At 39.5% G+C, this 282,786-nt stretch overlaps 3 protein-coding genes, 2 long non-coding RNA genes and 2 pseudogenes across 23 annotated transcripts; 3 read left to right on the top strand and 4 right to left on the bottom strand.

Moving 5' to 3' along the window:
* Positions 1 to 1,822: 1,822 nt before the first annotated feature.
* On the bottom strand, positions 1,823 to 5,259 carry LOC140615053 (uncharacterized). Its single transcript, XR_012015731.1, has 2 exons — positions 4,415 to 5,259; positions 1,823 to 2,820 (listed from the first exon to the last, which is right to left on the bottom strand). It is a non-coding gene; the product is annotated as an uncharacterized lncRNA (long non-coding RNA).
* Positions 2,747 to 47,958, top strand: CLNS1A (chloride nucleotide-sensitive channel 1A). 11 transcript variants are annotated; one of them, XM_072794767.1, is made up of 9 exons: positions 5,068 to 5,198; positions 5,503 to 5,592; positions 9,411 to 9,528; positions 11,916 to 12,052; positions 18,536 to 18,631; positions 19,310 to 19,417; positions 20,532 to 20,705; positions 25,522 to 25,611; positions 44,642 to 47,958. In XM_072794767.1, exons 3-8 carry the CDS (start codon positions 9,425 to 9,427, stop codon positions 25,587 to 25,589), a joined length of 687 nt encoding a protein of 228 aa, XP_072650868.1. In that variant the 5' UTR covers positions 5,068 to 5,198; positions 5,503 to 5,592; positions 9,411 to 9,424; the 3' UTR covers positions 25,590 to 25,611; positions 44,642 to 47,958. The 11 variants fall into 11 exon arrangements, 9 of the variants coding, with proteins under 9 accessions (XP_072650873.1, XP_072650871.1, XP_072650865.1 ...); XR_012015723.1 differs by lacking the exons at positions 5,503 to 5,592; positions 9,411 to 9,528 and having other exon boundaries at positions 2,747 to 5,198; positions 44,642 to 45,321; positions 45,538 to 47,958; XR_012015724.1 differs by lacking the exons at positions 5,503 to 5,592; positions 9,411 to 9,528; positions 44,642 to 47,958 and adding exons at positions 26,191 to 26,230; positions 27,873 to 29,834 and having other exon boundaries at positions 2,747 to 5,198.
* On the bottom strand, positions 38,500 to 53,705 carry AQP11 (aquaporin 11). Of its 2 annotated transcripts, XM_072794762.1 has the most exons (3): positions 52,716 to 53,701; positions 43,738 to 43,854; positions 38,500 to 39,042 (listed from the first exon to the last, which is right to left on the bottom strand). In XM_072794762.1, the coding sequence occupies exons 1-3, from the start codon at positions 53,335 to 53,337 to the stop codon at positions 38,963 to 38,965; spliced, it is 819 nt and encodes a 272-aa protein (XP_072650863.1). In that variant the 5' UTR covers positions 53,338 to 53,701; the 3' UTR covers positions 38,500 to 38,962. The 2 variants fall into 2 exon arrangements, with proteins under 2 accessions (XP_072650863.1, XP_072650864.1); XM_072794763.1 differs by lacking the exon at positions 43,738 to 43,854 and having other exon boundaries at positions 52,716 to 53,705.
* A 29-nt stretch (positions 53,706 to 53,734) lies between these two features.
* Positions 53,735 to 65,556, top strand: LOC140615051 (uncharacterized). 6 transcript variants are annotated; one of them, XR_012015726.1, is made up of 4 exons: positions 53,735 to 54,201; positions 54,631 to 54,809; positions 57,978 to 59,708; positions 62,618 to 65,556. It is a non-coding gene; the product is annotated as an uncharacterized lncRNA (long non-coding RNA). The 6 variants fall into 6 exon arrangements; XR_012015729.1 differs by lacking the exon at positions 62,618 to 65,556 and having other exon boundaries at positions 53,739 to 53,989; positions 54,089 to 54,201; positions 57,978 to 61,823; XR_012015730.1 differs by having other exon boundaries at positions 53,740 to 54,201; positions 57,978 to 58,428.
* A 68,707-nt stretch (positions 65,557 to 134,263) lies between these two features.
* On the top strand, positions 134,264 to 278,065 carry PAK1 (p21 (RAC1) activated kinase 1). 3 transcript variants are annotated; one of them, XM_072794757.1, is made up of 16 exons: positions 134,279 to 134,414; positions 175,259 to 175,417; positions 209,574 to 209,784; positions 229,018 to 229,118; positions 229,643 to 229,790; positions 233,030 to 233,067; positions 247,042 to 247,158; positions 248,739 to 248,913; positions 251,176 to 251,239; positions 254,771 to 254,819; positions 259,322 to 259,434; positions 261,873 to 261,990; positions 268,072 to 268,171; positions 270,559 to 270,755; positions 273,594 to 273,731; positions 276,725 to 278,065. In XM_072794757.1, exons 3-16 carry the CDS (start codon positions 209,595 to 209,597, stop codon positions 276,809 to 276,811), a joined length of 1,635 nt encoding a protein of 544 aa, XP_072650858.1. In that variant the 5' UTR covers positions 134,279 to 134,414; positions 175,259 to 175,417; positions 209,574 to 209,594; the 3' UTR covers positions 276,812 to 278,065. The 3 variants fall into 3 exon arrangements, with proteins under 3 accessions (XP_072650856.1, XP_072650858.1, XP_072650857.1); XM_072794755.1 differs by lacking the exon at positions 175,259 to 175,417 and having other exon boundaries at positions 134,264 to 134,414; XM_072794756.1 differs by lacking the exons at positions 134,279 to 134,414; positions 175,259 to 175,417 and adding an exon at positions 195,095 to 195,281.
* LOC140615575 (small ribosomal subunit protein eS10-like) lies at positions 156,521 to 157,010 on the bottom strand (annotated as a pseudogene).
* LOC140614595 (GAS2-like protein 1 pseudogene) lies at positions 218,988 to 220,926 on the bottom strand (annotated as a pseudogene).
* Positions 278,066 to 282,786: the final 4,721 nt, after the last annotated feature.

Raw genomic sequence — 282,786 nt, 5'->3', positions numbered from 1 at the left:
AGGCAGATGCTCAACCGCTGAGCCACCCAGGCGTTCCGCTTCTTTTATTTTTTTAAAGATTTTATTTATTTGAGAGTGAGAGAGCAGCAGAATCCCCACTGAGTGGAGAGCCCGATGTGAGGCTCCATGCCAGGACCCTGAGATCATGACCTTAGTGGAAGGCAGATGTATAACCAACTGAGCCACCCAGGTGCTCCTACTATAGCTTCTTTTAACTCAGAGGCATAGATAATAACCTGATTCAGCTTCCATGCTAAGCACTCAGCCTCACTTTTTTTTTTTTTAAGATTTTATTTATTTATTCATGATTGAAACAGAGAGAGAGGCAGAGACACAGGCAGAGAGGGAGAAGCAGGCTCCCCATGGTGAGACTGATGCGGGACTCAACCCCAGGACTCGAGGATCACGACCTGAGGTGAAGGCAGATCCTCAACCACTGAGCCACCCGGGCGTCCCATCATCACTGTTTCTTGGGCCTTTCCAATGAGTCATTTCAGGCTTCTATCTGAAAACCATTAACAGCAGAGAAGACCAATTCTCTAAGTCCTATGGTTTCTCCCATTATTAACCTTTTTTAAAAAAATATTTTATTTATGAGAGATAGCACAGAGGGAGAAGCAGACTCCCCGCTGAGTGGAGAGCCTGAAGTGCTCTATCCCAGGACCCTGGGATCATGACCTGAGCCAAAGGCAGACACTTAACTGAGCCACCCAGGTGCCCCATTATTAGCCGTAAGTTTTTCGTTTATTGATAAATACATGCTTATTATAGTAAACAAAGAATAAGAAGTTAGTCACACCCTCATCACTCAGAAATAACCACTCAATATATTAACGCATTTCCCTTCAGCATTCATTTGCAGATTAAAAAATCAGTTCTTTCTGAATAAAGATCCTTCATAATAAATTTGACAGTTTATATAACCAAACAACACACCCCATTATCTGTAAAAGCCAAATGACCCAGGCATGCAGGAAGCTTTGAAAGTGAAGAGCACAATCTGCTCCTGGGTCAGCTGCAGCCCTGAAGGGACCTGGGAGGTTTTCAATAGAGAAGAAAGGCAGTGGCAGCTGAGGCAGCAGGAGTCAGTATTTTCCTGGCCCTACACCCTAATAGGTTAGGCTTTGAAACTTCTTGTTTCCTAAATTTCTCTGGTCACAAGATCTCTGCTGCCATATGTTTTAACATAAGCCCTTTCTTCAATTTAAGTCACTGTCTCATTCAGACTCTGGCATCTGAAAGAATGAATGTCTGCTGATGTGGTGACCTTATGCCCTGTATGATTTCTACAGCTATACATTGAAAAAAGGGACCTCAGTGGTTTCTTAAAACAAAGGCATTGCTGCCTGAACTTACCTCCTGGGCCTTTTTCAAGATTCACCATCTTCCCTAATAATCCTTGCCCTGCGATTCCAGGATGAAGGAAGAACCCAAAATGAACCTTACAACCTTAATGTTAACCTTCTGAAAGCCCTGTACACAGTGGGGGACGATGTTGCCTGGCACACTGGTGTATAAGCAATAGGAGTTGTGAAACATGCATTAAGTTAACCTCTCAAATCCATATGCTCAAAAAAATCAATTAATTAAGAATAATTCCTTTTAAAGTTAAAATCCCATTATAGGTGTCACATCAAATGTAAGTACCTGGGCTAGCACAGAATACAAAATCACTATTCTAGTTTATTTTCTCACTTTGTGATTTTTATTTTTTTCTATAGTCTTTTTCCTCCTGGTTCATGCTTTTTCATCCATTTAATTTTACTTATCTGCTTATTCATAATCATCACCCCATTACCTTGAAGAAATAGAATTGAGTGAGAAGATGGCAAATTCAGATTTTTATTAAGACTTTTTTAGAGCAGTTTTAGGTTCACAACAAAATTGAGGGGATGAGACAGATATTGAGGAGCATATACCCCTGCCCCAGTCACGCACAGGCTCTTTTGTTATCAGCATTCCCTAGCAGAGTGGTACATTTGTTGTAACCGATGAACCTACATTGAGACACATTATTATTACTCAAAGTCCACAGTTTACAAGTTCAATTTTTGATAAGCTGAATGAGAAGTGTCTGTGTAATGCCAAGTAGAGAAGTCTAGCAGGCTGTAGGATGTAAAAGAATAGTTCACTAGAGAGTTCTGGGATAGAAATACAGATCTGGGGGTCCCCTGCACAGGGTGGTTCAAACCATGGGCATGGAGTTAAGTTTGCCAAGGAGAAGCACAGTGACAACACAATTCAAGGTTCTCTCTCACTTCTCTTTAGCTAATCTATTAGTTATTGCTAGGTTTACCCCAAAACTTAGTGACTTAAAAGAGCAAATATTATCTCACAGTTTCTGTGGGCCATGAATCTGGGCCAGTTAGCTGGGTTCCTCTGCCTCAAAGCCTCTCCCAAAGCTGTAGTTGAGGTGGCAGCCAGGGCTGCAGGCATTTCATGGCATATAATACTACAAGTTTCATTAAAAAAGAAAAAGAAAAACCCAGCAGATCCTACTTGTGGTCGCACTCTGTAACTTCCAAGGCTAGGCTGGAAGAGCAGCTTCTATCAGTCTCTCCCTGGGATGCTCACCTTCAAAACCCAGCTGCCATACTGTATGGGCGCTCAGGCCACATGGAGAAGCCATGGAAAGGAATTCCAGCTGACAGGTCCCTCTGAGGACCCAGCTGTCAGCCACAATGTGGTAGATGTCAGCAAGGAAAGGCTGGGAATCTCCGGGGTATATCCAGTCCGGTACATACTTTTCATCAGTTCTTCCTCTTTCAATTCTATCACTCATCTTCAAAAGTTTTAAGAGGACATGTCAAGAGTATGATCCTAGTAAGAACGGATGTATAGGAGGCTTAATTCTTACTATTACCAAAAGGCAGGAACATCTTTATACCTCTCTCTTAACTAGTTGTAAAAGGTGGTGGTTTGTAGTGAAAACACTGAGCTTGACATAAAAAGGCAGGAATTTAATTTCTAGCTGAGTGAGTACTAGTAACGTAGTCTGCAGCAAATCACTTAACTTTCCCTGATCTTCAGTTTTCCTCTCTGTACAATGGGCATATTAACAGCCACCTGCTTACCTTACAGAACCATTATAAAGATCAAAGGAGATAATGGGTCAGAAAAGTATTCTTTTGAAAAGTAAAACTCTAGACATCCATGAGCCCTATTAGGCCTATTGCTTCTATTACTTGTAGGGATTTATATCGGAAGCAAAAGAACAAATCCTGTGCTTCTTTAAATTCCTGGTGATATGCCTGTTTGCTTTGACATATATTTGCTTAAATGCCTCCTCTGAGCTTGTCACTGTAACAGATGAGCAACTTGTCATAGCTAAGACCCCTTTTCTTCAGTCCTAAACTTGAATTAAATGTTTTGCCATTAGACACTTTTTAAAAAGACACTATGAAAACTATGTCAAGTTCATATGAAATTATTATAAAGGTTTGGCCAATTTTCTCTCTCCATAATTTGGGGGATTCCATTGCTGAACAAAGTATTGGCTGTTTTACTAAATAGCCAACCGTATGTAGCTGTCCCATGGAACCCTGAAACTTTATTTCCTGTATTAGATTGTTAGCCCAACTCCCAAAGCTTCCTCTGGAATTCTCCATCTTGGAGAAATGAGCCGGCATCCACTTGATCACTGAGCCTGGGAGTCATCCTTGATTTCTCTCCTTCATCCACCCTCATCTGCATTTTCAACCACCTTCTTTCCTTCAGTCTCTCTCCAGATCCTGAGGATTTTATCTAGACTCTCCCACTTCCATTCTCACTGCCACTCTCTCACCTATACCGTGGCAACAACTTCCTAATAACTCTCCCTGCTCCAGTGTAGCTATCAACAAGCAAATCCCAGCATTTAAAAAAAAAAAAAAAAAAAAAATCGAACACTCCTCTATTCAGCAGCTAGGAAAACAGCTACTCCGCATGCCTCAACGGTGCTACAGCCTATAGGTAAGATCATCCTGACTTCACAGGCAAGGAAACCTGGCCTAGAGCCGGAGGGGCCGGAATTCCGCTCTCCTGGCTGAACTCTCGCACTTCAGTGTGACGCCTCCGGCTTCGCATCTGTAAACCTGGATCGGTAATAACTTTCCTCATATAACTGGCGTAAAGAGGAAATGAAGAAGTAATACTGGGGGCACCTGGGTGGCTCAGCGGTTGAGCGTCTGTCTGCCTTCCGCTCAGGTCATGATCCCGGGATCCCGGGATCGAGTCCCGCATGGGGCTCCCCGCAGGGAGCCTGCTTCTCCCTCTGCCTGTGTCTCTGCCTCTCTCTCTGCGACCCTCATGAATAAATAAATCTTTAAAAAAGAAAATGAAAGAATACTGGTAAAGGGCCCGGGGCAGTATCTGGCTCACAACGCCCAGTTACCTTCACCGATTATTTCCTGACTAAAGATTTCGTTGCTCTTACGCTCTCCGGTGTCCAGCAAAGCAAGCGAGGGCTCCAAATCTGATGGGCTACCTCCTTTCCCTGCAGCGCCCCGTGTCCTCCCCGGGCACGGCCAGCTCTCCACGCGGACTTCGTTACCTCCTGAGACACGGGCCCGCGCGGAGCCCGCCCCGGGGCAGCCTCGGGCCCTAGACTAGGTCGGGGGCAACGCGGTTAGGCTGAGACGGGGCCCCCACCAGGCCGAGGCCCCGCGCGGGTTGAGAAGAGCCGCGAACCCGTGAGGAGACCTCCGACCTCCATCTAGACGAGCGCAGTCTCTGATTCCTGCCCAAGGCTCAAGCCTGTTTCCTCTTCTGTAGAAAAAGGGCTGTATTATTCCCTGCGCTTCCTCCCCTCTCACGGGTTCGCCGCGACCCGGCCGGCAGCAGGACGTCGAGGGAAAGCACAGCTCTCCGCAGCCGCGAGCCTCCCACACGGCGACGGGGCGGGGCCCCCTCAGGCCTCCGAGAGCTCGGCCGCGGGCGCCTCGTCTCTGTGGCGGAAGCGGGCTCCGATTCCGGGGCGGGCCTCGTTGCTCTTCCGAGGTGCCGGGCGCCGCTTCCGGGGCGGGGCGAGGCGAGCGGCTGGGGTCGCCGCGCGGCAGCTCGCTCCCGGCCTGTGTCTCCGCGCTCCCTGCTGCAATGAGCTTCCTCAAAAGTTTCCCGCCGCCCGGCTCGGCCGAGGGGCTTCGGCAGCAGCAGCCCGAGACCGAGGCCGTGCTGAACGGCAAGGGCCTCGGCACCGGCACGCTCTACATCGCGGAGAGGTAGGCAGGGTCGCTGCGCTGGGCGCCGGCTCCCCGCGCGCCGCCGAGGCTGAGGACGAGGCGCGGGCGCGGGCGAGACCGCGACCTCCGGGGCTGCCGCGGGGCGGGGCGCGCGGGCTCCGGGGCGCCTCGCCGAGGCCTGCGCGGCGGGGCGAAGGCTCGGTTGTCCGGGTGTCCCGCCCTCCCGAGCCTTCCTCTTCTTCTTCGCACGGAGTCCTCTCTCGACGAGTTAGAGGCTTTTTACCTGCCTGTCGTCCCGAGGTCTGGCGCGTGCGTCGCTCTTTACTCAGGGCTTCGTTTTAAGGTTTTGAGCCTCCGGCCCCTGAGTGAGAATCATCGATGTGCCTGTCTCTTCTGGGAAAAGGTGCGGGAGGTGTTGCTCTCGGCAAGATGTGTAAGTCTAGAACGGATTGTGCAGGATTTTAAAAGTTTGGTTAAGAAATACAGCTTTTCTTCTGTAGGTGTGGATGGGGAGAGGAACATCATCCTCAACCCCACGCAAGCTGAGGTCAGATCCAGAGGGACCAGACTCCCGTGTCTCATTTCCCATTTCCGACTCCCATTTCCAGTCCTAGAAGGAATTGCCCTTTTATTTGGCCACCTGGAACACTGTACCCTTTTTTTTTTTTTTTTTACAGTAAGACAGATGTATCTCAAATATCGAAGTTGTAGGACTGAGGTCCCCGTTTCCTTAATTATGTGGTTCCAGTCATCATCAAGCCAACAATGACACATTGAATCCTTCCTGTCCTTGAAATTTGCCTTGACTCCTGCTGCTGCATCACTTTTGTCTGCAGCCAGAGAAGTTTCTCTTCTTTTAGGAGCTCATGTGATTTCACTGGACCCACACAGAAATATCCAGGATAATCTCCCCATTCTACGGTTAGCTGATTAGGAACCTTAATTATATATACAGGTTTTCTCTTGCCATGTAACAACTCCGGCTTGACACGGTGTTGAAGGTCATGGGGGAGGCAAATTTTTGCCTACCAGAGAGAGCACACACAAAAAAGTAAAAACCCCTTGATTTAAAAAAAATTTTTTTTTAATTTTTACTTATATATTGGAGAGAGAAAGCAAGCTCCTTGCTGAGCAGGAAGGTCCACACTGTGGAGCTCAACTCCATGCTTATCCTAGGACCTTGGGATCATGACCTGAGCCGAAAATAGATGCTTAACCAACTGAGCCACCCAGGTGCCCCAAGAACCCTTTGAGGGAAATCTAAATATTGAGCAAAGCTTAGGCTTTTAACCAATTACTGACATAGGAAATACAGATGGGAGAAAAAGCAAGTTCCAGGTGACGTGCAGATAATGAGGCTGTTCTAGACATATGCGATTAGTTGGGACATAAGAGTGTGTATCTTGGGAGAGTGATATTAAAGGTAGAGATTGGGGGGGGGGGGGACACCTGGGTGGCTTAGAGGTTAAGTGCCTACCTTCAGCCCAGGGTGTGATCCCACAGTCCTGGGATCGGGCTCCCTGCATGGAGCCTGCTTCTCTCTCTGCTTGTGTCTCTGCCTCTCTGTATGTGTCGTCTTCCATGAATAAATAAATAAACTCTTAAAAAAGAGAGACAGAGAGATTGAGAAATCATTAGTATAAGGGTTAGCATATACTCATTGGGGGGATAGATTGGGTACCCCAGAAGAGAAGAGGGCCAAGGCATATCTACAGTAAGAGGTAGATAATGGAAGAAGAGACTTGAAAATAGACAAGAGGGGGCAGCTCCAGTGGGGCAGCTCCGATAGCGCAGGGGTTAGGGGTTTAGCGCCGCCTGCAGCCCAGGGCGTGATCTTGGAGACCCTGGATCGAGTCCCACGTCAGGCTCTCTGCATGGTGCCTGCTTCTCCCTCTGCCTGTGTGTCTCTGCCTCTCTCTGTGTGTGACTCTATGAATAAATAAATAAAATATTTTTTTAAAAAAAGAAAATAGACAAGAGGGAGAAGCAGTCAAAATCTGAAAAAGCATCTGTTGGGTAATGACAAGGAGATCTTTAATGATCTTAGGAAAACAATTTCTTCTAAGTCGTGGAGAGTACAGCACAGATAGTCCCTACACTATCCTTATTTTTCTACAGCTTTTCTGTATATTGACTCTTTCTAAAATATAACAACTGTTCAGGGAAGGAAGACAAAACCTATGCTTGTCTTTTCATTTTGAAAAACTTCAAACCTAAAGAAAAATTTCAAGTGTTGTTAATATACATAGATAAAGATTCATCAGTTGTTAACATTTTACCACATGTATCTTTTTTTGAGCTATTTGAGAGTTGCGGGCATGTTATTATTTCATCCATAAATACTTTACTAAAAATCTAAGAACTAGGACATTGTCCTGTATAACCACAATACAGTTATCACACTGAAGAAATACAAACTCCTTTTTAAGGTCTTACATGTTTAAAAAAATTTCATTTCAACTTTTCACTAACAGATCTCTTCTTTAAGAAAATATTTTTGTAAGATACAGAAAGAATATACATTATATATGGATGGTTTAAAGAAATTTTTTTTAAAGATTTTAATTAATTTATTCATGAGAGACACAGAGAGAGCCAGAGACACAGGCAGAGGGAGAAGCAGACTCCCTGCAGGAAGCCTGATGCAGGATTCCAGAATCACACTCTGAGCCAAAGGCAGACACTCAACTGCTGAGCCACCCAGGTGTCCCTGGTTTACAGAATTATAATTAATTTTATAATTAAATTAATTAATGTCTACCATCTAGGTTAAGAATAGAATATTATGAGTACCATGGACACCTACATTCATCACTCTCTGCTCTTTGTTAACATTACCTCCTTGGTCTCTTTCCACTTCTCTATCCTACCAAGCATTTCCAGGTCTTGATAAAATCAAGGCCTCAACAAACTGGGACAGTTTCCTAGAGGATATGACAAATGAGGATTAGCAGCCAGGTGAATGAGTTGGAGCTAAGAGGAAACATTCTATTTAGAAGAGATAGGATGCTCAGAGGCAAGGGTAAGAAACAATATTTAGTGTGGCCCAGGACATATAAATATGCATGTGCGCACACACCATTTAGCAGTTCTTCATCTGAGAGAATGAGGGGGAAAGAGTGGAAAAATGATAAAGCTGGAGGAAGAGAGCTGTGCTCCATGAGCTTGGGTTATAGCCCAAAGGCTTAGAGAAAATCATTTTATGATTTTAGGCAAAGAGATCTTTAGACAAGGAGATCTTTAATGATAGGGTCTGATTTGATTTTAAGTAGTTTCTCGGACGTGTATTGAGAGATATAGAACTCGGGCTTATTTTTCAAAGTTGAGTTTTCAAAGGAAGTTGACTTTCTAAACCCCCAGGTAAAGAAGGGACCAGAGGCATGAATCATTCCAAATAGATTATTTGAAATGGGTAAAATAAAGTAGGTAATTAAATCATATTTATCTTAAGCCAAAGTTAATTTTAAACCAAATAATTAAGCCCACCCAAATTTAAAACTTTTCCTTCTATCCTGTTTTTCACCTCATCCTGGTAATAAAGTATAATGATTATACTTATTCAAAAGCATTGGAAATTAGCAGAACGTTCCTCTGCATTACTATCTTTCTAATTGTTTTTCCCTTTTGTGACTCATGGTTTCTTTGAGACTGGATATAGTTAATTAGCTATTTTGGTTTGGGAGGGCTTTTCTTCTAAAATATGTGAAAAGTGAGTAAGAACATAGCGATCAGTAAATGTTGCTTTTATTTTATTTTTTTTTAAGATTTTATTTATTTACTCATGAGAGACACAGAGAGAGACAGAGACACAGGCAGAGGGAGAAGCAGGCTCCATGCAAGGAGCCCGATGTGGGACTCGATCCTGGATCTCCAGGATCATACCCCAGGCTGCAGGCGGCGCTAAACCGCTGCGCCACCGGGGCTGCCCTAAATGTTGCTTTTAAATGGAACTTCTGTTTTGTAGAGTGTGTGTCCATGTATAAGGGACAATTATTATATGTATTATGGAGCAATTATTATATGCTTTTTAAAGCGCCTGGGTGGCTCAGGGACTGATTTCAGCTCAGGTCATGATCTCAGGGTTGTGAGGTTGAGCTAGATTGAGCTCAGCGGGAAGTCTCCTTGGGATTCTCTCCTTCCCACTCCCCCTCCTCCCCCTTGCTCTCTGGCTCTCTCTCAGAAATAAATAAATTTTTTTTTTTTAAATAAAGACCATAATTTGATAGGTACTGAGTCTATTTTGTATTTCAGTTTTCCATCTTTGAATGGAGTCATTTAAATTTTGTGGCTCTGGATATTTGAAATCATTTGGACACCCAAATTTGAACTATAACTTTCTGAACTGTGATAATACTGCGGTATTTTTCAGGTGAGAAAGGAGTGTTTATTTGCTTAAAATAATAGTTTTAGTAAGGGACTGACAGTACTTCTTTGATATGTAAGCTCTATTTCGTCTCCACATTAAGAGGAAGACAATGGACAGGAAAGGCACATATAGCACACACAATCTAATGATAGTAAAATCTATTTCTTTGAAACTAATGGGATGAATCATTCTGGAAAATCATGCCTAGAGCTTTTACCTCTTTAGCTTCTTTTTTTTTTTTAAGGTGATTTTATTTTATTTTTAAACATTTTATTTATTTCTTAGAAAGTGTGTGCAAGCAAGGGCAGGGGCAGGGGGAGAAGCAGACTCTGCTGAACAAGGAACCTGTGGGGCTTGATCCCAGGACCCTGAGATCATGACTTGAGCAGAAGGCAGGTGCTTAATCAGCTGAGCCATCCAGGTGTCCCCTTTCTTTTAGTTTTTAGGATTTATCACTTTAAGCCTTCCAGGTTTTCTTTTCTTTTCTTTTCTTTTCTTTTCTTTTCTTTTCTTTTCTTTTCTTTTCTTTTCTTTTTTTCTCTCTTTCTCTCTTTCTCTCTTTCTTTCTTTCTTTCTTTCTTTCTTTCTTTCTTTCTTTCTTTCTGTGTTGAATGGAAATCTTTGCAAATGACAGTACATCTTTTGCTTTTGCTCTTTTCAGTGTGCAAGTCATTGCATTTTAGTGCATTTACAGAGTTGTATAGTTTTCACCACAATCTAATTCTGCCTTTGTTTTTGATAAATGAGGTTATGAATTGTATACACTTTTGTTTTCTCAGACATTGATTTTCTTTTTTTTTTTTTAATTTTTTTGTAATTTTTATTTATTTATGATAGAGAGAGAGAGAGGCAGAGACACAGGCAGAGGGAGAAGCAGGCTCCATGCACCGGGAGCCCGATGTGGGATTCGATCCCGGGTCTCCAGGATCGCGCCCCGGGCCAAAGGCAGGCGCTAAACCGCTGCGCCACCCAGGGATCCCGACATTGATTTTCTTTAGGGGGACTGAAGTGTCAAGTTCGGTCTCCCCTTACATTGAGTGTAAATGATCTCAGACTGCTGCACTGTCATTGTTCTTGCCCAAGGGAGTCTTAGGTTCATTTATTGTATTTGTTTTTGCTTGATTAGAAATTAGACAACCAGGCTTGTTAAAATTGTATAGAAAATAGAATGATATGGGGGTGCATTAATTTCTTTTTTAAATAAAAGCTTTATTAAGATAATTCACATAATATATAATTCAGTGGTTGTTAGTCTCTTTACAGAACTGCGCAACCATTGATTTTAGAATATTTTCATCACCCCACAAGAAACGAGCACTCATTCTCATTACCAGTTTCATTTCTCTCCAGCCCTGTGCAGCCACTATATTGCATTAACTTTTATTCCACTAGTTGGTTTGTGTGTGTGTGTGTGTGTGTGTGTGTGTGTGGTCTCTTCACAATCTTTTTGCTACTTTTTTTTCCCCTACTAAGTGGTGTAGTTCCAGGTGGGTGAAGCATTGCCAAAAAATTAGCCAGCCTTTACTCAAAACTAAACAGACTGGTTTTGGTAATATGTTTCCTTTCTTATACCATTAAAATATTTGCATTTGGACAGTCTTGAGGGAAAATTAGACCTTGCTTACTTGTCTGTTTATTTTAAAGCTGCAGAATAAATGAAAGGCTTCATAAAGTCTTTCAGTGGGATAAGTATTGTCTAATCTGTGTAAGTATGATTATAGCATTTTCATGTATATGTCATTTAATGTAGGATTAGTGGAGAAATTAGTGACTCCCAGGTGTTTATTGCATACTTACATGCTGAGCATTATGCTAGTGGTTTTGAAGAATGTGAAATAAAGGAATATGACAGGTTCTGTCAGGTAGCTCACATTCTGTCAGGGTAAGTATGACATTCATTAGCACAGAATTAAGGACTAAATGGCCTATTTACTGCACATAAGTACAGTTCAGAAAAAGGAGAGATCAGTATGAGCTAGAGTAGAGTAATTGGAGGGCTCAAGGAGGAGCTGGTACTTAACTAGTTGAAGAGAATTTGCAAAAGTGAGGCACCTGAAGACATTCCAAGTTAAGAACCAGCATGAAATACATAGAAACACATTGTGACTTAAAAAACTACTTTTCAAATCTTTTTTGCATTTTTAGGTAGAGGGGAAGAGAACTTAACAGAATTGGTTTTAAAGAAAGTCAGTTCCTGCTGCTGAATTTTCTTATATTATGAATATTTTTAAATACTAAATTTGAGTTTATTCACATGCATAAAAGTGCCCAAGCTGAGTCTTTATAAACTTTAGGATTAAATTGGGATTTAATTTCTTTTTCTTTCTTTTTCTTTTTTTTTTTTTAGGATTTAATTTCTTAAAATAATCTATTTTACACATGTTTTTCAGCCGCCTGTCTTGGTTAGATGGCTCTGGATTAGGATTCTCACTGGAATACCCCACCATTAGCTTGCATGCGGTGTCCAGGGACCTAAATGCCTATCCACGAGAGCATTTGTATGTTATGGTGAATGCTAAATTTGGAGGTATGTATGGTGTAATTTAATCTTGAGCTTCCTTTGATAGACTATTACATATATTTAAAAAGCAGTCTTTGAAAAATAAAATAAAATAAAAAGCAGTCTTTGATCATAAAGTAATATTCAAGCCATTGACCTATTTTGTATAATAGTTTATTAAGCAAAATTTCAGCTCAGTAAAATAATTTAGATACTGCTTTTTACTTTCTATATATATTTGCACATAGAATTATTTATTCAGTTATTGTGGATTTGTATTTCTGGTTTTTTCTCTTGCATTTAACTGTTCTTCTTTTTGTTAAGGCATTTATATTTGGTATCCTTAGAAGCTTGGATCAGGATACTTTGTGCCTCCAAGTACAAAATGTAGAACCTGTTTTGTTTTTTTGTTTTTTTGTTTTTTGTTTTTTTGTTGTTGTTGGTTCCATTTTATTACAGAGGTGGTTCTCAGTAGGAGACAGTATTGTGTCCCCCCTCTCCTTAGGCAATGACATTCTGATTGTCATGAGTGGAAGAGGGGAGGAGTGCTACTGGTATCTAGTAGTTAGAGGCCAGAGATGCTACTTAACATCCCACAAGACACAGAACGACATCCCACAGTGAGGAATTACCAAGTCCAAATGTCAGTGGTGCCAAGGTTGAGAAACTCTGTGGTACAAGATTCCCAAGTTTTTTGCTATTGAAATAATTAGAAAGATTCATAAAAAATCTAGTGAGAATGATGAAAGGAGTAAGAAAGAAAAAAATCCATTTTGGGGGTTGTTGGCAATGGGTTATTAGAATTCCCAATGATAAACAAGTTAGGTACAGAGTTAAAACTTGTGTTTAATTTTTTAAGCATAACTAAATGACAAGTTTTTCCTATACTGTGTTACTTTAATATGCTCACCTTTTATAGAAATGCACAACTTTGTGACTGAAAGGACAGTTTGTTACACTTTTACTAAACTTGTGCTTTTATTTTTATTCATTTTTTTTAAAGATTTTATTTATTTATTCATGAGCAACACAGAGAGAGAGGCAGAGACATAGGCAGAGGGAGAAGCAGACTCCCCGTGGAGAGCCCGATGTGGGACTCAATCCCAGGACCACACCTTGAGCCAAAGGCAGACGCTCAACCACTGAGCTACCCAGGTGTCCCTAAACTTGTGCTTTTAAAATAATAAGTTGCCTTTCTTTGATAATAGTGTATAAAGACAATCCCATAAGTTTGCTGGTTAAGCTATTGCTCCTTCAATTTAGGGTTTTAATATAGTTTCAGATATAAGATGACCATTTATAATCAGTGTGACACTAATTATTTAGTAATATTGAGGGCTTTTGTCAAGCCCTATCTCATCATCCCTGCCTGATTCAGCTATCTGAAAATATTTTTGTTAGGCAATCTCAAACACTTGCCATTGGAGAAAGTGCAAAGATAGATATAAAAATCTAGTGAAATTTGAAAGAGAGGGTAAGGAAAAGAAAAAGCTGTTGATCTGGGATTGTAGTAAGACTTCAATTGAGGAGGTATTGGGCACAAAGTTCACTTTCCAAGTAAGTGCAGCTATGATTTTATAACCAAGATTATTGTATTTCATATTTAGTTTAAGCCATTCATTCATCCATAGAATTGCAAAAACTTAGAGGTGACCTTGCCAGTCATTTCCAAACCCTGATGTGAAATGCCCATAAATAATGGAGACCATTAGCTTTGGGGAAAGGTGTATGTCAGAAAATTAGAGAGGTAGGGCTTCAGTGAAGCTAACTAAAGAGAAAAACACAGTGAATAAGAAGACTGTCATTAACTTGGTAAGCAAGTTATTTTCATCTCTCTGAGCCTCAATTTCATTCAGCAAAATGAGGGGATTGTAGTGGTCTTTAGTTCTTAAACCTGGCTGTACATTAGAAACACGTGGGGAACTTGTTAAAAATGAAAATACCGGGAGTCCCAAATTAGACAGTAAGGATTCAGTAGGTTCATGGTAGGTGTTTTAAATGTTTGCTCTCTATGATTATTTTCTTGAAATTGATGGGGCTATGATTAATCCTTTCTTACTAAAGTAAGTAGGACTTCACTATCTTTCTAGAAAGTAGAATCCTCCTGGGTCACATTTATGTTGTAGTTCTCCAGTTCTGTTTATGTGGGACTCAGCTCTTCTCACATGTTACATGTGCTTGGATCCTGTTTTCCCAGCCTTTTGTTCCTCTCATCCTTTTTTTTTTTTCTTTTTTTTTAATTTTTATTTATTTATGATAGTCACACAGAGAGAGAGAGAGAGAGAGAGAGAGAGAGAGAGGCAGAGACACAGGCAGAGGGAGAAGCAGGCTCCATGCACTGGGACCCTGACGTGGGATTTGATCCTGGGTCTCCAGGATCGCGCCCTGGGCCAAAGGCAGGTGCCAAACCGCTGCGCCACCCAGGGATCCCTGTTCCTCTCATCCTGATTCTCCCAGCTCCAGGTGTTTTTTCCCTTTGGTTGATCTCCATAAACCTCATTAATGTGGACCTTTAGCTTATAGTTGAGGACATTATATTATTTTATGTTTGTTTTTTTTTTTTTTAAGATTTTATTTATTTATTCAGGAGAGACACAGAGAGAGGCAGAGACATAGGCAGAGGGAGAAGCAGGCTCCCCATGGGTAGCCCAATGCGGGACTCCATCCCAGGACCCCAGGATCACACCCTGAACCAGAGGCAGACGCTCAACCCCTGAGCCACCCAGGCATCCCAAGGATATTGGGGTATTCCAAAAATAGGGACACGTGGGTAACTCAGCAGTTGAGCATATATACCTTTGGCTCAGGGGTGATCCTGGGGTCCTGGGATGGAGTCCCATATCAGGCTTCCTGCAGGGAGCCTGCTTCTCCCTCTGCCTATGTCTCTGCCTCTCTGTGTCTCTCCTGAATGAATAAATAAATAAAATCTTAAAAACAACAAATAAAAATAACTAAAAACTTATTCCCACTGTTGAAAATTTAGAAAGGTTTAGAGACTGAAAATATGACAGATAAAATATGATCTAGCACGAGATGATTAGTGTTGATCATGGTTGTATTTTTTTTCTTAATTGCAAAAATACTGTATTGCATTTATATTTCTTGCCTTAGGGTAGATTCCTGAGGATATAAAACAAATTGTAATAATTGTTATTTCTAGGGAGAAGATCTAGAGTGGTAGGGACCTACTTTTTCCTTAGAATCATCTACATTCTTTTTAAACCCTGAAAAGTTTCATAATACCATCTAATAATGTCTTCAACTATTTAGAGTTATTTAGAATTCCCCAGTATTTTTGTATTATTTTACTTGTTTACAGATTATATATAACAATGTAACAATATAACAACAACAAGACAGAAAAAGTCCTATGAAATCTCTGATTTAAAATTGTTAATAATGGTCACTTAATTTTTTTTTTCCTTTTTTGCTTATCTGTATTTTTTTATTCTACATTCAGCTTGTATGACTTAGAAAAATAAAAGTCAAAAAAAATTTAGTGGACACCCCCTATAATTGATTCCTATGTATATAATTGCTGTTTTAAAGGTAATACTTTTAAAGCTCTTAACATATATATTGTCAAATTGCTTTCCAGAAAGTGTATTTCAATTTACCCTTTCAATAGTAGTGTAAGAATCTTTCTACCTGACTTTTATCTGCATGGAGAATTAAAATTTTTTTAAAATGGTAATTTTAATATGCTAAACAACATTTAACTTATATTTTTATGTAGTTATTTTTTATTTAAATTCAGTTCAGTTAACAATATAATAATATATTATTATTATTAGTTTCGGGTAGAATATAGTGATTCATCACCCTTAATTTATATTTTTAAGATTATTAGTTTGAACATATTTTTGAATAATCACGACATCCAACATGGGGCTTGAACTTACAACTCTGAGAGCAAGAGTCACATGCTCTACTGACTGAGCCAGCCAGGCACTCCTAAAGATTTTAGGTTTAAAATCTTACATTTAGTTAATCTCTACATCCAATGTGGGGCTTGAAATTATATCCCAAGATCAAGAGTCAGTATGCTCTACCAACTGAGTCAACCAGGTGCTTTCACCTGTTTTTTTAAATTATGAAATAATTTAGATATTGAAAAATACAGAGAGTAATAAAATTTTTACATTATTCATTATCTAGCATAAATTCTAATATTTTCTTCATAATTAATCTTAAAGAAATACAACTGGGGGCACTTGTGTGGCTCAATTAGGTAAGTGTCTGACTCTTGATTTCCACTCAGGTCATGATCTCAGGGTTGTGAGATCGAGCCTGGTGTCTGGCTCTGTGCTCATGTGGGAGTCTGCTTGAGATTCTATCCCTCACCTTTGCCCCTCCTCCCTGCATGTGTGCTCTCTGTCTCTCAAATAAATAAATAAATCTTTAAAAAAAAATAAGGAAATAAAATTGTATCAGTACTCTTGAAATCTTTATTGTACCTTTCTCATTTTGTTCACTACTCTTATCTCCCAAGGTAAACATTATCCTAAAGGTGGGTGGTATATATCCTTCCCATCTAAGCTTTTAGATTTTTACTGAATATGTATAAATCCCTAAGTAATATAATGATTTAGTTTTGTGTTTAAAATTTTAATATGTAAGTGGTATTTATATATATTCTGCAATTAGTTTTTTCACTCCGTTACTTTTTTTAATCTAAGCGTTTTGATATGTATGTATATATATATATATTTTTTTTTAAGATTTTATTTATTCATGAGAGGGAGAGAGAGGCAGAGACACAAGCAGAGGGAGAAGCAGGCTCCATGCAGGGAACCCGATGTGGGACTCGATCCTGGGTCTCCAGGATCACACCCTGAGCCAAAGGCAGGCGCCAAACCGCTGAGCCACCCAGGGATCCCAGTTTTGATATGTATAGATATTTGTTCCTTTTTAAACTGTTACCTATATATAAAACATAATATGACTGGGTTACATTACATCTGTTTCTTTTTTTAAAATTAACATTTTAAAAAATTTTTACAAGTACATATAGTACTTTAATAAACATTTATGTATAGACTCTTTGTGTACATAATATATACTTAGATTAGGAATTGCTGGGTAGTAGGATATATACACCTCCAAAATAGTAGTGGCAGTTCTTACTTCCATTGACATCATGTGCTAGTTCTCTTTATTGAACATTTTTTTTTAAGATTTTATTTATTTATTCATGAGAGACACAGAGAGAGGCAGAGGCACAGGCACAGAGAGAAGGCAGGCTCCACGCAGGGAGCCTGATGTGGGACTTGATCCTGATCCCGGGAGTCCAGGATCACGCCCTGGGTTGAAGGGAGGGAGGCGCTCAACCGCTGAGCCACGCAGTCATCCCGAACATTTGTATTTTTTTCTTGCCTGCAGACTTTGGTAATTTATCTGCTGTTGGGTCAGCTAACTTTTTTTTTTTTTTTTTTTTTTTTTTAAGATTTTATTTATTTAAGAGGGAGAGGGAGAGGCAGAGACACAGGCAGAGGGAGAAGCAGGCTCCGTGCAGGGAACTTGATGTGGGACTCAATCCCGGGACTCCAGGATCGTGCCCTGGGCCAAAGGCAGGCACCAAACCGCTGAGCCACCCAGGGATCCCCAAGGGTCAGCTAACTTTTATGGGCCTTAGTTTTCTCTGTAAATTATTGGTGATAAATTACATCAGTGGTTGACAAACTGCTACTGCACCCTTGTTTCATGGTGAAAGGTAAGAGAAGCAGATGACAATTGAACTATACTTGTTAGAGGCCTGTTTGCGTTTCCTCACCGCCCACCATGACCCTGAAGAGTGCTTAGAATCTTAGAATCCCTAGGGCTCAGTGAAGTACAGTGTGACTAGACCAAGGAGGCTGTCCACAGTCTTTTTTAGGCCTAAAAATAAATCATGAATGTTCTTAAAATGTGAAGTAAAAAATGTATTGTAGGGATGCCTGGGTGGCTCAGTGGTTGAAAGTCTGCTTCTCCCTCTGCCTGTGTCTCTGCCTCTCTCTCTGACTGTCAGGAATAAATAAAATCTTAAAAATGTATTGCAGTATTTAGAATAAGCATAAATAAGAGCTTATTTTAGGCTTCTGTTTTTCCAAAACAAGAACATCATTTAAAAATTGTTTTTAGGGGGGTAGCCCCAGTGGCGCAGTGGTTTAGCACCACCTGCAGCCCAGGGCATGATCCTGGAGACCCTGGATCGAGTCCCACGTCGGGCTCTCTGCATGGAGCCTGCTTCTCCCTCTGCCTGTGTCTCCGCCTCTCTCTGTCTGTCTCTATGAATAAATAAATAAAATCTTTTAAAAAAAAATTGTTTTTAGGGATGCCTGGGTGGCTCGTCTGCCTTCAGCCCAGGGTGTGATCCTGGAGTCTCCGGATCGAGTCCTACATCAGGTTCCCTACATGGAGCCTGCTTCTCTCTCTGCCTGTGTCTCTGCCTCTCTCTCTGTCTTTCATAAATAAATAAATAAAATCTTTAAAAAATAATAAAAATAAAAATTATTTTTATTCTCTCCCTAGAAGAATCAAAAGAATCTGTTGCTGAAGAAGAAGACAGTGATGATGATGTTGAACCTATTGCTGAATTTAGATTTGTGCCTAGTGATAAATCAGCATGTGAGTATTCTGTAGAATTGCTTCTTTTCTCTTTATTACCAAGCATTCCAACCCCCATATACACACACACATTTACCTTTACCCTCATTACCTCTGTTCTATTGCTCTATTGCTTTTTCTATTGCCTTTCTATTCATTTTAATATCTGTCATATCATTGAGGACCAGATACCTATAAATATCAAAGATAGTGAATGTGGTAACAGTATAGGAGACGCCACATTATTTGGTGTGTTTTGTGAATGGAGAGATCTGGTTATTTTACTGACCTGATGCTGTTAACTTTGAATCTTACCAGATAGAGGGAAAGGAGTCATGGCAATTCCGAAGTGGAAGATGCCAGGATAGCAGGAAAAGAGCCCTATCAACTGAAAGGGGCTTCACCTTGATGCCAGCAGTCTGACCAAGACTCTGACTCCTTTTCTCAGAAAATCCAGCCAGGCATGAAGAGATCTCAACATTATCTTAAAATGACTCTTACTATTTTGTGACTTGTCTATTGCCATCAAGTACTTTTCAAGATCAATTCTCCTTGGAATTTGGCAGGTTTTGTAAATAGTGACTCTGGTATATTTCTTGTCTACCCATTGGATTTATTTGCACTGTGATTATATTATTAAATTTTTACTCTATACTGACCAGAAAAGAATGTTTATTACAATTTAATTTCCTTCTTCAGTGGAGGCAATGTTCACTGCAATGTGTGAATGCCAGGCTTTGCATCCTGATCCTGAGGATGAAGATTCAGATGATTACGATGGAGAAGAATATGATGTGGAAGCACATGGTTAGTGAAACAGATTTTTTTTTAATGTGTGTATGTTTCATTTTAAGCATTTATTTGTACTAAGGGTATGGGATTATAGTTCTTTATATCTCTGTATTAAATACCCATATAGTGTGGTTATTAATAAAATTGAATGGCACAATCCATGTTTAAGCCAAACTGGAAAAATGGATGGGCTTTCCAAGCTTTAGGGTAAAAAGTATGTATTATTGGAGGCAGAAAATGGATAGAGATAAATGGAAGGGAAAAAAAAACAGTAGATGGGAAAATGGGTGGTTGGGAGTGTCTTTTAAGTTGATGCAGCTGCTCCCAGAGAACAAGCCTCCACCACTTGAAACCTTTATCATCATTTATCATCCTTACCTAACATATTCCTTCAAACAACTCACTATCAAAGTCATTTTCTCCCCCCAGAACCATACTTCATTTATCTAAGATGATTTCTCTTTGCCTCCTCCAGACCAGAATACCATCACTAGCCTGGTAGAGTCTTGTAACTTGAGGTGCCTACTGTTCTCTTTTCTTTTTCCCACTGCTCTCATGTCCACCAGTCTGCCTGTCCAAAGTCCTTTCCTCCATATGTACCTACTTCCTGGCCTGAGACAAACTCCGTTCTGGAATTATCATATATCTAAATACATTTTTATTGTCGCTGAGATTTTTGAATGATTCTTTTTAACCTTTTTTACATTTAACAGAATTTCTGAGTTTTTAAAAGGAGCAGCATATATTTTAATACAGAGAAAAGCATCAGTACAAATTAGTATGAAATCAGTTTACACTCACCTGTCAATTCCCACTTTGGGATAACATAAGACTTCCTGGGCTTAGGAACACCCTCTTTTCCTTCTAGTCCCCTGGACATTTGATTTTTTGAGAATTGCTATTTTCTGGCTCATTATCTTTTGGAATCTCTTCTCATTCTAGAGGGTAGAGACATTTTCTTTGTATTTTTATTTTCAACAGATGACCTATGTATGTGTATTAAATGAATATTGAAAATATTTTCCTGGAAACCTTTTAAAACTGTACCTTATCTTCAATAAATACATTGTTAATTATCCATGTTTTTCTAATTGCTTTATAATAGCTTAAAAGCATTTTATTTGTTTAGAACAAGGGCAGGGGGACATCCCTACATTTTATACCTATGAAGAAGGATTATCCCATTTAACAGCAGAAGGCCAAGCCACCTTGGAGAGATTAGAAGGAATGCTTTCTCAGTCTGTGAGCAGCCAATATAACATGGCTGGAGTCCGGACAGAAGATTCAATCAGAGATTATGAAGGTGAGTATCCTTTCTTTCAGTGTGAACAAGTCAAATGTTTATTTGGTCAACAAAGGAAGTTATAGAGAGATCGGAATTCTCTTGGAAATTCTTAAGACAGAAAAGTCTCAGAATTAACTCAGTATAGGAAGCAAATCTAGAAATACATAGAATGGGAATTTTCATGGAACTTTTTTTTCTTTTCTATTTTTTTTTCCTTTTTCCCCCTCAACTACAAAAATAGTAAATGGGCACAGGCAGAGAAGAAATGAAAAATCAAGTGTAGTTATATTTGAAAGACCACTATTAAGTTTTCTGTTACATATCCAGTAATATATTCCACATATGCTTATGTATGTGTATGTGTGTGTGTGCAATTTTTATTTTTGCAATGCTGCAATTTTTATTTTTATTTTTATTTTTTCAAAGATTTTATTTATTCATGAGAGACACAAAGAGTAGGCAGAGAGAAAAGTAGGCACTCTGCAGGGAGCCGGATGTGGGACTTGATCCCAGGACTCTGGGACCAGGCCTTGAGCCAAAGGCAGATGCTCAACCACTGAGCCACCCAAGCGTCCCTAACATTTTTATTTTTGAAATGAATTCCTACATGATATATGCAAAACTAGAATAGTCAATTGATTAAAAGGACTAGGCAGCATTCAAGAAACTTGGGTTCTTGTTTTGTGGCAAACTTCTGGACCTTAAGCAAGTGGCTTTCAAATTCACTTCAGTTGTCTCTACTTTATAGGCTTCTTATTTCCCCTGTTAGACTGGTTGGCTTTTCTGAGTATCCTGTTTCAACCAGAATGTTCAAGTACTCTTTTTTGACTCAGCCTTTACTTTGTATTCCTTGCTCCAGTGCAATGCCGAGTCCCATGGATTTTTCATGTAAATGACTTTCACATTTCCTTGCTATTATTACTGCTCTCATTCAGTCATAGGCTCTTGTCTTCTCACACTAGATTTATAATAGTAATTTTTTGCTTCAGTCATTCCTGCCTCCAACTTATTGTGCCATTAAATCTTCTGAGAATACTCTGTGGTCACCCATATAGGGAAGTCCCCCTCAGTGATTGCCCGATACTCACCATATAAAGTTCTAATTCTGAAGAAACAACCTTGCCTTTGCCCCAGATATCTTCAGTCTTGTTCCTACTTATTTTCAATAGAACACTCAGCTACACTGAGTAGTATACTGAGTGAGTAGCTGAGAACACTCAGCTCTTATGTGCCAGACCTGATTTAATCACATTACACATGTGTACTCACTTAATCCTTCCAAAAACACTCTGTGGTAAATGTTATTACGATCCCTATTTTACAGATGAAGAAACTGAAGCACAGAAAGATCCTGTAACTTGCATAAGGTCAAATAGCTAATAAGTGGTAAGAGGATTAAATGAGCTAATATGCAAAAAAACAATACATCAGGGGAACCCCGGGTGGCTCAGTGGTTTAGTCCCGCCTTCAGCCCAGGGTGTGATCCTGGAGTCTCAGGATCGAGTCCCACGTCGGGCTCCCTGCATGGAGCCTGCTTCTCCCGCTGCCTCTACCTCTGTGTGTGTGTGTGTGTGTCTCATGAATAAATAAATAAAATCTTTAAAAATTAAAAAAATTAAAAAACAATACATCAGGCCTTATTATAAGCACTTCTTGCACCTTACATGTATTTAATATATACTAGTGTTTTATGTTACTCTAGAGTCTTAACCACTTCTAATTTTTGGAGATGTAGAATGTTGTGTTTTTGGGGTTTTGTTTTTTTGTTTTAAGATTTTATCTATTTATATGAGAGAGAGCACAAGCAAAGGGAACAGAAGGGGAGAGGGGGAAGCAGGCTCTCCACTGAGCATGGAGCCTGATGTAGGGCTCAATCCCAGGACCCTGGGATCATGACCCGAGCTGAAGCCAAATGCTTAATCAACTGAGCCACCCAGGCACCCTGAGGTGCAGAATGTTCTCAAAGAGGGTTACCATAGGTTTTCTTTTTTTTTTTTAATTAAAGATTTAATTTATTTGAAAGAGAGCATGCAAGCAGGGAATGGTTCAGAAGGGGAGGAGAGAATCTCAAACACACACTGCAGAGTGTGGAGTCTAACATGGGGCTTGATCTCAGGACACTGAGATCATGACCTGAGCCAAAATCAAAAGTTGGACGCTTAACCACTAAGTCACCAGGCACCCCTAGTTCTTCTTTTATTGGGCATTGTAAGTTTCTGTCATAATGCTGTGATCGGTATCTTCATGCATACGGCATGTTGACCTGGGAACCCTGAAGTCCTGGGATACTTTAATTTGGAAAAGTTTAAGCTTTGGGTCACATTGTTATTCCTTGTGTATCCTCTCCATTTTAAGTCCTGGTTGGTGAGCTTCTAATGTAAAGTGAAATGGCTCAGATGATTTCTAGTGTTCTACCAAACTCTTAGGTGAAAGAATTCAAGATGTTACCTTCTTTTTATTACAGTGATTAACAAGAAAGTGTCCTTGGACGTTGAAAAGCCTTTTCTTTCTACACTGAAGGTTTTTTTTTTAATTGTAAAATTTCTTATTTAATGCTTTATAGCAAATGATTTTAAGATCACAAATACTTTTTGCTAAATGAAATTTGGACTTTTATTCCTATGCCTTATTAGTATTCAAAGAGTTGTCTGTATATGAAACTTTTTTAGCCTATACCACCTTCTAAAGTCCTGAGTACCCATGCCACTTTTTTTTGCCATTTACTTATTTTGTTTGACCTGTGCATTTCTTTTTTTGAAATTTGATTTTATTTTTTAAATTTTTTTAAATAAAGATTATATATTTAAGGTATGATATGCCAGATGATGTTTTCATATACATAGGGAAATATTTACTACAGCCAAGCTAATTAACATACCTATCTCCTCACATAGTTAATGTTTTTTTATGGTGCGAACACCTATGATCTGCTGTCTTGGTAAATTTCAGTCTTTTTGCAGTTTATACACACCCTCTCACAGTTCTTTCTACCCACGAATCCTGCTCCCCATGCTTTAATAAAACCATCTTTTTTGCACTGAGAAAACATCCTATCTCCTTGTGGTATTCAGTGCCTCGTATACTTATTTATGTAAGAAGTGCCTATTGAACTACTCTGGCAGGTATAGAAAATACATCAGTGCCCAAGAGAGATGAGATTACTCTCTTCATATCAATAGCATTCTTGTGTAGAGAAAAATAAATTAACTAATTAGGCAGTTACAGTACATTGTGATACAGCATAAAGTTATAGGGGAAGCTTGAGAAACTAGGGAATGAGGCTGGACTCTTCACCCAACCTGGATAGTTAAATTCAAGCTTCATGGAGTGACATCTGAGCCAAGATCTGAAAGAGGAGTAAAAGTGACCCGGGTGAGGGGGGATTGCATACAGGTTGGAGAGAGAGGCAGGTAATGAGATCAACTATGTGCAGGAGGAGTTCAAAAGACCATTCAACTTTAGGGACTGAAAGTAGTTCGTTATGTCTGGAATTCTGAGTGTTGAAGAGAAAGTTATTATAGCAGCAGATAAAAGTGGGGGAGTGAACAGGGTTATATCTTAAAGGAACTTGAAAGCTTTGTTAAAGAACTTCCATGTTAGTGCGTAGGCCAATGAGAATGTGAAGTGAAGAATTTTTAGTTTGATTAGTATTGCAGAAGATGACCCTGGCTATGATGTGGAAAAATGATTGCAGAGGGAAATACTGGAGGAAAGAGAAGAAAAACGCTGTTAAGTAACTTGTGATTTAAATTAAATGAGAGAGATCGTGGCCTACATTTGGTAGTGGCAGTGAATGTCAAAAGACTTAACAGATTTGAGAGATGTTTAAGAGAGAAAAGCAACAAAGTTAATGTGGTAGGGATTTCTGGATTGCACAGGTAAGAGGTATCCTTCAGTAAGACTGGAAAGAGACTTTTTTTAAAGTAGGCTCTGCACCTAATGTGGGACTTGAACTCACGACCCTGAGATTAAGAGTCGCATGCTCTACCATCTGAACCAGTCAGGTGCCCCAAGAGAATAATTTCTATGTGGAAAGATGAGTTAACTTTAGAAATGTGTTACATGTGCATGCCCTGCTGCATGTGGAGGTGGTAGAGTGCTAGGGGGCTCAGGCAGAGGCCTGTTGTTGGGCTAAAGAGTTGAGGGGTGAGTGGGAGGTGTGGATATGGAGAAAGCAGCTGTAAACAACTCTTTTCAGAGGGCTTTTTCTTCCTTGTCTTTCCCTACACACACTTTTTTTCCCCTCTATAAAATGAGGAAAATAGATAAGCAAGAACCTCACTCTACTTACTTTGTCTTTTCTCCAAATTATGTTGTCAGCTTTGTGAGGTTAGGACTTTCATACCTTTAAAAATAAAAATAATGGGGTGCCTGGGTGGCTCAGTTAAGCATCTGCCTTCAGCTGATCTCAGGGTCCTGGGGTGGAGCCTTGCATCAGGCTCCCAACTCAGCAGGGAGTCTGCTTCTCCCTCTCCCCTTGTCCCCCCCTTTCGCTCATTCTCTCTTTCTCTCAAATAAATAAAATCTTAAAATAGTAATGATGTCACACAGTAAATACCCAGCACAGTTCTGTGAAGAGGGAATAGTTGATGCTCACTACATTTAAAACTTATCTAATGTTCTTTTAGTTTTGAGGTTAAGAATTTATAAAGTAAATGTACAGGTGGCATTTGTTTTCTTGGTTTATTCCTCCTTTTTCATAAGAGAAAGAAATAGCTGTTACCAACAGAGGGCACTAGCTTCTTTCTGGTTGATGTATAGGTTGAACCTCTAGGTATCTGAAGAGTTCAGTAGACTGTTGCTCAGCAGTTGATTTTTTTTTTTTTTTTTTCAGATGGGATGGAGGTAGACACTACACCAACAGTTGCTGGACAGTTTGAGGATGCAGATGTTGATCACTGAAGATGATTTATGCTGCTGTGGGGTGAGTATTTTCTCCCTTGTCACTGAACTTGAAAAATCACATGAAATAATTAATTTTTATTTTTCTAATTCAGGAGAACTTTGTACAGTTTGCAGTTTGGAAAAATGTTAGTTCTCCATTTCTGAAATTATTGAGACTTATATTTTTTTTTTCCTCTAAGGAATTAAGGTCTGCAAACAGTGATACTCAAGTTAACATTTACTGAGCGCTTAACCACATGTTAAGCACTGTGCTGGACATCGGGTAATGCTAGGCATTGAGGCATGAAAGAATAAGATTCATCTTCGGTGAGCTCAGAAGAAGGACATTCACTCATTCAGAAATGGAGAGCTTCCCTGATTGGCTAGTAGGGAGCAACAGAGCCTGAGATCATGTCCTGCTCTGCTCAAGTCACCTTTTCCCACTTGTGGTGTTTGAAACCTTAACATGTTCAGAAAACACAAAAGCAGAGATTTGCTGCAGCTCACTGCTATTCAATTTAGGGAGGAAGTAGAAGTAATTCTAGATTATATCTAAGCCTTTAATTTAATCATAATCTTTTATCAACTTCCCTCCTTTTGAAAATAATGGACGACCAAGGTCCTGGGCACTTTACTGTTCAAGACCAGTTTGCCAAACTGTAAGTCCATGCACACTTGTCCAAAAGCTATCATTTCCTAAGTTGCTTCATAACTGCGTTCTTGACTGACCTAAGAGTTTGTGGCCAGTTTTCTCTGACACATTCTCTTTGCTTAAAGTTTGTCCCTGACTTTGCTGCATGTTACTCTGAGAATAAATTGTCCTTTGCCAGCTTGAGTATCTCAGCTGTATGTTTGATAATAACTGAAGGTCGTATGGTTAGTTCATACCATCTAGAGCTCTAGGACTAGTTGGCCTTCCATTATGAGCTATAAGATTTTTACTTTGTTAAAATTATTGTCCCTCTTTCCCCGCTCCAGTGCCCTCCTACTTCTGACCTGGTAGCATTTTCTTGAATACTGGCTGTCTTCTAGTCTTTGAGATGTTACTTATGCCCATGTCCTCTATTTGAAAGCATATGGTAATAGTGTGGCAAGATTTATAGATTTTGGCTTGACTCTTGATTAACTCTTGTAAGTTATCCAGTTAGGTTGTCAGATCCCTCTTTTTATTTCACCAGCATTTATTTCTGTCTTTGGTAGCCATGTAGTTTAAAACCATCATTGTCTCTTTTGCATTTAGCCAAAATTATGTGTTCATATTGCTACAACTGTGTTAGCTTTAATTTTCAGATCTCATTGTTCCAGGTATCAGTACTTCAGTATTATACTGTATGGGAAACCTTTTAGTGCCAACATTGGTCGTCTTCTCTTCTCACTTTCCTACTTACCATATTCTTCATAGCACGTTGATTTTTTTCAGTTCAGTAACACTTAGTGACTTTTATTGAAACTGAAAATATTTTTTGGATCTTCTGGCTTTCATGTATTTCTTCTTGAAAATAAGACTATTCAGAGAATACCCACCACTGTATTAATCAGAAGTGTGAGAAACTCATTTGTTGTGGCACTAATGGTTACATAAATGAGATGTTTCTGCAATTCACTGATGAGAATTCTTAGGATTCCTTATAATGTAATTTTATGGGGAAATAATCATAAAATAGCCACAGACTTTCTAATGAGCTGATGATTTTTCTATTCATTTTATTTTATTATTTTATTTATTTATTCATGAGAGACACAGAGACAGAGAGGCAGAGACACAGGCAGAGGGAGAAGCAGGCTTCATGCAGGGAGCCCGACGTGGGATTCGATCCCTGGTCTCCAGGATCACACCCTGGACTGAAGGCGGTGCTAAACCTCTGAGCTACCGGGGCTGCCCTGTTTTCTATTCATTTTATGCTACAGCTGGAATAGACAGATATTTTATTCATAAAGTTTATACAAATCATTTAAAATTGTTTTTGCCTTTATGGAATGAACAAGGAATAATTAGAGTGTTTATGCAACCATTAATAATTTCAAGATAATGGAACTAGGACCTCTTAGTGCATGAGATGGGGTGAAGTCAAGGCACAGGAGTGGTGGAATCACAGCTCTACCAAATACCAGCTTCTGTGCCTTTGATAAGGCACATAACTTCTTTAATCTTCTGTTTCCTCACCTGAAGATGGGGTTGATAAACTACCTGCCAGGATTGTTCCAAAGACTAAGATATATTGAAGTTCTCTGGCACTCTTGACTAGGCATTCAATAAATAATAGCTATTATTATAAACACTGTAAATCTTTTGTTTTTCAGATTCTGCTCATAACTAGGAAAGGACTAAAGAACTTGGTGCCTCTTCTACTGTGGAGTGGGTGTTGATGAAAGTCTTTTTCCTTCTCCAAAATTTACCTGAACCAGTTCTTTTTTTGAGACAGACTATATACTGAGACAAAAAGTTGTCACCAGCAGAAGAAACTATGACCTTTATTAACAAAGGTGAATTAACTTAACCAAGAGGGTATTTGTAGTTTATCATCTACCCAAAACTTTTGTGTATAGGTATCCTCTGAGTAGGCCTATAGTTCCTGCTTTCACTATATGCATCTTCTGTAACCTGGCAGGCCTATGTGGTGAGAATGCGCAGGTGCTTGAAGACATAGGTAGACTGGATGGGAAGGAAGGAGGCTGAATCTAAGATATATCCTTTAGAGCCTAAGGATTCCCTTACCCCTTAGAAAGAAAGACAAAGAGATCTCAGAGAAATCCTGGCCACTGCTTGTTCTTCACAGGGATTAGGGTCTTTTTACTAATTTGGGATCCAGGTTAATTCATTTAGGCATCTTTAGAGAGCCTCTTGGGAAATATCCTAGCCACATGAAATACCACTAATATGGATGCTTCTGATTAGCTTTTACTTCTTTCACCATGTTTCACCAGTCTGTTTTGTTATAACCTCTTAGGTTATAGCCTTTAATTTCTAACCTCTTAGGTCAGTTTCCATAACAAATGAAATTGGGATGAAGTCCTCACAGTACTTCAATGATACTTGTTTTGTCTTTGTAATAGTTTAACAAATAAATCTAGGTTTTCTATATTATTGTGCTCTCATTCTTTACTAAAACCATTAATGAAAAAAAAGTTTTCTTTTAATTAAGGCTGTCAAAAAAACAAGAGTCTTGTTGGTTTTTGTGTGACTTTTGTTGAGAATATGAACATGAAATGATTAAAAATACAGTTAGAGTTTCTGGCAGTTTTTTATAGGGCAAGGATTTAATGCATTCCAAGGGATTTCTGTTTCTTCCACTTGGATCAGGAGTAATTTCTTATCAACTCTGAATTTTTAGTTTTCACAAACATCAGGGTATTTGTAAGGCTGATTTATAATTACAGATTTATACTTGGACCTTCTATACCATAGGACTTTAAAAATATATTTAGAAAAGCTATTCAGAATCACTTGGGTAATTAGTGGCTAAACTTTAGTTTGTGACCACTAAGGCCAGTGTTCTTTTCAGCAGTTTCACTTGGTTTCTGTCATCCCGCTTGGTAGACTGAAAAAAGCTGATTTTCCTTTTTCTTATCAGACTCTCAGAAATACTGATTTGTTTCTATAGGCCAGGAAAAAGGCCATTTGGAAATGGATGAAGTTGACTGAGGTCTTCTCTGGATCACCCATTGTCTTATGTTCCTTTTTTTTTTTAATATTTTATTTATTTATTCATGAGAGACAGAGGCAGATAACTTCTTTAATCTCCTCTGCAAGGAGCTTGATGTAGGACTCAATCCCAGGACCCTGGGATTACAACCTGAGCCACCCAGGTGCCTCTGACTTGGGTTCTTTATATACATTACACATATAATATTCTTAATTGCCTTATGAGGTTAGAGGTGCTTTTATTCCGTTTTAGAGATGAGGAAACTACAGATAGAAGTAAAATAACACATAAGGTCATATAGATAGTGAGCTATGATTTTTAAGCCTGTGCTCCGAAACACCATACACCTTTACCGTTAATCAGCAGTTGAAAGGAAGCAAATTCTCTCTTAACTGCAGGATTTTCAGTGGACAATACAGGAAGTTCCCAAATGTATCTGCTGTCAATCTCAGCAGCACTTATTCTATCCTAGACATTTTACCTCTTCTTCAGTAACCAGTCAGGGTATTCTCATAGACCAATCTTAGAAATTCTATTTGGGGCCTTTTTTGAAGTCATACAAACTTGTCCTCATGACTTTTTGGTGAAGCAATAAAGTGCTCTGGTAATATTGAGAAAATATTGAAATTCTGTGACTGTTTCTGTAGGCACTGTTGTGGTCAGCTCATAGTATGGGTAATGCAGTCATCTAAAAAGCATGAGACCAGGCATCTAGTTCTGGCTTGGCAGACAAGGTATTCAAACCTCTCTGGGCCTGTTTCCTCACCTCAAAATTAGGTGACTAGACTAAATGACTTTCAAAGATCCAGCTGTAACATTCTGTAATATTAGTCAGTTGCACCCATTACTTTAAGAAAATAGAAGGTGAAAAAAAAAAAGAAAAGAAAATAGAAGGTGAAAAGCAATCTCAGGTCAGATGTCTTAAAAATGAAATTCATAATGCTCAGCCAAACCAACATTTCTTGATTCTATTTGAGCTTAATTTAAGTGTTAATTGTAATTGTTTTGCTTCCTATTTCTTGATATAGAGGAAATTTAAAGAAAAGCCATGGACATTTTCCCCCATTTTGTGAGCCATCTAAAATATCCATAAAAGCTAGTGTAGTCATCTGTTCTAAATTCTATCGTTTAAAAAATGGATTTGTAGGGGTGCCTGGCTGGCTCAGTTGGTAGAGCATAGGACTCTTCATCTTGGGGTGGTAAGTTCAAGCCCCACATTGGGTGTAGAGTTTACTGAAAATCTTTAAAGAGTAAGAAAATGTATTCATTAAAATGATCCTGGTCAGTTTTCTCCTCTCTCAGATCAGTTAGATATTAATACTTTTCAAATAAGCTTATTAAAAACCTTTGTACATTATGAACTTTGAGATCTTGTTAGGATCTTTGTCAGTACTGGTAAAGATGAGAGATGATGCATAGATGGTCATGGTTTATAGCTCTTTACTTTTAGAAGAAGATAAGTGTGATTACTCATTGTTCAGAGAGATACTAGATTTTTAAGAAAGATCTTATTTATTTCCACAGAGGGAGACTGAGGATAAGAGGAGGGAGAAACAGAGGGAGAGAGAATCCCAGAGACTCAGCTGAGCATGGAGCCAGTTGCTATGCTCAATTCCATTATCCTGAGATCACTACCTGAGCCGAAACCAAGAGTTGGACCCTCAACCGACTGAGCCACCCAGGCACCCTTAGATTTTTTTTTTTTTTTTTTTAAGATTTATTTATTTATTTGAGAGAAGGAGTGCAAGAGCATGAGCAAGGGTAGGGACAGAGGAAGAGAGAATCTCAAGCCTACTACTCCCTGCTGAGCATGGAGCTTGACAGGGGGTTTTGATCTCAAGACCCATGAGATCATGTCCTGAGCTGAAATCACGAGTTGGACTCTCAAACAACTGAGTTGCCCAAGCACACTGACACTGGATTTTTTAGATAGAATTTTATTTTTCTGCAGGATTTCAGATAACATCCTACTATATAGCCCATTCTTGTGCAAATCCTGTTTGAAAAGTATTTCTAGAATGGATGAATCTATATCAAGATACTCATCCTCAGTGGCTAATATGAAATAATTCTAAGCAAATTCCTTATGAGGATTCTAATACAATTATTGCCATTCCTTGACAAAGGAGCTGAAACAAACATTTTTACTAGCATCTCACTTTGCTTATATATGCATAAGTAAAACCAGTATGTAATATGGAGGACTTCATAATTTCAGATGAGAAGTCAGAAAAACTTTTGGGAGAGCGGTAAACCTAGTCAAAAGTTTTCTTACTAACCATAATTTTAAGACAATAAGGGCACCTGCTTGGCTCAGTAATGGAGTGTGTAACTCTTTTTTTTTTTTTTTTTAAGATTTTATTTATTCCTGAGAGACACAGGCAGAGGGAGAAGCAGGCTCCACGCAGGGAGCCCGATGTGGGACCCGATCCCGGGACCCCAGGATCACACCCTGGGCCGAAGGCAGGCTCTAAACCACTGAGCCACCCAAGGATCCCCAGAGTGTGTACTCTTGATCTTAGGGTTGTGAGTTTGGGCCCCATGTTGGGTGTAGACTACTTAAAAATAAAATCTTTTAAAAAAAGAAAATAAAATAGAGATGTAGAACCCAGGGTATGGAGGCTAATTCTTAGGACTTTTTAAATTATTACTATGAAAATTATATGAATCACTAATCTACTTGGAACCACAGTGCCTAGAAAATGGCTCAAAAATATTATTACACAACAGTAGTAATTCTTTTCATAACAGAAAAGCTACAGATAGTGTTAACTCACACTTAGAATATATCTGAGAAATCTGAAATTTAAAAATCTGAGCAATCAAAATAGATGTGAATAGGATCCCTGGGTGGCGCAGCGGTTTGGCGCCTGCCTTTGGCCCAGGGCGCGATCCTGGAGACCCGGGATCGAATCCCATGTCGGGCTCCCGGTGCATGGAGCCTGCTTCTCCCTCTGCCTGTGTCTCTGCCTCTCTCTCTCTCTATGTGACTATCATAAATAAATAAAATTTAAAAAAAAAATTAAAAAAAAAAAAATAGATGTGAATAAATTTATGCATTTTCCTTATAGGACCTTTTGGCCTTTACTGCAAGTTTCTATTCCTACTCTACAGACAGGTCCAGTATACTTGAATAGCTAGTTCCTAGGCATGCAACAGGTTAGAAAAGGAGAAAGGGATGGTTGTATCAGGCATATCAATAGCAGGAGTAAATAGTTGATAGGATTATGAAGAAAAGCAAATAAAGGTTACCCAAAAATATAGCAGTCTGAGCCTTTATAATGTAATGCAAATATGAGGATAATTCAGCAATTTATATTCGTAAAAGTATGACTAAAATTATCTGCCCAAACTCTGGTCATAAGTAAATCTAAATCTGGCTAATTTAAGCAGAAAAAAAATTGTTAAAACACTATCTGATAGCTCACAAAATGGGTAGGAAAGCAGAATTAACCAGGCTCATAAAAAAGTTCAGGGTGATCTACATAAAATGCTATGATTCTTCTGTTGCGTTTAGATTGATTTCTTAATTGACCCCATGTCTTTGAGTCACCATTATGGTTGGCACTCTTTGTGTTGCTAGGGACAAAAAACAAGAGTTTCTATCCCTTTCAGCTTCTTTAGTGGGAGGGCACTTCCTTTACCCAGATTTTCACAGAGATTACCTCAAATAGAAAGGATGCTTGGCTGTTGGCTTGCAAAAAACATAGCTGTCTGCTACAACCCCAAATCTTAAAAGAATAAAATAAATCAAGATTATATATCATAAAAGTTAAGATTTTTTATAAAAACTGAAGGGCACAGTATTTGTCAAATTAAAATGCAAATATTGTGTGGCCCAGAAACTCCACTTAATGGAATTTATTCTTTTTTTTTTTTTGGAATTTATAAATAAATTTGCACATTAGGGAAAGCCATCTATGTAAGGAAATTAATTGGAACTTTATTTGTAAAAGCAAATGGCTTGAGAACAATCTCAATGTCTATAGTTAGGCCTGGGTCAATTGTTTACAGTGTATCTGTATAATAGAGAACTGTTCCTCAAAAAGAATTAGGTAGATCCTTATGTATCCAAGATATGTTAAAAACATTAAGATATTTATATAGAAGAAAAAGGGCTGGAGATTACAGTGGGGATGATGTGTATCATGTGCTTATGTATATATAAAATATCCTTGGAATATCATTGGAAGGTAGTGATAGCTGTTTCTGGGAGAAGTGGGGGACTGAGATAGGAGGGAGACTGAGGTTTTCGCCCATTTCCTGTTTGTATTTTGCTCCACATGTATTATCTAAATACTCTGTGGTATTGAGTTGTATGTTTGGGGTTTTTCTTACTTTTTTTTTTTTTTTTTTTTTTCTTTTTAAATGTAAGCTCTATACCCAGTGTGGACTTTGAACTCCTGACTCATGAGATCAAGTGTCCCATGGTCTACTGACTGAGCCAGTCAGGTGTCCCAGCGTTGCATGTTTTTAAACTAATTCATTATTTCAAAACAAAACAAAACACACTCATTATCTGAATCCTCCAGCTGCTTTTCCTACTTAGCATCCTAAAAGTTTAGCCAAGTTGATACAGGCAGCTCTGTAGCACAGTTCATCCAATCTCTTGATGGGTATTTAAGATTCCAGTTATTCCTTATTAAAGCATGCTGCATGCAGCACATATTCTTGTGTATCTTTAATGCACGTGTGTGCATTTCTCTATGGCAGTACTTTATGCCTACAATAATACATTCTAGCTCTAGCTTTCTAGTACAGTTTTGCTACAATGCATTTTTAAATAACATGTTAACCAGTTCACAGATAGTTGCTAAATAGGGCACTGATGTCAGTATAGCTCAGAAGTCACATTGGTTCATATGTATTTTTTCCTAAAATATGTATTTTTTCCTAAAATTTTTCCTAAAATAAAATTTCCTAAAATTTTTCCTAAAATAAAACTAATATTTTGCACACTCAGTTATCTATAATTTTGTAATAATTAGAGGATGAGATGCCGTTAGGTCTAAACTAGAAAGCTGTGGCATGAATTTGATTGTTTTAATAGGATCACTCAAACAATAGAAACAAATTACTGCAGTAATGTGGGCAAAAGTAAGTAAATGGAGGCTTGGACTAAACTGTGCTAGTAGGCCATAATGCAAAGTATGAAGGCCTACTTACGCTAAAGAAACAGGGATCCCTGGGTGGCGCAGCGGTTTAGCGCCTGCCTTTGGCCCAGGGCGCGATCCTGGAGACCCGGGATCGAATCCCACATCGGGCTCCCGGTGCATGGAGCCTGCTTCTCCCTCTGCCTGTGTCTCTGTGTCTCTCTCTCTCTCTCTCTGTGACTATCATAAATAAATAAATAAAAATTAAAAAAAAAAAACAAAACAAACACATGTTCACAAGCAGCGTTGCTTTAATAGTGAATAACTAGAAATACCCATCAATAGACTGGATAAACTATGCAGTTTGAATTAACTAAAGCTGCATTTATCAAGTTGAGTTATCAGACAACCAGGTAGATATGTCAAATATTAAAGATGGATACGAGTCTGGAATTCAGGACAGTTGTACAAGCGGAAATAAATTTGGCAGTCATTAGGATATAGTTGCTTCAAAGCTACAATACTGGATAAAATTACCAAGTGTGTGACTATAAGTAGAAAAGAGCTCAGAGAACTAAGACCTGGGAAACTATCATTTCATTTGAGGAAAAGAGGAAGAACTAGCAAAAGAAACTGAGAAGCCGGGGATTTTGTGGAAGTGAAGTATTTTCAGGAGGAGAATACAGTCAGTTGTATCAAATGCTGCTGATAGATAATAAGGATGAGAACTTGCTTTAACAATGTGAAAGTAATTGATGGCCTTGGCAAGAATTTGAGTGGAATGGTGGAGCTGAAGCCCTGATAAGAATGCTTCAAGAAGAAACAGGAAGTGGTGCCTTGGTGGCTCAGTTGGTTAAGGGTCAGACTCTTGATTTCGCTCAGGTCATGATCTCAGACTTGTGAGATGGAGCCCCATGTTGGGCTCCACACTGTGTGTGAGTCTGCTTAATTAAGATTCTCTTTCTCCTTCTCCTGTACCTCTCCTCTAAAAAAATAAACAGGAAAAGGCAAATAGAACTTAAGACTCCCAGCACATCTGCTTAACTTGTATGCATATATTCTCACCTTTTCTCCTGCTGCTATGAACGATCTAGCTTTGCCTCTAGCTGAAACCAACCCCTGTGCACTTGATTCTGTCTTCACTAACCTATTATGAAATACAGACCTGGGAAATCTCCCCTCCCTCTCCTACATCATCAGTTTCCTCTCTGCTGAATCATTCCCCCCAGCATATAAACATGCCAAGATCTTTCCCATCTTAAAAAAAGATTCTTTCTTGACCTAATTTCCACCTTCAGTGGCTGCCCACGTTTTCTTCCATTTACAGCCAACCTCTGAAAGAACTGTCCTGCTATATATCTCACTGTTTTTCTATTTCAGTTTCAGGTGCAGACAAGGAATAAGCAACTGGGTTTAATCTAGACTGTAGTTAAGCCGTGTGACTATGATGAGATAAAAGAACAAGGGAGTTAAGATTCTCTGCAAGTGTGTAATTTAAGCTGCTTGGAGAGAAGTACTTAAGAGTGAGAGATGTGAAAAGGCAGTGGTATCGGTGGGCAGAAGTTCTCTATGGAGGCTGAAGGATTATTGGAGATGAGTGACTAGAATGAGTGAGCCAGGAGAGGGTAGTGGTTAGGGTTTGAGTTACTGGTAATGACAAGCTTAAGGTTATGACCAAAGTTGTAGCTGAGGCACAATAGAAGAAAAATAAATGAAAAACCTTTCAAGTTCAGCCAGTGAACTGAGAGGCCAAGAAACTGAAAGGATCATCTTCATGGATATTGAAGTCTTCAAGAACTATAACTGGAATGGTATTACAGAGGCTGAGACAGGAACTAAGTTCTTAAAGGACCCCGGGGGAATTGAGGGTACTAATAGGGTAGGTGCTACAGTAAGAAGTACCCAGGTGGCAGATGGCGTGGTGTGCTGACAGGTTTTTAACAGCAGGAGCAAAGGGAAGCAGCCACGAGGAGAGCGAAACCTGTTCCACTTGCAGGTATCAGAGGTGGCATGGAGAAAACAGCTACCATCTCAGAGACCTGTAGGGGAAGCAGTGTCATCTATAGTCTCAAATTCTGACAAGTTTAGAGAGCCAGGTATTTTCATGAATTAATACTTATTTTTCTTAAATACAGAGTCTCATGAAACAGTAATTGAAACACAGTTTCATGGTTGGTAGACCTAGGGAGTGGTAGAGGTATCATTTTAAAGGTAACAGCCTTTATTTTGTGTTGCCATGACAGGATTCAGGCCTAGCATTGCCACATCTTTTGGGTTTTTTCGAGAATCCAGAACTGGATTTTTGTGTGAAAAAGACTACAACACTAGCTTTTTTTATTTACTTATTTTAAAATATTGTGCAGGCCAAATAAACTGTATTTAGCCACTGTCACAATTTTATAAACTGAAGTTTTTTGTTTTTTTTTTAATTTTTATTTATTTATGATAGTCACACAGAGAGAGAGAGAGAGAAGCAGAGACAGGCAGAGGGAGAAGCAGGCTCCATGCACCGGGAGCCTGACGTGGGATTTGATCCCGGGTCTCCAGGATCACGCCCTGGGTCAAAGGCAGGCGCCAAACCGCTGCGCCACCCAGGGATCCCTAAACTGAGGTTTTTAAAATAGAAACTAGTATTTCTAAGTTCATGAGTCAAAGTCCATGATCCTCAAACTGGCTGGCTTGTTGGGTAGCCTGCCACTGTTCAGTCCACTCGGCTGGTGTAATGGGAGTAACTATCACAAGCTCATCACCAAGCAGCACTTAAATTACCTGACAATTTATCAATTGTTTATTACATAGGTTTTTTTTTTAAAGATTTTATTTATTTATTCATGAGAGACACAGAGAGGCAGAGACACAGGCAGAGGGAGAAGCAGGCTCCATGCAGGGAGCCCGATGTGGGACTCAATCCCAGGGCCTCAGGATCACGCCCTGGGCCAAAGGCAGGCGCTAAACCACTGGGCCACCAGGGCTGCCCTATTACATAGATCTGATCTCACCCCATATTTTCTTTATTTTTAAAAGGTTTTATTTATTTATTCATGAGAGACAGAAGCGGGGGGGGGGGGGGAGGCCAGAGACACAGGCAGAGGGAGAAGCAGGCTCCATGCAGAGAGCCCAATGTGGGACTCGATCCCAGGTCTCCAAGATCAGGCCCTGGGCACTAAACCGCTGAGCCACCCGGGCTGCCCTCACCCCATATTTTCTTTATTTTCAGTTCTAACCCTGATAATGGAATTACCTTTGAAGAGAAATACACTTAACCTTATAGCCAGAACTTCTAAATGAAAAGTAGCCTCATAATAATAAAATAAAGCTTCTTATGGAAGAAAACTTAGGCTCTTTAACCCTAACAAGACAAAAAACTAGTTAATTCTTAAATTTTAACATTATAAAATCTTAAATGTTGCTTCAAAATCTGGAACTTTACTTTAATCATAATAATGACCAAGATTTTTTTGTATTGAAATCGAAGTCTAAAGATGGTATTTGAGCCTCAACTGACCTCAGGGTGGCAAACACCTCTGGACTTAGTTTCCTTATCTGTAAAATGAAGATTAAAAATACATGCCTTACCTACTATCTAAGGTAGCTGTTAGGATCAAATGAGAATGTGAAAAGCTTATCTCTTGACTTTGTATGGGTGCTTTGTTTTAGTTCATTAAGTAATAACTTTCTGAAAGCTACTAAGATTGTCTAGTGAAAGAAAATATTTTAGATTATATTTAAAATTTAGGAAACACCTCAAGTATGAGTGGATATATAATATACTTCCAAAAGCAACTTTCCTATTGATAGGTGACACTGCTGATGGTATCACTGTGTGAGGTAGTGGCTGAAATGTACCCTCTCTAGGTCTGTAAGCATGACTGGTCATACTTTGGTTAAAAATCCTATTCATTCAGGTGAGATTTGATATATACTCTGTTTTTAGTCCTACCTCCCTTCCCTCCTCACCCTGTGCTCTTTTCATCAAAATTATCACTTGAGATTTATATTTAATGAATCTTTTTTAATTTTACTTTTATTTTTTTAAAGATTTTATTTATTCATGAGACAGAGAGAGGCAGAGACATAGGCAGAGGAAGAAACAGGCTCCCTGTGGGGAGCCTGATGTAGAACTCGATCCCAGGACCCTGGGACTATGACCTGACCCAAAGGCAGACGCTCAACCACTGAGCCACCCAGGAATCCCATGAATCTTTTTTTAATAAAAGATTTATTTAGAGAGAGAGAGAAAGCTGGGGGCAGGGCAGAGGGAGAGAGAGAGAGAGAATCCCAAGCAGACTGCCTGCTAAGCGCAGAGCCTGATGCAGGGCTCCATCTCATGACTCTGAAATCATGATCTGAGCCGAAACCAAGAGTTGAATGCTCAACTGACTGAGCCAGGCAGGCGCCCCAGTGAGTCTTTTCTACCAGCATTTAATACACACTCAAAAGAACAAGTCTTAACTGAGAAACACAGGTTATCTCCTTTTCACAGTAATTGGTTTTGTTAAGTTCCAGTGATGACAATACAAGGCAGCTTCCTCCGAGGAAGCTAAACATTGATGAGTCCAGTGTAGCCAGTATGTTGAATATGAGGTGATAAGATATCACATAAATATCACATCCAGCTTGACAGTCCTGTAACTGAGTCTGAGTCTTGGAATAGTTACTCCCTTTTATTAATTGCATGGTGGTTATACAGCCATGGAAGGAAAAAGCTGAACATCAAAATCATCAACAATATACCTGAAAGACAAAATAGAGTAAAATAAACCATCTACGGAAGTTCAGAATCACTCAGTGATTATAATTTATGTCCCTAGAGATTTGGAAAGCAATGTTTAAAAGAATTAGCTGCATCAATTCTCCATGAAATGTGGATATTTATTAATATAACATTCTCACATTTTTCTTCAACTGTGAATCCTTAAAAACATATGTACTTGATAAAACCAGAAGGCTCTAAACAATGAACCGAAAGAATGAATAGATGTGGAGTTCTAGCTCTGGTGCTGTCACTGACCTGCTGAGTGAGAAACTCGGGACTTTGGTCTCCCTTTGCTCTTCCCTAGCAACACTGTCCCTCTGTGCCCCAGAGATGTACTGGGAGAATAAAGCAACTGAAATTGCTCTTGAGTTTTCATTTGGAATGCTCAAACATTACTTTCTCCCTTCTCTTTTTTTCATCAGTTACAATATTAATAGCTTTTAGAGCTGTATCAAGCAAAAGGTGTAAAACAAAATTTCAGTCAGTGCTAAAATTATATATCTTAAATAATACATGGGGGCCCTAGGTATCTCAGGGGGTTGAGCATCCGACTGTTAATTTCAGCTCAGGTCAAGATCTCAGGTTCCTGGGATCAAGCCCTGTGTTGGGCTCCATACAGTCTCCTTGTGAGTCTTTCCCTCTCCTTTTGTCCCCGCCCCCAAACTCCCCCCCCGCCATGAATAAATAAAATCCTTTTTTAAAAAAGAAAATATGTAAAAAGAAAAGAGTCATATATTAGTAAATATTCATTTTTGAGGTCACACCAGTTAAATCTAGCATGTGACTATGGGTTAATTTTTCAGTGGAAAATCGGGATGGAAGGGACAGCCAGAGGGCTCAAATCACTGTCTTGAAAGGGATGTCTGCAATTAGTATTTTTATCTTAACATATTTAGGATTAAAATTCTAAGTTAGTTTAAATTCAGACTGAGTTTTTGTCACATGCAGATCTGATATTTTTTTTTACTTGTATTTGGTAACAAAGGAAACCTTAAGCATTTGGATAGCTTTAAAAGATAAAAGTCTGTCTTGCAACCAAAAGCTTTAAATGAAAAAAAAAAAAAAAGTCGGAAACAACCTAAATGTTAACTGATCCACAAGATTTGACATTTTCTTATGAAGTCAGAGCTAGAGAATAAGACATTACATTGAAAACATTTTCCAAAAACGTAATTTCAGTTACATAGCAAATAGAATTAGCTAATTTTCATTTTATGAAATGTGTAAACTGGAGAATTAATTCTATATGCATTATTATAGTCACTTCTGTTTTGGAGAGATGGCAGAAGTCATTAGAAAAATTATAATTACCACTGCTATGAAAAGTAACAAACACAAGTACAGGTTCCAAGAATAGTTTGCTTACTCCCTGCTTCGTCAAGAATGGAAAGCTATCTTGGGACGACTCTCCTCCATCTCAGTGGCATCACCTAATGAAGCTTTAACAGGGTTTTGTTTGTCTTAACATCCCATCTTTTACTTAGCTGTGTAAAGGATTCTTGTAAAAATATAATTTTTAAAAAATATTTTATTTTACTTATTTTTAAGTAGACTCCATGCTCACTGTGGAGCACAACACAGGGCTTACATTCATGACCCTAAGATCAAGACCTGAGCTGAAAGCAAGAGTTAAGACACTTAACTGACTGAGCCACCCAGGTGCCTCTTAAGATTTCATTTTTAAGTAATCTCTACACCCAGTGTGGGGCTGGAACTCACAACCGTAAGATCAAGAGTCACATGCTCTACTGAGCCAACCAGGTGCCCCTAAAAATATAATTCATTTTTCCCATCCTTAATAGTTTGTAACTTTATTTCATTTGATGCCATTTTTTCCCCAATAGAACTGTAAGTAACTTCAATGAATGACAAAATCCAATGCCAAGCTGGAATTCAATATTCTAAAAAGTGTCATTTATTCATATATGTCCTTTATCCACATCTACTGAAGGATTACTGTATTGCTTTTCATTCCTAAATCTCTTAAAGAAGTGTAGGAACATTCTTTAAACCAAAAGCTATAAGAAATTTTAGTTAAGTCTATTTGGGAAAAGCTAGGAAATCCTTAGGCCAACAAAGAATCTTTGTATATTTTCAACAAGCCAATTCCGGCCAAAGATAATTGCTAAAAAGTTTAATCCCAATGCCATTTTTAAAAGATTCCTTGAAAAAAAAAAAACATAAAAGATTCCTTGATGAGGAAGAAAAATATGTGCATGTTGGAATTTTGGGGGGTAAGTGGTTCCATAAAATGTTTTGGTAATGGCTACAATTAAATGTTATCTTCCTGTTTGGACTATACTAACATGAATAAAATGTAGTCTGTTTCCCCAACCCACTATTCTCTGGTCTGTACACTTCTTAAAGGGGCAGAAATGATTGCTCCTCTTTTATCTACCGTGAAACTTTTATTTTCCAGTATGTTCTTTCAGGAAGAAGTTATTAAGTGATTTGAGCTAGAAAACATTTATTTTTTTTAAAAAGATTTTATTTATTTATTCATGAGAGACAGAGAGGCAGAGACATAGGCAGAGGGAGAGGCAGGCTCCATGCAGGAGCCCGATGTGGGACTCGATCCCAGAACTCCAGGATCATGCCTGAGCCAAAGGCAGATGCTCAACTGCTTGAGCCACCCAGATGTCCCAAGAAAACTTTTTTTAAAAAGTAATCTGTAAAAATAAAAAAAAAATTAATCTGTACACCCAACATGGGGCTTGAATTTATAACCCTGACATCAAGAGTTGCATGTTGCACTGACTGAGCCAGCCATGACTTTTTTGCTTTAAGCAATGTTTTCTAGGGGTGTCTGGCTGGCTCGGTCCATACAGCATGTGACTCTTGATCTCAGGGTTGTGAGTTTGAGCCGCATGTTGGGTATAGAGATTACTTTATTTATTTTTTAAGATTTATTTATTTATTTACTCGTGATAGACACAGAGAGAGAGAGAACGAGAGGCAGAGACACAGGCAGAGGGAGAAGCAGGCTCCACGGCGGGAACCCGACGTGGGATTTGATCCCGGGACTCCAGGATCACGCCCTGGGCCAAAGGCAGGCGCCAAACGGCTAAGCCAACCAGGGATTCCCCCTAGAGATTACTTTAAAAAAAAAAAATCATAGGCATTTTACAGAAAATGTCATTCTGATTTTTTTCCTTTTAAGAATTATTTTGGAGGTGTGCCTGGGTGGCTCAGCCAGTTAAGCATTGGACTCTTGACTTCAGCTCAAGTCATGATCTCAAGGTCGTGAGATTGAGCCCTGCATCAGGATCCCCACTGGGCATGCAGCCTGCTTAGATTCCATCTCTCCCCCTGTCCCCCTACCCCTGCTTGCTCACATGCTCTCTCCCTAAAATTAATTAATTAATTAATTAAAATTCTTTTGGGAAGGCCTACCTCCATTTTAGTGTTCTTTCAAGTAATGAATGATTTTTTTTTTTTTTTTAAAGTAATCTCTACATCCAACTCATGACTCCTGAGGTCAAGAGTTGCCCACTCCTCTTACTGAGCCAGCCAGGCACCGCTGGATGAAATAATTCTTCAGTGTCATAGGCCTACTGTTAAAATTGCAGTTGGAGCACAGTATACAATGTTAATAATATATGTGGATTGCAAATATGACACCTTAAGAGAATCATTCCATATAAAAACTGTCAGTAGACCTATCCAATTAGTGACTTCATGAACTTCAATGATTAACTTCTTAAAAATTAAGACTAGAGAAAATTTAAAGAAGTTATTAGAAAACACTAGCACTCTCTAGAACTGAAAAACAGCTGCTATTGTTAGCATTTTAAAATATAGACTTTTTCTGATATTTTTCATGTTTAGGTCCACAGATACTAGTACTGAGCAAAACAGGTGCTAAATGTGAAATAAAGGCATGGAAGGTGAAGGGGAGAAGTGTGCTGGTTGTTCAAACGTATTATGCCAATGTTCCCTTCTCTATGTACCCTAATTTTTTTTTTTTAACAAAAATAAGGAACAAAAACCAAAATGCTAACTGTGGATAAAAAGGATGAACTAATAAAAGCCAGGCATCCTATATTCTTTTAAAATTATGATTTATAATCAGGCTTAAAAGAGGTGACTGAAAAACAAGAAATGCTAATAACTTATAGAAAGAAATGCATATTTTTTTGTTTTTTTTTTTTTAGAAATGCATATTATAAGAGGAGTTTTATATATCTGATTCAGATAGAAATAACAGGAATGCAATTATGGGTCATTTTAAAATTACACTTACTATAGTTATCCATTGTTTCATGAGATGCTCTTTTACAGAAAGTCAAATGACCTTAATAGTACTTTATCTGGAACTCACAAATTAAAAAGAAAATTCCCTTTAGCAAGAAAGAGGTTTTTTTTTTTTTTTTTTTTTTTGAAAGAGATATTTTTTTAACAGAAGGAATCACTCCTTAGTTTTTTTGCCCATATATCTGAGGGTTTCTTAAAGTGGTATCATACCTGAAACTGACTATCCTTAGTAATTTTATTTTTTTGAAGATCAGTTTTAAAGGATACTGCACAGATAAAGCATTACTTCAGGTATTTTCATTTTACTCATTTTATTTCTTGCACCAATTCTGGCTTTGGAAATTGACATGTTAGAGTGACATTTCCTATCATTTTAAGATACCCTAGTCTTTTAATCACATTAATAAAAATATGCTTACCTAAAGAAGGAGCGAGCCAATATACTATAAAAAATCGAAGGAATGCTTCATCAAAACACGTGAAATGTAGTGAAAGTGCCAAAGCTGGATTAAATACAGCTCCTGTTAGACTTCCTCCTGTAATACATTTTAAGCAGAGTGACACCAAACCATATATTTTACATTTTCTTGCAACTGGAAATAAAGAGGTTACAAGATATGACTGCTTTGTTTTAGGTATTTAAGTATTCTTATGCTATAATCTTCCTTTGCAGAATCACCTGGCGTATTTTAGAATATAAAAATAGATTATAGATTATAAACTGCAAAGACATTAAGAGTTTGGCTTTTTTTTTTTTTTTTTTTTGAAAAAAGATTTTATTTATTCATGAGAGAGGCAGAGACATAGGCAGAGGGAGAAGCAGGCTTCCTGTGGGGAGCTGGATGCGGGACTTGATCCCAAGACCTCGGGATCACAACCTGAGCCAAAGGCAGATGCTCAACCACTGAGCCACCAGTGTCCAGGTGCCCCAGGACATTAAGAGTTTTAACCCAGTGCTTTTCCTATATATTATAGAATGCACACTGAAAATTAATCTGTTCTATTATTGTTCCTACAAGTTTATGCAACAGGAGTTTTGGCTGCCCATCTTAACATTCATCAATTTAAATGAATAAACAATAATAAAAATAAAATACCCCAGGATCCTCTTGACCATAAGTATACCTTTGTGTTGAAAACAAAAGTAAAATGGACCAGTGTTATCATTGGCTCCATTTTTACTTGTCAGCAGAGCTCTAAGAAGGGACTGTGAATGGCATGTGAATTATGTCTCAAATGACTACAAAATTTTTTAAATAAAAAAAGTGATTGTGTATAGTTGTGAAAGATAGGTACAAATTCTAACTGTTGATTGCTTTTCAGGATTCATGGTCCCGCTCTGCACCCAGGTTCTCTCTCTGACGTGGATGGAGCCTAGGAGTTTAGTTCTGGCCAGACAAGCAAGAAAGGAAAAGCAGAGGAGGCTGGACTTCCAGTGGTACCAGACTGTGGCTCAGCTTTTCAGAACACACCCTAAGATTATTCCTGAGATAGTGGTATTTCTGTTGCTGCTTTCGTGTAGAAGCTTGTGCACACAGATCTGCCTCTGACTCAGCCAGAGAGCTAGATCCTGAGATCTTCACAAATTTTACCTTGACATATACCACTATAGCATGCTGTCTTTGTAAAATCCAGTAAAATGGAAATTAAGTAGCCCTTTCATAGGATTTCACCAATGAGATTTCATCCTTGATAGACTAAAAACATTGAAGCTGTGTCAAGATGAAGATATTGAGCAGTGAACTAAGTTCACTCCATGGTTCAGAGCTTTTTCTAGCACACCAGCCTCACAGTATGATTCATACTCATGTCTCAGCAATTATAAATCACACCATGTCATGGGCCTTCAGAATCTCTTTTGAATAGTCAGTCTTGGAATGTTAAGCCTGCAACTGCCAAGGACCAACAGAATTCTTTGGTTGGCAGGTGGTCATTTCAGTTCAATAAAAAAATTGAGTTCCTATATGGTAGACATCATTGGCAAAAGATAAGAACTTATACAGGTCTTTTTTTTTTTTTTTTTTTTTAAACATATAGTTATTTTTTTTATTTATGATAGTCACAGAGAGAGAGAGAGAGAGGCAGAGACACAGGCAGAGGGAGAAGCAGGCTCCATGCACCGGGAGCCCGATGTGGGATTCGATCCCGGGTCTCCAGGATCGCGCCCTGAGCCAAAGGAAGGCGCTAAACCGCTGCGCCATCCAGGGATCCCTATACAGGTCTTTAAAATACAATGTAACATGTGCTATGATAATACGTGACCTGTGCTTTTTTTTTTTTTTTTTTTTTTTTTTTTTTTTGGCACATTTAAGTAAAAATAGACTGAACCATTGCTCTCATAATTAGTTTTCTTTGGTATTCCCATTAGGTCTTTGCTATTTCCTTAGATCAGAGAACACTATCTGTCACACTTATGACCATACTAAAATTCAAGCCATTTCACTTGCCTTATCTTTTAATCCTCACATCTCCAATAGTGCTGAGTATAACGTGGAAGCTGCCATTCCCACCAAAAGGCAGAGTTCTCCTCTCTTGAACATGGACTGGCTTTGCAACTTGCATTGACAAACAGAATGCAGCAGGAATGATGCTATGGCAGTTCAGAATATAAGTGACACTGAGTGAATTCTAGTTTCAGGTCTCAAAACACCCATGAGTTTCCACTTTTTGCTCTCTTGGAACAGTGCCCTGACCACATAAGGAAGCTGGTCTAGACTGCTAGAGGATAAGAGGCCACATGGGGAAGAACTGAGGCATCTTAGATGACAGCTGCCACCAATTGTTGAACACATGAGTGCAGCTACATTGGCTTTTCCAAACCCCCCCCCCAACTCTCCAGCTATTATGGGCACATAGGAATTTCCCTTCTGATCCACAGAATCATGAAAAACAATAAATTATTATTTTAAGCAATAGTTTTAGCTAATACACAGGATGCCTGGGTGGCTCAGACAGATAAGTGTCTGCCTTGGGCTCAGGACATGATTGCAAGATCCTGGAATCCGGCCCTGTGTGGGACATCTCTGCTCAACAAGGAGTCTGGTTTTCCTTCTGTCATTCCCCCCTGCTCATGTACTCTTTCTCTCTTGGTCTCGCTCTCAAATAAGATCTTTAAAAAAAATAGCTGATACAGAAATTCATATCAGGAGTGGGTTCTGTGTCAAACGCCCAAGGGGTTCCTGAGTGGTGATGGTTAAGCATCTGAATCTTGGTTTTGTCTCAGGTCATGACATCAGGGTCCTGAGATCAAGCCTCATGTCAGGCTCTGCACTCAGCATGGAGACTACTTGGGATTCTCTCTCCCTCTCCCCCTCCCACTAATGTTTTTTCTCTCTCTCTCGCAAATAAATAAATCTTAAAAAACAAACAAACTCAAAACATGACTTTGGCTTTGACGTTTTAGACTATATAGCTCTTTGTTGGGGGCTGTCCTGTTTGTGGGATGTTTAGCAGCATCCTTGGGCCTTACTACTAGATGCCAGCACATCTGTCTTCCCCACCATTGTAACAACCAAAAATATCTCCAGACATTGCTGAATGTCTCCTGGGGCAGGGTGGGGGTGGGGTTCCTTTTGAAAACCACTGTTGTAGAGAGCTACTGATATGTGTATACAAGTAAACATATGTAGTGTTGTTTATAATGCAAAGAACTGGGGAAAACCCAAGTATCCATTCATAAGATCGCTAAATAAAGAAGCTTATTAATTTGGAATAACATTCAGTATTTTGAAATAATGAGAGAAATAGAGTTACTAATTGACATAGGTAGGTCTCCCAAGATAGCACTGAACAACTACCATTACCAAGAAAAGCAAATTGCAAAAAGTAAGGTATGATATCTTTTATGTTAACATGAACATACTTAAACAATAGTTTCTATAGGATCTGTAAGACTTATGTATAATAAATCACATAAAGAGTTTGAAGTAGATACATGCATGTGCAGAGGACTACCCTTGTGGGAAGACTAGACAGGAGAGAGGACAGGCATGGAAGATGGCAGTCAAAAGGCACTTTTAGTCTCATTGGCATTGTTTCAATTTTTAACAAAGAGAATACATTCATGCATTGTGTAATTAAACATTAATTATTTAAAAATCACCCATCAGGCATAGGACTAACAAAATATCTTTGAAAAATGTTATTTGTTGACATCTGAAGGGGAGAAGACATAATAATATATGTCTAAGAAGAGCTACCAATGGGAAGACAGAGCTGGCTGATTGTCAAGAGTCTTACAGGAGAGCACAAACTGGATGACATTACCACATTTAAAGACTGTGTCAAAGTCCAAGTGCTAAATCTGGTAATTCTAGATGCTAATGTTTCTCAATACTCCTACAGGGAATCAAATTTTCTGTGACAGAATGACAGTAGTAAAATCATAAGACTTGTGTATAAGCCAGAATGTCTGGAGCTAGCCCTTTCCAGTGAGCAGAATATTTGTGCCAGGTACTGTGCTAAGAAGTTGAAATACATTTTTCTATTCCTCATAATGGTCTTAAGAGTAGATAGTATTCTCCATTTTAAAGATGAGGAAATGAGGCCTAAATTAAGTATCTCTTTTAAGGGTACAATAAAACTCCAAACTTGTACACTTAACCCACTTAATTAATAAATAAATGTTTTGGACCTTTGTTTGAAGCTTTTTTTTTTCATTTGTAAATGAGTATTTCATATAGTTATTACATTAAAAGCAAATAAATATAAAGGACTTAGTTCCCTTCTCCTTCGACAAATAAACTTACCTATATTCTTCAGGATTTAGGATACCAAAAATGAATAATGAAGTAAAAATGTTAGTTTCTTCAGATAATTTATTATGCTTATTTTGAAAGCCCTTAGACATAAAATATAAAATATCCAGATATATATTATTTTTTCTACATGATTTTTATAAGTGAATAGGAGTATTTAATGTGTAACAGGTGACACAATGCTAAGACCTGATTATATGTTATAATGAACAAAACAATTTTAGTTTCTGTATTCATAAAGCTTACTGCCTGGTAGAAGAAGACATCAGAAAACAAGTGTATAATTAAATATTCTACAAAGGAAATGAACAAGGGCAGTAATAAAGACAACTTAGATGTATAAAAAATAACAGACTTTTTTCAATGTCTGATTACTGTTGATCCTTGAACAACATGGGTTTGAAATGCACAGGTCCACTTATATGCAGGGTTTTTTTTTTAAATATAAATACAATGCAGTACTGTAAATGTATTTTCTCATGATTTTAACATTCTTCCCTCTACTTTATTGTACAAATACAGTATATAATACATACAACATACAAAATATGTGTAAATCAACCATTAACGGCAAGGCCTCCAGTCAACAGCAGGCAATTAAGTTTGAGGGGAAGCAAAAGTTATACATGGATTTTTGACTGTGTAGGAGCTCAGTGCCCCCTAACCCTTGTATGGTTCAAGGGTCAACTGTAATTAAGAATGAATGCAGGGGCTCCTGGGTGGCGCAGTTGGTGGAACATCTGATTCCAGGTTTAGGCTCAGGTTGTGCTCTCAGGGTCCTGTGATGGAGCCCTGCATCAGCTCCATGCTCACCGCAGAGTCTGCTAAAGTTTCTCTCGAACTCCCTCTGCCCCTCCCTGCTCTCTCTCTAAAATAAATTTTAAAAATGAATGCAGTTCTCTCTTACCCTGTTCATTGAACCAAATTCTCCCAAAACCTAAATTAGGGAAGATTTGCTTGAATTCTGCATTAATAGTTTTATAGCTCTAACGTGTTAATAAATCACATCCTAGGACGCAACCATGTCAAGTCAGTACCAACAGTACCTTAGAAGTTAAAAAAAGACATACCAAAGTAACTTGTAATGAGACTTGACTTATCTGAGTCTTCTTCCCCTGCCTTTCCTTCCCTATCCATTCTTAAATCCTTCCAACAAAAGCCTCTTCTCTCTCTCTGATATGACAGAAACTTGACCATTCCCAAGACAGTTCATTTATCTGGAACAACTCTTGACTAAAGTTATGACATATCCACAGAAAATAATGCGGATATGGCTTAGTGTTGCATTACCCAAAATATGTTCTCTTCTGCTACATGCTCCTAGACAAAAGGATTCCATACGTTTGAAAAACTGTTCCACATCCTCCTTTTGGAGTTTCACAATATGTAGCAGCATAGTAAATAAAGGCTCTGTACTGTCTTAACATTAGAAAATCTGTTTAATCCAGCGTTTGCCAAATTTACTTGGCAACAGAATCCTTTTGTAACTTGAAATTGTTTGAAATTGTGGTAAAGTATATATAATATAAAACATGTCATTTTAACCATTTTTCAGTGTATATTCAGTGACATTAATTACATCCACAATATTCAACTATCACCACAATTTCCAAAACTTTTCCATCACTCCAAAGAGAAACTCTGTACTCTGCACCCATTAAAGATTAAGTCCCTGGACTCCTCCCTACCTCCTAGTCCCTTGGTAACATCTATTATACTTTCTGACTCTATGAATTTGCCCATTCTGGATTTTTAAAAAAATTTTATTTATTAATGAGAGACACAGAGAGAGGGAGAAAGAGAGCGTGGCAGAGATACAGGCAGAGGAGAAGCAGGCTCCATGCAGGGAGCCCGACGTGGGACACCAACCCAGGTCTCCAGGATCAGGCCCTGAGCCGAAGGCGGCGCTAAACCGCTGAGCCACCCGGGCTGCCCATTCTGGATTTTTTTTATATAAGTGAAGTCCTGCAACATTTGTTTGTCCCTTTGTGTCTGGCAAGTTCCGTCCATGCATGCCGTGGTGTTATCAGAACTCAATTCCCTTTCATGGCTGAATAATGTTCAATTGTATGTACATATTTTTGTTACTTTTGAGGATCACAGTGTAAAAAAGCTGATAATGAAATGAGATTAAGCCTTAGTGTCAGTTTGAACCATGATTCCAGCACATTCTAGCTGTGTGATATTGGACAAGTCCTTTCACGTTTATGAGCCTCACTTTATTTAAAATGGTAATAATGGGGATCCCTGGGTGGCGCAGCGGTTTGGCGCCTGCCTTTGGCCCAGGGCGCGATCCTGGAGACCCGGGATCGAATCCCACATCGGGCTCCCGGTGCATGGAGCCTGCTTCTCCCTCTGCCTGTGTCTCTGCCTCTCTCTCTCTCTGTGACTATCATGAATAAATAAATAAAATCTTTAAAAAAAAAAAAAATGGTAATAATGTGTTCATTAGTGAGTTTTTCTAAGGATTAACTAAGATAACTCATAAATTTCCTATGTGCTTATTAGTATATTACCCAATGAATATTCTTATCTCCCTTACATTGGCAGAAAAGGAAGATCATAATAGATTATCAATTTCTGTAACAGTAGCAATCCACAATTGTCTATTAGGTTCTGCCATGGAAACAGTCTCGGCGCTGTCCAATACTGCACCCACTAGCCAAGTGTGGCTACTGACCACTTGAAATGTGGCTGAGGAACCGAATATTTTAGTTAATTTAAATGTAAATAACTAGGGCAGCCCAGGGAGCTCAGTGGTTTAGCACCTGCCTTCAGCCCATGGCCTGATCCTGGGAACCCAGGATGGAGTCCCGCATTGGGCTCCCCGCATGGAGCCTGCTTCTCCCTCTACCTGTGTCTCTGCCTCTCTCTGTGTGTGTCTCTCATGAATAAATAAATAAAATCTTAAAAAAACAATAGTCTTTTAAAAAAATAAATAAATAAATGTAAATAACCACATGTAGGAAGTGGCTTCCAAATGGGCCAGCTCAAGTTGGGACAAGAGCAGTGGTTCTCAACTCTGGTTTCATACTGAGAGTACCTGGAAAACTTTAAAATACACCATTAATTATAAAAGTACAGAGCATAACTTTTTTGCAAGGGATGATTATCTTCATAAATGGGGGCATGTTTCTGCTTTAGCCCAAACCTAAAACTTTAATAAATAACTATACACCAACCCCTCAAATATACATAAATCCTTCCCTCTCTCCTATACCCTTTATTTCCATCTGTGTATACACAAAGAATAGTACTAGATCTAATGGATGAAAGATGGATAGAAAAATCTTTCATTTTTATCCTGGGAAGTCAAGCAAATGTTTAGAAGCCCTTACTCTGAGGTTTGCTTCTACTCATAGTCTCACTTTCAGTGGGTAGAAGATAGACCATTACAACTAATTTCCTTTTATTAGATACCTGTCTCTAAAACATTGTATATAGTCCCAATGAAGCTACTTTGTGGCAATCATTTAAAATGACACATTCCATCATTAAACTTGTTTTTTGGATTTCCTAGTCCCCTTTAGGATATCTAGGGTATCCACTGCATCTGAGATCTTGTCAAAGTAAACAAATGGTTTGCATGAAATTAACAGATTTCTTGAGTTACTTGTTTTTTTTTACAACTTTTTTTTTTTTTTTTTTTTTTTTTTATGATAGGCACACAGTGAGAGAGAGAGACAGAGACATAGGCAGAGGGAGAAGCAGGCTCCATGCACCGGGAGCCCGACGTGGGATTCGATCCCGGGTCTCCAGGATCGCGCCCTGGGTCAAAGGCAGGCGCTAAACCGCTGCGCCACCCAGGGATCCCGAGTTACTTGTTTTTTAAAAAGCATCTTTAATTTCAAGCAAGTTTTAATTTAATTTTTATTTTTTTTAAAGAATTTCTTTTTTTTAAATTTTTATTTATTTATGATAGTCACACAGAGAGAGAGAGAGAGAGAGGCAGAGGCACAGGCAGAGGGAGAAGCAGGCTCCATGCACCGGTAGCCTGACGTGGGATTCGATGCCGGGTCTCCAGGATCGCGCCCCGGGCCAAAGGCAGGCGCCAAACCGCTGCGCCACCCAGGGATCACCAAGTTTTAATTTTAAAACACATCTTTTGTGTTAGGCCACTTAGACGTTCATTTATAACTCAAGATTAATTAAGAAATGACTTTAAGAAATTTTGTAGAAAAAGAACTAAGACAAAACTACAGAATACTCCTTATTCTTACTATAAACCAATCAAATAGTCTATGCCTTACATTGGAAGGCACTTTTTAAACTCATGATCATTTTTCAGTCAGAGTGTCAGGTTGGCATAAGGAAAGAGATAGTTGATAAGTTATCTTTCCTCTCTACCATTAAAACAATCCCTTTGCAGGATATTTGAACCTTTGGCAATATTTCAGTATTTCTCAGTTTCAGCACAGAAATGGCTCCTGTTGCTGGGTATTCAAAAAAAGCACTCAATAGAGAGGATCTATATGTCTGCACAACTGGTAAAGAACAGGCTGCAAAATGGTTAGAAAAATGGGGATACCAATATAGACAAATCGCAGAAGTATGGGTATCAAATGTTTCTTGGTAAAGAACTTAGCGCCTCAAGTCACAGAGGCTCCGGACATGCCAAATGTTTTGTGGGAATAACAAACCTGCATAGACCAAAAAGGTGATGAGTGCTGCCAGCAGGTGGATACGAAGCTTGGTTCGGATCTCCTGGAAGTGCAACAGAGCGCTGTGGAAAATAAAGGAGCAGATGGCTTCTGTGATGACGGCTTTGGGCAAGTCGACTTGAATAGGATTTCTGCAAGCGAAGGTCCTCTCGTTGAGGTGGTACTTGGTCAGCCCCAGGCCCCAAAGGGCGCTTATGCAGTATCTGCTGCACAGGGCACCAATCAGCTGAGCCAACAGCCTAATCGCACCGGTCTCGGGGGACATTCCCCCCAGCAACATCTGCATCATCACGCCGCACGGGTTGGTAGAGGTGCCCACCAGAGTCAGGCCGTGCACCAGCGAAAAGAAGTAGGTTAGCGTTAGCGGCCAGGTGGGGTGCACGGGTTCCTGCTCGCTCAGCAGTTGCAGCTCATGGGTGCAGCAGCAGAGCTGGAAAGTGGCCAGAAACTCCAAGACGAAGGTGTGGGCCATCATGAACCTGTGCAGCCGCTGCCGGGTGACCACGCGGGCCAACCCCATCAACAGCACGAGCGACAGCATCAGCCCCAGCGAGGTGCAGGTGTCCTGCCCCGGGGGCCAGAGGCCCCACAGCGCGGTCATGGCTCGCTCTTGGCCAGCCTAGGTTGCCTGCTGGGCTCTAGAAGCAGCAGCTTCGGGGCGGGAGTCCCAAGTCCTAAGTCCGCAGCCCCGCCCCCGTCCTCACGCCCCGGGGCGGACCGACTCGAGGCCAGCGGGCGGCCCCGGGCGTCAAGCTGGAGGTCTCCTCCCCGCTCCCGGCCCGGAGCGAGGGTGTTGGGACCAGAGTCGAGAAGGAGACGAGGGGAAGGGCGCAAGGGAAGCTCTGCTGGGGGCCGGCTGGAGGGCCAACGGTCAGCAGGGGTCGTGGAGTCGGACGCGCACATGTCCCCGCCGCCTCCCTCAGGGACTGGAACCCCGCGCGGGTCTCACGGGGCGCGGAGGGGGGCGGGGGGGGGGTCACCGCGCGCCCGGTCCACTGCGCATGCGCACGAGGACCCGTGAGCCCTTGCGAGCGGCTCGACCGGGGCTCCCAGGACCCCGGCCCCTGCGCCTGGCGGCGGGGTCGCGTCCGCTGCTCTGGGGCCGCTGCTCTGAGGGGGACACCTTGAAGGTTTCTTCTTCCCGGCTCCTAATGAAACGGTAAAGCGTCCGGCTGGAAACATTCCTAGAGATGATCTCGCCGACCACCTCGTTTTTATTAACGGGACGATGGAGAAGACGGGAGGCGACGGAGGTAGGACTCCGGAGTCGAACGAGCCGGGGTTTGACCCGTGCGAGCAAGGGCGCGCGACCGGGTTTCCTCGAGCCATGGTTTTCTTGGTCTGCCTCCTAGAGTTGGTCGTACGCCCCCCCTCAGCGATTTGTTTTAGAAGGCATGAGGAAAAAGTAAATAAATAAAAGGCATGAGGACACTACGCCGAGAGGCGAGCACGGAGAAAGCGTTCGGTGAGTACGACTGTGTCTGACGGCGCCGGAGCCCGCCGCCCTCGCCCCCGCCGCCCACTCCCCAGCAGGCTGCGGCGCCCCCTGTGGGCGAGCTGGGAGGGAGCGTCAGGGATTCCTCCGACGCTGCCTGGTTTGGTGCTCATGCCGTAGACACCAAGGTTGGGGGGGTGGGGTGGGGGTGTCAGATGCCTCCGCCCTCTCCCTCCTCAGTTTTGCCTCCACCGGGTTGTGTGGACCGAGCGTTCACGTTTCCTAGGGCTGGAGAGAAGGGAGAGAGAACAAGAATGAGAGGAATAATTAGGCCGAGCTTCAAGTGATAGGGAGCTTTGGGCAGGCGTTCTTGTTGATTCTCTTCAGCTTCCCTCCCCAGTCTCAGTTGTCCTTTTGTTAACTAATGAAAGTTCTCTTTATGACTCCCAATTTTTGTAGTGCCAATAGACATCTTCTGAATTAAAAAAATAAACACTTGCACAAAGCTCACAGACTACGTAGAGAAATGAAGAAGACCTTTCCTCTTTCCAGTATTGGTGCCTGGCCAGAAATTTACTGTATATTAAAGTTATTTTTTAGTTACTGTTGTCGAAAGAAGTTGCTTCTAATTTAATCCTGTGAGTATAACCCTTTCATTGTTCCCCTTTACTAAAAGTCGCTTGAAGATTAATGTGAATATATTTCATTTACTGCTCTGCTGATAATTCACTTTCACTAGCAAGAGCCATGTAGAAAACTTAGTCTTTTGGACTTTAATTAGAACTTTTATTTTATTGGGACGCCTGGATGGCTCAGTGGTTGAGCGTCTGCTTTTGGCTCAGGGCGTGATCGGAGGGTCTCGGATCGAGTTCCACATCGGGATCCCTGCAGGGAGCCTGCTTCTCCCTCTGCCTGTGTCTCTGCCTCTCTCTCTGTGTGCCTCTCTTGAATAAATAAAATCTTTTTATTTTATTTTTATTTATTTACGATAGTCACAGAGAGAGAGAGAGAGGCAGAGACACAGGCAGAGGGAGAAGCAGGCTTCATGCACCGGGAGCCCGACGTGGGATTCGATCCCGGGTCTCCAAGATCGCGCCCTGAGCCAAAGGCAGGCGCTAAACCGCTGCGCCACCCAGGGATCCCGAATAAATAAAATCTTAAAAAAAAATTTTTTTTTGCAGTATGATTAAAGATTTTAATATTATATGTTATCATTAAAAAGATTAATTAAACAATTAGACATTGTTTCAATTAGAGAACAAGAGCAGAGTAAACTCAATTACTTGTAATTGAGTATTTCACATCACATAAATCAGTCTCTGTTTTCAGAAACAAGAAATCATCTCCTAATTCCTTCAGCAAAAATGATTGTTGATATAATTGACAGTGCTGCATCTTGCAAACCCATATATCAAAATGCCAATTCCCAAGACCAGTATCTTCATGAGAAAGAATGACTCTTACACAGGTTGAGAAGAGTATGGCTTCCCCTGCTACTTTGGCCCAAATTTAACCACTTTTCTTCTAGGCATTATACAATTCTGGCCAAGAAAAAATACAAACTTACTTTAAAGTGACCAAGTAGTTACTAAAGGAAAATTCTTTTTTACAGAGGAAATTCAGTTGATAAGGACAGAAGAATGATGGATTTTTTTAAAAGATTTTATTTATTTATTCATGAGAGACAGAAGGCAGAGACATAGGCAGAGGGAGAAGCAGGCTCCTCGCAGGGAGCCCAATGTGGCACTCGATCCTGGAACTCTGGGATCATGCCCTGATCCAAAGGCAGATGCTCAACTGCTGAGCCACCTAGGTGTCCCAGAAGAATGCTGCATTTAGAAAATCACCAATTTGCAACCCCTAATGAATTTAAATAGAACTACACAATTCATGGATATAAAAAAGTTGAAGACTATTGGTAAATTTAAGATTGGTCACTAACCAATCTTAACATCATTCAAAGTGGAACAATCATACATTATATGCCTCAAGTACAGAGCAACATTTAGGCAAATTTTGCCTAAGGAAAAAAAAATAAAAGAAGCTAAGTCTAATTGAACATTTTTTTTTTTAAAGATTTATTTGAGACAGAGAGAGAGCCCGCACATGAATAGGGGGAGGGGCAGAGGGAAAAGCAGATTCCCCACTGAACAGGGAGCCTGATACAGAGCTTGGTCCCAGGGCCCTGGGATCCTGACCTGAGCCAAAGCAGATGCTTAAACCTACTGAGCCACTCAGGTGCCCCTCTAATCAAACATTTAAATATAACTATCAGTTTACAGGAAGTGCAGGAAATAGAGGAACAAGTTAAATGACACCATGTAGAAACTATCAGTCAAATTCACATCGTGGGACATTCCACAGAACAAATGATTTGACTTTCCAAATAATTAATAACTGTCAGCTAGTAGGGCCTAGAAGATAGTACACCCCAGTAACCATGAGCACTCCAAGTGTCCAGATCTTGGTTACTAATTACATTATCTAGTAAAAGGAACCAGGGTTCCTTAGAGAAATGGCTGATTCAAGGACTGGGGCAGGAAACATGGAGGATAAGCCTGGAGCATCTTACTATGCCAGAAAGCAAAAGTCCTAAAACTAAAAAAAATAATAATTAAAAGATGGAGGTATGTCAGGAGGGACACAAGAGACAATGGAAAGCTGGCCAAAATTAGACAATTTGAACAAGATAAAGTAGTTTTGGATTATAATTCAAATTCTAAAGTAAACCTCCGTGAAGCTGTACTTTTATACATAAATCATTGAATAAGGATGTTGAGCACAGTTCTTTGTTAAGTGTAGACAATGCATATTGACTTCCTTTCAAAGAGAATAGTATAGGGAGGTATGGTGGGGGGGGGAGAGGAAAAAGAAGTTTTGCAGTGGAAAAACCTGACAAACACTACCTTAGCTAGACAATCAAAGTTAGTATCAACAGTGATGTCATGTTGACAGTTGTACTTTGATAGGGTGTAGTGAGAATGACACTTATGTGGTTTTTCCTTTCCAAAATGCATAACCCCAATACAATCATGAGAAAAACATCAGAGAAATCCTAACTGAGGGGCACTCTACAAATGACCCTACTAATACACAAAATTGCTAAAGTCATAAGAGAAGTGTGAGAACCTCATAGCCTAGAGGAGCCCAAGGAGATTGGATGACTAAATGTAATATAGTGTCTTGGAGTACCTGGCTGGCTCAGTTGGAGAAGCATGTGACTTGATCTCAAGGTTGTGAGTTAAGAGATAACTTAAATTTAAAAAATAATAAATGTGGGCAGCCTGGGTGGCTAAGCAGTTTAGTGCTGCCTTCAGCCCAGGGTCTGCCACGGTCTGCCTGATCCTGGAGACCCGGGATCGAGTCCCGCGTCGGGCTCCCTGCATGGAGCCTGCTTCTCCCTCTGCCTGTGTCTTTCCCTCTCTCTCTGTGTCTCTCATGAATAAATAAATAAAATCTTTAAAAATAAATAAATAAAAATAAAAAATAATAAATATAATGTAGTGTCTTGGATGGGATCTTTGGATAACAAAGGACATTAGGTAAAAATTAAGGAAGCCTGAATTAAATAGTAGCATAATAATATTGGTTCATTAATTATGACATGTTACATTGTAATGTAAGATGTTAATAATAGAGAAAACTGTGGGGCATGTAGGAACTCTGTACTGTGCAACTTTTCTGTAAATCTATAACTTTTTGTTCATCTCTAGCTGAAATTTTAAAATTACTAAAAATAAAATATCACAGACACAGACTAGGAGTTGGTATTAATTCTTTTTTTTTTTTTTTTTTTTTTTTTTTAGTAGAATTGAAACACCAGGTGGTTTTAGCAGAGTCTGAGTTGGCACTGACGATTCTGGTTATGAAAATCAAAACCATTAAAAGTCTTAGCACTGGACCTCCATAGCTGTGGAGCAGGCACTTGGGGGCACCAGCCACTGCTGAGTGCTTTGGGCAGCTATCAGAAGCCCATCTGCCCTTTAAGCCTCAACAGAACAGAGGGACTTCTACACAGAGGTGGAGCTGGAGCAGGCAGGAAGAAAATGGTGGTGAAGACAACTATTCTGCAGGTGCACTTGGAGGCTTCACAAAACCATTTGGGGAGAGATAAGGAAGTTTGACTTTTCTGCAGAATGAATGGATGCAGAGCCAAAGAATTACTGTTTTGCAACTGTTGCTGCAGCTCTTTATTTACTGTAAAGGATGATGTTGCCTAACAAACAGGTCTACAAGGGAAGAGCATTTATTGCTAAGGTATCTCTGAAGCTCTTTAAAATCTGTTAAAGATAAAATGTAAAATATAAAAATATATAAAATATGTACACATACTCCAAATACAATTTAATAACCTGAGTCAAAAAGTGTATTTTTTAATATAAAGGTTAAAATTAAGTTAGTACACAGATGTCAGAAGTCCTTTCATTATAACTAATCTGTTAGAAATATAAACCTCAATCAACTGACTTTTCAACATCCTTTTGTCTTTAATGATGAGACTGTGGTTTGAATGTATGTCTAAGTTTCCGGTGTTGAATTTAACTGGACAGACTTGCTTCTTACCAGGATTAGCAACTCTTTGAATTCTAGTTATGTAGCTACCTCTTTCTGAATTTCACTCCACCTACCTTTCTTACTATTCCCTTTTTGGTCCTCAACTGCCTATTTAATATTTACTCAATTTTTCTTATAGTGTGTATTATGACTAGCTCTCACATGTTAAAAATGAGATTTGAATTTTTTAGTAGGATAATTTCTCTTTCATCTCTAAATGTGAACGAAATCTAGCTGGACCTATCAAGATAGACCCTAACTCCAGAACAAGACTTGTTCAATGAAGATTATGGACAGAATAACTGATAGGCTTTTATTACCATGGAGTCTTCATTCATTCAACAAATGCTTATTGAGAATTAGTTAGGTGCCAGACAGTACGCTAGGCACTGTAACATAGCAATGAATAAATACTATCTCTTTACTCTTGGTGCTTAAGCTGTTAAGAAAGACAGAATAATATAAAACAATGTTTAAGTATTATGCATATTAAGATAGGAGAATATTGAACTCTTATCCCTAAAACTATGGTTTTTAATCTTTTAGATGGAGCAAGTCATAGATTCCTTGAATTTGATCAATGTCCTAGACCTTTGCCCCAGAAAACAAACATACCCCAAAAATCTTGCCAATAATTTCAAGTTGTTCATGGGTCTTTTGAAACCTTTCCATGAGCTCTGGGTTTAGAATTCCTACCCTAAATGATAAACACCAAAATCAGATGAGACCAGAAGCAGAAATCCTAAGATATTTGAAGGGGAAGATAAGACTAAATGCTGAGGAGTAAGAGCAGCAAGAATGAAAAATAAGTTTCCACAGCTTATCTTACATGTGTTATCTTCAGATAACACAAATAATGTTTCCTGGAACAATCCACTACGGAGGACTCAATGCCCTACCAAGTGAACATTGCCCTGCCACACAAGAACACCTTAGGAAGCTACCAACTCCTTCACCTTTGCTCTTGTGCAACATGATGGGTGGTAAGATGTGCTACAGATTAAAACTAAGCAGGGTAAAGGGGATGAACAATTACTAGGGTTTTGTGTGTTTGTGCTACTTCACATAGTTCTACAGAATGTTAAGGAAGCTTTGTCTGATAAGGTGATATTAGAAAAAATTATAGAAGTAAGAGCAAATCATGTGGTTTTCTGGGGGAACCTTTCAAAGGGAGCAGCAAAAGGGGGGAGACCAGAGGGCAGAGCAGAATGATGAATGTGGAAGAATGGTGGGAAATGGGGTGAGAGAGGGAGTTCCAGTAGGTGGGTCAGGTCCCCAGGGTAGGGATGAAAGGATCAGGGATAAGGGATAAGGAGAATATGATGGGACCAGACTCTGACAGAGTCATAGAATGAATGCTGTTAGTAATGGAAAAATTGCTCAGTGGGACGTCTGGGTGGCTCAGTGGTTGAGTGTCTGCCTTTGGCTCAGGGTGTGATCCTGGGATCCCAGGATCAAGTCCCACATCGGGCTCCCTGCATGGAGCCTGCTTCTCCCTCTGCCTGTGTCTCTGCCTCTCTCTCTCTGTGTCTCTCATGAATAAATAAATAAAATCTAAAAAAAAAAAAAAAAAAAAAAATTGCTCAGTGAAACCCAGCAGGTGTTTTTGCATTGCCATACCCACAACAGCACAAATGCTGAAGTGGAGAAGTGGTTAACCATATTGGGTAGTGTAGAGAGACTTACCCAGCCTTGTGTTATCAAGGTAAGTGTCCGTGTATGTAAATGTGGACACCCACTCTGTGTGTGTGTGTGTGTGTGTGTGTGTGTGTGTGTGAGGGAGGGAGGGAGTGGGGATACAGTAGAGTCAGGAAACTGAAAGAACAATGGGGAAAATACTTAAGGAAGTGGGTAGAAAACAGAAGGCTAGGGTATCTTCAGAAATAGAGGAAAGAAAAGGATCAGGAAAGAAGGGAAGGGAGTAGGAACCAATACATGTCAAAGCCCACAGTTTGTCAGGATCCTTACATATATATCTTAACTTGGTTTTAAAGCAACAGAGTGAGATGAGTGTAAATTGACAAGGTGATACATTGCTAGTAAAAAAGCAGGAGGGGCAACTATTATTTTGTCTTCAGTTATTACCTATTTTCTTATGTTGCTGTATTGATTCACTCCTAATGTTATATTTAGAGAAACAAAATGATATTACAGTTAGGAAGACAACAACAGTGCAAAGTGGCAGGCACAACTTAAAAAAAAAGTGGCAGGCACAGTTAGAATTTTGCTTATTGGGCTCTCACTGTTGGATTACACATCTGGCTTTACAAAAAATGCCACAAGATGGCAGCATCCTACTTGTTGGTTTGAGAACCACTTCTGTTCCATGCAAAACTGTTCAGTATAAAAATATTGAATAAAAAGTAATGTATTGGGGGCAGCCCCGGTGGTGCAGCGGTTTAGCGCCACCTGCAGCCCAGGGTGTGATCCTGGAGACCCGGAATCGAGTCCCACGTCAGGCTCCCTGCATGGAGCCTGCTGCTCCCTCTGCCTGTGTCTCTGCCTCTCTCTCTCTCTCTCTCTCTCTCTCTCTCTCTCTCTCTGTGTGTGTCTCTCATGAATAAATAAATAAAATCTTAAAAAAAAAAAAGTAATGGTTATAGTCCACATTTAGAAACTGACCCAGGGCAGCCCGGGTGGCTCAGCGGTTTAGCGCCGCCTTCGGCCCAGGGTGTGATCCTGGAGACCCGGGATCGAGTCCCACGTCGGGCTCCCTGCATGGAGCCTGCTTCTCCCTCTGCCTGTGTCTCTGCCTCTCTCTCTCTCTCTGTGTCTCTCATGAATAAATAAATAAAATCTTTATAAAAAAAAAAAAAAGAAACTGACCCATCTTGCCCACAGATACTTGTTGAGAAATAGAGTAAAAGCCCCTAAGTTCACAGAAGTACATCCATTCATAAGCATTAGGATCTTGACCTTTGCCTCCAAGTAAGCAGGATGTAAGAAATGATTGATTTCTAATCTGTGTGGGAGTTATGGGAAATGGTAGAATGTAGTGGTCAAGCTTCCTTTTGAGACATCAGAGAGAGATGTGTTAAAATTGTAGCTTTGATACTTAACTACATGGTATTAAGCAAATAAAAATCTTTCTAAACTTATTTCTTCATCTTTAAAATATCTACCCCTTTAAGTTTATTGTGAATATTAACACAAAAAAAAGCTCTTGGTGAATGCTTGACACTTAGCACTTAATATGTACTATCCATTGAGAAAATTGATGTGATTTGATGTTGGGTTTTTGAGCAAATGGCTAAGAAAGAATTCTTGAGACAGTTGGTGCAAAAAGATGGTTTGATTATAGCATGGGGACGAGACTCTCGGGCAGAAAGAGTTGCTCCTACAAAGTATGAAGGGTGACTGATTATATATTTTAAGTTTTGTGGAGGGTGGGGAGGGAGAGATGTAGGTTTCTAAGGAATTTTTGTATGCTGAAAACAGGGTCTTACAGGATTTTGAAGATTTAGCTATTGTCAAGGTAAGATTAGTCTTTAATGAAACATAGTGATTAAGGCATTAAGGCAGCCTTGAACTCCTTGAGGAATATCACGTTCTGCATGTCTCAGGTGTCAGTGGACTGCATGCTGTCAGGAGATTTAATTTAAACTGCATTTTTCTTGTCTTTGTTCTCCTCATCAGCCATTATATATTAATTTTATAATAATTTTATATAATAATTATTTATTATTGTTTTTCTAATGTTAGAACTATAAGATACTTTAAAAATTATGTAGTCTTGAAACCACCATAGAAACATAAAGATGGATGGAAATTAAGATGAACACTTGAGTACTTTAGCAAGGCTTGACTTAAAATGGAACAAATTTTTCTCTTCCTCATTCTTGAAGTCTCCTCCTTACCTTCCCTTGTTTTTCTGTAAAATCCTTTGTTCCAGGAACTTGGTGTTGATATTGACATCTCACTGACCTCAGTGTACACTTAGTAACAAGACTGGGATGGCCAGTGTCATTGCTGGTCATGAGACCACCTTGAAGACATAACAGCACAGTTGGCAGCACACATGCTAAATCCCTATCGAAACTGCCCAGAATCCTGTATTTTCCTATTACACCCCTCAGGCTTTTACCCTGGGGTGGGCTTGCAGTCTTGAAGGCATTAGCCTGCTGCAGCCTCCTTTACCTGGTAAAGTAAGAAACTGTCTTCCTTCTTTATACTCAAACTCTATCTTCGCATTACATATTTTGGCTCCAGAGCACTGAGGTTGGCTTTGACAACAGTCTAATGGTTCTCAACCTTGGATGCATGTTGGAATCACCTGGGGAGCTTTAAAAAATCTGTGGGGGATCCCTGGGTGGCTCAGCAGTTGAGCATCTGCCTTCCGCCCAGGGCGTGATCCTAGAGTCCCGGGATGGAGTCCCGGATCAGGCTTCTACATGGAGCCTGCTTCTCCCTCTGCCTGTGTCTCTGCCTCTCTCTCTGTATCTCTCATGAATAAATAAATAAAATCCTTAAAAAAAAATCTGTGTGTAAGCTGGTGGCATCACATTTCCTGATTTCAAAATATATTTCAAAGCTACAGTAGTTAAAACAATATGGTATTGGCATAAAGACAGACATAGACCAATGGAACAGAATAAAGACCCAAAAACAAACTCATGGATATACTGTCAACTGAACTTTGACAAGGGTGCTGTGAATATACAATGTGGAAAGGACAGTCTAGTCTCTTCAACAAACATTATTGGAAAACTAGATACCCACATGAAAAGAATGAAATTGGATTCTTGTACCATGCACAACAATCGACTCTAAAAGGATTTGAGACTTAAACTGTAAGACCTGAAACTCTGAGGCTCCTAGAAGAAAACATAGGGGAAAACCGTCTTGACATTAATCTCTTTTTAAAAGATCTTATTTACTTTAGAGAGAGAGGGAAAGAGAGAACATGAGTGGGGGAGGGAGCACAGAGGGGAAGGAGAGGGAGAGAGAATCTCAAGAAGACTCTGTACTGAGCAGGGGAGCTGGACGTGGGGCTTGAGCCTATCACCCTGAGATTATGACCCAACTGGGTGGCTTAAACAACTGAGCCCAACACTGATCTTGACCATGATTTCTGGGATATGACACCAAAAACATAGGCAACATAAGCAAACATAGACAAGTGAGATCACATCAAATTAAAAAGCTTGTGCACAGTAAACGAAAGTGAAAGGCACAGAACAGAAAATATTTGCAAACCATTTATTTTATAAAGAGTTAATATCCAAAATATATTAGAAATTCCTATAACTTGATAGCAAGAAAAACAAATAGCACAATTAGAAAGTGGGCAAAGAGGGACAGCTGCGTGGCTCAGTGGTTGAGCATCTGCCTTTGGCTCAGGTCATGATCCCAGGATTCTGGGATCCCAGGTTCTGCAGGGAGCCTGCTTCTCCCTCTCCCTGTCTCTACCTTTCTCTCTGTGTCTCTCTTGAATAAATAAATAAAATCTTTTTTTAAAAAGTGGGCAAAGGACTTGAGAAGACATTTCTTCAAAGAAGACATACAAACGGCCGCCAGGTATATGAAAAAGTGCTCAACATCACTAATCATTGCATTTCAGCGAAATTCAAATCAAAACCAAAATGAGATACCACTCCCACCTATTAGGATGGCTATTACAAAAACAAATGAAAGGTAAGTATTGGTGAGGATGATGAAAATTTGGAAGCCTTGTACACTGTTGGTAGGAATGTAAAATTTTTTTTTCAAAACTATTACTCTTTTTTTTTTTAAGTTTTATTTATTTATTTTATGATAGACATAGAGAGAGAGAGAGGCAGAGACACAGGAGGAGGGAGAAGCAGGCTTCATGCGGGAGCCTGACGTGAGACTCAATCCTGGGACTCCAGGATCGCGCCCTGGGCCAAAGGCAGGTGCTAAACCACTGAGCCACCCAGGGATCCCCGGAATGTAAAATTATTCAGCTGCTATGGAAAACAGTATGAAGGTTCCTCAAAAAGTTAAAAATAGAACTATCATATGATCCAGCAATTCCACCGTTGGTATATATTCAAAAGAATGGAAATCAAGATCTCAGAAAGATATTTGCACTACCATGTTCATTGCAGCATTATTCACAATAACCAAATGTCCATCAGCAGATGAGTGGATAAATAAAATGTGGCATATACACACAATGGAATATTATTCAGCCTTAAAAAAAAGGAACTCTTACTATTTGTAACAATATGGATGAACTTGGAAGGCATAAGTGTAATAAGCCAGTTTCAGCAGGACAAATACTGTATGATTCCCCTTTTATGAGGTATCTAAATTAGTCAAACAATTGGAAGCAGAGAATGGTGGTTGCCAAGGGGTGGAACAGAGAGAAATAGGGAGTTGTTCAATGGGTTTAAAGTTTCAATTATGCTAGATGAATATATTCTAGAGATCTGTTGTACAACATAGTGCATACAGTTAACAGCACGGTATTGTGCATTTAAAAATGTAGAGGGTAGGAACGCCTGGGTGGCTCAGCGGTTTAGCACCTGCCTTCGGCCTGGGGCATGATCCTGGGGTCCTGGGATCGAGTCCCACATCGGGCTCCCTGCATGGGGCCTGCTTCTCCCTCTGCTTGTGTCTCTGCTTCTCTCTCTCTGTGTGTGTCTCTCATGAATAAATAAATAAAATATTTTTTAAAAATGTAGAGGGTAGATATCATGTTAAGTATTCTTGCCACACACACAAAAATAGGACACCAACTTTTGGAGGTGATGGATGTATTTATTACTTTGTGGTAATAACGTCTTGATTGTATGCATATGTCCAAATGTATCAAATTATATGCATTAAATATGTAAATCTATCTCAATAAAGATTTTTTTTCCCTGCTGTCTGGAGTTTCAGCCCCAGAAATTCTGATTTAGTTAGTCTGGAGTGAGGCATGGTCATTAGAAGTTTTAAAAACTCTTTAGATGATTCCAATATCCAGCCAAGGTAAAGAAATACTTCTCTAGACCAACATCCTCACTGTATAGATGGGAAAGAGGGGTCCTGGGAAAGGAGGTGACTTATCTGGTGAAACGAGATGAAGAACTCAAACCAAGTTCTCCTGAATCTGACCTGGGTTCTCTCTAGCATGTAACACTGCCTCAGACTCACTTTCTTTGCTTCCACACAAACACCGCTCCAAATTGCCTCACATCATATTCCCTGAAAACACTAGGTCCACCCCTGCGTCAAATCCACAGCAATGCAAAGTGCAAATGGAGTGCTTATTATGTGCCAAACACCAAGCCAAATCATATGTATTATCTCTAATCCATTCAGCAAGCTTTCAAGGAAGGCATGAGTGTCCTCACTGGAAAAGAAGGAGGCTAATGTTCAGAGACTTGAAGAAACTAGCTGAAGTCATGACTAGTAAAGAGAAACCAGGATTTGATACAGGTCTATGGGACTCCCACAAATCCCTTTCACTACACTCAACTGCCACTTGTTCCCACACCACCTTGCCTTCCTAGGTTACTTCTCCATCAAGAACCAGCTTTAGGGGATCCCTGGGTGGCGCAGTGGTTTGGCGCCTGCCTTTGGCCCAGGGCATGATCCTGGAGACCCGGGATCGAATCCCACGTCGGGCTCCCGGTGCATGGAGCCTGCTTCTCCCTCTGCCTGTGTCTCTGCCTCTCTCTCTCTGTGACTATCATAAATAAATAAAAATTAAAAAAAAAAAAAAAAAAAAAAAAAAGAACCAGCTTTAGTTTCACTCTCTCTGCAAAAGCCCTTCCACCCCAGACAACAAAGATATTTTTATTGATTCAACTTTCATGGCAGTAATCACCCACATTAGCTATTTGGCAGGGCCTACCTCACATGGTAGTTTATTGTGTCATGAATATAACCTATTTCCTTCTCCATGAGACTGAGAAGGAGAGGGACCTTCCTCTAACTGTTTCTGTCCTGGTGCTGTAGTTGTGTCAAGATACAGTGATTGCAGAGTACGGGCTGGCTTGGTCAGTAGAATATGTGACTCTTGATCTTGGGGTTGTGAGTTTGATCCACACGTTGGGTGAAGAGGTAACTTAAAAATAAATTCTTAAAAGATACAGTAATTGCAAGATCATAATATTTGGTCTTTTGTGGGACTCCTCCACTGGGAGTATCTGCAGAAGGGGAACACGAATAGGCCCATGTAGAGTTGAAAACTTGAACTAATGGAGCTTTCCTCAGGCTTGGGTTTGTTGTAATAATTACAGATAAGCCTCTAGGTGTCAGTAGAAAGCCCAGTTTTAAGAATGTGAGAGTCAAATGAAATCAAAATCTCAGGCTAGAAGTTTTTCTCCTCAAAACCATCAAACTAAAGGTAGAATTTCCTCTCCAACATAACAACACCGTAGCAATTCCTCCCAGCCTAGGGGTTGGTAAAGAGGCAGCCTCTTCCATGTTTGGACAGCTTTATTGGAAGGCTGAATTTTTTTTTTTTTTTAAGGCTGATCTTGGTTTTATGTGAAACTCTGCCTCCTGGTAGCTTCCACCTACTGTCCAAGGAAATTAAGTGGCAACAGCCCATGCATTGCATCTGGGACTGGGCATGTGGAAGGCTTGTTATAGCCAAGTCAAGTCTTCCACAAAGTTGGTTATTCTAGGATGTTACTGGCACCAGTGGAAGCCCTGCTACTCTGGGCTATACTGCCTGTCAACCTCTCCCTTCTGGCCTAAGCATTGTCCACCCTCAGAACATCAGGGAAGGAGGCAAGTATGCAACACACCTCTGACAGGGTGCTGTCCTCTCAGACCCAAAGATGGAGAGGGTGGCTCTTTCCAGGACAGTCCAAAGACCTGGAGAGACAGAAAAGCGCCTTTTTAAATCTGTTTGTCCCAAGGTCTCTAGTAGCCTGGTCTTTGCTTAGTCAAACCTGCTCTCTCCTCAAAAAATAGAGGTTGCCACCATACTCTCTGGTTCCAGTGTTCTTTAGAAATATATAGAACAAACTCAGTGTCTCTTCCTCTAGAGATCTGAAGACCGAGACTAGGCCAGCCAGCCAGCCAGCCAGCATATCTTTACTGGGAGCCTACTGTGTGCCAGGTACTGAGTCTCCTGGTAGGCAACTAATAAGTGGCAAAAGGTGTTATTAATAACCTGATGATAACTCAGTCACAAGTAAATCCACTTTTATATGGTGGGTTTTTGAAATGGGGATGGAGAAATAAGAGAACTGGCATTTACTGAATATGAACTGCCTATCATGCAAGGTGTTAGGTGCTTGTTTTACATGTTTTATATTGTTGTAGACTTCCCACTATCTTTTGAAGTGTACATTTTGGAAATGTAGATTTCCATTTTTAAAATGAGGAAGCTAAGGCTTAGATAGTTTAAGAAACCGGAGTGAGGAACTGCAACTAGTAAGTGATGGAGCTGGAGTGTGGATACAGAACTCCTCAGCTACAAAACCACCACAGTGGGCCTCACATGGGAATCCCTAAGACAGACGAAGCAACATCATGGTCCCTTCATGTCATGTGTCTGAAATGAATACTTTTATCTTATTTTATTTTTTTAAGGTAATCTCTATACCCAATATGGGGCTCAAACTCATGACCCCAAGATCAAGAGTCACATGCTGTAGGGACTGAGGCAGCCAGGTGACCCTGAACACTGTTTTATTTTTCTAAGATTTTCTTATTTGTTTATGGAGAGAGAACTTGCACACATGCACAAGCAGAAGGAGCGGGAAACGGAGAGAGAAACTTTTTTTTTTTTTTTTTTAAGATTTTATTTATTTGTTCATGAGAGACAGAGAGAGGCAGAGACACAGGCAGAGGGAGAAGCAGGCTCCACACAGGGAGCCCGATGAGGGACTGATCCTGGGTCTCCAGGGTCACACCCTGGGCTGAAGACAGCACTAAACCGCTGAGCTACCTGGGCTTCCTGGAGAGAGATTCTTAAGCAGACTCTGCACTGAGTGCACCTGACCTGGGGCGCGATCTCATGACCCTGAGATCATGACCTGAGCTGAAATCAAGAGTCAAAGGCTTCCCAACCAGGCACTCCCCAAACACTTTTTTTTTATCATTATTTTTTGAACACTCTTACATTAGATATTCTTTTTAAGCTTTCAAACCTAAACCCCTCATTTTCTCTGTTGTATTTTTTAAGTTTTCTAAGTGACTGCTTTTTTGTTTTCTAAAAAAGTCAAATTCCTGTCAATACTTCTCCATTATAAACTTGGATGCATGACAAATCATTTGAAAATCAATAGCACTAATTTGGATATTCATCAGTTTTATTCTCTAGAATTAGTTCTTTGGTTATACTTACTTTAATCGGTAAATTGCTAGGATAGTATCAAAGAAAATTTTCAAGAGGATAAAGATTATCCCAAATCTCATATCCTATTACAATTACTTCCATTCTAATTCATACCTATGTGTATATGTATATTTCAGTTGTAAATCCTTAATAAATGTAGGCTATTATTGTAATTCCAAATACCTTATATTTTGATTTTTTTTCATTCAGTCTTATTTAAGGATCATTCACCCGTGTTTCTTTTTTTTTTATGATTTATTTATTTATGATAGACATAGAGAGAGAGAGAGAGAGAGAGAGAGAGAGAGGTAGAGACACAGGAGGAGGGAGAAGCAGGCTCCATGCCCGGAGCCTGATGTGGGACTCGATCCCGGGACTCCAGGATCACGCCCTGGGCCAAAGGCAGGCGCTAAACTGCTGAGCCACCAAGGGATCCCCTCACCCGTGTTTCTATGCAGCTTTCCTAATAGTTCCATTTCATAGCTGTCAAATAGGCTATAAAATTTCATTATGTATTAAGGCCTTTAGAAATGATGTTCAGGGATTACTGACAAGAAATGCTCTCTAATTCATGATTTAAGCAATCCGCTTAAGCATGGCTTTACCTTTTTTTGTTGTATTCTTTCAATGTGCTATAACCTCAAGAGGACAGAAATATCTTTGTAGTCAGTAGGACATTTTCTTTTTGGTTTTAGAGGTTTTTGGTCAAAATTTGCAATATTGGTATCATGGGGTAGTAAATAAATTTAATTGGTGTTTGTTTCTTCTCAAGTCCTTAGTGTCCTGAGCCATGCCCCTGCTGACTGAAGCCCTAATTTGAAACTCCTGAAAACCTATTTAGGCTTCCTTGAGCCAGTTAACTCTTCAGGGCTTTGCTTTGCGGAACAGATTATTCTTGGGAACTGCTGCTTCTTCTTTCAATGCCTGCTATTTCTGGCAGCAAGCCAAGCAATGGAGACTACTGTTTGTTCATTTGGTTTTGATTTGTGTGTGAGTGTATGCGTGTGTGTGTGTGCGTGCATGCACATGAGAGCAATCTTCATTGTGTCTTCCTCCAATCCCCTTTCCTCTTCTTCAGCTAATGTGTTGTCAGAGCTGTCACAAGAGTGACACTGGGATATGATCAAAACTAGAGTCTTTTTGCAGTCTGTACTGCAGGGTTCTGATTACCACTAAGGTTTCGACTTGGCAGTGTTCCTAGACCCAGGATGGATGGAGGAGTTATCGTGGGCCACTCTTCTGATAGTCCCAGCTGTCTACAAAGCCTAGTTATGGTTCTTGACCTGAAGATGAATTTTCCCTTGACTTTAGGTAGGAGTTTAGACAGAAGATAAAACACAAGATATGTTCATACAAACAAGTACATTAAAATAGAAGAAATATTAAGAAATTGCAAACAAATGATAATATGTTTTATCTTAAAACCAGTGGAATTCTTTTCTGGTTGATTCATGCTGAACACTTCAGCCAGATGGAATTTCAGTAGGCTGTTGATATTTATGGATTTAACATTCAAGGTTTATTGTCCCTTGGTAAAAGGGAGTCGTGTATCATTTTGCTGAGATCCAAATTTGCATCCTGTGCACTTGGATATGGACATGAAAAAGCACATCATTTAGTTGGTATGCAAACCTAGCTGATAGTCTATCTTTCACATCACATGATGGCTTTGTAGTTACCTACTCAGTATTATGCATACATTCTGTGGAAGAATATGAATGATACAGTGGTTTATGACTATTTGGGGATTCTTAAAGTTTTTGGATATATCCCTGAAAACTGTCAAGGTCCATCATTCTACAATTATACTGTTATTTCCTGCCTCTATGTCTGTTTTTTTCTCTTATAGTCTGCCTATCCTTCCTCCAAAGATAACTATTAAAATTAGGTCTAACAAATGTATTGCCACTCTCAATGAAGTGTTTCCTGGTTACTTTTCCACTTATATAATCTCTCCCTCTTTTGATCTTAGAATTTTATTTGTACCAAAGAAAATGTACAAAAGATATTTTTAAAATAAATAAAATGTTTTATGACCTTGTATATAATGATCTGTGTACTTCATTGTATTAATACCTCTGAGACTATATCATCTTTAGGATACATCTAAGTCTTCTTAGTCTGAGAAGCCTTCCCCCAGCAACTGCCCTACTTCCATAAAGCCTAGGACATTGCACTCCTCATGACAAAGACCAGTAGACATTTGTTGGGTTGAACTAGGGTAAAGGCTGTTTGTTGTAGACTTTCTATTGTAGCAAAGCAAACAGACATCTTTTGGCTGACAGTTTTTGCTAGATGTTGCTAGTACTTTTGATAGTGACCTAATAAATAAAACCAGATTGCTATGTTCTTTCAATAACCTAACCTGGGGTAATATGTGAGCTCAACAGCTGCTCTAATATTAATGTTTAATATCCTTTTCATCTTCTAATTTGACAGTTTTCTACCTGGTCCTGCTCTATCTCAAATCTAATCACTATTCATGCCTTTACAGTGACCTCCTTTTTATTCCCTTTCTCATTACATCATGTTGAAATCTCAGAAAAATAGAACACATGCTCTAAAGATCCAGGTCCAAATGAAGAGTTGATTTAAATAGTTTTTCTCCTATTCAATTTCCCAATTTAGCATCTCTGTCTTAGCGCAGATTTTCTAGATTATAGAGCCTGGGGTCAATATTAAAGTGCTGATTCTTTTGTGTGTGTGAGAGAGGAGTAAGTATAAGCTCAGGAAGGTAACAATGAAAAAAGTCAAGCAGTGCAATATGATGTGTTAACATGATGGCACTACTCCCGACAAGTCATGATGAGAAGTAGCAGGTGACTTAGGTTCATTCCTTGAGCCACAGAGGTTCTCTGTCATGGCCATAGGGAGGAATCCCAACCTTGAAATAGTGTGCAGAAGGAGTGAGAGCTAGAGAGATCACAGAGGAAGAGGGAGAAGCAGAAACTACGCTAAGCAGGGATCCCAATGCAGGGCTCAATCCTAGGAACTGGAGATCATGACCTGAGCCAAAAGCAGACACTCAACCAACTGAGCCACCCAGGCATCACTTCTGTATAACTTCTGTGGTGCATTATCTGGTCCATTGACATCAGCTGCAAAAGCAAGATTTCATGACCTGTGGTATGGTGTTTCCTCTTATCTGAGAGTGGGGAGAAACCAGTGCAGATGGGAGGGTGTGCAGGTCATGCAGATCTGGGGCTTCTTTTCTGACTCTGGGAACTCAGCAGAGGCAACAGTCCAGCAGGGGAATGGTGCCTCTGGAAAGAAGGAAGTAGTGGAGGGGAGTAAAGTTGTGTGCCATTCACTGTCCACTTCTTCCTTCTCCCGTCTCTTAAAATGAGTCATTCTTTGTGGTTCCATTTTCAGCCTTCTTGTATTCTCACACTCTACACTTAACTGTCTTCTATGCACTGATAATCACCAAATTGATATCTGCAGCCAGGATCTTTCTGCTCCAGATCTATGTATACAATGACTCACCTGTCTCTACCTGGGTGTTCCACGCAGGACGTCAAACTTAAGAGTCCTAAAATTGAGTTTATCCTTTATCCTCTCCTCCAATCCCCACCAAACCTGCTTTTCTTCCTATAAATATCACCAAACCAAGAACCTAAGAGTTCTTGGAAGGAAAGATTCCTTTCTTTTCTTCAGATTTCATATCCAACGAGCTCCTATTGATCCTCTCAGGTCCAGACCTCTTCGCTGTTTCCACTGCCATTGTTTTATTTCAGAACTGTAATTGCCTCCTAAATCTTCTCTCTGCCTTTGACCTTGCCTCCTTCCAATCCATTTTCCAAACTAAACCTGCAGTTATAATTTTAATGGGCAACTCACCATGATCAAAAAGGGCTTAGATAGTTCAGTGGTAAAAGAAGAGTTCAATGGTAAAAGTATCTGTTTACATAATTTATGGCATCAATGTAAAATATATGTATTGACCAATGACATCAAGGAGAAAAATCATAGGATCATCTTAACAGAGTGCTAAAAAATTTTATAAAAATCAACATACATTTTTGATTTAAGAAAATCTTAATTAACATGTTAATATTAAGGAATAGTGCTCTCAAACCAACTGCTAATATTATACTTAGCAATAAAACATTAGGAGCCTTTCCATTAAAGTTAATAATTTGACTATCATTAGCATTATTTAAGAATATTCTGGAAGTGCCTATCAATGCAATAATGAGAAAAAGAGATGAGGGAGGTATAAATATTTGATAGGAACAGACAATTATTATTTGAAGATTGTATGGTTGCTTGAAAAACTGTTAGAACTAACAAGAGAATTCAGAAAGTTTGGCAATTATGACAAATATTTAAAAATTAATATATATCAGCAATCATTAGCTAAGAAAGAAAATGGAATGAAGAACCCGTATATCATGGAAATAAAAAAAAAATCAAAGCACCTAGTAATAAATTTAATGATAAATGTGTGTATCTACAAACTTTACCACAGAATCTAAAAGGTGGGATCCCTGGGTGGCACAGCGGTTTCGCGCAGCGGTTTGGCACCTGCCTTTGGCCCAGGGCGCGATCCTGGAGACCCAGGATCGAATCCCACGTCAGGCTCCCGGTGCATGGAGCCTGCTTCTCCCTCTGCCTGTGTCTCTGCCTCTCTCTCTCTCTCTCTCTCTCTCTGTGTGTGTGTGACTATCATAAATAAATTTTTTTAAAAAAAGGAATCTAAAAGGAAGTTTGAATAAAAGTAGAGACATTTTACATTATTGTTAGAAGATTTAATATTGTAAAGATATTGATTTTCCTCAGACTGAGCCTATAAATTTAACAAAACCTCAATAAAAATACCCGGAATTTTTTATTTTAGAATGTGAAAGAAATCTATTTAAAAGTTTATTTGGGGGCAGCCCAGGTGGCTCAGCGGTTTAGCACCACCTTCAGCCCAGGGTGTAATCCTGGAGTCCCGGGATCGAGTCCCACGTCAGGCTCCCTACATGGAGCCTGCTTCTCCCTCTGCCTGTGTCTCTGCCTCTCTCTCTCTCTGTCTCTCATGAATAAATAAAATCTTAAAAAAAAAAAAAAAAAGTTTATTTTGCAAAACTTTTGTACTGGTTTTCAGTGACTCAGAATGCTCTACTGCCTTTTCTGTAAGAAAGGATTGAAGTGCACCTCTGCTCTGTACCTTTCCTCCCTCAGAAGTCCGGCCAGTGTGTTTGTGTGACTCCCCAATTCCCAGAATCATGTGAGATGGACTTACCGGCTGTAAATCCCAGGGGTAACTCTTGAGTCATGATGCAAACTTCAGGTGTCCTGTGTAAGATGCAAAGTAAATGTTTTGAACAAAAACAAAAGAGAGGGGGATCCCTGGGTGGCGCAGCGGTTTGGCGCCTGCCTTTGGCCCAGGGCGCGATCCTGGAGACTCGGGATCGAATCCCACGTCGGGCTCCCAGTGCATGGAGCCTGCTTCTCCCTCTGCCTGTGTCTCTGCCTCTTTCTCTCTCTCTGTGACTATCATAAATAAATAAAAATTTAAAAAAAGAGAGAAAGAATAAAAGAAAAAAGTAAGAAAGTCAAACACATCTTTAGGAAGCATAGTACCAAAAAAGCATTTTCCTTCCAGATAGTAAGATGAACTAGCAAGATACAATAATTAAATCATTACTAAGTAAAAAGCACAGTTCAGAAATATATCTAAGAACACAGAAGAATTTAGTACATAAAAAAGCCCGTGCCTCTATCAGTGGGGAGTGTTAATATAACCGTATCACCACGAAAAACGAACCCAAACTCACACAGCACACAAAGATAAATTCCAGATAGATTAAGAATTGTAATGTAAGAAGAAGAAAATACAGGTGAATATCAATAAAACTTTGGAATAAGGAATGACTTTATAAACATGAAACTAAGAACTATCAAGGACGTAATTGTAGTTGTATAAAAAGGTGAATCTTTTATACCGCAAAATTCGTCATAAGCTAAATTAAAAGACAAATTATATTGCAGGAAATACCCTTAACCAAAGGCTCATATCCTTAATATTCAAAGACCCTCTAAATGTGCACCCATTTCAAAAGATATAGAAGAGGAGAAACTGAGTCGCTCAGTGATTTAAGTGTTGGACTTTTAATTTCAGCTCAGGTTATGATCTCATGTCACGGTTTCAGGGTCATGTGATCAAGCCCCATCTCCACCTCCATGCTCAGTGGGGAATCTGCTTCTCTCCCCCTCTCTCTCCCTCTCCCTCCGCACCTCCCCCTGCTTGCATATGTGTGTGTGTGTGCGCATGCGCATGCACTCTCTCAAATAAATAAATATTTTTTAAAAGGATGTAGAAGAATAGGAACAAAAAATATTTAAGGAAAGATATTTAAAATGAGAAAGAATAATGGAAATGCAGCCAGTAGGAGGAAAGTTATTAGGTGGACAACCTAGCACTAGAATTCTGATAGGGAGGGACTTAGAATAGCTTAGAATAGCTTTGCAGTTTGGAATAAAGCAAAAGGAGCTTTGAACTGCCTTGTGCAAAAGGGAATGGGAAGTGGAAATGAGTGCTTTGGAGTCTACAGTTAGAAGAGATTGAATTTGAAAAATGAAAACGATAGAGAGGGAGGGAAGCCTGCAGCTAATGCTGGTATAGCTCCAGGTGGAGAGACAGCCAACAATTAGAATGACTAATGACTCTTAGAACTCCTCCTCTTGGGCAGCCCAGGTGGCTGGGTTTAGTGCAGCCTTCAGCCCAGGGCCTGATCCTGGAGACCTGGGGTCGAGTCCCATGAGCCTGTGTCTCTGCCTCTCTCTCTCTCTCTCTCTCTGTCTCTCATGAATAAATAATTAAAATCTTAAAAAAATAAAAAAAGAACTCCTCCTCTCTGAAACTCAGTTTCAAGTTGTTCTCCAGGTTGTGCTTCAATGTAAGCCATCCTCTGTCGCCTTCAAATCTTAATCTTACTAATACACCACTTTGTTTGGGCCACATTTTGGGAAAAAGTCGGGAAATGGGGTAGGACAGATCAAAGGCAGGGGAGAAAAAAAAAAAAATCCAGCTAGAGGTGATAAAGGGAGCACACCCATACCTCCATCTCCAAAATCCCCCCAGAACTCTCCAAGATATTGGTAGGGACTTGGGTTTCATGCCATTCATAGGATAAGGGTTTCAGTAGAATTCTTTTATATCTCAAAAGTTAGGGGACTCCAGAAGATTGGAGGACCCTGTAAAGAACCTGGAGGATAGGGGTGAGGAAATACACAAAAAAACTGCTTAGACAGATACACAGCACATAGAAGTTAGCTATGATGCTAAGATTATGAGCAATATTTATTTTCCTCTGTTGCTCATCTATATTCAATTCCTCCGAATGAATCTATATTACTTGTGTAATTTTTAGAAATAAAAATGTGGGCAGCCCTGTGGCTCAGTGGTTTAACGCCGCCCCCCTGCAGACCCGGGATCAAGTCCCACATCGGGCTCCCTGCATGGAGCCTGCTTCTCTCTCTCTCTCTCTCTCTCTCTCTCTCTCTCTCATGAATGAATAGGTAAAATCTTTAAAAAAAAAAAAAAAAAAAAGAGAGACAGAGAGAGGAAAAGAAAAGAAATAAAAATGTGCTGAGGGGATAGGTAAATCCAGAGAAGTAGAAAACTGATTGGTGGTTGCCGGGCTGAGGAGAGTTGGGGAAATCAGGAGTGCCCGCTTAACGGATATGGGTTTCCTTTTGGAGCGATGAAAATGTTCTAGAGCTAGACAGAGTGGTTGCATAACATTGTGAATGTGCCATATGCCACTGTATTGTCCACTTTAAAATGATTAATTTTATGTTATGTGAATTTGACATCAATAGAGAAAAGTGAAAAAAAATTCACTGAGGAAAAAATATACAACATAAATTAGATTATGTCATTCCTCTGCCTAAAGTCCCTCAGGGACACCCTAACTCTTTAGTACGGCAGTCCAAATTCTTCATGCCCTGCCCCTGCCCCTGCTCCACCACAGTCAGCCCTCCCTATAAACCTTACTCTCCAGCCATACAAAACCATGTGCTGTGCTCTGAAAGGGCCTATTCTTTCTTCCCTCATGGCTTTGTATGGGTTTTCTTTTCCTGGAATGTCCTTCCTCTACTTACTTTCCACTCATCCTCCAAAACTCAACATTTCCTTTGAAAAGTTTTCCCTGATTCCATAGTCAGGGGTGCCTCTTCCCTGCACCCTGAGAATCTTTGGGTTATTTCCCTATTTTATTGGTGTAGGAGATTGTGAACCCTTGGAGGACAGGGCCTAGTTCTTTCCCCTCTTTAACCTCAGAACCTGGCCTAGGACAGAATCCATAATAAATGTGAAATGAGTAAGAATGGACTTGGAGTCATTGAAAGTGACCACCTTTATCCTGGGCATGAAATTGAAAATAATTCAGAGGTGGTTAGCTGGCTTACTGTGACATTTGTCACAGAAGAATAGATCTTTTCTTTTTTTCTTAACTTTTTATGAATTATTTAGGAATTGAAACATAGATAAAAATTCCAAGTAAAAATGTCAGTTAAAGTAACAAAATGGCCCCACATAGGGCTTAGAAGTTTGTAGAATACTGATGGTCTCAGGAAAACAAAACTCAATTATTCATAAAAAGCTCAAATAAAATACAATAAAAGTTCCGGTACTTTTGCAAAAACAAAAACAAGAAAAACCCTTGATGGGTAGTAGATAAAAGATTTTTTTTTTCTGTTACCTAAGACAGTATTGCTATCTTAGGATGTTTGTTAAAAAAATACCTAAGTCTTAGAGGGCACCCTAGGGTGGCACAGTTGGTTAAGCATACAAGTCTTTGTTGCTGTTCATGATCTCAGAGTTGTGAAATCGAACCCTGTGTTGGCTCCACACTGAGCATGGAGTCTGCTTGAGATTCTCTCTTCCTCTCCCTCCACCTCTCTTGCTGGTTCTCTCTCTCTCTCTCTCTCTCTCTCTCAAACAAATCTTTAAAAAAAAATACCTGAGCCTTACATAATTTTAAGTGACCCTAAACTCCTAATGAAATAATGGATCGAGGCAAAAACCATCAATGACTGCTCACACTATAAGGTGGAAGGTTGATGAGGAATTTCATAATGTATGTATCAGGTTGGCATCCCTGAACTCAATGTTCAATCTTAGCATTATTAAAAATGGGACAGCCAGACACTGATTGCCTCCTGATAAAATGCAGTAGGAAGTACATATCACCGCTTAAGAAAAAGTCTTGCCAAAAGAGTTGAACCTGAACATAATGTCTCTAATCACCAGTTTGTAAGAAATATAAAGGATAGAGAACCCTGTTAAATGACAGCATCAAGACGTAAGTAATCAAATCAAGAAGATGGAAAATTCTATAAGACAAATACCTCAGTTTCTGCAATATGTAAGTCATATGAAGGAAAAGGTAGGGAGAAATTATAGATTCAAGGAGAAAAATATTTAAGAGACATGAATTTGAATATCCACAGAAAGATATTTTTGAGACAATCTAGGAAAATTTACATGAACTAGGTATTGATAATATTAAAGAATGTTAACTTTTTGTGTGAAAAAGATATATTTCACATCATTATGTTTTTTTAAAAGTTTTTATTTTTAGATTTGAAGTATTTATGGTGAGATGATATGATGTCTTGAATTGGCATTAAAAGGCTTCCTAAAAAGTAAAAAGTATGTGTTGGGGGTAGATGAAACAATGACTCACTTCTCAGAATCTATTTTCTCATCTGTAAACCGGAATAATATTACCTACTTTGGAAATTTGGAGGAACAAGTAAGATGATATATAAAGTACCCAGCACTTGTCCAGCTCAGAATAAACCCTTTATAAGTGTTAACTATTTTGTATTAATCCAGTTATTTCCTTTATTGTTTTCTAAAAAACAAAATCATACCAAAGCTGATGAAGTAAAAAATGAAACTCCCCTAATTTCATTCTCTAGAGGACGGAACTACCATTAACAGTTTCTTGTTGGTATCTTTCCAGACTTTTTCTTTATATCTGTAAATATATAAAAGTACATACCTCCATATACATATGGTGTGGATTTTTAAAACAAAAATGGAATCATATGTTACATATTATTCTGCAATTAACTTCTTCCACATTGCAATATACAGCGTGTCTCTTTTTGTCAGTTCATATGGCTCTGTACATGTGATTCAATAAGTAATACCATTCATATGCCTTTGCTCCCAGGCATGAGCATTCCTGTGAACTAGAATCTACAGCAGAATTGTTAGGTCAAGGATAATAATTGTGTATCCATCCTGATCACACACAAAATAGTCCTACTGTCCCTCCACAAGTTATTGACTTATTTTCACATTAAGACCTATCATCCAGGGGCACCTGGGTGGCTCAGTGGTTGAGTGTCTGCCTTAGGCTCAGGTCATGATCCTGAGGTCCTGGGATCAAGTCCTGCATCGGGCTCCCTGCGGGGAGCCTGCTTCTCCCTCTCCCATTTCTGTCTCTGTGTGTCTCTCATGAATATAAAATAAAATAAATAAAATTAAAAAAATTAAAAAGATCTATTTTCTAAACATTTCTAGGTTGTATGCTGAGAGATACAGTCCTTTCTGGTACCACTTATTTCTCAACAGGCACTGGAAATGTTTGAGAGAATAAATGTGTTTGATTAGCAAAAACCAGCCTCATGGAAAATAGTTGGGCTCCATTCTGCTATTTGTTCCTGTTAGAGGATAATGCGCCCCATGCTGTTTTCAAGGCTGAATGTAGTGGTGGATTGGATAAAATAAATGGGAGTCCTATTTTTCTTTGTGAAAAGCCAGTGAAGATTATGTGAAGCAGGAGCCTGAAAGAAAGCAGGGAATAAAAGCTCCTCTCAAAAGAGGTCCCAGTGGACAGCAGCCATGAAAAGGTGGATGAGTAAAGAAAGAGGGAGGAAATCCTGCCTCAATTCCCTAGGAAGTTTAAGATCTCACTTTTCCCTTCTGTTGTGCTTAGGACAATTCCAGAGAAAGATGGTTTTGAGAAGAAAAGAAATCAAATGGAATCGAATTTGGCCTTACTGGTGTAAGAGCACCTGTCATGTGGCGTACAATAGTCCTAGGCAGAACTCCTAAGAAAGATCACTTTGTAAACCATCCTGCTGCTGTGGGGAGGTCAACAATTGTGCTTTGTCCTTGCAGCCCTCCCATCACCCCGCTATGGAATTGCTGGTCCAAACCGCTGTAGTAAGGTTTGGGCAAGAAGAAATTATTCCATTGTCTTTTAGAAATTAGATCAGTAAGGGTGATGTCACACATGATTTCCTTGGGTTGTGGCTGTTCCTGGTGTAGGAAATCATGTGCTGTCCTATTGCTGCATATGTTTCTCTAGATCCACAGGCAATATGGGCACATAGAAGATGGCCTGTGTCAAATGAGAATCTACTTCAGTTCCAAAAATCTTAACTTTTTTTTTTTTTTTTAGGTGAAGTAAGATCAACATTTAGTATAGCGATTTCTAAAGCAGTGCATATAGAGACAAATAAATAAATGTCCTGGTCTCTCTTGGACTTTAAAGTTTTAAGATCCAGGTTATTAACTCAATAGAATATGGATTTGTGTTTGATCTCCAAGGCGCTTTTCATCTTTAATTTCTTTTTTAGCCCAGGATCAAAGTCTTCCACCTATCCACAGAGAGGCTGACCGCAGCACACAGCCAGTTTGCCCATGAATTTTAACATAGACATCACCTTGATTTTTCTTTGACAAGTACCTTTTAATTATTTCAACAAATATTTAATGTGCCAGGTACTGTCCTGGATGCTAAGGATAAAGCAGAACAAAACAACAAAAATCCTTGCCCTCGTGGGTTTGCATGCTAGTGGGGAAGCTTCATTCACTCATTTGCTCATTTATTCAACAAGTGTTTATTGATTTTCCTTTTACAAATTTTTAAAATTATTTATTTGAGAGAGAGAGAGCAGAGGGAGAGAGAGAGCATGAGTAGGGGGAGGAGCAGAGGGAGAGGGAGAAACAGACTCCCTACTAGCAGGGAGACTGATGTGGGGCTCCATCCCAGGACCCCAGGATCATGACCTGAGCTGAAGGAAGGTACTTAACTGACTGAGCCACCCAGGTACCACCTATTTATTTATTTTCTTTCTTTTTTTTTTAACCTCTCACAATTTTTGAGGTAAAGAATTGTATCTCATTGCAAAACATTCTTTGAGTTTGTGAAGTATGTCTAATGTTGCCTGGTTGTTTTTAGCCTGCCAGCTTTATCCAAGCATTGAGTGTAAGATGATCATGTCATACATCCAAGTGAATTCTCAGAAAATATAATACTGAATGTATTTTCAGAAAGGGAAAATATTACCTAACAGAAAAAAACAATGAAAGATATCACAAAGAAAGATATCAATAGAACTAAATATATGCTAAGTTAGGGGATCCCTAAGTGGCTCAGTGGTTTAGCACCTGCCTTGGGCCAGGGCGTGATCCTGGAGTCCCAGGATTGAGTCCCATGTCAGGCACCCTGCTGCTTCTCCCTCTACCTGTGTCTCTGCCTCTCTCTCTCTCTCTCTGCGTCTCTCATGAATAAACAAAGAAAATTAAAAAAAAAATAAATATATGCTAAGTTAGAATTTTTTGGTCAACAAACACAAAATGGAAAGACAAATGATAAGCTGGGGGATAGTTGCCATGTATGAGAGATAACGAGTTTGCAGCCTTAACACAGGTGGCATGTTTTGCCTGCCACTGGATCCAGATGGGTCCACTCATAACATTATCCAAAGTCCTGATTCTCTATATCCTATCTTCTAGATTATCTGAAAGTTATGTTTTCTCCTCGGAATTTCTTACCCTAACTATTCACTTGAGAAGTTTTATAGGTGAGGGTATGATTTTTACACTCAGTTCCTCTGTTCTATGTTGGTCTCACTGTCCTTCTGCCCTGTGGACCCCAGGAGCTATTCTGGGTCTTTGCTGACCTCATCCTTACCATCTCTGCTTCCCCTCTAGTAGTCAGTAAAACACCCTCTACTTATGACTGAAGATTTTTGAAGGGATTTCCTGCAGAAGAGCTCCTGGGCCCCTACTGACCTAGTTCTTTTAACATGTTGGAGTTCCTTCTCTCCTAGAACTCACAAGTACTCTTGGGATGAGGGAAGAAAAGTAAAAGGGCAAATCAGAGGATGGTCAGGCCCCCATGGTACCTAAAACTTACATTCTGACTCCTAGCATCTGCTGCATAAATTATTTCCTGGCTACAAGTGACAGAAGCTGAAGTTGACAGATTAAGCAGAAAAGGGTTTATTCAAGGAATATAGGGTAGCTTATAGAATTGTCACGAAGACTGGAGGAAACAATCTTGGGGCTAAGCTTCCAAGAAAGTCACCCAGAACTATGCAGCACAACTGCTGGCCCACCACCACTCAGCAACTACCAGCTGCCAGGAGCTCAGTGTGACTGCCACCACTGCTACCAAAGGCATCCAGCCTCTTCTGCATCAGGAGCTCAACCTTATAGACCGTCAGTCCCCCCAGCTGCATGGCTCTGCTGTCACCCTCACCAGCAAGAGGAATGCACTTTTTAGGCTTTACTTCCTCCCAGCCCCCTTCCTCACCAGAATCCCACACAATTGCATCTGACTGGAGGAGCATATGCCTGTGTTCCTTGCTGCAAAGGAGTGGGAGGAGGAATGATGATTCTGCCTTCTAACTTGGTGGAACTCAAACAGGGAAAATTCTACTAACATCAAAAGGGTATTTAAAAGTTGCTGGGTACCGAAGACCAGGACAAATATCCACCAGAATAAATGACTTAGGCTAGGTATGATGGGGGTGGTCTCTGAGATAGGGTGGACTTACACCTACTGATTAAAATATGACTAGGTAGGGGCACCTGGGTGGCTCAGTTGTTTAAGTCTCTGACTCTTGATTTCAGTTCAGGTCATGATCTCAGGGTTCTGAGATCAAGCCCCAGGTTGGGTTCTGTGCTGAGCATGGAGCCTGCTTAAGATTCTCTTTTTCCTTCCTCCCTCTGCGCCTCCTCCCTTAAAAAAAAAGAACTTACACTGTATTTGTACAAATTTATGAAAATAAAATCTAATTATAGAAAAATACAGACTGCCTTAAAATATGAAAGACATACAAGGTTATTCATGGAGGCATTATTTTTAATAACAAAAGATTGGACTATCCAAATGTCTAGTAATAGAGGTTTGATTAAATAAAACTCATGGTACATCAATACATGCAAGGAAGATAATGCAGCTGGAAATGAAAGTGGAGGAACAATCTCTGCAACACAAGTAAGTAAAAAATCAAAGTGGAGAATAATATATATAGTAGTTAATATATATAGTAGTTATCTTTTCTGTAAGAAAGGGTGAGGATATATATATATATATATATATATATATATATATATATATGGCTTTCCATAGAAATTACCATTTTTGTTGGTAAAATGGTTAATTACTGGCAATTTCATACAATTCAACATAATATAGATTGGAGGAGACAAGGGTGGAAGAAAGATTCTACAAATACAATTGTTTTGTTTTTTTTTACAAATACGATTGTGATGCATTTTTTACATTGGAATCGTATAAGTGTGTTTTACGCGTTCAAAACATTTCATTTAAAATGACAATTCCAATGAAAACAACTGGAAACAATGAACCTAACTGTATATCAAGTTAATGATGTAGCTGCACAGAGAAAACAATTATTTTAAGTGATTTCAAGTGATATTACAATATAGTATGTTTGTTGTATGTACATTGTGGTATATATTTTAAGGGCAAAGAAATCTAGTACTTCATTCAATAGTTACATTGCTAGATTGCTAGTAGCAGTCTTTATGTTAGTATTTTTTTTGTTGTTGTTGTTTTTAAATATTTTATTTATCCATTCATGATAGACATAGGGAGAGAGAGGCAGAGACAGGCAGAGGGAGAAGCAGGCTCCATGCAGGGAGCCCAACATGGGACTTGATCCCGGGTCTCCAGGATCACGTCCCCGGTCAAAGGCAGGCGCTAAACCGCTGAGCCACCCAGGGATCCCCTGTGTTAGTATTTTGAAACTATTTTTATGCAGTGCTGTATATAGTAATAACTAAGTATTAGTTAGGAATGTTAGGAACCAAGAGTTTCAGTCTAAGAGAAATATGATATCAAAGGCATTAATATAAATATTAACATTACATTTGAATTTTAAATATATTAGAAATAATTAGTAAAATTATTAGAAGTTTGAAATTAGAAATATGGTGGGTTTTTTCTTTTAATTTCCTGTTTTTATACTTTTCAGAAGGGCCTAGAAATATCAAAAACCCATGAGCAATGAGCAACCTCTAATGCCGAGACTGTGGTCCCTAAATGACACTTCCCATTTGAAGGAACCGGGACTTCTTGGATGGCTGATTCCATGTCCGGGACAGTACATGTACAAAATAAGGCCCAAACATCCTGAGCCAAAAACTATGATGGTAACAAAGATGAGTGGATTATATCAAAAAGACTCAAGAGCTTAATGATAGGGCTCTCATTGACCAAGAATGGAATAACTTAAGAAACAAAAAAGGTGATTGGATTTGATTGAAATCCATAGATTATATAAAAGCTGACTGGAGGAGTGCCAAAACAAACAAATTAACAAACTTATTGGATGCCATTGGTGGTAACTAGGTTGCAACCCTTACTCTGAAAAAATGGCAATTTAAGGTAAATGAGTAAGCATCATACTGCCTTTCCAGTTCAATTTGCATTTCAGGGTGGCCAAATAGCTCTACTGGGGCTATTGATGAAGAAGAGTTCTTTTTACAGACAATTCCCAGCTAATAAAAGTGGAAGGAATGACAGAATTAGAAAAATCACCATTTGCCATCCTAATGATATAATTGATTAAGGCAAAGACCAATAACAGATGAAAGCATTAGATTAAAAGCTTATGAAAACTTTACAGTGGGGAGATCTGGCTCACATCACCTGAATCCACAGATCAATCTTCAGTAAGAGTGGAACAGCCAGACAACATGTGCTTCTTGAGATTTGTTTATGGAAAACAAACAAACAAACAAACAAACAGACACTGAAGCCAATAAGGCTTTTAGAATTAACCTCCACAGGAAAGAAAGGAGGTAGAGGCTCAGAGTTAACTAACACCAGGGATCCCTGGGTGGTGCAGCGGTTTAGCGCCTGCCTTTGGCCCAGGGCTCCATCCTGAGGACCCGGGATCGAATCCCACGTCGGGCTCCCGGTGCATGGAACCTGCTTCTCCCTCTGCCTGTGTCTGCCTCTCTCTCTGTGTGATGTGACTATCATAAATAAATAAAAATAAAAAAAAAATAACTGACACCACCAAAATGTAAATGGATAAACCTAGAATATGAGATATTCTATAGAACAACTGAACTAGCTTAATCAACAAGTCAATGGCATGAAGAAATAAAAGTGGAGTGAAGTGAGGAGAGACTATTCTAAATTTTAAAACACTCAAAAATGGGCAGCCAGGCTGGCTCAGCGGTTTAGTGCTGCCTTCGGCCCAGGGCGTGATCCTGGAGACATGGGATGGAGTCCCAGGTCAGGCTCCCTGCATGGAGCCTGCTTCTCCCTCTGCGCGTGTCTCTGCCTCTCTCTCTATGTCTCTCATGAATAAATACATAAAATCTTTAAAAATAAATAAATAAAACATTCAAAAGACATAACCATCAAATGCAATGTATGGACCTCATCTGGTCCGATTCTAATGAACCGATGATAATGTTGTGCCCAAGATTGCGAATCGGAGAAACCACCAAGGAGCCAACACCGATGCAAACACACGAGGCTTTATTTACAAGCTCCGTCCACAGCGGAGCAGGGACTTGGACCCCGAAGTGGGTTACAGCTGTGTTTTTTATTGACTGGTCTAGGGGATTTTCAGAAGGGGTGGAGGAATTTCTCAAGTTCTGTTTACATTCTGATATAGGGCTTTCAAGGGCATTGAGATCTGTTCTCATTCTAATATGGAACTTTCTGCCATGGGGTGGGTTCTGTTGTCTTTCTGATAATGGGATTCCCTGCCAAGGACATTCTGCAGTTTTTCCTGTAAAGTTCAGCTCTTATTCTTAGGGGCTTAAGATGGCTGTACTTGTGCTAATGCTAAACTTTAGGTGGGATGGCCTTAATTTTTCTCGGCCTCCACACATAACAAAGATATTTCTTGGATATCAGGGAACTATGAAAATGGTCTACTCTAAAAAAAAGAAAAAAAAAAAAAGAAAATAGTCTAATAATGAGATGATATGAAGGAATTGTCACTTTAGCTGGATGTGTTCCTGGCAGCACAGTTGTATATTTTAGAGAGGCAAAATGAAATATCTAAAGACAAAATATGAGGTCTGGGATTTGCTTTAAAATACTGTGCAGAAGGGATGCCTGGGTGGCTCAATGGTTGAGCACATGCCTTAGGTTCAAGTCATGATCCTGGGGGCCTAGGATGGAGTCCTGCTCCTTGCAGGGAGGCTGCTTCTCCCTCTGCCTGTGTCTCTGCCTCTCTCTGTGTCTCTCATAAATAAATAAATAAAATCTTTAAAAAAAAAAAAAGATACTGTGCAGAAAAAGGACAGGGATAGATGAAGAAAGTGAGGTCAAATCCTAATAGTTGCTGAATCTGGGTAATGGATATTTTTTATACTATTTTTTCTAATTTTTTTCCTTAATTTTCCACAGTAAAAAAGATTAATGGAGATAGGTGAAATAGAAATCAATTCAGGGTAGCCCGGGTGGCTCAGAGGTTTAGCACTGCCTTCAGCCCAGGGCGTGATCCTGGAGACCAAGGATCCAGTCCCACGTTGGGCTCCCTGCATGGAGCCTGCTTCTCCCTCTGCCTGTGTCTTTGCCTCTCTGTGTGTGTGTCTCTCATGAATAAATAAACAAAAAAAAAAGAAGAAAGAAAGAGAAAGAAAGAAAGAAGAAAGAAAGAAAGAAAGAAAGAAAGAAAGAAAGAAAGAAAGAAAGAAAGAAAGAAAGAAAGGAATTCAGCCTGATTCTTGTGTATGGAAAGACATGGAAAAAGTTATTGCAAAACAGACTGACTTGCTGTGGTTGTTTGTGTGCACTGGGCGGCACCAGCACATCTGATGTCAGTGATCACACCTTGCACGGTGTGACCTCAGTGGAAGGAAAGGCTGTTGGTGGATGTAACAGTTTTTCTCACATCTCCTTTTCGCTAACACCTGAGGTGGCATCTCAGCAAATCCAAGCAGAGTCCAGAGTAGTTTGCAACGTTCTTTAGCATTAGCATTCAAAAAAAAAAAAAAAAGGCTAATCACACTTGATATCTTTGCTGACTCACTGGGGAATGACTTTTGGTCCCGTAAGTACATCTCAAGATTGAAGTGGAACTCAGAAGAATCTGACAAGAGTGTTGATTTTGTACAGCTTGCCCCTCTTCCCCCTCTCCTGACACTTCTCTGTGGCCTGTGCGTTTGAATAAAGGTGCTAGGTAAGGAAAGAACTTTTTTTTTTAGATGAAGAATTAGGGATTAGGGATGCAACCACAGCTAAGTCTGTGACCACTCTTTGGTCTGAGAGTTATCAATTGATCACTTTTCTTTCCCAAGTGGATTCAGCTTCCTGCCATGCTGCTCCAGGTGGCACCGTATCGATGAAGTCATTCTTTCTCAAAATGTCTTCAGATTGAATTGTAAAGCATTTGCCTCACTGCTTTTTAATTTTACAATAGAACAAACAGGATGAATAATATCTTACATAAAAAAAGAAATTTACATAGAAGCTCAAGGAATTTGGATTAGATTAGATTTGAGGAAGAACCTCATGTGAGGAAGTTGAAATCTGGAACAATTATGCTACTTGGAAAGATCATGATATTTTCCCTAAAAGACCTATTAAAACTGGACAGATTCTTATTGTCTGGAATGGTCAAGGACTCATGAAGTTGACAATCATCTTTGGCCTATGTTGGGGCAGCTAGCATTTTTGCCTCCTCCTTATAATAAAAGATTCTTTCCCTTGGAGAAATCTATGTTTGGGTAGGGCTACTGCTTCCCTTCTACATTTGGTTTTAACTGTGCTTGAAGCAAAATTCAGTCTTGGAGAATTTCAATATGAGCAACAGAGGTGCCTGGCTGGTTTAATAGATAGAGCGTGCAACTCTTGATCTCAGGGTTGTAAATTCAAGCCCCATGTTCGGTGTAGCAATTACTTAAAATAGAATCTTAAAAAATATATATATGAGCCACAATAAATAGCCTCCCCCCCTCCAGTTTGGATTATTTCCATGGAATCTTGATTAGCATGGCATGTAAGATGCTTCAATTCATTCCATTAACATGTATTAAGTTGTTGCAGTCATTTTGACACCCTGGAGATACAGAAAGGAGAGACAGTCTGTTTCAAGGTGTTCATAGTTAAAGAGACAATTATGATACAGTAGTAATGTAATAGATGACATAATACTTAATAGTTCCAAGCACTGTTTTAAACATGTTGCATATACCAAGTTATTTAATTCTCACAACTCTTTGAGATAGGTTCTATTCCTTTTTTCATTTTTGAGGTAGGGAAAATGAGGCACAAAGAGATTAAGGAAATTGCCCAAGTTTACCTAATTCAGAAACGAGAGATCTGGGGTTTAAACCAGGGTAGCCTGGCTTTCCACTACATTCTAGAGCCTCATTATCCCTAAGGGTCAGTGTCAGTGTTATCTTAGAGAACGATCAACACTAATGGCTGCCATTCATTAAATGTTTCCTATGTGCCCAGTTGTGTGCTAAGTGCATTTCAGCCTTAACACATGAAGTCTTTTGAAGGATTTAATGAAGTGTACTTATTGCATAGTTGAGGGAACTGAGGCTCAGAGAGGTTAAGTGACTTGCCCAGATCACATAGCTAGATGGCAAAGTGTGATTTGATCCAGTCACGTCTATGTCCAAAGCTTTGCTCCTTCTGTCATATTTCTCTCAAGGACCTTGCCTTCCAGCTTTTCCACTAGAGGTGTAGCATTTCTAGGATACTTGTGACTGGCTGCCAGTGACTGGGAAAGGAAGTCAACACTGGGAGTCCTTTAAGATCAGAGAATGTGTCATATTTTGTTCCCAGCAGTACTCTTGCAATTTGTGTATACCTTGCAACCTGATAATCCTGAGAATATGTGTGCTGTGGGGGGTGGGGAAGGACAAGCAGATTAAGAAGGTCATTGTGAGTGTTCTTTTGGGAGAAGAAAAGGATGTTATTTATTTGTGTCAGCCATTCAAATATTGGAGGAGAAACTTGATTTGTTTTGCTTCCTGCCTTCAGGCCAAACATGTGAATAAGGCTCTTGGATAAGGTATGTGTCAGGTATCCTAAGGACCAAGTGCACATTTAATTAGAAAACCAGGCAATAGTAGGCGGTGTTTTGGTGGGAGATTTTCATGATCCATAGCAGGCATCTTTGTCTAGTAAAACCACCCCCAATATAGAAGAAGCTTCATGTACTTCCATGGAACCAACTCAGAGGATTAACTTCTGGAAAATTTATCAGCTAAGGCACACTTGTATACTTCTATACTCAAACATTTGAGTGCTTACCAAGCTTTTTAGATAGACCAACTAATTAAATCCCTATAACAACACCATTTACAAGTGAGAAAAATATAGCACAAGATAAAATACTGCATCAACAGAGTTAGATGTTTATCAGGAGTCAATGATGTTTGCTAACAAAGTCAATTTTTCTAGGCACATGTGGTATAATTTAAATGAAGTGTAAACCTGTGAAATATGAGTGTAAAAAGTTGAACTGCTATTTCTATGGAAACTAAGTTGAATGTTTTGTAACAACTTGGGAAAGATGTCCACCCCCTCCCCATTGAATTAGATATGAGCAAGACCATGCTCTTCCCTATCTCTATGACTGTGCCTGTCATTGCTAATTAGAAGGTCTTTCTCAGGGCACCTGGGTAACTCAGTCGGTTGAGCGGTTGAGTATCTGCCTTTGAGTCAGGTCATGATCTCTCATCTTGAATCAAACCCTGCATCAGGCTCCCTGCTCAGCAGCGGTCTGCTTCTCCCTCTCTCTCTGTGATCTCTCTTGCTCTCACTTTTAAATAAATAAATAAAATCTTAAAAAAAATCTTTCTCATCTTTTCCTTCTTCAAATGCATCCTCAAGGATAGTCTGAGAAGCCCTTTCTGGTAGCCTGATTATGCTATTGGGCTACTCAGTAGCAAGTTGCTTGATTTCACTGAGCTTTAGGAATCTGCATTATGAAATGATTATCTACTTTGCAGGTCTGTCGTGGAGATTAAGTGAGATGATGTTTGTAAAGTTACCTGGCCCATAACAGGTACTCAACCAATGGCAATAATAGTGATGTGCTTGGTCCTATGCTAGGGGCTACAAAACAGATGAATGAGAGAGCCCCTCCCGAAAGAAACTGCAGACTAGCACATGACTCTGCCTGCTTTTGGCTTCGTTTGCTCTGTAGTGAGCTGAAGCAGATTTTCACAAATGTAAATGGAAGCTTTTTTTTAGATGTTTTTAGACACTGACACCATTATGTCATCCAAGTTCTCAGAAGGCCCAGAGGGCATCAGCACAGAGCCTTTCCAGATACAACTTTTTTATACTTCATCACAAAATGATTTGTCCTGATCATTAAAGGGACCATCAGAATGGCTTCAAGAGAAATAGGTTTTGATTCACGGAAGCACCTGGAGCTGGCTCTGGAATCTTGTCACAATGATTTCAAGTCATGGCTCCTATCATTCACAGGTTATTTGACTTCAGAACAGTTACATGATGACTCATGATCAATTTCTTCATCAGAAGAGTGGGAATAACAATTCTTATTTCATAAGAGGGTAACAAATGAGATGAAGTGTCAAGTGTCTGGCACAGTGCTTGGCATATAGTCAACACCTAACACACGTTAGTTTCTGAATAGGTGAATATAATAGGTAGGAATGCAGTGGGCATGCATCTAATATGTGAACTAAGGCTTTCTTCAATGCTTTCTTTGTGCCATTGTCACAAAGACTCCAGTCTGGACAGTCCATTGGTCTGACCTTGCACACGGTCTCTTCCTAGTTTACCAGTAGACACGATAAATAATCACATTCTTATTCCATTATTTAGCTTCCAGGGCCATCTTGAATGAGGTAATCAGCCTCTGAGGGCCTCAGTTCTTCTCTTTATAGCACACAGATACAAGTGCCTACCTAACAAGAGTGATGAAAGGAACAGAACTAAAGACAACACCTGGGATCACGTGTACACTCACAGGTGCCCGAGAAAATGTGGCTAGTAATAGCTGGCGTGTCAGGAGGCCCTCTTTCTGAGCCAGAAGGGGGCTAGTTGATGCAGAGTTGATTCAAGCATGAAATCTCAAGAACAAAATCCCTTTGCATGCCCTAGAGTGCCACTAAAATCATTGAACCTGTTCATTTCATCCTGAATGGTTGCTCCCATCCCTACTCCTGCCCTGTATGGTAGACGTAACTCACCCACCTGCAAAGGCTGGAAACATTGCTCCAGGCAGAAAGTTTGGTCTGCAGCCTTGCAGGTTTTCCTGCTCACAGAGACCATATGCATAGCCACAGGCTGAAGTCAGAGGAGAAGAGAGTGGGGGTGGCACTCGCTGCAGACCACAGAAGAGGAAGATGTGGGGAAATCTGAAATGGGGGAGCTGGTTGAGGAGAACTGGAGGGAGGAGGAACCATGAGGTGGGAACTGCTGCGGGGACCAGCTGTCCCTTGTGCTGCCGTCTGGAGTGTACCGTCCACTGCCTGCAGAATCAGCTGGCCCCTGAGCATCTGGTTTGAAGTGAGTGCTTTTGCCCTGGAGGCCTTGGCAAGTTTTCTTTCCGCATCTGCCCCTTCACATGTTGGCAACATGGACTCTTGTGAGCCTCAGAAAATGGGGTGAAGGGAATGTGGCCTCCTGGAGGGAGGGATGATGGTGTTCTGGAGGGAAACCCTTGCCCCCTTGTCAAAGTGAGATGAACAGAACCAGTTTGGCCTCGCCTTCCTGTTGGGATGGTGGGGGAACACCTCATCATGTTATGCATATCGCAGATTGCAAACTATGGATTTAGCGCTCTGTGTTTCTAAGTCAAACTGGAGACTACCTGCACTCTGAACTGGAACCATATAGTTAATGCAAAATTTCACCTGCTCGTATTGTAATCAAACACACACTTCTGATTTAGTTGTTCTTGCAGTTTATAATTAGACCTTGTTGGAAAAAAAAAATGAAAGCAGCTGTGTTTCAGTGCTATTCAGATCTGTGACTGACCCAGTTTTCAAAAATTAAAAATGTGGCGTTGGTATTCATCACATCTTTGTGCCTTGCTCACATTCTTTTTTTTTTTTTTTTTTCCTTGCTCACATTTTTAAGATGAGCATTGAGAAGTATTTTCTGAGCTGTGAACCTATGGAAGAGGAAGGGCCCTGTGGCTTAACATTGACCAGTCCTCAAGTAAAACCCCAGATATATAGCTTTTGCTGAGATTTACCCTCGCTTGCTAGAAGGAAGATGGCAAAATAGACCTCTCCGAAGGGTAACCGTGAACACCCTGAAAACAAAAATAATCATGGAGATGTTTACACTGGTGTTCTGAATGTTTTTGCTGCCACTACCCTCATGATAAAAGTGGGCTACAGAGCTGAACCCTTATTCAACTTTCCTATCCAGCCCTGTGTGCAGAGGGCCTGGCTGCCAGGCTCCTCCCCCAAGCCATGCAAGAAAGTTGGTAGTTCATGAATTAGGATTATCCTCTGTGTCTGGTCTCTAGGATTTCCAAAGAGAATGGCTGTTTCTCCCATGTTTGTTATAAAGCACAGCTCTCAGCCTTCCTACACTGGAGTCTCAGGCAGCTTTCCTCTCATTCTCGGGCATGTGTACATCATCAAAGATGGCCAGACTGGGGAGGATAGCGGTGCGGCATGGAGTAACTGGGTGATTGGCATGAAGGAGAACACGTGATATAATGAGCACTGAGTGTTATATGCAACTGATGAATTAGTAAATTCTATTCCTGAAACTAATAATACACTATATGTAAACTAAATTGGATTTAAATAAAAGAGATAGCCAGACATTTAAGTAAAACATAAAGGACAAGATAAACTAACAGAAAAAATAACACCACAGGAAGCTGAGATAACTCAGGGGAACAAACCAAAAAACCGAATAAACACATTTAGAAGAATCATCTAATTAATATGCTCACAAAAGATGTTGCATCAACAAAATAAGAACAGGTTGCTATGAAAAAGAAAAAACTCAGAGTGCAAAATAGAGGTTTTCCTAAAGTTGACAACAACCCTACTAGTTTATATGACATCACCTAAAATGATCTGTGAAGCAAAAAGGAACTTTATTCTAAACTATTAACCAGAACGAATTCTGGTCAACCACGGGGACTGAATAATCTTTCTATTCTCTCTCTCTCTCTTTTTTTTTTTATTTTTATTTTTTTTCTCTTTTTTTTTTAAAGATTTTTAAAAAAATTTTATTTATTTATCCATGAGAGACACAGAGAAAGAGAGAGAGGCAGAGACACAGGCAGAGGGAGAAGCAGGCTCCCTGCAGGGAGCCTGACGTGGGACTCGATCCTGGATCTCCAGGATCAGGCTCTGGGGTGAAGGCAACGCTAAACCGCTGAGCCACCCCGGCTGCCCTCTATTCTCTCTTTTGAAAATGATATTACAGGACTGGGTGGCTTAGTAGTTGAGTGTATGCTTTTGGCTCAGGGTGTGATCCTGGGGCCCAGGGACTGAGTCCCACATCGGGCTCCCCACAGGGAGCCTGCTTCTCCCTCTGCCTATGTCTCTGCCTCTCTCTCTGTCTCTCATGAATAAATAAATAAAATCTTTAAAAAATTGTAGTAAAAATCATTATCCTATGAAGAGGCTATTAAAAAGTAAGTCAGAGGGAAAAAATATACAGAGGTGTGTCACATAGTGAATTAATAAAAGTTTTGCATTTCTCTGGCAGTATTTATTTATTTATTTATTTATTTTGGCAGCTTTTTTTAAAATTTAAATTTTGTTAGTTAACATACAGTGAAATATTGGTTTCTGGAGTAGAATTCAGTGATTTATCACTTACACACAGCACTCAGTGCTCATTACAATGCACCTTCTTTAAAACCCCTCACCCACCTAGCACATCTCCCACCCACTTCCATCAAACTTCAGTTTATTCTCTATCATTAAGAGTCACTTATGACTTGTTTCCCTCTCTCCTTTTTTTCTTTTCCCCCTTCCTATATGTTCATCTGTTTTCTTTCTTAAATTCCACATATGAGTGAGATCCTATGGTATTTGTCTTTTGCTGACTGACTTGTTTTACTTAGCATAATACACTCTAGCTCCATCCCAGCTGTTGCAAATGGCTGAATAATATTCCATTTCATATATATACCACATCATTATCCATTCGTCAGTTGATGGATATTTGGGCTGTCTCCATAGTTTGGCTATTGTTGATAATGCTACTATAAACATCGGGGTACATGTACCCCTTTGAATCTGTTTTTTTGTAAATAACTAGTAGTGCAACTGCTGGATCGTAGGGTAGATCTATTTTTAACTTTTTTATTTTTTATTTATTTTATTTTTATTTTTAACTTTTTGAAGAAGTTCCTGCTTTTTAAAAGTTGTGATGTGTTGTAATTTTTTTCTCACTCTAAAAGTTTAGTTATATATAATTTTGCATTCATAGTTCAATATCTTTTTTCTTAGTGCATGAGTTGCCAAAGGGAGTACAATATTCTTTGTTTAGGCCCCATAAAACCTGCATGTACCCCTGGCAGTGAATTACATTGTTTGTGGATAAAACCCAGAATGTGGCAAGCAAACTGCAGAAGGATATATACTGTAAGATTTCAATTCAGATACCTTTCAAGCACATGACTAACACTCTTTAATGTTTATAGCTGCACATACAGGTAGTAAAAGTGAAAATATAAGCTGGAAGATATGTACCTAATTTGTGAGAATAGTGGCCTTGGGGTATGGAGTGCTCTATTTCTTACTTATTTTCTGAAGTAAAAATGAAAAAAATATTACCATATTTGAGTGATGGACACATGGATGTTATATTATTTTCAACGATTTTCTCTTCTTTATCTAAATTGTACAATTGTAAAATCAGATTCCCTCCGAATTTTGAGGGCATTGTCAACAGTCTTCTGGTGTCCAGTATTTCTCATGACAAATAATGCCAGTCAGATGGAGTCTTTTGCAGGTGACCTGCTTTTTCTCTCTTTATCACTATGGTCCTACTATTTCACAACCATCTGTCTGCCTGCAGACCTTGAGTCCCTCATCATACTAGGCTTTTGTGGATTTTCCAACCTGAGGCCTCCTACCCTTCAGCTCCAAGTATTTCTATTTTAATAGTCCTTTGTCAATTTTATTCTTGCTATCTCTGTTCTTTTTCTGTATCTCCTGTTAGTCAAGTGGTAGACTTCTTATTTTTGTCTCACATGTTATGCAGGTTCTTCCCATGGGATGCCTGGGTGGCTCAGCAGTTGAGCATCTGCCTTCAGCTTAGGGCGTGATCCCGGGGTCCAGAATCGATCCCGCATCAGGCTCCTTTCGGGGAGCCTACTTTTTCCTCTGCCCATGTCTCTGCTTCTCTCTCTCAGTGTCTCTCATGAATAAATAAATAAATCTTTTTAAAAATGCAGGTTCCTCCCTTTATTTTATGGAAGATTTCTTTTAGCATCTTATAACCCTTCATTGAATTTTTGGCAATTATATTTTTAATTTTCAAGTTCTTTTACTCCTTCATAGCATCCTGTTTTATTTTATTTTATTTTTTTGTTTGTTTGTTTGTTTTAGCATCCTGTTTTATTTTGTAGATGCCCTGTCATGTCATCTATGATGATTCAATAAAATGGTTTTAATTATAACAGTTGCTTCATTTATGTGTTGTTTATGGTTGGAGTAGTTTTAAACACATATAGAAATGTGGATTTTTCTTTTTCTTAAAGGTTTGTTTATTTATTTATTTATTTATTTATTTATTTATTTATTTATTTATTTAAAAGTGGATGGAGGGGCAAAAGGAGAGAAAGAGAATCCCAGACAGACCCTGTGCTGAGTGAGGAGCCCCATGCAGGGCTCAGTCTCACAACCCTGAGATCATGACCTGAGCCGAAATCAAGAGTCGGATGCTTAACACACTGAGCCACCCAGGCTGAGCCACCCAGGCTGAGCCACCCAGGCATCCCTCAATGTAGATTTTTCTGTAAAGAGTAAAAATGTAGTGAGAGAGTCTATTCATTATAAAGTCATTCATATCTTGTAATACAGCTATAAAAATATTTCAGAATTCTAAAAGTTATTTTCAAAAACTTGGAAGAGAAACCTTAACACAAAGTGGAAAAAGTTTATTTAAAAAATTGATAAAAAAAAAAAAAAAAAAAAAAATTGATAAAAGTCTGATACATAATTTTCAACTGAAATCTGGAAATATATATCTAAAAGTTTTGGTAAAATAAGTGAGAAATTAGAGTCCTGATTTGGATGTATGTAACTTCATACAGACTGTGTTATATGTTTGGTCTTTGTCACTAGTTCCCTATACAGAGCTCCTAAAACTTGGAATTTCTTGAGTGATAGGAATGTCTTTTGTTTTTCTTTATGAGCTCCTGTCAAGCATACTTGGTTTATGGACCAGAATGGGGTCTGGTCACCAAAAAGACCAAATGGAAGAATGAATAGAAAGTGGAAACATTCATCCCCACCCTCTGACTTCTAGGAAAATGAAGAAGACTGGATATTGGGTTATAAAAGCTCTTGAGCTACAAGATTCAGAGAATTTCTGAGTTGATGAACACATCCATGTGCCAGGAGGGTGGCAAACCCTGACTCCCTGGGGACAGAGTCTCCTGTGCTCCAGCCCCTCCCAAACCTCGAACTATGTACCTCCTCATCTGGCTGCTTATTTCTACCCTTTATTATAAACTGTGATAGTAAGCATAGCACTTTCCTGAGTTCTGTGAGTCATTCTAGTGAATTATCAAACCCAAGAAGGCATCATGGGAACCCTGAATTTGTAATCCGCTGGGCAGAAGTGCAGGTAGCCTGGGTACCCACTTTGTGTCTGATATCCCCAGTGGGAGCAATCTGGTGGGGCTCTTCCAAAATTGAAAATATATGTCTAGGCCTGGTCTACAGCTGAAGGATCTTTAAGAAACTAATAACAATGTTTACTATTTATCCTTTACTACTTTTTTGTTGTTATTGGGGTATAATTGACATATAACATTTAATTAGTCTTAGCTATATGACATAATGATTTGATATTTGTATATGTTGTGAAATGATCACCACAGTGAATCCAATTAACATCTGTCACCTATTGTTACAAAAAAGTTTTTTTTTCTTGTGATGACTTTTTTTTTTATTGTTTTTTTGTTTTGTTTTGTTTTTTGTTTTTTTTTTTGTGATGACTTTTAAGTTCTACTCTCTTAGCAACTCCTAAATATGCAATTCAGTATTTTTTTAAAATATTTTATTTATTTATTTATTTATTTATTTATTTATTTATTTTAGAGAGAGAGAGAGTGAGTGCAAGCAGGGGGGCGGGGCAGAGAGTGAGAGAGAGAGAGAATCTGAAGCAGACTCCACGCTGAGCTCAGAGCCCGATGTGGGGCTTGATCCCACACCCACGAGATCATGACCTGAGTGGAAACCAAGAGCCAACCAGGCTACCCAATATGCAATTCAGTATTATTAACTATAGTCACCATGCGGTACACTACATCCCAGGACTTACTTATTTTATAACTGGAATTTTGTACCTTTTGACCACCTTTATCCTTTTCACCCTGCCCCCCCCACCTTTTGAAATTAGTACTGTGTACTGTAATTTTAAAAATACATTAAAAAACAAATAGTGTTGGAATCCTTGTACACTGCTAGTGGGAATATAAAAGTATGGAGATCATTCAAGAAACTAAAAATAGAATTACCATATGAGGGATCCCTGGGTAGCGCAGCGGTTTAGCGCCTGCCTTTGGCCCAGGGCTCCATCCTGGAGACCTGGGATCGAATCCCACATCGGGCTCCCGGTGCATGGAGCCTGCTTCTCCCTCTGCCTGTGTCTCTGCCTCTCTCTCTGTGTGACTATCATAAATAAATAAATAAATAAATAAATAAATAAATAAAATTACCATATGATTAAAAATTGTACTTCTGGGTATATCCCCCAAAGAACTGATGTGGGAGTCTTGAAAAGACATCTGTACAAGCATGTTCATTGAAGTATTATTCACTAGAGCTATAATATAAAAGCAACCCAAGTGTCCCTCGAAGGAAGAATGGGTAAACAAAAAGTGGTATATACATATAATGGAGTATTTTTCAGTCTTAAAAAGAAAGCAAATTCTGATACATGCTACAACATGGATGAACCTTAAGGATATTATGCTAAGTGAAATAAATAGGTCACAAAAGACAAATACTCTATGGTTCTACTTGTATGAGGTATGTAGAGTAGGCAAATTCATGGAGAGTAGAACGATGGTGAAGTTACTGTTTAATGGGTATCATGGTTCAGTTTTGCAAGATGAAGAGAGTTTTGGAGGTTGGATGCACAACAATGTGAATGTACTTACTAATGAATTTTACACTTAAAAATGGTTTAGATGGTAAATTTTATTTTTCTTTTTTTTTCTTTTTATTTATTTATGATAGTCAGAGAGAGAGAGAGAGAGAGAGAGAGGCAGAGACATAGGCTGATGGAGAAGCAGGCTCCATGCACCGGGAGCCCGACGTGGGATTCGATCCTGGGTCTCCAGGATCGCACCCTGGGCCAAAGGCAGGCGTTAAACCGCTGCGCCACCCAGGGATCCCTAGATGGTAAATTTTGTGTCATATGTATTTACCACAAGTAAAAAATTTTTTTAAGTCTTTCTATTATCCTATCATATTATCTCACCTTATTTTGTTTCGATTTGAACTTATCTGATTCATTTATTTGTTTATTTATTGTCTGTCTTCTCTCATGTTGGTCAGAATCCTTGTGGGAAAGGCATGCTTAAAACTGGATAATTTTGGGGCACCTGGATGACTCAGTTGGTGAAGCATCTACCCTGTGGCTCAGGTCATGATCTCAGGGTCCTGGGATCAAGCACCTCGTCGGGCACCCTGCTCAGTGGGGAGTCTGCTTCTCCCTTTTCTCCCCGCTCATGCTTTCTGTCACTATCTCTCTCTCTCAAATAAATAACATTTTAAAACAAAACAAAACTGGATAATTTAAGGACAGGTGTGGATGGGGTTTCAGGAAACCAACAAGGGATAGTCAATATCCTGGCCTAAGATAGGGGTAAGCATCACCAGTTACAATCTTGAAAGAGAGAGAGGGAGCCATTGCCTGAACCTGGAGGGAGGTGCCTGATAGAAGCTGTGGCCTTTAATAGAGGGATATAGGTAACACCTGCCAGGGAGAGAATCAGAATCCAGAAGACAAAGGAATCCACTGATGTAGTCTTACAATCACCTCCACAGACACAGAGCAAGATGGAGAAGTGTGAAGAGTGGATTTGGAGAACAAACAAGAAATCTGGTTCACCCCTTACCTGGAAGTTATGCTCTTTAATGCAAGAACCTTGCTTATCTTGTGACCTAGTGCTGAGAACAGACCTAGTAATAACAAACCTTCATGAGGTGCTTATTATATCCTGGGAACTTCAATGGATTTTATATGTATTAAATTATTTAGCCTTCATGTCAACGGTTTTAGGTATTATTATTGGGACTATTATCACCATTTTCTAGGTGATGAAACTGAGCCACGGAAAAACGCTAGACTTTACAGATCTAGACCCCAACCCAAGTTGCTTTGCTCTATGACCTTCACTCTTTTTTTTTAAAAAATGTCCCCCAGCTTTATTGAGATATAATTGACATATAACATTGTGTAAGTTTAAGGTATACAACATGTAGATTTGATACACTTATAAATTGCAAAATTGATTATCACCACAGTATTAACTACCACCTTCATCCATTGAGTCACATGGTTACCCTTTCTTTTTTGTGGTGAGGACATTGGCGATCTACTCTTTTAATAGCATTTGTGTATATGATACAGTATATATATACAAAAGTTCCGTTTGAGCAGTATCTTCCCTTCCCCCCCACCCGCCAACTCCTGGTACCACCACTACACTTCCCAATACCCTCACTCCTACTCTATTACAGAGCTTCTATGATGCTCAACAAAGTTACTTCCTTCCAATTCAACATCATTTCTTAGATTCAATACTACTCATCTTTTTTTCTTTCCTGAAGCTAGGACATTCTCTTAAAACATGCTTATTTGGGGATGCCTGGGTGGCTCAGCGGTTGAGCATCTGCCTTCAGTTCAGGGCGTGATCCTGGAGACCCAGGATCGAGTCCCACATCGGGCTCCCTACATGGAGCCTGCTTCTTCCTCTGCCTGTGTCTCTGCCTCTCTCTGTGTCTCTCAGGAATAAATAAATAAAATATTTTAAAAAAAAAGCATGCTTATTTGGAGAGTTAACCCTGTATCAACTATTTCTAGTGTATAGCGCATCTACCCATTAATAAAGAGTAGGAAGGACTTTTAAATTCTGGATTTGGGGTGAGGAAGTAACTGAGCCCACAGGAGTGTCAAGTTATTAAAATAGAATGATTTCTACTCAGATTTTCTAGAAAAAGTATATCTTGGTTGCATGACAGATTGCATAGTCAATCAGCCTAACAATATTTGTGTATCTGGCGCAATTTTGAATAGGAAAGGGAGGGATCCCTGGGTGGCGCAGCGGTTTGGCGCCTGCCTTTGGCCCAGGGCGCGATCCTGGAGACCCGGGATCGAATCCCACATCAGGCTCCCGGTGCATGGAGCCTGCTTCTCCCTCTGCCTATGTCTCTGTGCCCCTCTCTCTCTGTGACTATCATAAATAAATAAAAATTTAAAAAAAAAAAAGGAAGGGAAGTCCACAATTTTACTTGAAAAGAGACCACAGAGGGAGAAATAATAATACACACCATTTACTTTGTTCTAGGTATATTATTATCTCAATTAATTTGTTTTTATCCTTTGACTAATATTTCCCCCATATTCCCCACCCTAAGGCCCTGGCAACCACCATCAACTGTCTGTTTCTGAATTCAGCTTTCATTAGATTCCACATGTAAGTGAGATCATGCAGTATTTCTTTCTCTGTCTGATTTATTTCACTTAGCAGAATACCCTCAAGGTTCATCCATGTTGCAAATGGCAGGATTTCTTTCTTTGTATGGCTGTATTATATATATCACATTTTCTTTATCCATTCATCTGTTGACAGACAGTTTCTATATCTTGGCTATTGTGAATAATGCTGCAGTGAACATTAGGGTAAAGATATATCTTTAAGGTAGTGATTTTATTTCCTTCACATATATCACTAAAAGTAGACTTGTTGGATCATATGATAGGTCTATTTTTAATTTTTTGAGGAACCTCCATTCTGTTTTCCATTGTGGCTGTACAAATTTATATTCCCGTCAACAATGCACAAGAGTTCCCTTTTCTTCACACCTTTTTTTTTTTTTTACTTTATTTTTTTTTTAATTTTTTAATTTTATTTAGATAGTCATACAGAGAGAGAGAGAGAGAGGCAGAGACATAGGCAGAGGGAGAAGCAGGCTCCATGCACCAGGAGCCTGACGTGGGATTCGATCCTGGGTCTCCAGGATCGCGCCCTGGGCCAAAGGCAGGCGCCAAACCGCTGCGCCACCCAGGGATCCCTCTTCACACCTTTTTTTTTAAAAAAGATTTTATTTATTTATTTATGTATTTATTTATTTAGAGTGCAAGCAGGGGGAAGGGCAGAGGAAGAGGGAGAGACAGAATAGAATTTCAAGTAGACTCTACCCTGAATGCAAGAGCCCGACATGGGAATCAATCTCATGACCCTGAGATCATGACTTGAGCTGAAATCAAGAGTTGGATGCTGGGGCACCAGGGTGGCTCAGTCAGTTAAGTGACTGGTTTCAGCTCAGGTCACAATCAGGGTTCTGGGATGGAGACACACATTGGGCTCCCTGCTCGTGGGCTCCCTCTTCCCTCTGCCTGTGTGCTCTCTTTCTATCAAATATATAAATAAAATCTTAAAAAAAAAAAAAAAAAGAAGAGTCAGATGCTTAACCAACTGAGCCACCCAGTTGTCTCTCTCCACATCTTTGATGACATTTGTTATCTCTTGTTTTTGATAATGGACCAATTTAATAGATGTTAGATAATAACTTATTATGGTTTTGATTTGCATTTCTCTGATGATGAGTGATATTGAACATGTTTTCACACACGTGTTGGCCATTTGTATGTCTTCTTTGAAAAAATGTCTGTTTAGATCCTCTGTCCATTTTTAAATTGGATTATTAATCTTTTTGCTATTGAATTGTTTGAATTTCTTATATATTTTGGATGTTAACCTCTTATCTATGGTTTGCAAATATTTCCTCCTATTACATAGATTGCTTTTTCATTTTATTGATAATTTCTTTTGCTGCAGAAACTTTTTAGTTTGATGTAGCCTCACTTTGTTTTTGCTTGTGTTGCTTGTGCTTTCAGTATCATATCTGAAAAACTGTTGCCAAGACCAATCCAAGGAGCATTTTCCACATGTTTTCTTCTAAGACTTTTATGGTTTTAGGACTTACGTTAAAGTCTGTAGGTCCATTTTGAGTTGTTTTTTGTGAGTGCTGCAAACATAGGGGTCCAGTTTCATTGTTTTACATGTGAATATCCTGTTTGCCCAGCATCATTTCTTGAAAAGATTACCTTCTCCCCCCTAAGGATTCTTGGCTTTCTTGTCCAGTTGACTGTACATGCATGAGTTTCTTTTTTTTTTTTTTTTTTTCTGAGCTCTTGATCTTGTTCCATTGGTCAATGTGTCTGTTTTCATATATTTAGTATTTAAAATAGCTTTGTGTAGTAGTTGGCATTTGCTTCGTTTAGACAAATGGAAACCGAGAGACAGTGAATTATCTTGCATAACACCACACAGCTAGGGTGTATTCAAATCATTTTGATTTCAAAACCTGCACCTTTAGCTGGTATGGTGTGTAGAACTTGGTTCCTAAGCCTCAATAAACTTCCCTGTGTCTTTTTTTTTTTTTTTTGTTTATCAATCAGTGTATTTTATTGTTTGTAGCTTTGGCCTCTGAGGCACTCTGGCCTCTGCCTGGCTCAGGAGGCTTCGATTCTGGTCCCTTCCATCCCAGCCTTGTTGTGTGGCACAGAGCGGGTTGTTTCCCTCTCTGGGTGGGCCTCGGGCTGTCTGGCTGCTTCGTGGGTACCCTGCTTTCTTCCTGCTGTCCTGCCCTGTGTCTTTTGTTCTCATCTGTTACCACATATAAGGACACAGGTGTATACATAGTTGGATTTATATTTATTGTTTCCATATGGGAGAACATGTACTTTCAGATAATTTGTATTATAAACAATGCCTTGTAACATTAATAATAATTCAGTGATTTAATCACATTTATATTGAGAGCATGTGGTAAATTGTTTAAAGAGCACCCTTTCACAGGCAGCCACACACACCACAGAAGCATGAGTACAAACACAACATTTAGAGAGGTGATATTTATAATGGCTTTGGCAATGAGGGCATGGGTGAGTCATGACTGAATCATGATATATGCATGTCTTAGAGTCTAGTTATTAGAAAATGTTAGAGGAAAAATGCTTCTGGTGCAAATATGTGTTACTACGTGTTCTATAACACTTAACAAACAAAAAAGGGGAAGCTAAAGAACAGTAACTTTAAAGAGGAAGAATACCAGCCATTGAAAATCACAACAAATTCAAGACAATACTATAAAGATTTGATTCTCTGATAACAGAAGGTCCATTACCCAAATTAAGAGTATTCCAGCCATCTGGGTGAGGGAATGAGCAGCAGGAGGCCCATGAGGTTGCAAAGATTGCCCTGGCAGCTAGTTTCCTTAGTGGAATACTGAATTTAGAGTCTTTAATAAACTCTAGTAACAGCCCCATTTTAGTTTATGAATATCACATTTTAGTATTGGATAATTCACTTAGTAGATCACTAATGAAAATGAAAGTTCATAAAATTAAGAATTTTGGGGTTAGGTTGAGGCCCATCAGTAGATGCTACCTCATTTTTAAAGACTACCTTACAGAGAGGGGGAAAGCATAGAGAATCAGAGCTAGAAAAGGCTGGTCTTAAATCCCCACATTCCAGGTGTGAGAACTTGAACAAGATTCTTAGCTGCTCTCAGCTTCAGAGTCTGTGAATCATTCATCGGTCATGGCAGTGTTGGAGAACTGAATGTGAAATGTCCAGGAATGTTTCCAGCCAGTTGTTAAACTGTGAGTAGCTTGATGTCAGCCACAGTGGGAGTGGGAATTTTATACCATAAAAATCAGCAAAGGCTATAAACTTACTCCCCCCTAAAATATCACCAAACTGTGTGAAAAGGGAACAGTGATTCCTCTATGACGATTGAATTGTTTTGGGGTGTTGAACCAAAGCCAGGTAAATCAATAATCATTCATTTTGTAGCACGGCTATCAGGGACAATCATGTTTAATATCCATGGCAGCTCTAGAGATAGAAATATTATCCTCAAGGACAGTTTCAGGGCAGCCCCGGTGGCTCAGCGGTTTAGTGCCGCCTGTAGCCCTGGCGTGATCCTGGAGACCCGGGATCAAGTCCCACGTCGGGCTCCCTGCATGGAGCCTGCTTCTCTCTCTGCCTGTGTCTCTGCCCCGCCCCCACCCCCTCTAATAAATAAATAAAATCTTAAAAAAAAAAGGATAATTTCATTTTTGGAAACACATAAAAGCAAAATACTAAAACTCTGAACATCATGGATAAATCTCACAGATTCACAGATATTACATTAAGTGAAAGGAGCTAGACACAAAATAATACATACTGTGTTACTCCATTTATATGAAATTTAAGAACTTAAAGGAGTGCATGAACTGATGGAAGGTTATAGAAACCAGAATGCTAGTCTCTGGTGGGGAGAGGAGTGGTGAGAAGGCGGTTGAAGGAAATGTTTGAGTGCTGGAGTGTTTCTCTCTTACGATCCAGATGGGGGTTACACAGATGCACACAGATGCAAAAATTCATCGTGAAATACACTTAAGGGGATGCCTGGGTGGCTCAGCGGTTGAGCACCTGCCCCTGGCTCAAGGCGTGATCCTGCGGTCTCAGGATCGAGTCCCACTTTGGGCTCCTTGCCTGGAGCCTGCTTCTCCCTCTGTCTATGTCTCTGCCTTTCTCTCTGTGTCTTTCATGAATAAACAAATAAAATCTTTTTTTAAAATTTTATTTATTTATTTATTTTTTTAAAATGTTTATTTATTTATGATAGTCACAGAGAGAGAAAGAGAGAGAGGCAGAGACACAGGCAGAGGGAGAAGCAGGCTCCATGCACCGGGAGCCCGACTTGGGATTCGATCCCAGGTCTCCAGGATCGCGCCCTGGGCCAAAGGCAGGCGCCAAACCCCTGCGCCACCCAGGGATCCCAAAATCTTTTTTTTTTTTAAAGAAATACACTTAAGATGATCACACCTTATTATAAAGTACTTCTGACCTCAATAAAAATATTTAGCAAAAGGTATATTAGATTGAAATTTAAAAGGAAAAGAATTGAGAAAGTGTATTTTATAAGTTGGAGAGAGCACTGTTCAAAGGTTGGTGCTCTCATTATGTATCAAGCTTAAAGAATGCTGAGCTGCAAAGTCTCCTTTATCTTATAAGTCTGAAATGGCATTTGACATCACCTTCTTGTCCTAGTTTTCCGCCCCACCCTATCTCTGGCCTTTTTTCAGTGGCCTTTTCTCTGCGCATCTTATATGTATTAGTGTCCTCAGAGTTTGTCCTTATACGTCTCCCTGCTCTCTATATGCTGTTGACCATCTCTGTAGCTCCAGCTCCCATCACCATTGCCTGACCTCTAGGCCACAGCCCTTTTCTCCTCTAGACCCATACCCTTTCACTCAACATCTATATACTGGTGTCTTCTCCTTTTATTTTTTTTTTCAAAGATTTAATTTATTTATTTATTCATGAGAGACACACAGAGAGAGAGAGAGAGAGGCAGAGACACAGGCAGAGGGAGAAACAGGCTTCCGGCAAGGAGCCCAATGCGGGTCTGGATCCCAGGATCCTAGGACTATGACCTGAGCCAAAGGCAGACGTTAAGATTTTATTTTTTAATTTTTATTTATTTATGATAGTCACACAGAAAGAGAGAGAGAGAGAGAGAGAGGCAGAGACATAGGCAGAGGGAGAAGCAGGCTCCATGCACCGGGAACCCGACGTGGGATTTGATCCCGGGTCTCCAGGATCGCGCCCCGGGCCAAAGGCAGGCGCCAAACCGCTGCGCCACCCAGGGATCCCCCAAAGGCAGACGTTAAAACAGAGTCATCCAGGTGCCCCTGTACTGGTGTCTTCTTATGCCAGGTACTGTTGTTGGCACTGGGCCCCATCAGTGAATGGGACAAAGATCTTTGCTTTCATGGAGCTTACACAGCTAGCTATCTCTCTCCAAGTGTACCTGAGACTCAGTCTGTCCCAAATTATCTCATTATCTTCACTCCTTGGTTCTCTCCAACTCTAAACCTGTTCACCCCATGTATCCCCACTGTCATCCTCTCAGAACCCTGGCAGGAAATCCTTGACCCCTCTTCCTTAACTCACCCTTGGCTGACTAGTCTGTATCCTGAATGTTTCTTGAAATCTCCCATTTGTCTGTAATTCCACTGCCCTGCCCTATTCTTGCCTGGCTTCCTACAGGTCTCTCTGTCTCCAGTCTTATTCCTGCTTATTGTTTTCCAGACAGAAGCTAGAATGAGATTATTAAATGCAAATCAGAACCAGTTGCTTTCTGCCTAAACCTGTCCAGTGGCCCTGACAGGTAAAAGTCTAAATTCCTTACCTTGTCTCACATCCTCAGCTGTCAGGTGATGAGCATAGCTGCTAAAGCCTGGGTTAAAATTCCAGCTTACTAGCGTCACATTGGGCAACTTTTAAAAAATCTTCTCTATGTCTTACTTTCCTATCTATAAAATGGGAATGATAATAGTACCAATCTCACCACTGCTGTGGGCATTAAATTGGTTATTGCACACCAGACAGTAAGAACAGAGCCTGACCCTCAGTATATACTCAAGAAGTACTGGTTTTCTCATAGGGTTGCTATAATGTTTAAATAAGTTAAAACAGCTAAGAGGTTCTGCACAGCACCCATCTGTCTTAAATTCTCTGTAATGTCACTGCTGCTATATTTCTAGCCTCACCTCTTGCCCCTCTTCATACAGACCTGCCTCAGTCCTGTGGGTTTTATCTCTTCCATATCTCTAGGCCTTGGGATGGGAGTTCCTCCCTTCCCATCTTTTTCCTGGCTGTCTCCCATCAATCCTGCATGCCTTTGCACCGGCACCAGTCCTTGGCCGCCCCACCCTGAGCTAGATTGACTCCTCCTCCTCTGCTTCTCCCTCTTAGAACCTGTGTGTACCTCTATCACAGTGCATCATTAATTGTTTATTTAAAATGTACTAAGAAGCATCCATCAACAGATGAATGGATAAGGAAAATGTGGTCTATATGTACAATGGAATATTATCCAGCCTTAAAAAGGAATGAAGAACAGGGGCGCCTGGGTGGCTCAGTCGGTTAAGGGTCTGCCTTAGGCTCAGGTCATGATTTCATGGTCCTGTATTGGAGCCCTGCATTGGGCTCCCTGTTCAGTGGGGAGTCTGCTTGTCCTTCTCCCTTGTCCCTCCCCCTGCTTGTACTCTATCACACACTCTCTCTCTCTCTCTCAAATAAGTAATAAAAGTAAATAAATAAATAAGTAAATAAGTAAATTTTAAAAAATCTTTTTTTAAAAAAGGAACGAAGGATAGATATATGCTACATCATGGATGAACCTTGAAAATATTATGCTAGGTAAAGTAAGCCAGACACGAAGGTGCAAATATTGTGATCCCATATCTATGAAGTATCTAGAATGGAAAAATTTATAGAGACAGAAAGTAGGATACAATTGCAGGAGTCAAGGGGAGGGAGAATGCATGCAGCATTCCTGTTTGGAATGATGAAAAAGTGCTGGAGATGGATGCAGTGATGTTTGCACATCATGAATGTCCTTTATGCCACTGAATTATACACTTAAAAATGGTCAAGATGGTAAATTCTATGTTACATCTTTTCTCACAATAAAAAAATTTTTTTTTAATGTATTGAGAAGCAAGTTAGCATAGCTGTTCTAATTTTGGCTGTAAATACTGGCTTCACTAGGCTGTGTGACCTGGTGTAAGGTAAATAACTTCTCTCAGCTTCGGTTTCTACATCTGTAGAGATAGGTAATTTTCTTTCAAAAGGTTGTTTGAAGTAATATATGTAGAATCCTTGATGCGGAACCTGGGTAAGGGTAAGCACTCAGCAAGTGTTTTCTCTGATTATTATTAATCATTGTGATCTCTTGGGGCGCAGGGTCTTTGTCTCCGCCATCGCTGCATCCCAGGGGTTTACCATGGCAGGCGCCCAGTTCATGTGTAAATTGAATGAACGCCTATAGTCTCCTAGGTCAAGCCCCTACTTCAGCAATTCTTGAGGGTGATCTGAGAGTCCATGGCAGCTCCCACGACCTACCAGGGTGTCTGTGAAGTCAAAACTAGTTTCACAATGACGCTAAGGTGTTATTTGCCTCCATCAGTATCATCTTCACATGAGTGTAGGGAGTATGAAAGGTTCATTGATGTGGTTTCAGATTCCACATGACAACTTCCACTAGTCAAGTTTTGGTGAAGTACCAAAGAAAAATATCTACTTATCTGGAAAAAAGCAGTTAAAATACTCTTCCCTTTCTCAACTACATATAGGAGGATGAGTTTTCTTTATTATTCTTCAGTCAGAAGAACATATTGCAACAGATTAAATGTAGAAGCAGATAGAAGTCTGTGTTCTATTACTCTAGGTAGTAAAGAGATAATAAAAATATAAGCAATGCTATTCTTTGAGAAGGTTTTTTAAAAAATAAAAATATGCTCTTTATGATAATGGACAAAGATTATTATAAAATGAATTAATAAGTATTTTTAAATTTCTCAGTTTTAATTTCTAATATGGTACACATTGGTAGATGGAATCCATATAAACAGTGTTCTTTAGGATCCTCAATAACTTTTAAGAGTATAAAGGACCAAAAAGTTTAAGGACCACTGTCCTGCCTTGCACTTGGCTTCCTGACATCCCACCCAGGACAGCTGGCCTCCAGTGTGTGCTTTAACACTTCATGGGATGGAGAGGTCACTATCTCCTGGACAGCTGGTTTTATCTTTGGACAACTCTGACAGCTAGAGAGTTCTGGCAATGAGTCAAAAATCTGTGTTTCAGAGGCTTGCACAGACTGGTTTTAGACCTACCCAGTAGTTTCACATGTCACAGTGTAGAGCCCTCTTCCAGGTCTGAAGACAGTCATCAATTGCCCTTTGTGGTGGCCCCAGAGGGAATCAGCCTGTCCTTTGGGTGACTAAAGTGCATATGTGTTTTTCTGAGTCAGCCAGTGATTTGTAGGAGGCATTGCCAAACCAGATAACTACAGCTGTTTTTCCAGGAACCAGAAGATTATCTCCAGCCCAACACCAAATTGGAGAAACTCTTTTTCTTGTTTTTCCTCAATAAATTAATTCCTTTTCCATTATAAATTACACATGCTCATTAAGGAAAATATTTTAAAGTAGCAAAAGAAAAAAAAAGAGCCTTAAAAATGAAAATTTAGTTCATGGTTAGCCCTGACTTTCTTGTCTTGGCATCTTTCTTTCAGGCTTGCCTTAAATGCCATTCTTTTCAAGCAATCCCTGCAAACAGATATGTGACTATGCCTCCAGAGATCTCTCAGGTTGACAGGCTGCCTGCCGCATGGTGTTGGGGGCAGCTGCTGGTCAGTCGGTGGCCCCAAAGGACAGCTGATGAGGGACACTCAGAGGGAGAAGGAAGCCCCCTCCCCCCCAGAAGGAGCATGATTCTTCTGCTATCTGGAAGCACTTTAAGCCACATCTATTCAGGCTATATGGGGTCAGGAGGGACAGACAGTCTACTACAGCAGTGACTGGTAAATTCTTTTCAGCTTTTTGTGGAGGGGTGTGTGTGTATGTGTAAAATATGAAGTTCTTCTGGAAATTCTACTTCTGAGAATCTATCCTAAGGAAATGATGACAGATTTAAATGGCATTATGTGTCTACCATTATTCATAAAATTTGGAAACAAGCTAAAGCTAAATATTCTACAATAAAGGTTTAGTTTTAAAACTCTCTGTGTGGGGGCAGGGAGTATATGGGAAATCTCTGTATCTTTCCCCAATCTTGCTGTGAACCTAAAACTGCTAAAAAAATAAAAAATTAAAATCTTAAAAAAACAACAACTCTGTCTATATATTCTGTGCTGGTTAAAAATAAATGACACCTACAAATTTTAATGACACAGGAAAATTCTTGAAAATATTAGGTCCCTAGTCTATGACTGGCATACAGTTTTAAAATAAATATTCATTGATTGAAAATTTTAAAAAGCAGAATAAGAAACTGTACATACAGTACAGTCTTGACTACATAAATATTTTTGTAACAAAGTGAAAAAAAAGTTTATATTAACAGTTGGCACCAGTATATCTCATATGGAGGAAACTGTCTTTGTGGAAACACTTTGAGATGCCCAGCAGGCACAGATGTCAGTGGAGGCCTGGCTCAGAGAGGGGAAGCTGCTTTGCATGAAGCAAAGAGAGGAATTTGGTTATTGTTTGTGAAAAGGGAGAGGAAGATACAAGGTATTACTCAGCCCTCTTGCAATTGCAAACGACAGATATTTAACCCAATCTGGCATAAGGAAAAAACCTAGGTATCTAGTTAGATATGGTTGGATTTAGGGACTCGCATTTTTTCATATATGTTTGAATTCTTTCTCCATCTCTTGATTTTTGTTTTCCTTTGCTGTGGTTCATTCTCAAGCAGGCTCTTCCCATGTGGTGGCAAAGATGGGCACCAGCATTACTAGGCTGACCTTTCTACCAGCTTAGTGACCTGGAGGGGCAAGAGGTCTTCACTCACCAAGAATTCCCATAAGCCTAACCCTGAATGCGCGTCTGGCCAGGGAGATGGAATCTACTGATTATTTGGGCTTGGTCACTTGTTTGAATCACTGGAATAGGGTGTGGTCCCCCTGTTCAAGTCATTTGGAACTTCTTTTTTTTTTTTTTTTTTTTAAGATTTTATTTATTTATCCATGAGAGAGGCAGAGACACAGGCAAGAGGGAGAAGCAGGCTCCATGCAGGGAGCCCGATGTGGGACTTGATCCAGGAACTCCGGGATCACGCCCTGAGCCAAGGCAGATGCTTAACCAGCCGTCCCATCATTTGGGACTTCTGAAAAGTAACTTCCAGGTTCCTGGCACAAAGCTTCTAAACCCTTGGAATTTCCTGAGTGATAAAAGTGTCTTTATTATTCATGAGTCCCTTGGATCACTCCTGAGGTTATGCTAGTGAAAGGACTCACAGTGGGACACTGGATGGAGGATGGAGTCTGGTCACCAAAAGCCTGTCCTCTGATTACAAGGTTAGGGCTTTGAGCCAGACCAACCTTCAGGAAGAGAAGAGATGTTGAAGACTGAGTTCAATCACATGGTCCTGACTTAACCACTCATGCCTAAACAATGAAACTCCAACAATGAGCTTTGGACACCAAAGCTCAGCAGAGGTTCCTGGTTGATGAACACACTGTTAGAAAGAGGAGGTGCTATCATTCCATGGGGAGAGGGTACAGAAGCTGTGGTTTCCGGACCCTCCCAGATCCTCACCCGGTGTGTCTCATTTTGGCTGGTCTGATCTGTATCCCTTATAATAAAACTACTAATTGTAAAACAAAACAAAAGTATAATTGTTAAGAATGATGCTATCCTCAGTTCTGTGAATCATTCTAGTGAATTATAGAACCTGAAGGGGTTTGTGAGAATCCTCTGGATTTGTAGCCAGTTGATCAAAAGTACAGGGGAATGGAACCACATCTGCTACAGGTGTTTGAAGTAGGGGGCAGTCTTGGTGGGGACCGTGTCCTTAAACCTGTGGGGTCCACTGATGAGTCTGGGGGCTTAGTGTTAGAAGGGAGTTGCAGTATACCAGATGATGTCAGAATAGTTGGGGTTGAAACGGAATAGGTTTGAGTCTGAACCCATACACCACAGAACACAGGCAGAGGTATGGGGCCAGCAGTCCAGAGGCCAGGTGGCTATGGTAACAGAACATTTTTGGAAGAGAATTGAAATCTTGGAGGGCTTTGGATTTCCACAAGATATGCAATTGGAGACAAGAGGAGTCCAAGACAATTTTCTCCTTCAGAGGAGGAGGATCCCCAGCTGAATCCGAGTCACATACTTTCACCTTTATTATAGGAACCTGTGTTCAAAGGTTTTAACTTTTTTTTAAATTTTTATTTATTTATGATAGTCACACAGAGAGAGAGAGAGAGAGAGAGAGAGAGAGAGAGGCAGAGACATAGGCAGAGGGAGAAGCAGGCTCCATGCACCAGCAGCTCGATGTGGGATTTGATCCCAGGTCTCCAGGATCGTGCCCTGGGCCAAAGGCAGGTGCCAAACCGCTGCGCCACCCAGGGATCCCGGTTTTAACTTTTTGAACTGATCACAACTAGTTTTTCCTGGGATGCCTGGGTGGCTCGGCGGTTGAGCATCTGCCTTTGGCTCAGGGTGTGATTCCAGTTCGGGGATCGAGTCCGGCATTGGGCTCACTGTGAGGAGCCTGCTTCTTCCTCTGCCCAGGTCTCTGCTTCTGTGTCTCTCATGAATAAATAAATAAAATCTTAAAAAAAAAAAACAACGACTAGTTTTTCCAAGTGAGCAAACTTCTTTCACTCACTAGAGGCAGAGCTTATTATCTCACACATATGTGTTCAAAGTCCTTCCACTTACTCCCAGAGCCAGGTGTAGAAGCAGAGACTGGATACATTGACTGATGCAGGATGGTGGGTGACCAAGTGCATGCAAGAGAAATTCAAGGGGGCAAGATTAACTAGGATGTGACCATTCTTTCTGTAGAAGCCAAAAATGCCAGAAAGTCCAGTACTCTCTGTGTGTGCGCACGCGTGTGTGTGTGTGTATTTGTGGCACATTTAAACTCAATGTTTTAGGAAGCCATATGCAGCCAGAACCAGTTGCCCTATAGAGTGGTGGCCCTGCCTACAAAAATATATAAAGTAAACTATTATATTTTCCTCAGTAATTAGTGCTGAGAATGGTTGAGTTCTTATTTCCTTTGTCTTTTTTGTTTTAAAATCAAAGTTAGGGCAGCCCTGGTGGCTCAGCGGTTTAGTGCCTGCCTTTGGCCCAGGGTGTGATCCTGGAGACTCGCGATCAAATCCCACATCTTAAATCTTAAATCTTAAAATCTTAAAAAAAAGATTTTATTTATTTATTCATGAGAGACTCAGACAGAGATAGAGAGAGAGACACACACACACAAGTGTACTCCTTAATCCTCCTCATCCATCTAGCCCATTCCCCTGCCCCCTTCCCCTCCAGGAACTCTCTGTTTTTTCTCTATAGTTAAAAGTCTGCTGCTTTACCTCTCTTCCCCCCGCCCCCCCGCCCATGTTCATTTGTTTTGTTTCTTAAATTCTACATGAGTGAAATTGTATGGTATTTATCTTTCTCTGACTTATTTCGCTTAGCACTATACACTCTAGCTCCATCCATGCTGTTGCAATGGCAAGATTCCACTCTTTTTGATGGCTGAGTAATATTCCATTATATATATGAGTAATATTCCATTATATATATTATATATATGTATATATAATATATATATATGTGCTGCCACTTATTTATCCATTCATCAATGAACATTTGGACTGTTTCCATAATTTGGGTATTGTAGATGATATTGCAATAAACATTGGGGTACATGTATCCCTTCAAATCTGTATTTTTGTCTGCTTTGGGTAAATACCTAATAGAGCATGCTGGATCCATAGGGTAGTTTTATTTTTAACTTTTTAAAAAAGATTTTATTTATTTATTCATGAAAGACACAGAGAGAAAGGCAGAGACATAGGCAGAGGGAGAAGCAGGCTGCAGGCAGGGAGTCTGATGTGGGACTCGATCCTGAGACCGCAGATCATGCCCTGAACCAGGGGCAGGTGCTCAACTGCTGAGCCACCCAGGCGTCCCTATTTTGAACTTTTTAAGGAAACTCCATAGTGGCTGCACTAGTTTGCATTCCCATTAATAGAGGGAGAGGGTTTCCATTTCTCCACATCCTTGCCAACATCTGTTGTTTCTCATTTTGTTAATTTTACTCATTCTGACTGGTGTGAGGTGATATCTCATTGTAGTTTTAATTTGTATTTCCCTGATGATCAATGATGTTGAGCATCTTTTCATCTATTTGTTGGCCATATGTATGTCTTCTTTGGAAAACTATTCATGTCTTCTGCCTATTGTTTAATTGGACTATTTATTTTGGGGGTGTTCAGTTTATAAATTCTTTATATATTTTGGATACTAACCCTTTATTAGATATGTCATTTGCAAACATCTTCTCCCATTCCATAAGTTGTTCTTTAGTTTTGTTGATTATTTCTTTCACTGTGCAGAAGCTTTATATTTTGATGAAGTCCCAGTAGTTATTTTTGCTTTTGTTTCCTTTGCCTCAGGAGCCTATCTAGTAAGAAGTTACTGTGGCTGGTGTCAAAGAGGTTACTGCCTGTGTTCTCCTCTAGGGCTTTTATGATTTCAGGTCTCACATTTTAAAATTTCTTTCTTTTTTTAAAAAAGGCTTATTAATTTATTTGAGAGAGAGAGAGAGGATGAGGTGGGGTAGAGAGAGAAAGGGAGAAAGAAACTCAAGCAGACTCCTGGCTGAGTGTAGAGCCTAGGTGGGTTCAATATCATGACCCTGAGATCATGACCTGAACTGAAACCAAGAGTTGACCACTTAATTGACTGTTACCACTGAGGCACCCCACATTTTTCAATTTCTTTTTTTTTTTTACGTTTTTTTTTTTTTTAAGATTTTATTTATTCATGCGAGGCAAAGGAAGAGAGGCAGAGACACAGGCAGAGAGGGAGGAGAAGCAGGCTCCATGCAAGGAGCCTGATGCGGGACTCGATCCCAGGAATCTGGGATCATGCCCTGAGCCAAAAGCAGCTGCTCAACTCCTGAGCCACCCAGGCGTCCTACATTTTTCAATTTCTTTAATCCATTTTGAATTTATGTCTGTGTGTGGTATAGGAAAGGGGTCCAGTTTCATTCTTCTGCATGTTGTTGCCTAATTTTCCCAACAACATTTATTGAAGATACTGTCTTTTTTCCATTGGATATTCTTTCCTGCTTTGTCAAAGATTAGCTAACCTGGGGCACCTAACCTGGGGCACTAGCTAATAGTTCAGTCAGTTAAGCGACTGACTCTTGATTTTGGTTCCGGCCATGATCTCAGGGTCCTGGGATCAAGGCCTGAGTTGGGTTTAGCAATCATTGGAGAGTCTGCTTGAGGATTTTCTCTCTCCCTCTGCTTCTCCCCCTGCTCACGCTCTCTCTCTTTCTTTCTCTCCCTCTAAAATAAATAAATAAATCTTTAAAAGAGATTAGTTGACCATACAGTTGTGGGTCCTTCTAGATTTTCCATTCTGTTCCATTGATCTATCTGTCTGTTTTTGTGCCAGTACCATTCTGTCTTGATCACTACAACTTTAATACAATTTAAAGTCTGGAATTGTGATGCCTCCAGCTTTGGGGTTTTTTGTTTGTTTGGTTTTGGTTTTCTTTTCAGGATTGCTTTGGCTGTTAGTATCTTTTGTGGTTCCATACAAATTTTAAAATTGTTCTAGCTCTGTGAAAAAAGCTGGTGGTATTTTAATAGATATTGAATTAAATATGTAGATTGCTTTGGGTAATATAGACATTTTAACAGTATTTGTTCTTCCAATCCATGAGCATGGCATGTTTTTCCATTTTTTTGTGTCATCTTGAATTTCTTTCATAAGTGTTCTATATTTTCAGAGCACAGATTTTACCTCTTTGGTTAGGTTATTCTTAGGCATCTTATGGTTTTCAGTGCAATTATAAATGGGATCGATTCCTTGATTTCTCTTTCTGCTGCTTCATTATTAGTGTATAGAAATGCAATAGAATGTACATTGATTTTGTATCCTGCAACTTTACTGAATTCGTGATCAGTTCTAGCAGTTTTGGTAATCTTTTGGGTTTTCTTTTGGGTATTATGTCAACTGCAAATAGTGGAAGTTTGACTTCTTTCTTGCCAATTTGGATTCCTTTTCTTTCTTTTTGTTGTCTGATGACTTCCATAACTATGTTAAATAACAATGGTGAGAGAGGACATCCCTGTCTTGTTTCTGATTGTCGAGGAAAAGCTCTCAGTTTGTCCACATTGAGGATGATATTAGCTGTAGGTTTTTCATACATGGCCTTTATTATGTTGAGATATGTTCCCTCTAACCCTAATTTGTTGATGATTTTTGTCATGAATGGATGTTATACTTTGTAAAATGCTTATTTTTTATTGAGAGGATCATATGGTTCTTATCCCTTGTTTTATTAATGTGGTGTATCACATTAATTGATTTGTGACTATTGAACCACCCCTGTAGCCCAGGAATAAATCCCACTTGCTTGTGGCGAATGATTCTATTAATGTACTATTGGATTTGGTTTGCTAGTATCTTTTTGAGAATCCATGTTCATCAGGGATAGTGGCTTGTCATTTTCTCTCTTTTTAAAAAGATTTTATTTATTTACTTGAGAGAGAAAAAACACATGTGCCCAAGGAGGGGAGGGGCATAGGGAGGGAGAAGCAGACTCTCTGCTGATCAGGGAGCCTGAGTTGGGGCTGGATCCCAGGACCCTGAGATCAGGACCTGAGCTGAAGGCAGATGCTTAACTGACTGAGCCACCCAGGTGCTCTGTTGTCCCCTTTTTTTAGCAAAGTCTTCATCTGGTTTGAAATCAGGGTAATGTTGTCCTCATAGGATGAATTTATTTTTATTTTTATTTTTTTAAAGATTTTATTTATTTATTCATGAGAGACACAAAGAGAAAGGCAGAGACACAGGCAGAGAGAGGAGAAGCAGGCTCCACGCAGGGAGCCCGACATGGGACTCGATCCCAGGACTCCAGGATCATGCCCTGAGCCAAAGGCAGACACTCAACCACTGAGCCACCCAGGCGTCCCTCATAGAATGAATTTAGAAGTTTTCCTTTCATTTCTATTATTTGGAATAGTTTGGGAAGGATAGGAGGGGAGGTGATGGGGGGATGGGCTAAATGGATGATGGGCATTAAGCAGGGCACTTGTAATGAGCACACTGGGTATTATATGTAAATGATGAATCACCAAATTCTACTCCTGAAACCAATGCTACAGTATATATGAACTAAGTTGAATTTAAATAAAATCTTGGAAGAAAAAAAAGAATAGATAGTCACTCTTCTTTAAATGTTTGGTAGAATTCCCCTGGGAAGCCATCTGGTCCTGAACTTTCATTTGATGGGAGATTTTTTTATTTTTTATTTTTTATTTTTTTTATTTTTTATGATAGTCACAGAGAGAGAGAGAGAGAGAGGCAAAGACACAGGCAGAGGGAGAAGCAGGCTCCATGCACCGGGAGCCCGATGTGGGATTCGATCCCGGGTCTCCAGGATCGCGCCCTGGGCCAAAGGCAGGCGCTGAACCGCTGCGCCACCCAGGGATCCCTGATGGGAGATTTTTGATTACTGATTCAATTTCTTTCTTGGTTATCAGTCCATTCAAGTTTTCTATTTCTTCCTGTTTCAGTTTTGGTAGTTTATATGTCTCTAGAATTTTATCCATCTCTTCAAGTTTGTCCAGGTTGTTGGCAAATAATATCTAATAATATTCTCTTATAATTGCTTATATTTCTGTGGTATTAATTGTTATTTCTCCTCTCTCATTTGTGATTTTATCTATTTCAGTCATTTCTCTCCCTTTCTCTCTCTCTCTCTCTCTTTTTTGCAAAGAACCAGCTCCTGGATTCATTGATCTATTCTATTGTTTATTTAGTTTCTTCTTTTGTTTGTTTGTTTAGTTTCTGTATCATTTATTTCTGCTCTAATCTTTATCCTTTCCTTTTTTCTTCTTGTTGTAGGCTTCATTTGTTGTTCTTTTTCTAGCTCCTTTAGGTGTAAGGTTAGATTTCTTATTTGAGATTTTCCCTGTTTCTTGAGGTAGACCTGTCTCACTATTTACTTACCTCTTAATGACTGCTTTTGCTGCATCCCAAAGGTTTTGGACCATCGTGTTTTCATTTTCATTTATTTCTATTTTTAAATTTCTTCTTTGATTTTCTGGTTGACCCACTCATTCTTTAGTAGGATGTTCTTTAACCTCCATGTATTTGAGATCTTTCCAAATTTTTCTTGTGGTTGACTTCAGGTTTCAGCATTGTGGCCAGAAAATATGCATTGTATGATCACAGTCTCTTTGTACTGGCTGAGACCTGATTTGTGACCTACTATGTGATCTTTTCTGAAGATTATCCATGTGCACTTGACATGAATGTGTATTCTGCTTTAGGATGAAATGTTCTGAATATGTCTGTTAAGTCCATTTGGTCCACTGTGTTATTCAAAACCATTGTTTACTTATTAATTTTCTGCTTAGGTTATCCATCCATTGTTGTAAGTGGGATGTTAAAGTCCCCTACAATTATTGTATTATTATCAGTGAGTTCCTTTATTTTGTTATTATTATATTTGGGTGCTCCCATATTGGGGGCATAAATATTTACAGTTGTTAGATCTTCTTGTTGGATAAACCCATTTATTATTGATATTTCTGCAATATAAATATAAATACATAATAATGAATATATATTTATATTAGTTATATTTGTTTATAATTTCATCAACAGTTTATTATTTGAAATAAGCTTATTTAAAATGTATAATTTGATAAATATTGGCATATATATATATCTGTGAAGCCATTATCACAATTAGGATCATAAACATATCCCAGAAACAGAAAATACCCCCCAAGTTTTCTATGCCCTAGGTAATCACTCCTTCCCATTCTTTCTCCCATCCCAGGCAACAACCTTTCTGTCACTATATATTAGTTCTCATTTTCTAGAATCTTCTGTCAATGGAATCATATACTGTATATTCTTTTTTGTCTGACTTCTTTCACTCAGCATAATTATGCTGAGACTTATTAACTGTTCATTTGTTTTTATTGCTGGGTAGTATTCCATTGGCTGGATGTACCTCAATTTGTCTATCCATTCACTTGTTAGTGAATATCTGTACAATCTGATGAGTTTTGATATATGTTACACCTGTGGAGCCATTGACCCCACCAAGATACCCTTTATTCCCCAAAATCTGCCTCCAGTGTTTGGCTATTATAAGTAAAGCTGCTATGAATAGTCATGTACAAGATTTTCTATGGATATATGCTTTCTCTCCAGTAACTCTCTAAGGTTGGAATGATTAGCTCATATGGTAGGTAGGTATATATTTAACTTTTAAAGACACTTACAAACTGTTTTGTAAGAAACTGTTTTCCAATTTAGTATACATTTTATATTACCATTTGTTGGTGTGTGAGACTCTCATCTCTTCAAAATTCTTGTCAACCCTTGGTTTGGTCAGAATACTGAAAAGCAGTATTTTACATTATAAAAAATATATAGTGGTATTTCATCAATAGTTTTAACTTGCATTTTTTTTTTAAGGGAGATTTTTAAAAAAATATTTTTGAAAAATCTTTAAAAATCTATTTATGGGAGAGAGAGAGCACAAGCAGGGGGAGCAGCAGAGGGAGAGGGAGAAGCAGGCTCCTTGCAGAGCAGGGAGCCTGATATGGGACTCAATCCCAGGACTTCAGGACCATGACCTGAACTGAAGGCAGATGCTTAACTGACTGAGCCACCCAGGTGACCCTTAATTTGCATTTCTTATGGCTAATGATATTCAGCATATTTTCATATACTGTGAACATTTTAGTGTGTTTTGTTCTTGCCTTTTTCCTGTTCTTTAAATGTATATATCTATCCCTTTGCTATATGAGAAAAAAATGCTTTCCCAAATTCTTGCTCATTACTGAAATTTCATATTGGTGGCCAATAATATCCATTATGCTTAATGTAATAGCATACAATACAAACCATAGTTATGGTTTTTCTAATGGAAAAGTAGCCGCAAACCTGATGTTTGAGTAATACTGACAGTGAGTTACAGCTCTTTTTTTTTTTTTAATATTTATTTATTTATTTATTTATTTATTTATTTATTTATGATAGTCACAGAGAGAGAGAGAGAGAGAGAGAGAGAGGCAGAGACACTGGCAGAGGGAGAAGCAGGCTCCATGCACCGGGAGCCTGACGTGGGATTCGATCCTCGGTCTCCAGGATCGCGCCCTGGGCCAAAGGCAGGCGCCAAACCGCTGCGCCACCCAGGGATCCCGAGTTACAGCTCTAAATTGTGTCATTTTATGAATAAAAGGTGAAAAGTTTGCAAGTGTCTGAGAATTCAGGAGTTATATGTCTGCCATTTCTTTATTTTTGGGCAGCTTTATAAATCAATGTGATGTGGTGGTAATCTTTGCAATGAATTTGGGAACTGCTATGCCCTGAATCAGTGATTTTGGCAAAAGCTAAAACATTTATTTCAGTGTAAGATGGTTCTCTCTGAGAACACAGAGAACATCCACTAATGCAATCTTGCTATATTATCAGAAACTCTCAATGCTCATCTCTAAGTGGAATACTCTCTTTGGATTAGACAGTTTCCAAAGGGTGCAATGTGGGCATAAATTCATAGTGTGTTAGTGCTGGTCCAATCTTCTCTCTCCAGATGAAGATTCTAAGGTCCTGGGAAGTAAAGAGGTTCATCCAAAAGCACTGGGTAGTGAAGTAGTGAATGGGTATAAAAATTTTAAACCTTTTTCATAAAAGCTGTCCTGCCTTTGTGACTGGAAGTCTCCAAGATAGTAATGAAGGTTTTTATCAAGAAAGACTTTCTGCCAGTTTTGGGAAACTTTATTTCACATACTGCTTTCAGAAAAGCCTTTCTACTAGATTTCTATAGATAAACAAATATCTCCTACAATTTGACGGCAAGAAAAAATCAGGAGCAAGGATATTGAAACGCAGCTATTCCTTCAGACATCCATCTAATATGTATCATGTATCTTTTTGAAGGCCCACAGATGATTCAGGCAAGGAGATCCCTTCAAAGACAGGCCATACAGACGAACATAAGACTAAGACAAGATAAAGAAGGCCAAGGGCAGGGAGAGAAGTCAGCCACAGCCCCAAGGGAAAGGTGGGAGTCAGAGAGGGAGTGATAATGGGCTTTCATGAATCACCACAACCATTCTTATCAGCATTATTCAAAAAGACAGCAAACACCTACAGTATTCACAGTATGCATTGCAACTCATTAGCACATCATGATATCAGTTTAAATGGTTAAGACTAGAAAATTTGGGGCCTTTTCCCTCCAGGTTTATTAATTTGCTTTTTATTGAGGTATAATTGACATATAACATTAATTTCAGGTGTACAACATAATGATTTGATATTTGTATATATTGTGCAATGATCACCACAAAAAGTCTAGTTAACACCTGTCCCTATACATAGTTACAAAAATGTCTTTTTTCGTGTGATGAGGACTTTTTTAAAAAAATTTTATTTATTAAAAAAAAAAAAAAATTTTATTTATTCATGACAGACACACACACACACACAGAGAGAGAGAGAGAGAGAGAGAGAGAGAGAGGCAGAGACACTGGCAGAGGGAAAAGCAGGCTCCATGCAGGGGAGCTGATCCCAGGTCTCCAGGATCACACCCCAGGCCGAAGGTGGCACTAAACCGCTGAGCCATCCGGGCTGCCCTGTGTGATGAGGACTTTTAAGATTTACCTTCTTAGCAACTTTCAAATATGTAATATAGTATTATTAAGTATATAATCCTTATACTGCATACTATATCCCCCTGACTTCTTTATTTTATAACTAGAAGTTTCTACCTTGTGGCCTCCTTCATCTATTTTGCCACCCTATTCCCCTTCATTTGGTTTGCTTTTTTGGTAAACTTTTTCTTTCTTTTTTTGGTAAACTTTTCTTTTGAATAATTTCATATTTACAGATAAGTTGCAAAGATACTTCAGAAAGTTCCTGCATATTCTTCATTCAAGTTTCCCCTAATGTTAACATCGTATAGTCATTATACATGAGCCAAAACTAAGAGATTAACACTGGTATGATATTATTAACTAAACTATTGCTTTTATTTAGATTTTACCTGTTTTTCCACTCATGTACTTTTTCTGCTCCCGGGTCCTATATTGCATTTAAAAGACTAGTAAAAAGTGAAATTATGTAGAATATAATTGAAAATATCAGGGTATATTACACAGGCTAAGGATATGTACTGTTACACGAAACTTGTCTCTATTAATATGTTAGTATTCCTTATTTAAAGTAGCAGTTAAAAAAAATGAAACACATTCTGAGAAGATACCTAAGAATTATGCATTCTTGCCATTATGGAGATTAATATTCTAGTGAAAACCGAAACATTTGCATGCAACAATGTGAACTCTAGTGCAAAATCAGAAAATGCAAAATGACACAGGACAATAGTTCTAAGAGTCAGAGAACAGAAGAAGGTAGAGATCCTTTTGTTTTCCCATACTGATGTACTGAACAGCCTCACCCTTTGGAATAGAACAGAACTGGCCCCTACACATTGCTGAGTTGGATGGAATTCTTGGATCAAACGGCTGAATGGAATGCATCACAGGATAGAATGCATCATACACAGGACTTGAGCCTAGCACTGTCCCCCCAGACTCCTCTCTTAGGCCCACCTATACCCCCACTGAATGAATTAATGGTTGTGAAAACAGTTGGTAAATTGCAGTTGGTGTACGTGCTTTGACTAAGTCACTTTCCCTCTGGACCTCAGTTTCTTCATCTGTAAAATTGGGACATGACTCATGCCCTGGCTCCCTCAGAAAGGTGTTGAGAGAATCAAGTGGGAAAAAAGAGAAGTGTTTCATAAATTGTTAAGGGCTATGCAGATTTACAAAAAAGTTATGATTTCAGATATGAATTTTCATCGATATTATTATTCTTCGGACAATAAACTTTTTGAGAACAATGATTATATTATTATGAAGATATACATTATAGTATATATTTTTATGAAGATATATATCCTTATGAAGATATATATATATATATAGCTTCATAATTTTAGTGTCTATCACTATGCCTGGCCCACAGTAGGCCCTCATGGCAGATTCATCTATAGGAAGAGATAAGAGCCTGGGCACACCTTTCCCTCCCTGGATTCGCAGATGTTCACATAGTTCCCACCGCATGGCTTGCTCCTCCTCCCATCAGGACAGAGTCAAGCAAGATCAGCTTTATATTCTGAAAATACTGAAAATTACAACCAAGAGAAGCAAATCTTATCCATAATACCTGGCTTTAAAAATTATGTAAAGAGGGATCCCTGGGTGGCACAGTGGTTTGGCGCCTGCCTTTGGCCCAGGGCGCGATCCTGAAGACCCGGGATCAAATCCCACATCGGGCTCCCGGTGCATGGAGCCTGCTTCTCCCTCTGCCTGTGTCTCTGCCTCTCTCTCTCTCTCTCTCTGTGTGACTATCATAAATTAAAAAAAACAAAACAAAACACTCAACTTAAAAAAAAAAAATTATGTAAAGTAAAGCATATGAAAGTTCCCTTACCTTCACCCTTCCAATCTCTGAGTGTAAACATTATCAACAATTTTTCACATGCTTATACTGACATATATTTTTACCTCCATTTTAAAAAACAAAAAATGAAATTGTTATATAAACTACAGTAGTTGCAACTTGGTTTGTTTTGGTCATTGTTGTTTTGGATTGTTTGTTTTGCACTCAACAATGTGAAGGACATTGTTGCGAAGGACAACAATGAAGGGCATCTTTTCAGGCCAATGCATAGAGATCCATTTAATTCCGTTTAGTGCCTCCATAGTATTCTGCTGTGTGAATGTATCATTACTTATTTAATCAGTCAAATATTGATGGTTATTTAGGTTGTTTCTAGATTTATGTAGTTAGAATGCTGCATTGTAATGTAATGTAATGCTACATTCATTCTTGAACTTCATGTATTTGTGCTTTTTTTTTTTTTTTTGTAGGATAGATTCCTAAAAGTAGTTTTGCTGGCTCATAGCGGATACATGCTTTAATATTATTAGATGCTGCCAAAGTACCTTATACTTCCACCAATAGTATATGAGACACATGATAGGCATTATCAATCATTTTAGTGTTTGTTGAGTGAATATTCCCAAGCTCATCAAACTGAATGTGGCACTCAACATCCAGTCCAACTGCCTTCTGGTATATCTCCTTGTACTGGAAGCTGGAAAAACAAATCCCTTTTTCCAGACTTGTTTCCAGTTAGTGTCCACAAATCAGATATACCCTTGTAGGACCTGAGTTTAGAACTGAATTAACTGGGGAAATGGGTAGGGCAGGGCACAAGGTAACTGTTTATGCTGGTGTGAACTGCAGTGGAGAAGGCAGGGTTCTGGAGCAAGCAGCCTTAAGAGAGGCATTCCTGTTGTGCCTAGGCCACAGCTCCCCTGGTGTTCCCACCAGTAGGATTTGGGGAGTCACTCCTGAAAGCTCAGCCTGGAGTCTTTACTTTGAGCACTCCCAATGATTCCTCAAGCAGTTTCACACCCCAAGATAAGTGTTTTTATGCTTATACTATCTAGAGTGGATCCTATGAGCTTATTTCCTATTACATCCAATTGTTCAACATTGTCAAATTATTAACCTCACTGAGGCCCACCTTCCTTATTTGTAAAAAGGAGATAATAAAACCTATCATGGGGGATCCCTGGGTGGCTCAGCGGTTTGGCGCCTGCCTTTGGCCCAGGACGCGATCCTGTAGTCCCAGGATCGAGTCCCGCATCGGGCTCCCGGCATGGAGCCTGCCTCTCCCTCTGCCTGTGACTCTGCCTCTTTCTCTCTCTATGTCTGTCATAAATAAATAAAATCTTTGAAAAAAAAATAAAAAATAAATAAAACCTATCATGGGGATGTCGTGAGGGTTAAGTGGAATGATGCCTTCAGAGTGACTGACTCATTCTGGGTCCAACAAGGCTTGTGAGTAATGGGTCCTTTCCTCTTCCTTCTTTTTAAGCTCACTTATCCTAGAAGACCCAGCGCAAATGTAATCTCCTAATACCCCTGGGGAGACAGAATTATCGCTGTCTTCTCTGGGCTCCCACTACATTTACTTAACTTCTTTTACTGGTCATAAAATGTTATACTGTGATTTACTCATATATGCATTTGTCTTCACAACTAGCTTTGGAGCTCTTTGAGGGCAGAGGTGTTTCGTGACCCATCTCTATTTCTAATGCCTGACACACAGCAGGGGATGAGTAAAATGTGTTGGTTGAAGGAATTAGCCCTCATTCTGCCTCATTGAACTCCTCAGTTTCCCACTCCTCTTCGTACCAGTCCCCATTCATGTCCCCATTATTATCTTAGACAGGATCACCTGGCCACAAGAAAGAGAAAGCCTTTTAAGCCAGGTCAGGCCAAGGCAGGTATATCTGTTAAGCTTTAGGTGAAGGAAACAGAAATGACTCTAGCTATTCTAAGTAGAAAAACATTTAAAGAGACATGAGGTATTTACGAAGTTGTTGCAAATTTAGGAGAATGGAGTTGTAGACTGGAATTACTACCAGAACAATATTGCCAAATGGACTTGCTGGTGGAGCTGCCACCTCTCACACAATTAGCGAGGTGGTGCATCAGAAACCCACCAAATGAACTACTGAATTTCAAGAATACACAATAGCTGCAACTGATCAGGCTGCTGCTGTTGCTGTCATGACCATGATCCTAGATACCCACAAAGTTAGTGGCTGGCCACTGAGATACAGCTATAGGAAACCCCAGCTTCCATGCCCGTTCTTTCCAGCAGGAGCAGCCAAAGCAACAGGAAAATGATCTCTGCCTCGCTCTTGCCTTCCCATGCTCTCATGAGTGCCTCTAAATGGTAGAGCCTTCTTTCCCACCCCTCCTGCTTTGTTTTCTATTGCTCAGTAACAAATGACCACAAAGTTACTGGCTTAAAAAATATATGCTTATTATCTCAGTTTCTGTGGGTCAGGAGTCTGGGAATGACTTAGATAGGTCCTTTACTCCAGGTCTCACAAGTCTACAATCATTGTGTTGATGGGTTCCTTTATTATCAGAGACTTCCAAGCCCCCTCAAGTCATTGGCAGAATTCATATCCTTTTACTGTACTTACGGTGGTGTGCTTTTTAAAGGCCAGAAGGAGACTGAGAGTGAGTTTCCTTGGAGTCTTTTTTTTTTTTAATTTTTTAAAATTTTTATTTATTTATGATAGAGAGAGAGAGAGAGAGAGAGAGAGGCAGAGACACAGGCAGAGGGAGAAGCAGGCTCCATGCACCGGGAGCCCGATGTGGGATTCGATCCCAGGTCTCCAGGATCGCACCCTGGGCCAAAGGCAGGCGCCAAACCGCTGCGCCACCCAGGGATCCCCTCTTGGAGTCTTTTTTAAAAAATATTTTGAGTAATTTCTACATCCAATGTGGGGTTCGAACTCACAACCACAAGATCAAGAGTCTACTGATGGAGCCAGCCAGATACCCCTGGTTAGAGTCATATATACTGAGAGCACCAAGGAACAGTGACAGTCCATAGTAATGAGCTTGTCTAGTGCTTTTTTTTTGTTTTTAAGGATTTTATTTAGTTGTGAGAGTGAGTGCGTAAATGTGTGTGAGAGAGAGAGCGCACGAGTGAGCATGAACGGTCAGAGTGAGAAGCTGAGGGAGAAGCAGACTCCCTACTGAGAAGGGGGCCCGAATGGGAGCTCAATCCCAGGCCCTGAGATCATGACCTGAGCTGAAGGCAGGCGCTTAACTGGCTGAGCCACTCGGGCATCCCTCATCTACTGCTTAGATCTTGGTTTCTAAATATAATTTTTCAATGAAAGGAATCAGAACTCTGGAGAAAGCCTGATTTGGGGGTTGGGTCAGAGAAAGTACAAGAAGTGCCTAGAACACCTTGGGCCAAAAAGCAAAGAAGTGCTCAAAGAATGATGGGGACATGTCAAAAGGGCACTGAATGGTACAACTATTTTGGAAAAGTCTAGCAATTATTTATTTATTTATATTTAAGTAATCTCTATACTCAACTTCAGGCTTAAACTCATGACCCTAAGATCAAGAGTCGAATGTTCTTCTGACTAAGCCAGCCAAGCACCCAACAGTTTAACAATTCTTATAGAGTTAAATATATGCTGACCCTGCAACCCATTTCACACTCAAGAGAAATGAAAACATATATCCACACAAAGACTTGTACATGAATGACTCTAGTAGCTTTATTTATGTTAGCCCCAAACTTGAAATGTCCATCAACAGTACTGGCTGACACATGAAACAGTATGGATGATCTCAAAAACATTATGCATAATTTTTTTTAAAAGTACATATTGCATGGCTCCATTTATATGAAATTCTACAACAGGCAAAATTAATTTATAGTACTAGTAAGCAGAACACTGATGGCCATGGGGGTAGGGATTGACTGCAAAGGGGCACAAGGAAACGTTCTGGGTCAGAAGGGGTGTGGTGAGGGATCCCTGGGTGGCTCAGTGGTTTAGCTCCAGTCTTCGGCCCAGGGCATGATCCTGGAGTCCTGGTATGAGTCCCACATCAGGCTCCCCGCATGGAGTCTGCTTCTCCCTCTGCTTGTGTCTCTGCCTCTCTCTGTCTCTCATGAATGAATAAATAAAATATTAAAAGAAGAAGAAGAAGAAGAAGAAGAAGAAGAAGAAGAAGAAGAAGAAGAAGGAGGAGGAGGAGGAGGAGGAGGAGGAGGAGGAGGAGGAGGAGGAGGAGGAGGAGGAGGAGGAAGAGGAGGAGAAGAAGAGGAGGAAGAAGAAGAGTGGTGGTGGTAACAAGGGATATACATTTGTCATGACTTACCAAGGTAAACACTTAAAATAGGTATATTTTTATTATATGTAAATTATACCTTGATAAAGTTGATTTTAAAAATTGAGCAAAATGAGGGTGCCTGGGTGGCTCAGTTGGTTAAGTGTCTGGCTCTCAGTTTCAGCTCAGGTCATGATCTTGAGGTAATGAGATTCATCCCTGTGTTGGGTTCTGCTCTCAGGGAGAGTCTCCTTGGGATTCTCTCTCTCCCTCTCCATCTGCCCTTCCCCCAACTTGTGCATGCTCACGCATGCTCTCTCACTCTCAAAATAAATAAATAAAATCTTTTAAAAAATTGAGCAACGTAGGGTGCCTGGCAGACTCATTTGGAAGAACATGTGACTCTTGATCTTGGGGTCGAGTTCAAGCCCCATGATGGGTATAGAGATTACTTTAAAAAATTAATAAATAGGGATCCCTGGGTGGTGCAGTGGTTTGGCGCCTGCCTTTGGCCCAGGGCGCGATCCTGGAGACCCGGGATCGAATCCCACGTCGGGCTCCCGGTGCATGGAGCCTGCTTCTCCCTCTGCCTATGTCTCGGCCTCTCTCTCTCTCTCTGTGACTATCATAAATAAAAAAAAAAAATTTAAAAAAATTAATAAATAAACTTTAAGAAATTAAGCAAAAGATCTGAACTGGTATTTCACAAAAGAGAATATCCAAATGACCAACAAACTTATGAACAGGCTTTCAACCTTATTAGTAATCAAAGGAGTGCCAATTAAAGTAACAATACAATACCACTACACAGTCATTTGAATGATTGAAATAACAAAGATTTGATAGCATCAAGTATTGGCAGGGATGTGAGATAACTGGAACACTCATACACTGCTAGTGGGAATGTAAATTGGTTCAATTATTTTGGAAAATAATTTTGGCATTATCTCCTAAAGTGGATTTGATAATGTGAACCTATAAATGAAACATGCTTAGTTTGTCAGTAGACATCTCTGGTACCTGTCACAATTCCTTAGCCCACCTCTGATTTCAGCCACAATTGTGGTAGATGGTCCAACTCTCTTCCTGCTGCTCACATGTGACCTCAAGTATATACCTCAGGTTTTTCCTTTTTCTGCCCCAGGATCTTCTCCAATATCCACAGTTGCTTGCTAGACCTGCAAGCAAAGCCACAGAATTCAAGGGAGTCAACAGTTCTGAGGACAATCCTCTCTCAAAGAGATGGAAGCCATTGGAGAAAAGCTCTTATCTTTCAGGAGGCATTATTTATGTTTCTCTGAGGTTCTGGCAGAAGTAAGACCCTCAATAACACACTCTACATTGACTTTCCCTTTTCCTTATTTCATTCCGGTCTCCTAAGGTCACCTCCCAAATAAACTACCTGCACCCAAACTCAGGCTCAGTTTTTTTGGAAACCTAAACTTGGGTAGATGATACGAGGAGTGACCCCAGAGTGAACACTCTCAGGATAGAATTATGGAACTGAATTACTTGCTAATCAGATGGCAACAAGGACTCAATGGTTGGCGATGGCTCCTGATAATTCTATGCTGTCATGACTCAGCTCTTCACCTGTGGTAGATGGGAAGTACAAACAGAAAAATTATGCAGAATGCATAATTATGCAGTAGCTCTAGTATAGGGATTCTCAACACTAAAAAAAAAAAAAAATCACTCTCCTAAGAAGAAAAAAAATTAATTTAAATTAAATTAAAAGATACTCAGGTGGGAGAATGTACAAAAGGGGTAAAAGTGGTCTAAGGGTACAAACTTAAAGTTACAAGATAAAGTTCTGAGGATGTAATGTATAGCATGGTGACCATAGTTAACAATACTATTTTGTGTATTTGAAAGTTGCTAAGAGAATAGATCTTGAAAGTTCTCATAACAAGAAAAAATTTATATCTATTTGTGGTAATAGATGTTAACTTAACTTAAATGGTGGCATTTACTTCACAATATATACATGTACCAAATCATTGTAATACCTAAGATTTTTTAATCTCACCTTAGAACAAATTTTTGCATTGAATTACTAAACTGTACACTTGAAACTAATATTACACTGTATATTAACTAATTGGAATTTAAATAAAAACTTTAAAACAAAGAACAAATTTTCACATCACTGGGGGAGATATTGGCCCTAATTGGGAATGCATGCTCTAGCTCTTGAATGGTATAGGGTAATGCTAATTATAATTTCAAGGAGTTGGCTGGATTTATTTTATTAACTATCTTAAAAGTCTTAAAGAAAGGGGCACTTGACTTGCTCAGTCAGTATAGCATGTGACTCTTGATCTCAGGGTTGTGAGTTCAAGCCCCATGTTGGGCATAGAGTTTATTTTTTAAAATTTTTTTAAATTTATTTATGAGTCACACACACACACACACAGAGGCAGAGACATAGGCAGAGGGAGAAGCAGGCTCCATGCACTGGGAGCCTGATGTGGGATTCGATCCCGGGTCTCCAGGATCGCGCCCTGGGCCAAAGGCAGGCGCTACACCGCTGCGCCACCCAGGGATCCCGGGCATAGAGTTTAGTAAAAAAAAAAAAAAAAAAAAGTTTATTAAAAAAAAAAGCCTTGGGGTGCCTGGGTGGCTCAGTTGGTTAAGCATCCAACTCTTGATTTTGGCTCAGGTCATGATCTCAGAGTTGTGAGATCCAGCCCCACATTGGGCTCCATACTGGGCATGGAGCCTGTTTAAGAGTCTCTTTTTCTTCTTCCTCTGCTCGTCCCTGCTTTAAATCGATCAATCAATCAATCAATAAATCTCAGTTAAAAAAAAAAAAAAGGCCTTGAAGAAAGGGAATTTCAGGATCAGATCATCCATCCACCTGTCAATTCAGGACATGGTATGAACTCCAGAAGACCTCCATGGAAGATTTTTAAAGAACCCTCTTCTGTAGAGCCGATGCTGAAAAATCAGGCTCAGAACATAACATTTAGGGTGGCAGCGATCCTTTGAATGTACTCTTATGCTAACGTCAGTGTTCCTATAGGTAAGGAGTGGGACCCTGAGGCCTGAGAGAGACACTTGAGTAGATGCAACTAAGAACCTTGCATCTCTAGCAAGTAGTCCCCTACAATTGTTAGCATAGAGCAAACACCCTTGATTTTTTAAAAAAATATTTTATTTATTCATGAGACACACACACACACAGAGAGAGAGAGAGAGAGAGAGAGAGAGAGAGAGGCAGAGACAGGCAGAGGGAGAAGCAGGCTCCATGCAGGGAGCCTGATGTGGGACTCCATCCCGGGACTTCAGGATCACGCCTTGGGCTGATGGCAGATGCTAAACCACTGAGCCACCCAGGGATCCCCATACCCTTGATTTTTAAAAAGATTTTATTTATTTGAAAGAGAGAAAGAGAGAGAGAGTGCAAGAGGGAGGTGGGACAGAGAGAGAGGGAGAAGCAGACTCCCAGCTGAGCAGGGAGCTCAACTCTGGGCTTGATCCCAAGACCCTGAGACGATGACCTGAGCTGAAGTTAGACATTTAACTGACTGAGCCACCCAGGCACCCCTAGTCATCCTTAATTTGACACTATTAGTTTCCTATTACTGTTGTAACAAATGTAGTGGTCTAAAACAACACACACTCATTATTACACAGTTCTGTGGTTCAGAAATCCAAAATGGGTGTCATCGGACTAAAATCAAGGTGTCAACAGGGCTCCATTCCTTTCTGGAGGCTCTGAGGATCTGTTTTTTCGCCTTTTCTGGTGTTCAGAGTTTTTATTCTTTAGCTGGTATCTTTATTCCTCTGTATTCAAAGGGTGGCTTCTCACATTGAATCACCTCTCACATCTGACTTCCTCTGTAGGTGAATCTACTTCTTCCTCAGTCTTCCACCTCCCTCTTCAAAGCCCCTCCCCCCTTCAGTTTTAAGGACCTTTGTGATTACATTGCATTCATCTAGATAATCCAGAATAACCTCCTCCCCTCAAGATCCTTAACCACAAAAATCCCTTTTGTCATGGAAGGTAATATATTTATAGGCTCTTGGGATTAGAATATGAACATTTTGGGGGAGCCATTATTCTGCCCACCACAGAGACCAAGCGAAAACCATTTAGATTAGAATTAATTTGGTAGATTATGACCTTGGGTTAAGTTAACCCCTCTGCACCTCAGTTTCCTCAACAATAAAATGGAGGAAGGGAATAATAGTACTCTATCTCACAGGGTTATTGGAGGCTTAAAGGAGACAGTGCTTAGAACAGTATCTGGCACATAGTGAGCAGTATGTGAACATTTATTAAATACATTTTTATGACATATTTATTCTATGTGTCAACCACCGTTTTAGATACTGGGAATAAGGATAGTATGGATAGGAATATGAGTTGCATTCAAGGAGCTCAGAAAGTTAGACAGACAGATACAATTTGCATGTAGAGACTGCTACATGCCACAAAAGGCATGAAAATACCATAGGATTACAACATTGCAAGGCTTTTAAGAAATATTAGAAAATATTAGTCGAGTGAATACATGAACATGACATCTGAGCTGGGTTTTGTAGAATGAATAGGTGTTGGCCAGTGAGATTAAAGATAGAAGGGCTCAGAGACATGAAGAAACCTGCACTGAAAGAACATTAAATAGCATTTCAGTGTGGCTGGAACAAAAGATATTCTATGTGAGAGGAAGCTAGAAAGGCTGGTGTAAGCACCAAGGTTGCACAGTGCCAAGTTAACGAGTTTGGACTTCATCCTGAAAGAAACAAAAACCTTTCAGAGTGTTTAAACAGGGGAAAGCATCATTAGATTTGTGGTTTTAAAAGCTTTCTCTATCACCAGCAAGAATGGATTGAATTTGAAGACTGAAAGCTGCTCCAATGGATCAGGTGATGGTAAGTGAAGAGAAAGGCAAGGGCTTGAGAAATATTTAGGAGACTCTACAGAGTCTTCTAAAGTTTGTGACCGACTTGCTAAGGATGTTGATGGAGTAAGAATGGGGGCTACGTCCTGGTTTCTGGCATAGTGGTTTGGGTGATGGTGGTTTATTCACTGAGACCAGAAAGGAACAGGAGTAGTAAGTTTGGGGGAAATGATAATAGGTTGTAGTTCCTATTATGGTAAAACAGGCACAGAGAGATGGAGTTAAGGATGCACCAGCACTATTTATTAAGCAGAAACTGTGGCTTGGAAACGTTAAGGTCTCAACACTAAAGATAGCGTCGCTGCAAACTGAAGCAAGACAATCTGATTCCAGACCCTTCTTGGTCAGTAATGTCTCAGTTCTGCACATCTGGAATCTGAGATGCAGTGGGGTATGCAAGTGATGCTGTCCAGGAGGTATTAGGAAATACAGAATCTGAGCTCAGAGGAAAGGTCTGGGTTGAACGTAGCCTGCGAGGTAAGAGAAAAATGGGAAAGGAAACCCATTGTATCAGCTCACGAGGTCTCCCAACCCCGCGCGTCTCCAAACGAAAAAACAAGCAGTAGAATAAACGTCTGGCTTTGAGGTCGCAGGATGTGTAGTGGCTTTCAAATCCAGCTCTTGACAATGAGCTAGCAGATGCGGTTGGTGCTTTTTAACCTGAAGAGGACCACAAGCCTGTGGGGTTAGCCGTCTCTTTGGACCGTAGGCTACGCACACCACTGACGCCCCAACAAACCATCCCCCAAACCAAAACCTTCCCGGCCGGCCGCGCGCGAAGATGTCTGCAGCAGAAGAGGCTGCAGGGCGAGAGCAGAGACGCGGGAGCAGTGACATCACGCGGTGCCGGGTGATCCCCCAGCCTCTGGCGTCATGCGCCGATGACGTCACCCGGCGCTCGCCCTCCCCCACGCCCGGGTTGGCCTCCTCACGTGGGTCGGGCAGCGCTCCCCGCCCCCTCCCACCTGCGGGAGGCGGGGCGGGCCGGCTCGGCGGGCGGGGGCCGGTGGGGAGGCGCTGGGGCCGCACAATAGCGCCGCCGCGGGCGAGCGGGGGGCGGGCGGCCGGGCCTCGGCTGCAGCTGGAGCCCGAGGTGCCTGCGGCGCGGCAGACGCCCCCTCACGGCTTCCCACACAGCGCCGCCTCCCGCCTCCCGCCTCCCGCCTCCTCGCGGTCTCCCTCACCCGCCCTGCGGTCCTGCTTCCCAGCGCTTTCCCCTCGGACTCTTACCCCTGTTTCCCGGGGTCCCGCGCTCTCAGGAGCCCCTCAGAGAACTCTGCGCCGCCCACCTCACGCCCCCGCTCCTCACGGCGCCCCTCCCCCCGTGGCCTCTCCGCCTCGGGCGCCCTCGCCGACCCCCGCCCGGTCCTGAGGGGACTCCCCGGCACGCGCAGGGTGGGGGAGGCGCCGAGCGCGCGGCGGCGGCGGCGGCGGCGGCGGCGGCGGGAGGGAGAAAGTGAGGCGGCCCCTCGCGCACACTCGCGCGCTCACTCCCCGGCGCGACCGCCGCCACCGGGGTGGAGGAGGAGGAGCGGAGCCGAGCGAGCGCGGAAGGTGAGAGCGGCTGCGGGGCGCGGGCGCGGGGGCGCGGGGCGCGGGCGGCGCGGGTGGGGGCCGCGGCCCATTCATTGCTCGCGGCGGGCGGGGGCGCCAGGTAAGGTGAGGCGCGGCCACCGCTCTCGGCGGACCAACAAAGGCCCCCTGAGCGCTGCCGGCGAGGCCGCGGCTCTCAGCAGCTGGGCGGGGGTGGTCGAGGCGCTGGGGTACCCGAGGCAGGGCCGCGGCGGGGGAGGGGCCGGGCCCGGCAGGTCTGGGGCGGGAGCCGCCTCCCTCGCGAACTTCGCGGTCCTCAGGCGCTAACCCCGGCGGGCCCCCGGCGAGCCTCGCACAGCGGCGTCCGACTCATCCTGCCGGGGGGGAAAAAATCCCTCCCGTCCAGGCCGGGGGAATCCCCTCTCGGCTTCACCTCCTTGAAAATCCTGCTGGATCTGCGGCACTCACGCGGCCCCTCCCCCACCCCGGGAATACTCCGACTTGCGGAGTTAGAAACCAGCGAGGAAAAGGGATTTATAGTTACTCTACGTTCAGTTCTCCATTTCGAAAGGCACGATTATGATGGGCTCTGCTGTCGTGAATGTTTAAGCGGCAAACACTGCTGCGAGTATTTTGGAGGAATACTTGGGAAGTTTTTGGTATTTATGAGCGTCGGGAGCAAAGTGCTTATTGTTTGTTAAACTGCTTGGATAACTGAGACTTGTTCTCCCAAGAATGAAAGGTGAAGGGGAAGTTTAGTACTATGGTGACCTATAAAAATTCAAATTCGTTAGTCTAGCCCATATTCTATCTTATTTATTTTTAAAGATTTTATTTATTTATTCAGGAGAGACACAGAGAGGCAGAGCCACAGGCTGAGGGAGAAGCAGGCTCCCCGCGGGGAGCCTGATTGGGGGACTTGATCCCGGGACCCCAGGAGCGCGGCGTGAGCGGAAAGCAGATGCTCAACCACTGAGGCACCCAGGCGCCCCTAGCCCGTATTTTAAAACTTGTTCCTGAGAATGACCTTTCATTTTGCCTGCTGTGACTTTGTCAGAAGAAAACAGGAATCAACAGATGCCTCATTGGTCTTACCTTGTGGCTTCACCTTCATACTTTGTGACCTTGAGCATCTCACTTCCAACCTTAAAATTCCAGGACTTTTTGAGCTCTAGAAATCCGCAGGTATCGAGCAGGTACTCCAGCTTTGAAGAGTCCGCCGAATTATCCCATCACCTGCTTCATGACCCCACCCTCCCCTGGTCTTTGCTGGTATCCACCTTCGAACTCCTTTCAGGCAAAACAACTCATTGGGGCCCCCAGAGACCTGGCAAGATTTTTATGGCACCTGTAACATTTTTAGTTCCTATTTGGGAAATCCTATATCAGATGCATGTGAAATCCACCTCACTTCAACTGGAAACTCTGCTTCTCACAAGAGTTTTGGCAACATGAACCCTGAAGCTTATTTATATCCTTACCTGTATGAGATCATGGGGTTATTACAATTACAATTTGCTTAGTCAGTCATTCATTTACCCAACATTATTGGAGTTTAGAAAGCTACTATGTTTTGGGTCTCCTAACAAAAAAAAAAAAAAAAAAAAAAAAAGCACTTTTCTCCCAACACTCATAAATACCAAAAACTTCTCAAATATTCCTCCAAAATACTTGCAGCAATGTTTGCTGCTTAAACATTCAAGACAGTAAAGGCCATCATAATCATGCCTTTCCAAATGGAGAATTGAACATAAAGGGGGATTCAGAGTCTATTAAGACATTCTCTGTTTTCAGAGAACTCAAAGTCTAGTGGGTGAGGTAGACATGTAAACAATGAAGGCTTGCCCTAATCTCTGGGGGACTCCAGTTGTACAAGGAGTAGTGTGCAGTAATTGAGGCTGCTGGACCTGTTTTACAAGTCTTGTCCTGGCCAAAGTGAGTCTTGTGGGGAAGGTGGTGACCTGCCTCTCATCCATAAGATAGCACTAGATGGAAAGCTTATTCAGTTCAATTAAATATACATTTACTAAGCACACCTTATGAGGCTTGGAGAAAGCGATTTGTGAAAGAAGGGCCCTGTGTATTCAGAGAGATCTTTATAAAATTATATCCCATCACATCATTTCTCCCTACCTCCCAACTAGTCATTGCCTAAAGATAAATTTTTTAAAAGATTTTATTTATTTATTCATGAGAGACAGAGAGAGAGGCAGAGACATAGGCAGAGGGAGAAGCACGCTCCCTGCGGTGAGCCCAATGGAGGACTCCATCCTTCTCAGACCCCCGGAATCACGACCTGAGCCAAAGGCAGATGCTCAACCACTGAGTCACCCAGGTGCCTCTAAAGATAAAATTTTAAGCACTTTAACATAAATAAGAAGCTCTCAGATCAACTACTGCTTACCTTTGCAGCCTCACTTTCTATATAACTCCTCTGCCATACTGTTTCTCATCTCTCCTTTTGCCTGGTGCTATTCTTTCCAGTGGAAATCCTGGCCTTCCACCTCCTTCCTTCCTGGAAAAGTGCTTGTTGGACCTCTGGGAAGCAGTTCCTTAGTTAGTCCTCCTATTACTTTGATAGAATTGGTTGCTTTTTATCTTCTGGCTCATAATATGTACCAGTCTCAAAGTTCTCTATAGTACTCTATTGTAATTATCTGAGGTTTTTTTTCCCCCCTATTAATACGTGATTTTTTTGAGGCCAGGCAGGATCTGTTTAATTTTAGTGACTAACAGAGTTACTGGCACTGAATATGTTTTTGAAATGAATGAATGAATACATAAAGAAGCAAATCAAGACCCCTGGGATAGAGGCTTCCTAATCTTTTGGGTTAGAACAATTAGCTCCAAGTTTGGTCCCTATACTAACAGCATCAAAGTAATCTGGGAATTTGATAGAATTGCAAATTACTTTTTCCATCCCAGACCTACACATGAAAAACTCTGGGGTTGGGGCCTCCAAACCTGTGCTTTGTAACAAGCCTCCAGGTGATTCTGACACTTGTTAAAGTTTGAAAACCACTGCGTTAGATGATCTGTTTTTGATAAGACCAGCTCCTTGCCAGCTCCCTCCCACTCTTTCCTTTTGTACTCTCTCTCCCACTCCCTTCTTTTTCTTCCTTAACACTTACTGCTTGATGATCCATTTCATCTGTCTGTCACATATCTTTTGCCACTAGATTGGAAGCTTCCTGAGAGCATTCTGTTTTGTTTGCTACTTTATTCCCAGTACCTAGAATAGTGATTGCATATAGCAGGCTCTCAAATATTTGTTGAATAAAAAATATAAGAGGATTTAGTCCTGTTTACAGCCAGCTGTTACACTGGGGTTTTTTTCAAGAATAGTTCTCAGAATGAAGAGGAACCACACTCCAATATGCAAATCCAAGTGGATTCTAACATTTTTGGGGATTTATTTTAGCGCTTTTCTTTGATTTTACATCTGTCCTTCTCCACCAAAGCCTGCAGTATTTTTCAGCTATAGTTCCTTTTTTTTTTTTTTTTTTTTCCAGCTATAGTTCTTTAAGCCAAGACCTGAAAACTGCTGTTGAAATATCTCGGGCTGGGCTGGGATTGTTTCTTGGGAATTTATAACCGGTTTTGCAAATCTACATGAGCACCCTAATTTTTGAGTCTTTTGACTTGAAACTGTCTCTTCCGGGCCTTCTGTGGTTTTTGTCTTTTCTCTAGTGATACTTAAAGCTGTACAAGGGCCTGTTTGACTCCACACAAAGGTTTCTCTTCCTTATGAAGCTTTTTTTTTTTCCTTATGAAGCTCTTAAAATATTTTGTTTCTTTCACTTTCCTATTAGCCCTAAGATACCATATCCAGTTTTCTCTGTTCCTAACTTCCCTTCGAGAGATTGGCTTCATTTGTTCATTTATTTATCAACATTTACCGAGTCTTTATCTACCATGTACAAGGCCCCATGCTGGGACAGGATGTTCAAGTATATGTAGGATGCAGTTCAAGTCCTCAAGGTGTTGAAGATATTACAACATGGTATGATAAATGCCGAAATGAAGGGATAAAATAGAGGGGTAAAAAATTGATGTATACTCATGAAAACAGGAGAAATTTGTCTTTCTAAATTTTTTTGTCAGTTTAGAAATAATTCATCAAATAAGTATCATTTTGATAAGCAGACTGTTAGAAACATTTTAATTAAGAGATCAGTGGCTTTGTTGGGGAAAATGAAAAAAATCAAGGTGGGATCAATAGTTGCTAATTTGAGACAATTTTCAATTCCATTGTTGCTGGTTTTTTTTTTTTTTTTTTTAATTTTTATTTATTTATGATAGTCACACAGAGAGAGAGAGAGGCAGAAGGAGAAGCAGGCTCCATGCACCGGGAGCCCGACGTGGGATTCGATCCTGGGTCTCCAGGATCGCGCCCTGGGCCAAAGGCAGGCACTAAACCGCTGCGCCACCCAGGGATCCCCATTGTTGCTGGTTTTAATGAACTTTTCTTTCCCCCTTTTTGTCTTTCTAAATCATAACCAGAGAGTAGGGAAAAATAACTTTTTTTTTTTTTTTTTTGGAAAGAGGAAGCTTAAGATTTTCAAAAGCACATACTATTTCATAGATATCATTTTAATTCCTAAGGACTAATGTAATTTGGGGTGGGAGGAGTGGTCAGGGAACCTTAGTCTCTCATTTTTATATGATCTTATGGAAATAATTTTAGCTCTGTGCATTTTGTCCAACTGTAAAATGGAGATAGGAACAATTGCTATGACTAGCTTACAAGGTTATAAAGCAACTAAATAAAATATTGAATATAAAGGAACCTCTGGAGAGAGTAATTTGTTAGCAGTTGTTATAAACTTTATTGAACACTTGTTATGTACCATTTTGTGAGTTTTCTCCAATCTTCAAAATAAATGTGTAAGATGATTGCTAGTATTTCTGTTTAATGGAAAAGGAGGTTGAGGCTCAGATTGGCAAAGGGAACTTGTTCAAGGTTTTGCTGAAAGTAAGTGCGTAGACCTCCATTCCAGTTCATATTCACCGGATACCATCAATTATGTATTATGTTCATTACCCAGGCTGCTTTAATTTTTCTGTATAGAGAATCTAGGAATATTTTGCAAGTATATTGCTTTGAGAGTTAAAATAATTTTTTTTCCTCATTTAGCCTGCTCTCTCTTTTGTGCACAGAAAGATTAGTGAAGACAGATTTACATGCGTTTACATTTATCATTCATACAGGGAAAGAATAACATCTTTCCCTGGTGTTTTTTGTATAATCTTCACAACAGCCTTGTGAGATAGGTATTTCCTTTTTACGAGTTAGGAGACTGGATTATAGAAGTCTTGGTTTGCTCAAAGGCACATCATTAAGCAATGATTGCAATTTAGCAATGACTAAATATTGGTTTAAGACTACAGTGTTTGGATCTCAGTGCAGTACTTCACTTTTGCCACTATATCATATTGCCTTTTAAGCTATCAAACTAAACTTTGGAGCATGAAAAATGTTTTTAGATTGCTTCCTAATCCCTTTAGCCTTTTCCCCCTAAGAAAATCCTGACTGAAGTCCAGAGTTTGAACTAAAAAAAAATAAATTGCTAACTATGTCAGATGGTCATGAAATTGCAGACTCACAAGATGACACTTTACTACTGAAGCTGAGAGATCAGACTTTATCCAGTGTTGTGTGTCATTACTGCCTGAATATTCATTTCCCTTTGCTATCATACATTTATTAACATCATGTCATATGTTTTGTGTTAAGCTTTATCTTTCTTAAGTAATTTTCTCCACCATTCTATCCTAGTCTTTGATTCAGGGGAAATGATGTATGTGCTAGGATATTCCAGATTATCCCCTAAGAATAGTGTGATAAGTCTAGAAAGAACCAGAAGTTCATTGATTCCTCATTAATATGACTTTGTTTGATATTATTTCTCTAAAGTTGATCTAAGTCTTAGTTACAACAAGTCTGTTATGTCTTGGCTCTTATTCATGGAGTCAGGGTGAAGTAATCTGCATGCAGAATTGGGAAGTTCATTCCTGTTTAAGGGACTTTCTTACTTCACTTTTCTACTTCCAGCCCTTTCCACTGCCCCTTGCAGGCTGTGTAAGTACCAAGTAAGGCTGGCAAGAACACTTTCCTCCTTTACAAGATCTGCCTTTTTGAATCTTTCGGGAGTGATAAATGACAGTGATAGAATATGTGTGACTTCCATTCTCATCTGCCTACCTGTATCTTTAAGGCTCAACTTTCCTTATTCTCTCCTTGATTTCCACAAAGCTGGAATTCATGTCTTTCTCATTTGAACCATTGTTCCCTTATACTTTGTATGTTGCTACAATATCGTCTGTCACTTTCTAAGGAAGGAGATAGATGTAGAAGGGAGAGCATTAAACTTGAAGTTAGGGGGCAGCCCCGGTGGCGCAGCTGTTTGGCGCCGCCTGCAGTCCAGGGCATGATCCTGGAGACACAGGATCGGGTCCCACGTCGGGCTCTCTGCGTGGAGCCTGCTTCTCCCTCTGCCTGTGTCTCTGCCTCTCTCTCTCTCTGTGTCTCTCTCATGAATAAATAAATAAAATCTTAAAAAAAAAAAAAAAACTTGAAGTTAGGCAAAGACCTATTTGAACACTTACTTAATTATCTATTTCTTAGTTTGGAAAATAGAAATAATAGCTAACTCAGAGTTGTGAAGATTCAATTAATAACACGTTGAAAACGAATATTATATAACTGAAACTAATATAACACTGTATGTTAACTATACTGGATTAAAAAAGTAATATGTGTAGAAATGAATTGTTTTGTATGTTAAGCTATGTAAGTGTTAGGTGTTAGGTAGAATTGTTGTAATTTAATGACCTCAATTATTTAAAGCAGTGTTTTTGAATTGTGGTTATACACTTGAACTACTTGTGAAGATGTAAAAAAAAAAAATTACTGTTGCCTGGGTTCTAAAGTCTATACTTATTCAAAATCTCTTGAAATCTCTATTTTAGAAGATTTATAGAATTGTGATATGCAGCCAAGATTGAGAAGTATTGCTTTATATTGTAGTATTTTGCATAAAAGTCTTAGGTACCTACCATATGAAAACTAATGTTTTAATTGTCATTTAAGTTTCATTTGCTAAACACATATTAAGCATCAGGCATTGTCAGGGGCTCTGAAGAAATAATGAATCATATCTGGTCTTTACCCTTAAGCTAATAGTTGAGAAACAGACATGTCCATAGACAGTTATGAGAGCAAAATGATACAGGCTTATGCTATGTAAAGACAGAAGAAAGGCATCTACTCCACCTGCAATGGGGATGGCCTGGCAAGCCTTCTTAATGTGACAGCTAAGTTGTGTTCTGAGAGATGAACAGGGGTTAACCAAACACAGTTGGGGAGGGATGGGAGGAGAGCAGAGAGGAAGAACCTTCCTGAAAGAGCAGTATGAGAACTAGAAGGCTTGACAACATGCTTGGGGAACCCTGAGTATTTTAGTACACTTATAGGATACGTTACAAGGTGGGGAATTACTGGTAAGACAGGAAGACCAGGCCTAGGTGGTAAAGGGCCTCTAGTGTACAAAGTATTTTCACTAATATTATCTCACTTTATTCTTTCAACAACTCTGTGGATTAGCTAGGACAGGTATTATTTTATTTCCATATTAAAGAGTAGGAAACAGGTTAATTGAATTGCCTGAGGCTATGTATAGCAGCACAGCTATGATTTGAAGTCAGATTCTTTAAACTTTTGAGAATACAGAAGAATAAAAGAAAAAAGGAAAAAAAAAAAAACCCAAGCCAATAAACCTAGCAGTTTCATTGTGGAAATGTAATCAATAGTATTATTTAAAGACTTTACTTATTTATTCATGAGAGACACACAGAGAGAGGTAGAGACATAGGGAGAGGAAGAAGCCATCTCCCTGTGGGGAGCCTGGTGCAGGACTTGGTCCCAGGACCCTGGGATCATGACCTGAGCCAAAGGCAGATGCTCAACCACTGAACCATCCAGATGCCCCTCTTTTAATGTTTTTAAAAAATGAGTTTGGGTTGGTGATCTCCCTGTTTCTCAGCCACCTGCTTCTCCCAATGTCAGTGTTTATTGGGGATAAATGAGATCAGGAACAAATCAACATCATCAGCCTCATTATAACTGACTATTCCACAAGTTTGGAAATTGCAGTCTTTAATCCATATCATCTATCTCCAAATCTAGTGTTGGCCCCTCATTTGGGTGTTGCTTTGACCAGTAGCACTTCCTTCATTTTCCCCTGATTTCTAAAAAATTTCTGGTTTCTTGGGGAATGTAAAAGATATTTACTGCTTGTTTTCTTTCTAAAAATCATGTTGTTTCTTTAAAAAAAAAAAAAGAGAAAGAGAACATGCACTTGTGTGAGCAAGCGGGGTAGGGGGAATGGGGTGGAGATGGGAGAGGGGCAAAGGGAGAGGGAGAAAGAATCTTAATCAGGCTCCATGCTCAGCACTGAGCCCCACTTGGGGATCAGTCTCATGACCCTGAGATCATTACCTGAGCCAAAGTCAAGAGTCAGGTACTTAATGGATGGAGCCACTCGGGCACCCCCAATATCATGTTTCTAACTATTGCTGCTTGCCAGAGAATTGTCTGAAGTTGACTGTTTTGTAAACGTCCCAGACTACGTAGAAATGGCAAAATACACATACTTTCAATTGCATACAAGCTCATTACGTCTCTGCAGTGCATCTATTTATCAATTCCTTAATTAGTCTACAAATATTTATTGGTTGCTTCCTGTGTGCCAAACATTGTGATCAGTACTCAGGGTACAATCCTAAACAATACAGAAATGATCCTTTTCCTTGCTCTTATAAAGCTTACATTCCAGAGGGGAATACAGAGAAAAGCATTAAATGTACAAATAAATAGTTGCAGGTTTTGATAAGTCCTGCAAAAGAAATAACGGACTAATGTAGAGAATTTTGGAGTGATGAAGTAGAAGGCCTCATTGAGGGGATGATGCTTTTAAACTAAGATATGTAAGATAAATAGAAATTAACCATTCAGAGAATAGGGTGTAGAGCATGTCAGGCAGAGAGAACATTTTAAAATGCACAAAGACCCTGAAAGTAGGTAAAAGTTTAGAGCTATGTTGCTCAAGATGGTAACCACAAGACGGTATGGGTACTGAAACTTGAAATGTGTCTGGTTCAAATACAGATGTGCTATAAGTATAAAATATATATTAGATTTTGAAGGTTTAGTGCTGAAAAAAATAATATAGCTAATTTTTTATGTTTACTATATATTGAAACATTTTGGATAAATTGGGTTAAGATAGATTTTCAAATTAATTTCACCTGCTTTTTTTTTTTTTTTAGCTTTTAAAAACATAGCTAGGGACGCCTGGGTGGCTCAGCGGTTGAGCGTCTGCCTTCGGCCCAGGGCGTGATCCTGGGGACCCGGGATCGAGTCCCGCATCGGGCTCCCTGCATGGAGCCTGCTTCTCCTTCTGCCTGTGTCTCTCATGAATAAATAAAATCTTTAAAAACAAAACAACAACAACAAAAAAAAACCCCAAAAAACCATAGCTACTGGAAAATTTAAGATTACATATGTATGTGGTTTGTGTTAATGGCTCATATTATATATATATATATATATTTTTTTTTTTTTTAAGATTTTATTTATTTAGAGGCAGAGACACAGGCAGAGGGAGAAGCAGGCTCCATGCAGGGAGCCCGACGCGGGACTCGATCCTGGGACTCCAGGACCATGCCCTGGGCCCAAGGCAGGCACCAAACTGCGTCGCCACTCAGGGATCCCCTCATATTATGTTTCTATTAGCTCTGGTTTAGCTCAACGTAGGAACTAAAAAAAAAGCCATTATGGCTGGTGCACATGGAACAAGAGTGAATGGTACTTGATAAAGTTGGTGTGGTGGGAAGAGACCTTTCAAAATGCTGCCCTATGCAATATCCTGTTTAATTCTGAGAGACTGAGAAAGGATTATTAAATCAGATTTTATAGACAATTAGTGCCCGAGAGCCACTACCCACCCATATAGTGCTACCACTTTTAGCATAGTATCTTTTTTTTTGCATAGTATCTTGAGTGTAGAATGTACTCTATCACTGTCAGCCAGAACAAACAAGCAAATAAATATTGATGGATAAATTGATTAAGTGGTTTTGAGGCTACCTCTTGGTGTCTATAATATCTAAGTAGATCTCTTGGTCAAAGATGAAATTTTCATTACCAAAAAATATCCTTCCCTGTAGGTTGACTCCTCTTGAAACTATTTCACAGTACACTTTCAACTTTTTTGTGTGTTTAAAAATTATACTATTAGGGGAGTATGTGCAGTGAGTACCCATATATTCATTATTTAGATTCTGTAATATTTTGCTGTATTTGAATATCTGTCCATCCCTTAAACCATTCATCAATCCATTTTATTTTGAAGCCATTCCAAATAAATTGTAGACACCAATGCACTTCACTCTTAAACACCAGCATTTGTATCAATTATAAAGAACCATACTCTTACCCATTACACTATGGCATTATTTGAATAATATCTATCTGCTGTACCAGACCCTAAGCTGCACAGAATTATTTCTCTTTAACGCATGGCACCCTAAAGAGTGAGTTTTAATATAGTACCCTTTTCCTTAAAATAAAAATTATCTTTTTCTGCTCACCATTGTATTCATAGTTCCTAAAATAGAGTAGCCACTCAGTAAATACGTTTTGTTTGAAATCAAACTGAGGTCCATATGACTTCTTTACGGAGAGCATTTGTTTTTTTCTCAAGTTCAATAAACATACAAGAATCCTTTCAGTGCGTGGTGTTGGGAGAATACAGGAGAAAAGAAACCTTAGTGTGCTAAATATTTAGCTACCCAGTATGAATATCTCTGATCTGAGTCAAAGTTGAATGCATGCCCTGATGCTAGTAGGTAGCTAAGGGTGTGGGAAATTTTTAAGCTGATCAAGTTGTGCATTGGCTGCTTTGCCATTCTGGTTCTTTTTTCATACCATTTGAATTGAAGAATTCTATGTTACTGAAAAATGGCATTGAATTGAGGCCCTTGAGGCATACTTGCCTTCCAGAGAGTCCATTCTTTTTTTTTTTTTTTTTTTTTAAGATTTTATTTATTTATTCATGAGAGAGTGTCTCTGCCTCTCTCTGTCTCTGGCAGACACAGGCAGAGGGAGAAGCAGACTCCATACAGGGAGCCCGACGTGGGACTCGATCCCAGGACTCTAGGGTCACGTCCTGGGCCAAAGGCAGGCGCCAAACCGCTGAGCCACCCAGGGATCCCGAGTCCATTCTTTATAGTAATATCCAAGGCAACATTTCAAAATTGGCAGTTTCCTTTTAGATTTTTAGTTTTTTTTTAAGTGCTACATAATTTTGATAAGGCTTAACAATAATGCTACTAACTCTCTTCCATTGAAAATAATAGCCCTATTTCACAAACTATTTCATAACATTTAAATTCATAAATTAAAAATTCACTCAGGATTCCATTCTTTAACGAATAAACACTTTTGTTTCTTTTTTTCCTTACATATAAACATACATGTTTACATAGTTGTAATCACAATGTAGCCTAAATTTGTTGTTTGCCCTTTTTTCTTGACCTATAAACATTTCCCTATGTTATTTCTTAGTACTTGTAAGATTTTAGATGATCTTCCATAATTTGCCTTAAGCATTGAAACAGTGTTCTTTTTTTTTTTTAAATTTTTATTTATTTATGATAGTCACAGAGAGAGAGAGAGAGAGAGAGAGAGAGAGAGGCAGAGACACAGGCAGAGGGAGAAGCAGGCTCCATGCACCGGGAGCCCGATGTGGGATTCGATCCCGGGTCTCCAGGATCGCGCCCTGGGCCAAAGGCAGGCGCCAAACCGCTGCGCCACCCAGGGATCCCCAGTCAGTGTTCTGTAAGAGAAACAGAACCAGTAGAATTCTTTTTTTGTGGGGAAGCCTCAGATTTGCTCTTGAGGCCATTCAACTGTGATTGGATGAAGCCTACCATTAGATTAGGAAGAAAAATCTGCCTTCAGCCCAGGGTGTGATCCTGGAGACGGGGGATCGAGTCCCACATCAGGCTCCCTGCATGGAGCCAGCTTCTCCCTCTGCCTGTTTCTCTCTCCCTCCCTCTCTCTCTCTCTCTCTCTGTGTCTCTCATGAATGAATAAATAAAATCTAAAATAAGAATAATAATCTCCTTCATTTAATGTCAACTGACTTGTAGATATTTACTATATCTACAAATACTTTCAGGGGATTTAGATTAGTACCTAGATTTAATCAGGTAACTGGGTACTATAGCCTAGCAAGTGGATACATAAAACTAACCATCCCAATCATTTAGCTTTTCTTTTCCTGTTATAAATCACACTGTAATTTTATCTATAATACTGCATTTAGCTTTCTCCTTTAAAAGATAGTTTTTTAAAAAGATTTATTTATTTATTTATTTATTTATTCATTCATTCATTCATTCATGAGATACACAGAGAGAGAGGCACAGGCAGAGGGAGAAGCAGGCACCATGCAGGGAGCCTGATGTGGGACTCATCCTGGGTCTCCAGGATCACACCCTGGGCTGAAGGTGGCGCTAAACCGCTGAGCCACCTGGTCTGCCCGTGTTTTTTTTTTTTTTTTTTTTTTTTTTTCTAGAATGAATTCCCATAGGTAGGATTACTGGGTCAAGGGTTATAAAGACCAAATGGGCTCTCGACAGGATTTAATATTTGCAAACTGAAAATACCACCACAGTCTTTCTTTTAATGATTTCCTCAGGAGTTAATCAATTCAATTGACTCATTTCCTGTTTCCAAAAACCTGTGGTCTTTAACCCCCTTTGTTTTTTGGCTCTGGAAATAACTACTTTTATTCAGGTTATATGTTCAATTCTCCCTTCAATCTGCACCTATCATGTTTTCCCCTGAGTTTTTCTCAGGGGAAACCATCCCCTACCTACTTTGCTTTCCATAACACAGATAAAATAGAAGGTTCATATTTCTGCTACTGAATCTAAGAATCTACTTGGATTTGCATGAATTTTTGCCTTTGCCCATCTATCCTGCTCCTTTACATGCTTTTAGTTTCCTTCCCATGGTCCCATCTTAGAAACCTTACTTCACTGCATCTTTCCATTTTACTTTCTACTGAGTTATCCCAAGCAGCATTCAAATGTTCTATTAAAAAAAAACAAAAAACAACAACAAAACAAATGTTCTATTTAAATGAAATTAATTTTTCCTTTCCCTACAAACAAAAGCCCTCCGGAGATCCCATGTCAGCCTCCAGCTAAAACCTATCTTTGCCCTCCTTCAAAGCTAGTCCTTAAAAAAAAAAAAAAAAAAAAAAAAAAAGCTAGTCCTTAATAGCTGTTTACAATTTTTGCTTCCAGTTTTTTTTTTTTTTTACCTATTTACCTGAAAGCCTATTCCAGTCTACTTCTACCTTCACCACCTCATCATAACCACTCTCACTAAGGCCTATAATGACCTCCATGGTGCCAAATCTACTTAAAAACAAAAACCATAGAGGTACAGATACTCAATAATCTCTTAATGTCATAAAAATATTCAGTTGTGATTCAAATGTTGCACCTTTTTTTTCTTGTCTAACAGCTTGAAGCAAAATCCAGATAAGGGCTACACAGAGAGATTGTTTGATAGGTCTTTTCTGTCTCTTTTACTCTAAAGTCCATCTCAATCTCTTTCTCACCCCCTTTCAGTTTATTTGTTGAAAAAACCGCATTGTTTTTTTCTGTAGAGTTTCCCACTGTTTGGATATTGCATCTTCCTTTTATAGTTTAACCGGTTCCTCAGTCCCGGTCCTGTATATTACATGTATGTAGTATCTAAAGGCTAATTCAGATTCAGGTTTTTCTTTTGTTTGTTTTCCATGACCACTTTCTAGGTATCAGTGTGTTCTTTCATCAAGGGGCTCTTAATGCCTGGGTGTATTTCTTTTTGTGATATTAGCAGCCATAGGATTTCCTTTTCCTTTTCATCTTAATGGAACTCTCTATTTGCCTTTTTTGGTTATGGTCTCTCTAAAATATTCTTTTGCCTTCTGTGATACACTTTCTTCATTTGCCTCTTGTCTCTGATCATTCCTTAGTTTATTTTGTTGTCTTTTTCTATCTTGATTTTATTTATTTTATTTTTAATGTTGGAATTCCTCAAGGGTGAGATCCTCTCTTCTAATGCCAGATTCTCATTATACTTGGTCTCATTCATTGTCCTGCCTTTGAATACCATATAAATGCTGGCAACTCCCGTATTTTTCCAGATATCTCTACCCTAAACATCTCTCTTTAACTCTAAACCATATATCCACTTACCCCACTTGATATTTCCACTTTGAAATTTTACATTTCCTACTTAATATGCTCTAAAACTGCATTCTTGATTTTTTCCCAGAAACTTGGTCTTCCCTCAGTTATCCTTGTCCTAGTGACATCTTTGTTTCTGCAGTTGCTCAAATCACAAATTTAAGATTCACCCCTGACACCTCCTGTTCTTCTATGCTTCATATGTACTCCACCCCCAGTCTTATCAATTTTATTTCCCATGTATTCCTTGAATCCATCTACCTCTCTCCATGTCTGTTACCTCTCTAATCCATGCTACCACTATCTCTACCTTAGACCACCACAGTAATCTTTTTAACTGAGCTCTTTGCTTAAAACCTGTAAAGGCTTTTTGTTTTATTTAGGAGAAAATATAAAATCTTAAATGTGATTTATAGTGTTCTAAGAGACCTGATCCTTGTTTTTGTTTCTCTAATTTCATCTTGTGCCACTGCCCACTGCACTGGCTCTGCTTCAGTGATGGGCATTTTTTTATCTTGTTCTACAAAGTTTGAGAAAATCTTTCATGCCTTACGGTCTTCACACCTGTTTTCCCTTGGTATGTTATTCCCCAGTTCTGGTTTTTCCACAAGTCTGGTTTCTCTCTCTCCTCTTTTTCTTCTTTTAGAAAACAAATGTGGTCTAGAACCTGTCTAATCTAAAGAAGATATCCCCCTACCCAATTATCCTCTCACAGGACTTCATTATTTTCCATAATAGTTTATAATGATATGTAATTCTGTACTTACCTGTTTGTTATATGTCTAGACTTCCAGCTCTATAGAATCAAAGGTCATATCTCTTTTGTCACCACTGTGCTTCATCATGTAGTACAGTGTATGGAACAAAGTAAGTGTTGTAAATATTTGCTGAATGAATGAACTTACGCTATCAAGGATTACTAAGCCTTGGCAATTTTATCTCTGAAGTTATTTCAAATTTGTTTTTATTTTTCAATCTCCTCTGCTTGGTTTAGACCATAATCATCTTTTCTCTGGGCTTTTAACTGCCTCATTACTAGTGTCCTGGCCACCAGTCTTCCTGCCCTCTTATTCATTCATTATTCTGCCTGGAATAATGTTTCTAATGCTGTTACTGTCTTACCCAAAAGCAATCATTGTGTCCCCACTACTTATAAGATAATATGTAAACTAAGTTGTTTTTCAGGGAACTTTATAATTTGACCTCACTTACTTCTTCAGCCTTATTTCTCCTGACCCTACTTCATCTCTCTAAAAAGACTTTCAGTTCCATTCACTTTTATATGTCTTATCATTTTCTTCCTTCAGCCTAGGGTTCCTTTTCCCTCTCTTCTATTAAAACTCTTTATTCTTTAAGATCCAACTTGGATGCCATGTCTTCCATATAGACTTCAGTCCTTATCTATCCACTCATGATTACAAATTTCTTGAGGGCGTGCTATACACTGAATGTTTATGTCTTTCCAAAGTTTGTATGTTAAATCTCAGTACCCAATGTGATGACTGGGGATGTAAGGCCTCTAGGAGGTGATTAGGTCATGATGATGGAACCCTCATGAATGACATTAGTGTTCTCATAAAAGAGACCCCAGAGAGTTCCTTTGCCCCTTCTGCTATGCAAGGACATAGTGAGAAGACAGCATGTATGAGCCAGGAAGAGAGTTGTCACCAGACACTGAATCTTCTGGTGCTTTGATCTTGAACTTCCCAGCCTCCAGAACTGTGAGAAGCAAATTTCTGTTTTTTGTAAGCCACCCAGTCTATGGCATTCTGTTATAGCAGCATGGATGGCCTAAGACAAGGTGGTACTTTTTTTCATTCCTTACTATATATACTCAGCATCTAGAACAGTGTGTGGCCTATAGTAGGCTGTCAATAAATCCTTGTTGAATGATTGAATAAAATAATTTACTTATTTACTCAGGTATTTATTAAGCTTTTTTTGAATGTCCATAGCACTCTCTCCGTCCTTTGCACTATAATTAGAAGTTCATTTATTATCTGTAGGAACTGATCACTTATAAAATTAATCCCCACTCAAGCATCCCTCCCTGCTCACCACTGGACTCTGTTTCTCAGTAAGTGTTTTCTAATGGTAGGATAATCTAACAATACAACGCAAATAGATTCTAAAATGAAAACTGAGCAAAAAAATGACAATTCCACGAAACAAAGACTTTTATGAATTTGAAATAATGCAATATTGGAGAGTCGCTTGAATCATACACACAAAAAATCATTGACAAATGAGGATTAAATGGTAGAGTTAGTTTAAAATTGAAGGAGAAATTAACACGAGTAATGACACAAAAGGAGATTCAGAGGGCGATGATTTGAGTAACAGGATTAAGAGAGACTCTTGGGAAAGATTGGTGAAGCTCTTGAATATTTTTACAAAATTGATTCTCTTATCAATGTGTTTTGAAAGCCAAATGTGAAGTGACAGATGTTCTTTGGCTTATAGGCAATTACAACTTAAATTTTTGTTAAATATTAAGAATTAGCAAAATTTATTTTACGTTTATCTTGATAAATTGAAGGCCTGATCGATTTTTTTTTTTTAAAAATTTACTAGGAAATTTTGGTCTCTCATCAGTTAACTTAAATGGCATTAAAAAATTTTTTTAAATAGCCTTTTTTGATATTAAACTCAGGTGATAAGAATCCCATTGTATGTACTAGTTTCTCCATTAGATTTAGTTCACCAAAGTTGGTGATTGTGCTTTATTCATTATATTCCTATGGTGCCTAGCTCAGAGTTTGGTACTTAGCAGATACCTAATAAATGTATAGGGATAGGAAGAAGTAAATAATAATTGAAGGGTTTGGGAAAACTCCTTGAAAAGGTAATATTTGGTACAGAGTGTATATGGCAGGTGAGTGAATAGGGTTTGACTGTTACACTTTGTTAGGTCCAAAAGAAAAACCTCTCTTTCTTTTACAGGCTCCTGCCTAGTGTATACTTTAATATTCACAGTCTGTTCTCTGCCTCAATAGCTCTTGTTCTCATTGTAATTCTTCCTGGAGATTGAGATGGAAATGAGAAAGGCTTTGGGCTACTGCCTCGGCATCCACATTCATGAGAACTTAGAAATGCAGAGGGACCAAATGCCATGCCCTAGACGGATCCAGGTCAGCCAATCACTGCTTTCCTGCCTCTTCCTTTGTTCTCTGGGCCTCCAGTCTCCTCTGTGCTGGAGGTGCTACAGCTGTTTATACCAATTAATGTAATGCTAATGTGACCCTTAATGAAAGGGTGGAAGCACTTGGGCTCAGCTGATGAATAACTGGATAGGGTCAACCTTCTAAGTACCTATTTCTTAACAACAATGGGACTAGGCACCTGAATACCTTTTCACATTGTTTTTGTAACCATGGAAACAGCTGGAAGAGATCATAGTTTAGGGAATCTAATCTCTAATTTTATAGGATAAGGAAAAAAAAAAACAACCCAGAGATGGTAAAGCTCATGCAAGATTAACTCCTTGTCTCCCATTTTAACAGATCTATGGCATGTAAATATGATTTTGTCCTCTTTTCATATTATGCAGCATTTAAACCCCTGCCACTGACCTAACTTTGAATCTTGTGGCTCTGCTACTTCATGACTGATCTGGGGAGAGTTGCTTAATGTCTGTAGTTTTAGTTTTCTTATCCTTAAAATGGTACTAATAATAGTACCTGCTTCGTAGGTTTGTTACTAGGATTACATGAAGCAGTAATTGTAAAGCACTTAGTAGATTCTGGCACATAACAAGTGTTCAGCAAGTGTTGACTATCATTATTAATACAGCATAAGGAAGCCAAAATGAACCTAATGACCAGTCCTTTAATTTACAGCTCTGTCTTTGAAACCTTTGTTCCTATTTCTTCTTCAGTTAGAATCTGAACCTTGTGAAGCAAGGATTTTGTTTGCTTGCTTCCCTGTATTCTCAGTAGCTAGAGTAATTTTTAGTGCATTTAGTTGCTTAGTAAATATTTAGTGAATTATTATTTTTTTAATTTTTATTTATTTATGATAGTCACAGAGAGAGAGAGAGGCAGAGACATAGGCAGAGGGAGAAGCAGGCTCCATGCACCGGGAGCCCGACGTGGGATTCGATCCCGGGTCTCCAGGATCGCGCCCTGGGCCAAAGGCAGGCGCCAAACTGCTGCGCCATCCAGAGATCCCAATATTTAGTGAATTAATGCTCTTAGGGAAAATCTGCTCTGCAAAACACTTTTAGATACTCCAGTGACTTGAAGCCTTTATTTTTACAGTTGTTTATGTGAATTTGCACTTGTCTTTATAATATTTGTATTGTATCCTTTATCTTTTCAGTTATCTTTGTTTCTGTCTACATTGTAAATCTTTGTGGGTAGGAGACTGTGATCTCACTATGGAATTTCTTTGTGGCTCCTAGCATAGCGTATTTTTTTAAATACATGGTTATTAAGGTTTAGTAATTCCTGACAGTTGACTCTAAAAATCACTAGTATTCAGTACTAATTTATTGAGCAAACAGCAGTGTATGCTGTGGCTTGCGTCAATCGCATCTCTAAGAAGTTGTGCATTCATAGGGTCAGTCCTTAGTGGCAAGAGACACTTTAATGCCTTTGTAAATGTTGTTCTTTACACATGAAATACCCCTTTCCTTCCTCCTTTGCTCCTTCTCTGTCAGATGTCTTGCTGCTTTCTTTAGGGCTCAGTCTCCTCTGTCAAATCTTTTTACTTCCTTTTTTCTGGGATTAAATCCTTTATATGTAAATCTCTTCATGGAAGAAATGAATAGCTTTTGCAAATAGATGAGGGCTGAATTCCAGACTGCGGAAAGAGTTGCTGCAAAGACAAGGTCAGCTGTTATAAGAACGTGATAGTAAATAATAAATATTATCTTTAGTGTAGGGCAGTTTATTGGTCAGGTTTCTTATTAACAGCGGCAAGTAATAGAATCCACTCTAACAGGTTCAAGGAAAAATGCTTTATTAGAGGGTGCCAGAGAGATTAAAAAGCCTTTGGGAGAGTAGAAGAAAAGGACCCAGCCTGAGCTTCCAGGAACAAAATCTCTTTGCCATAGTCCTGAAGCTGCAGAATCAAGAAACTGTTGCCACAACTACTAGATCTAGAACTGTGCTGCTTCTGCAGTTTGCCCCAACAAGAGGCATGTCCTGTGCCCAATCTCTCCACTCATCTACTTTCATTCCAAGTTAGTATCTAGTGTGAGAGCATCTGATTAGCAAAACCTAAATCACACTTAGATGGGAATCTGAGAAATGCGTGTGTGTGCATATATATATTCCCCAAGCTGGCTTTCATCATGGTGGTAAATTGGCTGATAGAACATTTGAGGAGATAAGTTTTTTTATTAACCAATGGATGAGAAAGATACATAGATGGAGACAGGAAGGGGGAGGGAAGGAGGGAGGGAAGGAGGGAAAGAGATGGGGAGAGAGGCAGAGAAAGAGAGATGGACACTGACTTCATCTCTCAAAATGGGAAAAAAAAGTCTTTAGTTCATTTGGATCAACTTAGGCCATTTATCCATCCCTTAACTACGAGAGTTTTCAGAGACATACCCGAAGTTAATTGGTTAAGCCTGAGTTCTTGAACTAATGACTTTCAGGGAGAATGGTTTAAATATTATGGTTTGAATGTGGAATCAAGACTTACCTCTGGAGCTAGGTTTGGGGTCAGCATTATCTTAGTTAGAACAGTGGTTTCCAAAGTGTGGCCACAAGGGAACTTGTTGAAAATGCAGATTCTAAAAAAAAAAAAAAGAAAAAAAAAAGAAAATGCAGATTCTCAGGGCATGTACGAGACCCACTGAATCAAAAACTCTGGGCGTGGGGCCCAGGAATCTATTTTTTTACAAGCACTCCAGGTAATTATGACTCTGACAGCATGCTAAAATTTGAGAAATGCCTTAGTAATATAAGCTGCTGAGAGATGAATACTGGATAAAAATTAGGGCTCTATTAGGAAGAGGGAAGAAGAGAATGAATGCTGGGTAGGCAGCCAAAAGCATTCATTTCAAACTGTAAAGGTAGGGGTCAGTTAACGAAGAATCTTGAATATCTACCTACAAGGTTGTTCTGAGAATAAGACTAGGTAATGCATGTGTGAAAGCCCTGTGCAAGTGAAAGAGCTAGATTATAGTAGGGGTGAGATAGAGAGTACATTGTACTTGGAGTCAGAGGTTGGCTTCTTATCCTGGTCTCTTTACTTCTTGGAGCTTCAGACTCCTCTTTTGTAAAATAGGAGCTAGAACCTCTAAGGTGTTGGAAGAGTTTAAATGAACGAATATATGTGGAAGTTCATTATTTAGTGTATTAATAAGTAAAAGTTTACTGAAAATGCTTGGCCAAAGTAATATGAACTTTATTCTGAGGACAAGGGTAAGTTAGTGTGCTTCCTTAGGACTGTCTTTCTTCCTAAGGCAATTCCCTAGTTCTTAGCAATTGTTTCAGGTCTCAGGTCTATAATCATATTTAGATAAGCTCTGATTTAATTTCATGAGCAATGGTTTTTGCCTCTGCAGTCTTTTCTTGGGGCATTATTTGAATTATTTACTTCGGCTGTCGCAGGGATATAGAGGTTTCTTTTTGCTCTTGTAACTAATGTGTCCTCAGGGTGATGTGACCATATATATTTTACGTTCTGCTTTGGCAGATTGCTTTTTATTTTCTTCTGTGAGGTCATTTTAATTTGTAACACTGTGGCCTCTTCCTCCTACTTTCTGTTTTTTACACATTTCACATTTTCTAGATAGAGAATTTTTATAAATTTCTATTAGATTATAGTGGGACAGGTGATCAGGAATGGTTTGGACCCTCTCTTTTACTTTATATAAGAAACTAAGACAGGGAAGTAATTTGTCCAGTCCTGTATCCTGCTTCTTACTCTTTTCCTATTTCCTGGCATGAAAGAACTTGAATCTGGGGTTAAATTTCATTTTTTCCCGCTATATATTAATCAAAAGTCTCCTGTGAATTGTTTACATCTAATGGGATTTAAAGTCAGAAGCCTGGGGCAGCCCAGTGGCTCAGTGGTTTAGCATCGCCTTCAGCCCAGGGTGTGATCCTGGAGACCTGGGCAAGCCCCATGTCAGGCTCCCTGCATGGACCCTGCTTCTCCCTCTGCCTGTGTCTCTGCCCGCCCCCGCCCCCTTCTCTCTTTCTGTGTGTCTCATGAATAAATAAATAAAATCTTAAAAAAAAAAAAAAAAAGAAAAAAGTCAGAAGCCTGGTCTGAAAGTGAAGCAGAGCTGACATCCCAACCTAGGAAAAAAGATTACCTAGTGAGTAGAAGTGTTGTGGATTCAGTAGTGGAAAGAAGGGCCCACCATGGACATACTCTTCACTTCTAGACATACTTGGCACGCTCTTAGATGGTGGTAGTTATTGGGTATGCCAACATTGCATTATTAGATGGCTTGTGGTCTTTTCTGTGTTTACATCTAGGGTATTTGAGGAAGGAAAGAATGAAATGAAATGAACAATTTTTACTTTGCTCCTGAGCACTTCTCACCTTATCTATACTACAAATAACAGTTAATGTTTGTTTCTCTTAGAAAGTTACTGTGGGGTGGCAAGGAAATCAGAAAAATGTCTCATAGACTTGTTGGTACTAATTAAAACCTAGATTGCCAGCTGAAGGGCAACCTAAGGACTATTCAATTCAACACCTTTATTTTATGAGTGAGAGGCCAAGAGGAGAAAGTAATTCACCCAATGTTTTAAAAAATATATATATATATTTTCTGGCTACAGGTGTATTCAACATATATATATTTTCTGGCTACAGGTGTATTCAACACAAAACAACCTTCTCTGACTTTACTGAGGTGGCTGACCACGTCCATGGCAAATCTATCTCTAAACTTTGCTGACCCAGCCCCAACCTCAGCTTTCTTGTCAGCACTAGGGGGCACAGCACTTTGTCTGTAGGTGTCTCTCTCTGTCAACTTCCCTTCGGCTAGTCTTGCTGGTCACTCTCCCTCCAGACCTTTGGGCTGTGGCCTGCCAGTGTTAGAACTGCTGTGGTGTAGAGTGGCAGGCACAATCTCAGGGGGCAGGTGGAAGTAATCACAAAGATACTGGATACCCTCTTGGTAAGTTTCAAGTAGAAATGTCTCCAGGCAATCTATTCCTTAATGTAGACTTGTGATTTGAGAGACTGCATGGACTTGATGATGTGAAGATTGGGTACATTCTTGTCTGCTAGCTCAGAGTGTTTAGGCATGTAGATGTCCTTTTTGACCACCATCACTCCCTCCTTGAAAAGGAGTTCATGAATGACAGTAGGGTTCTTCTTGGACGTCAACATCCCAGCGGGTACTATGTATAGGGCTGGAGCTAGAAAGGAAAGCAACCACTCAATATTATACAGTAAGTTAGTTACAGAGTCGGGACCATATCTCAGCACTTTGGACTCCCTGTTAAGTTCATTTCCACTATACCCCTTTGCAGGACACACTGTAAGAGGAAATGTTGGGTAGTGGAAGGCACATAGGCCTGAGGGCAAAAGATCTGGGTATGAACCATGGCTCTGCCACTTACTGATTTGTTCCTGAGAAAGCAATATCACTTCCTCAAGTATGAGTTTCCTCATTTGTAAAATGAGATAATACTGATACTTCTTTTACCTGCCTTGCAGGGTAATTATTAGGATAAAATGTGAGATGCAGTGGAAAAAAGGAAGACTAAAGTGAACATGGCAATTTGCCTGTGGATTTCAGCTTTGTCACCTATTAACTGTGATTTTGGGGCAAGTCACTTTGTTTCTATGAACACAGTTTTTTCTTTGTAAAATTGGGACAGTAGTAATTCCCCTGCAGAGCTGTTTTAAGGACATTAGTGTATGTAAAGCATTCAAAATGGTGCCTAGTTAAAAAAAAAAAATGGTGCCTAGTACATGTGAGATCTTCACAGAAGATTTAGTTCTGTCTTCTCAGAACTGTTCTTCTAAAAACTTAAAATAGATATAGCAGAACTCGTTCTTCTGTGGCTTTAAAGCTATCTTGTAAAGTTTGATTCAGAGGCTGTAGGTGGGGTAAGGTATGGGCTTTGTGGTTAGTCAGGTTTCTGTTCTAAACTATAGTGGCCCATGGTTAGGCTTTTTCTTCTTCCAGAGAAGGGCTTGTAGAAATGACAGACACTGAATGCAGTAAATTGATTGAAGAAGAGGTGGAGGAAATTTGGTGACTGGGAAACTCGGAAAGGAGAATGCCTGACCTACAGTAGATATGTAATCATTTTTTTATATAAATTTATTTTTTATTGGTGTTCAATTTGCCAACCTATAGAATAATACCCAGTGCTCATCCAAGTGTCCCCCTCAGTGCCCATCACCCACTCACCCCCACCCCCCACCCACCTCCCTTTCCACCACCCCTAGTTCATTTCCCAGAGTTAGGAGTCTTTCATGTTCTGTCTCCCTTTCTGATATTTCCCACTCATTTTTTCCTCCTTTCCCCTTTATTCCCTTTTAATATTTTTTATATTCCCCAAATGAATGAGACCATATAATGTTTGTCCTCTTCCAATTGACTTATTTCACTCAGCATAATACCCTCCAGTTCCATCCACGTTGAAGCAAATGGTGTAGATATGTAATAATTTTTATTGAAAGAATGACTACCTGAAATGGAGAAATACTGTGGGCCATAGGGGTTCATAAATAACTGGTGGCCCCAAATTTCTCATCCAAGCTCCACTTTGCTGAGGTATTTGGATTTAATCAAGCTTTTATAATCTTAACCTGATGAATTTGTGGAATTTAAGGTCTTGAGTTTTTTAAGCTTTTCTCTACTACCAACTTCCCTTTACCACCTTGGTCAGGCCAGACAACTATTTCCTTCATTCCTAATTATTGTGTGGCTAGGTTCCTCTTTCTGGTTTTTAATTCTGGAATGGAGTTGGTGGTTCTAATGCACGAAAGTTAGAGAACGGGAAATCTGTATGATCAGGCAAACAGCATTTCCTCAGAAGTTCCAGGATTATGGGAAAGCTAATAGGTTCACTCCTTCTTCCTCCCCAAAAAGGATATTTTTGTATAAACCATTAATTCAGTAAATACATACTAATCATGTATACTATAGATCAGACATTCTTCTGGGTGCTTTGAATATGTTATCTCACCAAATGCTTAGTAACCCTTTGAGTTAGGCTGATAATATTGCCCTCAATTTTACAGATAAGGAATATAGAGTTTAGATGAAGGAAATGACTTGCCTTAGCTAGTAAAAGGTAGACTCAGGATTTGAACCCAGGTCTTTATGACTCAAAGATAATCACTGATTGCCGTGTCTGTCTACCTTAATAAAATGGGAACTCCTTGAAGGTGGAGGTCTTGTCTGATTCAAATCTGTGTTTCCTATTTTCAGCACAGAAACAAATAGAGTAATTTTTTCTTTACATTTTTTGAAGTTTTTACTTAAAGTCCAGCTGGTTAACATACAGTATAATATTAGTTTCAAGTGTGCAATATAGTGATTCAACATTTCCATACATCACCCAGTGCTCATCACAGCAAGTGCACTCCTCTATTAATGAAGTAATACATAATTGATGCCTGTGTTATTCTGAAGCCCTATGGGCCCTCTCTCTTTAAGCCCACTGCCTACTTTCCTCTACAGTCAGTTGCCTGCTTTAGTTTAGTTTTCTTTTTTAGGCTGTTCTTGTGTGAGCTAGCGTTCCCTTTTGAGGTTGAATTGAATTGTGTAATGCCTCAGGAAGTGGCTGAAGCACCTTCCTCAAACCTGGTTGCATCAAAAGCCCACCAAGTCAAGTCCTGTTCCAAAGAGGAAGAGAAAGCCTGGGCTCCTTAGTTAGTAGATAAGAGTTTCTTCTTTGAGGTCCTTGGGCTAATTTCACCATTTAAAGAAGGGACATTTACTTAAATTCTTTTTTTTAAAAATATTTTTATTTTATTTATTCATGAGGGACAGAGAGAGAAAGAGAGGCAGAAACATAGGTAGAGGGAGAAGCAGGGTCCCTGTGGGGAGCCCAATGCAGGACTCGATCCCAGGGCCCCAGAATCATGACCTGAGCCAAAAGGTGATGCTCAATCACTGAGCCGTCCAGGCGCCCCTTCTTTTAAATTCTAAATACTCCACTCTGTATGTGATGGTTAACTCAGGCCATTTTTATGTCACTTTTTAATTTCCATCTATCTTCCTAAGTCTGACCCTTGGGTCATACAAAATAAATTCAAGCTCTTCTCCGTATTACAATCCTTTGTAATCACAGGGTGATTTTATTTCTTTTCTTTTTTACTAAATATTTTCTTAGTAAGTTTCTTTTTTTTTTTTTTCTTAGTAAGTTTCTAAGATGACCACCTCTCCTTGCCTCTCATACCACTTTTCTCTCCACAAAAAAAATCCCTATGGATAGGCTTTTTATGCTAATTTTGTTGTCCTGTGTAACTCCTTCACTTCTCTCAAGTTTTTTTTTTACTGTTGCTTGGATAAGCCATATATACCTCTTTCATGCCTCCCTGACTTGTTTCTCATAGTTTCTTTTGTGTAGTATGTTCTTTGCTTGCTGTACTTCTGCTCAACAACCTTCAAGACTGTTAAAATATCTGTCTCTGATACCTTCCTTTCCTCCTGTTCCAGACAGAATATCCTTTTTCTCAGTGTTTATGTAATGCTTTGTTCCACTAGCTATGGCAGCATTTACTGTATTGTACTTATTTGTACTGTATTGTAATTATACTTGTTCATCTATCCTTCCTCTCCCTAAACACTTCTCAGTCAGTCCTCCCAATATTGGAAGTACCTGTCATAGATGAGGTAGTCAACATTTATAGAGTGCCTTACCGCTGTGCAAGTTGCCATATACTCTCACTTAATCCTTGCAACAGGTCTCTCATGTATGTATTAGGCCCATTTTACAGATGAAGTAATTGAGGCCCAGAGATTAGTGATCTATTATGATCTTATAGCTGGTAACTCAAAGGACTGGGTTTCAAACCTATTTGCTGACTTCAAAGCTTGAGCTATGTTTAGAACTATTCTTTTGATTCTAATTCAGTATTCTTTTTGTGCATATCATAAAAACACAAATTGAGTATATAGATGTGTTTTTTTTTTTTTATAGATGTGTTTAATGCAGTGATGGATAAGAGTTTAAATGAGAGTAAGGTGCAGATAGCAGTGGCACTCGCATAATTGCTGTGTATTAAGAAATGGTCCTGGATTTGTTAATGCCTTAATCGGTAAATATTTGCTGAATGAAGGAATCATCAGGCTACTGTAGGCAGTCCTATAATTTAGCACTTACAAATGAATTTGTTTTAGCTGATTAGCAGATGTAACAACACCTACCTTAGGGCATGTTCTGTTCTAAAAAGGGATGTAAAGCTGCTTCTCTCACACTACCATGGGTAATGTGGATGAGCTCAGCTTTGACCTGAAACAGTGTTTCTGAAATCTTTCACTTCCAAGCTTTGTCATATTTTTGTCAGGCACTGTTAACCTACTTTTTCAGAGCTACAGAATCAGACAATTAGAATATGAATTGGAATATGAGGTTCTTATTCTAACTGTTTGTATACCCTAAGCTATTACCAGAGAGAACCTAAACACAAAGGACTTGGTAAAGGAAGCCAAATGGTAGACCTTGGGAAATGGTAGTCCTTGTTTTGTGACATGGGCTATTGAGTCATTCTACATTTTCTTTTTTTAAAATTTTATTTATTTATGATAGTCACACAGAGAGAGAGAGAGAGAGAGAGGCAGAGACATAGGTAGAGGGAGAAGCAGGCCCCATGCACCGGGAGCCCGACGTGGGACTCGATCCCGGGTCTCCAGGATCGCGCCCTGGGCCAAAGGCAGGCGCCAAACCGCTGCGCCACCCAGGGATCCCTCATTCTACATTTTCTTAATTTGACTAATAGCAAATGTGTTACAGAAAGGTAACAAAAATAAGATGACTATGGTTCAGGCTCTTGTTAGCTTTATGTGACTTGGGGCAAATGGTTTATACTTCCTAGGCCTGTTCCTTTAGGGTTTTAATCCAGTGATTCTTTCCAGGGGATGTGATCCTGCTGTCCAGGTACCACACATCTCTGTTGCTCAGGGACCATGCTGTGCTGTAAATTACAACTTCTTTTGCCTTTCTTGTTTTAGGCCACAGATCCTCCATTCACTATGTATAGTCTAAGAATTTGTTGAAATCTGTCGTCTTCTGATGTCTCATACTCATTCTCTTCCTTGTTGAGTTTTATAGCTTTGCTATCATTTTAGTATGATTTTTAGGTAGGAACATAGGTAAATGTGTTTTTAATTTGCCAAATTTAACTGGAAGCAAACTTCAAAGGAAGTTAAAGGTAAAGAAGATGAAGTTGCATTTATATCTGGAGTTCCAAAAACTTCACCATGAAAGTAAGTGAGAGAGTCTGGACCTTCTCAGGAGATGTCCTAGGTTCAGATTTTGACTTCATCATCTACTAGGTATATGACCTTGGACATATTACTTCCCTGATCCTCACTTTTGAAATTGGAATTTTAAAAAAAGATTTATTTATTTATTTTGAGAGCGAGAGGGAGAGAAAGAGAGCATAAAAGGAAGTTGCAGAGAGAGAGGGAAGAGAATCCCAAGCAGACTCCCTACTGAATGCAGAGCCTGTGGTGGGCTTGAGCTTGTGACCCAAAGATCATGACCTGAGTTGAAACCAAGAGTCTGATGCTTGACTGACTGCACCACCCAAGTGCCCCTGGAATTTTTTAATTGTTAATTTTTATATATTTTTAAGATTTGATTATTTGGGAGAGAGAGCACATGCATGAAAGCATGAGTGGGAGGAGGGGCAGAGGGAGAAGAGCAAGCTGACTCTGCTGAGCAGGGAGCCTGACTAAGGGCTCCATACCAGGACCCCAAGATCATGACCTGAGCCAAAATCAGACACTTAACTGTGCCATTCAGGTGCCCCTGGAATTTTTTCTTAGAAGAGAAAAGATACATCAGAAATTGTACTAAACTAGTAATCAATACATGTGTTTGCTTTTAGCAGACTAAGGGACTTTGACCAAATCCTTTCCCCTTTTTGGGCCTCAGTTTCCCTCTGTAAAATGAGGAACTTGACCTTGGTGACCTCTAAATTCCTTACTATTTTGAGTCCAACATTTTCCTAATTCCCGAAGAGCACTGGTCCTTTAATATTAATGTCTAGCCCTTTGTTCAGTATGATTAAGGCCTAGGATTCAGACAAATGGGACTGGGTATTCTGAAGTCTGTATATATCTACCTACCATACTGACCAGATCATGATACTTTTAAAAAGAGGAATCACAGTATACAAATCCATGGCTCTTAGATAGTACATGGTAATTAGGCAGCTATTTAAAAACATTTCACTCTTTTTTCCTTTTTCTCTTGGGATTAAGACAAGCCAGGGTACCTGAGGCATTAGCATGGGAAGGAGTAGCTTTTTGCTTTTTGCAGCTTGATTATTGTGTCTGTTCTAGCAGGAGAGAAAGACACTAAGATTATTATGACATTAAGTGATGAATGTATAATAGAGGGATGTACAAAGTATTAATCTAAGCAAGGAGTGGGAAGTGGGGAGAGGAGGCAATGAAGCCTCCAGAGGTGAGGTAACACTCGAGAGTGGAAGAATGAGCTTCCACGGAGCTTCATCAATTTGAAAATGTGTTGAGGGTCTTTTAGGGTTGCTCTGCCTTTTCTCTGGGCTTCAGCACAACCTGGAGGGCTCATTTAGAAAATCATTAGAGCCTATTAGGAACTGAGAATTTTTTTTTTTTTTTGAAGTCTGAATTAGTGTTTTTCTGATGCTAGCTTGGACTTTATACCAGTGGATACCTGGAATAAGACACCTGGCCAGGTTGTTCTTAGTCTGTTTGTGGTTTGGGTATTGTTAATGGATGTATATCAATAGAAAATTATGTCTGCCTTTCTGAGAGCTACCTGAGCGAATTTGAGAGAGAACTGTTTGGAATCTCTACTTTCTGTCATCCCAGGTTAACCTATTTAAGATACCTTGACATTTAAGTCTCTCAATACATCTTGCCAGTGTATTTTTCTTTTTGGATTAAAAGTTGGCTCTATTTTGATTTGCTACTTTTTGCGTGTTGATTATTGGGCATCTAAACTTCTTAGTTCATAGGCTAGCACAGAAATAGTGAATAAAACATTTTTATTACATAAACAACAAATATTATTGTATTTATTTTATGCTACTTGCTGTGCTTAGCTTCTAGAGATACAAGAGTAAGATCCAGTTACTCTCTAGGAGAAGCTCATAGACTACTGGCAAAGAGAAAACAAAGGGCACCTGGGTGGCTCAGTGTTTGACATCTGCCTTTGGCTCAGGTGATCCTGGGGTCATGGGATGGAGTCCTGTATTGGGCTCCCTGCGGGGAGCCTGGCTTCTCCCTCTGCCTGTGTTCTGCCTCTCTCTGTGTCTCTCATGAATAAATAAATAAATAAAATCTTTAAAAAAGAAAGAGAAAACAATACTTTAGGAACTATTGATTAAGAATGTTATGAACTGTGATAGGCACTGGGGATGAATGAGAGAATCTCAACCCCCAATGTGTGTATAGCCCATTGGGAGGTGGAATGGTGAGAAGGAGCCTACCCTGTAAGCCAGTAACTAATACAATGAACAAGGGAGAATGTGGTATTTATCATAAAAGAGAGAGAGGGGGGCTCCTCGCTGGTTCAGTTGGTGGAGCATGTGACTCTTGATCTTGAGATTGTGGGTTCGAACCCCACATTGGCTAGAGAGATTACTGAAAAATAAAATCTTAAAAAAATTAAAAAATAAAAGAGAAATAGTATGTATGCATTGAGGAAGATACCACTTTAGGGTTGTACTAGATGGTCTGTAAACTATCTCTCAGTCCCAAACACTGTAAGATTCTGTGATATTGTGAATTTTGCACTTACGAGGACTAAAGAGTAAATGGTATTATATATACCAAAAACTCATGAAGAAAAATGTTGATTTAAGAATAGCTAATTCCAATGTAACAGAATTATGGAAGTAGGAAGAGTGATTTTCAAGTTATTAAATTCTAAAACAACAGTAGTGATTGTCAAACATTTTCCAGAAAGTGATCAGGTGAGCAAATGTTTCCTGAATATTTTTTCTGAGATCAATTTCTCCCTAAGAGTGATAGATGACAAAGAAGTATAAAATGGTATTTCTGCTCCAGAGAGGCTTTGATTTCTCTAGGATTATAGGATGTATATGCTAAGAAATTGAACAGTTCCACCAAATAAACTGGATGCAAAGTTTAAGGGTTTATAGAAATGGGGATGATTAGTTTCCTAGACCTCCGGGAACAAGGTACCATAAACTAGTTGGTTTAGAACAACAGAAAATTATGGTTTCACAGTTCTGGAAGTCACAAGTCCAAAATCAAGGTGTCAGCAGGGCCATCCTCTCTTTGAAAGTATGAGGGGGGGATCCCTGGGTGGTGCAGCGGTTTAGCGCCTGCCTTTGGCCCAGGGCGCGATCCTGGAGACCCGAGATCGAGTCCCACGTCGGGCTCCCGGTGCATGGAGCCTGCTTCTTCCTCTCCCTCTGCCTGTGTCTCTGCCTCTCTCTCTATGTGTGACTTTCATAAATAAATAAATAAATAAATAAAATTAAAAAAAAAAAAAAAGAAAGTATGAGGGAAGGCCCTTCTCCTAGCTTCTGGTAGCTTCGGGTGTTCCTTGGCTTGTAGATTCTTGTGTCTTTTCACAGTCGTGTGTGTGTGTGTGTGTGTGTGTGTGTATGTCTGTCTGAACTTCTTACTAAGCACAGGCCAGAACAGCCTAGTTGGAATTTGGAAATTTGGGATTTTATGTCCAAATTTCTCCTTCTTATAAAGATCCAAGTCATTGCATTAAGGCCCACCCTAATAACCTCATTTTAACTTGATTAACTAGCCTAAAGACTAGTTTTAAATAAAATCACATTCTGAGATACTAGGATTTAGGACTTTTGATATACTTTATTTTGGGATGTACAGTTCAAACCCATAACTATAGGCTTGAGGGTTAGGGAAAGAACTTGGTCAGGTAAGAGTTAAATTAACATAAGTGGAGATATTGTAAGACAAGTCTGTACAATATCCAAACCCTCTGAAGAGGACACTGCAGGTAAATTCATCTTAGTAGAACTAAGGAGTTGTGAGATCCCCAAGCAGGGATATTTAGAGAAAAAAGATTACTTCAATTTTCTTCTTAGTTATTTTTGTTCACAATATACTACTGTGAGCAACTTTTGTTTTTTCCTATAAGCAATTTTGTTGATTTATGCCATATATCCAGTCTTGACCATTAAGATGTTGATTGCATATTGTGTAAAAATTTATTCTTAGGTAATAAAAATTAAACTATTTTAACTTACATGGTCAGTTGTAATAATAGAAGATCTTTTTCCTTATAAGCGTGATGAATTTGCAAAAAAAAAATAGATAAGTTTACTCAAGGAATTTGACATTAAAAAATGAGGGTGAATTATGGCATTTCTTAATCTGTGATTCTTTGGGTTAGGGCAGTAGTTTTCAAGCGCAGCCACTCTTAGAAAGCTTAAAAATATGTTGATACTTAGATTCTACTCAGGACCAAATAAATTAAATTTCTGGGGGGTAAAGGTAAGTATGGGGCTCAGGCATCAGTGTTTTTAAAAAGCTCTCCAGGTTTGTATACCTGGTTGTAGCCCTGGGTTAGGGGTGTAAGAAGGAAACTGGATTCTTATCCTTGCTGTGACCTTTGGACATTCTCTAAAACTTTTGCGTCTCCAGTACCTCTGAGAATAGAGAAATCTAGGTGTATTATCTCTGGCATTTACCAGCTGTTTAATGACTATGGGCAAGTCACTGGAATTCTTTTTGAGTCTCTGTTTTCTCATTTATAGAATGGAGAGAATTGAAAAGTACCTTTTAGGTTTGTTGCGACAATCAAATATTTGCAGATACTTCAGAATGCTTTGTAGATTCCAAAGTACTGTGTAAATATGAGGGTTTTAAAAAATTTCACTGATAGATAACTTGCCCAAGGTATTACAACTGCTTGGTGTCATAGACAGGACCAAAATGCATATCTCCTGAAACTTTATTTCCCCATTAACTTGAAAGATGATCTTCCTTTCTCTTTCATTTTTTCAGTTCTTTTAAATTGTATCTGAATGCCTTCTGTATTGGATACTTTTAGGCTCCTAGGTATAGTAAAGCAGCATATTGGAACATGGTCTTTGGAATTGCATGGATGTGAAGTTCAATTCAGATTCCATTACTAGCCAAATCACTTTAACCTCGCTCAGTTTCCATTTCTTGTATGTTAAATGGAGTATTAAATGAGAAAATAATGTGAAAGCACTTAGTACTATGCTTGGTATGTAATACCAAGGAAGCACTGGTAATTGTTGCTTTTTGTTATTATGAGGGGCAGTGATAGAGGGAACTACTTTTAATACAGTTGGGTAAAATGGCAAAAAAAAAAAAAAAAAAAAGCCATTCCATTTGACTTCACTGAACAGAGCCCTCTTCCTTTTGGTGGCTATTGGGAGTGTGCTTGGGGGTGGGGGGAAAAGTCTTTATTATAACAACTTGAATTTGTATAGTTTTATACTGTTTTAAAGATGCTTTTAGGAGCTATTCTCATTTAATCATCACCATAATCTGCAGGGGAAATATCCCTATATATTCGACAAGGAAACCACAGCTAAGAGAGATGAAGTGACTTTCAGTTGGTTGCCTTATGAGTAAGCAATGGAGACAGTTACTGTTTAAGAGGAAGCTCTCAGCTACATGCCTCCGGTTTTGTTTCAGCTGGACTTTTAGTTTCATAATGGGCTTTTGGATGTAAACCCAAAAGCCTTCGTTTCATGGTTTTATTAATTATGTACAGTTGCTTAAATAAAGTGCCTGCAAAATCTAGCAGCTTAAAAAAATAAACATTTATTATCTCACAGTTTCTGAGGGTGAGGAATTTTAGGTGGCCAAGCTGGGTGGTTCTGGCTCAGTGTTTCCACTGAGGTTACAGGCAAGCTATCGCCCAGGTTACAGTCCTCTAGAGGTTCAACTGGGCCTGGTAGATTCCATTCCATACTCACTCATCTGGTTACTGGCCAGCTTCAGTTTTTTGCTGGCTGTTGACAGGCTGACAACTTCAGTTCCTTGCCACCTGGCCTCTCCATTGGGCAGTTTACGACATGGCAGCTGGCTTCCCCACAATGAATGATCTGAGAGAAAAGAGCAACCAAAACAGAAGCTGTAGTTTTTTATAATTTAATTTAAGAAATATCATACCATCACTTCTGTATTCTTTTGGTCACACAGACCAACCCTTCTACTAGGTGGGAAAGGATACACAAATGTGCAAATACCAGGAGGCAGAGACCATTGGATACTGTCTTGGAGGCTGACTACCATAGTTGTAGAGAAACTTTGAGGCCCAGGCTATACACATCATTTATTAAGGAGTTAACTTTATTAAAAATTTTTTAAAAAGATTTATTTATGTATTTTTGAGAGAGAGAGAGGGAGAGAGAGAGAGAGCAAGCATGAGTGGGAGGGGCAGAGGGAGAGGAAAACCTAAGCAGTCTCTATGCTGAGCTTTGAGTCTGACATGGGGCTGGATCGCATGACCTTGAGATCACCACCTGAGCTGAAACCAAGAATTAGACGTTCAACCAACTGTGCTATCTAGGTGCCCCTAAGGAGTTAATTTAATACACAGGTTCAGATTGTATTCCGTGTTCCAGGCATGGTAGATATCAGGAAAATTCTTATATATCTTTAAGGGATGATTTCTCAGAACATAGGGAGCAGGGAGTCCTGCAGAATCCTCTTGAGTCTCTTTTATTTACAGTCAATCTGTTGAAGTTGTAACATAATCATGCCCAATTTTACAAATAGACACTTTATTGAGGATTTGGGAGCATGAGAAGATTTCTTTGCAATTGAGTGCTACCTGGTGAAATTAACCTTGGAAATCTAAGCATTTTGATTCTGTTAGCTATAGAGAAAATTAGCTGAGGGAACTATACGAGCCTCCAGCACTTAGTGCTTTTAAAACCACTTTCACGTTCATTTTCTTGTGATCATCTCAAAGGAATAGCGTGATGACATGGGAAATTGACTGCCATTTAAGTCAGTACATCTGAATTTGAGTTCCAGCTTTGGCAGTAACTGATTGTGTGATCTTGACAAAGTCATGTTCTCCCTCTGGACCCTGGTTTCCTTAAGTAAAACAAGGAGGTGTTAAATAGAGTTTCAGAGTTTTGAAGTGCAACTTCACAGGCTGTTGTGGTGAGACTGAGAAGTGGGAAGAGGCTAAGGAAATGGAACTTCCTCACCTCCTTTTCAGCCAGAGCAGCTCTACATTTATTTGTTTAAATATTGGTGTTTCTGTAAGATTTGATTGGCAAAAAGAGTTTGAGAGCCTTTTAAAAAGCTTGGAAACCATCGGATTGAGTGATTTCAAAAGACTTATCTATGTAAAGAAAGAAGTTGGTTTTTCTGATGCCACCGGGCAAGCAGTGGCCTAAGAGGTGCTGGTGTAGTATCCTTTCTAGGTTTCTACAGATGTCTCCTAAGAAACCTAAGATGTTTTTCTCCTCAGATGTTTTTCTTTAAGCCAGTGGAGGGAAAGGTGGTCATTTGTTGCTGATGGCTATGTCTCCAGTCTTTAAGGTGGTATAGCTTCTTCTGGAATTAGGATCCAGATCTGGAGAAATGAATGACAGCCTTCCTTGGAGAGGCAGAGGTTGTGGAACAGGCTTCCTGGGAGAGGTGGTGGCTGGGTAAATCAGCAGCAGGTGAGAAAGACTAGTCATAAGTTGGCTTCTGTTATCTATTGATTATTTAGATGTGAACATACTTTCTGTGGCCCGTTACTGGTCCCTAAACCCATCTATCTTTTGGAGTCTAATTGAGAGGAGATGGGAAGAATTTCAAATGAATCTTGCTTCTGACAGCTTGGGAGGGTTCTTGTCTTTTGGTGGCTCTAATACTTTTTGTTATTTCCCCGTTGGCTGTAGGAAACATCATTGTCAGTTGGTTGAAGTTAGTCTTTAGCCCTCTTTTCTCTACTCTCTGTTCTCTTTCCAGGCAATGTTCTTTTTGGAATAGAAGCCTGGAAATGAATAGTTTAGTGGAAAGAGGACTGGACTTAGAGTCAGTAGGTGTAGGTGAAGCTCTAGCTCTCCTACTTACCTGTGTGAATTTAGGCAAGTTTCTTAATCTTTCTCAGTTTATTTCCTCATATGAAAATAGGATTGCTGTGAATATGAAAGGAAGTAAGCATGTAAAGTACTGCATCTGCCATAATACGTGCTCATTAGGTGTTAAGTATTTACTATTATTTTTGTACTTAAGTTTTTGAGCATTTAGGATAGATGCTAATGCTAATTAAATTGTAAGACTACCATTTTATGTTAGAGTAACAATATCAGTACTAGAAAAAGCCTTATGGATTATCTTATCTTATATATTCATTTAAAATTAGTACATTTTATAATTAGAATTGTTTAGGCTCAAAGTGAAGCGACAAATGGCCCAAGATCACCTAGTAGAGGCAGCGAGGACGCAGTTTATAATACCTCATTCTCCAATTACAAGAGTGTCTATGACTAGTCTGGGTAGCTGGGGCTGGCATAGGTATCCACAGTGGGTTCCTAAATTTATGGTTTGAGGGCCATTAATCTATGTGCCCTGAGAAACCAGTGGCTACCTTGAGGTTGAATACTGGTCGGTAGAGCTAATCTCAGCTTCCCATTCTTCTGAGAGGTATTCTCTGGTGTAGACCTGGGCCCTGAAGACCTACTTGGTTGTACTTTCCCTGACAGCTAAACCCACCCTTCCCTCTTCATAAATTATAAAAACAAATCCTGAAAAGAGCAGACAAGTATAACCAGGATGTCTCTGGCTTTGAATGACCTAGTGTGTTGGAATTGAAATATGGAGGGAAGGAGAATGGAAAAGTTCAGGAAACTTCTTGGGTATTTTTTCCCCTCCAACATGTGCCAAAGGCTGTTCTTTCTGTTGTGTGAAGAGAGAATTGTAGAATTTTATGACTGAAAGTTCCTTTTAAGGACATCTAACACAACTTTTACCCTATGTTTGAATTTCTTCTGTAAAGTTCCCACCAAATATTTCTCCAGTATCTGCTTGCATACTTCCATGATGGAGAGCTCTCTATTGCTAGAGACAGTCATTTTCTTGGTTTGACATTTTGGCCCTTAATACTAAAATCTGTTCCTATGTAGCTCCTAATCACTGGCCTCTCACCGGATGAAATAGTGCATGTCAAATCTTGGGGTGTCCATCTTCCATTCCACATCCAGCTAAGGGAATCAGGCAAGACAGAGACCCAGAAGCTCAGTTCTATAGCCTCCAATTCATCCTCATGTTTTTGTGGGTAAGTGGGTTTAATAAATTATTTATTCTTTTTCATGGACTTGCTGAATTTATTAGTATTAGAATCATTAGAATTTATTATTAAAATTTATTAATACTAGAAAGAACCTTGGTGATTATATGGCCTGAGTGTTTTTTTTTTTTTTTTTTTTTAATCATTTGATAGCTTAGTAACTGAGTTCCAGAGAGGTAAAATCATCTCTCCAAAGACACCATAAATTCTGGCATTAAGACTCTGGACTCCTGGTAGTACTGGATGTATTACATAGATAGCTCTTCTAGAGAAACTGTTATCAAACTCTAAAACTTTTTTTTTTTTTTTTAAGTGCCACGTGGCACTCATGTACCTTGAGATTTCTATTGGGAGAGACAGCATCAGTTAAAAATTTCATAGATTTTTGTCTAAAAATAACATGCTATTTTTCAGTATTACAAGAGAAGGTAAAGGGTTCTATCCACAGATATTTATAGAGTACCTATAGGAATTCATGTGCCAGATTCTTTAAAATTTGTACTACAAGACACACTCAGAAATCTTCACTTTTGTGAAGTTTCCTAACTGTTCCCTTCCTCCACCCCCATTTCCTCATGGAAATGTTCCTCATTATAGTTCTCATGCTGCACAGGCAATGTGGTGTGGTGAAAAGAATATGGACATTGGGTTTAAACAGGCAGACCCGGGTTGGATTTTGGATTCAGGTGTAATTCACATTACACCTGAACTCTGTGTTCTCAGAGTTCTAGACACACAATAAGAGTTCCTGAAATGTTGGTTACTGTTATTGTAATTATTTTTGCTGTTACTTATGTCTTATGTTCCCCTTTAACTTGAGAACTATCAAGGGCAGTGTTTTTTTTCCCCAACTGTGTAAGTCATAACCCATGGATTGTAGATTTAACATAGTACATTGTGCCAGCATTTTTTTTTTTAATTTTTATTTATTTATGATAGTCACAGAGAGAGAGAGAGAGGCAGAGACATAGGCAGAGGGAGAAACGGGCTCCATGCACCGGGAGCCCGACGTGGGATTCGATCCCGGGTCTCCAGGATCGCGCCCTGGGCCAAAGGCAGGCGCTAAACCGCTGCGCCACCCAGGGATCCCTGTGCCAGCATTTTTAAAAAGTCAAATAGAATATGCCAGAAGGGACACCTCTATGGCTTAGCAGTTGAGCATCTGCCTTCAGCTCAGGGGTCCCAGGGGTCCCAGATGGAATCCTGCATTGGGCTCCCTGTGGGGAGCCTGCTTCTCCCTCTGCCTATATTTCTGCCTCTCTGTCTGTGTCTCCCATGAATAAATAAATAAAATCTTAAAAACAAGAATATGCCAGAAAAAATTCAGAGCACCTGTATATGGAAAGAGCAGGGATCGTTTTGTGAAACTAGTGTTTTATGTTTTTAGATGTGTGTGTGCATGTGTACTGTGTCTCTGTATAAATTGTATTCTTACTGTAGGTTGTAGTCAAAATAGTTTGAGAAGCCCTGCCTTAGAGAAGAGACTGCTGCTATTTATATCTTTTCTTCATAGGAGCTAGCACAGGGTCTGGAACAAATCTAAAGCACATGCAACTAAGACATGGCAGCCTGAAATTAATTGCTTATTATGTGATACAGGCATTAAATACAATATAGGTTCAAAGACAAGGGAAATTGTCTTGACAAATAGTTTAGTAAATTAGTTGAGAGCTTAGTTTTCTGATGTCTGAAAGATCTGGGGATAAATTGTAGCTCTCCTAGCTACTACTCATTGGCTAAGGAAATAAGGCGAGTTACTTAATCTCTTTTATCACATTTTCTTCATCTCTGAAATAGGGATAATAATGACCTCAGGTTGTGAAGTTATGATAGTGGCCGACACATAATGAGCACTTGCTTATTTTCATGGGCTGCAGTTGTCATGAGAGGCTTTTTTAAGAAGGCAGACATTTGTCCTCAAAATACTGGTAAGAATTAGATGGGAGAAATGTTTGACGTGTCCTGTATGCAGCTGAATACTCTGTTAAAGCCATTGGTAGTCTTTTTCTTTTACATATTCTTTTTCCATGTTTTCTCTCACCAAGATACCCATAGTCTTTTTTTCTCTTAAAAACCATTTCCTGGGAAGAAAGTCCAGTGTAAGCTGTTACAACTTGCCTGTGGCCCCTCCTAAGGCTAGTTCATTCCTATAGACAGGGAAAAGGAAATTACTTCAGGTTGCCTGACCCAAGTTCTGCTTTTAGGCAGAATGCCTGCTTAGCCTCGGGGAAGAGCAGAGAGAAGTGGCCAAAGCAGCTCAGCTGGGCCCCTGTAAAAAATAAATAATAATAAAATAAAATAAAATAAATAAAATAAAATAAAATAATAAAATAAAATAAAAATAAAAAAATAAATAAAATAAAATAACGTAAATAAGAAGAGTTCTTGGCTTCTGGTCCAAAGCCCAGACTGGAGCTTGAAAGAGCAGGTTTTTCTAAAGGTAGGTAACTGGGATGGTGGGGAGAAAGATCATCACTGTCTCTGATTTCTGATGATACTAGAAAAGAAACAGATGCAAACCTGGGAAGGAGGGATAGGGAGAGAAAGAGGGTGAAGGGTAGAAGGATCAGAGAAGGGAAAGAGAAAGTGCTCACAAAGTTATCTAAGTTAGCTCCATGGAAGGAGTACTAGTCTGGGAGTCAGGAGACTCAGGTCCTAGTTTAGGCTTTCCTACTGAAACTCATTTTAGGCCTTGGTAAAGAAAGGGGCCCCCTAAAACCCGTTTCAGGTCTAAAACTTTTATAACTGGTTAATAAAATCTAGAAGAGAGATCCAAATAAAATACTCCAGCATTTCACAGGAGGTGGAAGAGAGAGCTATTGATTTGGTTAGTCTATATTGGAGTTTCTTTACTTTGAGACTTGATATTTTGGATCATATAAACCTTTGTTTGGGGGTGAGGGATTGTTCTGTGCATTGTAAGGTATTTAGCAGCATTTTTGTCCTTTACCCACTCGATGCCAGAAGCATCTACCCCTCCCTCCAGTTGTGACAAAAATGTCACTAGACATTGCCAGATGTCCTCTGGGGGACAAAACCAATACTGATTGAGAACCAGTGGTCTATCAACATGCAAATTGTAGAGAAAATGCAAAGATAAAATCAATAATAATATAATCTTATTTATTTTTAAAGATTTATTTATTTTAGAGATGGAGGAGGCCAGAAGGAGAGGGAGAGAGAAACAGGCAGACTCTCCACTGAGCGTGGAGCCCAACATGGGGCTCTTGATCTCATGATCCTGAGATCACAGCCTGAGCTGAAACCAAGGGTCAGAGATGCTCAACCGCCTGAGCCACCCAAGTGCTGGAGCCACTCAGGCACCCCTCTTATTCTTATATAGCACTTACTATGTACCAGGCACTGTTATAAACCCTTAAATGTATTAGCTCATTTAATTTCCATAGTAAACTTATGAATTAAGTACTATTACTGTTTCTGTTTTACAAATGAGGAAACTGAGGGGGAAAAGTTAAGTGCATTAATAGCAGCTAACATTTTTATGAGTTGCTATGTGTTGGGAATTCTAAGTACTTTATGAACATGTAATCTCATTTAACCCTCCCAATCACAATGTGAGTGGGTTCATATGTTATCACAATTTTATAGATGGGGAAGCTATAGCATGCCTGACTCTCTACTGAGCACTGCGGGCACATTGGAGTAGATTAGTTTCCAGAGTAGTTTTTCCCATTGTATCTTGCGAACAATTTTGTGAAGTAGATAGTATTATATCTCCTTCCTTCCTTCCTTCCTTCCTTCCTTCCTTCCTTCCTTCCTTCCTTCCTTCCTTCCTTCCTTCCTTCCTTCCTTTCTTTCTTTTTCTTTTTTCCTTCCTTTTCCTTTTCCTTTTCCTTTTCCTTTTCCTTTTCCTTTTCCTTTTCCTTTCTTTCCTTTCTTTCCTTTCTAGATATCTGAAGACACTGAGACTCAGGGACAGAAAGGCTTAGAAACTCGTGGAGCTGGCTGGCATATGTTATATGTACACTGTATGTTTTTTGTGGTTGACCATGATGCCTCCAGCCACAGAAAGTAGCAGGCAGTCAGGTGACATGTGCAAAGAATACTGAGCCCCTGTTTGTGATATGGAGCTGAGAGTTCTTTTTGATTTGTAACCTAATGTTGGTGAGGTGTTCTTTTGCCCACTTACTTCCTTTTTTTTTTTTTTTTTTTTTAAAGATTTCATTTATTTCTTCACGAGAGACACACAGAGAGGCAGAGACACAGGCAGAGGGAGAAGGAGGCTCCTCGAGCAGAGCCCGATGCGGGACTCGATCCTGGGACCCCGGGATCACATCCTGAAGCTGAAGGCAGAGGCTCAACCGCTGAGCCACCCAGGTGCCCCTGCCCACTTACTTCCTGATTGACCTTGGCTGTATATCATAACTTGTAATTATGTTATGATGGGCTTGTTTATTTTTTTAAATATCTGACTTCTGCAGTGCTCTATTCTGTAAGCTCCATAAATATCGGCTTATGTGTAAATAGACTGTTCACCATGATATCTCAGCACAGTGCCTTACATGCAGTAGTTAGTTTTGTTTGTGAAATTTCTGAATCAGTAGGCACATAGGAAGGGAACTGAGAATTAGATTGATTTATTCAGGATTAGACAGCAATTTGGTAGCAATTTTGGGATTAGAATTGATTTTTCCTATCCTCAGGCCTAGAATTCTCTATAAAACATCATGTTTCTTGCATATGATTGGGATGATATGATCTTATTGTGTGGCCATATGCAAATGCCTCAGTTTCCCTTCTATAAACAAAAGTACTAAACAGCCATTCTTTTCTTCTTTCAATCTTTGTTGCCACCAATAATGTACTGGTGTGGCCTCCAACCACAGGATAAATGGTCTCCTAAAAACCAGGGAAGCCTCATTCTTCTTGCCAATTTAGAACTAGGAATCATGTTCTCTCTCCTGAACAACCACTTCCTATTTCAGTGGTGATATGGTGATAAGGTATACTGATTGAAACAGAAAGTAGGTTTGAATTGCAGGGGAAGAAGGCAATTGGAGTATCTACTTATACCCCTTCTTTATATTCAGGACTGTATGCTGAGTGCCTGCTTTTTTACTTCTCATTGTAAAATTTGGTGTCTGTTCATTTTCCTTTTAGCTTGTGGGGAAAAAGCCACAGAGCTACTTAAATTAAATGAGAAAAAATTCCTTCTCTTTTTGTTTCAGTTGTTTCGATCAGTAAGATTATAGATTTTGATTAAGGGAGACATTTGTCTTTTCCTTTCTTTGGAACACTTAGAGACCATTGTAGGGTTGTTGACCTAATTTCAATATTGTTGTGTCTTAAGGAATAGGGAGGCCCAAGCAGAGGGAGAGAAATGGGAAAACAACTGGTTAGTGGAGCCATTAGAACACTACTAACATGGGGATCCCTGGGTGGCTCAGCGGTTTGGTGCCTGCCTTTGGCCCAGGGCACGATCCTGGAGTCCCGGTATTGAGTCCTGCGTCAGGCTGCCGGCATGGAGCCTGCTTGTCCCTCTGCCTGTGTCTCTGCCTCTCTTTCTCTCTATGTCTATTATAAAAAAAAAAAAAAAAAAAAAAAGAACACCACTAACATTTTTTTTTTTTAAGATTTTATTTATTTATTCATGAGAGACACAGAGAGGCAGTGACATAGGCAGAAGAAGAAGAGGGCTCCTTGAAGGGAGCCCGATGTGGGACTCAATCCCCGGACCAGGATCACACCCTGATCTGAAGGCAAACACTCAACCAATGAGTCACCCAGGTGTCCCCCAACAACATTTATTGATTAAGTTCACCATCTTATATGGGCATGGTTTGTGGTGCCTCACAACAATGACAGTGGTAACATCAAAGATCACTGATCACAGATCATCAGAATAAATATAATAACAAAAAAATTTGAAATATTGCGAGAATTACCAAAATGTGCCAGAGACACGGTGAGCAAATGCTGTTGGAAAAATGGCACCAGTAGACTTGTTCAGTGCAGCATTACCTCAGATCTTCAATTTGTAAAAAATGCAGTGTCTGTGAGGTACAATAAAATGACATATGCTTGTATTATAAAAATTCTTTGTATATTCTTAAGTTCCTTATCAGATATATGATTTATAAATATTTTCTCCTGTGGATTTTCTTTTCACTTTCTTTTTTTTTTTTTTTTTTTTTTTATGGTGAAAAAATTTATATTTAGATTTATAGCCGGCTGGACTCAGTTTAGATGATCCCAATTTTGTTGGCAACATCCAAAGCATCATAGTCAGGAGCCAGTCGAACATATGCTTTCTTCTCTCCATCAGGCCTGATCAAGGTGTTGACCTTGGCCACATCAATGTCATAGAGCTTCTTCACAGCCTGTTTGATCTGGTGCTTATTGGCCTTGACATCCACAATGAACACAAGTGTGTTGTCTTCTATTTTCTTCATGGCTGACTCAGTAGTTAAGGGGAACTTGATGATGGCATAGTGATCAAGCTTGTTTCTCCTGGGGGCGCTCTTTCGAGGATATTTCGGTTGCCTTTGGAGACGCAGGGTCTTGGGTCGTCGGAATGTAGGTGACGTGCGGATCTTCTTTTTTTTGTGAATGTGCACGCCTTTCAGCACCGCTTTCTTAGCTTTCAAAGCCTTTGCTTTGGCTTCGGCTTTGGGAGGGGCAGGGGCTTCCTTCTTCGCCTTCGGCGCCATCTTCGTGAAAGGCTTCTTTTCACTTTCTTGATGCTCTCTATTACTTGCAGCTCAAAGGTTTTTAACTATGATGTAATCCAGTTTATTTATTTATTTATTTATTTATTTATTTATTTATTATTTTATTATTTTATTATTTTTTTTCTGTTTGGGCTTTTGGTGACATATCTGAAAAATAATTGCCTAGTCCCAGGTCACAAATGTCTACAACTGGGTTTTCATGTAAGTGTTTTGTAGTTTTAGCTTTTACATTTAGATCTAGGTCCCATTTTTTTTTTTAAAGATTTTATTTATTCATGAGAGATACAGAGAGAGAGAAAAGCAGAGATACAGGCAGAGGGCAAAGCAAGCTTCATGTGGGGAGCATGACATGGGACTTGATCCCAGGTCTCCAGGATCATGCCCTGGGCTGAAGGTGGTGCTAAACCACTGAGCCACCCGGGCTGCCCTAGGTACCATTTTGAATTACTTTTTGCATATAATATGAGATAGTAGTCCAGCTTCATAATTTTTCAGGTGGGTATCCAGTTGTCCCAGGACCACTTGTTGAAAAGACTATTCTTTTCTCATTGAATTGTCTTGGCACTTAGTCAGAATCATCTGACCATAGATAGAAGAGCTAATTCCTGGACTCTCAATTCTGTTTTATTGATCAATATCCCTGTCTTTATGCCAGTACCACACTGTGTTCATTATTGCAGCTTGGTAGTAATTTTTGAAATTGGGAAATAAGACTCTTCCAACTTTGTTCTTTTTCAAGGTTATACAAGTCTTGTATTTCTTTTATTCTTTTTGATGCTATTGTGAATGTAACTTAAAACAAATTTTCAGCTTTTGGAACGTTCATTGCTTATGTATGGAAATAGAATTGATTTTTGTATTGCTCTTGTATCCTGCAACTTGGTTGAACTCATTTATTAATTATTAATTATTTAATTCTAATAGTTGTGTGTGTGTATGTCTGTGTATGTATAGATTCCTCAGGGTTTTCTTTGCTTTCTTTTTTTTTTTTTTAAGATTTTATTTATTTGAGAAACAGAACAATCATGAGCAAGGGGAGAAGAAGGGCAAAGAGAGAGGGAGAAGCAGGCTCTTTATTGAACAGGAGGCCATCGTGGGGCTCAATCCCAGGACCCTGGAACTATGACCTAAGCTGAAGGCAGATAAGCTTAACTGACTGAGCCACCCAGGTGCCCCAGGATTTTCTACCTACAAGATCATGTCATTTCAGATAGAAACAGTTGTACTTCTTCCTGTCTAATCTGTTTGCTTTTATTTATTTATTTTTCCTTGCCTAATTGCTCTGGCTAGAACCTTTAATACAATGTTAAATAAAGGTGGCAAAAGTAGATATCCTTGTTTTGTTCCTGATTTTAGGGAGAAAGCATTCAATTATTTACCAATTTAAGGATGATATTAGGTGTAAGTTTTTTTGTAGATGCCCTTTATCAAGTTAAGGAAGTTCCTACTATTACCAATTTCTTGAATGTTTTATCATGAAAGGGTGTTACATTTTGTCAATGCTTTTCTGATGTCAGTAGAGATGATCTTATGGCTTTTGTTCTTTACTCTGTTAATATGGTGTATTGATTGATTTGCGGGGGGGGGGTGGTACATTAAACCAACATTCTGCACCCTGGATCATTTTGTGTTTTATGAGTTTTTTTTTTTTTAAGATTTTATTTATTTATTCATGAGAAACGGAGAGGAGAGAGAGAGGTAGAGATAGAGGCAGAGGGAGAAGCAGGCTCCATGCAGGGAGCCTGACATGGGACTCGATCCCGGGTCTCCAGGATCATGCCCTGGCTGAAGCCGGCGCTAAACTGCTGAGCCACCTGGGCTGCCCAATGAGAAGTATTTTTGGACACCAACTACTTATGAAGCCTGTGGGAATATACACATGGCTAAGATATTGGGGCCATTTGCTGTAATTGTGAAGACAGAAAAACACAGGTTTATTAAAGTTGAAAACACAGGAATATGATAAAGACAGCATCTTGTGTCAATGTGTGATAAGTAGTTATCAAATGAACTGTAAAATGACTTTATTTTCAGGCCACTCAGCAATTATAGGGTTGGCATATTATAATTCTTTTTGTCTTCAGATATGTCTTTTCCTTTCTCCACGTCTCATATTCACTATCTGTACATGGGAAAATTGGACTTAGTGGTATGCAAGTTAACCTCTAGTTATAGCATATTGTGAAGTTACTTGACTTCTGCGGGGCTTCCTTCTCTTAGGTCTTTCTAAAGAGTTTGCTGTTTTGATAAGTTCTAAGTGGCTAGGTATTTAGATGATTCTGGTTCTGAGTGGAAGAAAGATGCTTTGTCTTTTTTTTAGTTGGCCTTAATCACATTCCCATCTCAGATAGATGATTTCGTTTCATATTATTCCAAATTCTGGTGAAATGGGATAACTCTTGAGAAGGGCCATTTCCTTCAGCAGCACAAACTCTGTGAGGAGGAAAGATAATTGGAGAGGGAGTTGGGGGTATGTGTTTCAGGCCCAGCTGTACATTTAAATTGGACACATCAGTTGATTCCTTTTTTGTTTTAGTTGCTTCTTCTGTCAAATTGAAAAAAGAGTACCACTATTATTGCATAATCTTTCAGGGTTGTTATGAGGCATAAATTATATTGTAGATGCATATAACTGTATATGCACATTAGTTATTTGCAAATATAGCAAAAATAACTTAAATAATGTAAATAATGTAGCAAATAATGCAAATATAAATAATGCAAATTATTGTAAATAATAGCAAAATGTTACAAATAATATAGCAAATGTAGCTTAAGTATAGGTACATTTTAAGCCTCTGCTATTCATGCACTTTTGATAGGTGCTTTATTTTTTTACTTTTTACTTTTTATTTATTTATTTATTCATTTTTTAAAAGATTTTATTTATTTTTTCATAAGAGACACACACAGAGAGAGAGAGAGAAAGAGAGAGGGGCAGAGACACAGGCAGAGGGAGAAGCAGGCTCCATGCAGGGAGCCTGACATGGGACTTGATCCTGGGTCTCCAGGATCACGCCCTGGGCTGAAGGCAGCGCTAAACCGCTGCGCCACCGGGGCTGCCCAAATTTTTTAAAAAAATATTTTATTTATTTATTCATGAGAGACACAGAGAGAGGCAGAGACATAGGTAGAGGGAGAAGCAGGCTCCCTGTGTGGAGCCTGATGTGAGACTCGATCCCAGGACCCCAGGACCATGACCTGAGCCAAAAGCAGACACTCAACCACTGAGCCACCCAGATGCCCCTTGATAGGTGCTTTAAACTTTATTTCTCCAACTCTTTATAATAAAAACTTTATCCCCATTTGATAGATGAGGAAGTTCCGGTTCACAAAGGTTCAATAATCAGGTTAAGGTGGCAGAATCAGGAATCAACAGTAGATCTAATTCCAGAGTCCATATTCTATTTTATTTTACTGCCATTGTGTCATTACTGTTGGTGTTTAGTTTGGTAACTTGCTCAAAATGGTATCTTTTAGACTTCTCGACTGAGAAGTTACTCTTTTCTCCTTCATAATTAAGAAGTACTTTGTAGGGAGCTGTTATGAAATATCCTTTTCTGTGCCAAACTTTCAGTATGTTTAGTTATTTGTATCTGCATGGACTCATGGCTTCCTATTTTATTCAGTAGATAATACATTATTGCTATTATTATTTATTTTGATGCTCCAATTCTTCCTGATTTGGCTAGTAAGAGCCCCATTCAAGTTGGCTTCTGTCTACTTTTCACATGTCCCTGCCGTTCATTGACCACTCCTTTGCTTTCTGGTCCAAGAAGATATTCTAGGTTCATCATAGACTTCTCTGCTCCAGCCCTGGAATAAGCCATTTCACCAAGGAACCTTGATTTCTTTTAGTGTTAAGTGGTATTTAGAAGCCAAAATCTGGCTGCTAGGCATGCTTATTTTTGTTGGGCTTGTGCTGCTTCCAGGTCCTCTCAGTAGATAGTGAGGAACTGAGGTTCCGTCTCCCCATTATAGGCTCTCCTCACTGTATGGATGCTCTCCTCATGTTGTGTGGGTTCAACACCCTAGACCAGGCTGCTCTGTCATGGAGAGTTCTTCTTCACTTCTTTAGCTTGAGTTTTGACATGCTGTACCAGGCATCCTGGCCCTCATATGGATGCCCTCCTCACTGTACTTAGACTCTTATATCCCTTACCAGTCCACCCCCTCCCCACTGTAGACCCTCCTTACCCTGCTTAGGCTCTGATAATGATGTTCTGTTGCCCTTATCAGGGCTATTATAATATAGTGGCTTCCTAACAGTCTTATCGCTTCTAATCTTCCCTTCCCTTTCACACTTCTGCTAGAGTGATCTTTCTAAAATGTAAGTCAAGTCATGCCACTGTTCTGCTTAAAAAAATTATAATAGTTTATCTTGCTTGTAGAATAAATTTCAAGTTCCTTAGACTGGCATTTTAAGGCCCTTTAGACTCTGATCCAAATGTGCCTTTCCTGAATTCCTCTGTGCACCCTGCACCCCAACCATGGTCACTGGCCATTCCTTAGATCTGCTTCTATGCACATACTCTTCCAAGTTTTTGCATTTGCCTTCTCTACCTAGCTTAGCCAACTCCTTTCTTTGCAAATTCCTTGGTGTGTTTGTTTGTATGTCTGGTGTGGGTTATCAGGGTTTGAGTACAGTATAGTGAAGAGAGCATCCATAAAGGAAGGGGGTTACCTGGTGAAGCCTCTCTGACATCCATAGTTAAAGTCAGTCCTTTTTTTCCCCACTTCTGATGGAGTACATACTTCATTCCCCCTTTTTTCATGATTAGCTTTTATCTGTTGCCCCTGATTCATTGGCTGCTCCTTGAATGCCCCAACACATGGCATTGCATCTTGTAGACTCTCAGTGAAGTCCAATACAACTTGTTGAGGGAATGACTTCTGAGTTGTGAGTCTGTTGTTTTCATTTGAAGTCTTTTTTACAGGCCCTGCTGAGGTCCAAGAGGCTATGACTGCATGAAAGCATTTGGGCTGTGGTACTGCTGGGTCAGATAGATGCCTGTCCTATGCCAGAGCTCTTTCTGAGAAAAGCATATATTCACATTGCTCTCCTTTTCTGGTGAATTCCAAATACATCCTTTTACAAAAAAATTCTCTACACTGTTATCCCAAATGAAAGAATTGCTGGCTACATGTATATGGGTATCTGAGGCTGCAAATAATGATAGCTACATGACTTTATGAAAAACCTTCCCCAGACTGTATGAAAGACAGTGTAATGACAATGTGTGTCTTCTGTCAGTCTGTCTACCACTCAGTCTGTCTGTCTTTGGAGAACATTTTTTTTTTATTTATTTTATTTTATTTATTTATGATAGGCACACAGTGAGAGAGAGAGAGAGGCAGAGACACAGGCAGAGGGAGAAGCAGGCTCCATGCACTGGGAGCCCGACGTGGGATTCAATCCTGGGTCTCCAGGATCGCGCCCTGGGCCAAAGGCAGGCACTAAACCACTGCACCACCCAGGGATCCCCTTGGAGAACATTTATGCTGAAGTGTCAGCAAAGGAAGATTTTAAACTTTCTCAGTAACTAATCTGTATTGTGTAGGTGCTGAGAGGGGAGAAAAGCATCACAGGTTAGGTTCCTTGTGGGATATGTGGGTGTCTAGGGAGGAAGAAAAGGATAGGGGACTGGATTTTCATAGGTCTCATTGTCAGGCCCACTTACTCTATAGTTATTGTCACATCTTGGTCCTCTCTTATTCTACTTCTTTCCTCCTCCAGATCTTTGGCTAGGCTTTTCTTTTCTAAGTTTGAACTGATTTCAAAGACTAGGCTCTTTGCCATGTTTTATAATCATAACAGTAAATGATAAAAAAAAAAGATTGTTCACTTTTGCCTTTCCTGTCAGATTCTTAGTCTACTTAAAATAATTTCAAAATTGAGGTCAAAACATTTTCTAACATACATGTTCAATTTTTAGCTCATCCTACTGAGGCAGGACACCACAGGGATTGTAGTCAGGCTTACCTACAAGGCTAACTCTTAGTTTGATTTGGCCCGAGAGACAATGGAATGCTCTTAACTCAAGATTAGCACTGTTCCATCTGCCTAGTGGTAATTGACATTAAAGGAGAATAAGGCTTTAGTTCTATAATATTGGGGAAGCAGCATGGGAAGCTCTTGAGGATATGACAGAACTGACTTCTAATTCCATCTTAATATTTACTAGGTTTGCAGTCTTTGGCGATTTAAGTTCTCTGTCTTGTTTTTATAAAATGAAGATAATAAAGCCAATTTTTTAGAGCTGTTAGGATAAGTGATTCTTCTGGGCAGACTCTGATTTTGACTTTGTCACTAACACTGGGAGTCATCACCCTAAGTATTGTACTATGGCTTAATGTATCATTTCATACATCTCAAGCCACTTTGACATCATCTTATGTAATCTTCACAGTATGCTCAGAGAGCGAAAGACAGTATGATTGTTCTCACATGAAAAATGAGCAAACTGATACTCGAAGAAGTAGTTTGTCTAAGGACCAGGACTTCAGTCTTAGTTAAGAACTCCCTTTGTACACTGACCAGTCCTAGGAGAGGGCACTGTGGTAAAAGTTGTCCTGAACTTGGGCAGCCTGGGTGGCTCAGAGGTTTAGCACTGCCTTCAGCCCAGGGTGTGATCCTGGAGACCAGGGATTGAGTCCCACCTCAAGTTTCCTGCATGGAGCCTGCTTCTCCCTCTGCCTGTGTCTCTGCTCTCTCTTTCTTTCTTTCTCTCTCTTTCTCTCTCTCTCTGTCTTTCATGAATAAATAAATAAAATCTTAAAAAAAAAAAAAAAAGTTGTCCTGAACTGAAAGTCAAGAATATCCTGATTAGTCTTCACTGGGAGAATTAGGGAAAATAATTTCAATTTCTATTTTAGAACAAATATGCTAACTATTCTGCCTAACTCACTTTGGTTTGTTATTCAGTAGTTCTTGAGGATTTGCTATGCTGTACACTGTGCTAGGTGTGGCACCTTCCCTCAAACTGCTCACACTTTGCTCTGGAGAATAGATAATCTGAATAAGTGAGAAGAGCCTTGGCAAATGTGTGTGTGTGCTGGCAGATGGGGGTGGTCCTGGTAATGTAGGGGTCTAGGAGAGATGGTTTGGGACGGGGCTTTGCTTGTGAGGGAGGAGAAATCTCACAGGATTTTATGTAGGAATTAAATTGGACAATGGGAATGACTATGCTTTGTTGATTATAATGAACTGCATAAATGTTAATGACTGTCATATCTTACAGGAACTTACTGACCTAGTAGAACATCACAGCTGGAATCTAAGCTTAATTAATGTGAGAAGAAAGATTTTAGTGGCAAGAAAGATTGAGAGCACGTTAAAAAAAAACCCACAGAAACAACTGTGTCTAAAGTGTCTATGAGTTCTTAAAATGGGGATATGCCTATTAAAATGTCTTCTGCTTTGATAACACAATGAACCTTAAAACTGCTTTGGGGTTTATAAAGAATTTACTTATGATAATGAAATTTTAAAAAAGCCATTTGTGTTGCTGCAGTTTTAAATATTTAAGAGCTATATTTAACAAGCATGTATCCTGGGATATAAATGGGACAGAGAGCAGTTGAATGGATGGGCCAAAAGATATGTATGTTTTTATTTTTGTTTTGATTCAGTAGATATAATTGTTAAGAACTGTCTATGTGGGAATCTTCAATTGGGTACTGAGGAAACAGAAATGGATGAAACATTCTTTAACCAAAGTGCCTTCTGGCTGGAGATATAAGACACCTATGGTAAATTTTCAAGAGGTGCTCTCAGATCCTAAAGGAGGAGGACCTATTCAAGCCTTTGGGCAGAGATGGCAAATTAGAGATAACACTTCAAGATTAAAAGTTTGCCAGGAAACAGAGGGGGATAATGAGAGATAAGGCTCTTCCAGCAAGAGGTAGCAGCAAGAACAAAGGCACAGAGGCTTAGAGTAGTACCTGGTACTCAAAGCACTCAGCAAATAAGAGATAAATTCCTTAGAATTCGACAGCTGGGATATTGGAACTGATGACTTTGTGTTCTTTTTTGGGGGAGATGGTAAGATTTTATTTGTTAGGATTAGTGACAATATATAAGGCTGGAGGTTTTTTTTTAAATTTATATTTTTGCTCTACCATTTAAAAAAATTAGAGTATAATTGACATAGAACATTTTATTAGTTTTAGGTGTATAACATAATGATTCCATATTTATATATACATTGTAAAATGTTCACCAGTGTAAATCTAGTTAACATCTGTCATGAGACATAGTCACAAAATTTTTCTTTTTTCTTCTGATGAAGACTTTAAGATTTGCTTTCTTAGCAACTTTCAAATATATAATACAGTATTATTAGCTATAATCACCATGTTGTGTATTACATCCCCAGGACATTTATTTTATAGATGGAAGTTTGTGCCTTTTGATTTCCTTTGCCAGTTTCACCAACCCCTGTCCCCCACTTGGCAATCACCAATCTGTTCTATGTATCTATGAGCTTTTTTTTTTTTTTTAGATTACACTTACAAGTGTGATCACACATATTTGTCTTTCTCTGACATTTCACTTAGTATAACAAACTTGAGGTCCATCCACGTTGTTGCAAATGGCAAAATTTCCTTCTTTTTTATGGCTGAATAGTATTCTGTTATACGTATACATCACATTTTCTTTATTCATCCATCAGTGGACATTTAGATTGTTTCCATATCTTGACTATTGTAAATAATGCTTCAGTGAACATTGAGGGGTGGTGCATATATCTTTTCAAATTAATGTTTTTACTTTCTTTGGATAAATACCAGAAGTTGAATTGCTGGGTCATATAGTGGTTCTATTTTCAGTTATTTGAAGACTATTCATACTCTTTTCCGTAGTGGCTATACCAATTTACATACCCACTAGCAGTGCACAAGGGGTCCCTTTTCTCCACATTCCTAGCAACACTTGTTATTTTTTGTCTTTCTGATAATAGCCATTCTAACAGCTGTGAGGTGATATCTCACTGTGATTTAGATTTGCATTTCCCTCATGATTGGTGATGATAGGGTGTATTTTTAAAAAACAATTTATATATGGGAAGAAAAAGTATAAGCAACAGATAACTAAGATGAATAGGTATCATTTGTTTGTACTGCACAGCATTTTGTGTTCCCCAATTTATGAGTCTTCTTGGGGGCGTAGATGCTGTACCCTAAAGGAGATAAAAATGTATCTTAGGTAGTTGCTTTTCATACTGCCCTGCTTTTGGAGAACAGGCCTAGCTTTCACCAATACCATACTTGGCTTTGAGACTTAATGATAAGAGAGAGAAAGTAATGGGGAGCTAACTTTCTGCCTTTGGCGACAGAGGCAGTAGCATCAGCCTGCAAGTTTCTCTCTGGCACCGAAGTGGTATTGATGCTAGTGACTCTTGCACTGCGGTTGAATTCTTGCACTACCAGAAGTGGCAGTGCTACCCATTCTAGCATCTAATGATCAGAAGTAATAGCAATCATTTCCTTATTGAACTGGGTCATCAGTGTGGCTTTGTGCTTTGTGTTGGATTCGATGTAGAGGTGATAGAAAAAGAAGAGTCAGAGGTCAATGAAACTTTTGGCTAAGCAACTGAAAGAGTTGGATTGCTATTTACTGGGGCGGGGGCGGGGGAGGGCGCAACTGAAGAACAGATTTTTGACCTGTTAAGTCTGTCAGTGACATAGCTTTGTTTCTATTGTATTTAGAAATGCGTTGCTGCTGCTGCTGCTTCTCCTTTTTTAAATGCTTTATTTCTTGAAAGTAAGAAGTAGGTCTCCTCAGGTTTGTATCCCTCAACACTATCACTGTGTCTGGCATGTAGAACATATTCAGTAAATAGTAAATGACTGATGAGATTATTTGCTGTTTCCTTGAATGACTAGACTATTTACTCTTTTCTAAACAGAGTACATGCTTTTTCCTCCTTTGAATCTTTGCTTTTGTGGTTCCCTCAAACGAATTCTGTATCTATCCCCAGTCTCAATACCTCTATGTATAAAAATTCTACTTCTTCAATACCCAGCCCAAATATTGTCCTCTCTACCAAACTTTCCCCATCTCTATAGATGCAATTAATGTCTCCCTTCCCTGCACTTTTTTTTTTTTTTTTGGCCAGGTTTGAACTTCAAGTACATTTTCATTTATTTGCTTTGTAACTGCTGCTAATAGGTTTTGCCCCCTTTTCCATTTCCATCCCTCCATTGCTTATTTTTCTTGAAGTGTTTTTGTAAGCTATTATTGTTATTTATTTTATACTTCATCTCATTTCATAGTCCTTAATAGGCAACTGGCTCTGCCATATGAAAGAATGGTATGTTTGATGACTACTTTATAAAGTAGCGAAGTCATCATCGTTAACTGACTTCCTCTTACATTTAAGTGGTAATGTGGGAAGACTGTAATTCTCATACGGTATATGTATTGTTCTTAAAATTATTTGCAGTTGCAGGGGATCCCTGGGTGGCTCAGCGGTTTGGTGCCTGCCTTTGGCCCAGGGCATGATCCTGGAGCCCCGGGATCGAGTTCCACGTTGGGCTTCCGGCATGGAGCCTGCTTCTCCTTCCGCCTGTGTCTCTGCCCCCTTCTCTCTCTTTCTATGTCTATCATGAATAAATAAATAAAATCTTTAAAAAAATTATTTGTAGTTGCAAAATAATCAAATAAAAACAATGTTTTTCAAATCCAGTGGGTACTATACTCCTCTATGTAAGCCATTAGGTTGAAACCTGTAGTGTCTAAACAAAATTTGCTAATTATTACCAAACATTAGCCTTTATATAGTGTTACCAGGGATTGCAAACTCCTATCCCTATACAAGCCAGGTGAGTAATCTAAAAGGGCCTGCTCAGACCTAAGGTTGAGTACACAGATAAGACATTATTGGTCAGTGTCTGTGACTTGGAAGGATAACTTATAAGTTATTACTTTGTAAACTTAAGGACTATATAAATGCAAGAAATAATTGCACCTAAAACAAGGTAAATGCTAAGTTGTGTAAACTTGGGCAAGTTATTTGATACCTCTGAGATTTAATTTCTTTCTTTGAACATGTTTTTTCCTCTGAAGTCCCTTCTACCTCATTTGATTCTGCTTTTTCATATCTTTAGCTAATAGTTTCTTCTTTGATTTTAAGTTTGATTCATTATCAGCCCTGACTAATAAATCTTCCTTGATTATTAGTAATAATTAGAATGCTGGCTTCTCACCAATATGCCTCATTTTCCTGAGTCTTGTGCTTTATCAGAGGGAGCCAAGCTTAGCCAGACTTTCTGTAGTAGCATCCACCATTGAAAGAGGCTCTCTAGGAGTGAGAGAAGCTAGTCAGCCTTCTATAAACCAACCAGCATCTGGTCTGAAATCTAGAATAGAAGATGCCTGAATTTGATCTTTGCTGCAGAACATGTTAGTGGTCTGCCTTATATTGTATGCTAATGTTTTGTTGTTTCTTCTACTTTACCTAATGTATTTTGTTTATTCAATTTTCTAGTGCGGGATTTTTTAGTTTTATATATGCTAGCCTCCTTTGTTAGTGTTGATTAGTGGAGACATAGAGTATTTCTAGGTTGTCTTTAATCCCTGAAGTCTAATGTGGGCAAAGATATGTGGTAGGTGTTTGATAAATGTTTGAAGAGAAAACATACTTATTGGATTTGCAGGTGATAAAGACTGGAAGGGAAAACTACTATGTTAGATGGCAGAGAGAGAGAGAGTGAGCAAGAGAGCTTGCAAAAATGAGTTGAAGCCAACAAGATGAAATTTAAAGGGGATGACAGAGAAGTTCTACATTTTAAGTCTGAAAGAAACGGCAACATATGGACAGGCTGGAGGAGACCTAGCATGATGCTATTCTTACAGAAATGGTGGTTTTGGCTGCCCAAGCTCAATATCAGCCGAAGACCTTGCAGTGGCTAAAAACTAATGCAACTTCAGATTGAATTATTGGAAGTATGTAGAATTAGAGGAGGTGATAGTCCAACTATGTTCTGAAGGGGGCAGACTGCACTTAGAATATCATGTTCCCTATAGGGTACCAGGCAGTAAGAGGGTTATTGCAAACAGGACTATGTTTAGTAGGTGCCCTCCATCACCACTACTCAAAGTAGAGTCTGAACTGTTCTTAGTCTACAGTGAGATAAGTATAAAAATTGAGAGTGCTTAGAAAGCTTTATAGCAATTTGGCAGAATAATTTTATGTCTAATGAATCAAATAAAAAAGAAAATGAACTTTATTTTGTATGTCCTTTGTTTTGCTTGAACCTTTATTTTTTATTTTATTTTACTAAATTTTATTTTTAGAGCAGCTTTAGGCTTAGAGAAAAATTGACCAGAAAATACAAAGAGTTCCCATATACTCTCTCTCTGACTCTCCCTTGCACTTTGTCAATTATCAACATCTTGCATTAGTGTGATACAACTGATGAACCAATATTGACACATTATTATTAACTGAAGTCCTTATTTTATATTAGGGATCACTCTTTGTGTTGTATGGTTCTCCAGGTTTTGACAAATGCACAGTGTTATGTATCCATCATTATAGTATAATATAAAATAGTGGTTTCATTGCCTTAAAAATGCCTTGTGTTCAGCTCTTCATCCTTACACCACCCCTACTTCGCAACCCCTGGCATCCACATGTATTTTTGCTGCTCCTGTAGTTTTGCATTTTCTAGAATATCATACTTTTCAGACTAGCTTTTTACTGGATGCTTTTCCACTTTGGGTATTTCTGTGTCTTTTTGTGGTTTGATAGTTCACTTCTTTTTATTTCTGAATAACACGCCATTATATGCATGTTTGTTTACTCATTTCTTTATTGAAGGATATCTTGGTTGCTTATATATTATGGCAATTATGAATAAGGTTGCAATAAATATTTGTGGATAGGGTTTTGTGTGGACATAAATTTTCAGCATGCTTGGGTAAATACATAGGAGTGCAATTGCTGGATTGTATGGTAAATCTATATTTAACTTTATAAGAAATTGCTAAAGTGTCTGTACCATTTTATATTCCCATCAGCAATGAATGAAAATACTTGTTGCTGCATATACTCACCCACAGTTGGTGTTATCAGTACTTCGATTTTAGTCATTCTAATAGGTATGTAATTGTACTTCATTATTGTCTCAAATGACATATGATATTGATTATTCATATTCTCTATATCTTCTTTGATGAAGTTTCTGTTCAGATCTTTTGTCCATTTTTTTATTAGGTTGTTTGTTTCCTTGCTGTTGAGTTTTAAGAGTCCTTTGTACATTTTGGATATAAGGTTTTTTTGTTTGCTTCAAATTTTTATTCAAATTCTAGTTAGTTAACACATCGTGTAATATTGGTTTCAGGAGTAGATTTTAGTGATTCATCACCTCCAAAAACACTCAGCCCTCATCATAACAAGTGCCATCTTAATACCCATCACCCATTTAGCCCATCCCCCACCTACCTCCCTCTATCAACCCTCAGATTGTTCTCTATAGTTAAGAGTCTCTTATGTTTTTCTTCCCTTTCTTTCTTTTTTTTCTTTCTCATATGTTTATCTGTTTTGTTTCTTAAATTCCACATATGAATGAAATCATATGGTGTTTGTCTTCCTCTGGCTGACTTACTTTGTGTAGTATAATATACTTTAGCTCCATCCACATCATTGCAATGACAAGATTTCATTGTTTTGGAGGCTGTGTAATAATCCATCATATATACTCTACGCACACACCCCACATTTTCTTTATCCATTCATCAGTTGATGGACATTTGGGGTCTTTCCGTAGTTAGGCTATTGTTGATAATGCTGCTATAAACATCAGGGTGCATGCATCCCTTCAAATCTGTATTTTTGTATTCTTTGGGTAAATACCTAGTACAGCAATTGCTGAGTAGTAGGGTAGTTCTATTTTTTTAATTTTTTTTTAATTTTTATTTTATTTATGATAGTCACAGAGAGAGAGAGAGAGAGAGAGAGGCAGAGACATAGGCAGAGGGAGAAGCAGGCTCCATGCACCGGGAGCCCGATGTGGGATTCGATCCCGGGTCTCCAGGATCGCGCCCTGGGCCAAAGGGAGGCGCTAAACCGCTGCGCCACCCCGGGGATCCCAGGTAGTTCTATTTTTAACTTTTTGAGGAGCCTCTGTACTGTTTTCCAGAGTGGCTGCACCATTTTGCATTCTACCAGCAGTGTAAGAGGGCTCCCCTTTCTCTCGATCCTCATCAACATCTTTTGTTTGAATATAAGTTCTTGATCAGATAGGTGTTTTGCCAATATTTTCTCAAATCACTGAGAAATTCTCAAGTCATTCATTCTCTTAATAGTATCTTTTACAGAAGTTCTACTTTTTAATAAAGTTCAATTTACCAACTTTTTCTTTTATTATGGATCATGATTTTACTGTTGTATCTAATAAGTCATAACCAACCAAACTAAGGCCATCTAGATCTCCTATGTTATCTTCTATACATTTTGATAGTTTTTCAGTTTATATTTATGTATATGATACATCTTGAGTTAATTTTTGTGTAAAATGAAGTCTATGTCCAGACTAATTTTTGATGTCTAATTGTTCTAGCATAGCACCATTTATTGAAAAGACTATTCTTTCTTCATTGAATTTATTTTTTTTTCTTATCAAAAATTAGTTGCTATATTTATGTAGGTCTATTTCAGACTCTCTATTCTGTTTCAATGATCTATTTGTCTATTCTTTAGCCAGTACCATACTGCCTTGATCACTGTAGCTTTATAAGTAGGTCTTGAAGTCAGGTAATGTTAGCCCTCTTTATAGATGGTATCTATATAGCTATAGTTACATCCATAAAGATATATTGTCTATCCGCATTTCAGACCAACTGAGTCAAAAATCTGTGCTAAGACTTCAGCATATAGTTTTAGTTTCCCAGGTAATTTTGATGCAAAGGGAGAGTTGAAAACCATCATACTAAAACCGTAAACTCCTTGAAGGTTTGGTTCTGTTCACTGGTGTGTATCTATCCCTGCTGGCTTATACAAGATGCTTCAATAGTTATTAAATGATCAGGTGATTAATAGGACTGGGAGTATCTATCCTGGAGAAGAGAAAATGTGCAGGGGCTTGATAGATTATGATAATGCATATCTGAAGCCTTTAATATTTGTTTTGAAGGATGGTTTCTGAGTGCTTGAGGAGGCAGAATTGGAAGTGTACAGAAAGGCACCTGGCTGAATGTTAGGAAGCATTGTTTAATAATGCTATTTCCAAGAGAGTTCTTTGTTTCTACATGTATTTCATTTTTTTCTTTTCTTTTTCTTTTTAAATTTATTTATTCATGAGAGACTCAGAGAGAGAGAAAAATGCAGAGACACAGGTAGAGGGAGAAGCAGGCTCCGTGCAGGAAGCCTGACGTGGGACTCGATCCCGGGTCTCCAGGATCACACCCTGGGCCAAAGGCGGCACTAAACCGCTGAGCCACCCAGGCTGTCCTCTACATGTAGTTCAGCAGAATGTGGAAAACCATCTGTAAGAGAGGGGGGATGCTGCAGGGGGTGGAAAGTTGCATAAGATCAGATGCTATGATTATTGATGATTACTTTGAAAAACTATGTCCGAGGCAGAGGACTGTTTCTGCCTTTTATCCGCTCTGTATAAATTGACACAAAGGTATGGAGTCAAAAGAACATTCTAAAGCTACTTTGAAGCTGAGATCTCACAGTGTAGCAGGACCCCCACCCTGTGTTATTGACCAGTTCTCTCTATAACATTGATGCCTTCAAGAAATTCCCTGTCTCTTCCACCAAATTTGGAACTTGTAATTGGCCTAGTGTGGGTACTCAGGGTCTGGGAAAAGTGAGAGATACTTAACAGAAGAGCTCTTTCTCTTCTCATGAATTTTTCCCCCACATTTCTGCAGTTAAATAATTTTGGCACATTGAATGGAGGTGTAGACATCTGGCAGGGAAAATGGATAAAAACTATAAAATTTCTCTCTAGCACACTTAAATCATCGGTCAGGCATAATGCAGGTTACCTCCTCTTTGCTAGGCAGCAGGGCAGGGTATAGCAGTTGATATAAAGGTGACTAACATGGCAGAGAGAAATAAAGCATAGGTTTAGGAGTCAGACCAAAGTTGCAACGACTTAGCTATTTTCCAGCTGTGTGGTCTTGAGAAAGTCATTGCCCTTTTTAACCCACTACATTCATTCTGTCTTTCACCCAAGTTGTGCTGCTGCTTCCAAGCTTTGTCCTTAGAATATACTTGTTTCATTTTGGCTCATTTTCCAATAATATATTAGTCTAAATCATTACCATCTTCTTTTGCCTGGAGTTCTTTAACAATCTACTAACTTGTTTTCTTGTTTCCATCATTCTCCCCTTTATTCTCCATTCAGCAGTTAGTGATCCTGTTAGAGATGCAAATTAGATCTGTCATTCTGCTGGAAATCTCCCTAAACCTTCCAATTTTTAAAACTTAGAACAAAACCCAAACTCCTAGTTCTGACCTGGAGGAGACCTTGCATAATGTGACTCCTGCCATATGTCTCAAGAGTAGGGTGTAGAGGGGAAGTTGGTGGGACAATATTATTTCTTAGGGAGCATTTGGATATGTATGAAGGTGGGTTTTTGTTGTTAAATTATTGAGGGGGCACTAATAGGATTTTAGGGGGTCTGGGCCAGGGTTGGTGAATGTCCTGCAATATGTTGTTCAGTTTCAGGCTCATTACAATGCCTGATTCACAGGATATGCTTAAGAAATAATTAGTGTATGAAACTACGTTCTTCCTGGACCCCAGTTTTGACATGTGATTTGGTAGAGAGCCTACTTCTTAAGGTTGTGGTGAGAAAGACATAACATTTCGTAAAGCATCTGGTACACAATAGCACTTAATAAATGGTAGCTGCTGATGATCTTTCTTTGCTTGGAAGCAGCTGTAAGTGCCCACCTAGAGTTTTCCCTAGGGCATTAGACACCTTTGTTGGTGGGGTAGAGGGGTGGGTGCATCTCTTTCCCAGAAGGCTGATCTGATAAAATCCTGGGGTTGACCTGAGTTGCTCTGGAGTCCAGACACAGCTGCGGAAACGAAGGCACAGAGGGGGTCTGGTTCTCTTCCTTGACTCTGGAGCTCACCCAGGACTCTGACAGGCGCTGGAAAGCCTGGTCTGTGTGAGAAATTGCCTCCTGCTGGAGACTAGGTAGGGGAGAACAGCTGAGAGGGTGGGAAGGTAGTAGTCTCCCCGCCCTCTGAGCTTCGGGGAAAGGAGAAGCGCGGTTTCCTCCCGCCTCCTTCCCTCCCTTCTTCCCCCGCCCCTTCTGCTTCGCCAACCCCGAAGCTGCGCCTCCGCTGCGCCCTGCGAGGGCGGGAGCGTGCTGCACCGGGAGCGGGTGCTGGGGCGGCTGAGCTGCTGGGAGCCCGGCCCCAGCCGAGTAGAGCGGCGCGGGTGGAGCCACGGCGTTGTGCGGCTGGCTGGGCGGGAGAGGTGCGGCTCTGCGACAAAAACAGGCGCCAGAGATGCCGGGGCCAGCTCCCCCCACCAGGTAATGCTGGCCCACCCTGGGGCGCGCCCAGCTGGGAGCTGCTGAGGAGGGGGAGGGGTCTCCGCTGGCTTCCGGGGAGTGGTGCGCAGTCGGGTGGTCTCTTTCCTTAAGAGACCCTAAATGAGAGAAGTGGCTGAGAGCTGAACCTTCAGATGAGCTGGCCTAGGGCTAGGCCAGCACTTGGTTTCAGAGCTCTGGCTAGGGAAGGTTGTGAAGGAGAAGCTGATTTTGGGGGGAACTACTGTGTCTCAGGAGCCATTCTCGTTTGCTAACACCCTTCTGCTTGGTTGTTAGGGTGATGCTTTCCTCTGTCTTTGCTTAGCTGCTGGCCTGCTGGGACCATGGGGGCTTTCTCTTGGGTGCTGGGGAGGGGCATTATATTATAAGTGACCTGTTATGAGGTGGAGTAAACCAGGAGATAGGAGACCTGAGGTAGCTGGTCCTGTTCAGGCAGCCTCTGTGGGCCTCAGTTTCCTTATCTATGCAATGAGGACTTGACCTTATGTTTGTAATTTTGGCTTCCCCAGACTGTCAGACTGACTTTTGGAAAGATGAACTGGTTAAAACTTGAAATGGGCTGCAGAGATGTCCTCAAATAGGGGTATTTGAGAAGCAGACCTTTGTATCCTGTCCTCCACCCAGCCTTTTGGATGGCATTTGGGTGGTGTGCTGAGGACTCAAAGACTTAGTGGACAAGGCAGAGGTTGAAAATGATGATTATTTTAGTGTTGGGTGTAGATATGTTGGGTATTGTAAGGTGGGGTTGGAAAGAAACAGGTCAAGGCATGTTAATGGTTTTTCTCTGAACTGGCCAGTGATTTGATACTTGGGTGTAAAGCTGCTTTAAACTAGGCTATCTTTTCTAGAGCCCCCATCTTATTCAGCCTAGTTAATGACAGACCTTGGGGGCTGTGTAATGTCTTACTCACTATGATTCTTTCCTTCTTAATTATCTGGGACCAAGAAACACATGTTAGGCCTGAAACTAACTTACCTTGATTATTTCCATCTCCTTCCTCCCCTGTTTCTGTGATTCTCTTCTGCCTCCTTGTCTTCTCCCCATTTTTCTTTCTGCTTCCTACTCCTGATAATTTTTCCTTCTCCCTTATCCATCTTTTCTCCCACCCTCCACTTTCTTCTTTCTTCCTGCTCTCCTCATATTTCCCTTTCTTATCCTTTCCCCTCCATAGCTAGTTTTTCTTTCCCACTCTTGGGTCCTTCTCTTGGTTAGGTTTTTTTCTCTTTTCCTTTTAGAATTGTTGGTTAAGGGGCGTCTGGCTGGCTTAGTCAGTAGAGCATGGGACTTGTCATCTTGGGGTTGTAAGTTTTAGCCCCATGTTAGATGTAGAGATTACTTAAAAATGAAATCTTTAAAAAGAAATGCAGGAAATAAAATTGTTGGTTAAGATTTCTCATTATTAATAGGCTTGTAGGGACCTTTATTGTGGTGTTTATGAGGTCCAGACACTGTTTCCTACCTAACTCCCTTACGTTCAGCTTTCATTTACAAATTCTGTCTTCCCAAAGTGCAATTCTACTTCTATGTCTTGCTTTGGGGCTGCCAATAAGCAATCTTCGACACTCGCTTCCTTCCCAGAGGGGAAGCGGGCAGTAGAGAGTAAGCAAGATGATAAGTGGAGAGCTTGAAGACTAGAGTGGGAGAAGAGCAAGGTGTCCAATAGGGCTGAGCAGAGGCCAAGACTGTCTTTTATGAGACCAGTGACTGGGAACAAAAACTCTGTGGCAGCTTTGAAGCATTGCTGACCTGGAGGAAAAGAGGTGACTTGTGAGCCTAGGCAAGAAGAGGGGATAGTAGGGATGGAGTAGAGGGAAAGAAGGTGGAGTCCTTGGGGAGAAGAATAAGTGATCTTTTGAGGAAGAGGGTGGACTGGGCAAGATAGGGGTTGTTTGGGAGTAGAGGTAGGTATGGTGGGAAGACTACAGTCTGGGAAAGAGGACCATATAGATTAATTTCTTTCTCTCCAAAGGCTGGCTTTTTGGACTGATTTGTTTCTGCTCAACAAACGTTTCTTGAGCAGTGTCCTCAAAGTAGGAGACTGAAAGGAAAAGCAGAGATAAGACAAGGTTGCTATTTTTCTGGATATTCACTGTCTAGACTGTAATGTGGAATGCACATATATACAAAAAGCTTTGAAATGACATCCATCAGCACACATTCTCTGGATCATCTATGCTGTGTTAGTATGGTGCCAGGTGCTGGGGATACCAAGATGGAAATTGGACTCAGTTGCTACCATTGTATGTTAAGGAATATGGGCATCTGTAACCTCCTGTGTTATGTATATGTAATAGAAGCTCAAGGGGCTGTTATAACACAGGAGGAGGAAACTTTAATCAGCAAGTCAGTGGCAGAGCTGGGACTAAATTCAAGTCTTGTCTAAAGGTGGTATCTGTTGTCTTATGCCATGTTCCCCTCTCACCCTATGTATTCATCTAGCATACAGAGAATTTTCTATTCTCTTTTCTGTCTACTGTCTACTTGTGGGGCTGGATTCAGGGTACTACTGAGATGAAAAAAAGAGCAATTCCATGTGGGAGGTCAACTGTGTTATGACCAAACACTCATTACCTTGGAAGGGAAACTGATGTGGTTCCTTTTAATTTCTCCTGGCCCTAGGCCATTTGGGTGAGCTTCCTCTATCAGGCATTTATTCTCTTCTTCCTTTCCACACCCCTCTATTTTCCTAAATTCAACTTCTGGTGGGCTGTAGTGTCCAGATGGAGCTAGGCTAGGCATTTCACTTCCATTGGCCTCTGTAAAATAGGAATTTAATACCTCACAGTGTTGGTGAAGATCAAATGAAATAATGAATGTGTGAAACTAATTTGTAAACTGTGAAGTGCTCTACAGATGTTACTGTGGTTGTTCCTGAATGTATTTTCAACCATGAAAAATGCTCATATGCTGTAGCATGAAAGAAATGCCTAGGGTTCCTCATGGACTAGTTTAAAACTGAGCCTCAATCCTTAATAACAAAGGATAAGGAGAGAGATGAGGATGATTTAGGGACTGGTAATTGAACCATATGCAAAAAGCTGAGTTCAAGAGGTATAGTGATGATTTCTTTTAGGTCAAACAAGTATAAAAGATTATTTTTGGTGATGTCTTGTGATATAACAAAAAAAAGCAGATGAAAAGGAGGAAGTGGGAAGGATTTAAAAGCATCCTGACGACAGTTCAAATTTTGGTTCCACCACCTACTAGCTGCTTGGTTTTTAATCTTTCTCAGCTTCATGTATAAGATGGAATATATTTACACCTACTTTGAAGAGTTATTATAAAGCTTAAAAATAATTGTATAAAAAAGAAAAATTTATCTAGTAGGCACTTAATAACTATTTCTGCAAAAATAAACACTGAAGTTATATTGTTAGGAAAGTCTTCCTTGATTCCTAGGCTATTAAGGGCCCCTCTCTAGGATTCATGAAACATCATGTCCTTCCTCTGACCAAAGGGGCCCTTACCATGTAATACCATTATTGTGCTTTATCCATTTGCCTGTCCCATTAATATGTGACTATTTTGAGGGTAGAGTCAGGGTCTAGTAAATCTTGCTGTCAACTCTTGCTGAGCCGTTTCCTTGCTAGGTATACACTGGTAAACACAAAAGGCTTAGTTACTTTTTTGTGAAGCTTACCGTTTATTGCTGGAAATGTATAATAAGCAAATATAATTCATGATAGATGTGAAAACTATGAGTTTCATTTGTTCATTTTAGGTTTAGGTACTTATGAGAAATGCAGGTAGAGTTGGTTGTCTTAACTGGTGATTATTAGTCTGAAAAGAGCTTTTGGGCTAAAGGTAGAAACTTGGGCATCATCAACATATAGGTAATAAGTAAAGCTATGGGTATGGATGAGATCATCTAGACAAAAGTGTAGCATATGAAGAAAGGTTCCTAACCTTGGACATGTGGAGGATAGCTAGGAAGAGTCTGCAAAGGAGATAGGAGTACAGAAAGATAGAAGGAAAGCCAGGTGAGTGCTTCAGAGAGATTGAGTAAGGTGAGGACAGAAAGTAACCATTTGATTTGGCAACCTGGAGATGGTTGGTAATCTTGATGAGACTACTTTGGTGAAATGCAGGGTGTTACTTGGCAAACAGAGGGGAGGAAGTGGAGATAGTGTAGACAATTCTTCTGAGAAGTTTTTCTATGAAGGAAAACAAATGTATTTTGAGGAAGATATCGGTGTCAAGGGAAGGGTGTATGTGTGTCTTGGAATAGGAGACATGTTTATTTTCACTCAGTATTCACAGATCAGGCCAAAAATTTAGAGATCATCTTCATTTTTTCTTTTTTTCTCACACTGTACACCCAGTCTCTAAATAAGCCATTTGGCCCTACCTTGAAAATATCTACCTTTGGTGTACTGCTGTATATCTACTGCTGTCCATTCAAGCTACCATCAATCCCCACCTGGATTATTGTAATAATTTCTTAATAGTCTCTTCACTTTGCATTTGCTCCCCTGCAGTCTGTTTTCTGCAACCAGAGTGGCCTATTTAAAACATAAATCAGTGGGATGCCTGGGTGGCTCAGTGGTTGAGCATCTGCCTTTGGCTCGGGTTGTGATCCCAGGGTCTCGGGATCAAGTCCCACGTCGGGCTCCCCGCAGGGAGTCTGCTTCTCCCTCTGCCTATGTCTCTGCCTCTCTCTCTGTGTAATTAATAATAATAATAAAAACCCTATATATATAGTTTAATATATATAATTAATATATATATATCATATATATATATTAAAGATGCTGGGGTGGCTCAGTGGCTGAGCATCTGCCTTTGGCTCAGGTTGTGATCCCAAGGTCCTGGGACCAAGTTCCATATCAGGCTCCCTGCAGGGAGCCTGCTTCTCCCTCTGCCTATGTCTCTGCCTCTTTCTCTGTGTCCCTCATGAATAAATAAGTAAAATCTTAAAAAAAAAAAACAACACATAAATCATATCACTACTCAAAACTCTTCAGTGTCTTTTCATGCTTCATACAAAATCCAAACTTATTATTGTGGCCTGTAAAGTCCTATCTAATCTAAACCCTGGCTGTATCTCTAATTTTAGTTTTCTACCATGTTTCTCCTTGTTCACTAAACTTATGTCTTGTTGTCCTTTTTGCTATTCTGATGCCAAAAAATATTCTCATCTAGGACATTTGTACTTACTGCTCCCCCTGCTTAAAATGCTTCCAGGTATTACTATGATTAATTGTCTCATTTCATTCAGGTCATAAGTGTCTCTTCCTCAGAGAAGCCTGTCCTGATCATCTTGTTTTTTTGTACCACCTATCTCTGTTCCCACCCCAAGTTACATGTACTACTCTTAAATTTTCATTATGGACTTGACATTTTTTTATTTATTTGTCTGCTTCTCTTACTAGTCCATAAAGTCCACAAATACAGGAACTTTGTCTTATTCAGCTAGATTAGTACTGGTATTTGTAAATGCTCAATAAATATATCTTGAATGGCTGAATATATCTAAAAAGGGAGGGAGTGTAGGAGGGAGATCTCGAGATTGATTGATTGGTTAATTAATATAGCTGAAAGAAATCATTCCAGGTGAGAAGGAGTGCAAGTGAGGGAGAGGAGGGAATGGCTTTTGATGGCAGTAAGAACATCTCCTTCATTATAAATGGGTGATGCAGGTGCAGGGAGGCATATAGATTTGGGAGTGGGAAGATAGAATTCTCCTGCAAAGATTTCTCTTTTCTCATAGAAGGTTAGTTCGTCAGAGAAGGGGTGAGTGGAAAGCCTAATTGAATGCCCGTTTGAGGCAAGGTAATCATTTGTAAAAATATAGTCATAATTTTCAAGTGAAAGCAGTCAATCAGGTAATGTTCTCTAGGACATTCAGCTACTTCAAGCACAGGTAGTTGGGAGAGACTTAGAGTTCAACTATTGCAAAGGGAATTTTGCCAGTTGTATTTTGGAAAGGGAGAAAAGGCAAAGGGGTTGATTGTTTTGTTTTCTGTTTATCGGATTTGTTTAGATCAGATTTGTTTAAAGTATACGTGTACAGTGAAAGCCTGTTAAACTGTTTAATCATCCTACAGTAGTTGGAATGGCCAGAGTGTTGGAAGGGTCATCATTGTTGAGAGAGTGTAAAGGTCACCTAGAATGGTAACTGGAGGGGTACAGAAGAAGATTGATCTAGGAACTAAAGTCTTTGAATTAGGTGACCAGGAAGTGGGTATTATGCAAGAAGAAGAGGAAGGAATGGTTTGGAAATAGCATTGAAAATTAAGGACAGCACTGATAGGTTGGATATGAGAGAGAAAAGAGCCTCTAATTGAGAGGACTGCTGGAGAAATCTCTTCTTCAGATGATAGCCAAGTTCCTTTTAAGAAAAGGAGGCCAGGGGAGTTAGCCTATGACAAATGGGAAGATCCAGAGGAAATAGTGAAAGGGATCCAGAGTCAGGAAGGGGCTGTGGAATTTGATGAAATTAGAGGGCATACAGAAAAGGTTAGGGGACAAGATTTTGGGTGACTGAGGATGACTGAAGTAAATGGACCTGGAAACTCGATTGACTTGGTCCTGAGTATCTATTAGAGGAGAGAGAGTGTTCATTTTCAAGCTGTGGTTCTTAACACTTCCAAGAGAAAATGTTCTTTTGGGGAAGCATTTGGGAGTGTGGGAAATTGCAGGGTATGTTCAGGCAGAGATGGACTAGAAGGTGATCCATCCAGGAGACAGCTGAGTAGATTCCAGTGTTTTTGGAAGGTTGAACCAAATGGCCTTATGGGTTCCTTTCAGCTCTCAGATTGTATGGACTTCAGCTCGGGTTTTAGTGATGATCTCCGTTCACAGCATCCATTGGGAAGTCTAATGGTTTGAAGCTTAAATTTGAATTTTTCCCTTAACTGTTGGGAATAGCTTATTTGGGGCTGCAGGTCAGAAATTTTCCAAGATGGTAGGGCAAGGATTATGAGAGCTTTAATACTAGTTTCTGCAAGTAACTCCATTGGCTATCTGCAAGGGTGGTAGAATTGAAGAAGATGTGTAGGTGTGATTGGGGAGGGGAGAGGAAGGTGAAGGTACAGGGCTAGCTTAAGTCACTGACCTCAAATTTCTCTGCCAATTTTTCCATTTCACTTTGCTGCCTCTCATACTCTCTAATTCCAAGTACAGCCCTCTGTTCACTCTGTCTCAAATTATAATTAGTATAGAAAGAGTGTTTTTAAGAGGGTCAGGATAATCAGAGTCATGTCCTCACTATTTCATTGAGTGATTTTTAGGTAAATTTCATACCCCTATGGGTTTCAGGTTCCCAGCTATAAAGTAAAGGTTTAAAACTGTGGCTCCTATGTTTCTTTTCTGTGAACCAGGCTGCCTTAGTCAGTGAACCCTTGCTTATTACCTAGTGTTTGCCAGGTCTGTGCTGGGTGGGATTTGGAGACATAGAGATTAATCAGACTCAGTTTTGTCCCTTGACTGCTGCATAGAAGTATGTATAAACTGCTATTAAATTTTGGTGAAAAGATAGAAGTAGGGTGGCTTCTGTGAAGGTTTCATAGAGTAAGTGAATCAAACTGGGTCTGGAAGAATGAGTAGGAGTTTGATTGGCAGACAAGTTGGGACATTTTATGCAGAGAGAACAGTGTGGGCAAAGGCAGGGTCATGAAAGCATATTGAGCTGGAATGACTAAGTTTAAAGAACAGTAGAGCTGAAACTAGAAAGATGAGTGGAGGATAAGAACAGATATTTATTGGACATCTATTTTGTTCTGGGTGGCATGCTTAAGTCCTTCTATATATAATATGCTTTTAAATTCTCATAACTTTATAAAGTACAGTCTTATTTGTGCTTTACATGAGGAAACTGAGTGTCAGAAATTAAAGTAGCTTTCCCAACAGCCCAGAAACAGCCTCCAGTTTTCCTCCCTGCTACCTCAGCAGTTGCTTTCTTGTTGCTACACCAGAGCAAGTGGCTGGAGGCTACATAGCGGGAGTGCCTTTGACGTTTCAGAAGGACCTCCCTCAGCAAATTCAAGACTGCAGCATTCCAGGCTCCTGCCAAAGAAAACCTCTTGGCACAATTTAATTAAAGATCAGATTCTCATAACCAGGTGTCAAGGGCATGCAGTACTCCCCAGTTCTGGGTGGAGTGTTGGTCATGCCAGTCTCAGCTGCTTTGAGTTGTTGAACGACAAATGTAATTAATATATGGAGTAGGTTTTATTTTTTCTTCTTACTTTCCCTCCTTCATTTTAAATAATGGCCTGAGGGGTTATTACAGGTTATATATCCATTCCTATTGCTTTAGAGCGAATAGTGACATGTGGTGTAGTAGGAAAAGAAGTGGTCCTGTAGTCACACAGACTTTATTTCAGATATCTGTCTTTGCTGGCTCTGGGGGACTTGGCAGTGTCTCTGATATTTCGATTTTTCTGACTTGCTCACTGTTTTATCCCCAGCACAGCCTGGCAAACAGTAGGTGATGAATAAATATTTGCACGAATGAATGAGAAAAATGATACAAACCAAACAGATTTTCAAGTTTTCTGTAAATTCCAAAGTGTTTTCTAATGTTAATGGTTATTAAACTATCAATGCCAAATGATGGCTGAAATCCTGTTTGTAAAGATGTTTAGTCCAGGGGGTTCTCTGGGGAAACTGTTTTTTAGAATTTGAGCAACTCTGTTAGGCAGTTTAGAGGACTCTATAAAACTCCAAGTCCCATTGTGTGAGCTCAAGGCACCACAGAGCCTTCAGTGCAGACGGATGGCAGCTGGTTCCCTCCTCCAGGCAACACCTCTTTTCTCATTGTCATCTTTCCACAGCCTTTTTAAATCAAGTGTCATCTTTTATTTTTAACATGGGACATTCATTGCATAGATCTAGAACTGCTTAGAAGGGACCATTTTTCTGACTAGTGCTGTATGTGTTATAGAACATAAAAGGCTTTCTGTGTCCTACTTTTTCATTTTTGTGTTGGATTCTACCACATGTAACCTCACATGTGTGCTATTCTAGTGGCCTGGCATCCATTTGCCATTATCATTCTCCATAAAAATAATCCATTTTTTAATTGTCTGTTTTCTTTGGTTCCCGTATTATACAAATGCCTGGACCTATTTCAGACCGATTAAATCAGAGCTCAGCATTGGTATTTGCCCCCTACCCGCTAGCTTTGTATTAGAAGTTTCAAAAGGACAGCAAAGTTGAAAGAATTTTATAGTGAATACCTGTTTATCTACCACCTAGATTCTTCTACCATTAATATTCTCATATATTTGCTTTATCACAGCCACTGCAAATTATATATGGACATGCATGCATATTCTATCACATCCCTGTGTTCATCCATTAATCTTTCCTATTTTTAAAAATACATTTCAAAATAAGTTACATATTTTAGTATACTGCCCCCTAAGTACTTCAGCTGGTGTTTTAAAAAACTTATAGGGGGTTCTGATAGTCTGGAGTCAAAGACCACTAGTCTGACTTATTTATTCCTTAAGCCCCTGCTTTTAACATCACCTCTTCTATGAAGCCCCACTAATCACCTAAATTCAATATAGTCTTTCCTTTTTGTGTCTTCTGATATTTTACCATTTGTACTGCTCCACAGCAGTATTCAGTTGGCCTGGCATTGTGATTTTCTAGATCCTGTGTATCTTGCAATATTAGACTGTGAGAATCTCTAGAGTTAGATCAGATTCATCTATTTATCTCTTTGTCCCTGGTTTCTACCATGGCACCTTATATGTAAGTACTCATTAAAAATTTATTGATTTGAATTGTACTTAAATGAAGAACCTGTGATGATAGCAAAAGGTGTACAAAACTTCATAAGGCTGATTTGAAGACCAGGAATTTATCTTCTTTGGAACTTAGCTTCATGAAGACATTTAGTAAAAGTCCAGCCCAACATGTTTATATCATTCTATTTTTGCCATTGGCTAGATTTGACTTACCTAAATCAAGAGTAGCAAAATTCAGGTCAGAAAAGGTATAGACGGGATAGAATTACCCTAGGTATAGTTGGAAAATTCTTTGGCAGAGAGTCTGAAGACATGGGTTCCAATTGTACATTTAAATTGCTGTATGATCTTAGCAATTTCATTCTATGTTTTGGACCTCAGTATTCCTACCTGGTATATGAGAGGGTCAGATTAAATGACCTCTAAGGTTGCTTCTGGCTTTGATGTATGTGTGTGTCTTAAAGTCTTTATCTTGGCCCTTTTTATATTAGTGGCTGTGGCATCCAATGTAGTAAAGGAGAAAGAAGTAGCTGTTGTGTACACACTCCTTCCCTCGGCCCCTGTCCAGTTTCATTCAGTATGTAAAGTATCTTTCACATAGTGGCTACTTGAAAAGTATTTCTTTCCCTTCTTTCTGCCCTAAATTTATGCTTTTTACAGCAAAGAGGATATAAATCACTTCCCTTCCTTGATTGCCTCTTGACCAGTATCTGTCTAGTGACCATAGAGTGGGAAACAACAAATTGCAGCCTATAGGTGAAGGGACTTTTATTAGAGCCATAACTAGTAAACATCAGAACCAGGACCTAAATCCAGATCTCTTGGTTTTATTTTTTATTTTTTTTTTTTTTTTGATCTCTTGGTTTTAAATCCAGTCATCTTTTTATTATATTGCCTTACCAATTGCCTTTTTGAAACTTCACAGTGATCCTGCATTTATTATAGAGCCATTCAGTTGATTCATAATTAATACTTCAGTATAATTAGTTGCTCATAAATTATTATGACCCCTGAGCCTCTGGGGCATTGGTAAAATGTGGTCAGTCTGTCTTTCCTTCTGTCTGTTATATCAGTTTGTTGTCCAGAATAGATAGAGGGGTGCCATCTAAACTATCATTCCAAACGTTGGCCTTCAGCCTAGCTGCAGCCTGTTAGAAGGCATTGGCTTATCATCCTCCCAAATCCTTGACCTGCACAGAGTGTTGGAAGATTTAAGATGTGTTTGGTTTCCTTATTTAAGAGTTGAGTATGTTTCTCCTTTCTCCTCTCAGGACTGATGTTTTGGACTTGTTTTTCTATAAATGAAGTTTTAAAATGGCATAGTTTTGGGACGCCTTGGTGGCTCAGTGGTTGAGTGCCTTTGTCTCAGGGCATGATCCCGGGGTCTGGGATCAAGTCCTGCATCGGGCTTCGTGCAGAGAACCTGCTTCTCCTTTTGTCTGTGTGTGTCTCTCATGAATAAATAAATAAAATCTTAAAATAAAATGGCATAGTTTTAAAAATGTGCCAATTATTGTGCTGAATGTAGATGGACAAAATGACCAGTGAGGGGATCTGTGGAGTATAGAAAGAGTAAAGACTTATGGGGAAACTACAGGAAAGGACTGATTGGAGGGCTACAGGTAAGCTGGAATGTAGTATAGAAACATCAAGTCCAAGTAAGATCAGAGGGAAGGATCTTTGGTACAAAACTGTTTCTGTGAGTATAGTTGAAGGTACTGACAGTGTTTAGCATTGAGAAAATAGATTTGGGGGTTTTGAAAGAGGATTTAAAGTATCTAAAGTTCAGTCTGGGGAAGAAGCAGTAGAATTTTCTGAAAAGCTGTGAGATATGATTCAAGACTAACAGGTAGTTTTTGTTTCTTTGTTCATTTATTTGTTTACTTGTTCTTTGTTCATTTGTTCAGCTTATCTTTATTGATTATTCTGTGCCAGACATGGTGTTGAGGATTGAGAAGTAAATAAGACTGAACTTTGTTCTTGAGGAGTTCTTAGTCTAGGGCTGGCAGAGGCATATGTATAAGGGGGAGGCAAATGTATAAGCAAATAATACAGTGCAGTGTGAGATAGATAGAATTTCATATAAGTGAGAACTCTTTAAATGAAGTGACCAAAGATAGAATAGGCTGACTTTTGAGACTGTAGACTTCTTAAAAATAGAACTTTTCAAGCATAGGCTGGATGACTTAGGCTGGAATGTGGTACAGAGGATTCAGTCATTGTATTCCAACAACAGATTTTAGGTTTTGATAATTTGGAATCATTTTGAAAGTGGAAGTCTGCCCCTGAGAATTCTCCCAAGCATGGTAAAAAAAAATTGAGAAATGAAGAAAAGCCTGTATCAGAAAGGGTGATGACGCAGTCTTTCTTGGCACAATCTTGGGCTGTGGTCCTGAAAGGCACCTACATTCAATGAAGCTGTGGGCTGAAGGACCTAAGAGGCAAGGAAGGGCCTGCTTAGACGCTCAGGTGGCTGTAGGGAGTATAATTTTGGAACCTGCAGTCCAGAGTAGCAAGGTACACTGGAGAACTTAGCCTGTGGAAATTCCCTTTGAGGGGGCAGAGGACCTGAATTGGGACTGAGAGGAAAAGCAAAGGCAAACCTGCAAAGTGAAACCAGAAAAAATGGATAAAAAGCACACCACTCAGAGAGTTAATATAGATTAACAAGATTCTTTTTGCTTACTTCATTTCTTTTGATCAAAAAGAGAAGTAAGGGGCAGCCCTGGTGGCTCAGTGGTTTAGCGTTGCCGTCAGCCCAGGGCCTGATTCTGGAGACCCGGGATTGAGTCCCACATCGGGCTCCCTGCATGGAGCCTGCTTCTCCCTCTGCCTGTGTCTCTGCCTCTCTCTCTCTCTCTCTCTCTCTCTTTCTCTTTCCCCCTCATGAGTAAATAATAAAATCTTAAAAAAAAAAAAAGAAGAAGGAGCAGCTGGTTTGTAAGAGGTAGGTTAGAACGAATGACACAAAAGGTGATTTGAATTTGGCTTGAAAGATGAGTAAGATTTTTTTTATCAGTCAGAGGAGGGAGAAAACTTTGACACGAGGCACTGGGGGGATTGGGCGGAGGGTGAGAGACTACTTAATAGGTCAGGAGAACAGATATTTCCAAGGTATAGTTTGAAGGTAGGCTGTGTCCTAGTTTGGTGGCTAAGTTAGTAAGGAACTTGAGCTTTTGTTCTGGGATGTCAGTGATGGATATTAAAGCAGAAGAGTACTGCGTTTTAGATCACTGATGGCATGTGGAGAAAGAATTGATGGAAAAAGTGGATACAAGGGTCATTTAGTTCTGCAATTATTAGAAAATGTAAAAAAGATTCATATATTTTATTCATGGCATTTAAGTAATTGACATCTAAAGCAGTGGCATTCAAATCTGGTTGGCACTGGGGTCACTAATTTTTAAAATTACAGAATTTTGGCCATAACCCAGTTACATTAAATCAAAATTTATGGAGGTCAAAACAGGGCATCTATATTTCTAAAAAGCTCTTGGTGATTATTATATTGGTTTATGTTTTTTTTTTTTTAATTAGAAACTTTAGTCTCTAAAGCACTATTTTGTTTACTCCAAGGAGCTTATATTCTAAGTAGTCATGGCTAAAGATGTTTCCACTGTAACCTGGAAGAATAAGACTTTATTAATCCTGTATACATACATGCCTGCCAATTTGTCAAGGACGTTTACTTATTTAAAGTAATAACATCTATTTTCATTAAAATTATTGGTACCTTGTGATATGAATTTTTTCCTTTTTAAAAAGATTTTATTCCTTCTCTCTACTAGAAGCATTGGAGATTGCCAGTAAATTCAACACCATATATGACAGGATGGTTACTGCATTGACCATCATGTATTTAGAACAAGGTCAAATATTAGAGGAAGAGGATACTGAGAAATGATATAGGCCAAGGGTTAGTGAACTTTTCCTGTATAGGACAAGATAAATATTTTAGGTTTGCAGACATATAGTCCCTGTTGCAGCTACTCAATTCTGTCATCGGAATGTGAAAGATGCCATGAACAATATGTAAATGAATGGCTGTGTTCCAATAAAACTATTAAAACTGTCAGCTTTACTGACTCTTGATATAGTGATACAGTCCATTCTAGAGAAGGAAAATGATTTTCCTAAGGCTACAAAATTAGAGGTTGGCAAAGGGTCACCATGTGGAATGCTGTTAAGCAGTTTTATTTAATGAATGAATAAATGGAACCCAAGTGGTTAAGGAATTTCTCTAAAGCTAGTCAGTGGCAGTGGGATTCAAACTTATTTAGCTAAGCCAAATTTCTCCCATTAAAATTACGTCATGGTGGTTTTCTGTGCTCTCCAGTGCCTTAGGTAGAGAATAACAAGACCCTTATGAATTTTCAGCAGTGCTTGACAACAAAGTAGGTTTTAAATCTTTGAGTATTGTTGACTGAATAAGACAGCAATAGTTACAGTGTGCAGTGGAAGGGTTTGGGCTGGGCCTTTGAGGATGAGTTGTATAACTTGGATTCTTTACAATTTTTCACGTGTATCCTTTTGCACAAAAATAATAAGATTTATGTTCTCTCTGATTTCCAGTATTTGCTGGTGGTGGTGACAATGTCAAATAACGGCCTAGACATTCAAGACAAACCCCCAGCCCCTCCGATGAGAAATACCAGCACTATGATTGGAGCTGGCAGCAAAGATGCCGGAACCCTAAACCACGGTTCCAAACCTCTGCCTCCAAACCCAGAGGAGAAGAAAAAGAAGGACCGATTTTACCGATCCATCCTACCTGGAGATAAAAGTACAGTATTTCATTTCTTTCTCACCATTTGTATACTTAAAAGATTTTTTGTAGCTTAGATGAAAGATCTATCCTTTCCTTGACTTAATTTTCCTTTAATACCTTTATCCTCCTTAAATACTTCCCTTTCTTTCCTAAGGTCAAGTCAAATAGGAAATAGACTTATTTTTAGGAACAATTTCTGAGCAAAATTCTAAGAAAATAATTATGATGTTGCCAGAGTTTGGACAGTCTGAAGCCATATATTTACTTACTTTATAAATTATAAAGCTTTTTTGAACTCACAAAATATAAGAAATACTGAAATGTCTTTATTTGGAAATTTTTTTCTTCCAAACTAGTTTCATTTTTGGAATGTCTTCTTTCTGGATTCTTGATTGCCTCTTCTTTATTCATATGTCCTCATCTCACATCTAGATTTGGAGATGAAGTATCAGTAAGAAGGGCAGGTAATCACTGGGAAAAGGAAGCAGGACTAAGCATGAGTTTACTAAGAATAGGTCGTTCTGGGTGGGCTCATTTTCTTTTTTATTGATAAAACTTCTAGGAGGATAATCAGGATTTTAACAGTGTATCTGATCAAGTAGCTGAAATCTTATGGACATCATAGTGAAATAGAGGTTTGGGTGTCCACATTGATAGATGACTTTTGTTTGACTTCCTAAATTATATTTATATTTATATTTATATTTATATTTATATTTATATTTATTTATTCATGAGAGATACAGAGAAAGAGAGAGAGAGAGAGAGAGAGGCAGAGACACAGGCAGAGGGAGAAGCAGGCTCCATGCAGGGAGCCCAACGTGGGACTCGATCCTGGGTCTTCAGGATCACATCCTGAGCCAAAGACGGCGCTAAACCACTGAGCCACCCAGGCTGCCCAACTTCTTAAATATTTGTTTAAGTGGTTCTTGATATGAGGTGAAATTCTCAGTCATGCTTTCAGGGTCTTTTCTTGTGCTGTGTTGATGAAGTTGGTTTTCTGTTTATAAATAGTTACCATGAGCTTCTGATTTAGATGGATCTGGTTCAATCCTGGATTCATCACTCACCAGCTCTCTGACCTTAGGTATACCAATTAACTCCCTTGACTTTTAGTTTCCTGTCTCTAGGAAAGATTGGGGTTTTCATTTCTCTAAAATTGGGATAATATTTCACAAGGTTGTTGTATGAAAATTAAATGCAAATTTCCTAATTAAATACCTTCCACACAGAAGGTACTTGCATATTAGTACACTTTATTTCTTTATTGAAGCTGGGAGGAATAGCTAGTAGACTATATGATAAAATCAGAATTGGGATTTTGAAATAGTAGGCCAAATATAATAAGCACAATGGTGAATTGCAGAAACTATCTTATATTACAGAAAAATATGACTGCATAGTTATGGATCAGTAGAAGATGGTAGATGATAGTATCATGAACCAAATAAGGAACACAGGAAGAGAATAAGTCAGGAGGGTTGGTAGTTGGAAAACAGGAAAGATGGTGACTTTAAACACATTGTATTTGAGGTGAAAAGATAATTTTAGACACTGCATTTGAGAGGTCTTCACATAGAGATGTTTAATAGGCAGTGATATTACTTACAGGAAATGACTATTGAATAACTGAAATGAGAGTATTGAGAATTTTGATTATTTTGGGCTTGTATCTTTGTATGTTTACCATCTCCCCTATTCCACCTTCAGTGTGAGCTCTTTTGGGGTCTAGTCAGAAGAGATATGGGTAAGTTGCCTAGTTTTCATTTTTTGGCTAATTCTTTTTTTTTTTTTTTTTTTTGGCTAATTCATTTATATAGTAGCTGCCAACTTTCTAGATGTAGGGGCTATGATTAGGTGGTGTTACCCTGCCCTAGAATCTTCTCCCATGTAAAGCTACTTTGTTTATCCCTAAGTTTAGGTGTGTGCTTATTTTTAACATTGTGCTTTTATCAACCATAATTGTTGATCTATATATGTAGGTCTTTGCCCAAGTTTCTACATGTAGTAAAGAGGTCTTTTAAAATTAAAAAGTTGAGGGATCCCTGGGTGGCACAGCGGTTTAGCGCCTGCCTTTGGCCCAGGGCGTGATCCTGGAGACCCGGGATCGAATCCCACGTTGGGCTCCCGGTGCATGGAGCCTGCTTCTCCCTCTGCCTGTGTCTCTGCCTCTCTCTCTCTCTCTCTCTGTGTGTGTGTGACTATCATAAATAAATAAAAAAAAAATAAAAAGTTGAAAAAAAAAATAAAATTAAAAAGTTGGAATTGTTCTTGCAACTAACTAGGAAGGTAGTAAGATTCCTGCTTTGTAGACACCATCAAAATTAAAAACTTTGTGCTTCAAAGGACACCATCAAGAAAGTAAAAAGATAACCTACAGAATGGGAGAAAATTTTCTTAAATCCTTATCTGTTAAGGAACTTGTATCATAAATATATAAATAGCTATTACAACTCAATAATAAAAAGACAACTCAATTAAAAAATGGGTAAAAGATTCAAATAGACATTCTCCAAAGAAGATATACAGATGGCTAATAAGCATGTGAAAAGATGCTCAAAATCATTAGTTGTCAGGGAACTGCAAATCAAAAGCATAGTGAGATGTCACTTCATACCCAGTAGGATGGCTGTAATAAAAAGATAGTAACAAATGTTGACAAGAATGTGGAGATTGCTGGGGGGATTGTAAAATGATATAACCACTTAGAAAAGCCTGGCAGTTTCTTGAAAAATTAAACACAGAGCTACCTTATGACCTAGAAATGGAAACATGTCCACAGTACTTGCACAGGAATGTTTATAGCAGCATTATTTGTAATAGCCAAAAAGTAGAAATTATCCAAATATCCATCAACTGGTGAATGGATAAATAAAATGTGGCATATCAATATAAAGAAATATTATTTGGTAGTAAAAAGAAATGATGTTCTGATCCATGCTACAACAAGAGTGAACCTTGAAAACATTGTGTTAGTGAAAGAAACCAGTCACAAAGGACCACATATTTTATATGATTCCATTTATATGAAGTATCCAGGCAAATCCATAGGCAAAAAGCCGATGAATGGTTACCCAGGGCTGTGGGGGGAGGTGGATAGGATTAGGAAATGTGGAGTTTCTTTTGGGGGTGATGAAAATGTTCTAAAATTGGTTGTGGGGATGGTTGCCCAGCTCTGTGAATATACAAAAAAAAAAAAAAAAAAATCACTGAATTATGCACTACATGGATGAATTGTATGGTATGTGTATTATATCTCAGTAAAACTCTTTTTATATATTTATAACTAAAAAAATTTTTTTAAAAGATTTTATTTATTTGTTCATGAGAAACGCACACAGAGAGAGGCAGAGACATAGGCAGAGGGAGAAGCAGATTCCTGCGGGGAGCCTGATGTGGGACCTGATTCCAGGACCCTGGGATCACACCCAGAGCCAAAAGGCAGACATTCAACCACTGAGCTACCCAGGTGCCCCAGTAAAACTCTTGTTTTTTTTTTAAAAAAAAAAAGATTCCTGTCCAAAACAGCAGATGGAAGCATAACCCGTAGACATCATTGAGAACTAAAGGAATGATCTTATGTACTGAATGGGAAGGTGGGGTTCTGAATATCTGAGTTGTAGTCTTAAGTTCTATCATAAATTGGCTGTCCGATTTGGGTCAGTTATTTCTCTGTAGACTAAAGTGCCTTCAACTAAAAAACTAGAGTCAAACCAGTAGACTCTAAGGTCTCTTATAGTTTTGAAATCCTGTATTAATAATACAAATGAGATTATGAAGATGAAGTCAGATTGGGTTGTATATGTAGGTGAAAGAAACTAGGCCATTGTGAAGTACTTTAGTGATAAAGCTGTAAACCCAGACATTTTTCTTGGACACTCTCACTGAGTGATCCTAGGCCAGATCTATTCTGAAAATAAATCACATAGCTCAAGATCAAAGCAGTTTCTCTGTGAATTCAAAGCATAGATGTAGAAAGCATAGAGTTTTAAGAAGTTCTTGTGAAATAATCTACTACCCTCTCTTTCATCCCTTATAGTTTTTCTATGCATGCCCTGAGCATGTGGGTGTCACCTTTTTGCTTTAAGATGTCTGTAATTAATGTATACATCAAAATGAAATAAGTGAAGTTTTTTTTACCCCTTTTGTTTGGAGCCTTTGTTCAGCTTAATTTTATGCTTTGTTGATACTATCTTTCAACCAATAAGCATTCATTGACCTTTGCTTTGTGCCTCACTTAGTCCTAGCACGATACAAAGCAGTGTTGGCAGTTTTTTGAAGTGGTATGCCCATACTAAAAGTATTTAGCCCAGAAATGGTCTAGATCTGGACTTAGAGACCCAAGATTGAGTCCCATCTCTGACGTTTATTCTGTGATCTTTTCCTCTTACCAATTTGTTTTAACCTCAGTATACTCCTCTGTAAAGTAGGAAGAATTGTAATTCCTGTCACTTCTATCATTAGTAGATTTTTGCCATTTGACATAGTGGATATAAAACCATTTTCTAAACTGTAAAACACTATAAATATGAGGGTTTTTTTGTTTTGTTTTATTTTTTAACTCACTTCTTGTTTTAATCTGATGCCCACAAGTCATTTTCAGTTCAGGAGGCTGAGGTTTAGAGAAAATTAAATTGCTTGAGATCGCACAACTGGAAAGTGGCAGGGATGAGTGTGGAACTAAGTCTTCCTAAAGTATCTGTTACAGTATAACCTACTGTCTCTGTTAGTTGTTCTCAACATAGATTACACATCTGACTCACTCATGGTGCTCTTAAAAAATAACAGATGCCTAGGTCCTACCCAGACTTTTGGAGCCAAAATTACCAAGGGAGCACTTTTAGGTCTCTAAAGAGATTTGGGAAACGAGAAAGAAGAGTCTTTGTGGCCTGCAGTAGTGGTTGAGATTTGAGCTGGCAATGGCTAGAATGTCTGTGGGCATTACCTAATGCTGACCTCCAGCACAGCTTCAGTGTGTGCCTGAGGGAATGCATAAATAATTGGAAGAAGCTGTAGTTGAAGGCTTGTAATATGTGGCTCTGGGTTACAGAATTCTATGTGGGAAAGCCTGGTACCTGTGGTTAGGATCTGGAGCCTTTGGTTTATTCTAATAAGTCCTGCAGCATTTAGTTTGGAATCTTCTTCTGGCTGAATTTTCACAACCAAAGTGGAATTCTCCAGGCTTGGGAAGAGTTTAGCAAAGTTAATTTTAAAACTGGACTACGTCAGTGTTTTTTCTTTCCCAAGTTTGGAGTGTTTTACTGCCTTGAGCTCAGATTAGCTCAGATGAACCAATGAGAAGTGCTTCTTAAAAATAAGTCTTTTAAAAAAATAAGTAAGCCAACGATTTGTGCTGAAACCTGGATGGCTGTACTACACCATAGGATTTGGCAATGTCAGCCTCATTTCCCATGCTATCAGAAAGCCAGATGGACTAGGCTGAAGATAGGGTTAAAGTTAGGATGGGTGAGGTTGTAGGCTTCTTTTTCCACTTTGTTTCTTCAAGCTTGTGATCTCTAGTTACGTGACATCAGAATGATTCTTTCTTCTCAGCCACAGTTTCTCTGTCTTAGTAGTTAGGAAATCTTACTCTGAAACTTCCTTATGTTAATGATAACTCATGTTTGTAAAGCTCTTTAGCTTATAAAACATGTACATTTTCCTTACTTTAGTTGATCTTCAAATTAGTAATAACAATAATAAAGAATACTAGTAGTAATAACAAATAGTAATTATATAATAATAACCATAAAATAGTAACAACAATAACCCAGTTACTATTTATTGAATGTCTATTAACTACCACACAGAATATTAGGAACTTTGATGTTTGTGAAATATACCAGCCTTTCAGGTAGATACATATTTCACTTAGTAGACTGTAAACTGAGGTTCACAGTGATTAAGTAACTTTCTCAAGGTCATCTAGTTAGGGAATGGCTGAGTTGGGACTGAAGCTCTGATTCCACTGTACAATACTAATACTTAGGCTTAACCAATCAACAACTTGCCCAAGGTTACCAGCTGCGTAGTTGTAGTGCATGGAGTCTGAATTTGAATCATTGTCTCTTGACTTCTGGTCTGTGTCCTTTCATTCTTCTAAGACCTCAGACACCATATAGTGTTTGAGGGCTCCCATCCAAGACATAGACTGATACATTTCATGGAACTGATATGGTTATTTCTTTTAACCTACTTTAAAACCAATTTGCATTTAATGACATCAGTCACTGGCATATTCACATAGTTTGCAATATGGGGAAGGCGCAATACATACAAAAGAAGCCATGTTGGAGTTCAAGCCCTTGAAGTTATCACCATTGCCCATCCCTGACTTTGTAACCTTTGGTAAGTTGCTTTACCTTTCTTGGCTTCAGTTCTCTTATCTGTAGTACAGGCACACAAAAATATTTATCTCATAGAATTGCTGAAAGGATTATAAGACTAAAGATGTGAAAAATGTTATGCAAACTGCAGCCTTGTTAAGAATTGGTAGTGATTTTGGTGGCTATTGTTGCTTGCAGTCATGGTTTTCTTTTGAAATTTTTTTTTTTTCTTTTGAAATTTATGATTAACATTTAAGAGCTGTTAAAAGATTTACAAAATAGCCCTTGACAGGGTTCCTCCAAGATAGAATTAAAGAATGGTTCTGGGGTAGACGACCTTTCTCTTCCTACATATTAGGTTGTATTTCCTATTGGTTTAGATAGGGCTAATGGGAAGACCAGATTAAGTTATTTTGTGCACTGAGACTAAGCAGACCCAAGAACAGGTTTCCCAAGAAGTTCCCAAGAGTTCTCTGTAACCTGTCAGAAGGAGAATTCTAAGCTCTGGATATGGGCCTGGATTTCTAGAACAAATATATTTGAAACTGAGGCCAAAAAGGTAAGCCTCTTAAAATTACAAATCTCTTAGATACTCTTCATTTCATTCTTACTCTAATCCTCTCCCTTTTCCCTTTTTTCCCCTTTTCTTTCTTTTCCTCTGTTCTCTGATTCACTTACGTAATTGTTGTCAACATGGTTGGAAGCATTGATGTACAGATGATATTAGGAGTTGGGCTTGGCAGCGAACTATGTGTTCAAGATTTTCTAAGGAAGTAATTTATAAAATATTCTGTTTGGTGTTTGGTTCCTATTGCAGTGCTCTCATGTATTTGTTGTGTGGCCTTGGACAACTCTCTGAATTTTTCTGGGCTTTCTCATTTTTTAAAATGAAAAAATTGGACTAAATACTCTGTAGGGTCATATGTGGCTCATGAACCAGAGTTCTTGTAGGTTCCTCCACTGCACTTTTACACCTTTATATAGAAAAATGCACATTGCAGAAGTGTACAGTTCAGTGATACATTGACTGCACCTATGTGGCCACTAACATGACAAAAAGAAAGGATATAGCCAGCCTCCTAGAAATTCTCTGCGTTTTCCATTCCAGGCACTAGCAGCTCTCTCCTTATATGAGTTTGTCTTTCTTTTTAACTTGCTGTATGTAGAATCCTACAGCACATATTTTCTTTGCCTTCATTTGATTAATATCATTTATAAGATTTATCTGTTTTTACACATAGCTTAGTTCATTTTCATCGCATAGTTCAGTTCATAGAAATATTTTATTGATGAACATAAGGTTGGTTTCAGCAGTAGACTATTACAAGTAGTGTTCTCTGACCATTCTTGTGCAAGTCTTTATACATTTGTTTACATGTTTCTGTTGGGTATATATACATAGTGAAATTGCTGGATCATGCAGGTACTTGTGTTAAACTTTGATGGATAATACCAAAAATTCAAACTTCAGGGCAGCCTGGATGGCTCAGCAGTTTAACGCCACCTTCCGCCCAGGGCGTGATCCTGGAGACCCAGGATCGAGTCCCACATCAGGCTCCCTGCATGTAGCCTGCTTCTCCCTCTGCCTGTGTTTCTGCCTCTCTCTCTCTCTGTGTCTCTCATGAATAAATAAAATCTTAAAAAAAAACAAAACAGAAACAAAGTTCAGACATATAGCTGTTCAGTTCATATTTCCACCAGCAGTGAATAAGAGTTGTGCTTGCATCACTTTTTGTCACTGCTTAGGATTGTCAGTCTTTAACGAGGTTGAGCAGCTTTTCATATTAATTGGCCATTTGGGTATACTTTTTGTGAAGCGCCTGGTCAAGTTTTTTGTCCATATAAGAATTTTTTTTTATTGATTTGTAGATATCTAGATATAAGCCTTTTGCCAGTTATATAGATTACAAATATCTTCATTTATGCACTTAGTGGTATCTTTGATGTATGCATGACATGATGTCACTGATAGAATTTAATAGAGTTAATTTATTATTTCCTTTCCAGTGCTTTCTGTTCTGTTTTGGAGTCTGTACCAGTTCTAAGTTATGAAGATTCTTTCCCTATTTGAATTTTTTCTGTTTGTATACACAATCCTATTATATGTAAATTGTGATAGTTTTGTTTCTTCCTTTCTAATCCTTCTCCCTATGCTGCTGCTGCTTCTTTCCTAGTTTCATTGGCTAATACCTTCAGGATTACAACAAATAGATGTAATATCCTTATCTTATTTGTAATCTCAGAGGAAAAACTGTCAACATTTTACCATTAAGTATGATGTTGGTTCTAGTGTTTTTGGTAATTAGCTTTTATTAGATTAAGTCAATTCCCTGGTAATCATAGTTTGCTAAGAGGTTTTAATCACAATTGAATATAAAATTGTTTTTTAAAGATTTTATTTATTTATTAATGAGAGACACAGAGAGAGAGGAGCAGAGACTTAGGCAGAGGGAGAAGCAGGCTCCATGAAGGAACCCCAGTGTGGGACTCCATCCTGGGACTCCAGGGTCACGCCCTGAGCCAAAGGCAGATGCTCAACTGCTGAGCCACCCAGACATCCCAATTGGATATAAAATTTTAGCAAATGCTTTTTCTAGTTTTCTTTTGGCTAGAAAAATATGTTACTGTCAGGCTCTGCAGGGCCACAAAACCTCAGAGGGTCCTCATTGGCCTCCTCTAAGGCATTCAATAATATTAGTAATTAAACAGTAACGCTCATCACCCAACCGGAATGTACAGAGGTCCCATTGTGCCATGTGGTTCCAAGGGGTCTGGTCCCATGAGGTCTGGTGCACGAGAGGCAGAGGTGGGGGCGCTCCCTGATGCAGAGGTGTTAAGACCACAAAGGAAAAAGAAAAGAAGGAATGGAGGCCTGAGGGCAGCTGGGCTGGTTCACCACATCCAGGAATCCCACTCTGCCCTTGGGCTCACTGAGTGCAGAGCAAGCCAGGATCCAGGCTCTGTAGATTCAGTGAGGGCCCAGTGGCATGGGGATGCATGAGAGTTTTTGGTTTGGCTGTGTCCATCTGGCCCTGTGCCCAGGTCATTAGGAGCTCCAGGCCAGCTGGGGGGCTCCCAGATGCATCTGATGGACCCCTCACACCAGGGCAGGGGCTGCCTTCATTGGAAGAGCTGGACAGGGCTAGGCTTTGGGGCCTGGGCAGCCCATTGGCCATCCAGCCACAGTCCCCAGGTTGCCCACACTTGCCACCCAGGACACTGAAGAATGAAGAGGAGGAGTTGGAGGAATAGTACACTGAGTCAGGAGCTGGGTCAGAAGCTGATCCAGTAGGGGTCCGGCCAACAGTGCCTCAAGGGCTTGGGCATTGGCCAGGAATTCCTCTTCCAAGCATTGGAACAATTGCTGCTCCTGCTTCAGGTCAAGCTGCAGGGTGGTATAGAAGATACTAGTTGGTGTGGTTCCCAACTCTGGACAGGCTGGAGATGTGGAGAGGCCAGGGGGCTGCAGGGCTGTGAGCCCAGGGAGTCTGGGGGCTGCTCCTGCCTGAGCCCCCACTGACCCTGACCCAGGGCACCCACAAGTGCTGCGCATCTTGGTCGCTGTGCACCAGCAGCACGGCTGCTCCTCACAGCTCTGGCTCCTGGCCCAGCAGGGCTAAGGGCCAACATTTGGGCTTCCCTGCCTCCTGGGGCTCCATGGGGCCACCCCTGATCCAGATGGTCTCAGGACTGGCTGTATGGGGCTGAGGGCCGTCCTGGGGATGCCGGATGCCTGTGGTCAGCCGCCGGCCAGGCTGCTCCCTAGTTCACTGCTGACACCCCTGGGGCTGCTCTGGGCTGAGGAGGCTAAGGAGGTGCTGTCCTTAGAGGAGCGGCAGGAATGAGGATGGGGGTGCAGCTGATCCCAGGCCCTTAGGGAGGTCTCTTATCCTGCCTTTGAGCTGTGTCACCTCTGGTGGGGAGCTCCACCGCTCACCCCCAGGGGCTGGTCTGCCAGTGCAAGGGCTGAGGGTGGGCGACACCTTCTGTGGGAAGAAGGTACGAGCCCTGGGCGGGGGTTGGTGGTGGGCCAAGAAAGAGCAGCAAGGGTCATGCTTACCCAGAAGTGCTCCGGAGTATCCCAGTCGCCACCCATGTACACCCTCACATGGCTCCTCAGCACCCTCACAAAGGTGAGGAGATTGGAGTCTCCCACGGGGTATTTCCCCTCTGAGACTTTGATCATGGGATACTGGTCTGGGCAGGTGCAGTAGCCCAAGATCTCTCTCACCAGCTTGTCAAGGTTGCACAGGTTGCTGGTGTCATGCAGGGCCATGGGCGGGAAACCCTGCTGCAATGGCAGTTTTGGGTGGTATCCTCCTTACCCATGGGTGCATTGGGGGCTGGGGGTGCGGCATGTAGCTCCCACTTAATCTCTTGTTCAAATTGTACAAGGTGCGAAGGGCAAGCAAGCGGAAGCAAACACCATGCCGTGCTGCCTCCACCAGTCACAGCACCACTTTTCTCGTTTTTTTCACAGCATCAGGTTGTCAGTCTCAAACACGAGCACTTCAGACACACCCAGCTCTGTTTGGTACCAGCTGATGAAAATGGCCATGAAAGAGCTGGCAATACACTGTGTATGTGGAAGGCCACACCGTGGGCTGGGCAGGCAGGGACCAAAGCACAGGTGGCCTCAGTGACAGCATTGCATGTTGACACAAGGTGGTGCCCGTGGTCAGCTGCATCAGGAAGACATCACCACCAGTGGGCAGACCCACGCTGGTAGAGCCACTCAGCTAAGTCCTCTTTCTTGGCTTCCACATAGGCCTCACTTGAGCAGCACACTCTTGGCTGCTGAGCTGATGATGTTCACCGCTGGGTCTACCATACCTGGGACAGCCAAGTCACTGGCTCATCCTGTAGCCTTGGAGAGCATGTGAGGCTGAGTGGGACCAGACTGCCATAGGAGACACTGCCTGAGCCACAGCAATCTGGTCCCCGGCTGAGGCCTCCTCATCTGCCCACCTGCCATCAGCAAATTTTTTTTCTGCATCGAGTTATATACAGCCTTCTTTATTTTAATATAAGTTACATTTAATTTGTTTAAAAAATTGAGATCTAATTCACATGCAGTTCACCATGTCAAAGTATATGGTTCAGTGGTTTTTAGTACAGTCAAAAGATTGTACAACCATCACAATGCTCTAATTCCAGTACATTATCACCACCCTAAAAAGAAACTCTGTACTTCACTATATTTCCTTCTTCCCCAAGCCCCTGGCAACCACTGATCTACTTTCTATCTATGGATTTGACTTTTGTGGACATTTAATATAAATGAAATCATATAATATGTAGCCTTTTGTGACTAGCTTCTTTCATTCAGCATAATGCTTTTAAGGTTCATCCATGTTGTAGCATGGATCAAGACTTCATTTCTTTTTACAGCTGAATAGCATTTTGTTGTATTGATGTACATTTTGTTTATCTGCTCATCAGTTGAGGGACATTTGGGTTTCTGATTTTTGACTGTTTTGAATAATATTGCTATGATGCTATGAACATTCACTTATAAGTTTTTGTGTGGACATAGGTTTTCATCAGATTCCTTTAGACTCATACTTGCTAGTCACCATAAAAAATTTTTCTAGCAGCAGTTGTCCCAGGCAGCCTGATGTTTGTGGCCTTGGGATATGGGCCTAACAGTATCCTGAATTTGCCTTATTTTCTCCATTGTATCTCCTCTTAGTCCCAAGCTTGGAGTACATTTCTAATAAGGGTTTGTTAAATTTGATTGACTTACGAGAAGGTGGAAAGCTGGGACAAAGCACTGTTTTCTGAGCCTTTGTTTAGTCTGTTTAAGTCTGTTTGCCCTCTGGAATGCCCTTCTCCACCTCTGCCTGACCAATTCTTGTTTATCTTTCATGAGTTCTTTTGGGTATTATCTTTTCCAGAAAGGTGATTTTTTTTTTTTTTTTTTTTTTTTTTACCTATCTTTATCTGTACCTGAATATGGATCAGTGACCTATGTTACAGATTGAAGACTTGAACTCAGAAGAAGAAAGTGACTTTTTTAGTATCATAAAGTGAATTAATGGCAAAGACAATATTGGATTTATCTTCCTCTGACTTCTGGTCCAGGACAGATTTCTTTTAATTTTCTAACTTCAGTCTTCTCCACTGTGAAATGGGGATAATCCATACTGTCTGGTTCTTAGAGTTGTTGTAAGGAGCCAGTGAGGCAGTGAATGTGGAAAGGCTTTGTGAAGGGCTATATAAGTGAGGGAGGTGATTGCTACTTCCAGGAAGGGGTTTATGGAGTGCCATGTGGCTCTGTGACTACATGACTCCTCCAGTTCTGTCCTGCTTTCCTGCCTCAGGCACCCTGTTTCCGGCTGGTGGTCCCCAGCCAGTGAATTCTCAGCCTAAATGGCACAGAACTTAGGATAAATCCTGCCAGCTAAAGTTTTTTTTTTAACCTCTGTACTTCCCTCCTCTCTCACTTCACTCAAGCCCTTCCTTTTTTTATAGTCCAGTTCTGGATCTGGATGCACTGGTCTATGTTAAGCAGTTATTTCTGTCAGTAGTTGCTTCCAATCAAATCAGTCAGTAGGGATCAGAAGTTATGACAAAAGATAAAAGTCTTGATCGGGATGAACTGAGTCTTACCTTCATGTGCTTTGTGATGCAGGTGGAGTCAATTTACCTTTGAGGGTCTCTTTCTTCAGGGGGGTAGAATAACAGTCTATTCCTAATATTTTGGGGGCGTTCTTGAATAACCAATTCTGTGTTGAGTCTTCAATGGAAGATTCAGAAGTGTAATGATCATAATTACAAGCCATGATTATGGTCCTCAAGAAGCTTACATTTTAAGTAGAGAGGTAAGTCTTTAAAATAGCAAGGAATCCTACAAGACAGGAAATGACTAAATGCATGGTGGTGTGGCAGACTCAGTGTCTTGGGAATTAACAAAGGGAGGAAAGGTCTGGAAAAGTGAGGCTTGGGCCAGTCTTCAAAAGATGACTGAGAGTTTAACAGGGAGATTGGATTAGAGCATCCCAAAGCAAGGAGAAGGAAAAGTGAGCAAAAACTTAGAGGTGGGAATATGGGAGATACATGCAAAGGTTAAGGGGCAAAGAGTAACCTGTGGAAGCCACTTTCAGCATGACCCTGTATGTTCATGTTCATTAAATAATTTCATTTCCTTGATGCTCTTTTCTCTGGACTACCCATCCTCTGAGCCACTCTTTTTCTGTGTCTCCATTACTGGAGTTTCTTTTGTATTGACATTCCATGGCTATGATGGCATATTATATTGTAATAACATAAATTAGAAATAATATATACAAAGTTTTAAAGTATAAAAAATCTAAATAAAGTTTAAAGCAAAAATCTAAATAAAACATAAAAATAACATAATTGCTCTTCCCTACAATCTTTTAAGTAACTAGATCAGAGGAAATTTAGGAATAGTAAGTAATTCCAAAGTCCTGCACCATGTTCCGTGCATTCTAGCTATGAGTAAGACAGATGGACTTATGTCATAAATGACTGCTTAATTTGGGCCCTGGTAAACTCTTGGCCTTCCTTTTCTAAAAGCAGCTGCTTCTGGAAGGGAAATTGCCAAGTGCGTAAATAACTTAAACCCTAGCAGTTGGCATGTAGGCAAATAGTTCTCATAAGACACTAAGGAAAGAAACTTTGGAATCAGACCTGGGTTCAAATCTCACTTATTACTCACTGTGTGAGCTTAAGCAAATTATTTAATGGTTTTAGGGTTTTTGTTTGTTTGTTTTTTTAGTCTCCTCATCTGTAAAATGGTAGCAGTAATAATCTATCTCATAGGATTTTAAGAATTAAGGAAAATAATGTGTGTTATGGTATCTTACACATGATAAGTTCTTATTTAATGTTATTTCCTTTCATTATTTTACCAAAGTATGTTTTCTTGACTTAACCTGAAAGTCTTTATGGAAGGTAAAACAGAATGTAATGGGCTTCCACTTTGAAGCCATACCTTTTGAATTTCAGTCATTTCTATAACTGTAGGCAAGCCTGTGCTTCAGTTTCCTAATCTACAAGTAAAAATTGCCTTTCAGGATGGTGGTGATTATATGAGTTGATGTGAATGGAATATCTGTTACAAACTGTGGGTGCCATGTCAGTAAGTAGCTACAGAGCCTTGAGAGTCTTCATCTTTCTGTTTTCATAGACTCATGGACTATAGGACCTGGAAGGGTCCTTAAAATCTAGTCTGTTGTCCATTGTTCAAATGAGAAAACTGAGAACCTGGACTGTATGGTATAAGAGGGGCAAAACTGGCCTGGACTGTAGACCTTGTTCCTTCTTCCTCCTCTCCCACCCTCCATCCCCCATTTTGCTGCCTTTCATCAGGATTATCCTTGGTCTGTGGAGGCATCAGGACTTCAGATTTTCTTTTGACCAGTGTATTGAGCTCCCACAGGATAGGGTTTTCATACAGGACTAACAGAGGTGGCTAACCCAGGTGGCTGGGTAACAAAGATTGTGAAAGTTAGGTTAGACCTCATAAAAATGAAACATTTATTCTTGTCCTGGAGGGAATTTAACCTGTCTTTAACAGATTCCTTAGGCCCTTGCCAGATTGAGTTAGGTATTTGGCCATTTATTCCTTTCTTCACTCACTGTCTGAGCATCTGTTTTATGCCAGGTATGTGCTAGCTGTTGGGGATCCATGATGAATTAGACATGGCCCCTGTACTTGGGACTCAGTCTGGTTGGAAGATAAACCCTTAAAATAGGCAATTACTAAAATGGTGCTGTGAGAACAGAGGAGAGGTGAAGGACTACCCAACCCGGAGATCAGGGAGAGCTTCAGAGAAGAGATAACCTTTAAATGAGACCTGAAAAGGGTAAATAAAAGGCTGAGGTAGCAAGGGAAAGGAAAAGACAAGGCAGGATTCATAAGCAAAGGGTGTAGCTTGAGAAAATGTGAAGAGGTATAAAAGAGCCAATTATGTTTGGTGACATAACTGGTTCAGTGTAGTTGGTATAGAGTATATGAAATGTTAGTAGCAGGAGGTTAAGAAGAAGGTACAAGTTTGTAGAGCACAGCTTCTGAAAATTTAAAAGAAAGTAGCAGTTTTAGGTTCACAGCAAAATTGAGTGGAAGGTACATTGGTACCAACTGCCCCCACGTGTGTACAACCTTTCCCACTATTAACATCTTGTACCAGGGTGGGTACATGTGTTACAACTGATGAACCTACATCAACACATCATATTCATTTTATGTATGTATTTTACATTAGGGTTCATTCTTGGTGTTTGTATACTCTGGGTTTGGACAAATGTATGAGTATATATATCCACAATTATAGTCATACAGAGTAGTTTCACTGCCCTAAAATTCCTCTGTGCTCTGCTTATCCCTCTCTCCCTCCCTCCTAACCTCTGACAACCACGGATCCCTATTTACATAATTTTGCCTTTTCTAGAATATCATATAGTTGGAATCATATTGGATTAAGTCTTTTCAGATTGGTTTCTTTTCCTAGTAATATGTATTTAAGATTCTTCATTATCTTCTCATGGCTTAATAGCTCATTTCTCTTTAGTGCTAAATAATATTCCATTTCCTGGAGGTACCACAGTTTATTTATCCATTCACCTACTGAAAGAAAGATATGTTGGTTGCTTCTGAGTTTTGGCAATTATGAATAAAGCTGCTATAAATATTTGTGTGCAGTTTTTTATGTGAACATGTTTTTAGGTCATTTGGGTAAATACCAAAGAGTATAATTGCTGGATTGTATGGTAAGAGTGTGTTTAGTTTTTTAAGAAACTGCCAACCTGTTTTCCAAAGTGACTATCAGTTTGCATTCCACCAGAAAGGAATAAACATTCTTGTTCCGTATTCTTGTCTGCATTTGAATTTTGGCCATTCAAATAGGTATATTGTGGTATTTCATTGTCATTTTAATTTGCAATTCCCTAATGACAAATGCTGTTGCACATCTTTTTTCATCTATTTATCTTCTTTGGTGAATTATCTTTTCAAGTCTTTGCCTGTTTTATTAATCAGATTATCTTATTGTTAAGTTTTAAGAGTTCTCTGTATATTTTGGATAGCAGTCCTTTATCAGATATATCTTTTGTGGGAAGCTCCGGTGGCGCAGCGGTTTGGCGCCGCCTGCAGCCCGGGGTGTGATCCTGGAGACCCTGGATCGGGTCCCACATCGGGCTCCCTGCATGGAGTCTGCTTCTCCCTCTGCCTGTGTCTCTGCCTCTCTCTCTCTCTGGGTCTCTATGAATAAATAAATAAATAAAATCTTAAAAAAAAAAGATATATCTTTTGCAAATATTTTCTTTTTACTTGTGGTTTGTCTTCTCATTCTCTTAATTCTTAAACTTTTATATATATGCATGTGAATCATTTGGGATCTCATTAAAATTCAGATTCTGATTCAGTGGGTCTGAGTTGGAGCTTGAGATCCTACATTTCCAATGATCTCCCAAGTTGTGCTGATGCTGCTTTAAATAGCAAGGCTATAGATCACCCTAGCTGCTGTCTTCATTGGAAAGGATCAGAATGCAGGTGACAAGTTACTATTAGAATCATCCAGGCCATAGACAAACAATGCCCTGAAATAGGGTGGTGGCAATGCAAATGGAGAAGTGGATAAATTTGATCACTGTATAGAAGGGGAAATCATTAGTAACCTAGAGACTCAATGGAAGAGAGATAAGGAGAAAGAGGAGTGATCACATAGTCATGAGCAGCAGTAGTCCATAAGAGGCAGAGCAACAGAGTAGGAAGGCCTTGATTAGGGCTGGGAGTCTGAAAACCACAGTTCTGGTTGCAGATCTGCTTCTAACTTGCTCTGTGACCTTGTGCAGGTTACTTAACTTCTTGGAACTCCTGTTTCTTCTTCTCTCAAATAGGCATCATAACCACTGCCCTGCTCATCACACAGTTGTTTTGAGGCTCTAATGAAGTAATGTATGTGAGAGTGTTTTGTAAGCACTAGAGCATGATATGAATGAAGGTGATTATTGTAATTATTATTAAATATAAGTCTGTTATAAAGTACTATAAGGTATACTGATACTTCTTTTGACCTGTAGGAATATTCAGTCTGGTAGTAAGTCTCAGACAAGTCAACCTGGAAAGGCAGCACAAGTGGATCATATATATGCAATTCTGCTCTTCTTGAACATTGGGGCCTTAACTATGGATTTGGGGGTCTATTTTAGTCCACAGCATATATTTTTTAAAAATTTGTTTTTATTGGAGTATAGTTGACACACATTACATTAGTTTCAGGTGTACAACATAGTGATTCAACAAGTTTATACATTATGCTATGTTCACCACAAGTATAGCTGCCCTCTGTCACCATATGGCACTATTACAGTATCATAGATTGTATTCCTTATGCTTCTTCCCTAGAATTGATGGAGGAAGAGCCTTTGCTGGAGAAATAAGGAGGGTTTCTACAGATGTTTAAAATCTGGGCTGTGTAGGTTCCTATCTAAGAAGAAAGATTATCTGGCTGAGCCTTGGAAGGTATTCAAGCCTGTTTCAGTGGGATTGTATTTGCAAATGCCTGCTAAGGTGTAGCCTGATACCAAAACCTTGAAACTCCTTTTAATTGGAAGAGGGTTATATTTACCAGACCTTCTATAACTAAGAACCACAAACTAGGCTGCTTAAACAACAGAAATTATTGTTTTAGTTCTGGAGGCTAGAATTCCAAGATCAAGTTGTCTGTAGGGTTGTTTCCTTCTGAGGGCTGTTAAGAAAAATCTGTTTCATGCCTCTCCCTTAGCTTCTGGTAGTTTGCTGGCAATCTTTGGTGCTTCTAAACTTGAAAAAGCATTACTCTGACATTGTTCTTCATCTTCATATGGTATTCTTGTGTGTTTCTGTCTCCAAATTTCTTATTTTTGTAAGGATATCAGTCTTAACTGGATTAGGGATCCACCCTGCTTCAGTATGACCTAACATAATTTAAATCTGCAATGACCCTATTTCCAAATAAGGTCACATTCTGAGCTACTTGGAGTTAGGACATATGAATTTGGGGAACATAATTGAACCCCCAACAAGGGTACTTTTATGGTACAGTTACTTAAATGTTGCAGCTTTTTCTGCTAGGTCAGCAGGATCTCAGTGAATATCTATTTTATGTAAGACCCAATGGGAGAGGGATGACTACAAGTATTTGGTCTTAATGATCCTTTAAGCTCCTAGCCTGAGAAGGCAGTAGAGTTTAGTGGTTTTGAGCTCAGGCTCTGGCCAGACTGCCTGGGTTTGTGTCTGGATACTGCCAATTACTAACCACGTGATCTTGAGCAAGTAACCTAATCTCCGTACTTCAGTTTCTTTACCTGCAAAATAAGGAGGATAGTTATCTGATAGGGTTGCCAGGAGTCTAAAGTGAATTCATACATATAAAGAACTAGAAACATTGTCTGGTAAACATCTGATAAAATATTAGTAGTTTTTATTGGTAAAATAGCACCTAGATCTAAAATTCTCTGAATTTAGAGAACATTAAAACCAGTCCATAATCAAATGTGAAACCAGTAGGATGCAGGCCGCAGGAGCTCATACAATATAGGATGTCAAAGTTGGAAGCATCTTTAGAGGCCATTTACCTGAGCCTTCTCTTTTAATAGATGGGGAAAACCAGGGTTCAGAAAAAGGAAATGACTTGCCCTGGAGTCAAATGGCTCGTTAGTGGTAGAGCCAGGACTTTAAAATCTGAGAAATATTCTTTCTTTCCCTCCCTTACTTTAGTTCAACAAAAAAATTAAGTTCTTAAATCATGCTTTGAGCACCTGTTTCGATCTAAGTCTGGCATTTGGTTCTGTCAATACTTATGTGAAATAGACAGCCTTTAGCCTTTAAAGGAGCCCACAGCTCAACAAAGAGTTAAATAAGCCAAGAAATATAATAATGTTTTTCATTTTCTTTTCTCTCTTTCTCTTGCAGCAAATAAAAAGAAGGAGAAGGAACGGCCAGAGATTTCTCTTCCTTCAGATTTTGAGCACACAATTCATGTTGGTTTTGATGCTGTCACAGGGGAGTTTACAGTAAGTCCTGGGTCACACAAAGGCCTTTGGTCTTTGAGAGTTCTGACTATGCTAGATTCATTAAAAAAAAATTTTTTTTTAGATTCATTTTTTTTTTTCCTTAGTATTCCTGACTCCGGTCTTTGCCTGAGACCCTCGTTACTATCTTCTTATATTCATGAGAGAGACATATTCTTTACCTCCAGAATTGTACCAGAGAAGCCTTTGGGTCTCCATGCCTTAACTAGACCTCTGTTAAATGACTCTTTGGCAGTTGGGTTTGTGCTGGACACCGATAACATAAAAACAAATCATACATAGATCCTGTTCTAAAGGAGGAATAGGCTACTGAAAGAGCAAACACCTCAAGAAATGACTAATACAATGAGGTAGGAAGTATTTAAAAAAAAGCTTGTATAGAGCTCTGACGGTATAGAGAGTAAGAATGACTAAACCTGTCTTTAACTGCCAGCAGGTTATGAGAGTTTCCTTCAGGATCTCCTCTGACTATTCCTTCCTGATAACATTGTATGCCTCTCTAATAGGGGATGCCAGAGCAGTGGGCTCGCTTGCTTCAAACATCAAATATCACAAAGTCAGAGCAGAAGAAAAACCCACAGGCTGTTCTGGATGTATTGGAATTTTATAACTCAAAGAAGACTTCTAACAGCCAGAAGTACATGAGCTTTACAGGTATGGGGATTGAATCCAGAGCAGTCTAGCGGGGGAAAAAAGGGGTTTTCACCTGGGTAAAAAAGCTCCACATGCCTGTTAGTATGAGGTAAGGGAAGAAAGTATTAGAAAGAGCAGAGATAATACTTTAACTAAAATAAAATTCTGGATTTGAGAGCCCAAATGATGGATTTTTGCATCAAACTTGAGAGTCTTTACTCTGAAATTGCACATTTTTTTTTAAAGATTTTGTTTATTTATTCATGAGAGACACAGAGAGACAGAGAGAGAGAGAGAGAGAGAGAGAGAGGCAGAGACACAGGCAGAGAAAGAAGCAGGCTCCATGCAGGGAGCCTGATGTGGGATCTATCCCGGGTCTCCATCTCCAGGATCATACCCTGGGCCGAAGGGAGGCGCTAAACCGCTGAGCCACCAGGGATCCCCAGAAATTGCACATTTTTAAAAAGTAATATGACACATACATATTGAGTCTCAAAATGGGAATGATAATTCCTGTCTCAAGAGGTTGTAGTGAAGAATAAATGAGCTCATCGATATGAAGGTTCTTTACAGTTTGTAAAACAGCACCATGGAAATTTAACTATCATTATCATTATTAATTTTAATATCATTAAGTTATTTAATAACACATTTAATGTGTATCTTTTAGGTAGGCAGGCCCAATTTCTTCTTCAATGAGTTAATTTTTATCAATCAAATGTAAAACAGGCCACTAATAATAAATGGACTTTAGATATACCTTGTCTGTAATGGACTGTTTTTCAGTGTTTTTAATGACAGAATTGGGATTAGAATCCAGGTCCTCTAATTCTAAGACCAACATCTTTTGAGTTTACTTGCCTCTAGTAACTATTTGGAGCACCTCCTTCCATAGCGGAGAGATTTTTCTCTTCTAAGATCTGTAATCATAAGGCCTACATTTCTAGAAACTTGCCTTTTATAGTGGCATCTTTGAATATCAGAGAAAGATGTATCCTCAGTATATACTACTTCCAATTCCCCCTTGTTTATAGACATTAAAGCAAAAAAGGCCTTTTCTATATGCCTAAATTGGTGGCAGAGCTGGTCTCTTAACTCCAAGTCTGGTGCTATTTCCAATATTCATGTTGTCTCTTTCAAAGAGCAGTATTGTTGGAGAAGGTGAGAACCATGATGAACTAGCTAATTTTGAAGGATGCTTTTCCCAGCAAGTATCTGGCGTGTATCAAAAGGCACAGATGGTGAGGATGACAAACTGCAGCTTTTCCCATGCTGCCATGGTGGTACCCAGGAGAGGGTCATGCATGTTCCCAGCAGTATTTCCTTCCTCACATCTGGCCCTGCTGGCTCTGTCTCACTTCTCTCATTGAGGGACTCAGCATTCCAAGGAGGAATTGGGGTTGGGGAGTGCTGGGTGGGAGAGTTTTCTAGTCAGGAGATTAGAGTTTGTGTTTGAAGGCATTTGTTATGAATGTCAGATTAGAATAGAAGCTGGCTTTGAAAGCCTCAAAGTGAAGTCTTTGGAAGAATCTCTATGTTTATATCTACATGTGTGTAGATGTGTACAAGTACCAAATATGTATTTGGAAGCATAGCTTTGTTGGAATCAAAGTCCACTTAAATATTCATGAATTAACATGTGTATAGATATACATTCAGATAAATATGTTTGTGATCACCTGTGCATGCATATATGAATAACACGGTATATGTATAGATATGTATTCATACATCTTCTGTGTGTATAAATTTGTACACACATGTATATGTGTGTGTGCTCACACTCAAGTGCAGAATTTTTAGTTTTTTTAGAAGTTGAAGACCAGGGCCAATTCTAGGCAAAATTGTATTTTTGACACAGTTTATTTTTAATGCGATCTGTCTCCTTTTCCTACTTCCCTTCTCATACTGTTGGTTCTGAGAACACTATCTCAATTTGTATGCTTGCACATAAATTATCTTACTGATCCTCCTGATGGCTTTGGGGGTAGGTATGGCAAGGACTATAATTCCCATTTCACAGACTCGGAGAAATTAATTGGGTTCAGAGAAACTGAGTGACTTACTCAGGGTGAATCAACTGATAAGTGATGGAATTATGTTTAAAGTGTATCCTGAATTAATTTCTCCAGGGTGCAGCTGGCTATTCAGGGCTTTTTAAAGAATATATTGTCATAGCTTGTGGGTTCCTGATTTGTCGTAGGATCAAAGATGCTGTACCTGACACTTTCTTATATGATGGAATTGGGATCTTGGACATTCTCTGGACTTGGTTCTTGGTGAGGAATATGTTGGATTTGGTAGAATATTTCTCCTCCTTAATTCCATTGGTGTTGAACTGGCTAAGTCAGTTTCTTCTTAGGCCTATAGGAATTAAAAAATAAAACCAAATACACTATTTGGCATTTAAACTTACTTTCTTGCTAAGATCTCCATTGAGTATGTTTCATATTTTATTAAATCTAAGATATCATTAATTGTAAGCTGCACCATTATTTTATATACCAGTAAAGAAAAAAAGTTGCCGATTAAGCCATGAAACACTTTTGATTGTAGGACACATCTCTCTTTCAGAGATGTTAATGTGAAAAAATTTACATTTCAGAATCAATGAAATGTGATAATTGCCTCATTGAGGAAGCTTGAATCTGTTCTTAGAAACAAGACCCTGCCTTAAGTTAGACTTGACATGATTAATGTTTCTCTTTTCCTAAGCCTTAATTTTTCTTTCCCTGTAGGGAATAGACATTGATGTAGAAGGATCCTTTCTAAAAGCTGAAGCCACAAGATGGTCATGATTTGTCATAGATAGCTCAGGACATGAATTCTTTCCCTTTCTCTTAGATTGCAGGAAATTTCCTTGACCATTGAAACCTGATGATGATACATAGTGGATGATGTGGGTATAGTTCTAGCATAGTATTTAGAATTAGACCAGAAAAAAAAAAAAAAGAATTAGACCAGGATTCAAATGTTGATTCCTACTTAACCTGTGTATACCCTGGGCAAATTACTTAACTTCTCTGAACCTCAGTTTCCAAACCTCTAACAGTAGACATACTAATAGTACTCAGAGCTGTAGTGAGGATTAAAGGAGGTCATGTATACACAGAATGTGCTGGTGTCAGGCCATAGTACCAGTAATATTATTATTATTCTCTGAGCTTGGCAAGTGCTTGACTGGATAGGCTTCTTTAGCTCGCAAGAATGGATTAATTATAATTATATTTACTGAGTCCCCTGTCTTTTTCCGTTTGCAGATAAATCAGCTGAGGATTATAATTCTTCTAACACTTTGGTAAGTCTTTATTTTCTTTTTCGGATATGTGCAGGCCTCGTAATTAGGGATCAAGATAGTATAGTAGATGCAGAGCCTGGACTGCATCTACTGGGAGACACTCATCTTGGTCACTCCATTCCCCACCCCTCCTCCAGCCCTTATATCTATATAGTCAAGGAATTGGGCTTAATAAACAGTGGGTATTCCTTCCAGATTTAATTTTTTAGGGTTCAGAAATCCCTTTTTTTTTTTTTAAAGATTTTTAAAAATTTATTTATTCATGAGAATGCACAGGGAGGAGAGAGAGAGGCAGAGACAGGCAGAGGGAGAAGCAGGCTCCATGCAGGGAGCCTGACGTGGGACTCGATCCAGGGTCTCCAGGATCACACCCTGGGCTGCAGGTGGCGGTAAACTGCTGAGCCACCGGGGCTGCTCAGGGTTCAGAAATCCTAATCTTGGAACCAGAACTGACATATAGACTCAGTTTGTCATCTGTAGCTTTGAACTTTGGGAAAGCCAGTTTGCCTTTCTGAACTTATTTTTTTCATCAAAAAAATGAGGATGATATACTTTGCCTTACCTGAACATATCTTCAGATATCTGAATTTAGAAGAGAATTCCCTCTTTTTTGTTGTTAGGGTCTACAAAACCTGGATTAAGACTAGTTGTTGAAGGGAGCAGATTCTGTTTATTTAAGGTCATTCATTCTGTTCTCACATTGTAGTGAATGCCCTGTCACTTGAAGGCATATTATAGGAATCACTGAAGAATTGGGCTAGAAAGTAAAACTAGATGACCTCAACCTCAAAACTTTAAAAGTAGAACTACCTTATGATCCAGTAATATTTACCCAAAGAATATAAAACAGGAATCCAAAAAATGTATGCCCCCTATATTTATAGCAGCATTTTTTACAATAGCCAAATTATGGAATCTGCCCAAGTGTCCTTTGGTAAATGAATGGATAAAGAAGAAGTGTGTGTATGCTTGTGTGTATGTATGCATCTGTGTGTATGCGTGTGTATGATGGAATATTATTCAGCCATAAAAAAGAATGAAGTCTTGCTATTTGCCACAACATGGGTGGTGCTAGAGAGTATCATGCTAAGTGAAATAAGTCAGTCACAGACAAATACCATATTATTTCACTTGCATGTGGAATTTAAGAAACAACAAATGAGCAAAGGAGAAAAAAAAAAAAGAGAGGAAACCAAGAAACAGAGTCTTAACTATAGAGAACAAACTGATAGTTACCAGAGGGGAGGTGGGGAATGGGTAAAATAGTGGTGTGGGGGGATTAAGAAGTACACTTATTGTGATGAACACTATGTAATGTGTAGAGTTGCTCCACCACTATATTGTATACCTAAAACTAATAGAACATTGCATGGTAACTGTACTGGAATTAAAATAAAAAACTTAAAAAAAAAAAAAAGCTAGATGACCTCAAAGGTTTCTGCCTTGCTCAACCTATAAATTCCATTTTTCAGAGCAGATAAAATGAGACGTTGATGTTTGTAAGGGTCTTATAAATAGTAAGCTGTGAAATATATAAGAGAATACTGTGATTCTTTACACCTGATGCTTTCTCTTATAGAAAGGTGGTTTTGTCATATTGATTTATGAAATATTTACAGAACCCCCACTCTTTGCCAGGTCCTGTTTGGAGAAATGACAATGTGGAAATGAATCAGACATTGTCCCAACTTCTAAGAATCTGCCAGTCTTATGAGCATTGTGAAGGCACAGTTACAGTACAGTATGCTTAAACTTCATGAAGCCAGGGGCTATGTCTGACTTGTTAATTGCTGTATCCATGGCATCTGGCAAGTAACCATTTATTGAATGAAAGGTTGGATGGATAAGAGAAAACTTCTTGATAGTAGAGTCTGAATTGAGGAGTTTGTTATCTAGGGCAAGAATTAAGGAGAGATGAGGATATTCCAGACGAAGAGAAAATAAATAGCATGTGCAAAGACAAAGAGATTCACAAGGTATGGTTTTATAAGGAACTGCAAGTAGTTTGTTATGATTGGAATGTGAAGTGTGAGTGGACTAGAAATGGGTGATGAGGAGGAATGGTGGCAGGTCAGATCATGTAGAAGTTTTATCTTTATCTTAAAGGTAATTAGAAGCAATTATAGAATTTTAAACAAGGGAATAGTAAGTTCTAACAATACTGAGTCACCATCAAAATACTTTAATCCACACTTCCAGCAGTAGGGATTGGTCGACTCTGAGTCACTTATATTCCTATCAGTCATAAAAAATGTTCACATGTCCAGCCTTTGTAACATATTGGGTCTTTTCTTATTTATTGTCTTTTAATCCTTACAGGAGTTTAATAAGGTGGGTTATTATCCTTGTTTTATAGATAATAAAACTGAAATAGAGAAAGGATAATGGCAGTAGTATCTGATTCCCAGTCTGCATTGTTTTGCCCTGGTTCATTCTTTCATCAAATGGAAGAGATATAATTAAAGGAGAGGAAAGAAAAAAAAAAAAGAAAAAAAGGAGAGGAAAGAATTTATAAGTGTTAAGGTCTTTGGGAGTTTGTCCCCATTATTGAATAGTAAATTATTGAAGAAGGGGCCTAATCAAAGCTGAGCTGTGCTTTGTGGTACAAATATGTTTATGCTTTTACAGAATGACAGCTATCATTTATTGAGTGGCCAATGTGTGCCAGGCACTGTGCTAATAATAACTATTTGTGGTTAGTATGGTTAGTCCTCACAGTTACCTTGTGAAGAAGGCATTATCCATCCCCATTTCACAGGTAGAAAAACAGACTTTCTTGAAGACTCTTAATTAGTGATAATGGCAGAATCAGATTAGAATTAGGGTCTTTGGAATCCTAGTCCAGGATACTTTCACTGTGACAGGGAACTGAGAAAGATAATGTCAGAGAGGTCTTATAAAGGAGACTACAGTAAAGCCATAGCTATGTTGTTCGTTCATGAGGAGGAGGAGCCCTGGGGCTCATGCCATATGGCAGAGAGGATAACACCTGCTTGGTAAAAACCTGGTTTAGTACAATTAAATTAAAACCGCTCAGGCTGTCAAGGACATTTTCTCCCCTAATTCATAACATTTTTACCTGTGATTGGTATTCTGTATTTCCTTACTAGTTTTACATGGGGGATTATGGTTTGCATTGTGGTAGCATATCATTATATTCCATATTGGTTTCATACAGATCATTGCACTTAATTTGTGAAATAATTGAAAGGGATTGTTATTCCCATAACACAGGTTAAGAAATTGAGACTCAGAGATTAAGTTACTTACTCTCTAGACTTGAATAAATTAGTAGTAGAAATCAGTACAAAATTCCATTTTCCTGAGCATTCATTTATTCATTCATACTATAAATGTTTACTTAGCACCTTCTTAGTGCCCAGGTGTTGATGACACAAAAATGAATATGCACTATCTTAGTCCTTGAAGAAAAAAATTAACAGCAGGCTAGAGAGATGAGGGCTGCAAGAGAGGTATGAATAATGTATGATGGTGGTCATATTTGATAGAGTGATTTATTCTGTTTGGTAGTACAGGGAGGTTTTCAGAAAGTTGTTAGTCCTAATGATTTGTTCATTTAAAAAACGTGATCTTTAAGGTTTCTTCTAGCACTAAAATTCTGTTACATGTAGCTTATTGTTTTGAGGTCTGGCTTTCAGATTCTGTAACATTTTAGTGCCTGAAAATTCATTTATAAAATGAACAGCTATTATGTGATAGGCTCTTTGGGTGTTGGGGAGTCGAGGACTGGTAAGGTCTTTGTTCTTGCAATCTAGTGAGGAATCAGAATATGTAAACAGGGATTTATAATATCTTATCAGGTAGACAGAGGTAAAGATATCAGGCAGTAAAAAGAGAAATGCTTTCTTGTCTGAGGTAGCTTGAACAAAAGCCAAGTTAAGGATTCATCGTGTCAAGTTAAAGACTTAGAACTGAGTGCTGAGCTAAGGAAGTCTTTTATATAGGAGATGACCTATATCAGGAGAGAGGACAGTGGAGAAACAGATTTAACATAATTTAGAAAGATTCTTCTGGAAATTGGATCACAGTGCTAAAATGAATTCAGGTATCTATCTCTCTTGCTATCTCAAATTTCTTAATTTCAAAAAAGACATATTAAAAAAAATAAATACAAAACAGTGCTTCAAAACAAAAACAGGACATAAATAAACCATTGTCAGAAATTCAGGGAAGATAGAAAAGATTAAATTGATGAAAGCAGAAGAAACCACAGCTTAGAGTATATGGAATAGAAATTCCTAAGAAGAAAAGAGTAGCTGAGAGAACATATAATATAGAAGCTGGGGATACCTGGGTGGCGCAGCGGTTTGGCGCCTGCCTTTGGCCCAGGGCGCGATCCTGGAGACCCAGGATCGAATCCCACATCGGGCTCCCGGTGCATGGAGCCTGCTTCTCCCTCTGCCTATGTCTCTGCCTCTCTCTCTCTCTCTCTCTGTGTGACTATCATAAAAAAAAAATAATAATAATAAATAAATAAATAAATAAATAAATTTAAAAAAATATAGAAGCTGGAAGAAGTCTTGGATTATCTTTAAGGGCAAATTATTTAAAATTCTGCATTTGAAACAGCAAGAGCAGTCTTCATCTTACAGTGAGCAAAAGGTAGCACAATTTTGATTCTAAGATTGAGCCAGATAATTTTCTAAAGAAAATACACCGCCTACTTGAAGAGAACTTCTGCTGTAGGTATAGGGGCTTGAGAGAGAAGCAGAGCAGAGCCTGAGTTAACTACCGATCTGCAGATCTCTACAACAGGTATAAAGAAAGGAAAAGGGAAGAGTAGCTCTGCAGTGAAAGAAAATACATTAAATTTCTCCATCCCAAGAGGAAATTTCTTACACTTTTGATATCTGGGAGGAAAGGAATCTCAACTCTACATGTTCTTCCATGCCAACATACCCTGAAGTGATGCTCGCCAGTAGCCACATTCCAACTCCATAACTCACCTATAGACTACATCAGACCTCCCATTCAGAAGAGGGGGGACAGTGGAGAAACAGACACACAACTGCAGAAGAAACTCATGCTACTTATATATGCTAATCAATCTAGTTATTTTACTAATAAGTATGAATGAATAGCCAGGATCTCTAAATACTTGAGACATTAAAGAGAAGAATCAGATAAATAAAGTGAAATTGACCCCAGAGGAAATAAATAATTTTAAGAATTTTTAAAAAATATATATTCACAGAGGTTTTATAGATGTTGCATCCACAGAAACATACTGACATTAAGCCAGAGGGTGAAAAAGATTCCTTAGAAATTAAAAAAATGATTACAGAAATTCAGAAGGATTAAAATGCATTTAAGATTGAATAATGACACAAAGTATAAAAACATTGGAAAAATAGGGGAATAAGGGACATGGGATTACTTAAGGATATTCAAGAAGAATTAGAGAACTGGGGCACTAAAGCAGGAAAAAAAAGGAATAACAGAAGTAAATCCCTCAGTTAAAGAAAAGCATGACTCTTCAAAGAAAAGCATGACTCTTCAGATGAATGAGCATACCAGTTATTAAATCAGGTAATTGCAGAGACCCAAGATTAGAAAGATCTTCAGATCTTTCAAAGAGAATATACACCTAATGTTCCTCATTAGCAGTAGTGGGTAGAGGAACAGTATCTTCAGAGGTATGAGAAAAATTATTTAAAGCCAAGAATTCTGTGCCTAGTTAAGAATGTATGAGGTCAAAATAAAGATATATGAAGATACAGATTGACCTCCCATAGATAATCTCTGAAAGGCAAACAGGTAGTTGCAGTAATTACCTCCAGAGTTGATGGTGATTAAGACTATTCTGTTAGGGGTGCCTGTGTGGCTCAGTTGGTTAAGCATCTGCTTCCGGCTTGGGTTATGATCCTGGGGTCTTAGGACTGAGTCCCGCATTGGGCTCCTTAGTCAGCAGGGAATCTGCTTGTTCCTTTCCCTCTGCCCCTCCCCACTACTCGTTCTTTCTCTCTCTCTAATAAATAAAAAATAATAATAAAAAGACTATTCCCTTAAAAATTATTTTTACCCAAGTATTAGATGAAAAGTCAAATAGGACTAAAATCCTTGTAATTAAATTGTTCTGGGATATCTCTTCACCATTGTCTTGGAAATCCCTTTGCATTTTTCTTTCTTCTTTCTTTCTTTCTTTCTTTCTTTCTTTCTTTCTTTCTTTCTTTCTTTCTTCCTTCCTTCCTTCCTTCCTTCCTTCCTTCCTTCCTTCCTTCCTTCCTTCCTTCCTCCCTTCCTCCCTTCCTCCCTTCCTCCCTTCCTCCCTTCCTCCCTTCCTCCCTTCCTCCCTTCCTCCCTTCCTCCCTTCCTCCCTTCCTCCCTTCCCTTCCTTCCCTTCCTTCCCTTCCTTCCCTTCCTTCCCTTCCTTCCCTTCCTTCCCTCCCTTCCCTCCCTTCCTTCCCTTCCTTCCCTTCCTTTCCTTTCTTTTTTCTAAAGATTTTATTTATTTATTCATGAGAGACACAGAGAGAGAGAGAGGCAGAGACACAGGCAGAGGGAGAAGCAGGCCCAACGTGGGACTCAATCCCGGGTCTCCAGGATCACAGCCTGGGTCGAAGGCGGCACTAAACCGCTGAGCCACCCAGGCTGCCCTCCCTTTGCATTTCTTTTTTTTTTTTTTTTTTTTCCCTTTGCATTTCTATGTTGGGGTTGCTGTTTTCTTTGTGTTATGCCTTCCTCATTTTTAGTTTACTTGTGCAGTTTGGTGGAGCTCCTCTGAGGAGCTTTGAAAAAGTAAATGGGAAGTAAATATTTAATGCCTTCCAAGTGTCAAAATTGAGCATGTCTGTTCTGCCCTCAGATTTGATGGATACTTTGGCTGAATCTGAAGTTCTGGATTGAAAATAATTTTCCATCGATATTTGGAAAACATTACATTTTTGCATTTAGCATTCAGCATTGGTTCTTGAAGTCTGAAGTCATTTTATTCCTGCTTCTTTGTGTCTGACGTTTTTTTTTTTTTTCACTTGAAAAGCTTCTGGCATCTTCTTTGTCACCATTGCTTTGAAATTTCATATTTATATCCTTATATTCATCTCTCTTACAAGAGGCTTTGCGAACTCTTTCATCCTTGGAAATTCAAGCCTTCAGTTCTAGGAAATTTCCTTGATTATTTCTTTTTTTTTTTTTAATTTTTATTCATTTATGATAGTCACAGAGAGAGAGAGAGAGAGGCAGAGACACAGGCAGAGGGAGAAGCAGGCTCCATGCACCGGGAACCCGACGTGGGATTTGATCCCGGGTCTCCAGGATTGCGCCCTGGGCCAAAGGCAGGCGCTAAACTGCTGCGCCACCCAGGGATCCCCTGCTTGACTTATTTCATTGATGGTTTCTTCTTTTCTGTTTTCTGTGTTTCTTCTTTCTGGAACTTTTGTTATTTAGATTTTTGGACCTCCTGGACTGATTTCTTCATTTTTCTTGTCGTTATTTCCCTTGCCTTAATTTTTGTTCTGATTTTTGGGAGACTTCACCAGCTTCATCTTTCAATCTGTCAATTGATTTTTAATTTCTGTTCTTATGTTGAATTTCCAAGTTAAAGTATCTAACTTCCAAATTAGAGTATTCTATTCTTGTTTCCAGAATTGGTATCTTTCCTTATTATCCCTGAGATGAATGATAGGCATTTTTTTCTTTTTTTAATGTTTTCTTCTCCGTGTCTAGTCTGTTTTTCCAAGTGTCTTTTTTCCCCTATTTGTTTTGGTTTCTTCCTTTTATGTTAGAGGTATCCTATGGATATTTGGTAATTCTTTTTCTTTTTAAGATTTTATTTATTTATTCATGAGAGACAGAGAGAAAGGCAGAGATATAGGCAGAGAGAGAGGTAGGCTCTCTGCAGGAGCCCACTGTGGAATTTGATCCTGGACCCTGGGATCATGCCTTGCTTGAGTCAAACGCAGACGCTCAACCACTGAGCCACCCAGGTGTCCCATGATATTTGGTAATTCTAGGGATATGCCCATATTTATTGATTGGGATACTAAAGCCCTTAATAGAATTTTAAGCTCATTGCTTGTGGCATTGAATTATAAGTATACAGTTGTAAAACATATACTTTTAAAAGTAATAAATTTTTAGAGTTGTGCAGTCATCACTATAACTGTTTTTTTGTTTGTTTGTTTTTTGTCTTACTGTAGAATAATCCAGCTGGACCATTTGGTGAAACCTTCTATATTTTATCTTTAAAATTTAGAGAAGGATCTTGTAATCTCCTGCTTTGAGAATAAGAGTTTGACTCCTAGTGTTCAAGGAGCCTAGAAAGGGAAGAGGGGTAGGTGTCTCAGCATTAGTATGTTCTTTTAATTACCCAGTTTTTGATATACTCCCAAATTTCACTGTTACTGACATCCCCAATTCAGAAATTACCTGTTTTACCTTCCAGAGAATAGACCTCCAGTTTTCTGGTAGGGGTAGGGAGGGCAACTGCACAGTGGTATAGAGTAGGGAAAGAGATTTAGGGATCTAACTTCATCTTAAATAACTTTCATTGAATCTGCCTTTAGTATTCTCTCTTCCCTCTCTACTTCATCTCCAGTTTCAGAGGTATATAGTGTTACCAGTTCCTGTACCTTTTGAGGATTCTGCTGCATAAATAGATTGGTTTTCAGCTTTGGATTCAGCCTCCTTGAGTTAGTTAATGGCTTATCTATCTGTCATTGGCTCCTTTTTATTTTTATTTATTTTTTGCTGCTCTTCTCTCCTGTTCTCCTCATTCTTCTGGGTTAAATTCCTTTAAAAGACCATTTCTTTATTATAGTTCAAGTAAGATTTTGAGATATAGATTCCTATATTCAACTTGCCATCTTTACCAGGCCTTCCTATGGACTATTTACTTTTAATTCCTTATATTTTTAGATTATTTAAAATGTATCACGAGAACCTACTTAATTTTACATACAATTTAAAATTTTTACTAGTAGCTTTATTGAGGCATTATTTACATACCATGAAATTCACCCATACTGATTGTACAATGCAATGTTTTAAAATTTTTTTAATTTAAATTCAATTTAGGTAACATATACTGTATTATTAGTTTCAGAGGTAGACTTTTATGATTCATCAGTTGCATATAACACCCAGTGCTCATTACATCAACTACCCTCCTCAATGCCCATCACCTAGTTACCACATTCCCTCACCCACCTCCCTTCCAGCAACCCTCAGTTTGTTTCCTATAATTGTTTTCTTATGGTTTGCCTCCCTCTCTGTTTTCATCTTATTTTATTTTTCCTTCCTTTCCCCTGTGTTCATCTGTTTTATTTCTTAAGTTGCACACGTAAGTAAAATCATATGGTATTTGTCTTTCTCGGACTTATTTTATTTAGCATAATAGCCTCTAGTTTCATCCATGTAAACAGCAAGATTTTGTTCTTTTTTGGTGGTTGAGTAATATTCCATTGTATATTTACACCACGTCTTTATCCATTCATCTGTCAATGGACATCTGGGCTCTTTTCATATTTTAGACGTTGCTGCTCTAAAATTGGGGTACTTGTGCCTCTTGGAATCACTATGTTTGTGTCCTCTGGATGAATTATCCCAAAGGATACAATGCAGTGGTTTTATTAAATGTTTAGACTTATTCACCATCACCACAGTCTAGTTTTAGAACATTCTCTCACTTTGAAAAGTTCCATTGTTTCCTTTTATAGTTCATTCAAGCTCCCATGTCTTGCCATCGATCTGTCTGTAAAAATTTGCTCTTCTAGACATTTTATATAAATGTTACTGCAACACATGTCTAGTTTTTTTGCTTAGCATTAGTTTGCAAGGTTCATCCATGTTGTAGCATGTATCAGTACTTCATTACTTTTTATGTCCTAATAATATTCCACTGTATTGATATACTATATTTTTAAAAAGATTTTTAATTTATTCATTTGAGAGAGAGAGCAAGAGCACAAGCAGGGGCGGGGCAGGGGAGGGTCAGACGGAAAGGGAGAAGCAGACTCCCTGCTAAGCAGGGAGCCTGACACAGGGATCAGTCTCAGGATCCTGGGATCATTACCTGAGCTGAAGTCACATGCTTAATGGACTAAGCCACTCCAGTGCCCCAAATATACTGCATTTTTAGTCCATTCATCAGTTGATGGGCTTTGGGGTTGTTTCCACTTTTTGGCTATAAATAATATTCACTCATGTATGAATTTTGTGTGGCTGTACATTTTCACTTGGGTATATACCTAGGGGTGGAATTCCTAGGTCATATGGCAACTCTATGTTTAACCTTTTGAGGAACTGCCAGACTGTTTTTCCACAGTGGCTGCACCATTTTACACTTCTGCCAGCAATTAGGAGGGTTCTAATTTTTGTTTCTTCCCTCATATTTGTTACTCTGTTTTTTGATTATAGCCATTTTAGTGGGCATGAAATGGTATCTCATTGTGGTTTTGATTTGCATTTCTCAATGGGTAATGATGTTGAGCATCTTTTGATGTGTTTATTGGCCATTTGTTTATCTCTTTGGAGAAATCTCTTTCCTGTTCTTGATCTCTAATTTAATTCTGTGGTGTCAAAGAATACATTTAATGTGTTTTTAATCCTTTAAAATTTATGATGTGGTTTTTAGTCTAGCATATGGTCTGTCCTGAAGAATGACCTATATGTAGTTGAAAAGAAAGTGTATTCTGCAGATCTTGGGTAGAATGTCCATTATATGTCAGTTAGGTTGAATTGATTGATAGTATTGCTCAAATTTTCTGTAACCTTGCTAATTTTTATTTTAGTTCTATTAATTATTGAGATCTCTTTGAGGTCTGTTTCAGCTTTTACTTTCTGCTTGGCTCCTTTGAATCTTTAAAGTATATGCACACAGCAAAGCTTGTAAGACTAGTGTGAGGCCTTTCTTGTTTCTGTGCCTTTGAGCAGCCCCAGCCAGAAATGTGTTTGCCTATTCAGGACTACAGTGTCAGGCTAGCAGATCTGAGCAGTTGGCCTCTTTTACTACCCCCTCTGGAAGGTCAGTTCCACTGACAGCACTGCTAAACCTGGGCATTGTCCACTGTTCCAGATGAAAGTGAGTCCTTTTGGGTGGTGTAGTTAGAGCCTGCTTTGCCCTGGAAGAACCCTCACTCTGACAAAGCTGGGGTGGGATGGATGGAAGCAGCTCTGAGCCAAAATATAGAGGTTCCTACTGCTTTTACCCAGAGTTCAGCAGTTTTTATATCGTAACCGTTTCTTTGCAACAGAAGTAGATCTCCCAGAAGTATTGGAACACACCAAGCATGTTTCCGTCTTAGGATCTTTGTACTTCTTCCATCTGCCATGAATATTCTTTCCCCAGAGAGCCTCATCGCTTGCTCTCTCGATTCATTTAGGCCACTGCTTATATGACTTCTCATTAGAGAGCCCTTTTCCATGACTACACTAACATAAAATTTCCCTACTCCTAATCAATTACTACTCTCAAATGTATATCTTATTACTATCTGGCACTTTTGTAATTAATTTTGACTGTATTTTCTTCTAAAATGCAAGCATAGGACCAGGGACTGTATCTATTTTGTTATTTAATAGAGCCTCAGACCCTATAATAGTGCCTGATACACAGTGAATGAATAGATAGATGAGTTGAAGTCACTGGCTTTTTTAAAAAAGAGGTTTGTGGTTATTAGACATAATGATAATTTAATTGATTCCTTGCATCTTTCTAGCTCCTTAGCACCTCTTACAAAGTGTTTTTATGGCCCCATCATTTCATTTTATCTTCCCTTAGCCCTCTGAGGTGTCATTATCCCCATTTTATAGATGAGGACTGTGGCTTAGGGTGGGATAGCTTTGCCTAAGGACACAGGGATAAAAAGTAAAAATCTGGGTTAAAATCCTGTATCTCTTGATTCTAGTAGTTGTTAACATTACTACTCAAAGCCATCACCTGTGGAAAAACAGAATGTGTTGCTAAGGAAAATGATGAAATCCCCTTTTCTGCAGTTTTAGGAAGCAGACAAACCTGTTAAACCATGTTTACAGTATACATTGGGGAGTCCCAGCACCACCTGATGATCCAGGGGCTGCTGAGTAACTTTGTTCCCATTTTGGGTTTCTTTTTTTTTTTTTTAAGATTTTATTTATCTATTCATGACACACACACACACACACACACACACACACACACACAGGCAGAGGGAGAAGCAGGCTCCATGCACGGAGCCTGATGTGAGACTCGATCCCAAGACTCCAGGATCATGCCCTGGGCCAAAGGCAGGCGCTAAACCGCTGAGCTATCCAGGGATCCCCTCATTTTGGGTTTCTAGTTAAATTTTGTTGAGTGGAATAGTGAGGAGAAAATAAATTAGAGCAAAAAAATATCAGAATATGTGCTTTGACAGGGAAAGATCTCTATTGGATTTTAGAACTGAAAGAGATTTAGGTCACCCCTCAAATCTTCCACATTCCTCAAATGGTGAAACTCGAGCCAAGAGGATAGATTCATTGCTTGTAATCACCAAAGCTAGTTGCTTACATATAGCTGTTAATCTTTAAGTTATGCCCTGTACCAAAGGTTCTGTTAGAATCTGTGAGATTGCCATTTTTTCCCCTTTTCTTACTATGTTAAATGTGGTAAAGACCACTCTCCCACACAGGAGCTCTTGTCTAGTATTCCACTAGGTATGTTCCTTTACTTAGGCCCTGTCATTCTTTTTTTTTTTTTTTTTTTTTTTTTTTTTTAAAGATTTTGTTTATTTATTCATGAGAGACTGAGGGGGGCGGGGGGCAGAGACACAGGCAGAGGGAAAAGCAGGTTCCATGCAGGGAGCCTGATGTGGGACTCGATCCCAGGTCTCCAGGATCACACCATGGGCTGAAGGCAGCACTAAACCGCTGAGCCACCTGGGCTGCCCAGGCCCTGTCATTCTGACTCCTGCCTTTCCTCTCTCCAGAGGCCCCAAATGGCAGGCAGGAAGGAAATTTTCTCTTTCTCTGTCTCTCACTCAGGTAATGAGCTCTTCAGGTCATGGACCATCTTTTTCATCTTTGTACCTCTGTGTCAGTAGTATCTATCTTACAGTATCGTGTGGAGCACAAAATATGGGTGCTCTGAAAATATCTGAAGCAGTTGAATTATGACAGTATATATTAAAAGATCCCTGTTGCCTCTCTGATCCTATGCTGTAATCATTTAATCTCACTCAGAAATCTCATGTTTTAGAGCTACTGTGCCTCTTGAATCTGTGTTATAAACAGTAATGGTATGATAATTTGTGCCTGGACTTGCCCTTAAAAACTGCCACTCTTGACCCAGCTTTGTTACAGTTTGCATGGAAAAATCAAGTTGCTGAGATTATAGCAGATTCAATTAGTAGCGCTGATAAGGTACATTCTTGGACAGTGCAAAAGTTTAGTGAAATGGACAGCATCCAGTCTGGGGAGAAACTTACTGTCCTCTTGAGGCAAGGGGCTCCTAATGTTCTGTATCTTCAGATTGAGACAAGGGTACCTGATGACATAATAGGTCCAGTAGGTTTAGGTAAAGAAAGGAAAAGAAGAGGCAAAAGCCTGTCTAGACTCCCATTTATATATCAGAAAGAAGTAAGGAATTATAATGATAAGCTTTGTAAAATTTCAAACTTTTGGTCCCTTTCCCACATTTTGTATTTTATTACCTGTTCAGTGTAGAGAGTGAAGTTCATAGAAAAAGAACTGTGAGCTTACCTTCAGAGTTTGGATTAGGGAAGGGAAATAGAGAATCTGTAAGCTGGTTTCCCAATCCACAATTAGGCTTTGGGTGGGAGAAGGAAGCCTGCAAGGGACTGAGTAGATAGTAGTGGCTAAAAGAAGAGAAGGAAGCTGAGTTCCTTGGACTGGCTGCTCAAAGGTAGAGAGTTTGGAGGCTGATAGGGGTTTGAGAAGGGGTATCAGGATGAGATTTCTTCTGGGGATTGGCAATCCTGGTAGCTTAAGCCTCATGTCAGCTACACCTGATGAAACTGACTTTTCTCTGCTGTACAGAATGTGAAGACAGTGTCTGAGACCCCTGCAGTGCCACCAGTCTCAGAAGATGAAGATGATGATGATGATGCTACCCCACCTCCAGTGATTGCTCCACGCCCAGAGCACACAAAATCTGTGAGTCTTTGGGGATGTGGACAGCTTTGGGATTTACTAGAGCTTGCAGGGGGAGGGAGGGATTGATGCTGAGGCCTAGAGGTTTAATACTCTAGTAGGGGTCCTTGGATTTTAGAGCTGCTGAAGTCACAGAACTACCGTAACTGAAAAGTACTTTCTATATGATTAAAGACAAGAAATGGTATGTTTATTTGTCATTGGTTTGCAGATAGTCCCAAAGTGTCCTAGATAACTGGTGTTTATACCAACTCAATCCTAGTTTACTTAGCCTGTTTCCACAGACAGGAAGATATATAGAATTAATGTTAGTGTAGGACTAACATAAGTTATTCTAGTCTCCTGGGAAGCAACAAATTAGCCTGCTGCAGATCTTTTCTTCTCTGTTAAATTGTAGCATTCTACCTCTTAGAACACCATTGATGAAACTGAAAGACCCATAGGAATTTATAAATACATTAGTGCTATTAATATGCTGGACATCAGGAGTGCATTTTGTTGTTGAATATTGGCAGCGATTTTTATTTAACTTCTTTTGAGGTTCTTGCATCTCAGCATAGCCACAGTCCCTCTGCCCTCACTTTGCACAATCTGGTCCCCATGCTTTTTATTTGATTTAGCATCACTGAGCACTGACCTGTCATCAGATGATACTCTTTTAGTGTTTCTTTGTTTGGACTTTGTTTATGACAAGAGCTTTATAATGAAAGAATGATCTAGGGCTTAAACTCTGTGATAATACAAAAAAAAAAAAAAAAGGCTGGCTGAAAGGTATTCAAGCAGAAGTTGGTTGCCTGACTATAGGAGAGTGTGTGAGGAAAATCCAGGGGGTTTAGATGACCTTTTAGGATTAGACCTTACAAACAGGATCTGTGGAATCACCCTTTCTATAGGTCACAAAGTCACCCTAATGAAAATAAGATTCAAAATTGGAGATTTGTCAAGGTAGTTCACATTGATATGGCCTTTTTTTCAGTTTGCAAGCATGTTCATTTAAAAAAAAAAATTCGGGGATCCCTGGGTGGCGCAGCGGTTTGGCGCCTGCCTTTGGCCCAGGGCGCGATCCTGGAGACCCGGGATCGAATCCCACGTCAGGCTCTTGGTGCGTGGAGCCTGCTTCTCCCTCTGCCTGTGTGTCTGCCTCTCTCTCTCTCTGTGACTATCATAAATAAATAAAAATGTTTAAAAAAAAAAAAATTCTCACTAAACTAGGAACTTCTCAAAAACAGAGGAAATATATATGTATTAATAATGCTTAACATAGTTCTGGGCAGGTGTCAGAAAGGCAGTAAATAATGAACAAATGAATTAATAAATTTGATCTTCATAGCACTCCTTTCTAAAAAGACATTGTTAATTCCTAATTTGTGTTGTGTATAGTGAGAACAAGGAAGGCCATTTCACCCACATGGGATAGGCCTGGGCACAGAGGGGAGGAACATAGATTTTGACCTAGGAGGAGAGATGAGTTTATTGGGATTTGCTCTGCTGTGGGTGTTCTAATACACCTCTATAAGAGGCTCCTGAGTGTTTTCTGTGCTAACAAAGACTGTCTTTACCAAATTCTTTTACCAACAATACAGGTATATACACGGTCTGTGATTGAACCACTTCCTGTTACTCCAACTCGGGATGCGGCTACATCTCCTATTTCACCTACTGAGAATAATACTACTCCACCAGATGCTCTGACTCGGAATACTGAGAAGCAGAAGAAGAAGCCCAAAATGTCTGATGAGGAGATCTTGGAGAAATTACGTAAGCACTTTGTAGCTGTCTGAACTTGCGTTTTGTGTGTGACTGAATGAGCACAAAGATGGAAAAACATTGCTAAAAGGATCCTAGTCCTAGACTTGGTCTATGTGGCTGGCTGGCTATGCTCGATATCTTAGCCACATAAGGTAGGCTTCTCACCTTGCCCCTGCACCTACCTCCTCTGTCTCAGCAACCCTGATTGGATATTGTGTTAGGATAGAAATGTGAGGGGAGTGTGGACAGCTCACTTCGAGCTAGGCATCTCTCAACCGTAGGCATCGGTTATGGAGATGAAAAGTAGCTTTTATCTAATGGAATAGTGTGGAATGTTGTGTTGAGAAAGACTGAGGCCTTACCCATACCTGGTAGGAAAGATTGCTGTGATTATTGATGCTTGCCATTGACTTAGGAGAAGACTGCTCTGCCATCTTGGTTGTAGGAAAAGAGGGAAGGAAAACTAACATTTTGTGAGCCTATCTAGGTACCAAATGACAAGCAAGGTGTTTTCTTGATTTTTTTTTTTTTTGGTTCCTTTATTCCTCATATTAACCCTGTGAAGACAGACATTATAATCCTCATTTTTTGCAGTTTAATGTATTTGAGGCTCAGGGATGCTAAATACCCTACCCAAGACAGTGACAGGGCTGGGGTCAGAGACCAAGTTATGCTGTTGTAATTAGAGCATGCTGCCTCTTGCTTTCAAGTGGAAACTTCCATTTTATTTTCTTTAGTGGCCAGAAATGGGGTATGTATATTAGAGTAGGTTGTTTCTGTGTTTCAGTAAATTGCAAGAGAATTCATACTAGAAGGAAGGACTAGATTGACCTTTGGGCTTAGAAAAATCATCTGATGCAGCCTTTAATTTATCCTTTGTACCTGTTTACTTCTAAAGAGGATTTGATGTGACTAATTTGGCCAAATCCACAAACTAGCGCTCCTCTCTAAAGCCTAGGTTTCTGATTCTTTAGCTTAGCAGCTCTCAATGTCTTCCTGATAATTCTTGTTTGACTTTTATTTTTTTTTAAAGATTTTATTTATTTATTCATGAGAGAGAGAGAGAGAGAAAGGCAGAGACACAGGCAGAGGAAGAAGCAGGCTCCATGCCCAGAGCCCAATGTGGGACTCGATCCCGAGTCTCCAGGATCACACCCCAGGCTGAAGGTGGCGCTAAACCGCTAAGCCACTGGGGCTGCCCGACTTTTTTTTTTAATTTCACTCTTTTACAAGTTGCCCTTGCCCAGAGCCCTTACGAAATGATGAAGCAAGAAAAGCCACTTACCTAGCCATCTGTTTATTCCTATATATAGTGTTTTTATCTGAACCAGATTTATTTTAAAGCAGTCATACTTAGAACATAAAATTGTGAAAAGCAGACTGGCATGAGAGGTAAGGGCACTTGGGTTAAAGCCCCAGTCCAGCCACTGACATGGGTCTTGGGCAATTTCCTACTGTTCTCTGGGCTTCCTTTTTTTCATCTTTTAAAGAGGGATGTTAATACCTTTCTTATTTATAATCATATGAGATAGTATATGTGAAAAGTATCAAATCTTAGTAATTAGTGTTAGGGAGGACACACTGGACTGGGAGACCAAAAACCAAGCTCCTAATCTTATAAGGCCCTGACACCAGTTTGCTGTGTGACCTTTGGGGTGGGGGGGATTATGTTCCCTTCTGTGGGCCTCAGTTTCACCATCTCTAGAGTACAAGTTGTGAAACCTAACCTCTCTCACACCTCTATGCCTTTGCACTTGAATTACTGCCTACTGTAACCCCTTCTCAACTTTCCTTGGCTAACTCCTACTTACCCTATAAAAATCGTCCAGAATCACTTCCTTTCTGAAGCCTCTCTAGTCGGGAAAGGCTCTTTCTGTATTACAACAATTGTATTTTCATGGAACTTTAAGCTTAATTTTCTGTCTCCTCCCTGAGATTGAGCTTCTTGAGAGCAGGGACTGTTTTAACTATGTCTCATCTATCCCTTTATTCTTAGTATTCAACATTGGGCTTGGTACATGATATGTGAGCATATTAAGTGAGTGTTTATTGAATGAATGAATTTAAAAATACAGTCAATAAAAGCAGTAAGGAGATGAAACTTTTGGTTGCAACTTAAAACTAAAAGCTAAGGACCTGCTTAGCGTGGCTTTGGGAATTGGAGGTAGTTCTTTAATCCTTGTCAGCTGCAGGGTTTGGGGGAATATTGGGCCTGTTTTGTATCTTGATCTGGGAAAAAAAAATGATTCATGGTCTCTGTTTCTTTCAAAGGGAGCATAGTGAGTGTGGGCGATCCTAAGAAGAAATATACACGGTTTGAGAAGATTGGACAAGGGTTAGTAGGGGCATTTTCTTTCCCTAGGGAAATTACTTAAAAATTGGGTATGCTGGTGTATATGATTTTGCTTTTGTTTTGCCTCTCATAAACTTCGTTCTTTCTCTACCTCATCTCTCACCCATCTGGAGGTGTTATGTTAGGCTGACTTCAGGTTTGGCAAAATTATGCTTAGTATGAGAGACGTGCCATTAGCTGACCATGTTGCTAAAAATAACCCTTCAGTGAGAGTGCAAAAAGCATTTATCTTCTTAGCACAAAACCTGCTTCCCAAATTACAGCTCTGCTTTTTCAGATTAACCCTTTTTACCTGGCACTGAGACCTACCAGCACTAATGTGAAATGGAAGACTCAGAACTGCAGACCCTTCTGCTAATGTAATGGGACCTGTCATTCTAGGTGCATGCCAGGATTCATGTCTCCTGCTCTCTGATTTCTTCTCTGTATCTTGCATGCTGCCCTCAGTGTACTGAACTCACCAGATCTTAACTGAGTTCCTGTTTATGTGCTAGGCACTATGAATACAGCTATGGATCTGACACAAACTCTGTCTTAAAGATCTCATGTCTATGGAAAGAGACAAAAAATTATACTATGAGAAGTCTTAAAATTGGCCATTATTTTGAGCAAAAGAAGCCAGATCTAAAAGAACAGAAACTGTATGATTTTGTTTATATGAAGTTCAAAAACAGGCAAAACTAATTTATGTTAATAGTTAATAGTTAATGGTTGTGTCTGAGAAGGGCATGTGAATTGGGAAGGGGCATGAAAAACCTTTGGGGATGATCTTAGTGGTGAACACATGGGTGTGTACATATTGAAAAATCATCAAGTTGTACACTGAAGGGTTGTGCAGATTACTTTAGTTAAGTTATACCTCTGTAAAAGAAAAAAAGCAAAATAATGAGATTTTTACAAATCTACCCAAATAGCTAAAATTAAAAAGAAACAGAAAGAAAAAGCACCTGACTTGTAGAAAGCTATCAGTGTTAATTGAATGAAAGCATTGTTTTTAATAAAGTCTTTGAAATTTTCTGTTTCAATTTTCTTTCTTACACATCCAAGCACTTCTGAAAATAAAAGTATTGCGTTATATAATCATATATTTGTACAGCATTCTACAGCTTAAATCTGTTATTCACATCTGTTGTTTAATTTAATCCTTGAAGACCCACAGGAGTGGGTCTTATTTTTTCCTGGTTCAGTGCTTTTCCTATTAGACATGCTTTTGTGAGTCTGAACTGGTATAAAATAGTTAACACCTCAAGGAGAAATTATTTTGCTTGCCTCAAAATAATCTGGGATGGCATTTCCTTTACTATTACATTAAGATATTAAGACTGTAGCAGAAAGGTATATGGACAAGTGTGGGCAAGCCAGGTCCCATCTCTGTACTTCAGTTTCTTCATCTGTAAATTTAAGGGAGGGGTTGTGGACTCAGAGCCTTTCGCTTCCAGAACTTCTGACCTTTTTTTTTTTTTTTTTTACCCCATTCAGATGTATGAGGCCCATAAATAGGCAACATCTGCAAAATGTTTTTCCCTTGCTTACTTGACAGGTCTGTTAGTGCTAAGGGAGGAATGAAATATTTAGTAAGCACCTATGCTGATGTTTCCACATTCCATGATTTTAAAATATAAATGCCAGGGCGCCTGGCTGGCTCAGTCAGTAGAGCATGCAACTCCTGATATCAGGGTTGTGAGTCCAAGCCCCGTGTTGGGCATGGAGACTACTTAAAAAAAAATAAAAAAAATAAATGTGACACAAATATGATGAGTTGGTACTATTATAATATTTGCTTGCTTTTTTTTCCCTTTAAGATCTGAAGGTTTAGTTTTGTTTTGTTTGGACCTAGAATTCATGTCTTTTCAAGGTAAAAATAATCAAGTATTAACCAGTGGGCCTGACTTCTAGACCTCTAATCAAGGAGACATAGGCCCAAAATATCCAGTCCCCTGGGGCCTGGGCATTTTTGCCGTTTAAAAATGATGCTTCTGGTAGGATGGGGGACGATGGATGTAGAAAGATAGGCACCAGATTTAAGAAAGAAAATGGCTAGAGTTAGAATAATCAGGCAATGAGAAGGTAACTGCCAATACAAATAATCAAGTTCTTATAGCCCATATCTTATGATCACAATTCCCTGGCATGTAGTTAGGCTTCCAGCTAAAGAGTGATGGTATGGAAATTGGGGACCATAATTTCTAGCTGCAAGGCATATTTACAAGTGACTTTTCTCCCTAAATTGACCTGACTTTCCTGGATAACATAATCTCAGGGCATGCATAGAATGCATTTTGGTAATACATAAACTTCAAAATTTCTTCAAATTGCACATAATATATCTGACATATGGCATGTACAGTTAATATACTGTTGCATGTCACCTACCAATATACAGGGCTCATGGTTATAGGCATAAAGTGATGTGAGTTATTTAGAATGGATATGATTGCTTTCCTAGTATTATTCATAGTATTTCTTGCCTCCCTTCCTCCTACTCTCTTTCTCTGTGTGTGTATATGTGTATATATATGTATAGTGAGGTTATTTTTACCTTTGGGGATGGGGTAAAAATTCTATCAGATTTTCTGGGGGCATATGCGTTTTGAAAAAACAATATTTTATGTTGGAAAAAAGAAAACCTATTTTACAATACAAACTGCAAAATAAAACTCACGTCTCCTCTTGATATGATAAATGATTGAAAAACACTGTTCTAAAGGTTCATATTGTAAAAGCAGGAAAGGCACCATGAGATTTTTTTTTTGTTTTTTTAGTAGTTATAGTTTTTAATGTAAATTGTAATTACGACATACAGAAGTGTACAACTCAATGAGTTTTTAAAAAATAAACACACCCATGTGACCAGTACCTACATTAAGAAACAGAACATTACTGTTACCCTAGAAATCCATACCCCTTTTTGCTAAAAATATAAGCCACCCCCTGACCTCATTCTGAAAATTTCCCTTGGGCCCCTTTCCCCTCATCACCCCTGATTGAAAACCATGGATCTAACCAAGGTTTACAAATGAAGAATTTGAGGCCATAAGAGATTAAAGGAACCTGTCAAGGGTGATAGAGAAGAGGAGAGGAAGCAAGAGCCAGAAACTAGTATATATTGAAGACTTATTTTATATTCTAGGCACTTGGCTAAGTGCTTTATGAACTAATTGATTTAAATTCTTTTATATTCTCTTATCTCTTATCTTCACTAATGAGGAAAGTGAAAGTCAGAAATTAACTCTTTCAAGATCATATAGCTAGTAGTAGGTACTAGGTAGAAGTTCAGACTGGAACTTAGGTCTAATGGCCACTAGAGCCTGTATGTATTCTCTTTCTACCACATACTGCCTCTCACATATGAAAATAGAGTAGGGGCGAGGGCATTGGGGAGAATTATTTTTGCTGCTATTATAATTAACACTTGCATTGCCAGATTGTATATAGAACTACATTTGACAGATGTTACTTCATTTAATATCTATTTTTGTGTTTTTTTCTCTCTTTTGCTCACCTTTTGTTCAGTGCTTCAGGCACTGTGTATACTGCAATGGATGTGGCCACAGGACAGGAGGTGAGTATTAACCACCAATTATTGCTGCTTCAGTTCTGTTGTGGTTTTGTTTTATTTTTAGTTAATTTTTAGTCCTTCTTAGTTCAATAGGGACACTTCTAGTTTCTAACTGTTGCAGACTAGAACTAAACAGAGGAGTAACATGATGAGACTTACAGATTTTGGGAAAGGTCTCTGTAGCTACAATATGGAGAACAGATTGGAGGAGAGAAGCTTGGAACAAGTGAGTCAGGTAGTTTTTGTGTAATTCTAGGTGAGGGATGATAGTTTGGACTAAGGCAGTAGCATAGTGTGAATAGGGGGAAGTGGTTGGATTTGAGAGGTACTGATAATATAATTTGGTGATTGATTGACTGTGAGGATGACTCACAGTGATCCTGGTCAAAGAGAAAGTAAAAAGGTGGAGGTATGGATTTGAAGAAGTTGAATACTGCCTGAGAGACCATCTTGTGGAACTGCCTAGTGGATGATTATTATTTTTTTATATAAATTTATTTTTTATTGGTGTTCAATTTGATAACATATAGAATAACACCCAGTGCTCATCCCGTCAAGTGCCCACCTCAGTGCCCATCACCCAGTCACCCCCACCCCCCGCCCACCTCCCCTTCCACCACCCCTAGTTCATTTCCCAGAGTTAGGAGTCTTTCATGTTCTGATGATTATTTATACCAGTTTGGTGTTTGGTAGAGAAATCTGATGTAGGAGAGATTTAAATTTATTTTTCTTTAAAGATTTTTATTTATTTAAAGAGCAAGCAGGTGCGTGGAGGGAGGAGGGGCAGAGAGAGAATCCCAAGCGGACCCCATGCCAAGCATAGAGCCTGACTTGAGGCTCAATTCCATCACCCTGAGATCATGACCTGAGCCGAAGAGTCAGGCACTCAACTGATTGAGCCACCCAGGCACCTCTGATGTAGAAGAGATTTAAGTACATGTCTTCTGACTCCTAATCCAGTGGTCCTTTCATTAGTCTGTGCCCAGGATTCCAGTAGACATTGAAGTCCTTATTTGGAGGCATCTCTTTGTCTCTTTCATTTCATTAAGCTTGGAGAGCTTTGATTTTATTGCTAAGGCCTGCCGACCCAAGATCTTCAGTGGAAGGAAGCCATGAGGGAATATAGAGTACTTGAGGTTTCTTGTATTCTATTCTTTGGTTGCAGAGGAGGAATGTTGGCAGGTGTGCTGTGGATGGTAGCTGCCTAAGGAAGTTCTTAGTTCATAAGGTACTAGGACTGAGAGGTTGTGAGAGAGACTTCCTGTTCCTGTGATAGAGTTGGGCTCTTCAGAGAGAGGTTACTAGGACTTGCTTGTGTATGTTTGATGATTGAAACTCCCTGGTATACTGGAGAAGACATGGTTAATAGGGATAGCACATATTTCACTTTGTTCTTGTGAGTCTTTTATAAGAATCTAAACCAAATATTGAGGCTCTGTTGAGGGTGAGTCAGCTTTTTAAAGAAAAATCATTATTATGGTTAAGGATTTATTCATTATTCTTTGAGATGAGAATTCAACAACCTAGATGCTTACCATTACTTAAATAATTTTAGACAAGTCATTTGACTTCTCTGAGCCTAAATCTTATTTATAAAATGTGTATGATAACATACGCCTACCAAAAGTGTTGAAAGAATTCAGTAAAGCAATGCATGTGAAAATACATAATAAATTTTAAGAATTAAAGTTATATGTGTATTATATACACTGAAAAATTACATATTAATTTTAAGAATTAAAGTTATATATGTATTACATACACTGAAAAATTACATATTTATTAGTTTTTACTTGTTCCACAAAGCAATTGTTGAAGATATGTCTTATGCCATGCTTTGTGCTGAGAACTATGTGAAATATTGAGTCCTTTGCAGGCATGCAGACATTAAAATCATATATAAGTGTCAGAGACCATGCTTTCCATTGAGTACTTGTAAAAGTAGTGTGGAGAACAGATTGGAGGACTAGACCCTGCATTAAAGTAATGATGGATTGTATCATTGTGCTAGTTTAAACATGGTGAATTGAAGGCAGAGATAGAAAAGAAATGGTTATACCAATCCTAAAAAGAACCCTGTGAGATAGGTAATATTATTTCCTTTTCCTGATGAGGAATATGAAGCTCAGGGAGTTTAAATAACATTTGCAGATTTACACTACCAGCAATTAGCAAGGACTGGGTTAGAATCTTGATTCTAAAACCTAAACCTGTACTCTCCGTACCGCAAAGCGACAGCAGAGCTAAGGTTAGGTACTAGGGCCCCTTGTCATGTTTCTGGCCTCTGGGACCCTATAGCCCTTGATGGGAGACAGGCTGGTGATAGACAGTTCCTGGAAAGGCCTGGAGCCTGCATGTGTGAGAAGTTGGCCACAGGAAACAGAAACTTGACTTTACTACATGCCTGCCTTGTGGTTACAAAACTATGAATGGAAGCAAGTCCATTAGTGTGGCTAATGCAGTGTGGTCAAGAAGACTTCATTTCCTGCCCCAGGGAGTATAAGTCTTTAGTGGCAATATGCTTGCAGTCTTGTGAGTGAGTGCTTATTGGGAGTTATCCTCCTGGGAAGGGCGCAGAACTATTGTCTGTCAGAAGATTAGCATGTTAGTGGCAGGAAGTCTTCCAGTTATACATTTACTTTTCAAGCCCATTTTTAGAGGGATTGTGTTTAATAGGTAGAAGAAACTAGAAGAGACTTTGGAGTCATATGGACCCAAGGACATTGATTATGACATTGGGCAATTTTCTTAGAAGTCTTAGTCTTAATTTCCTTACCTGAAAATACAGATAATGATTTTTACTTGGAGGGTTGTTTTTAGCTTTTACTGAGATGAAAGTTCACATAGCACCTGGCACACAGTAAGTGTTGGATTAACAGTGTTGGTGGGAAGGTGGTTGGTTTTTGCTGTTGCTACTGTTGATGTTGTCATTCTTGTTGTTCTTTTCCTTTTTGTTTCCACAAATATTTGCTGCGCCCACTGTGTGTTGGGTCTTGTGCTTTGCATCAGGGATTCTGAATTTTCAAATGACCTCTCAAGCTTCTAGAGATGCAAGGTACTCCAGGTGGAGAGAAGATCAGATCACAGAGTATGTGAAGGAATACAGTGGGAAGGAAGATCATGAGAACTTTAAATGTTGGGCTGAGGAACATCACTAGACAAACAGAAGCCATTTATGACTTTGAGCAGGAGAGAGTGTTACCAAATATGTACCATGTGGAAGATTAATTTGGCCATGTGTACAGAATAAGTCAGCATCACTTTTGAGGGTTCTTATCCTGACTTTGCTACAGAACAGCTGTATTTGCAAGTCACATATCCTTTCTGAATCATGATTTCCTTATCTTTCAAAAGGAGTCAATAGTAATACTTAACTCATAGGGTCTCTGAGGATTAAATGAAATAAACCTGAGAATGCATTTCCTAGTACTTGACACACAGAAGAAAGGGATGGAAAAGTGCCTTGGGAATTCATTTATTTCTATAGACAAAAAGCCTATAAAGCTCTGTTTGATTGATAAATAAATATTAGGGATTTCATCCCCTTTTATAACCTCTCTCTTAATGTGGTCAACTCTGATTTACCTTTCCACACCAAGCTCAAAAAGTCATCTCCCCCTTTATGAAGCCTCTCTACGTTGCCAGATTGAAAGAGTTCTTGCTCTATTTTGTGTTTCTGTAGTGCTTTGTGTGGACTTTTATTAAAGCATACTTTTGGGCAGCCCCAGTAGCACAGCGGTTTAGCACCACCTTCAGCCCGGGGTGTGATCCTGGAGACCCAGGATCGAGTCCTGCTGCGTCGGGCTCCCTGCATGGAGCCCGCTTGTCCCTCTGCCTGTGTCTCTGCCTCTCTCTCTCTATGAATAAATAAATAAATAAATATTTAAAAAAGCATACTTTTTCCTCCCTCCTTCCCTCTCTTCTTCCCTTCCTCCGTTTCTGCCTTCCTGCTTTCAAGAGAGCAAGCAGTAGCAGGGAAGTAGAGGGACGGAGGGCAGAGAGAGGAGGAGAGAGAATCAAGCAGGCTTCATATTCAGTGAGGATCCTGACACAGGGCTTGATCTCATGACCTTGAGATCTTGACCTGAGCCAAAATCAAGAGTCAGACACTTAACAGACTGAGCCACCCAGGCACCCCCAGCACACCTCTTTTATATTGTGAATTTTAAAAGTATTTTTCTCATATAAATATTTTATTGTAGAATGCTTGATCCTCAAACTTTGGCGCATATCAGAATCATCTGAAGCATTTATTAAAACAGAGTTTTCTGATTCAGTATGTCTGGGTGGGGCCTAAAATTTTTAATTTCAACTAAGTTGCTAAATGATGTTGATGCTGCTGGTCTGGGAGTCTCACACTGAGTACACCGCTTTATGTAAATTCTGTAAGGGCTAAGGCTGTATTTTATTCATCTCTGTCTCCTTAGTGTTTAAGGTCTGGTACTGAGTAGTTGCTCAGTAAGTGTTGGGTGACTGATTACACAAAGAATGTACTCTGATTTCAGGTGGCCATTAAGCAGATGAACCTTCAGCAGCAGCCGAAGAAAGAGCTGATTATTAATGAGATCCTGGTCATGAGGGAAAACAAGAACCCAAACATTGTGAACTACTTGGACAGGTATGGAGTGACAAGTCCTGTCAGAGAGATCAGCCTTTGGGACTGATGGATAATGGAATTAGGGGAGGCGGCACCACCAGCACTCTGAACTGCCTCCACTTGAGAATCTCTATGATGCTTGGTTCTCTGTGTCTAACCCTTTTATCCTCCTAGACACCTTTGATTGCTGCACAGTCCTTCTGGGCTAGGTGAACCCTACCACCCTGTAGCTTCTAACAACTGGTCCTAGAACTGTTTGTTCCACCTCGGGGAGGCTTTTCAGCCTATCTGCCAGAGTTAGACATGTAGGTCTTTAAATCCTTCTACATCCCAGATCTTACATTAGCCTGCTCACCCTCCTGAATAACTTCTAATTTGTCTGACCTCTTAAAATTTGACAGTAGTTTCATTGAGATTTGACCAGTATGGAAAGAGTAAGGCTTCTCTTTTGTTTTAAACTATATACAACCTAGTGATTTTGTTGTATACTGTTTTATTTTCAGGAAGCGTGTTTCATTGATGACCTATAGTAAGTTTATAGTGACTTAAAATCTCTGATCCTTTTTTTTTGTCTTAAACTAGTAGTGTAGAACTTTAGGTAACCTTCATTAAATCTCATCTTGATTATTTCAGTCCATTATTCCAGTTTATGAGAATTCTGTTCTTTAACATAGCAAATAGTGGTTGCGGCTAACATTTTTGTTATGCTTTACTTTGCACCAAACACTTTTATGAACAGTATCTCATTGTGAGGTAGGGTTTATTATCTGTATTTTTCTCATGAAGAAACTGAGATTCATAGAGTTACTAATTTGTCCAAGACCAATAAGCCAGTAAGTAGCAAATGAGGGTTTTGAATTTGAATATTCATGGCACCAACATCCATGCCCTTTCCATCATATCATGTTCATTTCTCCTGTATATGAAAAAAGAAAGTGAGATTCTTGCCTGTTTCAGAGACATCACTAGTGGTGACAATATTGAACTAAGTCTTGGATTCTAATTCCTTTATTATTTATATTGCATTGCCAGCTATATTTTCATTTCTGCCAGATTCTGCCAAATTTCTTGTTTTTCATCTAAAACATTGATAAGCTTTAGTTTCTTTAAAGAGGAAAGGAGCTGGACTTTGATCTTCCCAATATATAATGTTGATAATGGTAGCGAATAAAAGCCTTCTTCCTTTCTGGGGAACAATTGTCTCTCCATAATGAGGGTCGCTACTGGCTCTGAAAAGTTCTTTGGAAGTTATTATTCACCTTCCAATCTCTTTGAAGAATGTATTATATAAAGACTATAGCTTGATGAACAAACTACTGAGGGCTGTAAGTGTACCAGATTTGGGCTCAGGATAATGAAAAAAAAAAAAAAAAAAAAGAGTCTCTTATCACTGGAGGTATCTAAACAATAAAATGCATGACTATCTTGTTGAAGGAATTTATATTCTGGGAATAAGATTAGAAGATGTATAAATTTGTTTATCAATTGCGCCTTTGCTGGTGTTTCCAGAGGCTAACACTGTGAAACCAGAAATAAATAAGGCTCAGTCCCTGCCCTTGAAGAGCCCTAGTCTGGTATGGAAAAAAATACTTAGGAGCTCATGTGGGGAGACAGAAATGGATGCCTGTACCCTGAGCGTTAAGTGAAGGTGCTGCAATTGAGAATTTTGGTTTTTGTGAGTTTTCCCAGAAGAGAATTTCATCCATATTTGTTGCAAATATGTGATGTTCTGAGGCTTTACCTTGATACACGATTTTTGAAGGTATCTTGGCACAGTGTGTAGCCACAAAGTTTTTGGGACAACCTGAATCAAGTTGTGCATCATCTTAGCTTTCCCAACAGTGGCATGTTGGGCCCAGGTAAAGAGGCTCTGCCTTGTTGGTGTCCAGGAATAGTCTCCTGGACCCTCATTTTCTTTCCCCAATCAGTCCCAAGCTGATAGACATCTCCTTGACATGCTGGGTGAGAGGACATGAGTATTCTTTGTCAGGGAAGAAATAGGCTCATGGCAGTGGAGAGCTTTTTACCCAGTCCTAAATTATCTTTTGGTCCACGTCCCCACAGTCTTCTCTCTCAAAAGAGATTGTTGAAGAACAACCTAATCTGTCATATATATCCTTCCTGGAAATTAAAAAACTACAAGACTTTCAGTTATAAAGAATATAGACTCTATGGAGAGTACTAGATCCTGAATCAAGAGAATAGGATGCAAATCTTACCCTTTGCTGGAGGCCATTTGTTTTTCTTTATCAGTCCCTCTATCTGCCCAGCAGTAGTTCCAATATCAGGATGACAATAAAATGCCATACCACACTGCTCAAGCCAGTCCAGTATAGACTAGACTTTTCCAGAGCTATTGGAGATACAGGTTCACTCTATGTATATGCTTAGCCTTTGAAACTCAGTGCTATGGATCAATATATTCTATTCCTTCTTACCCTTTTTCTGTACTCCTGTAGTTACCTCGTGGGAGATGAGCTGTGGGTTGTCATGGAATACTTGGCTGGAGGTTCTTTGACAGATGTGGTGACAGAAACCTGCATGGATGAAGGCCAGATTGCAGCTGTCTGCCGTGAGGTAAGGCCAACGGCCAACCAGCCTTGAGCAGGAAGTGGCCTTTATATCGGTGTCTCAAAGTTCTGCATCTGATGGATCTCAACCTGGGCATTGAAGGTGGGAGAAATTAACTGAACTCTCCCATTATTAGTTGTTTTTTTTGTTTTTTTTTTAAGATTTATTTATTTATTCATGATAGAGAGAGAGAGAGAAAGAGAGGCAGAGACACAGACAGAGGGAGAAGCAGGCTCCATGCTGGGAGCCCGATGCGGGACCCAATCCCGGGACCCCAGGATCGCGCCCCAGGCCAAAAGGCAGGCGCTAAACCGCTGAGCCACCCAGGGATCCCCCCATTATTAGTTTTTTGTTAGCTGTTTTGAAATTGCTATCATTATGATCTGTTTTTTAAAGATAACTTTATTCTGATTATAAAAGTATATGCCCATTGTAGAAAAATCAAAATTACATACATATATTATAAAATCACTCAATTTCAACCTTAAAGGTGACTGCTATAAATATTTTGTAATAGTTCTCTCTTTTATGTGGATATATTTTTAATCACCTTTTTATTTTACTTGCCTATTTTCTTCCATGTGCTATGAAGGAAATAAAACAGAAGGTAGTAACAAAGGAGGTACTATTTTAAAATAGGGATGGTTTTGCTGTCGATTTGAATAAAGATCTAAATATACAAAAAAGCAAGCCATGCAAAAATCAGGGTAAAATACTCTCAGGCAAAAGAAATAGAAAATGAAACTCAAGTAGGTATTTTTTTCTCCTCATTGCTATTGAATGTCTAAGGTCTGTAATACCCTTTTGTAATAGGGGGAAAAAACCTCTTTACAAAGCCTCTGTGAGAAGCAGTGTCCTCAGGGGATAGCCACATTTTTAAAAAGTTTTAATTTAAATTTGAGTTAGTTAACATATAGTGTAATAATAGTTTCAGGTGTACAATATAGTGATTCAGTACTTCATATATCACCCAGTGCTCATCATAACAAGTGCATTAATTAATCCTCATCCCCTTTTTAACTCATTCCCTTGTCCAACTCCCTTCTGGTAACCATCAGTTCATTCTCTAGTTAAGAGTCTGTTCCTTGGTTTGCTCCCCCCCCCCTTCCATGTTTGTTTTGTTTCTTAAATTCTACATATGAGTGAAGTTACACACTATTTGTCTTTCTCTAATTCACTTATTTCACTTAGCATAATTCACTAGTTCAATCCACACTGTTGCACAAATGGCAAATTTTCATTCTTTTTATGGCTGATTAATATTCCATTGTGTGTATGTATGTAGGTATCCATTCATCAGTTGGTGGACATTTGAGCTCTTTCCATAATTTGGCTAGTGTAGATAATGCTGCCATAAACATCAGAGTGCATGTATCTCTTTGAATTAGTACTTTTGTATTGTTTGGGTAAATATTTAGTAGGCAATTGCTAGATGGTAGGGTAGTTCTGTTTTTAACTTTTTGAGCAACCTCCATACTGTTTTCCAGAGTTACCAGACTAGTTTGCATTCTCACCAATAGTGCAAGAGGGTTTCCCTTTATCCACATCCTTGCCAATACCTGTTGTTTCTTTTGTTGTTGATTTTAGCCATTCTGATAGGTGTGAGGTGATATCTCAATGTAGTTTTGATTTGTATTTCTCTTTTGATCAGTGATGTTGAACATCATTTCATGTGTCTGTTGTCCATTTATATTTCTTTTTTTTAAGATTTTATTTATTTATTCATGAGAGAGAGAGAGAAAGAGGCAGAGACACAGACACAGACACAGGCAGAGGGAGAAGCAGGCTTCCCACAATGAGCCCGATGTGGGACTTGATCCCGGATCCCGGATTCTGGGATCATTCCCTGAGCCGAAGGCAGACACTCAACCGCTGAGCTTCCCAGGCGTCCCCTTTATATTTCTTCTTTGGAAAAATGTCTATTCATGTCTTCTCCTATGTTTTAATTGTTTTTATTTTTGGGGGGTGTAGAGCTTATTATGTTCTTTACATATTTTTTATATTAACCCTTCATCATTTGCAAACGTCTTCTCCCATTTCATAGGTTGTCTTTAGTTTTGTTGATTGTTTCATTTGCAATGCAGAAGCTATTTTTTATGAAGTCGCAATAGTTTATTTTTGCTTTTGTTCCCTTGTCCCTGGAGACATATCTAGAAAGAAGTTGCTATGGCCGATGCCAAAGAGGTTACTACCTGTGTTCTCCTCTAGCATTTTTATGGTTTCATGTCTCATATTTTGGTCTCTAATCAGTTTTGAATTTATTTTTATGTATAGTGTAAGAAAGTGGTCCAGTTTCATTCTTTTGCCTGTTGTGGTCCAGTTTTCCCAACACCATTTGTTGAAGAGACTGTCTTTTTCCTATTGGATATTTTTTCCTGCTTTGTGGAAGATTAGTTGACTATATAGTTCTGGGTTTTCTTTTCTGTTCCATGATCTGTGTGTCTGTTTCTTGTGCCTCTACCGTACTGTTTTGATTACTACAGGTTTGTAATATAACTTGCAAGCTGGAATTGTGATGTCTTCAGCTTTGCTTTTTTCTTTCTCAGCTTGCTTTGGCTATTTGAGACCTTTTGTGGTTCCATACAAATTTTAGGATTGATTGTTCTAGCTCTGTGAAAAATGCTATTGGTATTTTGATAGAGATTGCATTGAATGTGCAGATTACTTGGGGTAGTACAGACATTTTAACAATATTTGTGATTTCAATCCAGGACCATGGAGTAACTTTCCATTTCTTTGTGTCATCTTCAATTTCTTTCATTAGTATTTTAGAGTTTTCAGAGTATAGTAGGTCTTTCATCTCTTGGTTAAGTTTATTCCAAAATCTTAGACTTTGGTGCAATTATAAATGGAGTTGATTCCTTAATTTCTTTTTCTTCTGCTTCATTATTGGTATGTAGAAATGCAACAGATTGCTGTACATTGATTATATATCCTGCAACTTTATTGAATTTATGCATCAGTTCTAGCAATTTTTTGGTGGGGTCTTTTGGGTTTCCCATATAAAGTATCATGTCATCTGCAAATATAGTGAAAGTTTGACTCCTTCCTTACTGATTTGGATGCCTTTTATTTCTTTTTGTTGTCTGACTACTGTGGATAGCCATATATTTTTTTGTATTTCTAGCAAGACCTGAGCTGAGGTCAAGAGCCAGATGCTCAACTGACTGAGCCACCCAGACACCCCAGCCATATTTTTATTAGAGCAAGAAGATGAAGAAAATATTCAGAGTAGTTGAGGATATTGGGTGTTTTGCTGACTGGAACTTTCCAGTAGCCCAATAATAGAGTTTGGGAGTTAAGGAAAGAGGAGAAGCTTAGGTTCAGAGTATTAACAGGGTTAAATTTAATAGTATGATAGGGTCTGATGATTTAAGATCTGGAGGCATTCAGATGAAATAATGTAGTTGTATATTTAATTAACGTTAGGAAAAGTAAAGCCGTATAAAATCAGTTTCATCCTAGAAAATATCACCTTTTCATTAAAAATCCAAGGATCTAGAACACACACACACACACACACACACACACACACACACACAGGTTAAGAATTAATACAAGCCCAGGACTCTTAGGAGCTGTGGCTTCTTTTCTCTGCTGTACTGCTAATGCAGTGTTTCTCAATTTTTTTGTCCTCTCTCTCCTAAGGAGTCTTTTAACACATTTTTTCCTAATCACATTCCCCCCATGAAGTATTAATACCATAGATATACTGCATATCTGTTTATATATTGTGGCCCTTTGGAAAGCCACATACCACAATAATGTCTAAAATATTTTTCAGGGCAGCCCTGGTGGCTCAGCGGTTTAGCGCTGCTTTCCATCCAGGGCCTGATCCTGCTTTCCATCCAGGGCCTGAACTGACTTTCACTGGTTGAGGATACATGCATATATGTACTTAAGGAAATCAATTTGCCTCAACTTATTTATCTTTAAAATGGGAATTCAGTGTGTGTGTGTGTGTGTGTGTGTGTGTGTGTGTGTGTGTGTGTACACATACCTTAGGGGTGCCATATGGATCAAAAAGCCCTTGGAAAAAATTTTAAATATTACATAATTTTAAAAATACTATTATTTTTATTATTTTTTAAAGATTTTATTTACTTATTCATGAGAGACACAGAGAGAGAGGCAGAGACACAGGCAGAGGGAGAAGCAGGCTCTCTGTGAGGAGCCTCATGTGAGACTCGCTCCTGGATCCCAGGATCACTCCCTGACCCGAAGGCAAACGCTCAACTGCTGAGCCACCCAGGCGTCCCTAAAAAATATTAAATAGTACGTAAATCATCCCCCTTTTAAAAAAGTTTTATTGAGATATAATTCATATTACCATATAATCCACCCATTTTAAAGTATATAATTTAATGGTTTGTGATATATTGAGCTGTACAGCCATCACCATAATCAATTTTAGAACATTTTCATCACTCCCCTCCTCCAAAAAACTCCTTACCCATTAGCAGGTACTGCCCTACCCACCCCACTTCTCAGCCTTCCCAGCCCTATGTAACCACTAATCTATTTTCTGTCTCTATAGATTTACTTATTCTGGACATTTCCTATAAATGGAATCATAAAATAAATGCTCGTTTTGTCACTCGTTTATTTTCCTTAGTGTATTTTGAAAGTTCATCCATATTATAGTATATATTAGTGCTTCATTCTTTTTATTAAAATATAGGATTGCACTTATTTATCATCCATTAATTGATGGATATTTGGGTTATTTCTGCTTTTTGGTTATTATGAACAATGCTACGTACTTGTATTTTTGGATGAATGTTTTCATTTCTCTTGTATATATGCCTAGGAGTGGAACTTCTGCTCATACAGCAACTCTGTGCTTGTTTGAGAAATGGTCAAACTGTTTTCCAAAGTGGCCATACCATTTTATGCTCCCACAATGTATAAGGGTTCTAATTTCTTGAAATCAATTTTTTAATATAATTCTTGACATCCAAAGGCCAGGGCCTCCAGCAGCCTAAGGAAAACAACTCTTTTTCAGAGAAATGCTACTTCTGAATATTGGTTTGTTCTTAATTTAGCCATTAGTATGTTCTTAGTGAAATATTAATTTGAGAACATTTAAATAGTATTTTCCAATTGGTTTGTATCTTTAGTGTTTTTTAGGTGGTGGAAGCTTCTAAAATTTTAGCTTTGTGTTACGGACTTAAACTAGTAGATTTAGTAGCAAACTTGAGATGATCTTTTCTAATCCCCACATTTTACAGATGGGGAAACAGTAACTTAGAGTAAGTGATTTGTTTAGAATGATATTGTTAGGTAGTGGAAGAATCAAGCATTTTCATTGTTCCATTCAGTCTCTGTGTTACTCATTCTGCCTGCTAATTATACATGTTTTCCAAGGTTCTTTTCTTTCTCCTCTTACCTTCTATAACATTTGCCAGTTCCAACCATTCCTATAACTTAAAGAAAATCACCTGGTTACAAATGACTCATAAATATTTATCTCAAGTCCAGATCTCTGTATAGAAGTTAAGACTCATATGTTCATTGTCTACTGAACATTTGTCTGCAAATGTTTGTAGGTATGTAAAATTGAACATACCCAAAACAGGACAAATTGTCTCCTCACCAAAAACATTTCTCCTGACTTCACTGTTTCTAATATGACTTCATATGTCTCAGATATGACTGTTTTTGTCACTTTCCTTCAGTTTTATTTTTACAAAATCATTTCCATTCTTCCTCAGTAGTTTTGCTTGGGCCTCTCAGGTTCTTTGTTAAAGATCTAATATTTGGTTAAAAAAAAAAACAAAACCAAAAACCCCACAAAATTCCAAAATACATTAGAGGAACTTCTGTACTTAAAGAAAACTATTATAAGATGTATTATAATAAGGTATATTATAAAAAAGGCATAAAGCAGCACCAAGTTGGAAGAGTGCTTAGCTAGCCAGGAGATGGGAGACTAGGCTGTAGACCTGCCTTGCTACAGATTTAGAACAATTTCTTTACTCACTGGGACCTCACTTTGTCATAAAATGAGGAGGTTGGATTAGTTGATTTTCTCTAAGTCTTCATTTGTAAGTCCTTTCTCTCTCCCTTGCCCACCCACTTCAACAGTGCCTGCAGGCTTTGGAGTTTCTGCATTCGAACCAGGTCATTCACAGAGACATCAAGAGTGACAACATCCTGTTGGGAATGGATGGCTCTGTCAAGCTAAGTGAGTAGGAGTGATGATACTTCTCTTCCTGATGGGACCCTGGTGGGGGGGGGGGGGGGGCTAATCATGTAACTGTAGCTACAGGACTCAGTAAAAGGGGGTGGGTGGGGAAGAGACTTCAGCAGTGTCTTTACTTACAGGCACACCTTGGAGATATTGCAGGTTAGTTCCAGACCACTGTAGTAATACAAACCTTGTGATAAAGCAAGTCAAATGAAATTTTCCCAGTGTATATAAAAGTTATATTTGCACTATATTATAGTCAGTTAAGGGTATAATAGCATTATGTCTAAAAAAAATGTACACACCTTAATTAAAAAGAATACTTTTTAAAAAAAAGAGTTATTTATTTATTTATTCACGAGAGACACAGAGAGAGAAAGAGAGGCAGAGACATAGGCAGAGGGAGAAGAGAAGCAGGCTCCCTGCAGGAAGCCTGGTGCAGAACTCGATCCGGGATCCCAGGATCACTCCCTGAGCCCATTCAACTGCTGAACCACCCACGTGTCCCAAAAAAATACTTTATTGCTAAAAAATGCTAACCATTATATGAGCTTTCAGTGAGTCATAATCTTTGTGCTGGTCTTGCCTCCATGTTGATGGCTGCTGATTCATCAGGGTCATGGTTGCTGAAGCCTGGGGTGGCTGTGGTAATTTCTTAAAATAAAACAATAATGAGGTTTGCTGCATCAACTTCCATTTCACAAATGATTTCTTTGTAGCACGCGATGCTGTTTGATAGCATTTTACCCACAGTAGAACTGCTTTCAAAATTGGAGTCAATCCTTTCAAACCCTGCTTTACCAATTTAGTTTATGTAATATTTTGAATGCTTTGTGTCATTTCAACCATCTTCACAACATCTACACCAGGAGCAGATTCCTTCTCAAGAAACCATTTTCTTTGCTCATCCATGAGAAGCCACTCCTCATCTGTTCAAGTTTTATCATGAGATTGTGGCAATTCAGTCACATCTTCAGGCCCCACTTCTCATGCTAGTTCTCTATCTATTTCCACCATGTCTGCAGTCAGAATATACACATTTATCAATTTAAGTTTCCCATCTTTTATAGGTATAGTTCCTGGTGTCCCAAAACAGTTACATTAGAAACATCAAAGATCACTGGTCACAGATTATCATAACGAATATTATAATAATAATGAAAAAGTTAGGGGCACCTGGGTAGCTCAGTGGTTGAGCATCTGCCTTTGGCTCAGGTCATGATCCTGGAGTCCTGGGATTGAGTCTTGCATTGGGCTTCCCACAGGGAGCCTGCTTCTCCCTCTGCCTATGTCTCTGCCTCTCTCTCTGTGTCTGTCATGAATTAAAAAAAGAAAAAAAAGTTAGAAAACATAACACAGAGACATGAAGTGAGTAAATGCTGTTGGAAAAAATGGCACTGACAGACTTGCTGATCACAGAGTTACCACAAACCTGTGATATGCAATAAAATGAAGTATGTCTTTATTTCCTGAGATAGGCAGGCTCTTTATATTACTCAGTACTTTACAGGGTGTGATTTATTTTGTTCATTCATCTATATATTTAACCAAAAAATTTACTGAATGCCCACTCTCTGCTAGGTCCTGTGCTGGGCACCAAGGATACTTTTGCCAGTTTTCAAGTAGCTCTTATTCCAGTACTGAAGACATGAAATACGTGATTACAAAATAGAGTTCAGTGTAATTTCTTTGATTCATTCATTCAGTAAACTTTTATCAAATGTCTGTTATACTTGGGCCCTCTAGGAATAAAAAAAAATGAATAAGAAGACATAGTCCTTCCTATCAAAGGCCTCATAATTTAAATAAACACATAATTACAATTTAATGTGAATGAACTATAAGCAGAACATTTTATTCAAAAGTGTAAGGACCAATAATCCAAACAGGTGTGTTACAGGTAGATGGGCAGCTATGGGAAGATTGTTAGCAATCTTTGTCCAGAGGCACAGGTTGAGAAACTGATTAAAGCAGGGCCATGCTTGGGGTTTAAGTCTGGGACTCATGCCCAGGAAATAAAGCAAGGACCTCAATTGCCAGATTCTAAGGCATGGGAATGGTCTTCAAGAAGAAAGCAGAATTGGGGCAAGTAATCGAGGCCAAACTGGGCAGCTTAGATTTTAATGCCTATTTCTTCTAGTTTGAGGAGTAGTAGGAGGCCAGAAATGATATTTCTTCCTGCTTGTTTTCAAGGTTAAATAGAGAACAGGCTAAGAGCTGGTCATGAAGGTGGCAGTCACGTGATTCTAGCCCTGGAGAGACAAGGGATTGCAGTGGCTGAGAGTCAGGCAGAACTTGACATCTAGAGATAGGCACATAATCAGTACTTATGGAAGGAATATCCTAAATATAAGTCCATTCCTTCTTTTCTTTTCTTTTTCTAGCTGATTTTGGATTCTGTGCCCAGATCACCCCAGAGCAGAGCAAACGGAGCACCATGGTGGGAACTCCATACTGGATGGCACCAGAGGTTGTGACGCGGAAAGCCTATGGGCCCAAGGTTGACATCTGGTCCCTGGGCATCATGGCCATCGAAATGATTGAAGGGGAGCCCCCATACCTCAATGAAAATCCTTTGAGAGTGAGTGTTATTAGTCCCATTTCAAGATGTTTGGGCTATTGTCTTTAGTCCCAGGAAATGGGACTTGGACTATTCCCAACGTCTTCAACCTGGATCTGCTTTTCTGGATAAAACTAGGCACTGTTGGATTTCAAATAAATATAAATACTCAAAGAAAAGAGATATTAATAGTCATTTATTCAACAATTATTTGAGTTCCTATAATGTAAAAGAAACTGTTCTAATGCTATGAAAAAATTAATATATAGTAACAGAAGGTAAGTACTGTGGAAAAAAAGCTAAGAGGCTTAAGAGAGAGTAACTGGGAAAGAGGGAGAATTGTGCTATTTTATTTCGAGTAGAGAAGGAAGTCCTCTCATAAATTACTTGAGCAGGAACCTGAAGGAGCAAGCCATGAAATTAATCTGATGCAAGGGTTTCCCAGGTATCAAGTATACAAAGGACTTGATTTAAGAACACACTCGTTGTATCCTGAAGAAAACCAAAGAGGCCAATGTCCCTGAGTGAGTGAACAGGGTGGAGGATAGTAAACAAGGTCAGGGAACTAGCAGGGGGCCGAATCGGGTAAGACCCTGTGACCATTGTGAGAACTTGGCTTTTATTCTGTAAGAGATTGGAAGCCATTTGAGGATTTTGAGCTGAGGAGTAGTATAACCTAATTTATGTTATAAATTAACCATTTTGACTGCTTTTATGGAAAACGGACTGAAATACTATGATAATCGTTCAGATAAGAATGGTGGCTTGGACTGTATTGGTGGTGTATTTTATAGTAATAAAGAGTGGTTAAAGTCAGGAAATACCTTGAATATACAGCTGACAAGATGAAATAGGTATCAGAGAAAGAGGAATCAACAATGCCTGTAAGATTTTGGGCCCTAACTGCTGAAAAAATTAAGTGCCATTTACTGAGATGGTTGAAGAGCAGGTAAAATGGGATAACCAAGTTGGTTTTGAATGTGATGATTTGAAATGTTTATTAGACATCCAAGTGGAGATATTGAATAGAATTGGGCATATGAGTCTGGAGTTCAAGGGTGAGAGGTCAGGGCTATAAATTTGTCAGGAGGTAGTATATCGTTCGTTTACTTAAAGCATAGAAGATTGATGCAATCACTCACCAGGAAATAAGAGTTAAGTATTGAGCCCTGGGGTACTCTCAGGCTTACAGGTTGGAAGAACTAGCAAAGTAGACTAAGGAGTAGCCTTATTAGTAGGAGGAGAACTGAGTGAAGTGTGTGCTGAAGGCCAAGACAACGAAGTGTTCACAGAAGAAGGATGGACCACCATGTAAAATGTCACTAATAGATCATATAAGACTGAGAAATAAACATTAGATTTGCCAATGTGGAGGTTAGTGATGAGCTTGACAGTCAGTATCAGTGGAGTCATAGCAATGAAATGAAAGCCTGATTAAAGTAAATTTATCAGAAGGGAAGAAGTTGTTGAGATGGCATGTGAAGCAGTTGTATTGTTTAAGAAATTTTGCTGTTAAGGGAACAGAGAAATGGAGCAGGAACTTGAGGGTTTTGGTTTTATTTTTTTAAGATGATATTATTTTTAACATGTTTGTGTTGCTGATAAGAATAATGTAGTGGAGAGGAGGAATGTAGTCATATACAAGAGAGAAGTGATACCTGTAGGAGTGATATCCTTAAGTACATGAGAAGTGTTGGATCAAATATTGAAGGAAAGAGTATGAGATTCGAGTATGGACAATTTATCCATTATAATAAGAGAGGGAAGGTAGAGTATATGAACACAAATGCAAATAGTAATTTTGGTCATGGGCAGATAAGAGAATTATTCTGATGGCTTTTATTTTCTCATTTCTTGGAACCTTCCATCCAGTGCAGGAATCGTGTGTATTTTGGTGTTGATATGTGGTCTTATCTTAACTGGTTACCTCTTGGATAGCTCTGATTATTGGAAAGTGCTTCAGTGTACCAAACTGAAACTGCCCAAAGGTCCCAGCTTTGCCCTCTGATTCTACATACCATCTTGCCCCATCTTACAGTGGCCTATTGAAGATGATGATCAGTAGGGTGTGATAGAAATAAAACTGGAATCACATTAGAATCAGAGGACATAAGCTCATATGAATAACTTGGTCCCAGGCATATTTCTTCATGTTTCTGGACTTTATCTGTGAAATGAGGATGATGATTCTTGCCTGGTCTATTATTCATATTTATTGTGGTCTTTAAATGAGATAGTGTTTGTGTAAATACTTTATGAATTAAAGTGCTGAGTGCTTTTTTAAAAAAAATCACCTGTCTCATAAGATTGTTCATGTTAGGGGACAGGGAGGTAACAGGGAAACATATTGTTGCTTTATGGAACACTTTATTTTTATATTCCTCTCTTATTAGAAGAAAACAGTTCTTAGGTGACTAAGGTGAAGACATCAGGAGTAATTTCCTCCAGCAAGTGGCAGATAGGTGTTTAACTAACCAGGCTAAGTGAATAAGTGAATAATAAACCCTTTAGATCTATAATCAAGAATAATAATAAACCCATGGGTCTGGAACACACTTTATAAGTTTATAAGTGCTTTCCAAAATACTATCTTGTTTTATTTTTACAGACCTGTAAGATAGGTTACTATTCTCATCCCTATTTTACAGATGAGGAATTTGGAAGTTCACTGGCTTGCATGTGGTCACATGGCCTTTTAAATGTTAACTCTGATCCTTAGGTCGTTTTCTTTCCAGTATACCAAAGCTACTCTTTGTGTCCTAAAGGCATAAAGCAGCTGACCATCTTTCTAGAGGACAGGTCTAGGCACTTAAGAACTCCCGCTAGAGCTTAAGGTGATTCTCCCATTTGTATTGCCAGGCCTTGTACCTCATTGCCACCAATGGGACCCCAGAGCTTCAGAACCCAGAGAAGCTGTCAGCTTTCTTCCGGGACTTTCTGAACCGCTGTCTTGAGATGGATGTGGAGAAGAGAGGTTCAGCTAAAGAGCTGCTGCAGGTAATTGTCTCTATGCAGGGAAGCTCCAAATTCAAGAGATCACTAAACCAAGACTTTTTTGCTTCATTTTTGTCTGTAAGGCACTAGTAGGCTTCTTTCCTACACTTCCCACACTCAATTTATATTCCTAGTTCCCTAACTGCCTTTATCTCTGGACCTTTGTTCATATTATTCCCTGAGGCTCTTCCTCAGTCTGTTAAATTCTGTACATGTTCATAGACTTAGCTTAAAAATCTACTTTTTGAGCTCCTGTTGAACTTTGCCTGTAACTTTCATCAGCACTTCTTTTGTTTTGCCTGAATTAGAGTTTTGGGGACCCTGGAGTCGCGGGTTTACCAAGCTTTTTATACTTCCACCTGCTTAGTCCTGAAATTACATAATTATTTCACACGGTTGCAAAAACTGCTTTTAGCAGGCCACCACACAAGTATCACATTCAGCTTTATGATGGTGATTAATCTGTAGGCATGCATAGTTGGTTACTTTATTATGAGGACCAAGAGCAAGTTAGCAAGGCAGGGCATACCTACTGTGTTAAAGTTAGTTACGAATGACTCTGTCTTTCCCACTAGATTATAACTTCTATCTTTTTAATTTCTGGGTCTCCTCTTATACCTAGGACCTTAGAAAAGGTATTCAGAAAATATTTATTGAATTGAATGAAATTACTTAAAAGTATTCACTTTCACTGAAATGCTACCTTCTAGAACATATTTAACATCTCTTTGTAGTCAAGGTTATGGATTTACAGAGCACTGGTCCATTAGATTTGAGATTTGGGCTCTACCAACTGTAACCCATTAGTCTCTAGGATTCTTTGGGACTGAAAATACCTTGTATCAGGCAATACCATATAGGTTCCCTTTGCCTTCCATATGCGATTTGCTCTGGAAATCCTAGGCATGGGAAAATAATTCAGATAGTACTCTAAGCCTATAATTGGTGAAGATATTGTTAATTAGGTACCAAATTATAATTGAAAGATTAGTGCCCTCTAGAGTTTTCTTCCTGTGACACCTAAGTAACAATAAATGCATTATATTGAATCTTTACCACACTGTAGGCACTGAGTGCTTTATATTTTCATCTGTTCTTTATGACCACCCTGTGATTTATAGGTTCTACTATTCCCATTTTTATAGGTGGGCAAGTGAGGTTTCAAGTGTTTGGTGACTTTTCCATGATTATGTAGCTAATATGCAGTGGACCCAGGGTGTTTTTTGTTTTTTTTTTTTTAAGATTTTATTTATTTATTCATGAGAAGCACAGAGACACAGGCAGAGACACAGGCAGAGGGAGAAGCAGGTTCCATGCAGGGAGCCTGATGTGGGACTCGATCCCGGGATCCAGGATCATGCCCTGGGCCGAAGGCAGACGCTAAACCGTTGGGCCGCCCAGGGATCCCGGACTCAGGGTTTTAACCCATGTCTATTTGGCTCTCAAGTGTATATGCTCTTGGCCACTGCTCTTTTGTCTCAGACAGTGCTAGAACTGAAAGGGCTTTAGGGCTTATCTCTTATACTTTATTATACGGAGTAGGAAACTGAGGCCTCCCAGGTGGATCTTGGATCACGCTGCTTTCTCAACCCAGAGGGAAGTTACAGAAACATGTGATTTGTTAACAATGGCTCTTAAACTTGTTACTGTACATTGTAAATATTCAAAACCATGATTTTGGGTATCTTTTTTGGGGGGGTGGTATCTTAAATCACAAAAGCTTCACATCTGTTTCTCCTGTGGGAACACATGTATGGACAAAAATACCTAGGGTATTATGTTAGAATTTGTATCTTTACGATTTAGTCAAAATCTTTTACTTGAATCTTTCATATTAATTTCTTGTTTTCAGTGCCTTTTTATATCCTGTCTCTGTCCGAAAAGAACATGAAGCAACTTCCAACAATGAATGTGTATATATACCTATATGTGCCTATATAATATACAATATGATTAATAAAAAGGACTTATAAGAATGGCAGAAGATCAAATACGCTAATCATCTGAGTTAGGTTTGTTTAAACATCAAATTTGGTTCTCAGTTTCCTGGTGACTAGGACAGAAAGGAAATGTGATAGCTTCTATATTTCTTATCAAATGGAAAAACATAACATCCTCAAGACACAAAGCCTTTTTACTACTAAATGTAAGAAAAATCATTTTTAGTTAAGAGGCTCTGAGTTACATAATGAATTGTTTTCCATAACAATTTTGCTGAAAATGTAGATGCAGTTTTCATACAGTGTTTTCTCCAAAATGGTCTTCTTTAATAGTTGGGGGTGTGGCCCAAAGTATAGCCCAGTAAAAGTGATCTGGGAAAGGACCAAGCTATTGAAGGCTTTATTGGATTCAAAGAGAGAATAATAAATCCCTAGATCAGTGCTCCTGAAATGCAGTATTACAATATACCATTGGGTCATGATCAGTCAATACCTTTCCCCAGAGATGATTATTCCAATTATCATCATTTAGTCATACCTAATATAAAACGGAATCATACAGTATGAAATCTCTCTTGTCTGGCTTCCTTCACTCAACATAATGTCTGTGAGATTCATCCATTGTCAGTGTATCAATTATTCATTCTTTTAGATTGCTGTGTGATTTTCAGTATAGTATTATAAAATACAACATTTCATTCTTTCATTCTCTTAGACATTCTTTTTAGTTTTGACTGTTGTAAGTAAAACTGCTATGAATGTTCTTGATTGTGTCTTTTGGTGGATACACAAGCTCATTTCTTTTGGAAATATACCTGCAAGTGGAAATGCTGGGATATAACATAGATGTGTGTTTAAGTTGTAGGTAGATACTGCCCAACAGCTTTGCTTTCCAAAATGGTTCTTTAGCTTTTAAAGATGTCATTCAACTTGGGGATGATTTGAAGCTTTCCAGGCAGCACCTTGTGCAAATATGGATGCCCCTAACATCTTATGATGGTTACTGAGGAAGAATGGTAAATAGTCATGCATCTTTGCTCTTTTTTTTCTTTCTAGCATCAGTTCCTGAAGATTGCCAAGCCCCTCTCCAGCCTCACTCCACTGATTGCAGCAGCAAAGGAGGCGACCAAGAACAATCACTAAAACCACGCTTCCTCCAGCCTCATTGTGCCAAGACTTCTGTGAAATAAATGCTCATTTTAGAAATTCCAACCCCTGATGCCCTCTCTTCCTTGCCTTGCTCCTCCCATTTCCTGGTCTAGTGCTCTCATGACTTTGACCCTTAAAAACCATGTGTCCAGCGTTGAAGAGAACTGCAACTGACTAATCAGATGATGGCCATTTCTTAATAAGGAATTTTCTCCCAATTTGTGGTTATGAGGGTGATTTATGATCAAGGGCTTATATCAATAAATCCTCGGACTCCTGTTTCTACACAGCAAAATCTTCTCTTCCCACCCCAGTCTCACACCCTCCAGTCAGCTCTTGACTCTCTAAATTTTTGGCTTTATAATATTCAATTTGTTATCAGTTGAGATTTCTTTAGTGCTTGCTTTTCTGAGACTGAACTGCCCAAACACCTATCGTACTTGAAAATTGGAACAGTGTGAGGAGTGCCGTGATAATTTGCCGGGGACATGAAATGGCTCATCTTCCTGGACCATGGCTTTGGCGCAGCTGATCCTGATATGGGAGAGAAAGCTACCATGTTTTTTCTGTGTGTGTGCTTCTAGCAGCTATTTGGGAGGATCTTCAACTAGTAGTGCTCCCCATGCTATTTCTTGTGAAAAGTTCTTGGCTATGTAGCGGCTTTTGACTCCCTACATCCCCTAGGCTGCTGCCCCAATTCTGTCTTTGTTTAGAACATTGAGAGGTTTCCTAGGGCACATGCTGGGTGAGAACAGTGTGAGAAGTCAGGGGAAAAAATTTAGCTGCTTTTAGAACAAAGCTAGGTATCAACCTCTGTCCAGCTGTACCCTGTGTGTTGTTTCAAGAACTCAGTCTCTTTTTCCATCTGGGATAAGAAGCTGAAAGATTAACTTAGATCTTCGGATGGCCTGAGTTTTTGGGCCAGAGGGAAGGATCTCCAACTCTGAAACTATGTGTTAGTTTTGGATGGATTTGGCTACTTGATAAGATACTCTGCCAGCTGTGAGGGGACCCTGTTTTTACAATGCATGGCCAAGCTCTCTGCAAATGGAAATGCTTGCACTGGGTGTTGGGGATGTTTGCTACCTCCTGCTATCTTTGTGGTTTTGGTCCTCCCACTATGATAGGACCTCTGGCCAGCATTGTGGCTTGTCATGTCAGTCCCATTGGCTACCTTGTCATGCTGTGAGGTACCACTGCCTCTTGCGGCACAAGTTTTATTTCCTTCAATAAAAGGAGATGAAAATATTCTGCTTGGAGTATGCCTCTTTTCCTTTCCCCCTTTCTTTTCTAGTTTTTAATTTTGAAATAATTTCAAACTTAAGTAAACTTAAATATGTGTGTGTGTGTGTGTGTATATATATATATAAAATAAATATGTATATATATTTTTTCTTCCTGAATGATTTGAGATTAAGTTGCAGTAAGATGCCCCTTTACCACTATGTGCTTCAGGGTGTATTTTTTCTTAACCCTTTAATTTTAATTATAAACTAAGAGAAATGGGCCAAAAATGCTTATATATTATAAGGTATTGAAGGCTCAGGCAAGTATGGAAACTGAGAAGTCCCTTGATCCACATCTTCAAGTTGGAGGCCCATGAATGCCAGGGATGTAGTTCAAAGGCCTGAGAGCCAGAGAGCCAGTGGTCAGATGCCAGTCAGTCTGATGTGTAAACCAGGAGCACCCAGGGCAGGAGGTCATTGCAGCAGCACACTCCACTTTTTTGTTCCATGCAGGTCTTCAACTAATCTGATGATGCCCGCCCAGCCAGGGTCTTCTGCTTTACTCAGCCTGCCAATTCATATGCTAATCTCTTCTGGAAACACCCTCACAGACACACTCAGAAATAATGTTTAACCAGATACTGGGGATCCCTGGGTGGCGCAGCGGTTTGGTGCCTGCCTTTGGCCCAGGGCCTGATCCTGGAGATCCGGAATCGAATCCCACATCGGGCTCCCGGTGCATGGAGCCTGCTTCTCCCTCTGCCTATGTCTCTGCCTCTCTCTCTTTCTCTCTCTGTGACTATCATAAATAAATAAAAAAAAAATTAAAAAAAAAAACAGATACTGGGCATCCCATGGCTCAGTGAAATTGACACAGAAAGTTAACTATCACACACTCCATCCCCACCCCCAGGTGAAGGAGATAACTCCAGTAGGGAGTAAGTGAGCTGACACCTTTTATAGTGCTATGTGGTTATGACTTTTAGATCTAGGGGGCAAAAGTGAAAAGGCTGGTGACCCCCAGTGTTGTCTTACAGAAAAAAAAAAAAAAAAGGTTCAGGAGATCTTGCATGCACTTACTGAAAGGACAAGTACAATTGCATTGCTTGTATGTAACATAGAAGGAATGTTAGATGATGATATAGCCCATCAGAAGACAGGTGTGTTATACCTCCTTACTTTAGATTGCGGTGGTAAACTGGTTAGTCTGATAAGGCCTAAGGAATTCTTAGCTGATTGTCCCTCTGGGATCTTAGAATCATGGAATTATTGTCTGATAGCTGGGCATTAAAACAGAAGCACTGCCTGTCCTGTGAACTTTACAATGCTCTTATTTAAGTATTATTATAGGGATGACTGTTTACTAGTTGTATATCTAGAGATCCACTCAGATAATGGAACGTTCTTCCTGCCCAGCCAGTTTAACACAGCATATTCCTATGCCTTTTACTGCCTGCAGAGTGTGGAAGCAAGAGAACTCTGGAACTCTCTACTCATAGACAATTGCTTATTTAATTCTATATGAGTACTGTACACATCTATCCCATGTGTTAGGTTTCTATTGCTACATAACAAATTAACACAAATGTGGCTTAATACCACACAAGTGATCTCACAGTTTCTATAGGTCAAATGTCTGAGCACAGCATGGATAGATATTCTGCTCAGAGTCTCATTAGGCTGAAATCAAGGTATTGGCCAGGGCTATAGTTTATCAGGGCCTTGAAGTCCTCCTTCAGGCTCACTGGTCATTGGCAGAATTCATTTCCTTGTGGTTGTAGGACTGAGGTCCTCATTTTCTTTCTAGCTGTCAGCCAAGGACCATGGTCAGCTCCTAGAGGCTGCCAATAGTGTCTTGCCCCATGGCCCTCACAATTTACAAAACAAATGTTTGCTTTATTCCAGGTTAGCCAGAGCACATCTCTCACTTTGGCAACTAGCCAGAGAAAACGCCTCTTTTAAAGGGCTCTTGTGGTTAGGTCAGGCTTATTTAGATAATCAACCTGTTTTAAGGTCACCTAATTTGGGAGCTTAATTACATCTGCAAAACCCCTTCACCTTAGTACTTAGATTATTGTTTGGGAAAATGGAAAAGTTATGTACAGCAAAGGCTGGACACCTTGGGGGGCTTAGTCCATTCAGGCTTCTATAACAAAATGCCATAGACTCCGGATGGCTTATAACCAACAGAAATTTATTTTCCACAGTTCCAGAGGCTGAGATATCCAAAATCATGGTATCAGCATGGTCAGGTCCTGGTGAAGGCCCTATTCCAGGTTGCAGACTGCTAACTTCTTGCTGTGTCCTCACATGGCAGAAGGGATTAGGGAGCTATATGGGCTCTTTTCTTCTTTATTTAAAGATTATTTATTTATTTGAGAGAGAATGAGCAGTGGGGAGAAGCAGACTCCCCGCTGAGCAGGAAGCCCAGTGCAGGGTCGATGCAGGGCTCCATCCCAAGACTTGAGATCATGACCTGAGCCAAAGGCAGATGCTTAAGCAGCTGCCTAGGTACCCCTGGGCTCCTTTTTCTAAAAGCACTAGTCCCGTTCATGAGAGCTCCACCTTCATGACCCTAGTACCTCCAAAGCCCCCACCCCTTTATACCATCATTTTGAGCACTAGGATTTCAATATATGAATATGAAGGGCAGGGAGATACACTCAGACTTTAGCAGGGTCATCTTAGAATTCTGTCGAGCATATCCAGGAAGGGGCTATTTGCTCTCAGCCATCTGTTAAGGACCTAGGAATTAAGGGGTGGGGAAATAACTGGAGTAGTATACCTGTAGTGCAGGGACCTGAACCCAGGTATTCCTTTCCAAACATCTGTACTTTTTTTCCTACCCTAATTCTCTTTGGCAGTTGGGAAGTCTGAATAATACACTGTATCGAGAATAGGCAGACACCAACCCGAAGGCACTGCTAGAGCCATGAGGCTGGCTAGTGGTGACCCAATTCAAATGAAGTCACACTAACACCTTTATCCTGCATTTGATGTTATTGTATAACTGCCTTGTAGGCACTGTACAAGGTGTTCTCACTGCTGGCTGTAAGTAAATGCAGTGCAACTATTGTGGAACCATGAAGGAAGGAGATGGATGGTGATGGGGCTACTCCTGGACTCCTGTTAAGGTAATTTTGCTGGGTAAGATATTATATTTTCAGGAGAAGCCTCTCACCAGAAATAAGGGGATACCCAAAACCATGGGAGACATTTGAAGGAAGTATGTCCTGTCTTATACTTGGATCTCTTCAAGAGAACCATCACCCAGGCTATCCCGTTCTTCTAGGCATCTCTTATTGACCACAGATCCTTTGCTAATCTGTCACCATGCTGGATCAGTCATCAGTTACTGGATGCAGCAAGGGAGAGCTGGAAGCACTCAACCGTTTAACATTTACCTACTGTGAATTTCCTATCCTACTCTACTGAATCATACTACCCACTACCTGCCTATAAAACTATCAATAATGGACTTAGGTTCCATGTCTAGCTCTTCCTCTACTTCCTGGGATGACACAGAATTCTTGGTCATTGGAAAAGGATTGGGAGTAATCCTGTAGGCCTTGGTTAGACTTTATTTAAACCCTGTAACTATGAATATTGGCCTTAACTTCAACACAATGTATGCATGTGCGTGTGCACACACACACATAACTTTGGATTAGATAATATGTTTCACCTAGGCTGTTTTCTTGTGCGGTCAAACGACCTTCACCTGTTTGCCTCCAGTAATCATGACCTGTAATCCTGAGGTAATAACCCAGCTACTTCATGTTTTCTGGGATTATCAGGCCCCCATAGCCACAACCTGGCCTTGACATAGAAGAGAAAACTTCCCAGTGGGTACTGAGGAGAGAGGACACCATAGTCTTATTCCTAAGTGGGGATAATTAGAGCTGAAGACCATAGGAAATCTACCAGTTATGCTAGGCTAATAGTTAATGAGATCACTCAAGCCATCCAGCAGATTAGCCTAGACTCCTTAGGCTGGGTGGTTTTATTTTCATTTATTATTGTTATTTTAACCAGGGTGGATTTAGAGCACAAAACTGATCTCCATAATCCTATAGCTAAAGGGGCTATCGGTGCGGCTATCGGTGCCCTAATCAACAATTCCTCTTGTTTATGGATTATGATTAGTGACAAGGAGAATAATCAGTATTCTGCATACAGGAAAAGGCAGTATGGTTATTTAGTGTATTGCAACCTGGTACCCCTTTTTCTTGTCTGAGTCTGAGCTCCCTTAGCCCTGGTTTCATGGCATTCCCTATTCCAGTGATTTTCAAATTGTGCTTCCTACACCAGCAGCATTAGCATCACTTGAGAACTCTTCAGGAATGCAAGTTCTCACGGTTCTTCATGGATCTGCAATCCATAGGTAAGTCCTCCAGATGGTTCTGAAATAGCTCAACTTTGAGAATCACTGCCTAGCTATTGTATTAACTATTCTCCAGGGTTGCCTATGGATTGTAATGGTATGTATAACTGCTGGAATGGGGTATGATGTATAGAGGCCACATAGAGATTGGAGGTGAAGAACTACCATGGTTGAGGAATAAGAGTTAACTTGCCCAATATTCTCTGCTGGCTGGCCTCTCAAGAAAGAAGTTGGCCTTTGAGCTCCATGGAAACTAGCTACAGATAAATGCTTAGAGAAATCAGTTCTACTAGAATGCTGATCAGGTCACTTGTCTGCCATAGCAAGATACGATCTTTTGTCCCGGGCCTTGACAGAAG

This window comes from Canis lupus, chromosome 23 (genome assembly GCF_048164855.1).
Source record: "Canis lupus baileyi chromosome 23, mCanLup2.hap1, whole genome shotgun sequence".
In the NCBI taxonomy this organism is placed as follows: domain Eukaryota; kingdom Metazoa; phylum Chordata; class Mammalia; order Carnivora; family Canidae; genus Canis; species Canis lupus.
Note: the sequence above shows the minus strand (reverse complement) of the source record. Positions and strands in the feature narration are given on the sequence as shown.

Coding starts and splice junctions, on each gene's coding strand:
- CLNS1A (XM_072794764.1), top strand. CDS start 5,074: ATGAGCTTCCTCAAAAGTTTCCCGCCGCCCGGCTCGGCCGAGGGGCTT. Junction 18,632..19,309: donor GCCTAGTGATAAATCAGCAT/GTGAGTATTCTG, acceptor TTCCTTCTTCAG/TGGAGGCAATGTTCACTGCA. Junction 19,418..20,531: donor ATATGATGTGGAAGCACATG/GTTAGTGAAACA, acceptor TTATTTGTTTAG/AACAAGGGCAGGGGGACATC.
- AQP11 (XM_072794762.1), bottom strand. CDS start 53,337: ATGACCGCGCTGTGGGGCCTCTGGCCCCCGGGGCAGGACACCTGCACC. Junction 43,855..52,715: donor CACCTTTTTGGTCTATGCAG/GTTTGTTATTCC, acceptor AATGTATTACAG/GAGGAAGTCTAACAGGAGCT. Junction 39,043..43,737: donor TTGGCTCGCTCCTTCTTTAG/GTAAGCATATTT, acceptor TTTGTCTTTCAG/GTATATTGTTGATGATTTTG.
- PAK1 (XM_072794755.1), top strand. CDS start 209,595: ATGTCAAATAACGGCCTAGACATTCAAGACAAACCCCCAGCCCCTCCG. Junction 248,914..251,175: donor GGAGATCTTGGAGAAATTAC/GTAAGCACTTTG, acceptor TTTCTTTCAAAG/GGAGCATAGTGAGTGTGGGC. Junction 254,820..259,321: donor ATGTGGCCACAGGACAGGAG/GTGAGTATTAAC, acceptor CTCTGATTTCAG/GTGGCCATTAAGCAGATGAA.